General features: G+C 43.7%; 1 protein-coding gene and 1 long non-coding RNA gene across 2 annotated transcripts; one reads left to right on the top strand and one right to left on the bottom strand.

Moving 5' to 3' along the window:
* Positions 1-44,192: 44,192 nt before the first annotated feature.
* Slc16a10 (solute carrier family 16 member 10) lies at positions 44,193-146,008 on the top strand. Its single transcript, XM_059272522.1, has 6 exons — positions 44,193-44,538; positions 107,351-107,495; positions 111,826-112,279; positions 131,726-131,869; positions 140,354-140,582; positions 143,563-146,008. The coding sequence occupies exons 1-6, from the start codon at positions 44,193-44,195 to the stop codon at positions 143,793-143,795; spliced, it is 1,551 nt and encodes a 516-aa protein (XP_059128505.1). The 3' UTR covers positions 143,796-146,008.
* Positions 104,592-107,773, bottom strand: LOC131918423 (uncharacterized). Its single transcript, XR_009380969.1, has 2 exons — positions 107,159-107,773; positions 104,592-105,395 (listed from the first exon to the last, which is right to left on the bottom strand). It is a non-coding gene; the product is annotated as an uncharacterized LOC131918423 (long non-coding RNA).
* Positions 146,009-226,614: the final 80,606 nt, after the last annotated feature.

Consider the following 226,614-nt stretch of genomic DNA (forward strand, 5'->3'; position numbering starts at 1 on the left):
CCATTCAGGCTATACAGTGAGACCCTATCTGAATGAATGAATGAATGAATGAATGAATGAGTGGCTGTCCCTTCCTGCCTTCCAGAGGTGAGGCTGGGTTTGTTCACCTGAGTTCTGATTCAGAACTATTTCCTTTTTCTTCCTTTTTTGTCTTTCCTCTCAGATGCTTGGCAGAGTCCATCCTGTGCCTTCTTAAACTCTAATACGATTTTCCTTCAAGCTTCAAAGATAAAATAAGGGTAAGCCAGACGCCTCAGTGGGTGAAGGTACTTGCTGCACAGACCTGAGGCTGTGAGACCAGCCCCCGGAACCCACAGGAAGGTGGCAGGAGAGAACCTGTTCCATAAGGTTGTCCTCTGCTTGAAAGCCTGGGAACATGTGCCCCCCAGCAACAACCCATTAGTTAATTAATAATAAGCAACAAGTAACAGGCAGCATTTATTTGGCAATCTGAAATGGGTTCCAACGTGCAGGTCTGTGAAGAAAGAAGAAAAAAAAGAAAGAAACAAAAGTCCAACTAAAGCTTCTCTTATGTCCTCTTTGCTTTTGGGGCTGTGAGGGTGGAAAATGGAAGCAATCGAGGACTTTCTGCTTACAGCCAGGGGAAAGGAGGTCACATCTGCCCAGGTCAAGGGCTGAAGTGATGTTCAAGGTTCCCCTGCAGCAGGTACTCAGACCCTGGTCATCACATACAAGAAGGGGGATGTGGAAGCAGTTTCTTCCCCCTGGTTTGTGAGAGAAGGAGCTGAAATAAACCAGTCTTGTTTGGACTGTCTTTAAAATCCAAGAAAACCTCAGAGCCAAACAAACAGAACTCAACCAAGGTGCAGGCAGTTGTACTATTTCCTACCAACAGAGGAAGAAGAAAAATAATATTTGTTTGTTTTGGGGTTAAATTCTGTTGTTCTGTTTTCGCTTTTGAGACAGGGTCTCACCATGTCTTTCGTGGAACTTGCTGTGTAGACCAGGCTGGCCTCCAACTCAGAGAGATCGGCTTGCTTCTGCCTCTGGAGTGCTGGGATCGAAGGTGTGTGCCACCAGGGATATGTCTCTGTAAATGCATATTAGAGACACTCTGACTGTCTCTGGGAGGACAGCAGAGGACCAGCAGACTGGAAAACGTGAAGTGACATGCTGGAGAACGAGGAGTCAGGGACCAGACGTGCTTTTTTTGAAACAAAGTCTTGCTATGTTATCTAGCTTGATCTTGAACTTCTGGGCTCGAGCAATTCTGCTTCAGCCTACAGAGTATCTGGGACTGGAGGGTGGGTCCCCTCCTTCTTTCCATTGTATTTTTGCATTTTGATTTTTTTTAACCATTTATCTGTTGCATCCTACTCTAATAAGTTATGTTTTTTTTTTTTAAAGATGATTTATGAGCTGGGCCTGGTAGTACAGGTAGTACAAGTTTGAAGGGGGCCTGGGCTATAAAATGGGTTCAGGGTCAGTCTGAGTAATTTAGGGAGACCCTGTCTCCAGTGGAAGGCAGAGGACCAGAGGGATGGCTCAGCAGGTAAAGGCGCTTGCCACCAAACTTGATGACCTGAGTTCAATCCCTGGAACCCACACCCTGGAAGGAAAGAACCAACTCCCGAGTTTCATTCTCCTACCTCCACATGGGCACTGTGGCGTGTGCCTGCGTGTGCATATATGTGTGTGTGTGTGTGTGTGTGTCGGGGGGGGGGGTAGAGAGTGATAGAGGAATGTCTAATGATGATTGTTGTTGGTTCTTTTTGCTCTTTTCTAGGGGGGCCCACCACCCAGCTCCCAAATAAATCACACACAGAGGCTTATTCTTAATTATGAATGCCTGGCCTTAGCTTGGCTTGTTTCTTGCTGTCTGTCTTTTGCCTCTGGGCTTTTCCTTTTCTATTCCTGTATACTTTTCTTTGTTTTTTTTTTTTTTTTTTTTTTTTTTTTTTTTTTTTTTTTTGGTTTTTCGAGACAGGGTTTCTCTGTGTAGCTTTGCGCCTTTCCTGGAACTCACTCTGTAGTCCAGGCTGGCCTCGAACTCACAGAGATCCGCCTGCCTCTGCCTCCCGAGTGCTGGGATTAAAGGCGTGCGCCACCAACGCCCGGCTCTTTTCTTTGTTTTTTACTCCGTGGCTTGCTGTGTAACTGGGTGGCTGACCCCTGATACTCTCCTTCTCTGGCTCCTAGATCTCTCCTCCCAGATTTCTCCTATTTATTCTCTCTGCCAGCCCCACCTATCCTTTCTCCTGCCTTGCTATTATTGGCCATTCAGCTCTTTAGTAGACCATCAGGTGTTTTGGTCAGGCACAGTAACACAGCTTCACAGAGTTAAACAGATGCCACATAAACAAAAGTAACATACCTTAAAACAATATTCTACAACAAATGATCTCCGACCTTCACACGAATGAGCACACAGACTGGGGAGAGCTAAAACAAAAGGCAAATGTTTGTTTTGGAGACTATAAATAGTCTCTTTTTGTCTGTTTTGATGGGTGTCTCACACTGTAGGGCAGACTGGTCTGTAACTTACAGCAATCCTCCTGTCTCAGCCTAGTGAGTGTTGGGATTATAGGTGCCAACCACCATGCCTGGCTTTAGATATCATCATTGATCTCCTATTAAAAAGACACATTATTTTCCAAATTCTTCTATATGTTTGATTTCATAGTGATATGAAAATTAACTATTTTTTAAAAAACATTTTTATGTGTATAAGTTTTATATACCTGGATGTCGGTCTGCTCATCACACGTGTGCAGTGCTCACAGCAGCCAGAAAAGGATGCCAGATCCACCGGAACTGGAGTTAAAGATGTTTGTGAGCTGCCATGTGGGTGCTCAGAACTGAACTCTGGGTCCCCTGGAAAAGCAGCTAGTGCTTTTAACTGCTGAGCCATCTCTCCAGCCCCCCCCCCCCCCAAACGGACTCATGGTAGTTTGAATAAAAATGGCCCCTTTAGTCCCATAAGGAGTGGCACTGTTAGGAGGTGTGGCCTTGTTGGAGTGGGTGTGTCACTGGGAGGGGGAGGGCTTTGAGGTCTCAGATACTTAAGTGACACCCAGTGTCTCTCTCTCTTCCTGCTGCCTTCAGATCAGGATTTAGAACTCTCAGCTCCTTCTCCAGCACCATGTCTGCCTGCACGCCGCCATGTTTCCTGCCACGATGACAATGGACTAAACCTCTGAACCATAAGCCAGCCCCAATTAAATGTTTTCTTTTATAAGAGTCGCCACGGTCATGGTGTCTCTTCACAGCAGTAGAAACCCTAATTAAGACTCTTGAAGCAATTATTAAACCTTCTTTCCTGGATCACAGCAAGCAAACTGTCCAGAAGAAAGCTACCAGGAGAGAAGGTCTCTAGACTAGAAAAGGAGCTGTGCTAGGTGGGCAGGTCCAACAGAGAAGGCTCAGGAAGGATTGCTGCTGTCTTCCCACCTTGCTTCAGCTTCCCCTGGGGGAGTTGGTCGTTCCTGGGTAGCTAGGCCTCTCTAAGGATTTCTCCATCTAGTCTGTACCCACTTCTTGGCTCACCCATTCGTCTCGGCTCCTTCCGGTTGGCAGCTCAAAATGCCATGCTCACACACACACACTAGCTGTTGGTGACTTATTTTCTCACCTGCGGGTGTGTCCCAGCCTGTGCTAAATGCCCTCGGGTGGCCTCTTCCCCTGGTCTGCAGTCTCCGCCAGGGAGTATCGCTCAGGGGCAGGGTACTTTTGGAGTGTGGGTGAGCCCTGGGTCCCATCACACAGAAACTGCCCTGCTGGTATCTGCTGGCAGGCACCCAGGGACATCAAACAGTCTGGAGCGAATGTGAGGTTCCCTGCCAAACCCGCTGCTCGCTTTGTACTCCCCGGCTGCTCACAGACATGCCACCCACCTGGCCAGCCCACCTGGGATCTTAGTGTCCCCCTGGACTCCTTGCCCACCCTCAGCTCCCCTCTCCCGCCCTCTGTCTGTCAGCTCTCCTTCCTCTTCATGCCCTCCACCCTCTCCCCTCACCCTCAGTCTCCCAGCCTTTAGTCCTATCTATCACTTACAAATTAAGTCTGATCAAACAGCTGCAGAAGTTAAGCAGGAACTGCCTCTCCAGTCCCAGCAAGGCCCCATTCACACTCTACTCACATTTCTTTTGTGGTAGGAAAGATTTTCCATAATCCATTCCCAGCCTGTCTGTCTGCCCCTCCTACCACGGCGCAAATCATACCAGCCCTTTTATTTTATTTTTTCCTTCCTTCCTTCCTTCTTTCTTTCCTCTTCCTCCCCTCCTCTTCCTCCTCCTTTTTTTTTTTTTTTTTTTTTTTTTTTTTTTTTTTTTTTTTTTTTGAGACGAGGTCTTGCTATGTAGCTCTGGCTGGCCTGTCACTTGCCACATAGGCTGGCCTCAAACTCACAGAAATCCACCAGCCTCTGTGTCCCAGTCCTGGGATCACAGGCGTGCACCACCACACCCAACAAGTAAGCTTGCAGCTGCTGCTGCTCCTCCTCCTCTTCCTCCTCCTCCTCCTCCTTCTTTTTCCGACAGGGTTTCTCTGTGTAGTTTAGGTGCCCATCCTGGATCTCGCTCTGTAGCCCAGGAGGGACTTGAACTCACAGAGATCCGCCTGGCTCTGCCTCCCAAGTGCTGGGATTAAAGGAGTGCTCCACCACTGCCGCCGCCGCCGCCGCCGCCGCCACCACCACCACCACCGCCACCACCCGGCTAGCTTGCAGCTTCTTAATACTCCTTAAACAGAATATGTTCTTAACAGCTCCCTGCTTTTGTACACCCCATTTTTCATACTGAATGACCTCCTACTCAGTTGCAGATTACCTGGGACCTCCCTTCTTCCCCAGGCATTCACTTCAACTACCTCCTCTGTGAGCTTTGTAGAGACTTTAATTTTTAATCTTTGTCACTACCCAAGAGCAAAGGCTTTATCTTCCTCTTCTTTATAGCCCCAGAGCCCTCCCCTTGTACAATAGGTAGGTGCCCAATACGTTGACTGAAGGAAAGATGTACTTAAAATGTATTATTATTGTGTGTGTGCATACACAAGTCACGTATGCAGATGTGTATGTGTGGAGGTCAGAGGATGACTCTGTGGAGTCAGTTCTCATCATCCTCCTTTACATGGATTTTAGGGACTGAACTCAGGTCGCTAGGCTTTCGCGGTGAGTCATTTACCACTGAGCCATCTGGCCACCCCTGAGATGTACATTTCTTCTGTACTCTGCTATCTTCAAATATCGTCAACGGAGTTCAGACCAGGCCCACTTCAGCAAAGAAAGCTCTCTTCTCACTGTCTTCCCTGTTTCTTTCACCCTTCTGTCCCTCCCCCTTCCTTTTTTTTTTTGCTCAGTCGGCAGACCTGTGCTATGTGGGCGATGGTATGCATGATAAAAATATCTAAGCCTTTGATTTGATTCTGTTCTTAATTTTCATCCTGGTCTTTGTAGCGTTTAATAAATAAGCATGCATTGTCTCTCTTCGCTGGGCTGCAGTTAGAGCAGGGGGATTTGATTACATCTCAGAATCGCCTGAGCAAACAGGGGAGGCAGGCTGTCAAAACTGTGCCGGAGGAAAATGCCTCTCAGGGGCTTGGAAGAGACTTGCCGTCCCGATCGTCTGGCTTTGATCTTCTAGGCTCCATTAAACAAGGTATTAGCTTTAACAAGCTTTCGTGTCTGTGCCAAGGATGTGGGCCGAAAGGTCATACTAAGAAAAAAAAATAACAATAACAACAATAACAACTGCACATTGCTGTCAGGGTCACACAACCCATCTGGAGATGGTTCTCAGCACAGACAGAAGGCAAAACAAGCCATGGTAGTGATCCAGAAACAGGTGAGCAGGTAGCCCTTGAGCGTGGTTAAGACATATTTCCTAGAGTTGCAGCCCCCGTTGACCTGAGGAGAGCCCAGCCCAGGACTTCCAAAGGTAACACCTTCTGATGCTCCTGTAGCAATAGATGCTACCACCTGGGCAAGCTGGGGACGGTAAAGGTGGGAATCACCACCTGGAACCCGCTAGCACAAGTGGATCTGGGGGAGCTGTTGGGTTGAGATGCCCAGATTCTTTTTTCCTTTGTTGTGGTACTTGGGATTGAACCCAGCTTTGTACATGCACACTCTGCCACTAAAATATACCCTGGTCCCAAGAGGGCCTACTTCTAAGCACTCCCCATCTTACCAACACACACTCATGGCCGCAGGCGTACACTCCTTGCTTTGAGTCTCCTTCCACTTCCGGTTCACAGTCCGTTGCAGACTCAAGGATAAGCCTATGACTAGGGGCTGAGAAGACGGCTCAGGACATAAAGTACTGCTGTGCAAGCATGAGGATCTGAGTTCCGATCCCCAGCCCCCGTCTAGAAAGCTGGGTGCTGTAGCATGTATCTGGGGATTGACCACGGCTACTCTTACTTTATTTATTTATTTATTTATTTATTTATTTATTTATTTTGGTTTTTCGAGACAGGGTTTCTCTGTGTAGCTTTGCACCTTTCCTGGAACTCGCTTTGGAGACCAGGCTGGCCTTGAGCTCACAGAGATCTGCCTGGCTCTGCGTCCCGAGTGCTGGGATTAAAGGGATTAAAGGCGTGCGCCACCACTGCCCGGCCACGGCTACTCTTATAAAAAACAAAAAACATTTCATTGGAGCTGGCTTACGGGTTCAGAGGTTTAGTCCATTGTCATCATAACGGGAAGCACGGCAGCATGCAGGCAGACACGGTGCTGGAGAGAGAAGGAGCTGAGAGTTCTACCTCCAGATCCAAAGGCAGAAAAAAGCTGCTGGGGAACAGAGACAGATTCATTCCCTGGGGCTTGCTGGTCAGTCAGTATACTACACACACACACACACACACACACACACACACACACACACACACACGGGGGGGGGGGGGAGAGAGAGAGAGAGAGAGAGAGAGAGAGAGAGAGAGAGAGAGAGAGAGAGACTATAATTATAAGATTACAATGTACAGCAGCTCTGATTTAATTTAATAAACCTGGGTTGGAAAATAAAAAAAAAAATAAGAGCAATATTTTTGAACCCACGAGTGGTGGTTTGAATAGGGATGGCCCCCATGGGCTCATATATTTGAATGCTTGGTCATTAGGGAGTGGCACTACTTGACAGGGATTAGGAGGTGTGGCCTTGTTGGAGTAGGTGTGGCTTTGTTGGAGGAAATAGGTGTGTGTGTGGGGGGGGGCGCGGCTTTGGGGTTTCTTCTGCCTTTGCATCTGGATGTAGAACTCTCAGCTCCTTCTCTCTCCAGCACCGTGTCTGCCTGCATGCTGCCATGCTTCCCATTATGATGACAATGGACTAAACCTCTGAACCCGTAAGCCAGCTCCAATGAAATGTTTTTTGTTTTTTATAAGAGTAGCCGTGGTCGAGGTGTCTCTTCACAGCAATAGAACACTGACTAAGACACCATGGTAGCCTTTTAAAGAGCCAGACTATACTGACATTCAAAGACTTCCAAAGCTTCACCTCTAGCCACTGTCACTTCCTCTACAAACACTGTGGTGTGGCTCCCTGCTAACCCCTTTCCTGAAAAGACACCAAGCTTCGAAACTCTTGACTGAATCCTCTTCTTGTGGACAATGACAGCTGTACCCTTCACAGAGCCAGGAAACCAGGAGGCACGTGATCTCTCGTTCAGTGACTGTGCAACCTGCCCCTCTTTCCCTATTTCCTTTTAGACAGGGTCTCACTATGTAGCCCCTGGAACTAGCCTGGAGCTCGCTATGTTGACCAGACTGGCCTTGAACTCACAGACCTTTGCCTGCTTCTGCCTGCTGAGTGTTAGGATCAGAGGTGTGGGCCACCACGCCCGGTTCATCTTTGCTTCTTACGCACACACCCGTCCCCTACAAGCCCAGGACACAATCAGCGGCCGAGTCCCCCAGTTCCACTCTTGCTGACATGAGATCACATGAGAGGGAGAGAACACGCCTCCAGCCCTCAGCCCCAGCCCTTCAACTGCCGCCTCCTTCCTGCCTGTTTGCTTCTCAGGGCGGCTGACCACAAACTGAGGGCCCTGTGTGGAGGCCCACAAACGTTTCCTAGTGAGACCTGAGCTTGCTTTACCCAGCAGGGCTGCATTAGAGGATTGCTTGACCATGTGCATTACCAGGTGATCGGAAGGGTCTGCACTTGGCTGTGCTGGGGGGAGGTCTTTTGTTCCTCCCCTTGGCATTCCTATAAACAGTCCTTTAGAAGAGACAGAAGGGGCTGGTGGATTCGGATCCAGGCCTCCAGAGGCCCTCCTGAGGCTATCCTGTGTTTCTATCTGTCTCTCTCCCCTCTATCCTTCTATCTAAATCTCTTATCCTTCACTCCTCAAGAGTATCCTGGGGTAAAATGTGGGAGCTGGCCTTCCACAGACCTGAAACAAGCCATTTATTCTTTCACAGTTATGAACCTAGAAGTTCTAAACCAAGATGACATTTTAGGGGGTCCCTTCTGGGGACCCTGAAGAAGACTCTTATTCTTTGCTTTCCTTAGGGTCAGGGGCCTCAGGCCACCCTCTATGTTCTTGGTTTTTAGATGCTTTGATGTAGTGTCTTTAAAAAAAAAATAGCAATACATGTACATCTACCTTTAATGGAGATTAAAAGCTACATGTTCACCATGGGATGTTAAATACCCACCTCTGTTTTTACATAGTCTTTCCCCCTCTGCATCTGTATGGTTTTTTTGTTTGTTTGCTTGTTTTTTGTTTTTTTGTTTTTCAAGACAGGGTTTCTCTGTGTAGCTTTGTGCCTTTCCTGAACTTGCTGTGTAGCCCAGGCTGGCCTCGAACTCACAGAGATCCACCTGCCTCTGCCTTCTGAGTGCTGGGATTAAAGGCGTGCACTACCACTGCTCGACACAACTTTGAAATCTTATGGGGCAGCATGAGATGCAGCTTTGCTTCTAAGCAGGAATATACTCCTCATTATCAAACATCCATAGTGTCATCTGAGAGAGCACACAGAACTGCATTATCATACAGAAGGCTACGTTGACTCCATACCTCTGTGAAATTATTTTTTTAAAATATTTGACAATATTTCTGTATTGAATCTTTGGGAATTTCATATCATGTACCCCAATTCCGCTCACCTCTCAGTCTCTCCATTTTCTCCCCTTCTTCCTGCAGCAGCCCCCCCAACAAAATTAAAAAACAAGCAAACAAAAACAAACATCAAAAGAACAAAAACAAAACAAAACAAAAAACAACAACAAAAATCTCTTTGTTCCTCCATGTTTCCCACCTCTCCAACATCTCTTCACTCCTCCCGGTGGCATTGGGAGCCTCAGTGTGTCACATGGTACACCCTTTTGTCCAATCAGCTTTACTTGCAAATGTTCATTGCAGTGAGTCACTGGTGGTTTGGTTTAAGGCCTCTGGTTTCTGGTACACCCCCATCACTGGATTCTTTCTGAAACTCCTTTGGGATATCCTGCTGCCATGGAGATCCTGTGGTTCTTGTTCCCCAGGACCAGTCCCTTCACGAGCTCCAGCAGGTCCTAGATGGGGTAGATGTTAGGGTGGGCCAGGGTGGTAGTTGAGCTGGTCAATCAGGGTACTGGGGCAATGCCCCCCTCAAATGAGGGGTGGAGCCAGTTCCCCTATGCCCATGCCATCAGGGTCAGCTCTCCCCTGCCCATGGTGTGGGGTGGGGCTCTCTCTTCTTAGTGCAGGGGCGGGGGAGGGCATCTCTCTCGTGAAGATTGGGGCCAGCTCTCTTGCTACAGTGTCCAGTGAGGGGCAGGGCCAGTAACCCAGGGCCATCGAAGGGCAGGGCAGGCCCTCTGATTCCATTACACATGTTTCCTGTGGCCCCCTGAGGTGACATGGGCCACAGACATCAACACAGACTCCAGCTGCAGCAGGGCCACGGACCCAGAGAGGTCACCCAGCAGCAGCTTGGGCCTGGATAACATCCAGGCTCCGAGTGAAAGCACAGGCCACTCAGATCAGGATAGCTCTGGTGGCAACATGACCCCCAGACACCAAGGCCACAGGTTGCGGCCCTGACCCCCGGCTTCCATGTGGCAACACATATTCTGGCTGTGGTAGAACCATGGACCCAGACACGATCCTCAGCAGCAGCCAGGTCTGGATGTCACCATTGCCCCAGGTGGCAGTGCAGACCACCCAGATCAGCATGGCCCCAGGGGCAACATGGCCCCAAATCCTGAGCATCCATGTGATCTCCGATGGTAACAGTAATCTCAGACATCAACATAGACCCTGGCTGCAGTAGGGCCATGGATCCAGACATGGTCCTCAGCTGCAGCTCTGGCCTGGACATCACCATGGCATGGGATAGCAGTGCAGGCCACTCAGATCTGCATGGCCCCGGCTGCAGCATGTCCCTTGATCACTAACATGGACTCAGGTGGCTGACCTGACCCCGGGCATCAACATGTCCCTTGGTGGCAACATGGGCTATGGACTCTAACACATACCCCTGCTGCAGTAGGACCACAGATACAGACATGGTCCTGAGCAGCAGCCCAGGTCTGGATGGTACCATGGCCCCAGGTGGTGGTGCAGGCCACCCAGATCGGCATGGTCCCAGCAGCAGCATGGCTGTTGGACACCAAGGCCCCAGGTAGTGGCCCAGACCTTGGGAATCTGCATGGCCCTCATGGCCCCTCATGGGCATCAACATGGGCTGCAGCAGGGCAACAGACACAGACATGGCTCTCGGCAGCAGCTCGGTCCCAGATGGCACCATGGCTCCAGTGGCAGCACAGGCCACCAAAGATCAGCGTGGCTCTGGTGGCGGCATGGCTCTTAGACACCTACGTGGCAGCCCCAGGCGCTGGACATCCTTGTGGCCTTTGGTGGCAACATGGGCCATGGATGGCCACACAGACCCTGGCTGTGTTAGGGCCACAGACCCAAGCATGATCCTTGGCAGCAGCCTGGGCAGGACACCACCATGGCCCTGGTGGCAAGAAGACCTCCCACATCAGCCCACTCTTCACTGCCTTTGCTTCTTCCGTTCCACCTTTTTCCACAGCACATGAACCACTCGGCTTCTCTTTCTCTCCCATTTCTCCACCATATACTTGTTCATCATAGTGGGACCTACCCTCCTGTCTTCCTGCTAGCCCATGTCTTGAGGACCCAGGCTGGCCTTTTCGATTTTGTGAGTTTTCCATAAAGCACACATCCATTTCCCAGTCTTTCCAAGTTCACCCCTGTTGTGTTTGCTCTTTACTCTTTGATTCTTTTGGCTCTTTTGGGGACCCGCCTGCCAGCTCCCAAATAAATCACACACGGAGGCTTATTCTTAATTATGAATGCCTGGCCTTAGCTTGACTTTTTTCTTTTTTCTTTTTTTTAAAGTATTATTTATTTATTGTGTGCATGTGAACGTAGGAGAATTTGCCAGAGTCAATTTTCTCCACCCATCTGTGGGTTCTAGGAAATCAAACTCAGGTGGTCTCCTTGGTAGCAAGTAGTTTTATCCACTGAGCCATCTTGCCAGCCCTGTTTCTTACAGTATTAGTAAAGGGTACATCTTCTGAGCCCTCCCATTATGGGAGAGTAGGTCTTACACAACTGAATTCACTCCAGCATTCCAAGTTCCTTGAGCCTTTAGGTTTTTTGTGTTGTTTTTTTTTTTGAGATTTTTGTGCATTTATTTATTATTATTATTATTTTTAATGCTGAATGCTGTTTATTGAAGGAGGGAGGAGGTCTTAAATACAGACTTACAGCACAATGGGAGAACCCCAGAGGGCAGAAGTTCGCTACAGATGTTTTACAATCTTGCATCTAAGCTGTTAATGCCCATTATGCAGGATTCACAGACAAAGAACTTCCTTTAAGCATTCAGGAGGGTGGAACCCAGCAGGGAATTAGCATACGGAGGATATCAAGGTCAAGGTCAGCAAGCAAGGCAACAGTTACCCAAAATGGGGGCCAGGGCCCTACAGGTCCCCGTTTTATTAAAAAATGAGCTTCTGACTTAGGTTGCGTGGGAAGTCAGCAGGTCACTTTACGCGTCATGGAGACACCTGCCCAGGCCACACAGGCGCTCTGTCTTAGGTTGGTGACCGCCCCCCCAGGCCTTACTCGTCTCTGAATACTCATTATCATACAGGCTCAATCGTGTGTGAGCTGCAGAGTTAACTGCTGCCAAAGATCTCAAAGTGGCACTGGGCTTGCAATCTGTGTGTTCGACACAGAAAAGACCAACAGAGGTCCTATCCCACCCATAGCCAGTAGGCTAAAGGCAACTGAGCCATTCCCTTCCTTAACGAGCCTTACTGCAAATTGGAGTCCTTGTAAGATGGTATCCCAAAAGCAAATGGAACTTGAGTTTATAAATTTATAATTTTCAAAGCCAATCGAAATGTATATAGCTATTGAATTAAATTTATCATGTAGCTTGGCTTTTTTCTTGTCAGCTTTTCTTAAATTATCCCGTCTATCTTTGGCCTTGGGGCTTTTATCTTTCTCTATTCCTGTACACCGTTTCTTTCCTCTTATTCTGTGTCTGGCTGTGTAGCTGGGTGCCTGGCCCCTGAATTCCTCCTCCTCTTCTTCTTCTTCTTTTTTTTTTTTTTTTTTTTTTTTTGGTTTTTTGAGACAAGGTTTCTCTGTGTAGCTTTGTGCCTTTCCTGGAACTCACTTTGTAGACCAGGCTGGCCTTGAACTCACAGAGATCTACCTGCCTCTGCCTCCCGAGTGCAGGGATTAAAGGCGTGCGCCACCACCGCCTGGCACCTCCTCTCCTTGTTCTCTTGCTCTTTCTTCTTTTCCTCTTATATTTCTCCTTCTATATATTCTCTCTGCCTGCCAGCCCCGCCTATCATTTCTCCTGCTTTGCTATTGGCTGTTCAGCTCTTTATTAGACCATCATGTGTTTTAGACAGGCACAGTAACACAGCTTCACAGAGTTGAACAAATTCAACATAAAAGAATGTAACACATCTTTGCATCATTAAGCAAATGTTCCACAGCATAAACAAATGTAGCACACCTTAAGATAATATTCCTTAACACACTCCCACAGCCCTTGTGATCTCCCCCAAAGAAAAGAAAAAGAAAATGAAAAATGCCAAGTCCAATTTGTGTTGTCCATACACTCACCAGAGCATGGTTAAACTCCCAGGAACCAACCCCTTAAAGAGAACTGAGTCCTTCCCTACCTCACCCCTGCCAGAAGCCATCAACTGTGAAGAGCTACACTTCAGGATCTCTGTCATAATTTTTAAGAGTTCTCTTTTTTTTTTTTTTCCTTTGCTTTTTTGAGACAGGGTTTCTCTGTGTAGCTTTGCGCCTTTCCTGGAACTCGCTTTGTAGACCAGGCTGGCCTCAAACACACAGAGATCCACCTGCCTCTGCCTCCCGAGTGCAGGGATTAAAGGTGTGTGCCACCACTGCCTGGCAGGAGTTCTCTTTAATGGCTTCCTGTATAGACTATTACTTTTTGTGGGGATTGGGGTGGAGTGGGGGACAGGTTGTCCCAGAAGCCTTTACTGTCTCTCATTCTCAACTGTGAGTCTGTAGTTATGGATACCACTGCAAAAGAAGCTTCTTGACCCTTTATAGTTAGTGGCAGCATGGACCATAGACATCAATAAGGCCCTCGGCTGCAGCACAGGCCACGGACATCTACATAGCCTTTGGCGGTAACACAGACCGAGGACATCTATATGACCTCTGGCTGCAGCATGGACCATGGATACCATCATGGCCCTCGGTGGCAGCACAGGCTATGGACATCACTATGGCCTTCAGTAGTAACAAGGGCAATGGACATCAACATGGTCTCCTATGGGAGCACAGACCACAGAGCATCTGTGTGTTTTTGTAAGGATAGCAGTCACCTTAATCCAGTGCTAATTCAGATATTCACTAATTACATCTGCAAATGTCTTATTTCCAAAGGAGGTCATGTCCTGGGGTTCTAAATGGATAGGAACTTTTGGGAACACTCTTCATGTATTTCTTCATAGTACTTCTCCAACTGTGACTGTTGGAGATTGTCAACTTGGAAGGGTCTAGAATCACCAAAGAGACAAGGCATGTCTGTGGGAGGTTATTTAGATTCGGTTAATTGAGGGGTGGATACTCACCCTACATGTGGGGACCACCACCCCACAGGCTGGGGTCCTGGGCTGTGTAAGAAGCAGAAAGCAAGCTAAGTAGCAATATTCATTGCTCTCTGCTTCTGGCCTTGTGGACACAGGGTGGCCAGCAGCCTCCTGCTCCTTCTGTTATGCCTTCATGATGAAGATCCATCTCCTAGATAAGCCACGCTAAACCTTTCCTTCCCAGGCTGTGGAGATGACTCAGTGAATAAAGTGTGTACCATGCAAAAGTGAGGGTCTGAGTTTGAACCCCCAGAATCCACGTCAATTTGGGTGCAATAGTGCGTGTCTATAATCCCAGAGATGGGATTATAGATGGGAGGTGGGCCAGCTTGCTGGTGTATGCCTGGTAAACCACAAAAAAGGGGATCCTGTCTCAAGCACAGTAGAAAGCAAGGACCAGTACCCACTCTATGGCATGTGTGTGCCAGCTCGCTTCCGCTCTCTCTCTCTCTCTCTCTCAGCCAAAACCTTCCCTTCCTTAAATAGCTTCCATCAGATATTTTTGTCAAAGCAGTGAGACAAGTAACTCACTGACATGTCACTCTCACACTTTCTTCCCTCGTGGGGACACCCCCGTCCTCACTGCCTGTATTAGCTCCTTTTCCTATGAAGGATTTACCTTGGCTCGCAGCTTCTGTCGGTGGGTCTAGGAAGAGAAGGCCAAGTTGCCCAGAGGCTGTGGAAGCAGATGGCAGAGTCGCTCCCATGGTGATAGAGGGAACCACAGTAGTTTACCTTCCAGGACCAACTTTTCATTTCTTCCCAGCAGGTTACATCACCTCACCAAACAGAACCCTTAGCTGGGAACTGAGCATTTAAAATACGAGCCTGTGGGGGGCCACTTCACATTCAAACTCGACCACCAACTACTACCATGTAGGACTGTGCCAGCCTCTGCTGACCGTGGACTTTCCTATCGACCCTGACTGCACAGCTGATGAGCTGATCTTCACCTCCCGTCCGTCCTCTGACTCTGGTTGCTCTTTCTGCAGCTTCTTCCCCTCCACGTGGACATCGTAGCTTCTGTCACCTGTGGCTCCTGTCATTTACTAAAGGAAACCACATTCCCACGAGGACGAGGACCACAACAAAAATCTACTTCCAACTGAAGCTGTCAATCAGAGGAGCCTGCGCAGGAGCACGCTTTACCCCAGCTTTGCTGACCCACCCTCCTCAGCCTCAGCATGGATGGATTCCCTTCTTCACTGAGCGATGGCACTTCAAGGGTCTGAATCTCACGCTCCTGTTCTCACCCGTCACAAAGCCAGCCACAGCCCCTGTGGCTGACTGCTCCCTCACTGTGTGTGTTCCCTTAGCCTACACGAATGCTTACCCTGTGGTAAGCCCTGCCATGACCCTGTTCCCTTCTAGCTAATGCCACCCCTGTCTCTTGGTATTTAAGCTGAGCCTTGGGGAGGGTGCCTGTAATATCAGCATTCTGCAGGCCGAGGTGGGGGAGATCTCAAGTTTGAAACTTGCTTGGGCGACTTAGTGAGACTTTTTTTTCCTGTGGTCCTCACACTCCTTCTATCCCCCATCTTCTTCAGGAAGCCATCCAGGCCCTTCAGCGGGATGCACTGACTCCTCTTCCTCTCTTCAATCTCAATAACGTTTGCTCTCTTAAGGAACCTGTCCTGTTTGGCGTCACTGTTCTCCTCTGCGCCCCGATTTGGAGTGGGATGAGGGCGGGGCCTCTGGCCTTATACACCCCAGCGTCCTACTAATATCTGTGGCACGTGTGAAGTCTGTAAGGTCAGCCGGTTCTGGGCCACACTGCATCCCAGTTGGCCCTGCTGAGGTGTCTGTCTCCCTCCATGCAGCTGGATGCACGAAGTGGACTCCAAGGGCCTTGAGAGGCAGCACCTCAATAATGAACATCCCGCAGTCTCCCAGGGTCACCGCCTCTGTTGCTGCTTTCGGTGAACAGCACTGCTAGTGACAGCTTGGCCTGGGAACGGGGGCACGGGGCCGAGAGAGCGGCTCACCCAGTGGTACCCATCCTCTCCTTGTTTCTCCCCCGCCTTGATGCTTGCTTAGACACAAGATCACACACACGAACACGTGAGTTTCGCTTCACGTGTAGTTTACGGGACCACAGTTTTTCAGTTCACATCCATTCCTCTCCTTTCTCACTCTCTGGGCTACCGATTACTGATCACTGTGTTAGTCACTTTTCTGTTGCGGTGGGAAAACACCATGGCCAAAGCAACTTATAGCAGAAAGAATTTGTTTGGGCTGACGGTTCCCGAGGGCCGAGTCCATCATGGTGGAGGCGTGCAGCGAGCGGTGGGCGTGGTGGAGGGAGAGAGATGGAGCTGAGAGCTCACGTCCTTTACCATAAGCTTGGAGCAGAGCGAATGAGCTGGAAGGAAGAAGTGTTTACTCTCAAATTCTGCCTCCAGAAACAGCTTTCTCCGCCCACACTACACCTCCTAAACTTCCCCAAACGGTGCTGCTAACTGGGGACCAAGTGTTCGAATGCTGGAGACTATGGAGGACATTATCTGTCTGTCTGTCTATCTATCATCTATCTATCTGTCTGTCTATCATCTATCTATCTATCTATCTATCTATCTATCTATCTATCTATCTTTCTATCTATCATCTATCAATCTACCTATCTATCATCTATCTATCTACCATCTTTTTCTTCCTTTTTTAAATTAAGAAAATTGATTTATATGGCTCACAGTTTTAAAGATTGACAGCCCAGATGACTAGTCTCTGATGAGGGACTCCTGTCCATGCCACAACACGATAGATGCATCACAGAGCAGACAAGAACAGCAGACTGAAGAAGTCGCGTAGCAAGAGAAGCTATAGACCAAGCAAGCACCAAGTCCCCACCCTTCACAACGGCTCAAATGGAAGCTTATTCTTTCTTCTGAGAACAACAACCACCCAATGGTGATCTTCCCATGTGCTGATCATCTACTAGGTCCCACCTCCCAATGTTCTTTTTTTCTAAATATATTTTTTATTGAAAAACATTTTATTCACTATATTTGATCATGGTTTCCCCTCCCACAACTCCTCCCAGATCCTCCCCATCCACCCAACTTCACGCCCTTTCTTCCTTTCTTCTTTAGAAAACAAATGGGGGGAGGGCTGGAGAGATGGCGCAGTGGTTAAGAGCACTGGCTGCTCTTTCAGAGGACCAGGGTTCAATTCCCAGTTCCCACATGGCGGCTCACAGCTGTCTGTAACTTCAGTTCCAGGGGACCAGACACCCTCATGCAGGCAAAACACCAGTGCACATAGATTAAAAAAAAAAAAAAAAAAAAAAAAAAAAGGGCTGAAGAGATGGCTCAGGGCTAACAGCACTTATTGCTCTTGCAGAGGACCGGGATTCAATTCCCAGCACCCACGTGGTAGCTCACAACTGGCTCTAACTCCAGTTCTAGGGGATCTGACACCCTCTTCTGACCTTCTTGGATACTGCATGTACATGTTCACAGGCATACATGCAGGCAAAACATCCATGCACATAAAAATAAAAAATAAAAACAAATGGGAAAACAAACACCAATTTGTTTTAAATAAATAAAACACAAGAAATTAAAATCAATTTAATTAATAATTAAACAATAACTAAAACACAAGAAACACACATACATGCACACACACATGCAAATGAATACATTCTCTCTCTCTCTCTCTCTCTCTCTCTCTCTCTCTCTCTCTCTCTCTCCCTGTCTCTCTCTCTCTTTCTCTGTCTGTCTTTCTCTCTCTCTGTCTGTCTCCCCACCAAACACACACCCAAAACCTGTACAACACAACGAGTGGACATTTCTTATTTAAACTACCACAAATACTCACAACTTGCCAGCTTCTAAGGACCTGAACGGCACTGGGTCACAGTTGCATGCTCTGTCTACTTTCTATAGTCCTGACAACCCAGTCAGGTGGCCCTAGCCCCCCCCCCCCCCCCCCCCCCCACGGTACAGAGAGATGAACTGTCTTGTGCTGACCGTATGGCTAGTGAGTAGCAGCATGCTTCCTCAGGCCTGCACAGCACTGAAGTCCATGCTGTGAACATTACCCCATGTACCTCCCCCCCCCAACCCCAACAAGGTCAGTGTGGTGCTTAGTCTCAGCATACTAGTCCTGTTCTCCCTCTCTTATGTGACCCACCAACTATCACAAAGTGTGTGTGTGTGTGTGTGTGTGTGTGTGTGTATCTGTGTGTGTCTGTGTCTGTGTGTGTGTGTTGGGGGGAGCAAGAGTGATCAAAAAGAGAGTGACAGACTTAAGCTCTTGCTGGAGTCCATCTAGCATGTCTAAGGACAGGGTTAGGCTGTGGATGTTTTCCTGTCTCTAGTGCTGTAAGCAAGTGCGGATCAAAGGCGTTCACATTTACAGCCGTCTGGAGGCAGCTATCTGCCTTGGTGGGAACAATCCAGAGACAATTGGGTTAGGTCCTCCCCCACCGCTCCCCACTGTGAGCACTGTGGGAATACTATGTCTGAGAGGTGCGGTGCTGTGTATGCAATACACTCTGAAGATCAATGAAGTCTGATGTCAAAAGAGGAGTAAATGGGACTGGAGAGCGATGATTCAGCAGTTAAGAGCACTGGCTGTTCTTGCAGAGGACCCAGGTTTGGTTCCCAGCACCCACGTGGCAGCTTATCACCTCTATAACTCCAGTTCCAGGTATACACACATATATGCAGGCAAAACTCTCTCATACATGTAAAAGAAAATAAATTAAAAAAAAAAAAAGGGCAACTGATTTTGGTAACTTTCACCCAAGAACATTTTCATGGCTGGGATCATAGCTCAGTGATACAGCAGTAGCCCAGCAAGCATCACTCACACACACACACACACACACACACACACACACACACACACACAAACACATAGACACACACACACATACAGACACACACAGATACACACAGACACACACAAATAGACACACATACACAGATAGACATAGACAAACAGAAGCATACACAGACAAACACATAGACACACAGACACACACACAGATTCACACACACACACCCAGACAAGCAGACACACACAGAGACAAACAGACACACACACAGACACACACACAGGAAGACATAGACACACAGACAAACACAGACACACAGACACACACAGGCACACACACAGACACAAAGAGACACACATACACACATACACACACAGACACACCTACAGACACACACAGAAGGTTTAATGTGACAATTTAGGCAAAACCTGAGCAATCTTCATTTAAAAAAAGTGAAAATTATGAGTGTGCACAGGCAGGAAAGGAGGGCTTTTTGTTTTAGGGGCATCTTTAGGTGTCTTTCAAAGTGAGTCACTGAAAGGTTTTAAGGTTGGGATGATCTAGAAGATATTGATAATTTTATTAAAAGTTTGAGCCGGGCGGTGGTGGCACACGCCTTTAATCCCAGCACTCGGGAGGCAGAGGCAGGTGGATCTCTGTGAGTTTGAGGCCAGCCTGGGCTACAGAGTGAGTTCCAGGAAAGGCGCAAGCTACACAGAGAAACCCTGTCTCAAAAAACCAAAAAAAAAAAAAAAAAAAGTTTGAAAAAATTTTGGGGAGGTCATATGTCTAGTTCATTAGCACAGAGCATGCTCAGTAAGCCTGAGATGCTGGGTTCAGTCTCAGCCCACGCTCACCTGCAGAAGTCATTTCTGTTTGTGGAGGGGACAGCTAGTAGAAAGGATTGAAGGACTTTTAACTGTCTCTGTATATGGCCATTTCCTGATTCTGCCTGCCAGGCTCCCCCAAGCACCAAAAGAACACCAGAAACCTCGTGGTTCCCCCAGCTGTTTTCCAGGCTTCTTGGCTTCGAATCTAAAAAAGCAAAACCTACTTAAATAACATTTTAATCACATTTAAAATTATTCTTTAACAGTACACCTAGGAATGATGAACTTTACATCATGGTCCATTTGCCAGACTCCTCATAAAGACTTGTTTGGTTTTAAAATAGGGGCAGAGAAGGGCTGAGACACAGTGTCGCCTCACACAGAGATTGCTCCTTCGCCAAAACAGTCTCAGCAGAAAAGCAGAGGCTGGGGACTTCTGGGGGAAGGTGGAGTGTTGCTTCTGGCCATCCTCAGTGTTGCTCTACACAGGAGAAAGGAATGAGTAGGGACCGCAAAGCTTTTCCAGGCCAAAAAAGTTAAAGAGAAACACAGATAAGATGTTGGACAGTCTTAACAAAAACTCAAAACGGCACAGATATGAGGCTTTATCAGTCCACCTATTAATCCACTCGCCAAGGGTGCACTGAGCAGGTAGACAGTGTGAGGATGAGTTGTCAGCCTTAAATAAGTCAGTGCTGGCGAAAGGGACTTGTAAATGACACAGGTGTTGTTTTGCCCACACTTGCTGCAGGTCAGCATGGAGCAGGTGCTGCAAAAGGACCACAGAATGAATGTGTGAGGAAGGGGAAGAGATAGATGTGAGAACTGGAGACTGAACACTGCAACAGGGGGATTGGTGTGACTGCAAAACGCCAACCGGGGATCCTTGATTAATGAATGAATGAATGAATGAATGAATTGATTAATTAATTAAGACTTTATGTTTTAAAATCTTGTTTTTTCCCATAAGCATGTGACCTTGGATGACCCACCCCATCCATCTGGCTAAAGGGCTGCAACCAATCATCAGATTATGACATTTTTTTTTGTTTGTTTGTTTGTTTTTCGAGACAGGGTTTTTCTGTGTAGCTTTGTGCCTTTCCTGGACAGATTATGACATTTTATCATGCTGTTGTCCATGGTTTGGGGTCCATTCTAAAGTTTAAGAAAGAAGCTGGAGTTGAAGCAATCCATTATTACTCAATTGTAAATCCCTTTGTGTCTCAGAGAAGAAACCAGATAAAACTTGCTGAACACACACTATTTTCTGTGTAGGGATGTGGTCACCTTAAATGGGATCCACCGGTTAAACTATAACCTTACGCTGGTGCTGACGTGAGCCACTCTTGCTCTTGCTGACCTTCAGGCAGCTACAATGACGGTTTAGTGTCCAGCTTGGAAATTAGTCAGGCTGTCAACTTTTGAAGGTTGTTTGGAGAGGCTTTTAGTAAATGTGCCAGACTAACTCCCTCACATTTTTAAAATTAAGAAGTGACTATTAGTGAATGTCTTAGTTAGGGTTTCTGTTGTTGGGATGAAACACCATGACCAAAAGTAACTCGGGGCGGGGAGGATTTTGCTTACACTTCCGAATCACAGTCCATCCTCAAAGGCAGTCAGGGCAGAGATTCAAACAGGGCAGGAACCTGGAGGCAGGAGCTGATGCAGAGGTCATGGAGGGGAGCTGCTTACTGGCTTGATCCTCATGGCTTGCTCTGCCCATTTTATAGCACCCAGGATTGCTAGCCAAGGCTATCCCCACCCATAATGGGCTGGGAAGCCCATCAATCACAAATGAAGGAAATGCCCTACAGGCTTGCCTGTTTCCTGTCTAATCTTACGGAGTTATTTTCTTGGTTCTTTTCTCCCAAACGACTCTAACTTGTGTCAAGTTGACAGAAAAACTAACCAGGACAGTGGATATAGAAATAATAGTTTTCAAAGGCTGTTCGACTATCAAATCTCAATCATTTCCAATTTGAGCCAGGTCAGAGAAGAAGTCTTCGACTGAAATATGGCCAGAAACCACAATGCAAAGAAACTCAACGATTCTCTCCAATTTCCAAGAGTGAGTTGGGATGAAGTCAAATTCAGTCTTAAAAATTTTACCCCTGGGGCCAGCAAGATGGTTCAGCGATCAAATGTGCTTGCTGTCAAGCCCCGACGATTTGAGCTTGATCTCTGCAACTCATGTGGTAGAAAGAGAGAACCTACTCCCAAAGTTGTCTCCACAGCCCAGCTATGGCATGCACACACAATAATAGATAAAAGTAAAAATTGTTAAGTGGCCAGGGATTTAGCTCAGTAGTAGAGCTGTCTGGTAAGTATAAGGCCTTGGGTTTGGTCTCCATGAAATACCAGCACTGCTTTATGACTGTCAAAACTGTTGGGTGGTAAGATATATGGATATTAATAGGAGTTTTCCCACAGAGATATTCATTTGAGGGTAAAATAATCATATGTGGGTTAAGAATCTATTTTGCATTGAAGTATTTTTATATAGCTTATTATATGATATTAGTAAATAAAAGTTCATTACAGGAAAATTGAAAAGTATAAATAAACAAAAGGGTGAAATAACATTCAAAGTACCATCTCAACCACATCCACATGCTTACAAAAGTCAAAGATATCAGACTGGGAATACAGCTAAGTGATAGAACGCTTGCATAGCATGTGTAAAACTCTAGATCCAATTCACACACACACACACACACACACACACACACACACACACACACGAAGGGAGGATGGGAGGGAGGAAGGACGGACTATACCGTTTATAACAGGAAAAGTGGAACTTGGGATCAAATTTTCCGTTCTCATTTTTCTGTCCTAGAAGAAACTGTTAGAATTCTGCCCTCACTCCAGCTGCATGACAGCACATGCACAGTCTAGGGGTTAAGCAAAAGGTCTTGTGTCTTATGTCACCAGTGTGCGCTGGCGACTACGTGCGCACGGTGTGGTCACGATATCAGTACATGCGTGGTGTAGCTCTATACCAGGAGCCCTTAAAAGCCGGACGCAAACCTGTAGCACGAATCTTAAAAGGTCTTATTAATAAAAACAAACCTGGAGCCAGGTATTGGGGTGAATACTGGAAGATCAGAGAAGCAGAACAAGCCACAGCTAACCTCACCTCACCAATTCCTCAGCTGTTCTTGTTTCCTCAGACCGGAAGCCTCTGAGTCCTCATCCAAATGGATCTTAGCTGAACTGCTGCTCAAAAACCTAAAAGCTTAACCAGCCAAAAGCTTCTAGTTTCTGCTCCTCATGCCTTATATACCTTTCTTCCTCCTGCCATCACTCCCTGGAATTAAAGGCATGTGTCACCATGCCTGACTGTTTCCAGTGTGGCTTTGAACTCACAGAGATTGTAATGGATCTCTGCCTTCAGAATGCTAGGATTAAAGGTATGAGTGCCACCATTTTCTGGCCTCTATATCTAGTGGCTGTTCTGTTCTCTGACCCCAGATAAGTTTATTAGGGTGTACAATATTTTGGGGGACACAATATCACCACACAGATCCCACCCTCTCTCTCTGCTCTGCTCCTCTCCCCCCACCCCACTATCTTTCTCTCTCTTTTCTCCCCAGGCCTGGTCCTTTTATCCCTCCTTTCCCTCTTCCTAATAAAGCTCTCCGCTACTAAGCAAATGGAATCTGTCATGACCGCGACCTTTCCACCAGTCACCAGCGCTGCTTATCATTCATTTCAGAAACAGCACCTATAGAGAAGTGGAAGCTGATGTTGATTCAGAAGCTGTAAAAACAAAGGAATATGGGCTACAGTGATAGTTCCTGTATCTGGAGAAGGAGGCATATGCTTTTACTTCCAGCACTCAGGAGGCAGAGGCAGGAGGATCTGTAAGAGTTTCAGGCTGGCCTGATCTACAAAGTGAATTCCAGGCCAGCCAGTGCTATATAGGGAGACACTGTCTCAAGAAGGAAAGGGAAAAAAAAGGAAAGAAAGAAAGGAAAAGAAAAGCAAGAGATAGGGCATTGAGGTACCACAGGCCTGCGCGACCTGAGTTCTGTCTCCACTACCCAGATAGTAGAAGGAGAAACCTACTCCTGTATACTGTCCTTTGTGTGCAGTGACATGTGTGTGTCCCTCCCCCCAAACAAACAAATAAATAACAAAGGGAAAATGAATATTTGGGGGGGGGGGCACGGTAATTTCCTCTCCCCACACACCTGCCAAAAATATTTTGATGGTGGATGAAGGGAAAGTTTCAGGGCCTTGAAGTATGGAGTGTTTGGAGTCACACCAATTTTCAGTCTTTGTCAAGGCAGGAGGACAAATCAGGTGTAATTTGGGCTGTGGCAGGAGCCCGAATTGAATTCAGGTGCTGGCTTTCTCGTGTACATTGCTGGACTCCTTCACCTTTCTCGCCTGTGGTGTAGATGGGGATGAAGCCACATCCTGTGAAACTGTTTGCTGTGATAAAGTAGCAGTCACTTCCTTTGTGTTGCGCACCTTGTACGAGCCCCCAACCCACCGTGCCGGTGTGCTGCATCCCTGTAACTCCTGAACTCTGATGGTCTCAGGTGAAACGGACTTGGTGTGAGATGCCTTCCAAGGGCGAGGGCTTTAGGGGTCTTCTGTAACAGGTTTTTGGGTTATAAAACAAAACCCCAGCTCTTTGTGATATTTGTTCTAAGGGACTAACCTTCAGTGCCTAAGATTACAAATGCAAGGGTCTGTATCCACTGTGGCACCAACTGTAATAAAATCACATGGAAATAACCTCTCTAGGCCTAGCACTGGCTCAGTTAGATAAGTTCTGCATATGCATTTAGTAGAATTATTGCTAATCACTGCAAAGCATGATGCCTAAGAATATCAACACAGGGAAACATTGCAGGCTCTTTTTTTTTTTTTTTTTTTTTTAAGAATAGTGAATAGGAAGAAAAAATATCTTGGCCGTGTAGCCGTGTATATGGATTCCAACAGTGGGGATGTGAATAAAGTCAGTATTTCCTGGCTTTGTTTTCCAGTTTTCTTCATTCAACATGTCTGAACTGTGAATAGAGAGCAACTTAAGCATTGCCTTTTGTTTGTGTGCTTGTTTGTTTTGGGGGGTGAAAAGGGGTGTATTTCATCTCACAATTATAGGTCACAATTTACCATGGAGGGAGGTCAGGGCAGGAACTCAACGGAGGAACCTAGAGGCAGGAACCAGTGAGGACCACAGCTTGCTGGCTTGCTCTCTGGCTGGCTCACAGACTTCATGCTTAGTTAATTTTCTTATACAACCCAAGACCATGGACCCAGGAATAGTGCCACCCACAGTGGGCCAGGTCATCTTGCATTAATTAACCGTGAAGACCTTCCTTCAGAGACATGTCCACAGACCAACCTGATAAAGATGATCATTCAGCTGAGACACCTTTCAGGCGAATCTACACTGTGCCAAGTTCACAGGTCTTTTTTTTTTTTTTTAAACTTTTTTCCTGTTTTATTGAAAATAGATTCTTCTCTCACACAATATATCCTGATTATGGTTTCCCCTCCCTCTACTCCTCCCAGGTCCTCCCCACCTCTCCTCTCATCTGGATTCACTCCTTTTAGTCTCTCAGTAGAAAAGAACAGGGTTCTAATAATAAGGGATAGTAATAAAATACAATGCCAGGCGGTGGTGGCACACTTCTTTAATCCCAGCACTCAGGAGGCAGAGGCAGGCAGATCTCTGTGAGTTCAAGGCCAGCCTGGGCTACAGAGTGAGTTTCAGGAAAGGCACCAAAACTACACAAAGAAACCCTGTCTCAAAAAACCAAAAATAAAATAAAATATAACAAAATAAAATGTAATAAGATGAAACAAAAACTGTCATATCTGAGTTGAACAAGACAAACAGAAGGAAAAGAGCCCAAGAGAAGGCACAAGAATCAGAGACCCGCCGGGCGGTGGTGGCGCACGCCTTTAATCCCAGCACTCGGGAGGCAGAGCCAGGCGGATCTCTGTGAGTTCGAGGCCAGCCTGGGCTACCAAGTGAGTTCCAGGAAAGGCGCAAAGCTACACAGAGAAACCCTGTCTCGAAAAACAAAAAAAAGAAAAAAGAAAAAAAAAAAAAGAATCAGAGACCCACTCATTCACACTCAGGAATCCCATAAAAACACTAACCTGGAAGACATAATATATATGCAGAGGACCTGTGCATACCTGTGCATGCTGCCTTGGTCTCTGTAAATCCATATGTGCATCAATCCTGTTGATTTATAGCACCCCATTTCCTTGGTGTCCCCCATCTCCTCTGGCTCTTACACTCTTTCTGCCACCTCTTCCACAAGGTTCCCTGAAGCCCTGGGGGAGGGATTCAATGGAGACATCAAATTTAGGGTTGAGTGTTCCAATGTCTCTATTCTCTGCACAGTGTCTGGCTGTGGGTCTCTGATGGCTGAACAAGGAATGATCTAAGAATATAATAGAAGGTCATTAGGAATGATTTTGTCAGTATTTTTTTTTTTTTTTAGATCAACAGTATTTGTTTTCACCCTAGGTCCCCGGGCTGTCTAGTCTCTGGTTCTTTGTCACCCAAGCAGTGTCAAGTATGGGTTCCGTCTTGTGGAGTGGGCTTAAGTCAAGTCAGATAATTGGTTGGTGACTCCCATGAGCTTTGTGCCACCATTGCCCTAGCATATCTTGCAGGCAGGTCACCACTGTAGATAAAGGGTTTGTGATTGGTTTGGTGTGTATGTTTCTCCTTTGATAGCATGCAGAGTACCTTCCTGAGCCAAAGACTCTAGAACACGGGTGTGCAGGCTCTGTGGAGGCACCAGCTCAACTTCTCCATGTTCAATGAGTTATGTGGGTGTTGTCTTCAGCAATGGGGCCTTGATGTCAGTTTGTGGGGAGCAACCTATTATCTTGACAATGGCCTGGTGGGTTGTTTAGGGATTCCCACAAGACCCCTTTGGCCAACAACTTTATTAGATGTAACCCACTACTGGTCCTGGAAGTTTGATTTGGTGAGAAGAGACGGCCAGTTGGGGCTCTCCCTCCCTCACTGTTTGGCGGTTACATTTAGATCACCTTCATATATGTGTGTATTCTAGGAAGCTAATCATTATGTATTAGGTTTCCACTACCCCTCAAATGGGCCTTAATTTTAGATGTCTGTTCTCCCTGGTATTCTCTCCCCTATCTTTCTGTCTCCCTCCCCCGACTTGATCTTCCTGTTCCAGCCCCCACAATCCATCCATAACTATTTATTCTATTTCCCTTTCCTAACAATATCTATCTGTTCTCCCTAGTATCTTCCTCTATATCTACCCTGTGGTTCCATGGATTGTAACATGGTTCTCATTGATTTAACAGCTAATATTCACATAGAAGGGAATACATACCATATTTGTCTTTCTGGGTCTGGGATACCTCACTCAGGATGATTTTTTTCTAGTTCTATCCATTTACCTGAAAACTTCATGGTGTCATTTTTTTTTAATGGCTGAGTGATATTTCATTGTGTAAATGTACCACATTTCTTTATCCAGTCTTCTGTTGAGGGACATCTAGGTTGTTTCCGTTTTCTGGATATTATCATAGAGCAGTAATGAGTATGCTTGAGCAAGTGTCTCCGTGCTAGGATGAAGCATCCTTTGGGTATATGCCCAAGAGTGGTATAGCTGGGTCTTGAGGTCAATCCCCATCTTCCTGAAGAATAGCCACAGTGATTTCCAAGTGGCTGTACAAGTTTGCACTCCCACCAGGAATGGATTAATGTGGAGAGAAATAATCTTAAGGTGCGTGCTACTTCCCTTACCTATTTGTGTGTGCACTGTGTGAGTGTATGTACACACATATATGGGTGAGTGTGTATGTGGAGGCCAGAAGTTGACTTCTAGTGTGTTCAGTTTCTCTCCAGGTGAACTTGGATCTTGATGACGCTGCCAGATTGGCTGGCCAACAAGTTCTTGGGGTTGTCCTGTCTCTGCCTCCCTGACAACATGATTATGGTTGAGCTGTTGTGCCAGTTTTTTTTCCCCTTCTGGGAGCTGGGGATCTGAACTCAGGTCCCCATGCTTGTGTGGCGAACACTTTAGCAACTGAGCCATCTCCCCAGACCTTATGGTTTATATGTTTGTATGCTGTTACTTGCTTAGAGAGCTACAGCTTCCTATTTTTTGGTTTCAGTCTTTATAAGTATTTTTAAAGTTAATTTTTAGCTAGTAATATTCCTGTATCTAATTAATGTATAGTAGTTCTTTTTGTCTTTCTTTCTGGTTTCTTTTTTTATATATAAAACTTTACTTTCTATTGCTATCGTATGTGCACGGGTACTTTTCCTGCATGATTGTGTGTACCACATGCTCACAGTGCTTACATTGGGTCTCCTGGAACGGAGCTGTCATGGCTGGGTGCTGGGAGCCCAGCTGGGGTCCTCTGAAAGAGCAGCCAGTGCTCTTAACCAGTGAGACATCTCTCTAGGCCCTCTTCCTGGTTTATTGAGACAGAATCTCCTTATGTAGACCAGACTGGCCTCAAAGTCAAAATTGCCCTGCCTCAACCTCTCAAGTGCATGGATTATATGTATGTGCTACCACGCTCAGTTTAGTAATCTCTTAATGTTTTTGTTAGCATATGTTAATTACACAAACTAATGAGTCTTGTTATGACATTTTATACATGTTGATAATGCATTTTAACAATATCCATCCTCATTATCCTCTTTCATCCTCTTCCTCCCACTGATCCCTTCTTTCAAACTGGATCCCCTTTTACTTTCTTGAACTCACAGAGATCATCCTGCCTGTGCCTGAGATCAAAGTCCTGCCTGGCCATGTCTTTTATGACCCCCCCAATCTTAGCAATTTCACACTATACTTCAGGAACCACGTGTGGCGGGAAAGAGCTTAGCCCAGTGTTTTGCACATGGTAGGTCCTCAGATCTTGCTTTCCCAGCATGGAGATTATTCCTTCTGGCAATTTTAATAGAGAAGTGCATCCTAAGCCAGCTAAGTGGCAAGTGCTTGTAGTCCCAGCATTGGAGTGGTAGAGACAGGAACATCCTTGGGATTTACAGCCAGGCAGCCTAGCCAGCTAGGAAAGTTCTGGACCAGTAATAGACTCCGTTTAAAAAAAAAAAAAGTGGACAGCATCCAAGAAACGATACTTGTGGTTGTCTTCTGATTCCCACATGCTCCCGCATGTGCATGTGCACACACATGGCGCAAACACACACACACTTCCTTTGCTGAGCTAGTAATCTTTGTTCCTCTGGGACATGACTTTAATTCTATCTTTAAATTACATGAGACAATATTGATTCCTTATGAAAGGGAAAAATCAGTAGCCATCTTGAGAGATGCTTCCCCCTCCCCTCCTCCAAAGGTATTTGCTGACTAGCAGTTTTAGAAGTGACCAAAAGTTGAACTTATAAGGCTGGGACAATAAATCTATGTGTCCTGGACTTGGCAAAACAAGATATGGGCAGTAATGGGCTCAACTGACCAGAAGTTGACCTTAGAGGAGAGTAGGACTGGAACAATAAATCTGAATGTGTATATCCTGGGTTCAACAAAAGCAGGACATAGGGAGTAAAAATTTATGTCTTTGTAGATACCCTGAATCCTGTTAGCATCAGTAACCTCATGCTTATAGTTCAGCCAGTAACTTCAAAGAACTACCTCACCCTAGCCCTCTGGTCCAACCCCAAGCTGCATGTAAACCTTTCCTATATAAACCCCTTAAAGTGAGTGCTCAGGCCGTTCTCCTCCACCCGCTGTGTTGGATGTTGGATGGCAGACCAAGCTTGCTTGTTTTGTTATTAAAAAACCTCTGTGTGCTTGCATTGAATACTGGCTCTGTGGTGGTTTTGCTTGGGGTTCTTGTGACCTGGGCACAACACTTATGCCTATGATAGTCCTTTGGTATTTGAAAACACAATCTTCACCACAGAGTTTTCCTCTTTTTAAATAGCCCCAGTTCTCTACTACTCTGTAAATTTTGTCTTTAGCCTTGCGATTACCCTTTTCTGAGTTATTTTGCTTGTTTATGCCTCATTTAAAAATTGGCATGCAGAATTGACTGATTAGCCCGGGGCAGAAAGAGGTACTATGGCCCTGCTCCTGAGGTCAGTGCTGTTCAGTAGAACTTCTGTGGTGGTGCCAGTATCTACATCATAACTGCCCAGTATGGAAGCTACTGCCCACATGTGATTATCAGACATTGAATCAGGGTTAGTGAGAATGAACAACTGAATTTTAAATGTATTTGCTTTCAATTATTTCAATCGTAATTAGCTGCTCATGGTTGTTTCCATATGTACTTGGTTGTTTTTACTCTTTTAGTCTTTTGGGGTTCACCACCCAGCTCCCAAATAAATACACACATGGAATCTTATTACTTATAAATGACCTGCCTTAGCTTGGCTTGATTCTAACCAGCTTTTCTTAAGTTATCCCATCTCTCTTTTGCTTCTGGTCTTTTACCTTTCTCTGTTTCTGTATACCTTTCTTTATTTCTTTCTCCGTGGCTAGCTGGGTGGCTGGGTGGCTGGCCCCTAGAGTCCTCTTCTCCTCTTTCTCCTAGATCCTCTCTTGCTTTTCCCTCTATTTATTCTCTCTGCCTGCCAGCCCCACCCATCCTTTCTCCTGCCTTGCTATTGGCCGTTCAGCTCCTTATTAGACCAATCAGGTGTTTTAAACAGGCAAGGTAACACAGCTTCACATAGTTAAACAAATGCAACATAAAAGAATGCAATACATCTTTGCATCATTAAAACAAATGTTCCACAGCATAAACAAATGCAACACATCTTAAAATAATATGCCACAACATCCATGTCTGTTTTCCTGGCTCCTCTAAATGGCAGGGCCAGGTAATGATGGTCTCTACATTATTCTGTAATAAGATAGTGCCAGTGTTACTGGAATGCTGACATTTGAAAAACATATATTTCAACTCTCATCCAGGCCAAAAAGAAGGAGTAAAGACATGGAGTTGGCTGGGCCTCACGGTGTGCCTGTCATCCTAACTGCTTGGGAGGCAGAGGAGGATCTCAATTTCAAAGTCTGCCTAGACTACAGAGTGAGTTCAAGGCCAGCCTGGATAATGTAATGAGACCCCTTCTCAGAGTAAAACAGTTTTTTTTTTAAAAAAAGAGGGGGCTATGGATGAGGCTCAGTGGAAGAGAGATTGCTTAGCGTGTGTGACATGGTAGACTCAAACTCTAAAACTAAACAGAAAAGCAGACACTGAAGAACTGTAATGGGCTCTCAGCACTTGAAAGCAGATGACTTGGTCATAGTCACACAAATGTGAAAATGGGAACTGGCAGAAACTGACTTCCCCCATCCCCACTTCCTCCCTTCCTCCTTTCTTCCACACTCCCTCCTTCTTTCCTTTATTCCTTCCTTCCATCTTTCTTCTTCTGAGCCAACATCTTGCTTTATAGCTCAGGTTGATTGGAACTCGGAACCCTCCCATTTCAGCCGCAGGTGCCGGGTTTACAGACCTGCATTTGACCAGGCTTGCCTCAGAGCTCATTTTGTGACACCTTTGTCACCAGAGTTTGTGACTTCTGTAGATGGAACAGGTCTGGGGTGGAAAGTATCCTGGTGTCATAGGGTGGAGACATTTTCTGTGATCTTTCCAGTCTTCTTAACCTGGTCTAGGGTCCCCTATGAGCCTTTTGATAGACACACAGATATTTCCCTCTGGGAAGGGAAGGCCCTGCAAAAGCCACTAGAATATTCAAGTTGGCTTGACAGTCCATGAAATTATGCTCAAAGATTGTACTGCAAATTCTCAATTAGTTTCATGTGCATTTGCTTAGAATGAATTACTCCCTTGAAGCCAAATGGCCCTGGTTCAGGGAAATCATTAGATTCTGGTACACGAAGAGCTGAAGACCAGACTCCTGGCCCATGTCATGCTCCCCAGAGAGGAGGTGGACAGGGAGAGCAGCAGCCTGTGCAATGTTCAGGGAAGGAGCCTGGGGCGATCTCTGTCCTGTTCTCTGGAAAGCCTGAGGGGAACAGTCAACTGCAGAAGACCTGATTTACAGCATTTTGTTCTTGCAGACATTTTAGATAAAAATCGAAGTATCTACAGACATAAGTCACTGGCGGAAGTTGTTGGTTTAGAACAAAGGAAATGTTGGTGTTATTTCAATTAGAAATGTAAAGCTGGCGGCGGGGGGGGGGGGGGGGATGAGTCAATGGATAAGACACCCGCAGGGCAGATGTGAGTACTGGTTTGGATCCCTAGAATGCCTGTAAAAGTAGGAGGCATGGGAGTCACATGGAACCTCAGGAAGAGACAGGGATCCCCAGGGCAAGCTGATTAGCAAGACCCACTGGAACTGGCAATTTCTGGGTTCAGTAACTAAAGTGGAGAGCAACTGAAGTCAGCTGACATTAACTTCAGGCCTACACACACTCATTGCCAAACCCCCTAACTTCCGGCCCCCTCACACACACTGCCAACCCCCCTCAACCAAACATAAAGAAAAATAAAATGGGTAAATGTGTGCCCATAGCTAAAAGTTTATCTATTAAGTTATAGGATACTTTGGGTCTAATCTAAACTATAAAGTTGATTTTTTAAAAAGAGCCTTTAAAGGCTTGTGTTAATTATCTTAGTTTTGTAAAACAGACTTTACTGTCAATGACAGGTTAGTTTTTAAAAATCGCTTAATTACAATCAAAGCACTGTATTTTAATTTTTTTCTGACATATCAAACCATAATATGGTATCGTGGTGGGATCATATAACCACATACACCATCATTGTTTTCTTGCTTATCGGCAATAACGAGTTAGAAGTTTTTAAAGAGAAGAATCTCATTTCCCCAAACAGACAATGAAAACAGAGAATGAAAAATGACATGAGCCCAGAACACCTGACGATAATCCTAGCAAGAGACGATGGGACCTGTAAGACGAATTGCTAAACGGTCTTATTAATAAAAAAAAAAACAAAAAACAAAAAAAAACCTGGAGCGAGATATTGGGGTAAAAAGTGAGAGATCAGAGCAATAGGGCAAGCCACAGCTAACCTCACCTCACCAACTCCTCAACCTCCAGAGAGACCTACTTCCTGTATGCCCACGCCTATATACCTTTCTGTCCCTGCCCTCTTACTTCCTCTCTCTGCCCAGCTACATCACTTCCTCTTTCCACCCAGCTCTATCACTTCCTGTCTGTCTGTACAGACCTCCAGACCTCCATGGTTAACTAGTGCTAGGAATTAAAGGCACGTGCTACCACGCCTGGCTCTGTTCCCAGTGTGGCCCTGAACTCACAGAGATCCAGATGAATCTCTGCCTCCCGAATGCTAGGGTTAAGGCTTGTGCCACCACTGCCTAACCTCTATGTTTAATATAGTGGCTGGCTTTTTCCTCTGATCATCAGATAAGCTTTATTGGGGTGTACAAACAAAATATCACCACAGGGACCTATGAGAATAAGTAGCCTTAGACATCGTTGAAAACTTTAATTTCTACAGGAGTTTTGCTCCTGTTTCTGTTGCTCCTATTTCTGGGTAGCATTTCAGCTTCTTCTCTGACATCAGCTACTCATGTAGAGTGCCAAGCCTGTACTGTAGCTATGACCAAAGCTAAGGTAAATTCAAAGGCCCATCCCCTTACCAATCCCACCTCAGCAAGAAACTGTTGGATCTTGTTTAGTCATGGCGTAACCACAAGCAGCCTCGGAGAACAGCCAGTGAGGCAGCCAGACCCTCACTAGGGACATCTCTGAGCTCACTGTGATGGCAGCAGATGCTGAAGCCTTGGAGATCATCCTGCACTTCCCAGTGCTGTGTAAGGACCAGAATGTCCCCGGTATGTTGGGGCCCAGCCCAGTGTTGGAGTCCAGCCCTGACCTAAGGTTCCCTTGAAGTGGGGAGTGAGGAATTGGGAGATGCTAGGTAGGAAATAAAGAAGTAGAGGAAGAAAAAGGAAACACGGGATAGCTTTGGGAGGGCCCTGGGTCAATACCCAGCAGCCTCGAGTTTATTTCTAAGGGGCCCTTTATACACTAGCAAGGGGAGAGGCAAAAGACCTCCCCCTTCACAACATACAACCAAGTGTAGACCCTTCAAAACACCTGGTAACCATGCCCCCACGGCAAAGCATCTTGTGATTAGGCCTTGAAGTATAAGACACCTGGTAACCATGCCTTTGCACCCTATTATGTACCTTGGAGAGCAACAAACTCTGACTCTCTGACCTTGAGTCCAACCTCAAGTTTGTGGGCCCCCACACCTTCGTGTTCGTGTGATCAAAGCAGGCCCTGGAGCAGGCTGCTGGGGTCTCCAGGGCTGTCCCATCACTATCAAAGAAGACTGAAGCATCAGGTCTGGTCCTTTTTGCATCAATTAAAGGACTCCTGGGAGGGGAGGGTAGCCTGCTTGATAGAGCGAGTGCTTGGTATGAACACAATTCTAGGTTTGGTTGGTCTCCAACACAACATAAACTGGCTGTGATGTCTCACACCTATGATACAGTACTCAAGGGGTGGAGACAGGAGGATCAGAAGTTCAAGTTAATGTTTGGTATTATGTGGGGAGTTCAAGGCCAGCCTGGCTACTGAAAGCCACAAACAAATAAACAAGCAAGCAAACACACCAATTTCTCCAAGGCCAGTCAGCTTGGAGCATGCCTGTAACCTTAGCAGTGAGGAGGCAGGAGCCACTAAATCCTGCAGCCCGGAAAACTTAGCAAGATGGTGTATCAAACCATCAAAACAATTGTTGTTTTTTTTTTTTTATGTTGGAGAATGTAGAGAATGACCATCAAGAAGATAATTTGGGGAGAGGGGTGCCTTTACCACTGACCAATTCAGTGGGTAAAGGCACTTGCTGCCGAGCCTGATGACCTGAGTTTGGATCCCTGGCACCCACTTAAAAAGCCAGATGCTGTTGTGACCCCAGCACTCAGAAGTACCTGGAAGCTCACAGGCTCACAGATCAGCCAGCTTGGAATACCTAGCAGAGCGGCAGAAACAAGAGAGATGCTGCTTCAGAGTCAAACGGATGGTGAGGACTGATTCCACACAGGGGCCACCGAGGCATGCAGACACCAGTGCTCACAGAAATGTCATCCCCCCCCCCCCCCCCCGTCATACACCGCCCCCGCTACACACACACACACACACACACACCATCACACACACACACACACACACACACACCCCATCATACACACACATACCATCACACACACACCATCACACACACACACACACACACACACACGTGCTGGCGGAGGCAGTTCTGTTTAAAAGCTCATTTGTAGGCCTACGGTGTGATGTCAGAGCACCAGCTCCTAAAATATTCAAGTGTGTGGTAAAAAAAAAAAAAAGACTCAAGCGGAGCAGCAAAAGTTCGCACAAAATATTCATACATTTTCCACTCATTAGCTGTCTCACATCTGGAACATTGTCCTAAAAAATTACCAGAAATGAAAGGATTTGGAAGAGGTAGCTGTTGTAACAGTATTCATAATAACGGAGATCCAGAGTACTCATGCTCCCCAAATAGAAACGTGATTAAATTGTAGTCCATCTCCAAAGCAGAAGCTTCTGAGTAAAAGAGAAACCAATTTTAATGCACTGAGAATTAAATCCAAGGCCTTCCACATGCTAGGCAAGCTCTCTGTTGCTGACCTCATCCCAACCCTATCATGACCTTCTTGAAGAATATTTAATAACCTAAGAAATTATTGTTAGTGAACATGTTGCAGTAGTTTCTTTTTCTTTCTTTTTCATTTATTTTATTTTATTTTTTTTTGAGACAGCGTTTCTCTGTGTAGCCCTGGCTGTCCTGGAACTCACTCTGTAAACCAGGCTGGCCTCGAACTCACAGAGATCAGCCCGCCTCTGCCTCCCGAGTGCTGGAAGGCATGTGCCGCCACAGTCTGGCTCAGTCAGTGACTTTCTAATAGTGTGTCTGACTTGCCATAAGGGCAGCGGAGGTTCATTTTAGCTCACAATGTGAGTGTGTATGATCCGCCATGGTGTGGATGGCATGGCAGAATTCACTTGGTGGGAATGTGGGATATTCCCCATAACTTGACGGCCAGGAGGAAAGGTACACTCAGGTTGCTCTCCCCTTCAACGCTGTTTATTCAGTGAGAGGTACCAGACCATGGGATGGTGCTGACCACAGCCAGGGGCCATCTCCTCAGTTAAACCACTCTGGAGATAGCGTCACAGTCACTCTGTTTGGAAAAAAATAGTAAATAAAAAGGAAATATGCCCAGAAAAAAAAAAAAGACTGGTAGGAAACACAGTGGTCTTATGGGTTTATAGTACCCCTGAGGGTTCATATTATGCAGCAATTGGTAGATAGGTGTGTTTACTGATTACAGATTTGAGAACAGGACCTTTGAACATGGCCTGCAGCCGAGTTGCTATTTAATAAGCGGTCCCAGCTGTCCTCTCCACCCTCGTCTTTTGGAGATGATCTGTAGCCCAGGCTGGTCTCCTGCCCGTGGGCCTCCTACCTCCACCTTCAGCCACTGAGGCTAAGGAGTTCACCATTATGTTCAGTTACAGCACCTGTGTCTTTGCAGGGCCCACCCCAATAGTGTCTCGTGTACCCCAGGCTGACCTTGAACTTCTAGAGTACCCGAGGATGACCTCCAACTCTGCATCCCGAGTGCTGAGATGATAGGCACACACCATCATTCCCCTTTGTGCAGTGTTGGGGACCGAACCAGGGCTTAACTGAGCTACAATCTCAACCCATCAGGCTTCTTCATGTTTCTCTCATTAATTTGAATACAGCAATTTTAATTTGGAATCAAGCGTCAAGTTTTGTAGCGATACTACACTCTTTTATAGGGTATGTACGTTACTAGGCTATTTACAAAACGGCTGCTGTGTTTCTCATGAATACATAATCATTTTTTAAAAGGTTAAATGATACACACACAAAATGGCTGGGCGATAGTGGTAGACGCCTTTAATGCCAGCACTAGGGAGGCAGAGGCAGGGGGATCTCTGTGAGTTTGAGGCCAGCCTAGTCTGCAGAGCAAGTTCCAGGACAGCTGGGGCTGTTATACAGAGAAACCCTGTCTCGAAACAACAACAACAGGTTAAATGAAGACCCTTGAGTGGCTCTGTAATAAGCCAGTTTACCTCGATTGCTCCTTATGTTATCTGCTATAACAGACTGGCTCACTTTTGTAGTTATAAAACAAACACTTCTGCTCTGTGTAGTAAGCACATTTAATTACAGTCCTTGGAAGGCAGAGGTAGGCAGATCTCTGCGAGTTTGACACCATCCTGCTCTACATAGTGAGTTCCAGGACTGCATAGTATGACCCTGTCTCAAAACAAAACAAAACAAAAAACACATGTTGTTGAGAATATTCCATCTGAAAATGTGGATTGTCTTCAGTGTATGTAAATTTGTACATCTTATCTCTCTCCTCTCTCTCTCTCTCTCTCTCTCTCTCTCTCTCTCTCTCTCTCTCTCTCTCTCTCGTCTTGTTTTGTTTGAGCCAGAGCTCTATCTGTCCTGGAACTTGCTAAGTAGACCAGGGTGGCCTTAAACTCAGAGATCTACCTGCCTTTGCCTCCCAAGTTCTGGGACTAAAGGCTTGTGCTACCATGTTTGGTATTCATTTCTTTTATAACACTAGGGGAGGAATCCAGAGCCTGGCAATGGTAGACATGTACTGCCACCAATGATCTACATTCCAGCTGAATTTTGACATTCTTCAAGTTATTCTTGAATTCCATTCAGTTTGTTTGATCACATAATTGTTGAGGATTTACACTTTTAAAGTTTTCAAGAACTGAAAATTCCTGTTCTTGTTAAGGGGACTGAATATTCTACTAACAGAAGGTTTCTATAAACAAAGTATGGAAGCCTAGAAGAAAGGGTCCATGAAGTCTTGAGAGTGGCAAATTCCATTTTAAAGTTGAACTTCCAAGATGAGGATTTCATTATTTAAGTCAGGTTTGATGGTGTAGGCCTGTACTCTCAACTACTTGGGAATCGGAGGCAAAAGAATCCAAAGTCCAAAGTCACTTTGGGAAAGTTATTGTGGTTTGAAATGAGAATGGCCCTCATAGGCTCATAGGTTTTAATTCTTGGGTACCAGGAAGTGGCACTAATTGAGAGGAATTAGGAGGTGTGGCCTAGTTGGAGTGGGTGTGGCCTTGCTGGGGGAAGTGTGTCAGGGGAGGTAGGCAGGTGTTGGGGTTTCAAAAGCTCAGGCCAGGCCCAGTGTTTCTCTTTGTGCTGCCTGCAGATCTAGTGGGAGAACGTTCATCTCCTTTTCTAGCAGCATGTCCACCTGCATGGCTCTGTGCTCCCTGCCATGATGACAAAGGACTAAACCTCTGAAACTAAACCCCAGTGAAATGCTTTCCTTTATAAGAGTTGTGGTGATCATTGTGTCTCTTCACAGCACTAGAACACTGAACAAGACATTCACCAAGACCCTGCTTCAAAATAGAAAAAGGGTCTTTAAGAAGGCTGGGGACACAGCTTAGTACCTGCCTAGAATATGTGAAGCTCTAGGTTCAAACCTCACATTGGAAAAAAAAAAGTTGCATCATTCAGAAAAAGAAGAAAGGAAGCAACTTAATTATTTCATACTGCTATAAAAGCATATTTAGTTGTAAAGAACAGAAATTTATTTATAGAGTTGGAAGTTGGGAAGACCAAGACTGAGGAGCCAGCATCTAGTGTGAATCTTCTTGCCCTTTCATCACAAGGCAGAGGGCAGAAGGGCAAGACAGCACAAGTTATCCTTGCATTGCCTGAGAGATGGGGAGGGGAGGGGCATGAGTCAACCTGTTATCAGGAATCCTCCCCCACAATAGGCATGAGCCCTCTGGTTAAGGCTGAGCCATCATGATCTAATCACCTCTTGAAGGTCCCACCTCTCTGCATTCTTGAACTGAGGATGATGTTTATAACATTAACTTTGGGAGACTCCCCCAAACCATAGCATGGGGTCATTTTAGAAATAGGGTCTTCAGGAAGGCTTGGAGGTGTTTATACAGGGCCTTAAGTGAGGAGCAAGGCTTCAGGCTGGAGAGGAGGGTTTGAGGGGGTACAGGACGGAGGATGGGTTGGTGGAGCCACAGTTTGTTGGCAGCATGGCTAGTTAGGAGAGCATTATGGTCCACAAGAAAAGGATTCATCAGGAGCCAGCTTCTAGAATGGAGAGCAAGGGGTTAGTTAAATCATCTTCTAGAGCTAGGATCGACAGGAATGTATTTGGGAGAGGCAGCAAAGAGGTATGAGGAGGGGCCTCAACAGGTGGTTTGGACTTTGGGAAGCTGAGGAAGGTACTAGAAGATGGGCAGGTTGAGGGGACTTTGGACTCTTCAAGGAAGGAGAAGCCAGAGTTAATTCAGTCTTGTTTCTGAAATAAGGATTTTTTTTTTTGTACAAAATATCACATTTTATCCTTGGTGCAAATCAGTATTCAAGAACTCTGTGCATTTTGTTGTTGTTGTTGTTTTGTTTTGTTTCGCTTGAACCCAGGGCTTCACACAAACAAAGCCCATACTCTACACACCCAGCCCTTCTGTGGACTTGTTTTGTTTTGTACTTTTTTTTTTCCAAGATTTTTTTTTGTCTCTTTGTTCTAGAGACTGAACACAGGGCCTCACATATGCTAGGCAGGGCTCTCCAACTCAGCTGTAGCCCTAGCCCCAGCCCCATGCATGTTTTAATTAATTAATTAATCAACCAGTTAATTTTAAGGCAGGGTTTCTCTACACAGCTCTGGCTGGCTGTCCTGGAACTCACTATGTAGACCAGGCTGCCTTCATACTTAGAGATCTGTCTGCCTCTGTTTCTGAAATACTGGGATCAAAGGTGTAAGCCACCACACATGGCCTTCATGCATGTGTTTTTAATCAATTGTTCACTATAAGGCTTCTAGGTAGTGCGTTTGTGCGTGTCTCTCTGTGTGAATTCTATTACTTCACAGACGTTCAGGAGCACTCCTACCAAATAATCACCATTATAGTGCTATTCCGATTTAATGATTTGCAGAGTGCATCACGGAAAGATCATGTTTTAGAAATTTCTCTCTAGCCACTGAAGTAGATCAAAGCTACATTTGGCTGTTTGATTTAAAGTGGTTATTAAAATGGCACCAAAGCAGCCTGTTTTGTGCAACATAACTGGAAACTGCACCTGTATGTAGCACAGTTGGAATCTCATGACCGCATATTCAGCACTTCAGTACTTTGTATATTCAATTTACTATTTATTTATTTTTTAAGTTTATTTTTTAGACATTTACTTGATTTTTTTCCCCTGTATCTGAGTGTTTTGCCTACCTGTCTGTACATGCATCAGAAGGTGTTGGATCCCCTGGAATGGGTGATTGTGAGCCATTGCTTGGGTACTGGGAACTGAGCTCAGGTCCTCTGGAAGAGCAAGTACTCTTATCGACTGAGTCATCTATCCAGTCCCCTGTATATTCAATTTAATTCACACACTTAATGAGCACCTGTGATGGACTAGATTAATAGGAGAAAAATTAGAAGAATGAAAATGAGCTAATATTTAGCTAAAAAGCGATGCTTTTAAAGAGGAAAGGCTGGAATTTCTGAATGGTCAATTAAAGATATTTTTGTCAATAAATAATAAATTTAATATAAACTATAGATTAAAAAAACTTTCATAAACCAGGTATAGTGGGCCTCTAGTCCCAGCACTTGGGAGGATGAGGCAAAGGACTTTCACAAGTTCGAGGCTACAGAGTAAGTTCTAGGACAGCCTGGGCTATAATGTGAGATCTGGTCTCACAAAAACAAAAACAACAACAACAAAACCAGACGTGGTGGCTCATGCCTGCTCTCCCAGCACTCAGGAATCATGGATATTTCTTTATAGTTAGGCTATAATCCACATATATATCATGATTTGGTTAGTTTCTGGGCATGCCTGTGAGGGATCATCTTAGATTAATTGAGGTAGGAAGACCCCTCTCCTCTCCAAAACAGTGGGGCAGCACCATCCCTACATCTGGGTTCCACTTTGCATTAAAAGGTCAGAGTTATTGGAGTATAAGCTTGATGGAATATTCTTTGCTTCCTAACTGTGGCTGCAACTTGGGCAGTCTCAAATCCTGCCACTAGAATTCATTGTTATGACTGACTGTCTACCCTGATAAACATAACTCAAGGGTTTATGGTCTGTTTAATCAATTCTCCATATATATATACTTATTTTGAGATAAGACCTGGTTATTAATCCAGGTTGGTTTTGAACTTGTGCTCTTCCTGACTCAGTTCCTCAAGCGCTGGAATTATACCTAACCAGAGGTACATTTTGCTTTCAATTTCCTTATTTTCAACAATACTGTTATAATGTCCTGCACACTCTTTGTGTGAACTGGTGTGACTCACTCTTTGTGGGAACTGGGAACTGGTGTGACTATTCCTTAGTTTACTTTTTCTTTGATACAGGGTCTCCTGTGGCCCAGGGTCATCTCACACTTGCAAAGCAGTTATGGATGACCTCGAAGTACTGATCTTTCTGTTTCTACCTCCAAGTGTTGGGATTATGGGTGTGCAATACCATACCTGGCTCTCAGTTAGTCAGCTTTCTATTATAGTAGCAAATACCCAAGATATTCAAGTTTAAAAGGAGAAAGGTTTATGTGGCTCACAGTTCTGCAAATGTCACTCCGTGGTTGGATGGTTGCAGTGTTTTTGTGTCTGTGGCAAGGCAGTGCACTATAATGAGTGCATGTGGCAGAGGAACTCCATCTGCTTTATGGCTCTGAATGAACTAGAGAAGGGAAGAGACCAGACCCTCACAGTCTTCTCAGAGGTCGAGTCTTCAGTTACCTAAGACCTCCCACTAGTCCTGTTCTAGTTTGCTTTCTATTATGTGATAAACAGAGTGACCATAAGCAACTTAGGGAGGAAAGAGTGTATTTCACCTTACAGCTTACCTTCATCATGAAGGGAACTCAAGGCAGGAACCTGGAGGCAGGAACTGAAGCAGAGGTCATGAAGGAATGCTGCTCCCTGGCTTGCTCTTGATGGCTGGCTCAGCCTGTTTTCTTATACCATCCAGGATCACCTGCCCAGGGTGGTCCCACCCACAGAGGCCTGGGCCCTCCCACATCAACTATTAGTAAAGAAAATGCTCCACAGACTTGCCTACATGCTAATATGATGGAAGCATTTTCTCTATTGAAATTCCCTTTCCCAGATGACCCTGGCTTGTGACAAGCTGATCAAATAACCAGCACATGGCTCCACCTTTTAACATTTCTACCACTTCCCAATAGCATCACTAATTCTTAGAGTGAGGATTAAACACTTACCAATGTGGGGATTTGAATAAGAATGGCACCCCTAGGCTCGTTGAATGCTTGGTCTGGGGAGTAAACTGTTTGAAAGGATTAGATGGATTAGGAGATGCGGCTTTGTTGGAGGAAGTGTGCCCCTGGGGGTGGGTTTTGAGGTTTCAAAAGCCAATGCCAGCCCCAGTCTCTCTTTCTGGACCTGCTGATCAGGATGTAGCTCTCAACTACTGTTCCAGCACCATGTTGCCCCTATGCTCCCTGCCACGATGATAATGGGCTAAGCCTTTTGAACTGTACACAAGCCCCCAATTAAATGCTTCTGCAAGAGTTGCCTTGGTCATGGTGTCTCTTCACAGCAACAGAACAGTGACTGAGACACCCAAGATGGACTTTTGGGGATACTGCATCTACGAGCCATTGCACCATTTTAACTTTAATATCTAAAGCACCCCACATGTGGGCTATATTCCCAGATTCCTCATGAATACTCCACTTTTCTTGGTTTCCTCTCTCCTTTCCCCCCCCCCCCCCCTGGCTGGAATGCTCTTTGCTTGTCCTTGTCCATTGAAATCATGTGGCTAATCCAGAGCCCAGCTCAAACTTATTTTCTATAGACATTATTCTTTAGTGTTTTGAAGAACAGTTATGTTGTTGGTTTTTTCTTTTTTGCTCTTTTGGGGGGCCTGCCATCCAGCTCCCAAATAAATCACACATGGTTGCTTATTCTTAATTATGAATGTCCAAGCCTTAGCTTGGCTTGGTTCCTGCCAGCTTTCCCTAACTTTAAATTATCCCATCTACCTTTTGCCTCTGGACTTTTCCCGTTCTCTTCTGTAAATCTTACTCTTACTCCATGGCTTGCTGTGTAGCCTGGGTGGCTCACCCCTGGAGTCCTCCTCTTTCTCTGGCTACTTCTTCTTTTTCCTTCCTCCTCCCAGATTTCTCCTTCTATCTATTCTCTCTGCCTGTCAGCCCCGCCTATGCTTTCTTCTGCCTTGTTATTGGCTGTTTGGCTCTTTATTAGACCATCAGGTGTTCTAGACAGGCACAGTAACACAGCTTCACAGAGTTAAACAAAAGTAACACACCTTGAAAGAATATTCTGCAACACAGCTAATGGCCCTATTCCACTTGTGATGCCCCTGTATTTTAACACCACTGCACCTCACTTTGTATTTCAGGACTACGTTTACTTACTAATTTAGAATTGAGAGAAGCGCACACGTGATTGTCACAGTTACTGTGTATCCCACCACATCGGTAGGTGCCTAACTAACTAGCATATTTTGATTTTGTTTGGAGTGACGAATATAAATATCAGAGAAATTAAGAAGATATCTTGGCATGCCAAGTTTCAGAGGGCCAGAGGAGCTGAATATAAGTGCCAGTTTTTTCTTTCTTTTTTTTTTTAAGTGTGAGAACAGCTTGTGTGGTTGAAAAGTATTGCTTTCTAGCTGCCTATCAAAAATGTTTGTTAGCTGAAAAATTTAGACTCACAGTCTGTTTTCCAAAGTGAGCATCTTCCATGTGCCAAGTATTCAAAACAAACTGTGTTTTCACGGAAGAGAACGGAACTTGGTAATTAAACAAGGCGTCTGATTCTCGAATTGCCTTTTAAGTAGGCATGCGGTACAAGGAATCTTCTGTATTATAATTAGCACAAAAAGGACAACGAACATAAAAATCTAGTGAGTGTCAACTGTGACTCCGTTCCAGGGATGCTAAAGACCCAGGGCGGCCGATCGATGACCCTCGCAGCCCACACGGAGGAAGAGACGCTCCCCAGAACTTCTAAGGTTAATGATACTGAGAGGAGGTGACCTAAGCCGGGTGATAGACACCGGGTAGCTAATCTGACCTCCTCAAGCGCGCGCGCGCAGGCTCCAGACTGGGCGGGCTGGGCCACGGGGGCGGAGCCTCCGCTCTCCGCGCTCCAATCACCTGTGGGCTCAGGGGGTAGGGCCCTCTGCCGGCCACGCCCCTAGCCGACGCGGGAGGGGCGCTTTTAAGAAGCGGCCGCAGGCGGCCCACTCTGTCAGGTGTGTGGGGCCGCCGGGGTGTCAGGTCCTCCGGCCGCCGTGTGCGCGGCTCGCCCGCCCGCCCGCCCGCTCGCCCGCCCGCCCGCCCGCTCGCCCGCCCGCGGCTCCAGCGCCCTCACCTCGGCCTCCCTCGTCCGTCCGCCCGGCTCTCGCAGCCTCCGCGGGCCACCCCGGACCTTGCACCCGCGAGCTCTCGGGCGCCCGACGGGGCCGCCTCCGGCCATGGTACCGTCCCAGGAGGATCCCGCGGCGGCCGCCGCTGCCGCACGGGAGACGAGCGAGGCGCAGCCGCCGGGGCCCGCGCCCTCGGATGACGCTCCGCTGCCCGGCCCGGGACCCTCGGATGGCTCCGACGTGGCCGCAGAGAAGGTGGAGGTGGAGCTGTCGAGGTCAACGGGCGACGAGCCCCCCGTGCCCCCCGAGGGCGGCTGGGGCTGGCTGGTGATGCTGGCGGCCATGTGGTGCAACGGATCTGTGTTTGGCATCCAAAATGCCTACGGGGTGCTCTTCGTGTCCATGCAGGACACCTTCGGGGCCAAGGACAGTGACAACATGGCCTTCAAGACAGGTGGGGCGTTGCGGCGGGCCGAGGGGACACGCGGGGTGGGAACACACACACCGCGGGAGCTTGGTGCGTCCTCTGGTGCTGGGAGGGTGTGAGCGGTGGGTCTGACCCGTCGTACTTGCTGCCTGCAGCTTGGGGCTTCCGTGTGCCGGTCTTTGTATGGAATCTGCCAGGATCGTGCGTTTGGAAGCAAGTTGCGGAGTTGTGCCAGCCCTAAGCTTCTTTCGGCAGAGTGGGCGCCAAGAATCCGCAGTACTTTCCTCTAAGTGTTGGAAAGCAAACGGAGCGGTTGTGCAGACAAACAACATTGCACTGTCTTTTTTAAAGTCTGTTTGTGTGTGTGTGTGTGTGTGTGACCGCCACGGTGATCCGCTTGCTGTGCCGCAGAAGGATGTGTGTGTGTGTGTTTGGGTGGGTGCGGCGCAGCCAGGCGCGGGTGATTGGCAAGATGGAAAAGTGGATCCCAAGGTCACAGGGAGCCCCCAAAGGCAGCTCATCAAAAGTGGTAGTCTGATGTCTCTCTGCACGCTACTAAATATAGAAAGCATAGGAGGCAGCCACCTGGGAAGAGGAAGATAAGGGGTTACACCTCCTGTTGTGTTGACATTTTTTTTTTCTACCTTGCGGAAATAAAATGCAAAAGGTGCAGACTCCGCATTTTCATGAAGTGCTTTTGCCTGACTTCTTGACGGATTATGCAATACCCAAGTCTAGGCTCTTCTGCATACGAGATTTTTTTTTTTTTTTTTTTTTAATTTCATCTCGTGCTGCAAGGCAGGTGCTGTCAGCTCTGTTTGGGTGAGAAAACTGAAAGTCAGTGAAACGAAGTGTCTTGGTGAGGAACAGAATAAAGATAGAACTCGTCACCTGATTTCAAGACTGAGTGATTCTCATTGCTAAATCAGGCTACCACTGCCTTTTGGGAAACTTCATAAGATCAATAATTTCTGTGTTGCTCTCTGCTCAGCCTGGCCTTGAACTCAAGATCCTCTTGCCTCAGTTGGGATTACAAGAACATTCTGCACCATACTGGGCAATAAAGTCTTTTAAAACAACAATAGGTTCTCACTATGTAGTCCTGGCTGGCCTAGAACTTAACACATAGGCCAGGCTGTCCTCAAACTCACAGAGATCCACTTGCCTCTGCCTCCCAAGTGACGAGATTACAGGAATGTACTACCACAGCCTCACATGATAGTCTTTTTTTTAACCTTTAGTTTCTGCTTTTAGAGTGCATATTGCTTAGATTTTTGTTGTGCACACAGAGAAAATAAACAGGATTGTAATTACAAATTGTAAGGGAAGGTGGTATGGAAGATTTTAAAATTACCTTTCCTTTTCTCCTTCAGTGTTAGGTGGGACCCAGGGCTCTGGGCATGCTACTCAAAGGCTGTCCCACTTCTCTGAATTTCACTTGTTTTTCATTACACGGATAGATTGTACTTTATGCACTCTCCCCTTAAGAGACACTTAGATTGCTTTCAAACTTATAAAAATACTTTATAAAAAGCTGATGCACCGATGTATCACTGTGTGAATAATGATGTATCATATTTAATGGGGAATTTCTGTTCCTTCAGTGGCTGTTGAAGTTGCTGTGTTGGGCAGGGTCAAAGAGTTAGGTACAGTATGTTAAAAATGTTCTTAGTTTTAACTGAAGGAAGGTAACCCTTGTACACTGCAGCAGGATAGATATGAAGACGCAATAGCAAACAAAAATTATTTTGCACAATTCTTGACATTTCTGTGTCTAAGTACATCATGTACCCTATTTCTTTTTTCATCTTCCGGCAGCTCCATGGGCTGGGCTCCCTTTTCAGACATGGAAGTTTGGGCTCACAAGGATTTCAGCTGGGAGCAGGATTTCAACCTCATGTTTGTCGGACTTCCGGACCTAGGTTTTCAATCGCTGACCATACTGCTCTGGCTAGCTAGATCGCTCCGCACATCTGGTATTTTCATGTTCCTACAGTGCTTCTGGGGTTAAACATCTGAAAGGCTAGGGACTTGGCTCAGTTGGTGGAGTAGTACTCACACAGTGTATAGTACAACACTTCATAAAGACAGGCCTGGTGGCATATGCCTGGAGTCCCAGCACTCTGAAGGACAGGCAGGAGGATCAGGAGTTCAAGGTCAGATGACCTTCAGCTTCAAGCAAGTTTGAGGCCTCCATGGTTTACAAGAGACCCTGTCTTTAAAAAAAAAAAATTCAACTAGTAAACAATGACCGTTGTTTATTATGCCTTGTCAAATGATTTTTGAAATGTAGAGACTTCCACAGAAAAAAGCTACTTTTTAAAGGGCATTCATGCAAAATTCTGGTTGGACAGAGCTATAGCAGGGAAGCTCTTCCTGGCAGTGCCAAGAAGAGATTTCCTCGGGGCTCTTCTCCCTAAGAGTATCTTGTTTTGTTTGTGTTTTCGAGAAAGAATCGCTCCACCTCTTCAAGACTATCTTAATTCTTTTTTGTTTGTTTGTTTGTTTGTTTGTCCTCCCCCCACCCTCAGACAGGGTTTCTCTGTGTAGTTTTGGTGCCTGTCCTGGAACTTGCTCAGTAGACCAGGCTGGCCTCAAACTCATAGAGATCCCCCTGCTTCTGCCTCGCAAGTGCTGGGATTAAAGGTGTGTGTCCCCATGCCTGGCTCTTCATTCTTAATGTATAACCTAGCCAAAATTCTCATGAAAGGGTCTGATGAGATTTACTCCCACTAACTTAGAAGTGAGTTTCACACCTGTTTGGTTGTGCCCCCCCCCAAATCCCCCCCCACCTCCCCACCCCCTGCTTTGAGACAAGGTCTGTTATATAGTCTTGGCTGGCTAGAATCACTGTGTAGACCAGGCTGGCCTTGAACTCCACCCATATCTGTCTCCTAAGTGCTGGGATTGTGCTGCCATGCTCACCCCCACCCTCTCTATGCTCACCCCCACCCTCTTCTTACGTACAAATGCTTGCTGTTTTGGAGCTGGTGACACAGGAAGTTTAAACAATGCCAGCGCCTCTCGGAGTTTAGGGTCTGTTGAGATACAAATGAGTACACCAGGGAAAGTGTCAGATTTCTCCCCTGAGACACACACACACACTATAAAGATCCTCAACCTTATTCTAAAAGTCTGAAATTCTAAGGGAATTTAAGTACGTGGTGGGAACTGGGAAAGGCAACTGATAGCCTTTCTCTCTGGTTATAAAAATCTCCGTGATATTGAGGCGTTGGAATGGTGATGCTAGCTGAACTTCAAGTTGGGCAGTAAAATCCCTAAAGCATACAGCATGCTAGACACCCTCCCCCACCCCCCTACCCCGGCTGTGGTGCCCAGGAGTTGGTGACAAGACAGTGTCCCATAGCATGACATGTCGGAAGTGGTGTAGGTAGGACTAACAGAGCTGGTGTCTTTTCCATGACAGTTTTACCCGTTACCATTCCATGGGTGGAAGGGAAGCAGACAGTCTGGAAAAGAAAGAAAATGGGTACAATTAACTGGAGCATAGTTTTCTGCTAGAATCCACAATGTTGTTTTTTTGTTTTTTGTTTTTGTTTTTTTTTTTCGAGACAGGGTTTCTCTGTGTAGCTTTGCGCCTTTCCTGGAACTCACTTGGTAGCCCAGGCCGGCCTCGAACTCACAGAGATCCTCCTGGCTCTGCCTCCCGAGTGCTGGGATTAAAGGCATGCGCCACCACCGCCCGGCTACAACGTTGTTTTAACTGCTGGACCCTGGAAGACCATGGCACTACTAAGTCCAGTGCTGGCTGTCTTCTCATTCAGTGCCGTGGGACAGTCTTTGGGACCAAGCAAGGGTATTAATCTTATCTGCTGTTTTCTTCCTGGGGAAAGACGAATGTTTTTTTTAAAGGTTTATATATTATGTGTACAGTGTTCTGTCTGCATGTCAGAAGAGGGCACCAGGTCTCATTACAGATGGTTGTGAGCCACCATGTGGTTACTGGGAATTGAACTCAGGACCTCTAGAAGAATAGCCAGTGCTCTTAAACTCTGAGGCATCTCTCCAGCCCCCCAAAGACGAATATTTTAATGGTGTGTTTGATTGCTTTTTAAAACTATCTATTAAAGACAGGTATGTTTTTAGAATTTGTATTTAGGTTAGCATTAATGCTAATCTTTTGAAGAAATTACTGTTTTTGAACCAAAGGCTTGGCTTCTTTCAATAATTCCCCCAATATGTTATTTTTTTAAATTTTTTTAAAAATATTTAATTTTATGCATAGGAGTGCTCTATCTGCATGTACAACTTTATGCCAGAAGAGGGCACCAGATCTCATTACAGATGGTTGTGAGCCACCATGTGGTTGCTGGGAATTGAACTCAGGACTTCTGGAAGAGCAGCCAGTGCTCTTAACCACTGAGCCATCTCTCCAGCCCAATATATTATTTTTTTAAAAAGTATTTTTGTGAATGTGTGTGTGAGCCTGCGTGTGCATGTGCATGTTTGTGTGTGAGGGTGTGTTCATTCCATGGTATGTCTGTGGAGGTTGGAGGGTGTGTGTGTGTGTGTGTGTGTGAATGAATGTGTATGTGTGTGTACATTTGTGTGAGGGTGTGTTCATTTCATGGTATGTCTGTGGAGGTTGGAGGATGTGTGTGTGTGTGTGTGTGTGTGTGTGTGTGTGTGTGTAGCAGTAACCGTCTTATTAAATAAGAAACACAGAGCCAATGCAGAGATGAAAGCCCAAGAGGTCAGAGCTAAGACCCTTACCCTTCACTGCTGCAGCTATCTTCTTCAGCCAAGAGACCTACTTCCTGTGTGTTTGTCTTTATATAGACTTTCTGTTCTGCCTTCTCATTGGTTGTAAACCCAACCACATAACTGCCTCATCACTGCCTGTCTATACAGACCTCCAGGTCTTCTATGGTTGGGATTGAGATTAAAGGCATGTGTCTCTGTGCTGGCTGTATCCTTGAACACAAAGAGATCCGCCTAGCTCTGCCTCCCAAGAGCTGGGATTAAAGGTGTGCACTACCACCGCCCAGCTTTTGCTATGGCTCTAATAGCTCTGACCCCCGGGCAACTTTATTAACATTATTATTAACATTTTGAATGTTAATAATTTAACATAATTATTAACATTATTAACATATTTATTAACATACATTATTATTTGTATTAACATACAAATCACATTTTAGTACAAATAAAATATCACCATATGTGTGAATGTATATGTGTGTGTACATTTGTGTGTGAGGGTGTGTTCATTTCACGGTATGTCTGTGGAGGTTGGATGACGTGTGTGTGTGTGTGTGTGTGTGTGTGTGTGTGTGTATGTGTGTGCATTCCTGCTAAGGTTTGTCTGTGGAGGTTGGAAGATGTGTGTATTGTGTGTATGTACGTGTGTGTGTGTGTGTGTGTGTGTGTGTGTGTGAGAGAGTGTGCATTCATGTCAAGGTGTGTCTGTGGAGGTTGGAGGACAACCCTGGGTGTTGGTTCTCACCATCAGCATTTGCGTAGGTCTTCAGGCTTGAGCAACAAGTGCTTTTGCCCATGGAGCCATTTCCCTAGCCTCCCAAACATGCTCTTCAATGGCCTTTCCTGAGAGTGGAGGTCTGGGAAACACCACACATTATATGCTTCTCTCTAGGGTATTTAAAATGCAAGTTGACATTAAGTTATTTAAAAACAACTGTCAAAAAGCTGTAGAGAGGGCCGGGCAGTGGTGGTGCACGCCTTTAATCCCAGCACTCAGGAGGCAGAGCCAGGCGGATCTCTGTGAGTTCGAGGCCGGCCTGGGCTACCAAGTGAGTTCCAGGAAAGGCGCAAAGCTACACAGAGAAACCCTGTCTCGAAAAGCCAAAAAAAAAAAAAAAAAAAAAAAAAAGCTGTAGAGAGAGAGTCTCTTTGTCCACATCCTTTAATGTTCCAGCACCTTCCCTTGATGGAAAAGGTATATTTAGACAGTTCTACCACTGAGTAGGAACTGGGTGGCATGTAGAGGTGGAAGCGTGGTGCATCATCTCATTAGCCTCTGAGACTTCAAGGCAGTTAGTGCCAACCCCGAGTTTTCACATTTAGCACTTACAGTGATATTGGCTATAGAGTCTATACTTTCCCTTTCAGACTTCATTGAATTGGCAGCACCCAGATTATCCAGAGAAAAGCACATTTATTCAGTTACAGTTTCATGTGTTGTGGAAGTCTTCAGATTGCCACCCAAAGTTAACTGTCCACTTAACTCTTAGGATGGACGAAGCTTGGTCTAACGGCAGAAAGGGAAACCCACAAGGCTTGTCTGGCCAAATTGTCCTCCAATCTTCAATTGTAGTGTCAGGGACCAAACATGGTAGGTCCGAGTTTCTCTGCAGAGAGCTCTTACACAGAACCTGTGTAGTATGTAGTGGGGGTTACTAGAGGATTTTTTTTCCCCCGAGACAGGGTTTCTCTGTGTTGTTTTTGGTGCCTGTCCTGGACCATTCTCTGTAGACCAGGCTGGCCTTGAACTCACAGAGATCTGCCTGGCTCTGCCTCCTGAGTGCTGAGATTAAAGGCGTGTACCACCAACCGACTGGCTGAGGATTATTTTTTAGCTTCTGTGGCTGGCTTTGAAGAAAAGGGCTTTAATTGTTATTACCCACCTGGGGATGGGAGGGAGAGGATTCAATTTGTAATGGTTAGCGTTAGGGGAAAGTGAGTGAGAGAGACAGGAAGGCCAGAGAGTCCTTAGAGCTTACCTTGGGCTAGTTTTCTAGGCCCCAGAACCACAAATACAGTTTTGTGTTACACCTTAATTACTGAGGATTTACAGCGTCAAAGCCTTTGACTGAGGAAGTCAGAGTTAATCTTGCTGCTGTGACTTGCTTTATTTAGCTTCAAGAGGTTTGGTTGGTGAGGAAAGCTGCCTATATAACCAACTGTGCTGCTATCTTGGTGAAGTAAGTAATAGTTGCTTCGGTGAGCTGATCACAATAAAACAGCGACCTGATTCGTGTTCCTCTACGTCTTTACTGTGCTAGCAGTACACAGTTCCTACTTCCATTGGCGGCAGAAGAGCTAAGCTAAGAAGATTTACTTGTGGCAATACCTCATCTGAGCTACTAGCTCCTAAGTCAGTAGAGCACAAAAGGGATTTGTGAAATTGGAAAATAAAGAGATGACACTGGACACCTATAATCCTGGTGCGTGGGAGGTAGAGGCAGAAGGCAGGGTTACGGTCAGCCCGCCTATGGAGTGAGACCCTTCCTTAAAAGAAAAAAAAAAAAAACATGGTATGGTCATAGTTATTTCATTTCCTTCCATTTTAACTGCCAAATCAACCCAAACCGAAAGCATATCTGACTTACTTTAGGAGAGGTTTTGAGATATCCTTTGGGATAAATTGTGTTCTCTGCTTCTTGAGGACTGGAGGTGAAACCCAGGGCTGGACGCAGGCTAGGTAAAGGCTCTGCTGCTGCACTTCCAGCTCTGGCTCTGAGCTCTCGATGTGGTTTGCTGCATCTTTACACTTGCCTCTGCTGAGCCCACGCTGCAGCCCATGGCCACGGGCTTCACTTTCCCTGCCTCCCTGGGTGTTTCACAAACCTATGGCTCCAGTTGCTTTCTTGGGGCCATTATTTCTAAAGTTAAGAAGACTATTTACAACTTCTGGACAGTTCCATTTGGGTACAAAGGCACATCATACTCAACTACAGTGAATTTGCCTTTTAGCCAGCCCAGGAACCTTCGCCCATCACCAGAAACACCAGAGCTCTTGCAGTCAGACATGTCTTTCCTGAATTCTCGTGGTGTAGAGTACTTTTGGTTCCGTAAGTCAGACATACATAGTGTGATGGTGTTCCTCAGATCATGAGGGCTCTGGCATAATTGATGATTAATCCCTGATAGATATAGATAATGTTATGGCATAATTGGGAGGTGGTAAAAGGTGTTGGGTCCTATGGAGTAAGTAGGTCACCAGGAGTAGGTCCTTGAGGGCGATCGATTCCTTGTCCCCATTCCTTCTTCTATCCCCCTTTCTCTGTTTCCTGGCCGCTGTGATGTGAGCTGCTGTGTTCCACCATACTCTACCATGCATGGGTTAACACCTCTCTAACCATGAGCCAAACCAAACCCTCCTGTAAGTTCTTTTTCTCAGGGGTTTGGTCATATTGACACAAAAATGTAACCAATATATCCAGAATTCATGCATTTACCTCTTCCATTGTATCTTCATTCTTCCTACTTTCTAAATTATTCTCCCTTCTCCTTCAGCCCCATGCCTTGATCTCTTTGGGCCTCTATTGCCAGAATCACATTATGGATTGTGTAAGTGTTCCTGCTTAAATGCCATCAGTGGCACACTTCACCTGCAGGGAAACACCAGACTCCTGATTCCTGAGGTCTGCAAGTTGTGGCCCTTGCCTGATCCTCTACCCTTGCCTGCCTCCCTCCCTCCCTTTCTTTCTTGTTGATATTTTTGAGGAAGGGTCCCTGTGTGCCCTGTCTGGCTTAGAACTCACTGTAGAGCTGGCTGATCTCAAATGCACAGAGACCCACCTGCCTCTGCCCCCATGCCTGACTCACCCCTTTTCTTGTTCTCTGTGTTCCAGCCAAGCTGGAAGTCCTGTGCATACCCTGATTCATCATGTTCCCTTTGTTTCTGTCCCCTTAAGTGTCCGGCTCCTCTCTTGGAGGATGCCAGTGACATGGTTTGTTCATTCTTTATGCACAAGCCTGGAACTCTGTGCCACTGTGGTTACATTTTAAGCACCTGGGATGGTGAGGGCTACTGCATTTTGGAGATTTGAGGCTAAATTCAAGTGAATTATGAATTAAGCTTGAAGTAGAAGACAGAGTTCAGAAAGCCAGTTTCAACTTATTCTAAGTTAAGTAGCAATCTGTAAAAGAAATTAAATTAATTATTTAATTAAAAAAATATAAGGCCTTGTTGTGCTCTTCTGCCTCTAACTCCTGAGTGGTAGGATTAGAGCCATGTATCACCATGCTTAGAGTATGAAAGGCATTTTAAAGATAGTCCAAATTTATTTAAGTGATAATTTGTATGGTCCTTTGCCATAAAGATAAGGTGTTCATGTGTTACCTTATTTTCCATTTTCCCTTATTTTGTGACGGGATCTTGTGGTGTTGCCCAGGCTGATCTCAAACTCCTGACCAAATGATCCTTCTGCCTCAGTTTCTTTCCTATCTAAACCGTACACACGTGTTAGCATGCCTGGCTTATTTTCTTGGAATAGACTTCTCCTGTGTCAATAGATAAGGGAACTGCAGCTAGCAGAGGTTTGGGTTGGGCAGCATGACAACAGTGTTCATATCTGCTAAGTTGGACTTAAGAATATTTCTTTAACTGGGGCATTTTTTTGTACTTACATAGTTCCCCCCCCTCCCGAAAGTAAAACACCCTGCCCTTTTCCCTTTTAAATACTGTTTTCTACACATTTACTTGTATTTTTATCAAAATCCTCAATAGTGTTTTCTGCTTAAACATCAGAAGCCCTGTGAAGTCATTTTTGGAAGAGAATTCCACTTCGAGTCATGATAGCTCACACCCCCCCCCCCTCCCCCGAAACAAAACAAAACAAAACAAAACAAAACACCTGACCTCATATTCAAATTAAACAAATCTCAACAAAAACAAACTAAGCCCCAAACATAACTGGAAAAGTCAGCTTGCCAAAGCTCCAGGCACCTGCCTAGCCTGGTACCACCCACGCAGGAACTCTGGGTGTTTTATTTGGCAGAGAGTCATAATGGGCAACTCCAGCACACACACCTGAGAACTGTGCAGACCTACCACACAGAAGAAACGGCCTGTCAGAGCCTGCAGTGATGGAAAAGGGTGCCCCAGACACTGTGCAGAATGTGCGTGCTCACACAGTGTCTTTATTAACAGCGAACGGCACTTCTCCCTTGCATGGAGAAACCAGAGCTAAGGAACCGAGGCAGTGATTGATTGTCTTATTCCCAAGTCAAAAGTCTTTTTTCATTTCACTGGTTTCTTTAATCACAGGCATATTTGTGAGCTACAGATTTAAAATAATGTGTATGGACCAAAGCCATGTTTCCATCCAACCTCCTTACTCCTAAACATTAACATCTCACGCTCACCTTCAAAGGGAGTTTACCTTCCTCACGAGTGAGCATCTCTAGGACTCAGAAGTCAAAGCGTGCCTCTGCATTATTCACCAGGCAAAGTTTTAGTTGTTATGGAAACACTCAGGATTCTCCTTTCATTTCTCTATAATTACAAAGTTTTAATATTGAATATACTTTTGTGCCCCTCTGCAATTTTGATTGAGAATCATAAAGTGGAGTTCAACATTAATGGCCAGGGTTAGGAATGGAGCTCAGTAATATCCTATAGCATTTGTCTAGCGTGTGGGAGGTCCTGGCACTCTGGATTCCACCTCCAGCACTGCAACAGCAACAACAGCAAATTAGTAAAAACTGTCAAGGTATGCCTTAGATAGTTAAATTGAAGCAAAAGATAATTAGCTAAATTAATGTAAAAAGTCATGGAAATGAATCAGGCCTGACGGGTTATACCATTAATCCCAGCACCCAGGAGACAGAAGCAGGCTTTTTTGAGTTTGAGGCTAGCCTGTCTATATAGGAAGTTCGGGTTAGCCTGATCTACATAGCAAATTCAGGGCTACATCATGAGGCTCTGCCTCTTTCCCATTCTGAAAAGTTCCAGGAAATGTTCTAATGTGATCACATTTCAGCTAGTACCTCCCTTTCCTCCTAACCCCAAGAAAATTACTTCAGTAATGTTCTTCAACAGTTCAGAAAGCTGAAATTTATTTCTGTTATACACGTAGATTGGATTTAACTCCACTGCTGTTACAGCTTATAAAGTCAGAAAACCAGGGCCTGGAGTGATGGCTCAGAGGTTAAGAGCACTTGTTCCTGGCAGAGGATCAGAGCCGCTTTCCTAGTACTTACAGGACTGTTCACAACCATCAAATCTCCAGTTCCAGGAGATCCCCTCCCTCTCTGGCCTCTGCAGGCACTACATGCACACGGTGCACAGACATACGTACAGGCAAGATACCCATACACTTAAAATAAAAATAACAATTGAAAAAAATTAAAAGCGGGAACCTGTGACAGAAGCGGTTGGCTGGAGCCTATAATCCCAGCACTCCAGGGGTTGGGGCAGAAGAGGTGCTACAAGTTCGAGGCCTACCTGCTCTGTATAGTGAATCTCAGGCCAGCCAGGGTTATGTGGTGCGACTTTATCTCACAATAAGAAAAGAAAAAAGAAAATAAAAACAGAAAACCACAGGCTGGGCGGTGGTGGGACACGCCTTTAATCTCACCACTTGGGAGGCAGAGGCAGGCAGATTTCTGAGTTCAAGGCCATCCTGGTCTACAGAGTTAGTTCAAGCCAAGACTGCACAAAGAAACCCTGTCAGAAAGAAAAGAAAACCACTCATTAATACTGAGTTTTCTGACTAGATGAGTATGAATGCCTAGCTGAGTCAGTCTGGTGACTTTTCTCTTCATTGTGTGGAGTGTGCTTCCAGCTCCCATCTCCTCCACTGAGCTGTCTGCCTTCAGTCCCAGGCAATGGTTTTTCATAGTAAATCCTTTTCATCTGCTGTATTATTTTGATTTAGTTTTGGCTTTTATTTAAACTTCCTGTGGGATTTCTAATGACAGATCTGGAAGGCGTCACATTCGTCAGTGATTGTGTAAACAAAGATGGCCCACAGAGTTTTAATTGTTTTTGTACAAATGGTGTAGGAAGTTGCTGTTGTCCTCCCGGCCCTGTGGTTGTTATCGACAGTAAACTGGCTCTAAGGGAAAGCTTTTTTGTAGGACTGCATAAGTGATAAATCCATGGAACTTTAATAAGACATTGAAGTGTTATGTTTTGTCTCTTTCTAGAGGATTGTTCCTTGTGCAATAGATTGGCACTGGTAAAGGGACTAATTTTATTTATTTAGTTAGTTTTGTTTGTTTGTTTGTTTTTTGAGACAGTCTATTTAGTCCTTGCTGTCTTGGAACTCACAGAGTTCCATCTGCCTCTGCCTCCTGAACACTGGGATTAATGGAGTTGGCCACCATGCATGCCCAGCTTTTTTTTTTTCTTTTTTAAGCCAGAATTTCATGTAGCCCAGGCTGGCCTCAAACTCTGTGTAGCTGTGGGTGCTGGGAACTGAACCCAGGTCCTCTGCAAGAACAGTAAGTTCTTAATCACTGAGCTATCTTTCCAGCACCAGCCATTTGTAGAAAAATTGAGTTTAGAATTTGAAAATTGTAGACGATAAATTATACATTTAGTTCCCTTGTGGGTTTCCTTGCTTCCTTCCCTCCATCCCTCCCTTCTTTCTGTCTCTCTCTCTCTGTCTCTCTGTTTCTCTGTCTCTCTCTGTCTCTCTCTGTCTCTGTCTCTCTCTCTCTCTGTCTCTCTCTCTCTCTCTCTCTCTCTCTCTCTCTCTCTCTCTTGTGTGTGATCCCCCACTTTGGTGCTGGGGTCCAAGCCTGTGTTTGCTAGACAAGTGCTTTGAGCTAAATCCCCAATCCCAGAATCATAGATTTAAAAAGGAGAACATATTTACAAGAAAGAAACTGTTGGTTTATATGAGTATTTACTTTGTTTTTTATTGTTGATGAGCACGGTTTACTTAGGTAGATATTTCTCTGTCCCAGAGGTTACCTACTTAACAGTTTCATTCAGTGTGGCATCCCCACTGGTGTACTCTAGGTTATTAAACCAGGCCCCTGTGGTAGTTTGAGTTGCAGGCAATGTTGTACAGCGTCCTTGTCCTCTTTCCTCAGCTCTGACTGCCTAGATGCATTGACCAAGGTCTTCCTTGGAGTTGAGGGTAGGGAGGAAAGTTAACCTTCTGGAGACTTGGTCCTGAAGTCTGTGATTCTTCCAGAAGACGTCTTGTCCTTGAGAAGCTCAAGTCTTCAAGAGCCGCTGTGTCTCACTGCCCTCTGAGCTATCACCGTTTCTTCAGCTTCCCCTGGACCCAGGCTGATCCTGTTGAAAATGTCTTCAGTCAGTTACTTGTGTCGGGTGTGTGTATAATATGTGCCTTGAATAATTTTTTGCTCTTACCTATTTGAAAGAGCACATAGAAATCGATTTGTTGAGCAGATGCTGCGTCCTCGCGCCGTGCAGAACAGACGTGAATGTGATCGATTCCAGGCTTCTGGGAAGTGATGAGAGGGAGGGAGCAGACATGCTGCTCCTGCTAAGAACAATGCAAGGCACAAGATTTTCTGAGCTACTGAAGAAGGCTTCGGGAAGGTCTAACTTTAAGTGGCTAAAGATTTGTGGGCCATGAATGTATGAAAGTAGCTTTTGAGTTAGGCTGTAAGGATTGGTAGACTTTCTTTTTTTAAGATTTATTTATTTATTATGTATATAGAAGAGGTTGCCGGATCTCATTACAGATGGTTGTGAGCCACCACGTGGGTGCTGGGAATTGAACTCAGGACCTCTGGAAGAGCAGTCGGTGCTCTTAACCTCTGAGCCATCTCTCCAGCCCAATTGGTACACTTTCTTCAGCAGAGTTAACAGATGAGGGCTCCGAGGCCAGCCTAGTCTGAATGTTCCATCAGACATGGGAGCCTCTGATTTCTTTTTCTTTTTCTTTCTCTCTTTTTTCTTCTTTCTTTCCTTCCTTCCTTTTTTTTTTTGGACAGGGTCTCACTATGTAGACTGTCTTGGAACTTGGTATGTAGATCAGGCTGGCCTCAATCTCAGAAAGATCTGCCTTTCTGCCTCCAGAGTGCTGGGGTAAAAGTTGTGTACCATCGTGCCTGGCCAGGATACATGACTTTAAACTTGACCACACGGGGGTTATTAAGTTTGTATCTTTGGGTTCGGTTGGGCTACAAAGCAGGACACATAGTGGAGTCATAGAACTCGAAGCTGGTAAGAGCAAACATTATAGCTGGAGCGTGAAGATCTGAATGCTAAGGTAAGAAGTTTGAGTATTGTTGATAGACAGGCACTGAGAGAGATCAAGGGCTTCTCGAGAGTTCCTCAAGTTCTTTGAGAAGATGACTGGAGGCCAGCGAGATGGCTCAGCCGCTAGCACTGACAACCTGAGTCTGATCCAGGCGACCTCACATGGTGGAAGGAGAGGACCAACTTCTGCAAGCTACACGCACACCACGCACAAACACACGCACAAAGACACACTTTTAAAAGATGGCTTGCGTTTCAGAAGAAGGAAGTGGGAGGGGCCCTAAATTTACCAAATCCATGACTGAAGGAAAACTGGTTGAGATTTTAGGGAAGCAGTGGAAACGGGAAAGATAGAACAGTACTCGGCATTTCTTAGAACAGGCTGAGGGGAGTCTGGGAAATGATGTGTGGAGCGTGATGAAGAGTTAGAGAAGTGTAGGGTTATTGAGATGACTCACCAGCTAAGAGCGCTTGCCGTGTAAGCCGACGACCTGAGCTATATCCCTAGGACCTGCATAAAAAGCGGGTGCGGTGCTCCATGTGTAATCCTAGCACTTCTGTGGCAAAGATAAATGGAGACAGGAGACTTGTCCAGAAGCCTGTGGGCCAGCTAGTCTGGAAGGGACAGCATGGCAGAAACAACAAGAAAGACCATGCTGCAACAGGGTAGGAGAAAATGAACCTCTGACCTCTGCATGCGTGCTCTGGCGAACATATACCTGCACTCACATGCACACAAACACACAGCTAAAGTTTTAATACATTGTGTGCATGTGGGAAATAATCAAAGAATAAGAATATTATGCAAAAAAAACCCCCAAACACTTAACTTACCCAACTAGAGTGTTAGGCTGGGGATTTAGCTTACTGGTAGAATACTTGCTAACACAAGTGAGGCCTTGGTATTCAATTTCTGGTACCACAAACAAAAGACCACTTTCTTCCTGCTCCAAACAAGCTCAAACCTAAAACCAAACCGGCTGGGAGTTTAGAACATAGTTTGGTGGTCTCTAGATTAGACAGTAGCCATAGTCTGTTGAAAAGGTATAGTGCTATAAAATCTAAGATTTCTGGGTATGTGAATTTTTTTGAGAATTTATTTATTTATTTATTTATTTATTTATTTATTTATTTATTTGTGTGTGTATCTGTGTGTGAATATATGGATGTGAGTGCAGGTCACCTTGGAGGTCAAAGGCATGTGATCCTCTTGGAGCTGGAGTTAGGGAAGTTGTGAGCCCCCCAACATGAGTACTGGGGACTGAACTCAGGTCCTCTGCAATAGTAGTACTTGCTGTTAGCCACTGACCCATTTCTCTAGCTCCATATGTATATGTCTTTATAAAGAATTAGCCAGGCATGGTGGTGTATACCTATAATCCCAGTAGTTGTGAAGTAGATGCAGTTTGATGTCTATGAGTTCAGGGCCAGCTTGATCTACATAGTTTAAGCTATATAGTGAGAGCCTTTTTCAAAAACATTTTTAAGAGAATTGTAAATGTTATGAATAGAACTGTGTCTGAGTAATTTTTGAACAGGATCCCTCAATTATTCTGTATTGGAATCCCTAGATCATGTCAGCAGGACTAGAGGAACATTATTAGGACTAGGAGCACCAGGGGAATGAGGAGGAGCAGCTGCCAGGGAAAGGCTGCCTTGGATTTCTTTTGGTTGTTTTTTTTTTTTTTTTGAGACAGGGTTTATCTATTTAACAGCCCTGGATGACCTAGAACTTGCTTTATAGATCAGGCTAGACTTGAACTCACAGAGATATCTGCCTGCCCCTGCCTCCCTTTTCTGTGCCACCATGCCTGGCACTGGCTTGAATTTTTTGCCATGTGGAATACTATTAAAGGGCAGAGGGATTTAAGGAGGAGATGTCACAGATAATTGTAAACAAGGCTGGGCACGGTTGCTTAAGCCCCTAATCCTAAAACCCTGAGGCTGAGGCAGGAGGATTGTAAGTAAGAGGATCATACATTTGCAGTATCTTAAAACTACAACAGAAACCTGAGATGGCTGGGAAGGTAACTTTCGAGCTGGGGAGTAAAGCTGAGGCCTGCAGTAGAGCTTTGGGATAAGTGCATGTCTTCCAGGGAGCACCGCACAACAGAGATAAAAAAATCTGTTTTAGGTGGACTTGGGAGTGTTCTTGTCTTAAAAAACAAAAACCAAAGCCAAAAACCAAAACCCAACCAAACAAAACAACCCCCGAACAAACAAGCAAACAAGCCGAAAAACCAAACACAATTTGCTTCTGCACACGCAGACACTGAAATGTGACCGGGAGAAGGGGTAATTTTGTGGCACCCATTGGCTGAGGATGGAGCAGTTCTAATTGAGATAATAACTGCTTGCTTGGCTGCATCCAAGTCAGTTTTGCCTTAGTTTCCTGTCAGACAGTGAACAGGAAGGCAAAGCAGATACAGACTCAGCTCTTAGAAATGCTCGAAGAGATGCCCACCACTTCGGTTACCGAGCACGCTGGCCTGGCGCCTGCCACTGGGTGGAGTGTGTTGACGCGTGTTGTGTTGCAATCTCTTGGACTCGGGTCCTGAGCTGCTCTCTTGCGGCTGTAGCTGAACTGAAGGTGCTGGAGGTACGGTGACCCTGGAGGAAGAGCCAGTCAAAGCAGGGGGTGGATGGAAGAGAATTGGAAGTTGTGCAACCAGGGCATTTGCCTTTTTTTTTTTAAATTAAATTTATTCTTTTTGTGTATATGTGTGGGTGTGCACATGCCACCTTGTGTACATGGAGGTCAGAGGACAACCTGTGGGAGTTGGGTCTCTCCTTCTACTCTGAGGGTTCCAGGGACCAAACCCAGGTCATCAGGTCTAGCCATTACCCACAAAGCTGTCTCACTATTTACCCTGCCCCCATTTTGTAATTATCTTTCAATATGATTTTCCATCAGTCACTCAGTCCGTATGAAGGCAAATATTGGCAGATGGCAGGATTTATGTTCCTCTGCTCTTAAGCTTTCTGGGAGGAACTACGATGTGGTTTTCTGACTAGCAAATATCAAGTCCAATGCTTATGGAAGTGGGGACAGGGAAGAAGAGTTTAGAGCAGTCTTCCTCTGGAGAGCTGGAGAGGTAGAAGGGCTGTGGCCTTCCTTTTTTTTTGCAGAGAGATAGCAAAGGCCAGCAGCTAAGATGAGCAGCGTTAAGCTTTTAGTGTTAGTTGTTATGTGAATGCTATCATAATTAGTTTGTTATGTGGTGGACTTTTTTTTTTTTTTTTACATCTTTGATTGGGAAACAAATACTGAGCTATTTAAAATGCAGACTAATTTTGGAAAAAAATCTGGTAAAAAGTAATCTTTAATCAAATTAGTATGTCCTTTTCCTCTTAATTCATCATGATGGCTTTGGGTGTCTGGTGGCAACAGAGAACGGATAATGGAAAAATGTCAAAGCGATGTAATCCCCATTATTTATGGTCACTTAAGAGGATAAATTAATCATTGGCCACTAATCCTGGATACTTACTCCACTGACCTGGAAGTATTTCTCCTTTTTTTTTGGAAAGCAAGTCAGTGAGCCAGTAGGGCTGTCAGAATTGATCAGCTTTTCTAAGTCTAACAGTAAGTGACTAGAAACCATTTCCCCTTAAGCGTCCCTTCCTGCTTCATAACATGGCCATTCCTTTACTCTGGAAACTGTGGAGTGTGAGGAGTGCATTAATATGCGAGCTTGTGGGCTTAGCCAGAGTTCAGAGACTTACCTCTAGTTGAGGGCTAACAAAGCTGCTCCCGAGGTGCAGGCTGCACACCTTACTTTTGTTTTAGAGACAGCACCTCACTCTGCGGCTTATACTGACCTGGAACTCAGTGTGTAATCCAGGTAGGGCTCCAATTCTTGGTGATCATCCTGCCTTAGCTTCCCAAGTGCTGAGATTGTAAGCCTCTGCCACCCTGCCCAGATCCATGCTTGCATTTTTTGATGGATAGAATTAGGGCACGGCTGGGCATGATGGCACATATGTAATCCCAGCAGGAGGCAGAGTCTACAAGATTGTAAACTGCATTCCATACCAGACTGGATTACATACTGAGTCCAGCCAGCCTGGGTTATAGTGAGACACTATCAAGAGAGAAAGGAAGGAAAGAAGGAAGGAAGGAAAAGAGAAATAAATTAGGAAAGTTAATAATATTATGAAATTGATTTAGCTATAGATTAAAAGTTTATGGCAGTAATTCTGCTTATTTGTACATTATTTTTAGGAGTCACTTTTGTTTAAATACTGTGTTTATGTTTATTTATACCAGGGCCAGAGTGGGAATAAAGGAAAGAATACCATTCAGTGATAAAGGAATTAAGGAGAAAGTCCTTGTCTCAGTCTTCCCCTGGGGCACAGCACCCCAAAAGAAGACCAGCATCCTTTAGGATTTGAGGTCTCCATTCAGGGGGATCCTACAAACTCTTGTTTTAAAACTACTTAAAAATACATGTATTCATTTCATATTGTGTATGAGTGTTTTGCCTGCATGCACATCTGTGTACCACATGTGTGCTTGGTGCCCGTGAAAGTCAGAAGAAGGAACCAGACCCCAAGAACTGGAGTTACAGATGGTTGTTAGCCATGATATGGTTGCTGGAGATTGAACCCAGGTCCTCTGTAATGGCAAATGTTGGAAACATCTCTCCAGCCCCTTAAAAACCTTGGTATTTGAGAGTACATAAAATTGCCTTGCAAGTAGAATTACAGACACACTCACACAATCACAATCAAAATGCCATTTTGATAATAATTTATCTGCCTATGTGTGCTTTGGTAAGTATTCAGGAATTTGGAGGGGGTTAGAGACATGGTTCAGCAGATCGAACATGTACTGCTCACGCAGAGGACCAGAGCTTGGCCACCTACTTCAGGTGGCTCACAGCTGCCTATAACTCTATCTCCAGAGGATCAAACATCCTTTTCTGGACTTTAAGGGTACCTACCTGCATCCACACATGCACATATCCACAGACTCAAACACACACAGACACAGACACACACACAGACACACATAATTAAAGGTAAATCTTAACAAAATTTCCCAGGATTTAGTTATTGTATCCTGATACTAGGAAACTGTATCATGAGAAATCTAATACTATTTATGGAACGAATTCACCTTGCAACAAAAATGTAAATTAAGATTTAGAAAAGGAACGTAGATAAAATCTTAACTAAGACTCATTTTAGAAGGCTTAGCTTAAGTTTTAAAGGCCAGCTTTATTGAGGGATGATTTATGTTAAATTAGCCACTGATTTTAAGTGTTCAGTTTGAGTTCTGGCAGGTGTGGTTTTGTATCATAATCATAGAGCATCTCTATTTTTCCAGAATGTCCCCTGTCTTCCTTTGCAGTCTTCTTCCCTTGTCCTCTGACTCACAGTAGAAACCACTGTGTTGCTTGTCACCATAGTGTCTGTCTTTTCGGAATGTCTATGCCTAGATGAGTGTATCATCCAGTGCGTGTTCCTTTGTGTTTGATTTTTCACTCAACGTGATGCTCTTGAGATTCTTCTGAGTTTTGCAGGTATTAGCAGGTCATATTTATTTATTACTGAGTACCGTTACATTGTATACCCACATACATTGCCTACACATGAACATTTCGATTTTTTCTAGTTCTTGCCTCTCATGAATAGTGCGATACAGACATGGATCTTCAAGTCTTTGAGTGGATGTTTTTGTTTTATTCTGTATTTATCAATATCTTAAATATCACAAGAGGATAGTACTGTATTTTAAAAATCTATTAAACATAATTGTGGGCACTGGGGATATAGCTTGGTGGTAGAATGCTTGCCTAGCATGTGCAGGGCCCTGGCTGGGTTCAGTCTCTGGCAAACAAGAAAGAAATTACGACTAAATAAGGAAGTAAAAAAAAATTGGGCATAGAGGAACTCTGGAAAGACTTTAAAAGTTTTTTGTAGGATTGGGTGAATAGTGGTGCTACCACTCAAGAGTTAACTATGGCTAAGATTTCAAATCTTTAATTAAAAAATTTTCCCTGTTTGAGAATTTAATACATGCAGATAATGTTCTGATCAAATCCATCCTTATTTCCTCTCCTCAAATTCCTCCTCCTATCTTTCCTACCACTTTCTCCTCCCAGCTTCACACGTTCACAGCTGAGTAAGACTGTTTGTGACTTTTTTCCCTGGAAGTATGCGTAGAATTTTTCAGCACTATGAAAATAGCCAGGAAAGATGTGAGTTTCATTCTGAACCACTTTGATTTCTCCATGATCTGACTCAGTATGTGGTGTCTGCAGCAATAGGGTCTTATCACCAAGCCCTGGAAGGTAAGAACAGTGGTGTCTTACTTTCACATTATAGTGATAAGACACCAGGACCATGGAAACTTGTAAATGAAAGCATTTAATTGGGCTTACAGTATAAGAGCTCATGATGATAGAGTGAAGGCATGGTGGCAGGAACAAGCTGAGAGCTCACATTTTGATCTACAAGCAGGAAAAGAGAGGCACACCAGGAATGGCATGAGTCTTTTGAAACTTCAAAGCCCATCCCACAGTAACACAACTCCCTCAACAAGGTCACACCTCCCAATCCTTCCCAAACAGTTCCACCAAATGGGGACCAAGTATTCAAGCATGTGAGCCCATTCTTACTCAAACCTCCATAGGTGGCAATAGCTTGTAATGTTTGGGGTGGTCAATGGGTCCCCACTGGCCAACAAAAAAACAAGGTAAACCCATACCTAGCCACAGGCTTTTTATTTGACAGCCTATGTCTGGGAGAGAGGCATTGTTTCTCCTGTTCTAGGGTAACTCCTTTTTTTTCTCCATATGTGTATTTATATATTTTACGAAGCTTCTATAGTAGTAGGTTTCCATATGGCATTTTCAAAGGTCTTAGTGTTTCTCTTTCCCCTGTTCAATGCTCTACCCTGCCCTCCTATTCCCAACCCCATTAGCTCTTTCTGTTCCATTATTCCTCTGCCCCTCCATGCCTTCTGTGTTCTAGCCCTCTTCCCTGGAAGTACACTCCATGGCTCCTTACTGGAATCCTCAGTTTCACATAAACATGTAAAGAGTCAAAGATAAAATTTAAAGTTACATTTATTTATTTATTCATTTATTCATTTATTTTTTTGTGTGTATGCATATTCAAGTGTACACACACGTCCGTATGAGCTCACACATATGTCATGATGCATGTGAGGAGGCCAGAGAACAACTTGCAGGAGTCAGTTCTTTCCATTAGCTGGATCCAGGGATTGGATTCAGGTTGTCAGTCTTGGTAACCTTTACCCACTGAGCTTTCTCACTGGCCCCAGAGTTCATATTTTTATTTTTATTTTTATTTTTATTTTTATTTTTATTTTTAATTTTTGAGACAGGGTCTCTCTACATAGCCTTGACTGTGTAGGCCAGACTGGCTTAAACTCACAGAGATCTACCTGTGCTTGTCTCCTGAGTGCTGGGATTAGAGATTTGTGCCACCACACCTGGCATAGATTTTATATTTTCTAAAAGACCTAAGATCTGGAGTTCGTAATACAGGTCTATAATCCCAGCTACTTGGGAAGTTGAGGCAGGAGGATTGAAAGTTCAAGGCTACATAGCAAGACTCTGTCTAAAAATAACAGAAAACAAAAAAATTCATAGGCACAAAGAGAAGGAACATAGAGAGAGGACGAAAGTGGAGTTATCATGAGGGTAATTAATAGAATAAGGTTTGTGAGGCTTGTGGACTAAGGTTTGAGATTAGGGAGTCTAGAATACATCTAAATGTTTGTAAGAGGGACTTGGAGAGGGAGAAAGAACTTGAGCAAATGTATGTAGGTTTCCTGAGGACCAGGATGCTGATAGGCGGAGGTCTTTAAATTTGGTTGGATTATTTGATATTTTGCTGTTTAGTTTCTTGAGTTCTTTATATATTTTGGAGATCAGCCCTCTGTCAGATGTGGGGTTGGTAAAGATCTTTTCCCATTCTGTAGGTTGTTTTGTCTTATTTACTGTGACCTTTGCCTTACAGAAGTTTCAGGAGGTCCCATTTATTAATTGTCAATCTCAGTGTCTATACTACTGGTGTTATACTTAGGAAGTGGTTTCCTGTGCCAATGCGTTCTAGGCTACTTCCTGCTTTCTTCTCTATCAGGTTCAGTGTAGCTGAATTTATGTTGAGGACTTTGATCCACTTGGATTTGAGTTTTGTGCATGGCGATAGATATGGATTTATTTGCAATCTTCTACATGTTGCCATCCAGTTATGCCAGCACTATTTGTTGAAGATGCTTTCTGTTTTCCATTGTACAGTTTTGGCTTCTTTGTTGAAAATCAGGTGTTCATAGGTGTGTGGATTAATGTCAGGATCTTTAACTCAATTCCATTTGTCCACATATCTTTTTATGCCAATACCAAGCTGTTTTTATTACTATGGGTCTATAGTAGAGCTTGAGGTCAGGGATGGTGATGCCTCCAGAAGTTACTTTATTGTAAAAGATTTTTTTAGCTATCCTAGGTTTTTTGTTTTTCCAAATGAAGTTGAGTATTGTTCTTTTGAGGTCTGTGAAGAATTGTGTTGGGATTTTGATGGAGATGCATTGAATCTGTAGATTGCTTTTGGTAAGATTGCCATTTTTATTATGTTGGTTTTACCTGTCCAACAGCATGGGAGATCTTTCCATTTTCTGATATCTTCTTCAATTTTTTTCTTCAAAGACTTAAAGTTCTTGTCATACAGGTCTTTCACTTGTTTGGTTAGAGTTACCCCAAGGTATTTTATATTATTTGTGGCTATTGTGAGGGTGATGTTTCTCTGATTTCTTTCTTGGCCCATTTATCATTTGTGTATAGGAAGACTACTGATTTTTTTGAGTTAATCTTGTATCCTGCCACATTACTGAAGGTGTTTATAAGTTGTAAGAAAATAAGCTATAGATCTAAACAGAATTCTCAACAGAAGAAATGGCTGAAAGACATTAAGGGAATTGTTCAACATCCTTAGTCATCAGGGAATTGCAAATTAAAACAACTCTGAGATACCATCTTACACCTGTCAGAATGGCAAAGATCAAAAAACAGTTACAGCTTATGTTGGAGAGGATGTGGAGCAAGGGGAACACTCCTCCACTGTTGGTGGGAGTGAAAACTTGTGCAGCTACTTTGGAAATCAGTATGGCAACTTCTTAGAAAAGTGGGAATCAATTTACCTCAAGACCAAAGGATACCACTCTTGGGCATATACCCAAGGGCTGCTCAATCATACCACAAGGACACATGCTCAACTATGTTCATAGCAGCATTGTTTATATAGCTAGAACCTGGAAACAACCTAGATGCCCTTCAACTGAAGAAGGGATAAAGAAAATGTGGTACATATACACAATGGAGTACTACTCAGCTGTAAAACACAATGACATGATGAAATTTGCAGGCAAATGGATGCAACTAGAAAATATCATCCTGAGTGAGGTAACCCAGACTCAGAAAGACAAACATGGTATGTACTCACTCACAAGTGGATACTAGATGTAAAGCAAAGGATAATCAGACTACACCCTAAAAGCTCCAGAGAAGCTAGGAAACAAGGAGGACCCTAAGAGGGACACATGTGTCACCTTGGGAAAGGGAAACAGATAAGATTTCCATGAGTGAACTGAGGATAAGGAGGGGCAATAGAGGGGAAGGGATGAGGGGTGAGAATATGAGGGAACAGGATGGTTGAGCTGGGGGAGGGATGGAGTGGGAGAGCAATGAAAGGGATATCTTGATAGAGAGAGTCATTATGGGGTAAGGGAGAAACCTGGTGCTATGGAAATTCCCAGGAACCCACAAGGATGACCCCAGATTAGACTACTAGCAATAGTAGAGAGGGTGCCTGAACTGGCCTACCTTGGTAATCAGACTGGTGAATACCCTGTCATCATAGAGCCTTTCTCCAGTAACTGATGGAAGCAGATGCAGAGATCCACAGCCAAGAACCAGGCCAAGCCCTGGGAGTCCAACTGAAGAGAGGGAAGAGGGATTATATGAGCAAGTGGAGTTAAGATCATGATGGGGAAATCTTCAGAGATAACCGAACCAAGCTCATAAGAACTCACAAACTTTAGACTGACAGCTGTGGAATCTGCATGGGACCGGACTAGACCCTCTGCATACGGGAGACAGTTGTGTAGCTAGGTCTTTTTGAGGGGCCCCTGGCAGTGTGATCAGGATCTGTCCATGTGCATGAGCTGGCTTTCTGGATCCCATTACCTATGGTTGGACACCTTGCACAGCCTTGATGCAGGGGGGAGGTACTTGGTCCTACCTCAACTGAACATACCAGTCTTTGCTGTCCCCCCCCATGGGAGGACTTACCCTTTTGGAGGAGGGGATGGGGGTGAGCGGGAGGAGGGATGAGAGGGGGATCTAGGGTTGGTATGTAAAATGAATAAAAAGGTTTTTTTTTTTTAATAAAATAAATTTGGTTATGGAGTGGAATAGCAGAGTTTAAGAGAATGGCAAAAGTTCAGCAACTGATGTGGGATAAGACAAGGTGTTGGGAATCCGAACACAGTCAGACCCACGCATTTGCAGTAAAGCCGCTTCCTGGATTGTGCCTTCTCTTAAGCTGTGCTCTGAGCCTTGATCCGACAGTGTGAGACGTACAGTTGATATAAGGTTAAACGAGAGCCATTTCCTATCAGTTTTCACTTCTGTGAATGGCTTCTTCTCTCTGCCTCCACACTAGCATTGGAGACTTGGAAATATTGGTGTGTTTTAAATTTTGGGTAACTAAACATGCAAAACCTGACTTTTTTTTTATTTTGGTAAGTCTGTATCATAAACCCTGCCTGTTGAGTCATTTTAAGGGGCATTAAGTCCATTCACAGTGTGTGCACCCATCCCTGTTGCCCTTAGTGTGAGTGAGAAGTGTAACTGAGCCATGTCTCTCTTGCCCTTTGCATCACAAGTGCGATAGGTCCCTTTACGCAGTGTAATTTGAAACTGAGGCATCGGCAATAGTGTATATTAAGCTCAAGTTCAGCAGGTACTGTGCAAACTATAGATGCTTATGCATTGGGCATATGGCTATTAAATTGTGGCACTGACTTCACAGCTGTGAAGATGTGACTTCTGTCGCTGTCTTTTCCATAGCTATGGAAGGTCTACAAGTGTGGAAGCGCTTATGTATAGTGTTTACAACGATGCCTTTACTGTCTAATGCAGAGCTTGACATGAGATAGGCGTTCGTTGATGCTGCTTTGGTGTTGGTATGTGTATACATGTGTATGCACGTAGAGCCCAGAGGACAACCTTGTGTTTCCCCAGGAGCTGTCCACCTTGTGTGTATGTTTAAAATGTACTAATTTTAATTTATTTTTTGAGCATTTTATTCATGTGTACAATAATTTTGATCATGTTTAACCCCATGCCTCATACCCAACTTCTCTGAATCTCCCCCACCTCTTTCCTATTTTCACATTTCTCTCTTTCTCTCTTCTAAAAATAACTGAGTCCAGTTAGTGCTGCCTGTGTGTGCCTGAGTGTGGGGCCACGCACTAGAGCTCGGTCAGCCTACCAAGGGTCATACCCCGAAGAAAACTGACTCCCCTCCTCTAGCAGCTATCCCTGGCCAGTACACTGCAGTTGGAGGTGGGTCCTCATGGGGGGCCTTCTGGGTCCTTCCTCCATCCATGCTGGAGAGTGGATTGGCTTGGTTCTGTGCAGGTTTTGGGTAGGCAGTCACAGCTGCTGTGAGTTTATGAATGCAAAGGTCCTGTCAAGTCCAGAAGACACTGTCTTGCAGCAGCCCTCCTCATATAATCACACTAAAAATTGAGAATGCCTCATAAGATATTATATATTTCCTTGAATATGTAAAACAAGGGCTGAGAGAAGGTAGCTCAATTGGTAGAGGTTTTTGCTTAGAGTGGCACAAAGCTTTGGATTTGATCCACGATACTACATGAAAGTAGGTGTGGTGGCACATGCTTGTAATCCTAGTATTTGGAAGGTAGTGACAGGAGGGCCAGAAGTTCAAAGTCATCCTCAGCTACATAGCAAATTTGAGGACAGGCTGAGATACAGAGACTGTGTCTGAAATAAAATAATTAAAAATAATGCAGTTAAAAAACTGTTCTGCCGTATTTCAAAGACTGTAGAAGGCTGCCGACACTAAGATGCTGTCTTATGTGCACTGATAAAGGGGGAGGACTAACAAACTGGGGTACGACACTTATTGTATATTGTCAAATGGACCCACATTTTAGTGATGCTGTAATATGAAAAGTATGCATTTTACAACAGAGGTAAGTGTATTATTGGTACATTGGAGTAAAAGCATAGACTCATGCATAAAAAACGGTATTTAGCCAATTCAAAATGTGGTTAGCTGGATGAAGGGAGAAGGAGGAGTAGTGGGCAGGCCTGTGCAGAGGACTTTATATTTTGTAAGGCATTTAAAGCAAATATGACCAGGAAAAGATTGGACAGTCAGCCAGTTGGTCAGTTGGTGAATGCTTATAGTTTCCTGTATATAGCATAATGAAAAGCATATTTAAAAAGGTACATAGAAAGTGAGATGTGGTAGCACATGCTTGTAGTCCTTGTCACAACCTACACATAGTAGTGGACCTCCCCCCCCGCTTTTTTTTTGTGGAAAGGTAGGCAGAATGCCTACATTTTTTCTTTATAAATTAAAGGAAGCACCATATATTACCTTAATAAGGCTAACAAGCGGGGGAGAGTTGATTTTGAAGGCATTTCTTGATGTTAATAAACATGTTTATTAAAAAAAGTTTCCTTTTTTTTCTTTGAAACCAATTTTTCTGGCTATTCCTTTATTCTCTCTTAGACATGTGATATCTAGAGAGGCTCAGGTTATGGAGTACCTTACTGAAATGTATTTATTATACAAGGTGAAGAAAACCCAGAATCATGCCTAGAATCTATAAAGAAGCATTTATTTATTTTCAAAGCCAGAGCCTTGAGCATACAACGTGAGTTCTATGTACGTATCCCACCACTGAGTTACACTCCCTACCCAAGAGACATCTTTAAAACAGTTAATAAGTGAACAAGTCCTACAGCTTCTTCCCCCAACCTGGCTCTTCATATAGATAGGGCTGACCTCAAGCTCCATCTCCTGCCTCGGTTTCCACTGTGCTGAGATTCTTGGCATGCCGTCATACCCAGCACAGATCTTTCTTTGATGCCTTTATGGAAACCTACAGAGGTCTGCAGGACCAGCTGAGGGGTGCAGGGGAATGTTTGATGTACTCCCCCAAGCAGTGAGGAATTAAGGAACCGGGAAGGGGGTGTTTTGTTCATCGGTACTTTACGGACCCTCACCTTCCACACCCATGAAAAAGGAGTGTTTTGTTTAGTCTCCTAATATCCTTCTAGCTTTCACGCTTAGGTATTTAATAGATATGGTTTACATATTATTGTTATTTTACGTGTATGGGTACACAGAATAATTCCAGTGCTCGTGGAGACCAGAAAAGGCTGTTGGGTCCCCTGGAGCTGGAGTTATAGGTGCCATGTGGGGGCTGGGCACTGAACCCAGGTCCTCTGGATGAGCAGCCAGTTCTCTTAACAGTGGAGTCACCTCTTTGTTATCGTTTTAAAGATAGGTCTTACTCTGTAGCCCAGGCTAGCCTGGAACTTATGTAGCCCAAACTAGCCTTAAAGGCATATCAGTCTTCTTGTCTCAGCCTCCCAAATGCTGAATATAGTCATGAACCCCCACAGCTTGCTTAATAGTACTTATTACTAATTAAAATGTTTGACAAGATCTATTTTTAAAATATCAAATGTAGTCACATCATTAGGTCCAGAGTCTTGCTTCCTAATGAAATGTGAGAAAGAAAAGGCTAAAGATATTCATAATTCCGTTACTAAAAAAGTAAAACTCTTTAAATGCCTGCAAATACTGAGCTGGTTAAACCAGTGCAGACGTCCTTTATGTGCTGTGTTGTAACTGTAGCTGACAGTAGTTGCTATGTAGTACCATAGCAACACCAGATGGCGAAAGAGCAGATTGTACCACATGACTCAAATTCTAAAAATGTGCATGAAAAGGGACTAGGGAAAAAATTTTAAATAGTATATTGAGATGAAGGATTTCCCTTCTCACTATTTTTAAAAAATATTATATTTAGTTTTTTTGGGGAGCCAGCTCTTTAAAGATAAATGAGAATTTTTTCTTTTGAAAATGGCAGTTGGTAGAGTAGAGGGGACTGGAAAACTAATAGTGACTCCTTTGAAGTTAAAATGAAAGCAGTTTTAAGCCAGAATTGCTTTATTTAGCAATACCCACACTGACTATTTAATTTTGTCCTTTAGAAGGGAGTTGGCCTCACACAATTGCTGGGAAGTTAGAATATTGAAGAGGATTGGTAAAAAAAGTGGGAGGATCAAAGCCAATGCGATTGGCTTATTCTTCTGCATTACCAAATAAAGCAAGCTTTTGAACTGGATCTACTTTAGTCAATATTTGGGTATTTGCTTTGAAGCTATTTGTTTGCGATAATGCCATTATCATCCTCAACAGAGCCAAAGTCTGACCCTGAGATGGCAGAATCTTAACTAATTTTGTCATTTTTATAGAAAGTGAACCCTTTGAGGACATGGAGTACCATTTCTCAAAACTTCCTGTTTTGATTTTGGGTTCAGTGCTGCTCTATAACGATCAGAACCTACACATCCCACAGTTGATGTTGTCACCGTATCACCAAAGCTGGAGTGGGAGCTGGTCATGCGTCAGAGAGACTAGGAAAAGACAAACCGCCAGAAGAATTGCAGACCTTTGCCGCCTACTGCCCAATCCAGCTCTTTCCTTAATGGGACTCATTAGTGTCTTAGATCTCCAGTTGTACTTCCCTCCTGCTGCACTGCCGGGAGAGTGGGAAGGAAAAGGAGATCACAGCCAAGTGGTCTGAACCTTAGGGCCATTGTTTTTAGGTGCTGTTAGACAGTTACATTATAGAGACTACCACCCCAAACAAAAGTAGGTAGAAGACACGCACGAGCAGAAGCAGTTCCCCGAAGAGACATAGCAAATGAGTTATGTGTAGTAGAATGGACTAGAAATAAGAAAACAAGTCTATTGTAAAGGTAAAGCATTTGCCTGTGGGTTTTAGTTTTCTGACTTCTGGTCTTGTAAGGCCTTTTCTTGATGAAGAACTAGAACTCTAGTTCTAGTAAACGTAAGAGGAAAAAGAGACAAAGCATAGCTTTCACTAGCCTCTGCAACTTTATCCTCTCTCTCTCTCTCTCTCTCTGTCTGACTCTTTCTCTCTGTCTCTGTCTCTCTGTCTCTCTCTGTCTCTCACCCATGCACTATTTTCAAGTAGCATTTATGAGATCATCCGATCTCGGATCGTGTGTGAGAAAGGCAGTGTTCAGGTAGCTCTCAACAGCGTATTTTCCTTTCCTGTTCCAGAAAAGCTGACTCACATCTGACAGGGGAAGGGTCCTCGTGCCTGTTCAGAAGGTGCTGCAGGGGCTGGAGAGATGACTCAGCACTTCGGAGTACTTGTTGCTCTTGCAGAGAGAGGACCAGGTTTGGATCCTAGGACCCATATAGTAGCTCACCACCATCTGCAGTCCTAGTTCCAGGAGAGCCAACAGGGACGCACGTGGTGCACATACCTACACGTATGCAAAACATCCACCCACTCAAACTAAAAGGAAAGTCTAGTATTTCCTTTTTTAAAAACAGAAGCAACTTGAGGGTTCCCAGGAAGGTAAACCCGGCAGTAAGAAGAGGGCAGGACTGAAAGACTTTCAGTAGGCCTGAAAGTGCATGTGGTTACTGGAGAGTGTCAAGCTGACGAAGACAGAGATGGAGCTTCAGCGTGAAGCGTGTCCTGTGGGTGAAGGCTGAGACTGGATTACCCGTCCATGGCAACCATACACAGAGTTGGATCTGAAGGTCCATGTGGCTAAGCCTTGCTCACCAGGAAGGTGCTTTTAGGAGGTGATGGGACCTGTGAGGTCTTCAGATCTTTGGAGACCTGCCTGAGGGGGTTGTTGTGAGACCCTGACCTCACCTCTCCCTCTTACTTGGTTCCTGGCCATCATGTAAGAGGTCTGGCTTTGCCTTGCACTCCCTCCAGGACGTGCCACCTCATCCCACTAGCTTCCGCCCTTCCCCAGGTCTGTCTTCTGCTTTATGTCTCTCTCTCTCTCTCTCTCTCTCTCTCTCTCTCTCTCTCTCTCTCTCTCTCTCTCTCTCTCTCACACACACACACACACACACACACACACACGCATACACACATGCTGTTCCCTCTCTTACCCCCCCCACACTCATATACATGTGCAGGCACAGATACACATGTGCATAAACATGCACACACACAAACATGCTCACACATACATTCACATGCACACACAAGCACACATAAAATATATGTTGATATAAAATATGTATAAATGGCTTCATGTATCTATAAAATTCAGTAGTCACACATGAGAAAAAAATGTTAGATTTGCCTTTCTCAGTCTGCTTTATTTTGCTTAATATCATAATCTCTAGTTGCATCCTTTCTTCAAACAACAAACATAATTTTGTTCTTAGTGGCAGACTAAACCTCTATTGTGTTTATATACCACATTTTCTTGATCCAATCCATCCGTCTATTGCTGGACATATAGGTGGACTCCATAACTGTCTATCATAAATAAGAATCTCTATGGTATGCTGGTGGAGAGTCCTTTGGGTATGCACCCAGAAGTACTACAGCTAGGTTACATGGTGATTCTGTATAGCTTGAGGTTTTTTGAGGAACCTTCATATTGGTTTTCATTGTGGCTGGACCAGTGCACACCCCCAGCCCTGTGTAAGCCTCTCCAGCCTCGTCCTCTCTAGCATTTGTTTCCTTTTTATTGCTGGTTTGTTTTCTTTTTTTCTTTTTTTGGTTTTTTGAGACAGGGTTTCTCTGTAGCGTTGGTGCCTGTCCTGGATCTCACTCTGTAGCCCAGGCTGGCCTCGAACTCAGAGATCCGCCTGGCTCTGCCTTCCGAGTGCTGGGATTAAAGGCGTGCGCCACCACCGCCTTAATGAGTGTCATCTGACAGGGCCCAGATGGAATTTCAGTGTAGTTTAAACCTGTATTTCCCCAGGAGCTAAGGATGTCAGACATTTTTTTTTTTTCTCACATGAATACTGGCCATTTCTACTTCATCTTCGAAAACTGATGTTCATTCATAAGTTCTTTTACTGATTGGGTAGTTTGAGTTTTGGTATTTAGTTTTTTGAGTTCTTCATCTATTCTGGGTATTAGTCTTTTGTCAGATGTATAGGTAGCAGAGGTTTTCTCCCACCCTGTAGGCTGTTTCTTCATGGGATTGTTCCTTTTGCTTTGCAGAAGTTCCTCACTTGATGCGAGTCTTTGGGCACTGTTTCCTGAGCCGTTAGGACTTTTCACAAAGTCCTTTTCTGTGTTTATACCTTGAAGCGTTTTTCATAGGTTTTTTTCTAACAGTTTCGGTTTCAGGTCTAGCAAGATGCAGCAGTGCCTGCCTTTAACCTAGTTCTCGGGAGAGTACTGGGACCCTCTTTTCTGCCTCCTTGCTCACTTGAGGCCCCAGCTGAGCAGGCCTCTCCTCTGCTACATCCCATGAGCAGGGCTGGCTTAACATTCTGCTGTCAACATCGTGAAAAAAACTTTTTTTTAGGTTATTTTATTTTTTATATATATGAGTGTTTTACCTGAATGTATGTTTGTGTACCATGTGTGAGCCTGGTGCCTGAGGAGGCCAGAGAGGGTGATAGATCCACATAGGACTGGTGTTACAGTATACGAGCCACTATGTAGGTGCTGGGAATCGAACCTGTGTCCTGGAAGGGCAGCCAGTGCTCTTTAACCACTGAATGATCTCTCTGGCTTCTTGGCAATTCTTAATCCTTATTTATTTGTTTGTTTTGTGTGTGTGTGTGTGTGTGTGTGTGTGTGTGTGTGTGAGAGAGAGAGAGAGAGAGAGAGAGAGAGAGAGAGAGAGAGAGAGGAGAGGAGAGTCAGTGGACTTTCCCTTCTGCCATGTAGGTCTTGGGGATTGAACTCTGGTCATCAGCCTTAGTGGCAGACACCTTTATCCACTGAAACATCTTGCTTGCCTCAACATCTTGACTTTTTGTTTGTTTGTTTGTGATAGGGTCTGGTTCGGCACCCACTGTGCAGACCAGGCTGGTCTTGATCTCAGAGATCCACATGCCTCTGCTTCCCAAGAGGTGGGATCAAAGGCATGCACCACCATGCCTGATGATTATTAACTTTAAATTTGATCTTGGTGTGCCATAAAGCCCCGGGGGACAGTGGAGCCTGGACTGGTGGATTTGGACCATTTGCTGCTCCACCTTAGGAAGGACTTTTGGTGTTGGTTTCATACTTCACAACACCCCAGGTCCCATCTGGCTACTGTTTCCTGGCTTCCACTTCATGTCCGCTGTGCTCTTCTACATGGGGTGATGAGTCACCTGAGAGAGAGGAAGGAAGGAGTTAGTGTTCTGTTGACACCTTCCACCTTCCTCTGGGGCCTGGGTGCCAAGGATGCTAGAAGCTCTTGGTCTTGTGGGGAGTGTTAGTGGACAACTCCACCTCTGGCAGTTGTGTTTGTGCATTTGGTGGGCGGCTGACTGGGGGTCTGGGACACCGAACTCACACCTATCCAGGGACTTTAAGTCTCAACACGGAGGTTTACCGCTCCTTGGCATACTTGTTTGCCATGGAATGCAGAGGTGGTCTGGTAGACTGAGTCTGTGGGTTGCCTGAGCATGTACTTGTTGGGCAGTACTTGTGGTACTGATGCATCTGCCCAGCTCCAGTGTAGTAGGTTTGTTTTTTTAACTCTTTGGGGGCCCACCACCCACCTCCCAAATAAATACTCAGAGACTTATTCTTACTTAAGGTTGCCTAGCCTTAGCTTGGCTTGTTTCTAGCTAGCTTTTCTTAAATTATCCTACCTACCTTTTGCCTCAGGGCTTTTACTTCTCTCTACTCTGTACACCTCTCTGTCCTTCTTACTCCATGGCTGGCTGTGTAGCTGGCCCCTGGCATCCTCCTCTCCTTCTCTTGCTCCTCTCCCTGAAAAAAGGGCTGTCCTTCCGCTCAACCTCTTCTAAAGAACCCTCACTACACTTAGTTCCTCCCTACCACTTCCTGTCAGCTAGTTGCTGACTCAGCCTCTTGACCCCAGGCTAACTTTACTTAATCAAACAAATGTAACATATCTTTGTGTCATTAACAAAGGCAGCGGAAGCAAATGTAACACACCTTTACACGGTTAAAATAATATTCCACAACACTCCAGTGAGGAGCTGCACTTTTCTTAGGAATATCTTTGCATTCAAAGGCATGCACAGCTGCATCATTGGCTGTAACTCAGAAGTGTCTTCTCTATCTCCTTCCAACTTTCTAGTCCAACTGAATGTTTTCCTACTGGATGGTTTGAACCACACACTCTGAGCTGTCAAATATATATAGTCTGTAATTTTAGTGATCATTCGTATAAATGGTCTTATAGTGGCATATAAAATTCCTTGCACAGCACAAAGGAAGTGGTGGAATTTATGCCAATAATTAACATTTTTATATGTTTGTGACCTTGCACAGTATTGGTGGCCACTGTGTTGATATGTTTCAAAGTGATTCATAAACTCCCTTAATAGTTAGGTCATGAAAAGATGCATGAAATCTGATATAAGATAAATGGATTGTGTGCAAGTTTTGGCCAGATGAGTAAAGATGAGTGATACCACCAGAAGCACCGCATTTCCAGCACATATGGTATATTTCTGGTGTAAGTGGTGTTTTCTTCTAGAACTGCTTTAGTCTAAGCACACTATTTTCAAGTGAGCACATAACACTAGAATTCATTTCTAACCAGAGCTTAGTGTCTCTCCTATCCTTGTGACTTTGGGCTTCTTTGTTTCTCACTTTGGGAATCTGTGAACCTTCTATTGTTTTTGTTTTGAGACCGGATCTCACTATGTAGTTCCAGCTGTTCTGGAACTTAAAGAGATCAGCCTGCCTCTGCCTCTGGAGTGCTGGGATTAAAGGTGCACGCCATTACGCTAGCCTCTCCCCGCTTCCCCTCTCAACCATTAAAAACCCACCTATTGTTTGCTTTGGGCATTTGCCTTAGTTTCTTTTCTGGTTGCTGTGATAAAACGCCCTGACCAAAGCAACTTACAAGGAAGGGAGTTTCTTACAGTTCAGCACAGCAGGGAAGTCACAGCTGCAAGAGCTTGAGAGAGTTGGTCACATGACACCTGTAGTCGGGAACTGAGAGCAACAATTATGTATGCTGTGCTTGCTCAGTTGACTCCTCTGTCTATTCAATCCTGGACCCAGCCCATGAAGTGGTGCCACCCACATTCAGATGAGTCCTCCACTTAATTAGCTCAGTTCAGAAAATCCCCCGCAGGCATATCCACAGGCTAATTTGCTCTGGACAGGTTTTTTAATTGTGATTCTCGATTGTGTCAAGTTGACAATGAAAACCACCATCAAAGCCCTCTTGGGTAATAGCCCTTCTCCTCCTCCCTCCCTCCCTCTCATCGGCAGCCTTGGTGTTCTGCCCTCACACGTCTTGAACCCTATTAGCTTTTAGTCTACTTCTTGGCGTTCCTTGGAGCCCACCTTAGCCGCTGTCCGGGACAGTTTTGTGTCAACTTGACACAAACTAAAGTCATCTGAAATGTCTCCATGAGATCAGGCTGTAGGCAAGCTTGTAAGGCATGTCCTTAATAGTGATTGATGGGGAGGGCCCGGCCCACTGTGGGTGCTGCCATCCCTGGGCTGGTGGTCCTGGGTTCTCTAAGAAAGCAGGCTGAGCAAGCTATGAGGAGTGAGCCAGTAAGAAACATTCCTCCATGGCTTCTGCATCAGCCTCTCCTTTGGGCTCCTGCCCTGTTTGAGTTCCTGTCCTGACTTCCTGTGATATGAACAGTGATATGAACGCATAAGTCAAACCCTTTCCTCCCCAACTTGCTCTTTGGTCATGGTGTTTCATTGCCACAGTAGAAACCCTAGCTAAGACAGCCGCATAGTCAAGACTGATAAGCTTTGGGATTTTAAAGATGGAAAACCTAGAGCCAGGGACATAGCTCAGTGGTAAAGCACTTATCATGGGTCCAATCTCCAGTACTGCAAAACCAAGATGGTGGCTGGTGAGAGGGCTCAGCAAGGGCAGGTGCCTGCCGCCAAACCTGATGACCTCGAGTTCAATTCCCAGAACCCACATGGTGGCAGGAGAGAATGACTCTTGCAATTGTCCTCTGACTTCCTCATCGTGCCCCGGCATGAACCCTCCTTCAGACAAACAAACAAACAAATGTAAGAGTAAATAAGTGAACTAAGATGGACGCACTGGTGACTGTTATTCTGAAAGGAATTCCGACCGTGGCTGGGGCTGGGTCATGGATTTTTCCAGACATGAGAAGCTTTAAAATGCTTGGTCTGCTTGTGAGACTGCCGGTTTCTCCACAGTGGGCTGGCAAGGGAGCAATCCTGACTTTTAAAGGTGCCAGGGCATGAGATCCTCTTGCTACAGCCCTTCTATGCACACTCTCACCTGGTTCAGGTGAGGGCTCACGTTCTTACCGTGCTCACCTCACGCTTCCTGCTTCCCCCCAGAGAACTGGTGGCTTCTGTTTCAGGCGCTTCCACATATGCGGAGTTTACCCTCAGTTGCCAGTTTCTCCCACCCCGGGAGAGGTGCGCACACAATCACTGGACACTGTTGCTGGTATTTACTCACCGTTTGGCCTCATTACTAAGAACCATCTCATCTGGACAGTAAACACCGCCCTACCTGTTCAGCGTAATGTCTTCACACTTGTCTTGCATGCTGCATTATTAACTTCATTTTAGAAAGATCAGCTTGATCTTGGAGCCAAGTGTGATCTGGATCTCATGACTTCCTGTGTGTGCTTTTCTGATACTCTCCCGTTCTGCCCGTCTGTCATCATCCCATCAGGCTGATGGCTGCCGTGTTCACTAGGAACTTCGCTTTTGGAGCATTTGCTTTTTCCTCTTACCCATCCTGCCTTCTCTGTCAAGAGTAATTCTCTCGTGTTTAACTGTGCACGGTAATCCTAAGAGCAAGGCTGCTTCCAAGCTTGAAGAAGTCTAGTGTAGTGTAAAAGGATCCTTTCCCTGTCAACTGCTCAGTGCTTTCCGGATCAATTATTTATTTACTTGTGTAATTCGCATCCACGCCAAAGTATGTATCAGCATAGCGCTATACTTGCTGCCTTAAAGGGTCTTGTTCTCATATCGGCTGTCTTCTTCAGAGTGTAATTGTTATGGGACTGACCATGGGAAGCTTTAACTGAGAGTTTTTGCTTGTTTGGCCTGTTACTGAGCCTCTTAGCCACAACTGTCTGACTTTGTGTCCACTCCACCGATGCACAGTTAAAGCTCTGAGGATGCTGCTGCTGAAGGGCCAGCAGAAATCTGAGGTGAGCCTTAGCCGAGGCCCTTCCTTGGGTGCTTTGTTCTTTTTCTCACCGACTCTCCAGCCTCTGCTCAGCCAGCCCCTTCTAACCTAAATGTCCTTCTGAGGGAAGTGCTGAGGGGTTTTGTGATGATACATCAGGACAGCACTAGCTGTAACTCCTCCCTTAGTCATTTCCAGGAAGCCCTAGATGGGAGGGTTAGTCCTGGAAGGAGCAGGAAAGCCAGTGTCACGGGCAGGGTGGGGGCCGGGTGCAGGTGTCGTACTCCTGGAATTGCTGAGTGGTGGGCGCAGAGCACATCAACCTTCTGAAGGCCTGAGAAGGTCGCTGGAAATCCAGGGTGATTTTGTGATATCAGAGGGGTTCCTGATGATAGTGGGCTTGAAGTAACTCAGGTTTGGGTGATGGGACAGGCCCTGTGTTTTCAGCCTTTACTGAGCACAGAGGGACGCTTCTGCTTTATGAAGTCCTTACGACATCTGGCTTAGGTTATTGAGTAGGAATGACAGGGAACAATAATTGTTGGTGTAACCTTTAAAAAGTTAGTTTACTCTGTTGAGACCAAGTCTTGCTGTGTAGCCCTGTCTGGCCTGGACCTCCCTGTGTAGGCCAAACTGTGCTCAAACTACATTACTCCTGACAGCAATCTTTTTGGTGCTGGGGATCAATCCTGGTGCTTCCTGAATGCTAAGCAAGCACTCTGACCACTTTTATTTTTTATGAGCTAGGCTTGCTGTGTAGCTCAGGCTAGCCCCAAATCCTTGCTCTTCTTACCTCAGCCTCTTGAGCAGTGGTGTACCTTCTCAGGTGGTCTTTAGTATGATAAAAATAAGACTCTAAAGACATGAAAGTAGAACACATTCTTTACAGGGAAGGTGAATGTCTATAAATTCTGCTTCTCAGCTGTTCGTTATTCCTTCATCCATTAATGGCTGTCAGAGTTCAGTCCACGGTACAGTGTCTGTTGATTAGTAAGACTTTGAATCAGGTGTTCGTGGCTGAACAGCACATCTTTAGACGTGATTTACTTCAACCTCAGTACAGTTGTGCTGGGAATGTAAAGTACAGTTGGGAAAATAATTTAGTCAGGAAAGGATTTTAGTAAAACATCTTAAATTTTATCAATAAAATAAATTTTAACTGTAAGTCTATTTTTTGGTTCCAGTGACATTTTCATACATGAAATCTGTTAAGAAACTTATTTTAACCTGAAGCTTTTTCTTCTCCTGTCCTTAACCATAGCCAACCTTATGAGCAATGTTATTAAATTACAATGAACTCTTTAGTCCCTCTCTATCAGTAATGGGCATATTTGGGGATAAACCTTTTTTTTTTTTTTGGTTTTGGTTTTTCAAGACAGGATTTCTCTGTGTAGTTTTAGTGCCTGTCCTGGATCTTGCTCTGTAGACCAGGTTGGCCTTGAATTCACAGAGATCCACCTGGCTCTGCCTCCTGAGTGCTGGGAATAAAGGCGTTTGCCACCCCCGCCCGGTGAGGATAAACCTCTTTAGAAGTGGTAGCAGGTTTTAATAAATGTGTGTTGGTGTGGAGAGGTTATCATTCACCTCCTTGTGCAACTTGCAGGAAAAATGACATATTTACTGCTATATTATGAACCAAGGTAACTTCAGTGAAAAACTCATTGAGCTGGATTTATTCTCTAGCAAGCAGTTCTGTGAGTGTCTCATCATAGTGTCCTTAAGATCCCATCAACTTGAGGTTTTTCTAGACATTAAGAATAAGGGGATGCAATTTCCTTAACATTTATGATGCTAAATAAATGTCTTTTACAACTTTCCATATTCTTGAATATCAATTATTATTTATGCCAAGTATTTGTTAGAATTGATTCAGTCATTTTTTAAAAAGGAAGTCTTTGTACTTTTTCATGCTAGTTTATCTTTTATGATATTAAAGTCATTATTTTCTGTATACATGAAGAAACTGAGGTTCAGATTGACTAGATGAAACAGATTTCTAGGAAAGTTAGGAGACAAAGCTAGCTCTTCAGTTCCACGTGGTCCTGCCTTCTCCTGTGCTGGTGCTGATCTGCCGTGCTTGTCTTATGCTCTCAGAGGAGACAGGCCTAGCAGTGAGACGCGTACGCACTGGGGACCTTACTCAGACACAGATGTATTTTATGCTGTGTGCTTATGTGTTTGAGGTGTTCATCATGCATGTCAGCATCAGAATCACCAGTGTATCACCTTAGATTTGCAGCCGAGAACTAATTTTCTGTTTCACTGATGGTTAATCCTTAGAATGAAGGATTTAAGATTTTGAAGACTGTACAAGTGATGGGTGAGGAACAAGCAGGCTGATGTATACTTGTAAAGGTGAGGTTGACTTCAGCAGCAGTGAGTAGTTTCTCTGTATTCATGGGTCGTGTGTGTGTGTGTGTGTGTGTGTGTGTGTGTGTGTGTGTGTGTGTGTGTTGGGGGAGTGGGGAGAGAACTTGCTGTGTAGCCCAGATGAGCCTCAAAGTTCTCAATCCTTTTGCCCCAGGCTTGAGTGCCGAGAACAGACATAGACCACCACCATGTCTAGCTTTGTGTGTGTGTGAGGGTGTGTGTGTGTGTGTGTGTGTGTGCAGGGAACAGACATGGACCACCACCATGTCTAGCTTTGTGTGTGTGTGAGGGTGTGTGTGTGTGCAGGGAACAGACATGGACCACCACCATGTCTGGTGTTGTGTGTGTGTGAGGGTGTGTGTGCATGCAGGGAACAGACTTGGACCACCACCATGTCTGGTGTTGTGTGTGTGTGAGGGTGTGTGTGCATGCAGGGAACAGACTTGGACCACCACCATGTCTAGCTTTGTGTGTGTGTGAGGGTGTGTGTGTGTGCAGGGAACAGACATGGACCACCACCATGTCTAGCTTTGTGTGTGTGTGAGGGTGTGTGTGTGTGCAGGGAACAGACATGGACCACCACCATGTCTAGCTTTGTGTGTGTGTGAGGGTGTGTGTGTGTGCAGGGAACAGACATGGACCACCACCATGTCTAGCTTTGTGTGTGTGTGAGGGTGTGTGTGTGTGCAGGGAACAGACATGGACCACCACCATGTCTAGCTTTGTGTGTGTGTGAGGGTGTGTGTGTGTGCAGGGAACAGACATGGACCACCACCATGTCTGGCTTTGTGTGTGTGTGAGGGTGTGTGTGTGTGCAGGGAACAGACATGGACCACCACCATGTCTGGTGTTGTGTGTGTGTGAGGGTGTGTGTGTGTGCAGGGAACAGACATGGACCACCACCATGTCTGGTGTTGTGTGTGTGTGAGGGTGTGTGTGTGTGCAGGGAACAGACATGGACCACCACCATGTCTGGTGTTGTGTGTGTGTGAGGGTGTGTGTGCATGCAGGGAACAGACTTGGACCACCACCATGTCTGGCGTTGTGTGTGTGTTGGGGCAGTACTTGTGGTCTCTGGCCTCCTCCTAGTCCTCATCTTCCTCTTCCTTTTCCTTCTCTTTACAGGGTCTTACTTTGTAGCCCTGGGTGTCCTGAGTTCATGTCATAGACCAAGCTGGCCTCAAACTCACAGAGCTTCGCCTGCCTCTGCCTTTCTAGTGCTATAAAGACATGCGCCACCATGCTTGATGGGTCTTCTTTTCAATGGATGCTGATCCATTGGTTAGTTGCTCCTTATACTTTGGACATACACAGTTGCAGCTGAAGGGTAGGTGGTAAGAATACACGTCAACTTAGGCTGAAATATATCTAGGAGTGTCAGATTAATGCCATTACCGCTCTGTGTGCCAGAGATGAAGCATGAGATAATTTTGTTGATTACCACATTTCTTCTTGACCTACTTAGATTCATGTTAGGCAGTCTGTGGCTATTTTAGGATGTTGTAATACATCTGCATAGCACTTTCCAATTTGTTTTTACATATTTGTTTCTCATAATAAACCTGTTGAGTGAGATGACATAGTTGTTTTTGTATCACATGAGGAAATCAAACTAAGAGGTAGTATAACACTGTGGCTAGGAATACATGTTATATTTTATAGGAATTAAATGAATCAGACTATAAGACCAGCTCTGCCAAGTTTCTTATTTTGTTTTGCTTTTTTCAGACACAGGGTCTCACGTAACTCAGGCAAGCCTCAAACTTGCTGTGTAGTTAAGGCCCACCTTGACCTCTGATTCTCCTGGCTCCAACTCCTGAGTGCTGGGGGGCTACAGGTGTGCACCACTCTTCCCAGTCCAACTTTACCAGTTACTAGCAGAGTAGCATTGTAGCTGTTTTATCTAAGCTCTGTGTGCATGCCTGTGCCATAGCACATGTGTGGCAGTCAGAAGACAGCTCAGAGGAGTCAATTCTCTCCACCATGTGGGCCCTGTGGATTGAAATCTTTACTTGCTGAGGCATCTTATATATATATAAAATATAACTTGTTTATTTTTTTTAATGTATGTGTACCGTGTGTGCGTGTGTGCGTGTGTGCGTGTGTGCGTGTGTGCGTGTGTGTGCGTGTGTGTGTGTGTGTGTGTGTGTGTGTGTGTGTTGCACACAGAGGCCAGAAGAACTGGAACTGGAGTTATGGATGGTGGAAAGCCTCAATGTGGTGCTGGGAACCAAACCTGGGTCCTCTGCAAGAGCAACAAGTGCTCTTAACTGCTGAGCCATCTCTGTAGCCCCACCCTACCCTGTTTTTTGAGAAGGGTCTGTCATTGGAACCCAGGGCTTGCTCTTTAGTCTAGGCTGGTTGGCCAGTGGATTCCATGGATCTGCTTCTTTCTGCAACCCCAGTGCTGAGATTACAAGTTCCTGCCACCATGCCCAGTTCTCATGTCTATAGGGCAGGCACTTTATTTATCAACTGAGCTGTCACTCCATTCCTGGGATTGTTGGGCACTTTAAACAACAGAGAAGAATAAAGTGTATTTAAAATGGTGGAAACAGGACTTATGAAATGGCTCAGCAGTTAAGAGCACTGAGTACTCTTCAATAAAACCAGGGTTTGATTCCCAAAACCCACGTGGTGGCTCACAACCATTTGTAAGTCCAGTTCTAGGGGATCTGACACTTTCATCTGACTTCCACAAGCACAGGGCATGTACGTGGTGCACAGACATACGTGCAGGGCAAACGCTCATCAAAAATAGTGGAAGCATGTCATGGGCGCCCAACAAAGCATTTGGCAGTATTAACCTCTTAAGAGGTCATCGCTCCTTTTATTTACTTAACTCAACAAAAATTTAGAACTCCTATGTGCTAGACATCAGGAACACACAGTGGTCTTGCATCTGAGCTGAGGGGTTTGAGACTGTACACATTGGTGATGTGTGATGTGATGGCATGTACTATGTGAAGTACACATGCATGTTCAAAACCAAGGCTGCAGGTAACATGGGAAGCACTTCCCCAACACCTGGGATTTGTTAAGCATTTGATTTTGAACTGACTTTTGATTATTTTGTACTCAGCCCTTTTTTATTGCCCCTGCCCCCCCCTCGCCCCAGCCAACAGCCTCTACATTTAGTTGTGTATCCCTGAGAGATTTCGAACTACAGTTCCAGAAGCTGTGCTCTGATGGAATTCCATTTCAGTGGTAGAAATGGTAATCGAGTTGCTAAGAATTTCGTAGAGTGGAGAAGGATTGTCAATCAAGACATCATTTCACAAGAAGCGACACTTGGTCTGAGACCTGAGTGATCATATAACTACCTGAGGAATTGAGGGAGTGGTGACAGCTGATGGTCAGGACTGTTGTCACTGTGGTCTGTCGTGGAGAAGTGTAGAGACCAGATGGTGTGGGGCTTGGAGGCTATAGTAGAAAGCTCAGCTTTCTAGTTACATGATCATTTTGAACAGGGCAGTGATGTGTTCAAGTTGAGCAGACACTAGGCCAGGAGCAGTGAAGGAAACAAATGGACAGTAGGCATGTCTCTCTTGATGTCATTTAGAGCCGTCTGTGTGTGGCAGGTCAGCCATTAGCTCAGGACTCAGCATTCCTGCTTGCCTGCTCGTGCTCTAATCTGCTAACCAGTGACACTTATCATGAGGCTCTTTGTTCTAACTGTATAAGGGCCTAGGGTAGGGAGGTAAACTGACATCTGAACCTTTGTTCTAACTGTATAAGGGCCTAGGGTAGGGAGGTAAACTGACATCTGAACCTTTGTTCTAACTGCAGAAAGTGGCCTAGGATAGGGAGGTAAACTGACATCTGAACCTTTGTTCTAACTGCAGAAAGTGGCCTAGGATAGGGAGGTAAACTGACATCTGAACCTTTGTTCTAACTGCAGAAAGTGGCCTAGGGTAGGGAGGTAAACTGACAACCTCTGAGCCTTGGTTACAAAATAGGGATTGGGTAGTGGGGAGTGGAAGGAAAAAGTAAGGTCCCCTAGTATGTGAAGATACGGGTCGCCGGTGACAAGGCTCCTTGTAGTTGCTCAAGGCCAGTGGCAGCTGGACCTGCACGTCTCTCCCTGACCACCAGGTGAGCAGAAGCAGGGTTGCCCTGCTGCTGCTGCTGCTGCTTTCCTCTGGGGGCATCTCCTCTCCATCGAAGGTGGAGAGGACAGTGACACCCGTGAGCTCTCTCTGGAAGTTTGCTTCTTGGAATCATACTGTGAAGTTTAGATATTAGAATTGATCGATTCACTTTGCAATAATATGTATAATTATTACAGCAGCAAGAACTTACGAGCACTTCCTACGACCTAGTTCCAAGATCTCGTACCTCATTATCCTCTCATCCGTTCCCATTTAACAGTAAAGAAAACGAGTTCCAGAGAGGTTAATCCTTCTTAGGTCTGACAGTTGGTCCATGATAGCGGCCTTCCAAACCACATTTAACCATCCATTAGAAGCTGTGTGCTTAATCGTTTCTTCACAATCATATGTTCAATCATTTTTATTGGTTACTTAATGTTCTGATAAGGAGGAATGGTGCTCTTTCTTGTGGAGAAGGAAGCCTTGTCATGGAGTAACAACTGGCTTATTTAAGGAAATATCTACTAGGCATGCTAGTGTGCTTCAGCTTTTAATCCCAGAACTTGGGAGGTGGTTGAGGGAAGATCAAGAATTCAGGGTCATCCTGGGCTCCAGAGTGAGTTTGTAGCCAGTCTGGGTTACATGAGGACATGGGACCGTCTTAAAATGATGATGATGATGATGATGATGATGATGATGATGATGATGGCTGGTGAGATGGCTTAGCACGTGAATAAAGCTTCATGAAATGAGTGTGATCCCTAGAAGTAGAGAACTGACTGGAGATTTGTCCTCTGACCTCCACATGCCTGTCATGCCATGCTTGTTCTCACACTCACACATCCACAATAATAATAACATTTAAACTGTGAGGAATTACTTATTTTTATTTTATGTAAGAGTGTTTTGCCTGCATGTATAACAAGTGTATGGCATATGTGCCAGGTACCCAAGAAGGCTAGAAGAGGTGCTTGATCCTCTGGGACTGGGGTTATGGATGGTTATAAACTGCCAGAGCTGCTGGGAACTGAGCCTCTTGCAAGAACATTTAGTGTTCTTTACAGTGCCATAACTCTAACCCCATATAATTTTTTTGAATCAATAAATAGAGGAAATATGGAAGTCAATTCTGTAGCAAAATACTGTATGCGCATGTTCTGAAGAGCTGTGTGTAGGCCACAACAAAAATCCATTAAAGGGAGCTGCCCTTTTCTTCAAATAAGTGTGCTGTCTTTTGCAGTAGGGACTTTAAGATGACAAACTGGTTACCACAGCAGTAAATCTGTAAATCAAGAAAAACCTTTACCATGACATTCTAAATACTCATTTCCAGTTCTTTTGTCTGTGCGCATATAACTTATAAATGGTCAGGAGATAGCTACTCGTTTTCCATTTAGTATTTTTTAAGATGACAGACTTTGGAGTTAAGCAGTCTCCAGTGAAGAGGGAGAGACTGGGCTATGCAAAGGTTACAAGGCATTAATAATTGATCGGAGTGATGCTTACCAGGCAGCCCACGTCAGTTTTGGATCTGGCCTTGGAAGGAGCAGCTGCGTATTTGAGCGCTGGAGAGTTCATCTTTCCAGACAGTCTGTCAGGCTTCCAAGAGAGCCAGAGGGAAATGGAAAAATACAGTGATTGAGAGCTCATGTGCCGCTAACAAGCTGGTGGGACTGACAGAGAAGAGGAAGCGCGATCCCCCCCATAGCGTGCTTTAATCGTGGTTAAACTTTAACAGTCAGTGGTGCTGCACAGCTTGTAGATTTATCAGCAGTTGGGTCTTTTCAATGGCTTATGTTTACTAATTTTATCAGGGATCAAGAACAAAATACTGACAAATACTGTTTTTGTGCTAAAACTGTTACTCTGTATGTGAATTTAGGTTAACTAAGGGTGAGTTTAAAGTTTCGAACAGATTGTCTACTGGCCATAAAGCATCCAAATGCTTCCATGATATAACCCTTGGGATGAAATCTCACTGTCATTGATAGCTTTCCTTATCTGAATTGTCTTTAAGTTTTTGTTTTTTGTTTTTTTAAAAGTGTGTATGTATGTGTGTGGCATGAACACATGCATGTGCATGTATGGTATGGCATTCTGCTTCTTCTCTGTGGGCCCCGGGGTCAAACTCAGGTGGTCAGGCTTGGCTAGTGCCTTTATCTGATGAGCCATTTTGCCTGTTTTTTTCTCTTGGGACTTTGGATGTGACAAGATAACGTCAGTGAAAAGCAGGAAGAAAGTAAAAAATCTTGTTAATTCTGTACTACACCAGTAACAGTCAGGGTGTGTGTGTGTGTGGGGGGGGTGTTAGGGATGAACCCACAGCCTCATGCATGCTAGGCAATGTTCTACTACATCTGCAGACTTCGAACAATTGTAGTATTCAAAGCAAATGTAGAAATTGTGGAAGTGGCCTCTGGAAGACAGCTGAGTGTCTTCAGTGAATCTCTCCTCTGCCATTTCCATTTCTTTTGGGAGGGGGTAGGGATGACCTGGATGTTTTTGGGGAGCTCTAGTTGAAGGACCACTATTGTATTCTTAGTACTGGGTCTCTCTCCTCTGGTCATGTGTAGAACTGCCTTGCAGTCCGAGGTATTCATCTGACCTGGGGAAGGCTGCTGGTTTACCATACAGAAAGGCCCCTCACCTTCGGTGTTGCCACCTACCAGTGCATACAGACCACTCTCTGCCTTAGATCTGCTTCCATTTACCTCCATTCATCTGCCATTTTTTCCTCTAAACAGATCTGCTATGAAAGTTGGCTAACCTTTTCCCACAGTGAGTACATGTGATGTGAACACCACACTTGTACAGGACGCCAGTGGAGGATGTCAGGTGTCCTGCTCTATTGCTCTTCGCCTTGTTCCCCTGAGACAGGGTCTCTCACTGAACCTGGATTCCCAGTGGTTCCTCTGTCCCCATTCCCCCTACCCCAAAGCCGAGTTTACAGGTATGCCTGTGGTTATACCTGGCTTTTGACATGGATTTGAGGGATTTGAATACAGGTCCTCATGTCTGCACAGCCACCCCAATTCCAGCTCAAGGATATAGAATAGATAGTCAGGATGTAAGTGGCTAAGAACATTAAGAACATGATCTAGATTATGGCTGTCTTGGCGTCTGACAGGGTTATTTATCAGTGGTGAAATATTGAGCAAGTTACTTCCTCTCAACACCTTGGTTTCTTTAGGTGAAGAAGGATATTGATAGTGTTATTTCAAGGATTTATATTTACAAAGACCACCTGCCTTATGGCAAAGCATGAGATAAGCCAGATGTCTTTTTTAATAACAATAAAAGTAATACATTGTTAAATATGTATAGAATTCAGAAAATTGTTGTTAGCAAGAATTGGAATGAATGAATGGTTGCCTTTGTGAAGGTGGCAAGGAGGTATCTTGAACCTCTAATTGAGTTGTTTTGTTCATCAGGATGCTTGGCTTAGAAGAAAATTCTTTTTAAATTCCTAGATCATTCCTCTGCCACTGATAAATCAATACATTTGATCCATTGGTGAGTGGATCTTCAGAGAACTGGCTGTGCCTGGTTTACTACTCACTAGCTCGTGGCCACTTGGAGAATGGTTTAATCTTTGTGAACCTTGCCTATCTCGCCAGTGAAATATAGTTAGTACTCCTTGTTTTGCAGGATTGATGCAAAGATTTAAGGACACCTGTATACGCAAAGCTGGTGGCTGCCTGGCGCTTTGGGGTGCTTTTTGGGATATCTTTTTGTTGATTCTATTTTTTTTTCCCTTCGAGACCGAGTTTCTCTGTGTAGTTTTGGTGCCTGTCCTGGATCTCGCTCTGTAGACCAGGCTGGTCTTGAACTCACAGAGATCTGCCTAGCTCTGCCTCCCCGAGTGCTGGGATTAAAAGCGTGTGCCACCGCCTCCAGCTTTTGGGGTGTTTTTTTGGGATGTCTTTTTTTGTTGGTTCTCTTTAAGATCTGGCAACATTGGAATTAAATTCATCCTCCTCCTCTCCCTTTTGGGTTGCCTCAGGGAAGGAAATCCAGGAGCTTTACAGGGCTTGCCACAAATCTCTGAAAAGCCACATGTAAGCAAAGTGAGCGTTTCTGCTGGGCTTGGTCACAGGCATGCCTGCCCATAACAACCTCAGTCCATAGGAGTTGAGGCAGGAGGATTTCTCAGAAAACAATAAATAAATGAATAATAATAATAATAATATTAATAATAATAATAAAAATAAAAAAGTAAAGCGAAGTGAGACACTGATTCTCCTTCCCCCTTTCACAGAAAGCTTAGGAGCTGTTAATGGTGTCTGTCGGGCTCACAAGCGATGGTACTCTGACATGCTTTTTGTCGTTTTACTGTGTATGCAGGGGACGATTATGAACATCTTTATCCAGAAAATGCTGGGGGGGCCTGAGAGACGGTTCAGATGTTACGAGCCTGAGCTGTCTTTGACAAGAGCACAGACAGCTCTGCTATAGTGCTTGGTACACAACAAGCACTTAATAAATGTCACCGAGCTCTGTGCCGGGATGCTGAAGGACAGTGGTTTGAGATTAACAGAGTTTACCTTGGAATTTGTCCTAGACCTACTTCAATTACTTGTACCCAGGCAAACCCCTTTGAGAGTAATCACCAGCTCTCACCAGCCTCTTGAAGGGCAGAAGAGTGCAACACTCTGACAACCTCGTTATTACTTGCTCTGAGCCCTGGAAGGTGTTATATTCCTTTTGAAATTTTAAGCAACCCATGCTGTTATGAAGGAACAGCCAGATAGCTTTAAAGCAGTCTATTATTATAGTCGGGCTCTTTCTCCGCAGTTTCCTGTGCTACTAGTTTAGCCTTGTAAATACCCTCATTACTACAGGATTGATGTCTTTTGACTTTCAAGGGTTCTGGCCAGTTAGTAATTAAACTGTGATTGTGGCTAAGACAGACCAGTTATGAGCATGAAACTTTTGTTGCCTCCCACGTCTGCTCCGGCCTGGGGAACCTATGCTCTGACTTGCCTTAGGGAATCTGTCTGTATCTTGTATACTTGATCTACAAATTCAATCTGTTCCTAGGAATTTTGATCATAGTTTCCAATCTTGAGACAGATTTTTATGACCCTTAGCAGTAGTGTTCTCTATGTGCTATTTGCTAGCTAGTTTTACTGCTACGTTCATGGGATTTTAAAGACTTGGTCATACACCTTGATTGGTTTCACTAACGTTGCTGTCAGTTTTCTTTATAAAATTAATTTTTATTTTGTGTGAGTGCATACACACACACACACACACACACACACACACACACACACACACGTTTGAGTGTACATGCTCATACTCATGGAATCCAGATGGTAGGCTTGGATTCCTTGGAGCTGAAGGCATTTGAGAACCACCCAGTGTGGGTGCTGAATTGTAAATCTAGTCCTTTGATAGAGCATTAAGTGCTCTTAACTACTTAGCCATGTCTCTGCTAAGGTTAATTTTTATGATTATTGATTGTATATACCTTTACTATAAAGGATCAGATTTCTAGAGAACGTATAGTGGAAGAATGGCATTCTCCTGCCATACTCCCCTCTGGCACTCCCATTACAAAGGCGATAGCTTCTAACTCATTTCTTTCTCATGGTTATCTTCATATTTCTTGTCGGTGTATTTTTAAATAATACGCCAATAGGTCTATATTTTGAATTTTCAAACTTGTACAGATATCCTTCCATGGAAGACGAGGATTTCACCTCCCATTCTTCTCTTAGTCTCTTATTACAGGTTGTGTGACTGTGTTTGGTTAAATCAGTGAGAAGGCAGGTTAATGTATACCGAGTGAGGCACTCTACTCCAATTCAACCTTACTACACTCAACATTTGTGTGAATGTTTTAAAATCTTAGTTGCTAAGCTTCCTCAACTGGACAGATGGAATGGCTTAATGCTATGGTTTGGAGTTACTCCCCCAAAGTTCTTCTGTTAGATTCTTTTGGGGTTTTGAGGCACGGTCTTTAGTACATGGCCCTGGTAGCTAGTCCATGTTATTCTGTTATTGGAGCACAAAACAGGCTAAGGTACTTAATAGGAAGCCTCTAGACTCTATCTGACATAGTGTTTTAAACAAATTCCAATTGTCATCACCAACATCATCTGTGGACATCACTATCTCCTGCTTCATCCTATGGAAGAGACTGGTTAGCAGTGAGCTGGCCAGCTGCCAACCTTTCCTCCCCGGTCTGTCTTGGTGTGCTTATGTGATGGATAATAACAGAATTTGGACCCCCCCCCCCCCCCCCAGGACAGGCCACTGTGAAAGACAAGAGAAGCCCATAGGACTGGTTAAGCAGATTCAGCTTCTTCTAACAAAGGCACCAGCAAGTCGGGTCCCTGAGTCGGGTCCCTGCATTGGCTCTGATGGGAAGTCCCTGACCGGGTCAGAGGCCAATGAATGAGGGAGGTTCCGTGTTACAATTCTCGACTTGCACAATATCAGGGTAGTTGTTCTGTGGGTTCATATTTGTGCTTTCCACAGCATAGTAACTTACTGTGCTGCTTTTTAAAATTTATAACATCCAAAACTATAAATGTGAGGTATCTTTTTCAAGAAAATTATCTGTGTTACATTTCTCTGCTCCTTTGTAAGGAGTTCCTGCCAACAAGTAGTGGCCAAATCCAGCAACACTTTGAGATATTTTTCTGGCTGACTTCTGCCCAAATTTGTTCAAAATAGAGAAATTCTCTGGACATGGTGACCACATCCGTAATTCTAGCACTTGCAAGGCAGAGGCAGGGGATTGGCACAAGTTTAAGGCCACTCTGGTCTGCATAGTGACTTCCAGGCCAGCGAAGGTTACACAGTGAGACCCTGTCTCAAAACAAAACAAGGGGCTAGAGAGATGGCTGAGTGTAAGAGCACCGGCTGCTCTTCCAGAGGACCCAGGTTCAATTCCCAAAACTCACAAGGCAGCTCACTTGTCCATAACTCTAGTTTCAGGGGATCTGATTCCCCTTTTCTAGCCTCTATGGGTACCAGGCACAGACATGGTACACAGACATACACAAAGACAAAACGCCCATATACATCAAATAAATAAGGAATTAAAAACAGAACACCCTCCAAACCAAACCTAGCCAAACGACAGCAAACACTCAAAATATAGAAATTCATAAAATTCTCCATGATGTAAAAAACTTTAAAGGGCTGGATAGATGGCACTGTGGTAAGCACACAGTAAGAGTACTTACTGCTCTTGCAGAGGACCCGGGTACAGTTCCGGACACCCACGTGGTGGCTCACAGCCATCCATAACTCCAGTTCCAGAGAACCTAACACTCTCTGGCCTCTCTAGTCACTTGCATGGAGCACAGGCATGCATGGAGCACTGGCATACATGGAGCACTGGCATACATGGAGCACAGGCATACATGGAGCACAGGCATGCATGGAGCACAGGCATGCATGGAGCACAGGCATGCATGGAGCACTGACATGCATGGAGCACAGGCATGCATGGAGCACAGGCATGCATGGAGCACAGGCATACATGGAGCACAGGCATACATGGAGCACAGGCATACATGGAGCACTGGCATGCATGGAGCACTGGCATGCATGGAGCACAGGCATGCATGGAGCACTGGCATACACAGAGCACAGGCATACATGGAGCACAGGCATACATGGAGCACAGGCATGCATGGAGCACTGGCATGCATGGAGCACAGGCATGCACGGAGCACTGGCATACACGGAGCACAGGCATACACGGAGCACTGGCATGCACGGAGCACAGGCATACACGGAGCACAGGCATGCACGGAGCACTGGCATGCACGGAGCACAGGCATACACGGAGCACTGGCATGCACGGAGCACAGGCATACATGGAGCACTGGCATACATGGAGCACAGGCATACATGGAGCACTGGCATACATGGAGCACAGGCATACATGGCAGGCAAAACACCTGCACATACAAAGATTTTTAAAAATTAAAAAGAATTTGAAAGTGTGTGTGTGTGTGTGTGTGTGTGTGTGTGTGGTATATGTAGCTTCAGCTATTATTCCGTAGGGCTTTGTCTTCTTTGGAGCCTACACCTCACCTGCTGGACTGGGCTGGGTGTCCAGCGAGCCCCAGGGAGCCGTCTGTGTCTACTTCTTTAGTACTGAGATTCCATCTACCTTTTTTACATTGGTCTGGGGATCCAACTCTGGTACTTTACCAACTAAAGATCTCTTTAGCATTAAAATTATTTTATTTATGTATGTGTTTATGTTCTTTCTCTCTCTCTCTCTCTCTCTCTCTCTCTCTCTCTCTCTGTGTGTGTGTGTGTGTGTGTGTGTGTGTGTGTGTGTGTGTGTGTGTCTGGGCATACGGGAACTAGATAGAGGAGGATATCCAGTGTCTGTCCTTTGTCTATAGTTCTCTGCTGTATTCCTCTTTCACTGAATCTGTGGCTAGGCTAGCAGCCAGCAAGCTCCAGATAGTCAATCCTCATGTCTCTGCCCCCTTCTCCCTGCCCTACTTTGCCCTCCCCACCACGCTGCCCATCATACTGGGGTTACAGGTGTACATGACCATTCCTGGCTATCTATATATGGTGGGGATTTGAGTCAAATACTCATGTTTGTGCAGCAAATGCCCTTACTCACAGAGCCTGCTCCCAGCACCTAGGAATCTTGCTCTGAGCTACAGATTTAGAAAGAGATGTCTGCTTTATATTCAGGATACTGAGTAAGTTGCTTTCATTTTCAAGCAAATTACTATCTTTCCTTTACCCCATTCCTGGATCTGTTTGTTTTCTTTGTTCTTAGACTCTGCCTCTCACTGCCTGTTGTCTCTTTCCCAGACCCTTTATTAAAAGAAATGGCTTTTATCTGTTTCTGTCTAGTGCATCTTCAAATCTGTTGATTCTCTTACATCTGCCATGTCCATGCTCTTAGTACCTTACTGCTTCTGAATTTGGATCATTGCCATTTATGAATGACTTGATGTAGTCTTCTGATTTCCTCCCAGTTTTCCACCATTTCCATTTCCAGCAGGGTCTGTGGCTCAAATGTTTCTCATGTGACCAACACTCTGTGCATTCCTTTCCCATTTATACTGTCCTTTGAGTTTATTGAATTCTAAATGTAATGATCTAGTTTTTCACTTTTGAATAGTCTTTTCTCCAAAACCAGAGTGAGGTTTCCAATATACCATTTGATCATGTCATTCCCAGGTTAACCAAGCATAGCTTTGCTATGATTCTGACCATGTCCTTAAGGGACCACTTGCAGGCAATCATTTTGCATGTGCTGCTCGTATACATACATGGCATGCTCCTGCCTCTTCTTCTCTCCATTTTTTTTTTGCCCAAGAAAGCCTGTTTATTCTTCAAGACAGTTTGGATGGTACCCAGAGGAAAGAGTGTTTGACTTCTCTTGTCCTTCCACATCTGGGCTGTGCCCCTCCCTAAGAGGTCCCATAGTACACAATTATCACACTACTCACTGCCCTCTTCCTGTTTGCTTTTCTTGAATAGAGCTGCATGAGATTAAGTGTTTAAGATCCCAGTGCCCAGCAGGGTCTGTGGCTCAAATGTTTCTCAAGTGACCAACACTCTGTATATTCCTTTCCCATTTCTATTGTCCTTTGAGTTTACTGAATTCTAAATGTAATGATTTAGTTTTTCACTTTTGAAGTTTATTTATTTAATCAATTTCAGCCTTCTGTTTACAATGGGGTTTGGGGTCTAATTTTGCCAACCATGATATCATTTTTATTCTTAGCTTTTGTCCCTCTATAGAATGGTACCTCTTTGTGGGCAAAGATTGGCATCCCTGTTATTCCCTCTATCCTCTGAGATCTAGACGTTTGCTGGCACACACGCTATAGTACTAATGAATGTGTTGGCTAAAAATCTGGCGAGTGGAACTTTCGTTATTTTTCAGCTCTTGTCTTTAGCTCCATTGCATCCAACATTTTTATTAGACATAATTTAGAAATTTTTCATCACTGCATATGACTTTATTTATAATTCACAAAGCAGAACAAAGCTATATTGAAAAGTTCAAGGAAAACTTATGTGGAACCAAGGCTGTTTCATTGTATTCGAATTTCTAATGGTTGATACCTTGCTGTAAGTGTTTTCAGTTTTATGTGTAAGAATTCGTGTGTGTGTGTGTGTGTGTGTGTGTGTGTGTGTGTGTGTGTGTGTGTGAGACTGGGGCACTGACGGTAGGTGTTAGAGAAGGGGGAACACTGAGACTGTTCAGTAGAACATTCTTGGAGTAAGCTGGTTCTGATGTATTCGCTGTAAGCAGCTTTGTTGGGTCCTAACTAGCTAGTTGAAAGAGTTACTAAGTTGATCTCTCACGTTTAAAGAAAGTAACTTTTCTTTTTAAAAAAAATTAATTACATTTTTATCTATTTATGTGTGCGCGCTCTTGTGCTTACACGCACATAAACCCTGGATGAGCAAGGTGTGCATGTGGAGGTCAGAGGACAACCTGCAGGAGGAGTTGGCTCTCTCCATCCACCACAGGAGATGCGGGGATTGAACTCGGGTCAGGCTTGACAGCAGGCATCTTTACCCACAGAGCCATCTCACTGGCCCAGAAGCTGTTTTTCTTGATGTTTGAGAATTTAAAATATGTCTTTGTAGCTGGAGTTTTCCTGCCTGGCCCACAGTCAGGACAAATCTCTCTCACCTGCCAGTCCCACAGCCGCTCAGACCCGACCAAGTAAACACAGAGACTTACATTGGTTACAAACTGTATGGCCGTGGCAGGCTTCTTGCTAACTGTTCTTACAGCTTAAATTAATCCATTTCTATAAATCTATACCTTGCCACGTGGCTTATGGCTTACCGGCATCTTCACACGCTGTTTGTCATCATGGCGGCTGGCAGTGTCTCTGACTCAGCCTACCACTTCCCAGCTTTATTCTCCTCCTTGTCCCGCCTATACTTCCTGCCTAGCCATTGGCCAAGCAGTGTTTTATTTATTGACCAATCAGAGCAACACATTTGCCATACAGAACATCCCACAGCATGTCTTAGCTTCTAAAACTTGACAAAGAAATTAACATTTGGGTGAAGAACAATCGACTATTTCTTCACTGTTTTGGAGAATATTTTTCAATATCCTATGTAAAAACTTAGTTGAAATTTTTCCCGTTAACCACTTTCCCACACTCAGTCATCAATCCTGCTGTAACTTCAAGGATTAAAGAACTATATCAAAAGGATTACGTGTGTATTTATTTATCCTGCTCTAGAGCTGTCAGCTCGAGTGTGCTGACCAGGAGTGGGGTTGTTTATAAGGAGTGATGGAATGAACGCCCAGGGCAGGGCTTTGGGCCAGGCGCTAAATCCAGAGGCTTCCGCTTACATTGTAGAGCACGCTTAGACAAAATGCTTAATCACCGAGCGGTGGCTACTGCACGGGGGCTGCTGAGGACCGAGTGTAGTGCCCACACAGCGTCTGCCCGGTGGCAGGAGCTCACTTTATGTTGGTTTTCGTTTTCCTTACAGAGATGTGTGCTCTGAGTGTGTTTGCAGTCTCTGATGGCTATTGGTTATGGTTTTCATTCTGGATTTAGACACCATCTTGTGGCAGTCGTTCCTGCAGTCACCACAGGAAGAGGAGGTGCACAGGAGTACTGGGAGTGGTTTTTCTTGAGAGTTGAGAATTTAAAATAAGTCTTAGAGGATTCTGCAGAAATGTCCAGGTGAAGAACAATTAGTTCTGGTTTGAAGAATATTTTCAAGGCTTTATAAGAGCTCAGTAAAATTTTATATTTCCCATTCACTGTAAGGCCATCAATCCAGTTAGTATTTCAAAAATTAAGTATCTATAGTAATAAGACTATATGTGTATTAATCTATGTTACCTCATTCCACAGGGATTTGATGTGGTTTTCAGCATCAGAAAACACAACCCAAAACAATACAAAAAAAAATTCTGGAATGTGAAGTTCAACCCAGGTGGAAACCGCCTTTAGTGTAGACATCATAGCCGCGTGGTTACTGTAAAGCAAGGACAGCAAAAACGTAGTAGGAAGCAGGCGGAGAGGAGTGCTGGGAGACCAACGTTTCCAAATGGCTACAGGCGAGTCACCCGTTTGTCAAGGGAAGTGAAGCACTTCTCCTTAACTCCCAGGAAGTGCTGAGTAATGGCTGGACTTGCACATTGTCCTCGTGGTAGAAGCAGCAGGAGAGTTCATCTGGCAGCTGCTTTAAGGCCTATCAATAAAGCAGAGGCAGCAGCAGCCCCAAGAGCTGGCTCAGCAGTCTGTGAGGGCCGATCATAGGACCCGAGTGCGCAGACTTCCTGTCGCCTAGAGGAAGGGCACCATGCCAAAAGTACGCAAGCGACTCAGAACATTTCTGTGCATTTTTTCAGTTTCCAAGTAGATTTATATATTTTATTTTATGTGAAAGTGTCAAGTATGCATGTGCATATGTGTATCACGTGCATGCTTGGTTCCCAGGAAGGTTAGAAGAGGGCGTATGATTCCCTGGAACTGCAGTTACAGGTAATTGTGGGCCACCTGCCATGTGAGTGCTGGGAACTGAACCCAGGTCCTCTGCAAGAGCAGCCAGTGCTCTTAACTCTTGAACCATCTCTCTAGTACACTTAAAAATCATCGTGAAATTTGTAAAAATTCATTTTTATTTATATGTACGTGTGTGTGCCTGTTGTACGGTACCACATACGTGCAATAACTCAAGAGGCCAGAAGGAGTCTCAGGTGCTTGTGAGCTGCCCCAATGGGGTTGCCGGGAACTCAATTTAGGCCCTCTGCAAGAGCAGCAAGTGCTCTTAACTGCTGAGACATATCCCCAGCTCCTTAAAAACTATCTCCAAATATCATTGTTTTCAGTGGGACTTTTTAAAAAAAAGAGGCAACATACATAAAATTATTGTTGTACCTAAGAAGGAGACTACAGCCCAGGAGTGACACACTGATAGTGTGAGCCTCTTGACAGACTTTTGTTTTGTTTTGTTTTTCGAGACAGGGTTTCTCTGTGTAGCTTTGATGCCTGTCCTGGAACTCACTCTGTAGACCAGACTGGCCTCGAACTCAGAGAGATCCACCTGCCTCTGCCTCCCGAGTGCTGGGATCAAAGGCGTGCGCCACCACCACCCGGCTTGACAGACTTTTGGATAGCACTGTCCAGGAGACTTAGGTCCACGCTGTGAATATTCCGTTGTTGTGTTACACTGGCTCTGTCTCTACTAGAATGAAGTGGGCATATTGTGAGGGTGGCCTCCTGTATTGGGAACCTAATCATGACAACACACTGCTGTTGGGGAAGTGTACCGAGGGACTTTAGCTTCTACTGTGGACTAATAAGGTTAAACCATTTATTACTCTTAGAGGAATAAATCTTAGTCAATAAATGAGCTTTGCAGAGTCAGGACTGTACCTCTAGATTAGAAGTGAAGAAATTTCCCAAAGACAAGACTATGTATATGGCTGTTAATTCCACAGCTGAGAGATGAGCCCTGGAGGCTTGGGAGTTGGTAGAGGTTTAATGTAGTGTGATTTCTCTTTTTAAAATCCCAAACCTTGTTGTTTTTCAATGTTTTAGGGCAATATGTGATATATAAGTTCAGAAATCTATACTTAAAACTTTGTTGCTCTGGTCCAGCACCTTCCATGTGGTGTGAATGGTTATAAGCTAGCAGAAATGTTAGTCCTTTAGCACTCTGACCTCCTCAGGCAAGTCCCTGAGCCATCATCTCCAACCGAGAACAATCTCACCTATTTTACCTCAGTGGACTTTATAAGTGTTATTTTTTTGTGTAAGCCGTGACCCAAAACCGTTGCAAATTAAAACTTCAGTTCATTTTAAAGCTGACTGTGCTCCACATACCTGCAATCCCAGCTACTGGGGAGGGATTGTAAATTTGAGGCCTTTCTGGCCTATATTGCAAGTTTAGGGTCAGGGTGGCAATTTAGCAAGATCCTGTTTCAAAATGCAAAAATGACAAAGGCCTGAGGCTGTAGCTTGGTGAGTCTCTCACTTGCTGAGGTGGCATGAGGCCCCGGGCCCCACCCCACCACCACCACAGCGATGGCAGTTGAGATTTGAGTGGGGTCAGTATTACTTTGAAGTTCAGTGCTGACAGAGTCTTGATATTCTGGACAAAACGGTTAGTTACTTATCGCAACACCTAAGTCATGTTTTACTTTTATAATTCCTTCCCATTCTCCTTCCCTCGACCCCTCCTTCATCTTTTACTTTACCTTTCTTTTCTTTTTTTTGAGACAAGGTCTTGTAGTATAGGTCTGGATTGGCATCAAATTTGCTATGAGGCCTAGACTGGCCCTTGAATTTACAAGCTTCTGCTCAGCCTCCTGATTTCTGGGATTACATGCCTAGCATTACTTTCCTAACTTTCTGAGATGAAAAGTATTTTTCTGATTTTTCACTGCTGGAATGAAAGGTTACAATCAAGACAGGAGGAAGCCTAGAACAAGTCCTGCGGTAATGGAATTAGAGACACCAATGCTAATTTAAGGTTGACTTAATGTAGATCCTGATGGTTACATATAGATGCACAGAAGCTTGGTATAATGCTACATGCCTGTAATTCCAGCTACTTGGGAAACTGAGGCAGAAGGATTATGAATCTGAGGCCAGTCTAGGCTACATGGAAGAACCCTGCCTTTAAAACATAAATAAATAAATAATAAATAAATAAAAAAATAAATAAATAAAACCCCCAAATTATATAAGTGGGGGCTGTGTCAAAGACTGACAGAGTCAAATGAAAGACTCCTCAAAGAGCTTCCAGTAGCCAACAAGATTTGAGTATAACCGAAACCATGTAATAACTGTGAACCTGTTATGTCTGCAGAAATGAGTGTGAGATCATGCGAATACACTGATCTGCCATGCAGAAGAGTTCCAGACAGTTTATGTAGGCAGACACTGTGCTCTCAAGGTGAAGCTTACTTCTCACTCCTGCAGGGTGAGCTTTACCTAGTGGCATCCTTCCAAGAGCGCAGTATAAAAGGGGAAGGAAGGCAGCTCCACAGTGGAGGACCCTGAAAACCCCACCAGCTAGGTGGGCAAGGGGATAAGTCACGCTGACTCGGCGCCCTCGCTGTGCTTTGCTAATGTGCCACTTTATGACGCTCACAGCCGCCCCACAACAGCCACACCGGGGACGTTCTACAATATACCTGGTAAGTACTCGGTGCTGCCAAGGTTAGCAAACACCAGGGAAGTCAGGCAGGCAGACTGTCAGAGTCAGGGAGCCGAAGCAGACGTGTCCTAGACTGGGTCCCAGAGCCAAAAAGGACACTAGGTAAGTCTAAAGAAATCTGAATAAAGGACACAATATCAATATTAGTTCCTTATAAAAAATACCATACTAATTGAAGATATTAAAAAAAAAAAAAAAAAGAGGAACTGGATAGGGACAGTATGTGTAGTTACTGTTTTCACCATCCTCATTTTTGTGTGAATCTGAAACTTTTCTCTCTTATTTATTTATTTATTTATGAGACAAGATCTTATAGTCCTGGCTGGCCTACAACTTGCTATGGAGACTAGGCTGTCCTTGAATTCACAGAGATCTATCTAGCTCTGCCTCCTAAGTGCTGGGATCAGTGGCATATACCCACCCACCCCCAAACTTCTTAAATGAAAATTGATTTTTAAGAAGCTTGGGAAGGAGGCTAGCTATGGCAACTATATGCCTGCAGTTCCAGCAGGAGGAGGCTGAGGCAGGAAGCTGGAGAGTTCAAGGGCTTCCAGACCCTGTCTGCAACCAACCACATTATCCTTAAACGTGTTAAGCATCCTCAAGTTGATATGGTCGTTCAAATGGGCTGTGGGATTATTTCATCCGAGTGACTGTAGTTGGCGTTTTATTGGCAAGAGGCTGGCTCAGGTTTGGGACCATCTTGAGTGGGGCTGCATTGTCTGGTTTGACTCTTGTGTCCCCCCCCGACCCCCGCCGCCACCCCCACCCCCTTTCCCCAGTGGTTTTCATTCTCTTCCATCTAGCACTCTGAATCTCCAGTTGAGAACTCTGGCTTTGGAGTTTCATAGACCCAGCTACACAAGCAGCATGGAATTCTTGTCTGAATCCTGGTGTGCCTGTTAGAAACATAGCCCCCCACCTAGGCCCCTGTGCCTCCAGCCTCCTTTCACAGGCATAGAGGAGGTGAAGCTCAGGCCTCTGTGGCCCTCCACCACTGTCTCCCAGAGAGCATTCACTGCCAGTGCCTGCATCTGGACCTGGCCCCTTCCAGGTGGGCAAGCTCGTTGGTTTGGGTGGGCAATTTTTATTTTTATTTTTTTGATAATATAACTGAATTGTTATGTCCTGCTTGGAATGGAGGGTGATGCATGGAAACGTGACCCACTGTGTCTGGACTTCATTTTACTTAAGCTGGATAATGAGCGTCTTCGGAGTAGGTAGGGTAGGGAATAGTGATACTGTCAGACACACACCTTTTGTGCATATCTTTTTATTCCTGCTAACAACTAGAAGGTTTGGTTCGAATCCTACAAACTTGCAGAACTCCCTCAAGTTTCTTAATAGCTCTAATATCTTTCTGCCATTAAAAAATGAAGGTAATACTTGATAGGTTTGCCTGAAGGTCACATGACAAGTTCGTTCTAGGTCCTTTGTATAGATGATGGTGCTCCAGGAATGTCAGCTGCTCCTCCTCTGTCCCCATCCACCCTGATCAGTGCTAACAGCTCCCCGTAACAACTTCCTGCAGCTGCTGTCTGGTACGGGGTTAAGATGATCGATGCTGTTGTTCGGACTGCTATATTTAGGTTTTTGTTTTTGTTTTTGTTTTTTTTTAATGTGCCTGGGGGTTTGCCTGTGTGCAGTGCCCACAGAGGCCAGAGAGGGTGTCAAGTTCCCCGAGACAGGAGTTAAAGTTTTGAGTCTTGATTGTAGAAGTGCCTGTATCTCAGAATGGATGATAGTGTTCTATTCTGCTGGGTTTTAATAGTATAGTGTCTCTTTTGTTGTTGTTCGCTTTATCTATCTATCTATCTATCTATCTATCTATCTATCTATCTATCTATTTTGAGGCATTATCTCACTATATAGCCCTGGCTGTCTTAGAACTCATTATGTAGATCAGGCTAGCCTCAAACTCATACAGAGCCTCTTGCTTCAGTCTCCTGAGTGCTAGAATTAAAGGTGAGCATCATCATACCTAGCCCAGGAAATCATTTCTTAAGCATGGATTATTAAGATTTTTTTGAATGGGATTAAATTATTACTGATGAGTAATTTTTTTTATTTTTAAAGACAGCATACATGTAGCTCAGTCTGGACTTGAACTCACAACAGTCCTCCTACTCCAGCCACCCAAGTGTTAGAATTACGAATGAGCCACCATGCCTAGCAAATACCTTTTATTTTAAACCATAAATAATTAGCAGGTGGCCATGATTACCCATGTTTCATTAAAATCACATAAAATCTAGGTAAAAATCACAGATTTTTGCTCCAGAAAAACCATGAAAAATTCAAATATGTACTGTAAAAATACCACAGTATGCACCAGACTAAAACTTTAAAGCACATATATGGAATGCTGAATCAGCATTATGTGTGGCTTACAACATTAAATCAACATTTATTTTACTTAAGGATGATGGAAATTTCAAAAAAAAAAAAATGACTCAGAGAGAATGTATGTATGGGTAATCCAATTAGTAGAGTCCTAAAAATTAGCATTCACAAACTACTTAGTAAAAACAGCTTTGAGAAGTTGTCCTCGAGTTTCCACAGAGCTCCCTCTCTCGTGCTATCTGCAGACTGAGTCTTCTGTCCCTTCAGCTCCGCTCTCACCCTCTCCGATGATGCCAATACCTGCTCTCCAGTCAGCCGTCTCCCTCCTCCAGACCCTCCGCCAGTGTTCGTTCTGCGCTCATCCTTAGCAGATGTTTTTCTTGGTTTAGGCTCCGGTTTGAATAGAGCAGGTACCCTGACTGTCTGGCAGACTATCCTGTGGTGTCGTCCTGTTTAGTTAATGTGGGTCCATGTTGCTCTTTGTATTCGCTGGAGATGTTCTCTTCAGCATAGTGCTGATGTTGGTGCTGAAAAAATAAGGCAGCAGGCTGGGGAGATGCTCTGTGCTCTCTCAGAGGACCGGTTTGGTCCCAGCACACACAGTGTTTTAGGATTACAGTCTTCTTTCTGATAAAGGAAGAAAATTAGAATCATGGCTGTTTTAGTATATTATGTGCATAGTTTCAGTGTAACTTAAAGTGCAAGAAATAAAAAAATTGTGAAGTTATCAATATGGTCAAACTTCATTTAGACCTAGCACTAAGAAAGGGTCTTTGCACAGGATTTGGTCTTCGTGCCTCTGTTAAGAAAGCAGAGAAACACAGGTAGAGATTTTCAGAGCCCGGTGGAGTTAGAGATCACCTACATTCTTTTTCTCTCTCATACATTACATCTCTACCTCAATTTTCCCTCCCTCCCTCCACTCCTCCTAGTCCCTCCCCCAACCTCCTCTCTTCCCCAGATCCGCTACTCCTCCATTTCCCTTAAAAAAACCCAAACCAAACCAAACCAAAACAGGCCTCCCAAGGCTATCATCCACTGAACACAGCCTAACAAGTTACGATAAGACTAGGCACAAACCCTCATATCAAGGGTGAACGAGGCAACCCAGTAGGAGGAAAGGGCCAGAGACACCCTCATTCCCACTGTTGGGAGTCCCACAAGAACACCAAGCTCCACAACCATAAGGTGTATATAGGGAACCTAGCTCAGACCCATGCAGGCTCTGTGATTACTGCTTCAGTCTCTGAATCCCTGTGAGCCCTGCTTAGTTGACTCTGTGGGCCATGTTCTTGGGATCTCCTACATTCTTACCATGATCAGAGCTTTAAATTAGGAAGTGTGGTGCCTGGGCACAGAGATTCACTTACACTTTTCCCAATCCTCAGGAATTCTGGGAAGGTGTATGTCTAATCCATTTCTAAGATATTTAAACCAACTTAGAAGGGAAGTGGCCTCTCAGGGACAACTTTATTATAGGGCTTGTTGTACAGCCACATCATATAGGCCCTGTTAGCTTATTTTTATAGGAACTTTCAGACTTGATGACAAATCATTCAGTTCTTTGAAATGCTGTTACGATTATTGTACCTAATGCTTTCTGGGTTTGTTTTGGATTTTATAGAATCAGAAGAAAATAACATACTTGCAGAGAAGGAAATAGAATAGCATAGTTCTATAAATAATGGTAAACAAATACCCTGTAGTTATTGTCCAGGTCAGAAATAATCTACTATGTATAAGTCATTCTTTTTAGGACAAAAACCAAAAACCAAGCCCAGACGCTATACAGAAGATCACTCCGTAACTATTTGTTCCCAAAGGACAGTAATCTTTGCTCTACTTGAGTTCATCACAGCCGACATGGTGGCTCACATCTGTAATTCCAGGAGTCTGGAAGGCTAGATGAGACAGGAGAATTGGTAAGTCTGAGGCTGGTTAGGGCAATGTAATGAGTTCTAGGCCAGCAGGGGCTACAGAGTGAGACCCTGTCTTAAAAAAAAAACGAACATTCTAAAGCAAAGAGTTATAATCACTATCCTGATTTCAGCGGTCATTTCTTTGCATTCTGACCTCCCCAGTATAAATTCCTAACTAAATTTGTGCATATGTGTGTGTCTGTATGTATGTGTGTGTGTGTCTGTGTATTTTGGGGGGTCTTATGTCCCCCAAGCTGATTCAAACTCATTCTTCTTCTGTTGTAGCTTCCTGAGTGCTGGGACCATAGGTGTGCTCTACCAAGACCAACTTTCTTTTTAATTTTTAATTTTTTTATTTAATGAAATTTGTCTCAGATTAGAAATTGCTTACAACCACAGATACCAATTAGACAGGGCCATAGAAGAATGTTTAATTAACTGAAAAGCACAAACTTTCAAGAATTCACTTACATTCCATTGCTGTACGAATCACTACTGGCCAAGCACTTGAGGTGTTCAGACTCTTGCCATCTTGTTACAGCGTTCCCGCTGGTTGTCCGTGTGCGTCAGGGCTTTTCCTCGCCGTGGGTTAGCCACTTTCCAGACGGAATGCGGGGAGGGGAGTGCAGTGTTCGACTTGTGACGCTCTCTCTTCTTTTGCAGCGTGGGTAGGCTCGCTGTCCATGGGCATGATCTTCTTCTGCTGCCCCATAGTCAGCGTCTTCACGGACATGTTCGGCTGCCGGAAAACAGCCGTCGTGGGCGCTGCCGTGGGCTTCATCGGACTCATGTCCAGTTCTTTCGTAAGGTGAGGATGTGGCTGCTTCACGTTGCTCCTGGAGAGCTGTTAAATACCTTCCAGAGTCTTTGTCGTTTACAAGGAAAATCTCCTTAAAACAACAACTTCCTGGAGATGGCTATTGTCACTCGCAGCAGCACACCCGAGGCGGAACATTGAAACAGATTTGCTTGCAGTGGCCAATTTTAGATGTCAGGATGCAGGTGTTCACCGGAGCCAAGAAAAATGTTTTTCCTTTTGTTTTAGTCTATTTACATAAAACTCCTAAAGGAATCAAATTATATCTATGAGTTATCTAAAGCTGTGGTTTCCATTTAAGTCACTGCCACCTTAGATCTCGAGGGCTCATAAGGGTATTTTTTTTTTTTTCGAGACAGGGTTTCTCTGTGTAGCTTTGTGCCTTTCCTGGAACTCACTTGGTAGTCCAGGCTGGCCTCGAACTCACAGAGATCCGCCTGGCTCTGCCTCCCAAGTGCTGGGATTAAAGGTGTGAGCCACCGCCACCCGGCCATAAGGGTATTTTTAAGCTTGATAGGAAAATTATTTTATTGATGAGAATAAGGTCTTCCAAATCAGTGCCAACCCAGGTAGAGATTTCCAGTCTATACTTTAAAAAATAATAAAAAATAAAAAGAAGATATTAGAATATTTAAATACCATGACAAGATAAAGTGGTTAAAGTACACTTTAAAACTTAATGTCATGTACTACATCTATTAGAAGAAAAGATGCAGGCCTCCAAAGACACCAAGGCCAAAGGACAGGTTACAGGATGAAGCAGCCGTGGTCCTCAGTTCTGAGAACTTTGGTTAGAGGAGCACCGGTGTCCCGCGGCACCCGTGTCCCCTCGGCACTGGTGTCCCCGCAGCACCCGTGTCCCCGCAGCACCCGTGTCCCTACATCACCTGTGTCCCCGCGGCACCGGTGTCCCAGTGGCACCGGTGTCCCCGCAGCACCGGTGTCCCCGCAGCACCAGTAGCAGAAGGCAGTTAGCAAGGAGAAGCCTGCAGACCATCTCCAGCTAGTGCTTGTCTTCCTTTCCCCGCCTACCCTCATGTTCCCTTAGTTGAAAACCACAACTTAGTCATGGGTGAGGTTGAGAAGGGATCGAGCTTGCAATATTGGCCCTGCTTATTTCAAGTTTTTTCATATTTAGTCAGCAGAATCCTTAGCTTTTCTCACTTCACTTCCTACTACACACACACACACACACACACACACACACACACACACACACACACACACACACACCTTCCTCAATCTAAAGTAGGCAATTAGCTTTTGTACTTCTCCACTTAAAATTTTATTCAAGTTCTTTAAAACTAAGCTTCTTAGAAGAAAGCAGCTCTTCATTTTAAAGGAGCTTTTCTGATTGCTTCTAAACATTTCATTTCAAAAGAAAAGTTTGGAATTCTCCAGGCCCTGGTTAGTTCCCGGGGCTCTGCCCCTTGCTGAGGGCATGGAGAACACTTAAAAACTTGAAGAGCCTGTTATGCATTTCACTAGGAAATCACACACACAAACACCAAGCATTCGTTTTTCAGACCTTTTGGGCTAGTGAAAAAATTTTAGGTTGTAACCCAGTTTGTCCCTCTCTTCCATCTCCACTTCTTAATGTCTAGGAGAAGCAATTTTTTTTTTTTTTTTTTTTTTTTTTTTTTTTTTTTTTTTTTGGTTTTTCAAGACAGGGTTTCTTTGTGTAGCTTTGTGCCTTTCCTGGAACTCACTTTGTAGACCAGGCTGGCCTCAAACTCACAGAAATCCACCTGCCTCTGCTTCCCGAGTGCTAGGATTAAAGGTGTGCGCCACCACCGCCTGGCTAGGAGAAGCAATTCTTGAGGTCATGTTGACCTTAATAAATGTAATATCCTCACATGACTCAGTTTCGTTAACCTGCTAGTCAAAGGCTGTCAGACCGGCACAGCGTGTCACGGAGAAAGCTGGGGCAAGTTACCAGCGTGAGGTGGCAGGTCCGATTTTCTAGGGATTCCATTTCTGTCTTCTTAGGAAGCCTTCTCTAGCACACTGGGTCACATCAGTGCCCTGGCGCTGAATCCTGTGCCCACGATTAGAATTCTATAATCTTTCTGACTTACACTGCAGTTAGATGTCACCACTGAAACCCACTGTTTGTCGTGAGGACAGACACAAGTGACAGAAGTTCTGTGAGGACAGTGACACAAAGGGACAAGGAAAGATGTGAAGCGCTCTCACTAGGTACCTGAGATTTCAAATTCTTGTCTCCATATTGGGGAGTAACTGTAGCACTTACTGTTTGTGATAATGGTGTTATCAATACTGTTTTTAAGATCTATTTTGAGGGAGGCAGAGAAATGTATATAAATTTTACATTTTTTTTTCTTTAAAATTTTGAGAATTTAAGAACTTGCAAGTATTTGGAAAACTGCTTATGTGAAAATTTGGTACCGAATGAAGCACCGTGAACTCAAGGTTAATCTCTGCTGCACAGTGAGAGACCTAAAAAACAAAACACACCTTCCCCTCCAGCCAAAAGGAATGAAGCTCAGCTGGAGAGATGGCTCAGGGATCCAGAGCTGCTCTTACAGAGCGCTCAGTTCCAGCACCTATGTGGTAGCTCACAACTGTCTTTAATTCCAGTCCCAGAGGATCCAAGGCCCTCTTCTGGCCTCCAGGAGCACCAGGCACACACATGGTGCACAGATGTACATGCAGGCAAAGCACCCATACACATAAAATAAAATAACAAGAATTAAAACAATTTTGAAATGAAGCATTATTTGTTCTACGTGATTCTTACTGGGCATAGGAATAGAAGTATTGCTTTATGTGGACCATGAATACAAACTTGAAGATACACTTTCCAATCTTTCCCACCAAGTTTCTGTTTAATGTGAATCAAGAGTGGAAATCTGAGCAGGATGTGGTGGTGCATGCTTTAAATCCCAGCACTCGGGAGGCAGAGGCAGGTGGATCTCTGTGTTCAAGGCCAGCCTGGTCTACAGAGTGAGTTCCAGGACGGCCAGGGCTACACAGAGAAACCCTGTCTTGAAAAAGCAAAGCAAAACAAACAGAGAAAAAGAAGAGTGGAGATTTGGTAAATAGTGATCAGAACGAAGTGAGACTGATCTGGGAAAGCCTAGCGGTAACGGGAAGGTGGTGCTAGATGTGGGTTAGTCCAAGCGGAAGGGCTCTCAGAGAATTGCCAACGTGCCTTAATTTGATCAGATTTGAGTTCCTTGTGAGTCCCTCAGCATATTGGTTGGTGAGCATTATTATCCAAAATGTAATTATTAACCAGCTTTATCTACTGATAAATAGCCTTTTGAATTGGACTTTGAAAAAAAAAAAGTAAGAAAGAAAAAGAAGACAACTTTTAACTTGTTTTCTTCTAGTCCTTACCTTGATTGTTTCCAAGCACAAATTTCACCTTTCCAAGAGATGTATAGTTATTTGATTAAATTAAAAATTCTTGTATTCTTTTTGTTCTTTTGAGAGCAGTAATAAGTTACTTCAAAAGCTTGCAGACCGGAATCACTGCTGAGCACACTTTAATTCAGCCTTAATGCAATCTGGATATGATTTCCTCTTATCTTGCACAATGCGGGCAACAGTGCAATCCAGGGCGAAGGTTGGTTGACAGCTGGGGGGGGCGGAGCATAACTGCTCCCCCGTGCACGTATTCTTGATCCGAGACAACACCCGACATAGTCTTTTCTCTGACTATAGTGCTTAGTAAGCACCTGGGAAAAGGCCGTAAAAATAATGTGTGTGCATAGTTAAATTGTAATTTAAAAGCACTATTGAACAAGACTTTATTGTCCCTTCCCGGCAGCTGTCTTTAGTTCTGAGCCGTGGAGAACATAGTTCTTACCCAATGCTGTGTATGGTTCACCAGAAATCCTTGGCAGGCAAAGGGGACCAGAGTCACTGGTGACCTTAATGGTCATTTTTCACTCATTCAGATTAAATTAAAATATTTTACGGCTGTAGTCTTGATTTATTAAGCCTTTCCACATTTTTGTTTTTATTTTTTATTTTCAGAAAACATGTTGACAAGATCTGTCTTTACTAAGGGAATTCCTTTCAAGAATTATTTATTTAATTTTATTTCATGGGTATGAGTGTTTAAATCCACATATGTGCATGCCTAGTGCCCACAGAGACCAGGAGAGGCCACCAGATCCCCTGGGACTGGAGTTACAGTGGTTGTGAACTGCCCTGTGGGTGCTGGGAGCAGAGTCCAGGGCCTCTGCTCTAACTGTTGAGCTGTCTCTCCAGCCTGCTGTAGAAGGTGTTGTTCTGCTAAGCACCATGAGAAAGATTAAAGCCGCTTTCTGTCTCTCTCATCTTTATGCAGCTCCATCGAGCCTCTGTACCTTACCTATGGAATCATATTTGCCTGCGGCTGCTCCTTTGCATACCAGCCTTCACTGGTTATCTTGGGACACTACTTCAAGAAACGTCTCGGACTAGTTAACGGCATCGTCACGGCCGGCAGCAGCGTCTTCACAATTTTGCTCCCTCTGCTTTTAGGGAATCTGACCAAGAGCGTGGGCCTCTTGCACACACTGAGAGTCCTCTGCGTCTTCATGTTCGTTCTCTTTCTGGCTGGCTTTACTTACCGACCTCTTGTTTCCAGTGCCAAAGAGAAAGAGAGTGAGAGCAGCAGATTCTCCCTCTTTTCCAGGAGAAAGTTTAGTCCTCCAAAAAAATTTTTCAATTTTGCCATCTTCAAGGTGACAGCTTATGCAGTGTGGGCTGCTGGAATACCACTTGCACTTTTTGGATACTTTGTGCCTTATGTCCACTTGGTGAGTATGCGTCTTCGGCTCTGTTCGTAATCAGTATCATCAGGTCACAGGGAGATCTACAAGAGCAAGACAGGTCAGGCTGAAGTCGGCCTCAGACATTGTCCTGGTTGTGACCCCAGACTCCGGGAATTAAAGGTCTTTCAAATAAGAACAGTTCCCCCATCAGACTATTAAACAATGAGTCTGATGGTATGTGTCAGTGTTTTAAAAGTCCCAAACAAAAGCGATTTTTAAAAGGGTGACTAAAATCTTGGAACAAATTATATCAAGGTAAGACATTTGATATGGGTAAGGAGGCTCAGTGGAGAAGGGTGCTTGCCTCCAGGCCTGACAACCTGAGTTTGCTGCCCGGAGCCACATGATGGAAGGAGACACCCAACTCCTGAAGTTGTCCTCTGACCTCCAGTGCAGCAACTGTGAACCCCTTCACCAAAATAAATGTAATAAAAGAGATCTGACAGGCACTTCTAGAAGCAGCTTGCTGATCTTCCTCAGGGATAAAGCTAGTGTAGTGACTTTGTGACTATTAATAATTTTCAACAAATGGATGCAGAAATTAAGTGGTTAACAAAATTGCAGTTACTGACACAAAGAATCATTCTATCTATTTGTGGGATACTTCTGGAAAAACAGGAGTTCTCTTTAGAGAAGAATTTGAGAAATGATAGGGAAGTTTTAATTTAGAGAAGAGCCTTAAAATTCTATGGGAAATTAGGATTTCAAGTGCTCAAGCAGTTTATATTGTCAAAATTCAGCCTATTTATACGGAAACGAGAGTAAGAACGTCAAGGGATTGGCCCTTAGCAAACTGTTCTCAAAGGTGCTCTCTGTCTCCTCCTCCTCTCCCTCCTCCTCTCCCTCCTCCTCCTCCTCTTTTTCTCCTTCCTTCCTGTGTGTGGTGGAAAATAAATACAGTCCAATGATAACAAAAATGACATTTGCTTCAGTTTTTCTTTTGTGTATGTACTAACTACACGTGTGGACTTGGAGGGTTTTTTTTAAACCTTATAGTCTATGTAGGGATAGCTGCAATTTTTCTTTAGTTAAAAGTTTTGGCTCATAAAATTACTGGGCCTAGAGGGTCAGCTAATAACTACAAAAGTCCTTTGTGGACTCCTATGCACAATTCAGAAAGTAACTGAGCTACGAACGGTGATGAGAGGTGTGGAACATGTCTGGGTGTAAGAGTGATTTTGATTTCTGAATTGTCCATGTTGTCCCCTTGCCAGGACAGTTGAGGAAGCAGCTGGGCTGGAGAGGAGATGTACGGGGAAGGCCTGGGAATAGTCATCTGAGTCATGTGGCATTCATGGTAGAAAGGAACTGATCTGACAGTCCTTTTCATTCCTTCAATTGTCTCTAAAACCACTGAAATAGTTTCTGTTGGAATATGGGTCTGTTGAGTGCGAGTCAGCTTTACCAACCTACCGTCTCTTAGTCAAGGACACATTTACCGTGTACCCACCTCCTCCCTGCTCTGAGACAGTCTGTAACTCAGGCTGGCTGTTGTGAAGCTTCCTTCCTTCCTTGGCTCCTAGTTACAGGTGTGTGTCACCAAGCCCAGCTTTTCTTCTTCTTATTTTTTCTAATTCTCTTTGGTACTAAAAGATGAAAATACTCAGAGACATGGATAGCTCAGCCTTCCTAATGCTTGCCATTTATCAAAGAAAAGTTAGTGGATTTCTGGTTATAAGGTTTGCAATGTAGCAATTAATTAATTTTGCATATGCATTTGGCCCTCACAATAAAGCTGTAAAGTAGGTAAAATAAATCATGTTAGCCCCTGGTTCACAGATTCACAGGAGAAAGACAAGTTCTGCTTAGAAGTAGAGGAAGTGTTGACGCTGGGCCCTGACCATGAAGTGTTTTGTTAGAACTAACTTTGAGCAACTTGGTTGAATTTTTCAATTTGCTTTTCTTTAAACTTCAGAAGTATAATGTGTGTTCTTATGGCTCTGTCTGTGAAAAAGTGTTCTTATGGCTCTGTCTGTGAAAAAGCATGTATGTATATGCTTATTCTCAAAGCAAGTTTGAAAATTTCGTTTTTTTTTTTTTTTTGCATTTGATGTGTGTGTGTGTGTGTGTGTGTGTGTGTGTGTGTGTGTGTGTGTGTGTGTGTGTTCAGGTCTGTACCACCATGACTGCTTGCAGTTGACTTTTTAAAAACGAAGTGTCAGTAACCTCCCTTTTAAGCCTGTTCACTCACAGTCCCAACATTATGGACACAAGTCTCATGGATCAGATAGGTGACATGTTAATATCTAAGTGACCAGCTTTCACGACCTGCCCTCTTTGGTTGAGAGCTGTTTTCTTGGTTGGCTTCACATATTCTCCTAATATTCCCTATCACTGCCCATCTTGCCATTTCAAAGTTTCTTTGCTGGGCTCCTCCCTGCCCTAACCCACACATGAGCAGGTCCTAAGTCTTATTCTTTGGTCCTTTTGATCTGTGTTCACTGGGAGTTTCATCCAGTTTCCCGAGTTCAAACAATACACGACTCCGGTATCTCTCTAGCCCAGGCCTTTTACTGAATTTTCACCAGAGCTGTATGTCCAAATACTTAACTTAAATATCTCCATTTGCATGACTACTGGCTGTTTCAGACATAATATGAAGTCCTGATCTCACTCCCCCAAACTTGCTCTGTCCCTGAATGTCCTCATCTTAGGAGACAGCAATTCTGTCCTTCCAGAGAGTCAGGCCTCAAACCTCCATTGTTCCTTAGCTCCTCCTTCTTGTACATCACACCCCTGATGATAGAGGCTTACCTTTCAGAGTGTAACCGGAATCTGACTACTCCTCACTATCATCAGGGTCAACACTCTCGCCCAGGCCACCTTTGTGTAGAGGTCAAAGGACAACTTGGATTCCTGAGATTGAACTCATCCTGTCTTCCTTGGCTGTAAGCACATTTACTGCTGAGCCATCTTGATGGCCCCGTAATTCACTTATTTCATTAGTATTTTCACCCACTTGTTGAGTTGCTATATGACGTGCAGATTGTTCTTACACTTTTATTGTTTTTAAACTGTATGGTCTGTTTGTCACATAGGTCCCAAAAATGTTTTAATTCTCTGTCATGGTTGCCAAATTAATTAAGTTTGTATAAGACAATAAGCTGCCACTAATTCTATTCTTTGTCTTATAGGTACTGGATTATATTTGTGTGTTGATATTAGCATGGCTGTGCTTTTCATAACAGAATGCTAATAGCAGCTTTGAGAATGGATCTTGGATGTTTATTATGGGAGAATTAACAAGTGCTTTCAATGCCGATGAGGGCAGCCGTTGCAAGATTAACATTCTCATCCACTGTATACTGCAGTCAAGGGCTCTGGTTAATACGTTGTACTTCCTACTTTCCAGAGTTAACTCTAGAGAGAATTTATAAGATGTTAATTCTGATGCAGTGGTTTAAATGAGGGATTTTTGATCAAAATTCCTTTTAGCATTTTACCTCCAAGGGATCGTTTTAGTATGCCTACAATTTACTCATTTAGTTTTCCTTTTTTGATTAAAAATATATGTCATGTGTAATCCTAAAAGGAATAAAAAAATCCAATGACCTTAAAGTGGCTTTCAAGGTCCTTCATGATCTGGCTTTGCCTGCCGCTGGGGTCTCTCCTGCCCTGCCTGCCAGGCTCACTGAGTTCCTGCATCCACTACCTTCCTACTTACATGTTTATAGGGCGGTAAAGCACCCTTGATGTCATTTTAACCTGGCCACGGTGAAGATTTCTCCTCTACCCAGCATTCCCAATTCCTCACAACTACCCCTTTCCTTTTCTTTTTTTAAATAGCACTTAATAGTTTCTAAACTATTTTAATTTATTTTTATAATTATACATCTATATATTTTGCTAAAATGTAAATTCTATGAAGTTAGGGTCTTTCTCTGTTTTGTTGGATGATAGATTTCAGAGCAAATAGCACAGTGTCTAGCACACAGTAGGTGCTCAAATATCGGCTGAATGATGAGATATATTATGCGTGAGTCTAAAGCGATACACGTAGTATTTAAAGTCATACTATTTTGGTTTTTAAACTCCTCTACATTCATGTCATAGTGATATTCATTCAGTACTTATTGAATGAGCTCAAACTCAGAATACTTAAGTAACTACCAGTGTTGCCAGTTCCTAGGAGGGAGGGAGAGGTGATCACGCCTATTGCTCTGACCCTCACTATATGTCTATGCTGAAACTACAAGATAACTCAAGACAGTTCTGTCGCTAAAGGAGCTGTGTCTTCAGACCAGCTGGCACTCTCACAGAGCCAGAGATCGTGTCTGTAAGAACAGATCTTGGGTGTGGAATTGTAGCGTGACCACAGATCAGCATAACTTGGGCTGTGTCAGTCTGATGACTCTTAACATGTCTAAAAAGGACAGTGATTTGGTAACTTTCCTTGCTGGTATGAACCAGTCCATCCTGAGTCTGAAGATGACAATTTAGTTTCAATCGCGGTCCTCTTCTCTCATTTCTCCTCACTTTGAAACCCAGCAAGTCAGTACCAGTGTTTGACTCTAAAACATGGTCATTGGGTTGAGTTGTTTTTAGGCTTTAAACTCACAGAAATCTTTATCAACATGATTGACTTGTGTGTAGAAAACCTGTACTATATCCTTCATTAGCTATATTACAAAATGTTTTGAGACAAGATCTTACTGTGTCGCCCAGGCTGGTTTCAGGTGGTTTATTTGTTTGTTTGAGGCAAGGTCTCTCTACAGAGCCTTGGCTGTTCTGGAACTCACACTGTAGACCAAGTTGGTCTCCAACTCACAGAGATCCACCTGTCTCTGCCTCCTTCATACTGGGATTAAATTTGTATGCCACCATGCCAGACTTGGTTTCAAATTCTTAATCTTCCTAGTTCATCCTTCCAAATACAGGGGTTACAGGCATACATTATGAAAAGCCAGCATTAGTCTTTTTTTTTTTTTAAAGAAAAATGTGTGTTAATATATGTTAATATATAAGTGGGTTGGTTTTGTGGCAGATAGTTCCAACAGAAACTTTGACCTGGTAGAGATCTCCCACTTATGTGCTGTAAGATTAATGGTAGATCATTTGCCTGCTTACAGGGCAATTAGGTGGGTTCCTAAGTCCACTTGTAACTGGGAATAAACAAGTTGTACTTTCCAACTAGAACCGACTTTCAAGGCAAACAAGCCCATAAATAGGGCATGAAGTTCTTCAAAAGATAACTTTTTGATTCAGATAGTGCCAGATGTTACCAGGGTGTGTCATGGGTATTGCCTGACAGGGAGACTTGAGTAACCCATCAGTTCTGTCTACTCAGCTACTGCCAGATCATGTGGTACAGAGCCATGTAAGCAGAAGAAACAAACAATCTTTAATATTTTTGTGGCTTTCCTAGAGGGAGATTCAGGTCACAAAAAATGGATTGTATCGAACATCTTCATAAAACATATAACAAGCACAATGCATGCAGCCAAGTAGCATAGAGCCGAGGAAGTGGGTCTGTAAAGCTGTACGTCTTTGGGGGGCATTCACTGAGTTACGCTCAGAACTGAGATTTGAACTGGCTGTCAAACATGGTAAAACCACATTCATTGAGTGAAGCAGCCTGGAACTGCCCTTTCCAGCCACACTAGGATGACACTGTTTTATTTAATGCCTTGCAGATTCCTGCTCACTCAGATCAGAACAGTGGCAATGGTCAACTGTCCTAGTGCTCGGGCATGGTCTGCCACTAGAGAGAGGACCCTGAAGGGGGAACCAGCTCTTGTTCTAGAGGGACAACAATCAGAGGACCCATGAGACCTTATTCCTAACCCCTAGATTTTTTAGTTATTTTCCCGGCTAACTCTACACTAATTCTGTAGGGCCCTTTGCTGAAGGAAATGGCCTTGGATAAATGTATGTGACTCTAAACTGAGGCCATTTACTTTTTTACAATTTTTTTTTTACAACAGTGACTTGTTAATCAAATTTAGGCTAGGTATGTTACTATAATTAGTGTAGAGTTAGCTGGGAAAATAACTGGTATTTCTCTTGCTGATTGATTTACCAGGGTTTTTATTTTCTTTGTTTGCATTTAAATATATCAGGCCTCATTTGGTAAAAGGTGACATCCTTATGGATAATAACAGAGTTCAACTGTAGTGTAGATATATGCTCATCTCTCAAATCCTTCCATTAGTTCAACATTTATTCAAGTTTTATGAACCTAAATTGTGCTTTTAAGGTAAGGGTCCTTTCATAATTTTTTGCATAAACTGAAAATCAATTGTTATGCTACAGGATGAGTAGGGATAGGAATCTTAATTTGAAGCACCCCTCCTTTGTAAGGCTCTGCCTGGTGACTGGCTTTTGCCTGATTTACCAGGAGGCTAAGGCTTCTTAAACTGAGAACACGTTTACACCAGTTTAACCTTATCTCCCACGTTACAGGACAGATTTTTTGAGAGTCTCTTGCAATCAGCAACCGCTAATGCTTAAGGAGTACAGAACAGGAAGGAAAAGAGCCTTCCTCTGGATCTGAGCCGAGGTGAATCTTTGACACCCACAGAAAGTTTAAACGCTGTTAACCTCAGCTGTCTATTTCCCATTGTTCCGTTCTATCCTGCCCTCCTTGGCAGCTCACTTGAGCAGGAACTTTACATTCTCTCATAACACACTGGAAAAGAGCTCAATTTGGAGGCGTAAATTTGAAACATGGACAGTTATGCAATCCAGCTATGTGCAGCCACGTCAGTTGAAGGGATTCTTGGCAAAACATGGCAAGAACAGCTGCAGCATCTAGGCTTCAGAGCACAATTGAGTTAATTCTGCATGTCTGTTCTCAGAGCCATGCAAAGATCTGCTTTAAGCCAATGGTCTCTTTAAACAAACGGAACATTGATTGATACTGTTTTTCCACATTTCCTTTTTAAGCCCCTGTTTTTATTAACATTTGGTTTCCACCCTGTTGAAATGTGTGCACAGCTTCAGGGCCTGCACTGGGCCAGAGGAGCATTGGGTTGGTTAGGGATGTGCTCCGGGTTGCCACGCTGGTGCAAGCCAAGAATTAAGCTAGGTATTCCGAAGTGTGTGGCATTTAAATGAAATATTTAAATGCTTGTCAGAAATACCTAACAGTGATATGGGAGTGACAGGGCATTGTACAGGCCACGTCACTGTACGCTGCTGCTGCTGCTGCTGCTGCTGTGTAAGGCAGGAAAGGGAACAGAGGGACAGAAAGCTAAACTACTTGCCAAAAGTCTCATAAAAGCAATGGATCCAAGTGTGATTTTTTTTTTTTAAATCTATGGGGTAAAATAGAACCTTTTTATAGCCGGAAATGTAAATGTTCATGGTGTGGAAATGGGGTTATCAGGAGTGACATTTACATTCATCCTGCCCCGGTCAGCACAGTCAGAGGGTCCAGTTCTTCAGTGTTGCCAGTAACAGTTGCCGCCTTCTTCTCTCCTGGATATATTCAGAACTCAGGTTGCTGTGTGATAGATCTTTCTAGAGAACACAGGCTCACAGTGGGACCTTCTATTTCAGTTGTTCGTTCATCATGGTGTGCGTGTGTTGCACACTCTCAACATGCATGTGCAGGCCAAAGGACAACTGGGAGTTGGCTTTACTCTTTCCACTGTGGGTTCTGGGGACCAAACTCTGGTCATGGTGCAAGCCTTTTTAACCACTGAGCCCTCTTGCTAACAGTCACTGCAAACCAGGAACGATTGAATTGCAGCTTCTCGTTCTCCGATTCTTTCTTTTTTCTCTTCTTTCTTTTTCTTCCCTTCTGCCTCTCTCTCTCTCTCTCTCTCTCTCTCTCTCTCTCTCTCTCTCTCTCTCTCTCACTCACTCTCTTCTTTTGTTTTGCTTTTTGAGGCAGAGTTTCTCCATGAATTCCTGACTGTCCTGCAACTGTCCTGTGTAGCCGAGGCTAGCCTCCAACTCTGAGATCCCCATGCCTCCCTCCAACTACTGGGATTAAAGTTGTGTGCCGCCATGCCTGGCTGTGCATCCACTTCCTGACTCCGCTACCCCTGCTTCTCTCACTGGTGGTGAGGCACAGAGACGTTTCCCTGTGCTCACAGGTTGCCAAGTTCTGTTCTACACAAGAACCGGTTTCTAAACAGGCTTAGAGTGGGTTTCCATTCTCAGTGTCATTTGTCTTCAGGGCCTGTGACTTGTTTTTAATCACGATTTGGTTAAACAGATTCAAGCACTCATGCGTTGGACAAACACAGAGTGCCTGCCGTGTGCCGTGAGCATTCCGGGTGTGGGGATTTGAGCGTGAATGGATGCGGCGTCTCTAATGGAGGTAGCTTTAGTGTTGCTCAGAGACATCTCTTGAGGTGACAGCAAGCACATCTGTGTGTGGCATTAGTATTTGGAGGACTTGGAAAGCCTAGGACATAGAATGTCTGTCGTCTGTCTTTAAAGCCAGCCAATAGTCAAAACCTTTTATCCAACTTAATTTTTTTCTGGTGTATTATATTAAAAACCTGAATGTTGACATTTCAAAATCTTACCTACACTAGCTCCAGGATCCAGTCATTGTGTTTTTCTCCGTTTTTCTCTCTAAAAACACTGGCTTGCTCATGTCTCGTTGGTCGCTACATGGACGGCCTCTTGCTCTGTTCCTGCAGTTTTCCCTGCTGCCTGTGCCTTCTTTGCTTTTCTAACCTTGTATTTATTTCCCTTCAGCTCTCAACCTCTGCCGCAGTTTGACTTTTCAGGTTAGTGCCACTTTGCACATTTTTTTTTTTAGTTTAATGACACAGGCAGTATTCGCCAGCACTCTCCTACGTGGGAGGAGGAAGAGTCTACTCCTCTGGCCACTGTGATTCATTAGTGGTGAAGTTACATGTTCACAAAACACTTAGGACACAAGGTAGGCTTGGGATTTTTCAAGAGTATTTCGGCTGGGCGCGGTGGTGCACGCCTTTAATCCCAGCACTTGGGAGGCAGAGGCAGGTGGATCTCTGTGAGTTCGAGATCAGCCTGGTCTACAAAGTGAGTTCTAGGACATCGAGGGCTGTTATACAAAGAAACTCTGTCTTGAAAACCAAATAAGCAAACAAACAAAAAATAGTATTTTGGAAAATAAAATAATGCACAGAAAAGGAAATTGGTAGGAAGGGAAGGCATGATTAATAAACAAGGAATCTAGAAAACATATTACTTACAAATAGATTAAAGCAGACCTGTTAGCAGGTGTGGTTGAGCATGTCTGTTATCGCAGCACTTGGAGGTGGAAGCAGAGGCCAGGACACTCAGGGACTCACTTTGTAAACCAGAACTTACTTGGTAACTCATTTCTTTGTCACATGGAGAAACCCAGTCTTGAAAAACTAAAATAAACAAACAAACAAACAAATAAATGTTGCCATATAGCCAGATGTGTTGGCAAACACCTGCAAATTCCAGTACTCAAGAGGTTAAGATGGGGGTCATGAGTTCAAGGTTACATAGTAAACCATTATCTTTAAAAAAAACCTCACACCCCCCTAATAACAGAATGCTAATATGCATTAATGATTGAATTTGTATTCAATGTAATAGCTTCAGGATAAATCCAGGGCTCCGACCAATCTGATTGTTTTCTGTTTGTGTGAGCACATGCCTGTCTTTCCAAAGCTGCTGCTTTTGGGGCTTTTCACAAGCCCTGGCTTTGTCCTTCCGAGCTTTTCTCAGGAGAACTGTTAGCTTGCTGTGGATGCCTTAAGCCTGACTGTGTTTTTCAGTGTCTCCTCTCTCCACTCTTGAGCCCAAGGCCTTCTCTGAACCCAGGATTAGAATCACACAGTGCCTGGTCCCCCCTCTTCTTCCTGAGACACTGCCTAAGCTGTGCATCTTCACAGCAAGCCTGTGGTGCACCCAGGCCGTGGTTAGACCTGCTTCGGCCCTTTCTCTTCCCAATGAAGCACCTTTCCACATATGCACGTTTTTCATGTCAGTGTTGAGACAAGGTCTCCTGTATCTCGACCTGGTCTGTGACTGTGTAGCAGGAGATGCCCTCCAACACCCAACCTTCCTGTCTCTCTGCATCCTAAGCGTTGAGATTACAAGTGCTGGGAATGGAGCCCAGGGCCTCAAGCAGGTCAGGCAAGTACTCTACCAAATGAGTTACGCTCCCAGGCCCTATACAAGGTTAAAAAAATAAAAACGTTGAACCTCTAACATCAGAGAAAAGTAAAAAAGAAAAAAGGTAATGTTTAGCTATATGCTGCAACATACATGAAGCTTGATGATGTCATGCTCAGAGAAATAAGCCAGACACAAAAGGACAAAGGCTATCCATCTAGATGAAGTCTCTAGAGCAGTCAAATCATAGATGGGAGACGGAAATGCTAATTTCCAGAGCGGGGCAGTGGGAGATGGGAAGCTGAGGAGAATTAGCATTCCAGATGCTTTCCTAGAAAGCAGTTAATGATGGCACATGTCTGTAGTCTCAGCACCTGGGACGCTGAGGCAGGAGGATCACAAAGTCAAAGCCAGCCTTGGATACATAGTGAGACCCCAAACAAACCAATCAAACCAAACCAACAACAACAACAACAAAAAAGGAAAACAACCAGCTCACCCAGTGATAACTGATTTCCTGTTTCTTTATTTTTCTCAGTCAGGAAAGCCTTAACTAAGTAATATTTTAATAAACTAATAGTATTTACGAGTCTTGTGTTGTTCAAGGAGAGAGAGAACTAATTTCAAGGATTTATAAGATAATCCAGCTTATTTATGTCATTGCCAGGATCATCAAATACGTAAAGTTATTGTTGCTCTAAATCCTAGGGACTTGGGTGATGAGTTCTGATTTTATCCATTTTACGGTAAAGTCTATCTTAACTTCTAAAATCTAAGCTCATCGGACCAGTTTTGTTGCATTTGTTCACTTTGGACTATTTTTCCAAATTGGTGTGATTCTGCTACTGATTAAAGGTTCCGTAACCCAGAACTATTGATTCATTTAGTCTCTCCCCTCTTAATGTGGAATGTGGAAACATGTGACACCCCCAGAGAGCCTGGATCACCACCAGATCCCTGTCTACAAGGTCTTTGCAGCTTTTTCGTGTTCTTGGAGTACTCCTTATAGCCTGGCTGTCCTCTGTGGCTGAGATTGCTGCCATCTTGATACTCACCGTAGAGGCAGGCCACTTCTTTCACAGATTAATGCTGTCTTAATTCGCACCCCATTGTATTCGTGTACACTAGCTGGGAACTGAGAATCCCGTGGTGTGAATCTGATGCGTTGAGAATGGGCCCCAAGAAAGAAACTTTAGAATCAAAATCAGAGCTGGATGAGATCAATGATATTCTATAGATCAGTAGATTAAACACCTTTCAGTATTCACAAAGAGCTAGAAATTGTGCAAGGTTTTCCACTGAGATGGGCTTGCTGCATAACCCGGGGTGAGCTATTGTTTCACATCCCACTGCCTCAGCCTTTGAGCACAGGGCTATAGTGTGAGCGACCATACTCAGCCTAGAGTTCTTATTCATTGGTTTTTGTAACTTCCAAAATACATAGCATAAATCTTGACAGAGTAAACAATTCCAAATTACTCAAAAATCCCAGTCTATTTCCTATTTTAAGATGAAATCTTTAAAATTGTAAAATTCAAGATGATTTAAATCCAAGGGCATTTATCATTGCCTGCGGCGCTGGGGAGGGACCCTTGAGCATTTTGAATGCTAAGCAAGTAGTCCTCGATGAGCTATACCCTCAAAACTAAGTTAAATTAAAGGCAAACTAACATCTAAATCCAAAGTGGTTCCCGTTAGTAATGCAACCAGACATTTTACTAAATCTTGATCTTATCTAAGTGATGCTGTCCAAGAAGTAAGTGTGTGTGTGTGTGTGTGTGTGTGTGTGTGTGTGTGTATTCTTTTTTAACCCACAGGAAATTATTTTTTAAAGACTATTGGGGAAAAATAGTGAATGCTTTTAGAAGAATTTTTAGTTAGAAAATATTTTCAAAATTAGACTTAAAAGAAAAACAAACTCTTCTTTTTTTACCCATTGGTGGCTATTAAGTAATCTTTATTCCAGAAGGGTTTGTTTTTCCCCAGTTGTTTTTCCTGCCTTAATGGTGCTGTGTCATTATCAATACCATGGAAACCCATCTTAATGAAATGGAAAGAGTGGTTGTTTAAAAAAAACAAACAGAATCAGCAGTGATGCCTCCTAGAGTCCGGTAGGCCAAAGGTCAGCTTGCATCCCAGCCAGCTGCTGAGGAGGCAGTAGGAACTGTGACTCTGAAAACACCTCCTGGACAACCTAAAGATGTTAGTCCTTATGCATGCTAGCGAGCGAGTTTTCCCTCTCGACACATCTGTGTGTTAATCTCAAAGTGTAGCTGATCTGACTTAACAGACCAAAATGACATTTTCTGACTTATCAGACCTGTGGCTCTATTCTGTCCGTAATGTTCTCGTTCCGTGTTCTGGTATAAAAGCCTTAATTTTATCAAAGACTTCTGCAGTTAACTGAGTTCCACCTTTGTAACCACTTGGCTTGCCAAACTTCCTTTTAATTTTCCTTTTTTAAAAAAGCAAAGCCAGAGGTAGAGAAAACAGGTTTGTAAAAAGAAACACCAAGCATATTCCATCCAGATTTCTAATAATCCAGCTCTGAAGTCAAAGGTAGCGTAAAGTTTTGCTTTGTGACTAATTCTGAGATTAACTATTAACAACTCTAGCAGGCTTTCTACTCCCTTTCAAAGGTGCACATTTTGTTTTGTTTTATTTTATTTTTTAAAGGGGCCAGGCTCTCTCTTTGGCTTTGCCTGTTAAAGAAGTGGTGCAAGCTATAATCATGGAAATTGGGAGGCAGAAGAATTGAGTTTGAGGATGGCTTGGACCACATAGTAGAACCCTGCCTCCCCTCCCTGCAAAATTCAGTTAAAAAGAAAATACATTTAAATCGAATGGTCTTCTAGAGTTTTGGGATAGCTTTTTAACATTTTGGATGGAGATAAACACACTTACGTTATTTCTTTTTAGTTTAAAATTTATTTATCTATTTGTTAGATTCACTTATTTTATGTGTATGAGTGTTTTTCTTGCACAGATGTTATGCACCACTTGTATACCTGGTACTTGAGAGGTCAGAAAAGGGAGTCAGATCCCCTGGGACTGGCATTACTGATGGTCGTGAGCCACCATGTGGGTGCTGAGGACTGAACCCAGGTCCTCTGCAAGAGCAACAAACGCTCTTAACCCCTGAGCCATCTCTTCAGTCCCTCATTCTAAGTTTTTAATACAAGGACTATATCCAAAGCTGGCCTTGAGGTGGAGGCAGTTCTCATGCCTCAGTGTCTCCCGAGTGCTGAGATGAGGGCACATGCCACCATGCCCAGCAGGATGAGTATATTTTCAGAAATCACTCTCAACCACATGCAGAGAAGCAGGGACAGGCACATGTGGCTGCTCTCTGGTGTGGATAGCAGTGAGAAGAAATAGGTAGGATCCCTATTAGGAAAGGGGGAATCAAAGTCAGTTTGAATTCCAGAATCATTATTAGCCGAGGTTTTTTTTTTTTTTTTTTTTTTCTCGAGACAGGGTTTCTCTGTGTAGCTTTGCGCCTTTCCTGGAGCTCACTTGGTAGCCCAGGCTGGCCTCGAACTCACAGAGATCCACCTGGCTCTGCCTCCCGAGTGCTGGGATTAAAGGCGTGCGCCACCACCGCCCGGCTAGCCGAGTTTTAATGTCATACAAACTACACATGCGGGTCCTCTCCCTGCAAAGAATTTACTGTGGAAATTAAGCTAGTGTACATGCTTACTCGGTCTTTCCAGTCTGATGGTGTAGATCTCAGGAGCAAGGGCAGATAGATGGCCAAGGTATCACAGTGCCACAAACATGACAGAAGGTGACAGGTGACCAAAGTCTTTTTATCATTCCAGACAGCACATTGAGAGGCAGCAGCTGTCGATGGTAGAGTTGGAGGGTTTGTGTTTTTATCCTTTTGTTGTGTTTTCCAAGGATAGTTCTTTCACTCTCGCAGCCTGCCGTTCTACACTGAGCTTTTCTTGTGTTTCCTCACCTCCCACTTCACAGTGAGCCAGTCAGTTGTTGCCTCCAGTCCACTGTCCAAGTTGTTTTTTCTGTCTTGAAGGTCTCCGGTCATTCCCTTCTTCTTCAACATGGATAGTCTAAATTTTATACACTAAAATTCTTTTATCACATTCTTTGCGTGACATGTTATATAATCACTACATGGAAGATTAGAGGCAAAAGGCATTTAAGCCCTTAAATGTGCATTTGTGTGCGTGAAGGAGGGTCAGTGGTAGCTGATGGTCTTGTTCCATAGCTAACTAACACGAACGAGGAAGCTGTTTGGACCTTTTTGACCCATGGCGTTTATGTTTGCAGGTGTGCGCAGCTGCTGTATTTCACTGTAGCACCACTAGGGTGGACAATGGCTATCCACTTAGTCTTCGTCCTTGACTGAATCTCTGAGTCAAAGCACTGTGCCATGTTTTCTCAGCGGAAGTCTCCTGGTCCCCATCCGTCTTACACTGTGACTCCCTTGCAGGAGAGGTCTAGGGAAGGGTGCCAGAGCAGAGGCTATTCCAGTGACATGAGTGGTTTCCATAGGCTGCTGCCCTTGACCCCTTCAGAAAAAATGGGATCTATTTTGCCTTCAGCTGTCTGATGAGAACAATGTCATTGATCTGAGATGAGTCCATCATTTAGTTAAGTTGAAGGTGGTTAGAAGAAGGGAAAATTGAAGTACTTGGTCCTGTAGACTCATGGATAGAATGAGCACATAGTCCAGGATGTGAGTTCTCGGTTATCTCTGGATATCAAACAGTAAGTTTCATACACTGGCAAAACAGCCTCCGTGGTCAGCAAAAGCTGTTGTTGCTTGAATGATGGAATAATGTTTATGAGCAGGTGATGTTCAAGATGTTTCCAGAGGTATTCAGTTGCAGCTTAAACTTGAGATCTCAATAAAAGATATGTTTCTGCCCTAAGATGCTTCTGCATTCTGGTAAAGTCTAAAGCTAAAACCCAGGGCGGGGTCCAGGAGAGGACTCAGCAGATGCAGGCACTTGCCACCAAGCCTGGTGACCTGAATTCCATCCCCGGAACCCACATGGTGGTAGGAGAGAACTGACGGTTGAAAGTTGTCTTCTGACCTCCACACATATGCTGTGGTATGTGTGCACCCCTGTACACATTCATACGGAGAACAAAGGTTTTTTATTTTTCAAGCCACGTATAGCAGGATTGGAAATTTGAAACACCAGCCTGTGCCACATAGTGAGACCCCTTCTCAAGAAGAGGGTTTACCTATTGGTGTTACAGATTAAATCTGTTCTGTCTTTGAACTTGTACCTCTTGCTCCCAATTAAGTTAATTTTAAACAGCTAATTTTTAGATTATTATCTGAAAATAGTATCCCCTGGGTAAATACTAGGCTCCAGTATTATTAAACGCTTTCTGTTTAATAAAATGAGTTAGGTTAAATATGAAAGTGTTTGCCCCAGTGTCCAGTCTCTGCCCACACGAGTGTTAGAAATACCAGTTTGGCCCCATGCCGTGCTTCGTGCTAAACAGCACATGCTGGTACCCAGAGGGTGAGAGACGACAGAAATTCATAAGCCAGACAACAGCCACAGCAGCCATGCTGGAGGCTAAGAACAAACCTCCCTGGTACTGCTGCCTTGGTGAGGGAGGACTCTGAGACCTGGCATCCACGGACACTTCAGTACCTAATCACCAAAAAGACTTTATTTTGAAGTTTGGTGGAGCATGTAGAGAGGAAGTTTTAGAAGTCGATGTTCTTGCTTTACTTAAGTGGTAGTGACACAAATTTGATGTAGTAGTGTCCTTTATTATTAAAGAACTGAGTTTCCGATTAAGGCATAATTTTAATTTTACCGATTGATTTAAAAATTATTAGTATATGTTCCTTGTACGAAATAATGGGTTTCATCATGACATCATCATGAATGTATTTTGTGTATTTCTAGCATATTCACACTCATCACTTAGCCTCTTTAAAAAAAAAAACCCTCAAATATTTCACCTGATTATTTCTTATAAAGATTATAAAATAGATTGGGGGGACATACACGACTCAAAGAATGATAGAAATTTATTAGGCTAGTGTTCTTAGTTCCATCAAAAGAATAACCGGTGAATTCAGTCTTACAGGTATTAAAGGGTGTCTCTGAAAGCCATAGCAACAGCGGGCCATGTAGCCAGGTACAGCGCTTGCTTACCACACTGAGGCCCTGGCGTCGCTCCTCCCCATGGGTGGAGAAGGTGGAGACCCACTGGGTGCTTTCTAACGCACCCCGCCATAGCACGTCTGTCTTGCATTGGCCGCTTTCCTCCTGAATGAGCTCTTTCAGCTTTATATGTGAGTTCCTGGGCCCTTCAGCAGTGGTTGTCATGTGCTTGCCACTACCAGTGACTTCTTCAAGATACACAACCCCAGTCACTTTGTACTTTAAACTAGGAAAGCTTGTTGGTTACAGTAAAAGAAAACATAAAAAGGAAACAATCAGTACTTAGCTGTATAGCTGAAGTATTGTTTTAACAGGCACGCAGTATCAGTACTTAGCTGTATAGCTGAAGTATTGTTTTAACAGGCACTCAGTATCAGGCTACTTTGCGTACCTTCCCTTCCCCTATGTCTTCTGGTTCTCTGCATGTTTGTCCTCATATTTGTCATATTTTGGTGTTCAGTGGCTCGTTACAGTGCGAGTTTGGTGTATCTAATGGGCAGCTGGAGAGGAGGTACAGTAGCAAAGCAGAAGTCATTGGCAATGAGGAGCTGGCACTTGACGTCTAAGGGCGATGAACCCTAACGGGGAAGGGAGCCTAGAAGGGAGCCAAATTTTTTGTTTGTTTGTGTTTCTGTTTTGCTTTTCAAGACAGGGTTTCTCTGTGTAGCTTTGCCCCTTTCCTGGATCTCACTCTGTAGACCAGGCTGGCCTCAAACTCACACAGATCCGCCTGCCTCTGCCTCCCGGGTGCTGGGATTAAAGGTGTGCACCACCACTGTCTGGCAAACATTTTTTTTTTCAGAGCTGAGGACCAAACCCGGGGCCTACTGAGCTAAATCCCCAACCCTGGGAGCCAAATTTTTGAATTTAGAGATTTAGGAGTATGGGGCTCAAACAAGAAGTATGTTAGAAGCTTGCTCTAGTGGTCCAGGTAAGGAGTGACAAGAATCTGGACACAGGCCAAAGGAAATATGTATGAGTCACTTAGCCAGAAAATCATTACAATTTGCTGGCAATCTGATTTGAAGAGAGGAGCTGGAGTATTCTAAGATGATTATTGGGTTTTTACTGCTGTAGGTGAGCCAAAGGTACTGTTAACCCAAATGCAGAAGGGCAAATCATAAGGGGCAGACGAATTCAGTATGAGCTGCGTTGACGTTGAGGTGCCTTTGAAATAGGCAAATGGGTAGTTTGACATGGAAGAGAGCGCCCAGAGAATTTAACAAGGCTGGAAAGGAACCCGTGCAAAACGGAAGTGCCAGTGCCGGTGTTAAGCAATAGCAAGAAGTTACAAAGCCTAAGAGGGCCCAGTGGAGGGGAGAGCATTTTAGCGTTCACAGTCCACATTGAACACAACTTCCCTGCTGAGCTGGATGGGATTAAGACTGAGATCAAAGCTGGCATGTGTACAGCCATGTTCTGTTTGGCTTGTGTAGCATTGGATCACACGGGGTTCTAAATTCAAGTTAGGTGCCAACATTTCTGCACAAGTTCCAGATTTCATATTTCTTCTAAATTTTATTTTATTTTTTTAAATAAAAGGGCTGGAAGGGAGAATCAACAATATGGGTACTGACAGTCCTCTGGAATGTGTGTCTTTTCTCTACATGTGTCTGCTTCGCTTTTTACAGGCTCAGTAGACATTTGAATTTTCTACTTCAGAGCCAAGGATCAGTAGTTAATAAACATACAAAGCTAGATTAGTGCCAGATTATGGAGAGCTTTAAATACCAGACAGAGTATAAAATGCAGTAACAAGCAACTTTTGAAGGCAGGATTGGCGAGATTAAATTCCTATTTAGGAAGATTATTCTGAAGTGGTGTGAAAACAGAAGTTAGAAAAACTACCATTTTTAATTAAAAATTGTAATTATTGTTATATGTATGGGTGTTTTGCCTTCATGTATGTCTGTGCACTGTATGCATGCCTACAGAGGCCAGAAGAAGGTGTGACTCACCTGTGAAGTTAGACACAGAGTACACTGTCATGTTGATGCTGGAAATCAAACCCAAGTCCTCTGGAAGAGCAGGAAGTGCCCTTAACTGCTGCGCCATCTCTCCAGCCCCAGTGACCAATTTTTAATAAAAAGAGATGTGATGATATAAAAACTGAGTTAAAAAAATGGAAAGCAGAAAAAAGAAAGTTCAGTGGAAGAGTCGTAAGGAGGGACCTGCCATCTGAAAAGTTCCCCACTCCCACATTCATTATTTGGGCTGTTGAGCTTGGTAAAAAATTTGCTTGTAGTCTCCTAGAACTCCACTGGATGCTAGGGTCGTTGTGAGAAAGTCAAACAATGCTTGCTGGCTATCTGTGGCCCAGAGGTCACTGGAGACACTGTTTTCACTAGACTTTAAGTGGAGGCAAAGATCCTTTATTCCCTCTACCCCCATCGTCTCCTTCAGCACAGCCAGCATTCAGAGGGTCCCTTGTGAAAAGGATGGCCAACATTAGTATCTGATCACTAACTGCAAGCGAGTCATTCTTCTAAGGGGTGCTTGAACCTAGGGCCTCACACATGCTTGGCAGATGCTTTGGTATGCCACAGGGGTTGCTAGGTTAGGACCAGTACTTGGATCTGGAGGTCTAAGAGATTTGACCACTGTAAACTGTTTGTGTATCTATGTCTGTTGGCATGCCACACAGGAACCTTACACTTCCATTCAGGAAGCTCTGGCAGAAGTTATTTCAAGGGCATCCATTTTGTTCTGGTCCCTCAAAAGAGATAGAACTCCAAAGATGACCTTTAGTCATCTTCCAGGGGGCAGGTAGTATTCCAGGCCTCGGTTCTTCTTTTGATGAGTGGCTCATTGTTAGTGTGTGCTGATCTGTTTACTGAAAGAATAATTATAGGAATAACTCATTTTTTAAAAATTTTGGTTTTCTGAGTCAAGGTCTTGCTGTATGATCCAGGCTGCCCTGAACTGGACCACATAGCCCAGGCTGGCCCTGCATTCTCAACCCTGACCTAGTCTTCGAGGGCTGGGACTACAGCTGTGTGCCACCACACTCAGAAAACAAGCTAAATTATGCAAGCTAAATTATGATAGATTTTCTTTATATGCCCTACTAGAAAGTTATCATGGGAGATGCTTTTAAATCCTTTAATTTTAATCTTGAAGGGGGGTTGGGGTAACAGTGTAGAGAAGAAACACATTTGATGTTTAATGGTGCATGTCTCAAACCTTGTGAGGTTTCCCTCCCATATTCAGTGTGGTGTCTTTTTTTCTTGACTTGCAGATGAACCATGTAAAGGAAAGATTCCAAGATGAGAAGAACAAGGAGGTGCTTTTTATGTGCATCGGCATCACTTCCGGAGTTGGACGCCTTCTCTTTGGCCGCATTGCAGACTATGTGCCCGGAATAAAGAAGGTTTACCTGCAGGTACTCTCACACTCTCCTTCCCCCAACAGAGTGAATTGTATTCTTCAGTCTCCCTCAGGCCGTTGCAGGGTTTTACACCAGGGGCTGACATGAGTAGTGTTTTATAAAGATTAGTCTGGTGTGGAGTAGAGAATGGAGCAAGAGTTGAGGTCGCTACAAAAGGCCACATTGTTGAATGCTTCCATTGACCTAAAATGTCTAGAGTAGGAAGATGATTGAGAAGGTAAATTAGTGGTTGTGGGGGATTGGGGAAAGGTGATGGTTTCTTTTTGGGGTGGTGAAAGTGTTCTAAACTGAGAAAAGTGGTGGTCTAATAATACACATAAGATGGGTAGTTTACAGAACTCTTCAGAGGGAGTGCTACGGTGCAGTGCTGCTGTTGGAAACTGCTGACGTAGTCTAGGCAGAAAAAAAACAAGCAGAGACATTGGCATCAAACAGGAAATTAGCGGCACAGAGAACAGGTGCTGGTGGGGCTGTTTGTGTCCGAGATTTGTCGCTTGGCTAACGGAGGAGGTGGCTTCATTATCTCATGAGATCAGCAACGCAGTAAATCCAAGGAAGACAGACTTTGTTTCTGCCCCATTAGTGTGTGGTGCCTGTGAAACAGCTGGGTTGAGCTTGTGTAAAGCACTGTGGGACCTGGATGTTCTTGGACTGAAAGGAAGTGACCTGGTTGGTAGGAACCATCTGGGATGGAGTGCTTCTAGGACACCAGTGGCAGCAGCGTTAGGAGCTAGTGAAGTGATTATAGTAGGAGGTATTGATGACTGCACAGATGACGAGTAAATGGGGGTGTAGACAGCTCTGACCAAGGGACATGAGTAAATGGGGGTGTAGACAGCTCTGACCAAGGGACACTAGGGGAAAGAGATTTGGAGATTAATCATGAGAGGCAGTGTGAGCGGTCTCATGAAAGATGTGAAATTTGGGAGCAGGAAACTACGTGGAACAGGTGTTTACTATAGACAAAGAAGCTTCCATTAGTCGGCTATCAGTAATGACAAGCACCATTTACTGAACACTTGGATGAGCTAGGTGAAGAACTGAGTGCTCCACGTGCACCATGGCCAGTCCTTGCCCCAGCCCTTCAGGGAAGGCATGCATTGCTCTTTGTTTCCACTTACAGATGTGAACACTTAAGAATAGAGGCTGTGGGGTGCAGGCAGACAGTCACAGGCCAGAGCCTGTTCCACAGCAGAAGGAAGTGGAGACAGCAACTGGTGTGCTTCTCGTCCTCCGCCAGTGCTGGGAGTAAAGTCTAGACCCTTGTTAATATTTATGTATTCCTTTATAAATGTAGAGCCAAGCTAGCATAGTGATATACACCTTTAATCCCAGTACTCGGGAGGCGGAGGCAGGCAGATATCTGAGTTCAATGCCAGCCTGGTCTACATAGTGAACTCCAGGACAGCTAAGACTACACAGAGAAACCCTGTCTCAAAAAAATGAATGAATAAATAAATGTAGGGCCTTCAAAATAGCTCACTGAGTAAGGCCGTGTGCCTCAAAGCCTGATGAACTGAGTTTGATGCCCAGAATATATGGAAAGGCAGAAGGAAAGAACTGGACTCTAAGTTGTCCTCTGACCCCCACATGTGTTCTGTGGCATGTATTACACACACACACACACACACACACACACACACACACACACACTCACACCACTGGGCATGGTAGCTCACACCTGTAATCCAGTACTTATGAGGCAGGGTTGCCAGCCTGGACTTCAGAGTGAGACCCTGTCTGAAATACAACAATGGAAATATTTATTACTATATGATAATCATTCCACCCTTTGTAATATCTCATTGTAAATATATTTATCTAGCATGTAGCTGACTATAGTTAGTTTCGTTTTCTAATGTCAAGGCGCCCTCTTCTGGACATCTGCTGTATTGACGACTGTCAGATTTCATGTTGTAAAAACAATTCTGAATACTCCTGTGCTCTTAGACAGTGGCCCAGGGGGAGTGATACAAACAGGATAGACCGGGTCCCTGAGTTCCCAGAGCAGGGTTGTGGCTGGGAAAAGCTGGGTGTGTTTGGACCTAGACAAGAGAGACTGGCATGGAAAGAGCTGGGAAGCTGGGAGGGGCCAGTTATCCAGGTCTTCAGGGCTAAGAGATTTTCTGGGGCTGTCGAGTGGTCAATCTGGAGCACACTATAGACTGAGGGCAGGAGAGATCGAAGAGAATCTGTCATGTATTACTGTGGACCTTTCTCCAAAAGGTGAATTGCTAGGGAAATGTATTCATGAGCTACATATGTAATTAGAAAAACTAGAATGATGCCCCATATCCCTCTTCATGCGTAAACGTTCTCTTCTGTAGAAAAAGACTGAATTAGTCAGTGCTACTTAGCTCTGTTTTTTATTCTACTTACTACTAGCATTTTACATGAAGGTATGGACTTTACCAAATATTTTGAGATGATATCCAAATACTTAACTATCCCCCAGCCTGAAAAAGGGATCAGAAGCCCCACAGTCTCATTTTGACTGGCACTGCTGTGTATGTGTGCAGTTCTGAGGAGAAAGTCAAACTCTCTCCCTCTCCTGTGAAGCGTTATAAGCCCTGCATGCTTCAGAGGAATCCAGCCCTTTGGTCACGTGGCCTCATCATTCCTTTAGATAGTGCAGGGTGCCCCGGAGTTAGCTGCTTTCTGCCCTAGGTGCCTGGCTGGAGGCTGTGAAAGTCTGTAGACATATGTTAAATAAGCATATTGAGGGCAGCATTTGAATTTAACTGTGCCCACTTATGTCTCTGCCTCCAAAAATGCCTTATGCTCATTCAGGTGTAGCTTAGCTTTCCACGTGAGTCCAATGTCTGGAGTAGGATGTGCCTGTGTTGTCTCCCCAGAACTGCTTAGGGAAAAGAGAAAAAAAGATTGTGTGGTGGAAAATTATTTCTCTTTCAAACTGGGTTCTAGTATTGACAGATCAATATTTGATCTGTTTATCTGATATTTATTTGGAAGTGATGAGAAAGCAGTGGCCGTCCTAGGTGGCCCAGTACGTAAGGGACACGTATTTAGTCCTCACAGCAGTTATGTTCTAACAAGCTGGGAGTAAAATGTCCTGGGAAAGGGCCTTGTTTCCCATCATTGTAGTTACAGTGGATGCAAAAACACAGCTCTTACCTCAAAGACAGTAAGTTTATCTGGAGCCAGTGTGAGTGGCCATGGTTCAGAACGTAGATTAGGTTACTCCAAACACTGTGCTCCAAAGTGGTGACAGTTTGGTAAGGATTTTGTAGCAACAAAGACTTTTCAAACACATTAGTAGAAGCATTAGGCAGGTGGATTAAAGCAAAGTGAGGCAGTCGGAGCTCCAGGCCTCGGGTGCTGTGATGGCTCTTAGCCATTGGGTTGGTGGTATTGGTACCCTGAAGAGCGTCTACCTAATGGCCGCAAATGTTAGCTCACACAGAAAGCACACAGGAAATGGCCACTGAAGTGCTAAAGATGGCCCCCGATAATTTAATCTGGCTCTAGACTTGTAATATTCTGAACTCTCCAACATTGTTCAGGTTCTAAGTCAGTAGGCTGTGAAGGTTCCGTGGGGGCAGCTTCTTCCTGAGAACTTTCCTTCACTACAAATAAGGTAAAAGAAACTGGGTATTTTTCTGAAATGCTTAAGGAGTAAGCTGTCTGTGTGAGTGACCTTAAGGAGTTCACTCCTCAAAGGAAAATTAAAAAAACCTTTCTTTAGTTAAGTGAATATTTTTTTTCACTTTATATGTATGAGTGTTTTCCCTGCATGTTTCTCTGAGCACCATATACATACATGCCTGGTGCCTGCATAGACCAGAGAGGGTCTATCCCCGGAACAGGAGGCACAGACCGCTGTGAGCTGCCATGTGGGTACTGGGAACAGAACCTAGGTCCTCTGGAAGAGCAGTCAGTGTGTTTAATCATTGAGCCCTCTCTCTAGTTCCAAGTTAATAAGTCTTGTAGTGCATGTCTGTAATTCTTACTCAAAATGCAAGGGCAGGGGGATTTTGAGTTTGAGGACACCAGAACACATTGCTGTACTGTGTCTCAAAAGAGCAACAGTAATAAATCTTGGTCAAATAACAGAAAGAGAGAACGTAAGTTACTGTAGTTTAAACTGAAAAGGGACCTTGTGGTTAGGAAAAGATTGAGAAGTGCCCTAGACGTACAGAGATACTTTAAAAATAACAAGCAAACAAACAAAAACTGATCAAAAACAAAAAAAATGGAAGAGGCAAAAAGTAGGAAATCAGGGAAACTGCCAAAGTTAAAGTGCCTGGATCTCATTACATCACATTAATTGTTCCAAGAAAATGTTTGTTATTAAGCAAAATTGAATTTGTGTCAAATACCGAATGAGACTGTCAAGTGCCAAGTACTTATCAGCTGTCAGTGTGCTAAGTTTAAACCCCAGAGCCGGTTTTCTTGACAGAAATTAGTATTGAACAAAATAGGAAGAGAAATAAGGTGCGTGTGTACGTGTGTCCTTTCTTTTATAATTATGGTGAGGTGGCTGGAAATCTGATTTTGAGCCAGGCATGATAGTTCTCATCTCTAACCCCTGGCACTCAGGAGATGAAAGCAGTAGGATTGTGAGTTCAAGACCAGCCTGAGGTATATAGCATGATCCGAATCAGCCAAGCCAAACACAGCAAAACAAGATTTAATTAGGATAGTTTCGATTTCCTGGAATCTGTTGATTGCAAATGTTTCTAAGACTGTTCATGTTTATCTCCTTTCATAGTTTTGGACAGAACAGAAATAAATCTATGACTATGAATAGTAGGTTTTGTCTCTCCCAGCCCTTTACCTCTAGAGGTTTTATTTAGCTCACTGTTGGGGGATGGGAAGTCCAAGAGTGTAACATTGGCTTCTGGTGTCCTTTCTGAGTACGTCTTAATATAGCAGAGGCATCACACGGTGACAGAGCCCGCTTAACTTTTTGATTAAAAATAACTCCCTAACTCTTTGCCTACCTCTCAGACATTTTGATTTCCACATTTTGATTATATTTAGGTCTTTTTCTCTCAAGCATCAGAATGTCTGTTGCTTGTTTAGGATCATAAAGGGCTAGAGCCTGATTATGTTGGTTGGTTGTATGTCAACTTGATCCAAGCTAGAGTCATTTAGGGAAAAGGACTCTCAGTTGAGAAAATGTCTCTGTACATTGGCCTCTAGGCACATCTGTCAAGCATTCTCTTGATAAATGCTGTGGGAGGGTCCCTTCCATGTGGGCATCCTGGGTTGTATAAGAAAGCAGGCTGAGCAAACCACAGAAATAAGCCAGTAAGTAGCATTCCTCCATGGCCTCTAGTTCAGTTCCTGCTCTGACTTTCTTTGATGACGAACTGTCATGTGGAACTGTAAGTTGAAATAAACCCTTTCCTCCCCAAGTTGCTTTTGGTCATCATGTTTTATCACAGTAATAGAAACTCCAACTAAGACAGACCTAGTCTCCTCCTTCTTAGTACTGGTTCCTGTAAGCCCAATAATTACTCACTACTGTGAAATTACACGTGTGTTCTCATTGAAGTTGGATCAGAGAAAAAAAGATTTCCAGTTTTTTAAAAATGGGAAAATAGAAGATTTTATTCCTTCAGAAAGTTAGTATGAAGCTAGGTGTGGTGGTACACTATAATCTCAGTCCTTTGGAGGTAGAGGTAGGAAGATGTGTGTTCAAGGCCAGAATATCTGTTCTCTCCCATTTAGGTGCCCACTATACTTTAGATATACAACTATGGTAACCTCAAGACTTCATAGTGGGACCTGCCACACTAACCCCCTGCCCCCAAATTTTAGAATGCTGTGCCTGTTTTATTTTTCAAATGGCCAGCTCATAGTTTTAAACCAATCAAAATTTTACTATAAAGCCCTATTTTAGTACTGAAAAAAACAAAACAAAACAAAACAAAGAAAACCCCAGATATATGATACAATGGTGTCAGAGAAGTAACCAACCTGGGTTGTGACCATTTTGCATTTCTTGCTGCTATGTCCGTGAACAACGTATGCTAAAGTTGAAAGCTGCACTCCAAAGGTCAATTTCAGGTGCCATGCTCCAGGAACTGTCCATGGTTCTGAGACAGCTAACCCTTCCACCTTGTCAGCACACAGCGCCAACCACCGTAAAGGGTCTGACTCAGGGCCTCGTGCTTATATGGCCTTTAACCAACTGATCTATCTCACGAAAACTCCCATTCTTGAATCCCACCCCTCTCTCGCATTATGCATCCTTAGGGCCCTAAGGTTGTGAGTAGCTTCTCTGATATACACTACCAAGTTTGGTGTGATGATTGTTTTTGTCAACTTGGCACAAACTAGAGTTGCCTGGGAAGAAGGTCCTCAGCTGAGATAGTCACCTTCATCAGATTGGCCTGTGGGCATGTCTGTAGGGGCATTTTCTTGATTAATGACTGATGTGACAGGCCTACCCACTGTGGGAGGCACTGTACCTAGGCAAGCTCTATCAGGTATACCTATACCTGAATAAGCAGCCAGGCAAGCTAAAGAGGAGCAAGCCAGTAAGCAGCATTCAGCTGTCCTCAGCTTTAGTTCCTGACTCTAGGTTCACGCTTGAGTTCCTGCTTGGCTTCCCTTAATAGGCTTCCCTTAACAAGGCCCTCACTTTATAGTAACAAATTCAAGAGGAGGCTAGTGGAAATGAAGCCATTTTTTCAATATACCATTCTGCAGAAAAGGCACACCATAGAGAAAAGCAAAAGTGGCTGGTGTGCCAGTTGGTGCCAGACAGTGTTTTAAAGTCTCTGACCTCAAGAAATTCCTGTTCTCTCCCCCATCAGCTGGTACTTTAGAGACTCACAATCTCGCATTCTTCTAGCACAGCCCCTTTCCCAAATTCCCCATCCTATTGGTTCAGGACACAAAGTCTTAGCTAGTACAGATTGATTCTAGGGCTCAGTCATGTAGCAGACTGCCCGCAGCTTCCCAGTTCTGAGCGTTCTAAGACAAGCAGGCGGTACCTAGGGGTGAGAAGACCCAGTGCCTCTTGCTTTTCTGTAACTCTCGGATGAGCTTTAAACATGCCTCCTACTGGAATGATTTATTTCTCACATTGGTGTAACCTGGAGCATAGGCCAATTTCCCCCCACAGGTTGCTTTGGTCACGGTGTTTATCACAGCAACAGAGAAGCAAGTTAGGACTGTGGTGTCTATAAGCATGCCAGGGCGGCCTGGGAAAAGAGCAGAGAGGAGACAGGGATGCCCATGGCTTCTGTTGTCTCCCCTCTTTGCTGTGTTGTCCCGCTGTCGTGGGAGGGCCCCCGACGGGGACATTCTGTCCACTCTGAGCTGTGGCACGTGTGGAGCACGAGTTGTAGGCTAGCTCCATCTATGTGTTCTTTAGCTTTCCCAGCTCCACTGTCTGCATGTAAAGCAGGGATAGCTTTTCGCTTGTACAGCTGTAAGCTCAGCAGTGGAGCGGCCCACCTGAAGTGACTAGAGTGGTGCCTGGAGCTTGGGAAACTGTATTGTACGCATAGACTTTCTTCTGATTGTTCATTCCGGGTTTCCCAGGGCTGAAGACAACTTTCAGGAATTGTCCCTTTCACAATAGGGTCCCGGGCCTGAAACTCGAGTTCTCAGCTTTGGGCAGGAACCTGTACTCACTGAGCTGTGTCTCTGGCTCTTTGTTCTAGTTTAGAGACAGGCTCTCACTAGATAGCCTAGGCTGGCCTTAAACCGTCAATTCTCCTGCCTCTATTTCCTGGAATTATGGGTAAAACCACCACACCCAGCCAGTTATCCTGCTTTAATTATTTCTTTAGAAGTCACTGATTGTCTGTTCTCTCTCTATTTTTTGTACCCACTATACTTTACATATACGACTATGGCATCCTCTAAAATGTTTTATTTTTTACTTTTTGTTTAAATATCCTTCTCTCCAGAACTAAGAGGAAGAATCATGCCTTATTCCTTGTGTAAACCTCTATATAGCATAATACTTACTAAATGGCAGGCAAAATCAGGAGTTTGGTTGAATTAACTACCCTAACCTTAAGATGTTTGGTGGCCCAAAATAAATATTCTGAACCTTAATGCTTAGGTGCGCAGACATAATCTGTAATATTTGCTTATAAAGTATAATGGCTTCATGGGTTAAAAAATAATCAAGTACTTAATGAATGAATGTTGGTTAACAGTATTGACCCAGGTGCAAGGTCTCTAAACCTTATAACATCTAGTCCAAAGATATATAAACATATATAAATTCTGACTAAAGAATGTATAGGCTGGGAAGGAAAAATACTGTATAAAATCATTACTTTCTTGTTCCCTAATGAAAATATTAAGAAAATGCAACAGGCTCTCAGGGAAGTTGATTCTATCTGATGGAGAGGAGGGGGAAGGTCGATCTCCTCACATGGTATTGACGTGAAGTCCTCTGTCCTAGGGAAGTTGGTTCTATCTGATGGAGAGGAAGTGGAGGGTCGATCTCCTCACACAGTATTGACGTGAAGTCCTCTGTCCTAGGTCCTCTCCTTTTTCTTCATCGGCCTGATGTCCATGATGATCCCCCTGTGCAGTGTCTTCGGGGCCCTCATTGCTGTCTGCCTCGTCATGGGTCTCTTCGATGGATGTTTCATTTCCATCATGGCCCCCATCGCCTTTGAACTAGTTGGTCCTCAGGATGCTTCCCAGGCAATTGGATTTCTGCTTGGATTCATGTCTATACCCATGACTGTAGGTCCTCCAGTTGCAGGTAATAAAACAGTTCTATAGTAATTATACTAATTCATAGCATTTTCTACTTTGGTCCTAAACCTCATTTATTTGTGAAATATATTTAATGTATTAATCGTCCTTGTGTGCTTTCTTTCTCCCATTTTTAGTAAGACTGTATGTTGATAGTAGGTTGAAAAGGTTTGTTGAGGGAGCATTCTGCAAGTGTGTGTGTGTTTGTGTGTGCACATGCATGCACATGTGTGTATTAAGTCCAGAGCCTTGTACATGCTAAGCAAGTACTTACCACTGAGCTACATATTACTTGTTGGGGAGTGCTGAACATTGAACTTAGGCATGGGATATCCTAAATACATACTCTTCCATTGAGCTATGCATTTATTTAGCCCCTACTTTTTCAGTTCTGTTAGTATATGTTAGACAAATGGAAACATAAAAATGAAGATTCTGACAGATTTCTAAGCATATACTACTTTTACATAAGAAGCATACCCCCGAGAAATGGTTAAAGAAAAATTATATTTAGTGGAAAGAACATGGCACACACCTGTAATCTCAATACTCAGGAGGCTGAGACAGGAGGAGAGTTGCAAGTTCAAGACCAACCTGGTCTACATAGTGAGTTCCAGGAGAGCTAGGGTTATATAATGAGATGACTCCAATCAGTCAATAACTAAAAAGTAAATAAAAACAAAAATATACCATCCATGCAATGGACAGGGATGAGTATTATTCAGCCATAAAAGTAAGGAGATAGTGACACTGATACATGATAGGGACACTGATCCATGACAGGGACCAGGTGAACAAACATCATAAACATTATGCTAAGTGACCAAAGTCAAATATAAAAGGTCACATATTGCATAATTCCATTTGTATGAAGTATCTGACCTCTCCATTAGTGGTTGCCAGAGACTGGAGGGAAGGACTGGAGAGGGGCCACTCAATAGGGATGGAGTTTCTTTTGTAGCATGATGAAAATGTTTTGGAAGTAGGTACGGCTGTATAATGGTCATAGAGCACTGTGAGTTCAACTAAGTGCCACTCTGTTGTTCACTTTCAAGTGGCTACCTTTATGTTAAGTGAATTCTACCTTTAGAAACCTTATAAATGATGATGTGATGTCTTGCTTGGGCACCAGTGTGAAGAGATCAGTTTTCAATACAATTAGAATAAAATTTCAATTATAAACAGTCTCCTGTGATTGATATAAGCAGCTCAGGGAAAAGTCAGCTTAATTCATTCTTATGTCTGGAACCACGTTGTTGGTCCAGAATCAAGGAAGCAGAGTTACTATGGAGCAGATGAAACACAGTTTAAGTTTTCCTGGTGACTGCTCCCGTAGAAGAAGCCTCCATTCCATCTTCCTCTCTCAGGCAATACATTACTCACTTACCTTTGTTTGGGAGGTTTCAGATATACAGGCAATGGTGAAAAAGCATTTTAGTGGGAATAGCATTGCTTTAGTTGGAATAGTAACTGCTCACAGACCAAGAGCGGGGGAGTAGCAGGAAATTTCTTCTGAAGTAGGAAGAATAACTACACAGAGAAAGTGACAGGAGAATTACTACCCCCTTTCCTCAGTGGTTCAGAGGTCATTATCATATCACAGTAAAAACCTGTTTATTAGTATCCACGGGATGAAACATGAGACATTTGGATTCTGAAGACAGGACTATTCGTACTTAGAGAGGCTGTGTTTTTTTATGTTTAGATCCAAAATAACTGTCCATATTATTTATATGTACATATGTTGGTATGTCACTGGATACAGCCTTAACTATGCATTAAATGAAGTTGGATAGATGTTCAGTTCAATATGTTTCCTGGATATTTTAGATAATTTGACATCGTGCAGTAAAAGTTCAAACACTAAAAAAACTTAGAACTCAGAGTCCTGGATTTTTCAGGAAATTTAGAAGTAAAATAATATTTTCCAGAAGCAGAGCCTTAGGATCCACCAAATATCAAACATACACTTTAGAGCTTTCTGTTTATTTTGAGACAGTGTCTTTCTAACTCTCTGTGCAGACTAGGCTAGCTTCAAACTCAGAGGTCCATATGTCTCTACCTTCCAAGTGCTGCGGTTAAAGCCTTGTGTTGCTAGACCTGGTCAAACACACATTTTGATACTTTCTTCCCAAGGATGGGCAAGCCTTTTTTCTCAAATGTACTTAAACATCTCTCTTTTGGGCTAGAGAGATGGCTCAGTAGTTAAGAGCCCTGACTACTTTTCCAAAGGACCCTTTCCCCAGAACCCACATGGTGGGCAACTATCTCTAACTCCAGGTTCCTTCTTGCATGCCAGGCAGGCATTTGGTGCACAGACAAACATTTAGACATATATAAACATTTAGACAAACATAAACCCATATACATGTTTTTTTTTTCTGAGACAAGATTTCTCTGTGTAGCCCTGGCTGTCCTGGAATTCACTCTACAGACCAGGCTGGCTTTGAACTCACAGAGATCTACCTGCCTCTCTCTGTCTTCTGAGAGCTGGAATTAAAGGTGTGAGCACACACACACACACACACACACACACACACACACACACACACATATTTATGAGTCTTTTTTTTTAATCCCAGCTCTTGGATTTATAACTTTTCATGTTACTGTATTACAATTTAAGGTAGTTTCTTGTTAAAGTCAAATAAGATCAAACTGAGGTGTAGATATTTTAGAGACATTTGATCTGGATGCTTCCACCCACTTTCAGCTGAGACAAGGGCTGTTATATGATGTATTTGCATATCCCAGGTGGCCTCTGAGAGGCTTTGGGAATGCCATTGCTAACCACAAGTGATATTTTGGTATGACCTGTATTCTGTAGTAAATACAGAATTGATACAGGTTGATAATTTTTTCCTTCCTCATTATCAGAAAAAGGTTTACATTTCAAATCTGTTGTCTGGGTGGGGCCTGCCATCAGTGTGACTGAGCTGGAGCCAAACCTATTCTCTCCTTCTGACAGCTGCTGTCTCCCTTTCCAGGGTTACTTCATGACAAGCTGGGCTCCTATGATGTGGCCTTTTACCTTGCTGGAATCCCTCCCTTTATTGGAGGCGTTGTGCTTTGTTTAATCCCGTGGATCCACAGTAAGAAGCAAAGAGAAATCGGTAAAAGCGCTGGAGGGGAGAAGACGGAGAAAATGCTGGAGAACCAGAGTTCTCTACTGTCAAGCTCCTCTGCTTTCTTCAAAAACCAATCTGACTCTGTTATTTAAGGCCCTACATACCTCCACCTGACTGGATTTGCTTTTGAAGTTTTCCTTTTCTATGAACTGCAAATTTCTTATTTTTTTAATCATTTTTGGAATAGCACAAATGGAAAACAGAACCTTTATTACTACAGGAACCATTTTCTCTCCCCAAACAGCTTTGATATTTCCAGGGATCTGAGGGAAGAGACTGTTACAGGCAAACGTCAAAGCCATCTCAGTGACAAGCAGCCTTGGAAGCCGTGGGCTCTGTGTAGCCGGCACAGATGCACACAGTGTACTTGGAGCTACGCGGAAGGGTAGCAGTTTGGTTCATACCGGAAGTATTTTGTTGGTTGCTTCATTTGGTGTTTTTAGTTCCAGTGTTTTAGTTTCTTCTGCATTTTGGAACTTTCTGCAAAAATTTAAGCCTGGATCCTAGATAATAACAGGCCAACCTAAGCCTCAAGTCTGTTAAATGATTTAAGCTATAATAAAGCTGGGCGATTCTGACATGCTCCAGTGTCAAGGGACCTCCTAGGAGCAGAAGCTAATAAATACCCAGAATGGAGATGAAGGAGTCCTCTCATAGGCAGCAATCAGGCGTTTCCTCCCCTAGCCTTTGTCCTCTTTGGTTTGTAGTGTGTTTTACTCCAGTAGCCAGAAACACCCCAAATTTCTGATTTTATGTAAACAATAAAGTAAAATAGAATGTATAAAAGACATCCTGGCAATTTTAACAGAATTCTTCTGACTTCTGGATTTATTAGCACTGTATTGTAAATGTCGTATTAAGCATGTTATCAGCTGGTGTAATGGGCACAGATTGGAGGTAGTGCAGAACTATTTTACCCATATATATCTGATAGAAATAATTGCTCAAATTGACTTACGGAATTAATGGTTCTAAAAGGTTAGATATACTTATAAAATGAAACAATTCCTAAATTTTCAAATTTTTTTTTAGCAAAAATTTGCATTTGTGTGTACAGTCAGTCCCAGTGACAGGGACACATTGGGAAGACTGACGGCTGATGCTCTCATTGTCTAGATAGACATCATAGAGTTTACTTGCAGAAACTCTCAGATGCCGTTGTAACCAGTTGATGGAATCTTGTTGGTGCAGTATCACGTATGTTCCTCTTTGACTAGAAAATCAATATTGTATTTAATATGCCATGTGCTCCTTATTAATTTCCACCATTTCCCCCCGTTTATGTCTAGACTGCAGAAAGCAAGGTATTAGCTTTGAGGACCTAAAATTAAAATCAAAGTCAGGCCATGACCCATGACTCGTTTATGAAAACAGGAACACATTCCTCTATCTTTGAAATTATATTTCAGACCTCTAAAGGTTAAAATGCAAAGTGTATTTAAATCATTAGCCTAGATGACTATTAAGTCATAGTTGAATGTAGCTTGTTTGTTCATGTGAAACGTGTGTTATCTTCCCTAAGCACTTCCAGGATCCTTCTGTTTCTAAGTTATCTGGAAGGTGAGAAACAACATTATTATCTCTCTGCCTGGCTTCCCCCCTCTGTTGCTCTGAAAGGCCATCCTTCCTCTCTCCATCCAGCTAGGGATGGGGCCACCTGGAGAGGACACAGACTTGTGCTTGGTGGGAGGGAGGGCAGAGGGTGGAGGGAGGCTATCACTGAAGGCTGGAAAATACAACAACTTTTCCTCTTAATAGCAGCTTACTCACCTGGCATCGTGGAAGATAACAGCCTAAATGCTAAGTGTACAACTTATTTTAACGGGGGTTTGAATAACTGTAATTTATTTATTATTTATTTATTATGACATGGAATCTAAGTAGAACAGATTGGCCTTCAACTCTATTCTGTTGCTTCAGACTTGTGCAGGGATCGCAGGGGTGTGCTGCCATGTGTGGCAATAATTTTGATTTTGGAGGTATAGGCTTACTATGCTATACACACAGTTGTGTTCTTTTTAAGGCAAGGTCTCACTAAGGACCCCAAGCTGGCCTGGAACTCACTTTGTAGCCCAGGCTGGCCTCGAACTCACAGAATTCCTTTAGGTTTTTGGAAACAGTCTTGAGTGTGGGCCCGGAGAAACTGGAACTTGAGGTCCTCCTGCTCCAGCTTCCTAAGTGGAGGAAGCACAGGCGTGTGCCACTGTGCCCAGCTTCAGCTTACTATTGCCAGTTGTTTTTTCTGTTTTAAATGGTCTTTGGCAATTTGTTTACAAAAGGTTCTCTTTCAGGAAACACATACACACACACAGGTTTTTCGAGACAAGGTCTCTCTGTGTAGCCCTGGCTGTCCTGAAACTCACTCTGTAGACCAGGCTGGCCTTAGACTCATAGAGATCTACTCGTTTCTGCCTCCCAAGTGCTGGGATTACAGGCATGCACCACCACTGCCTGGCTTAGGAGGAAAATATTTTAACCGTATTGTCCTTTCTTGTTTTAGGTAAGATTTTACCATGTAGCCCTGGCTGGCCTGGAATTCACTGTGTATACCAGCCTGGCCTTGAACTCACAAAGACCTGCCAGCCTCAGCCTCCTGAGTGCTGGGATTAAAGGGGTACGCCACCACACCGGTTAAATTTCATGTTCTTATATTAAGCGTTTAGAAATAATTTAAGCATGATGACATAGGACATTATCAAGCCTTTCATTTCTTTCTCCTCAGTTGCCTGAAATTCTTCATCTTTATTAGTACTTTTAAAAGCTAAGGTGCTGGAGAGTTGGCTCCACATTTAAGAGCCTTTACTGCTCTTAGAACCCGAGTTCAGGTCCCAGCAATCACGTGATGGCTCACAACTGCCTGACACTCAGGTTCCAGGAGATCCAATACCCTCTTCTGAGCTCCTGCACACATAGGGTGCACATATGTACACTCAGGCATGTATATGCACACACACTTAAAAAGAAATAGTTAAAAGTTAATGAAAAACATACAGCTAAGATAATTAAACCTGCCATTAGGAAACATTCGGGTGGGGTTTGTTGTTTTGGGGTTTTCAAAGAACATTTCTAGGGCCTTATATAAGGGTGGCACTCTAACTAAGCTAGATCCTCACCATAGGGGTTAACACAGATGTCACTCTCTGCCTCTAATTTTACAGGAAAACTAAAGCTCTAAAATAGAAAGTTTACACTGTAAAGATTTAAAAAAATGTTTGCCTTTCAAACTCGATTGCTGTTTTGTTTTTGAACCAGGGTCTCACTATAGATCAGAGTGACCTGGAGCTTACAATCCTCCTGCCTCTGTCTCCTCGAGTGGTTTCTGTTGTTATTGCTTGTTTGCTTTGTTGTTGTTGTTCTTTTTGTTTGTTTTTTATTTTGTTTTTTTGGAGACAGTGTTTCTCCATGTAGCCCTGGCTGTCCTGTAGACCAGGCTAGCCTCGAACTCACAGAGATCATCTGCCTCTGACTCCCTACTGCTGGGTTTAGTGCTGTGCACTATAACTCCGGGCCTCTGTCTCCTTGAGTGTTGAGCTCAGCACGTGGGGTTAACACATGGGAAAGAGGTGCTTTCCCAAGTAGCCCAGGGAACATGACATGAATTTGTCTCACTGAAGGTTTATAAAATACTTCCACCAAGTCTAACAGTGGCATAGCTGTTACCCGGAAGTCCCCAACCTAATTTCTGATGTTTCTAAACAAATCTAATTATAGGTGTCTTTCAGTTTCAGTCAGTTCTGTAAGAAGATGCCTTGACACGAGAGTCATGAAGCAGTTTGTACATGATAGGATCCCCCAGTACAAAATAATGTCGAGAAACCACGTTAGAGCTGAGAGGCCACTGGGAGCCTGGGAACGATGGTTACAGCATGCAACATTTTTCAGCATATCAGTAACTGTAGACAATTTGTTAAATTACCTTTAAAGATTCATTTTATGTATGTATGTATGTGTTTGTACAGGTACCCACAGAGGCCTGAATGGGGCATCATATCCCTTCGAGCTAGAGTTCCTGGTGTTGTGAGTATCTCAGTGTGGGTGCTGGGATCTGAACTCTAGTCCTCTGGTAGAATAGTGAATGCTTTCCCCTCCTTAGAGACAGGGTCTCCCTATGTAGCCCTGGCTGGCTTAGAAATCACTGTGTAGACCAGGCTGGCCTCTAGTTTGAGATGTCTGTTTGCATCTGCTTCCTCATGCTGGGATTTAAGGTGTGTGTCACCACACCTAGCTGCTGTAACACTCAACTTCCGAGCTATCTCTCGAGTCCCCTGTTGAGTGTTTTTTTGTAAGTGTGAACACATACGCTGTCCTAAGATCTTCCGCACTGGGTAAATGTGACTTCCATAATATAGTCTGCACTGCAGTAGTGTCTGAGGACCTAGGATTTGTTATTGTGTTACATTTTAACCCCTCACAATGCACAGAAGGACTGGTGCCTCTACTAAAAATTAGATCAAGGTTGCTATTAAACTTCATATTCCTTCCAAAATGTTGTTTTTTCAAAGATTTATTTTTTGTGTGTGGGTGCTTTGCCTGTCTGTGTGGTCCACGTGTGTGCAGTGCTTGCAGGGCATCGTATCCTCCCAGAACTGGAGTTACAGGAGGTTGTGAGCCACCCTGTGAGTGCTGGGAGCAGAACTCAGGCCCTCTGCAAGAGCAGCGAGTGCTCTTATCTTAGCTGTTCAGCCACCTCTCCAGCCCCAAAATAGATGTTTTCTTTTTAAGTACATGTAAGACAATGGGAAATGTGTATAACCAACAAAAACCATACACATATTTCGTACATACATCTAAGAAATTTTGCCTATGAAGCTATTACTGAGTTCAAATACAAGGAAGTATCTGAGTTTTGTTAACAATGATTTAAGTTTTATTCACAGGAAAATGATCACCAAACTAAGCCTTTGTCATGAACATGGCCTCCCAAGAGAATAACTTTAAAGAAAAATTCCTCCTCGGTGTTCCTAGCACAGATTGAGCTATTTCAAACTACTTGTGGACTGGAGATATCACACAGTGGTAGGCTACTTGCGCAGCATGCCCCAAACCCCCGACTCACATCAAGAAGTGAAAAGGAAAAGGAAAAAACGCATACAGTAGCATGTAATTGGATTTGATTAAGATTTTTGAACATTTGAGCTATTTAGCTGTTTTTCAACCTAAAGTCAGTTTTTTGCGTCATTGGTCTTAAAAACTGGATAATGAGTTATTTGCTCAGTTTTTTTTTTTGTTTGTTTGTTTTGTAATTTGAAAAAAAATCTCACTGAAAGTATTGTTTGGTGACTGTAGAGATGGCTCAGCAGCTAAAAACACTGATTACTCTTCCAAAGAACCTGGGTTCAATTCCTGGCACCCGCCTGGCAGCTCACAACTGTCCGTAACTCCAGTTCCAGGGGATCTGACACCCTCACACAGACACACATGCAGGCAAAACACCAATGCACATAAACTAAAAATAAATAAATCATTTAACAAAAGAAAGAAAGGACCATTGTTCGTCTTTTAGCTATAACACAGACTAAAGCTGCACTTGGGCCAGTATCCATAAACCTCAGCACCATGCCGTGATCCACAGTGGCAGCTTCTTGCCGGGTGCTCTCAGCACCATGCTTGTGACAGTGTCAGACTCACTAAAAATGCCACCAAGAAGTGCGTGGAGGTCTCAGTCCACCAACTTCTGTAAGCGGGATTCCAATAACTGAAGGTCACAGGGCTTACTGGAGTCCTGCTTTCATTCACAGACATTGCCTCAACTATTTTATAAGAATGGGAAACTAACTCACTGCCACTGTTGTCTTTTTAACTAGAGAGACCATGCACTCCTAGCTGAGTATGCTGGTTTTACTGTTAATCATCATGAGTTATGTGTTCAAGGAAGGCTGGGGCCTTATTGATCATATTACAAAGTTCCTCCAACAACAGCTTCTGATGTAGCTATTAATTAGGGTAGTCAAAGAATCGACAGTTATAAACGTACTCTACTGCGCTAAATGGCTTGCATTTTATAAGCTTCTCATCAATTTATTTCGACTTGAAAGTTATAGCTATAACACATTAAACTTTGCAGTATTGAGAAAAAGCTTGTGTGTTTTAAGTATCTCATGGCATCTGTCATTCTTCATGTCTACTTATTTTATCTTAACGTTTATCTGAAAATTTTAATTATTTTATATATTTTGGAAGTTCAAACCCTCTTAGCAAAACCAAATATTCCAAATGTACCTAGTGCTCCATGTGAGCATGGCTATCTGCTCCCTCTCCTCCTCTCCCTCCCCCTGCTCCCATTTCAGTCAACCCTTCCCCTCCCCTCCCCTCCCTCTCCCTCCCTCTCTCCCTCTTCTACAGAGGGTGCTAGCTTTCCTTGTGAGAAAGTGTCGTGCTGGGATTGACCAGCAAGGGTATTTTCCTAGTGTTGAGAAATTCTGTTTCTTTTAAAATAATATACTTTATAATTGATTTTTTTTAAAAATGTGATTTATATATTTAATATATAGATAACCAAAACCTTTTTAATGAAGAGTATTTTGTAATTTGGAGAATACAGTCATTTTACTGTGGAGAAGTGTGATATTCTCAGTAAATGCAATAAAATTTTTAGCAAATTCCTGTAAGACCTTCTGATTGTATTTGTGGACTTCTGGGGGCAGGGGAGTTAACTGAGATGAACAATCAGTGTTTTATGCTGTGTGTTTTCCTAGTATGTTTGGATATTGCCATTTCTTGGAGAAGGAAGGTCTTGACCTGGTGTAAAAGTTGTAAGTGCTGAGGCACTGCCCTTGCTCTGCCCCTGGCTGCACCAACCCCAGCAGTTACTTCAGTGAGCAGCATGGCCCTGTGGTTCAGTTCTTCACCTGTGAATCAGGCTTCCAGAACACCAAGCCTACCTGCTTCTCCTGGCTCCGGGCCACTCCTTTCCTATATCCTAGTCATCTTCTGAGGATTGGGATTGCAGCAGGACCTCACTTTTGACACACAGATCCCTTTGAGGTAGGGTTGCTGTTTTTGAGACAGGTTCTCCCTGTGACGCTCATGGGCTCTAGCTCTCAATCTCCTGTCTCAGCCTCCCGAGGACTTGGATTACAAGCATGTGCCACCGTGCCCAGCCAGACACCTCGGTTTTGAACCCCTCCACACTCTCCTGGCCTCAGCTTCTGTGCTGACTAAATCTCTCTTTCTTGACTCCCTCGGCCTTGTGTTTCCCAGTGGGACGACTCAACAGCAGGACTACAAGAGCACGCCAGTTTCATCTCTGCCACACTGGGCCCTTACGACTGTTTCTTTCAGTTCCTGGTGACTCTATAATTGTGTGGGCTAAAAGCACCACCTGTGCTGCCGTGCATTGCTCACACCCACTAACAAACACCAGCAGGTCCTGTTGGCACTGTCCCTAACAGCCAGAATTTCTCCCCTCCCCACAAGGAGACAAGTCATAATTTATGAGTTTTGCTTCTCTGTAGTCTGTTTGCTGTCTGGCAGCCAGAAAACTGTGATAGCCAGGGAATAGTCTACCACTGAACTGCTTGAATTAGGATTGGGGGGGGGGTGTTTTGAGACAAGGTTTCTTTGTGTAGCTTTGGAGCCTGTCCTGGAACTCACTTTGGAGACCAGGCTGGCCTCGAACTCACAGAGATCCGCCTGGCTCTGCCTCCCGAGTGCTGGGATTAAAGGCGTGTGCCACCACCACCCGGCTTTAGGAAATATTTTGAAGCAAGAAATAAGAGCCTCTCAGAGCCTGACTAATGAGACTGTGACACATGGGGACAGGAAGAATCAGTCTGAGTGCTGTGGAAACAGAAAAACAGTAGTATAACTACCCATTCCTCCTCGAGACAAAGACTGCATAATTAGAGGTAATATGAGAGAAATCAGATTCTGATGGCTGGCTCATGTGAGCCATTAAAGGGCATTTGGTTATTGACAGCTTACATTACCATGAATATCAGGAGCTGGAGGACATAGGGGAAAGGCAGTTTTTTTCTGTCAAATGTGGCTAGCCTGCCAAGGACCAACATTCCATAAATATCCTCAACCTTATAGAATTTTCATGCAAAGGAGATCAAATCTTTCACTCTCCTGGTCTTGGCAAAACTCTTGTTTATGCGAAGGCCCTTGCTGCATTCCGGATCTCAGTCATAGCAGCCAATCTCTCCCCATGTTCCTTTGGAGCTGTTTCCAAATTAGCCAATCAGGAGCGGACTGTGAGGGTGAAGCCAATGAGAAACCGCCAAGCTCTTCAAAGGGATGCTTTTGGACAGAGGCCATCTTGGCTGTGTGTACTGCTTGCTTGCTTGCTTTGGGCCATGGTGCCCTCTTTACAAAAAGAAATTGCCTTGCCATTGTTTGCTTAGTTTCCTAATTTGATGCTGACAAAATTCTTTTCTAATAATGAGAAATCCTCAGAGAAGTGGGCGTGACAGAAGCAGCCTTGGATTCTCAGTTTACTGCCAGATGAGATGGCTTACAGGGCAGGTAAGAAAGAAATCGGCTCAGCAGAGACTTTGGGGCTGATGTTAATCCCACTGGTCAAGAATAAGACCATTACCACAAATTTTGAAACAAATTTGAAGCAAACTTTAATTAAATACTGGCCAGGATGATGGACTCTGGTCCATTCCTGGGTTCCCAGAAAATGGCAATGAATCACGTTTTGCAGAGGCTTATAAAGGTAAAGCCATAAGGCTGTGTATTTCCCACCAGGTCCAATCAGGGGCAAGCATATGTCCTGATGTCTTTCCTGTCTTTCCTGCCCATGTACCTCCCGCCTACATGTGATCAAGCACATCTGGTGCAGTTGGGTCAAACAAACTTGTTTAGGGGAGTGAAAACATGTGCCTTGTTGTCTTCTATAAACAATAGCCTCCAGCATTTCAGGAAGTATCTGTCCTTGAGCAAGGGCAAGGGGCTTATTGGTTAGAGGCATTTTGTTTCATGGATCTCTTAGGTACACACTAATGCTCATTTAATAAGCTATTAAAGCTGCACCTCCAAACGTTCATATACAAGAACACCTTGCTAGAAGCCAAATTTTATAATGTAAGAGTCACCCTGGTTGGTATTGGTTTTAAAGGCATGAGAAGATCATGGAGAGAAGCTAAGACTTGGCACTTTATGGCAGAGCTAGAGTTCCTAAGAGAGCCCAGTTGCAATGGGGAACCCTAGCAGTTTTGGAAATGCTGGTGCTATGTGATGGTGACTGAAAACACCAGCCACAATGAAATGGAGTGAGCTAGGACCTAGATGGCAAGATTGTGTATGCTGCTGAGGGTGGGGCCAGAGTGTTGACCAAAGCTTCTTGGGAAAGCTCAAAAGGATTGTGAATGAATGCCGTATGTTGAATCTTGAATTGTTTATACTGTTGGAACTTGGCTTTGCCTTCTGCAGATTGTAGTTGTGCCCTGTATCTTCCCTGTTGAAGTAAGAAAGGTACTTTAGATGTTGAAGCACACACTTGAGAGATTTTAAACTTCTTTAAAGGGAAATTTTGGTGTTTTACAAAATATTTAAATAAAAAAACTGGATATTTTTAAGAAACAGCTTTTAAAAATATTTAAATTTACAAGGCTATGTGACATTTTAAATTTATAAGATATTTTATTATAATGCCTTTATTAATATGAAATCTTGATAAATACATAAATAAAAGGCTAAAATTAGGGCCACAGCTATGAGCATCAAACACTTAACACCAGAAACTGGGATATTCCTATCTTTTTTTTTTTTTTTTTTTTTTTTTTCAAGACAGGGTTTCTCTGTGTAGCTTTGCGCCTTTCCTGGAACTTGCTCGGTAGCCCAGGCTGGCCTCGAACTCATAGAGATCCGCCTGCCTCTGCCTCCCGAGTGCTGAGATTAAAGGTGTGTGCCACCACCGCCCGGCTGGGATATTCCTATCTTATGATGCAGCAGGACAGTGGCCTAAGCAGTCTGGCAAAGAGTCTCTACTTACATAAGGTCTATTCAAGCCAACAGAGACTGATTTAAGACTGAATGTCTAACTTCCTTGTCATTACTTTTTAAGCTTTAGCTACTTTGATAAACTGAGTCATACAAGAAACTGATATTCTGTAATACACTATGAAAGGATCAGGAACATAAAGTTGCCAGTCTCCCTATGGACTGTAGTCATGATTTAAAGTTTTATTCTAATACTAAAAGAGCTTCAACTCAGAAATGGTTGGTTTTTTAAGGCTCAAACTTAACAGAGATAAAGCTGTAAAATCCTAATCTTATAAAAGCTATTCACTTATAAACTGTTAAAGATAATTAAGTTAATAGTCACCTCATAAAGGACCAAATTCTTTAATATGTTCAGACCTATACTTGTAGTCATGCTAAATACTAATATATTTACAGGAAAAGCTTTATTTAGCCTCTTTTATATGTTTGCAAGGTTAAGCCAAAGCAAGTAACTAAAAACAAACTAAGTTTGTTTAGCTCAGATATACGTAATAGATAATGGTCCTCAACATTGTCAGAGATCTGCTGAATATGGCATTTAAAATATTTAATGGAAAAAGCTTACTATGACAGAGACCCCTGTGGTGATATATTGTACCCTAATAAAATTTGCCTGAAGATCAGAGAATAGAACAAGCCACTAGATTAAACATAGAGGCCAGGCAGTGATGGCACACACCTTTAATCATAGCACTCGAGAGGCAGAGATCCGTCTGAATCTCTATGAGTTCAAAGCCACCCCAGATTACATGAGATTGACTCAGTCTAGGAGAAAAACAGAGCCAGGCAGTGGTGGAACACACCTTTAATCCCAGTACTCGGGAGTCACATGCCTTTAATCCCAGCACTTGAGATCTCATGCCTTTGCTTCGGAAGCACACATGCCTTTAATCCCAGCACTAAGAAGGAAGTGATGACTGGGTAGAGAAAGGTATAAAAGGCATGAGGAGACGGGAACTGAAGCTTTTTCAGGCTGAGGAGTCCTAGAGGCAGGACGTGGCAGTGGCTTGTTCCTTTGTCTCTCTGACCTTTCAGCATTTACCCCAATATCAGGCCTCAGATTTTTTTTTTTTTAATTAAAAGACCATTTAGAATTTGTGTTACAGACCCTAGCTCTTAACAGTGACTACAAGGTCTCCAAAGATGATGATGGGGCATAACAACAACTCCATCTGGACTATGGTGGTTATTTTCAGCATCCTCCTAGTTACTTCTGCGCATGCCATCAGCATTTAGGCAAAATGCTTACTCACCCCAGGGCCTTACGTCCTAAGTAATCTATGCACATGAGCAGCCACATGCACAATAGCATGGCCATGTAATCTACATGCATGCACATTCATGGTGTGTCTACTTAAGCCCCTATATGCATGTGCTTAGCTACCTTTAGAGGCGGATGTGCCCCCCCCATGCCCTCTCTCTGCCACGTTTCTTCCAGACAGGCCTGTGCACCTCCCTTTTCCCTTTCCCCACTCTACCAATAAAACTCTTAAAATGGGTTCTTGTGCTCTGTTCTCAAGCATGGTAAATAACAGTGGTAATGCTAACCACTGGGGGCAGGGGAAACTGCCCCAATGCCTCACTTACTGCCAGAACCCAGCCCAAACTGTGGACAAGCAGGACACTGGAGAGTAGATTGCCCCACCTTGCTTAGATAAAGTAAGGTCCACCTCTCACAGGTCAAATGGACTCCAGAAAAGTACAGTCTAAGTTTCCCCACCTGTCTATTCCTGAGGATGGGATCTTCTTCTCTCCAGTCTTGAGACTCCTCCCCTCTCCCAACTACCAGGACTATGGGCCTGGAAGTTCCAAATGTAAGAGTTTCCTTTCAGTTCCTAAACTTTAACTTCCATCCCTAGTCTCTGTCAGTAGATTTCCACTTGGCTGATAGATGCCATCCAGGAATCACCTGCAGACTGCAAACTGCTGAGCCCTGGATTTGCTGAAAGCTGATGTGAACCAGTCCAGCCAATGTGACTGCTCCCTGTCTCTTCAGCTAGGTCAGCTAAGCAGATGTTTCTGATGAATGCCTCATTGCCTGAGTTCCCTCCAAGCCTTTGACTAACATTCCTTCCTGGACCCTGATGACAACGTCCTGGTTTCAGCCAGAAATGTTACAGGAAAGAGTATGTCACCCCTTATTTTCAAGAGGCTGGACTACTAAGTCCAAAGGAAATGTCATAGGGGATAAAGTGGTTACTTATACTGCCTATTGGTGTACCAGGAAAGGTACCTTTTAGAACAAAATAAGCATATATTATATATATATATACATATATATATGTATATATATATATGTATATATATATATAATTTAATAGATTCATTAGCTGAAGTAGTTCTACAATATGATAGGGCATTCAGTTTCCTCTATGTAGAACAAGAAGGCATTATATGACTTTAAGAGAAAATTGTTTCTATACAAACCACTTGGGAATAACTAGAGATAATTTGGCAGTACTCAAAGAAACATTGCAAAAAAGGGGACCAAAGATGAAATAAATAACTGGTCCCTATTCTCATTTCCAGACTCCTCCTAGATAGTGACTCTGATGTCAGCCATCGAAGGGCCATTGACCTTTGTGTTTCTGCTAATTACTGTTGGCTCTTCAGCATCATTAAGGACTTAACTAGATGATAATTCCTGTCTGGGTGACATTAAACTGATGGCTATTCAATATCAGTATGAATGGGTACCCATAACAGAGTCAATGATTTGACTCAGGTTGCAACTCAAGTGGGAAATGTGAGCACCAAAGTTATGTTTTAACTACTGTACCTAAGAGATCTATAAAACAAAATGCTTCTACCCTGTAAGCTCCTTGCCTAAGGACAGATAGTTTATGAAATGCTGGGGGCTATTGTTTATGGAAGATAACAAGCCATATTTTTGCTCCTTTAAACATATTTGTTTGAACCAATTTCACTGGATGTACTTGATCACATGTGTGTAGTCAAAAGTCCCACCCAGCCCCATGCAGACAAATCTCTCTCACTCATGGTCCTGCAGCCACTTATAAAATAATCACTCAGAGGCTTATATTAATTATAACTGCTCGGCCATTAGCTCAGGCTTGTTACTGACTAGCTCTTACACTTAAATTAACCCATAATTCTTATCTATGTTTAGCCATGTGGCTTGGTACCTTTTCTCAGTTCTGCCTTGTCATCTGGCTCCCTCTGTGTCTGGCTGCTGACTCCTGACTCTGCCCTTCCTCTTCCCAGCATTCTCCTTGTCTGCTTGCCCTGCCTATACTTCCTGCCTGGCTACTGGCCAGTCAGTGTTATGTTAAACCAGTGTATAAGAGCATTATCCCACAGCACATGTAGGTGGGAGGTACACAGGCAGGAATATGTCAGGATGTATGCTTGCCTCTTTGGATGTAGGCAGGAGGTACATCAGGATGTATGCTTGCCTCTGATTGGATGTAGTCAGGAGGTACGTAGGAAGGAAGTATGTCAGGATCTGTGCTTGCCCCTGATTGAAGCTGGTGGGAAATATGATAGCCTTATAGGTTTGCCTTTATAAGCCACTGCAAAATCAGGCTCATCACTGTTTTCTGGGAACTGACAAGAGACATTTCTGAGGTAAACTGGGAAGAAATGAATGCAAAATGGATGAAGCTGGAAAAGTGAGGTACATAAAATGAAGAGGCTAACAGTCTCACACTGGAAGCCGATAGGCAGAGGAGAATGGGAAGATAAAATTATGGATTAGATATTTTTCAAGAAAAAGGTGTTTGGTATTTTTTTCCCTTTTGTAAACTGGAAAGAAATGAACCAATAGCTTTAAATGGTATGTGGATATTTTTCCCCAAGACATGAGAAATAAAGGTGTGTGTGTGTGTGTGTGTGTGTGTGTGTGTGTGTGTGTGTGTAAATGTGTCACTTGAGAGAAGAAAACAGACAATTAATACCCAACTCTGAGCCCACCATGCTCCAAATGATAGTTCCAAACCTGTGGCCACAGAGAGTCCAATTAAAGACAGTGGGTTACAATACCAAACTAAAGGACACAAATGTGGGGAAAGGGACCCAGGGGTGTGTGTGCCAAAGACAGGAGGAACATGGGGGGGCATGAGAGTAAACATAACAATTCACTATACTGCACTATACACATGTGTGAATTGTCAGAGGGCAAATTTACTCATTTTTAAACAGAAGGTTATGGAGCTAGTTACTTAATTGTGAGATAAAACCACCACTGGGTAAGATTACCACTGAGACAGTTCGAGGAGGGGCCCCAAAGTCCACATTGACTTTAGTGAGGGAGGGAACAGAGACAGACAGACAGACAGAGCTGACAGACTGGGAGAGGAGATGGGGGAAATGGAGTCACCAAAGAATGATCCCAATATTAAAGAGCAGGTATAATGGAAATGATGAAGAGGGAGTTAAAGGGATGGGAAATTGTGGCAGAAATGGGAATGCTGGATTTCAAGATTTCTGAGTAAAGCCATTTCCAGAGTGCTGGCGATGTCTTTCTGTACACTGTGAATATATGTTGTCCCCGTTGGTTAATAAATGAGCTGCTTTGGCCTATGACAAGGCAGCTTAGGGGCAGGCAGGAAATCCAAGGAGAGAGACAGGATAGGAAGGTGAAGTCAAGAGAAATGCCAGCCTGCTGCCCAAGAAGCAACATGCCAGCAGACCAGTGGAACATGTGGCAAAACATATATTAATAGAAATGGGTTAATTTAAGATATAAGAGCTAGCTAGCAAGAGGCCTGCCATAGGCCATACAGTTTGTAAATAAAATTAAGCCTCTGAGTGATTATTTTATAAGTGGCTGAGGGACCTTGGGGCCAAGTAGAGGAACTCAGGACTGGAGAAAACTTCCGACTACACCAGAGATGATGTTTTGAGAGTTGGTGTTAAGCCTGTGGAAACAAAGTTGTGTGGCGTGAACACTGAATCTTAGACCAAAGTCACTGGCTAGAGTGCCTGACGGATGTCCAGGAATGATCTGGGAGGTCCACAGCTGTGACATGCATAGACAAAAGATGGTGGAAATTCCCAGCTGTGGAGTGGATGGGGAGGCAATTGAGTGTGAGGGGGAGCTCCTGTCTTTGGATTTAAAAAGACAACTGACTCTGAATTAGAGATTTTTGAAAACCTGAATTTTAAGTTTTATGTTTATCTATAAAAGACTGAGAACTTTCAATACTAAATCTGACAGTATGAATCATAATTTTCAAGTTAGGTTTTATGAGTAAGTTAGAATTTGTCTGTTTTCCCCTAAAAATTCTTTTATCCTGTGTAGGATCAGTAACAGTTGGTTGTAATTTTTCTTCTCCTGATTTCCTCAATGGCCTGCATGGCCAGCATAATCTGGTATGTAAACATCTATTGGATGCAATGACATCACAGATTACAAAATTTCCTGGTTTTTGGTGTCATTAGACATTATAATGATTTGTTCTGTAGTTAGGAGTCAGCAAATAGAAGTCAGCAAGTGGGTAATCTACAGGAATAAGGGTTTTGCTGTGTTGTGATTTTTTTTTGTAACAAAAACAAAAAAACCTTCCGGTTTGGTTCTTGACCAACAATCTTATGAAACGATGTTTTCTCGGTATAAGTAATCAATGATGTAGAGAACGAAGAGGTTTTCCGGTGGATAGGACAGATTTTAGACAGATGACAAACACATCACACTGTTGGCTTGAGTGAAGCAAATGGAACAAAGCTGCCGCCCGATAACGGTACAACCGCTCTCCGATCACATGACTTTACTCGACAATCATGCAGTCTCCAGGCGGGAATTTGGGCTGATGGACGTTTGAAGCCGCAGTTTTGAACCCACACGTGTGCCTTGAGCTATTTGGCTGTTGACAGGGCCAGTGATTGCTGACTGACCTTGGGCGAGCTCTCCAGACACCTGGCTAAGGTGACAGCAGAGTATGGTGAGGATTGACAGGGCTCCGGGAGCTTCAGCAAGTGTCCGTAGCCTGAAAGCTGAATAACAGACCGGGAGAGCTCAGGAGTGGACAGAGGGCAGGGATGCCTGCCGGCCTGTGAGGACGACCTCCCCTCGGGGTTCCCTTAAGCTTAGCAGCACAGGCTTTTGAGCGGCTGTTGCCAGGCTTCAGTTGCTGCTCCAAGTCGCGCGGCGGCGTTCGGTTTCCTGGGCAACCAGCACGCCTTCCGGTCCGACTCTGGCTCTTGGTTGGCCAGAGGCCTGATTCCCTCCCGCGACCGCAGGCGATTCTTGAAGATGGAGAGAGAAGGTTCTCAGCGGCCAGCCAGGGCCGGGGTCGAAGTCCAGCCGCCCGAGGTCTTGAGTCGGGACGGTCCCCGGGGGCAGGTGGTGCCCGGAGGGACCTCGGAGCCCGGAGGAGCCGGAGCGCAGAGCCCCGGAGCGTCCGCCCGCAGCAAGAGCTCTCCGCAGGCGCCGAGCTGGAGCTGGACCTGAAGACCGGGAGCGCCGGGCCCGCGGCTGCCGCACAGCGGCTCCACGGGCCGGAGACCCCGGCGGAGAGCGAGCCGGCCGCGGCGGCCTCCCGGCGGAGGAGCCGGGCCAGGAGCGCGCTGCGCTGGTTCTCCACCGCGGTCCTGTATGCCGCCTTCCTGGGGCTGGTGAGAGCTGAGGCTGCGTCCCTGCCAGTGTGGTGCGAGCCTCCTGCAGGCGACCTGCCCTTCCCAGCTGGACTCTCACCTTCTCTGCCTGCATGCTGTGTTGTTACCTTAGGCACTGTAGTTAGTCCTCCCGGGCTTAGCTTTCACCAGCTAACACAGTTCTAATCTTGGAGGGTCGCTGTCAAGAGCGCGGTTGATTTAACCTAACATGTTTCCCGGGTACAGCCTATCTTTGTAGGGCTCCTCTGAGTACTGCGGAGACAGAAAGCAGGCTGCCCGAGTCTGTAGCCACAGCCGTCTAAACCTTAGTTATTATACAGAAAAATCTACTTTTGGGGATCTTCTCTTTCTGGTGGCTTGACTAAATTACGCCAATCGGTTGAATTTACAGATGGGGAAATAATGGCAAGAGGGGAAAAAAAACTTTTCTGGACCGTACGGCTGATTAAGTGGCAGAGCTGAGAACACCTCTTAATTGGCCAACAACCCTCTTCAAATCAACTCCTCCATTGCATAAGTGATTTTCATCGAGCAAAGTGCAAGGCTTGAGTGCTTTTTGCGAACCATTGAGCTACCCATCAATTCAGTATTTGTGGCCAACCACCCCCCATCCCCATCACTTCATGATTGTGATTCAGGGAAGATGGGATGCAGAGTCCTCTGAGGAGTCATTCTCTCTCTCCTAGACTCTGAGCCACAGTCATTTCTTAGATTGTACTGATGGGGCTGGAGAAAGAATTCCCTGAACGTGCTTTTCTGAGCACTCACTGGGCGGGTGGGAGTCCTTGGAGACATGAAGTGCTTTTCCTCTTTTATCAGCTTCTTGCTGTGCACCTGGGCTCAGGCTGAGCCTTAGTCCTGGACCAATGCCGCCTATGTAAGAGCAGAGTGGTGCATTTAGAACCAACAGTTCTTGAAATGTTGTTGCAGGATATTTGATCGTACTGTGACACTCTGAGACTCTTAATATAGTTAACCTTGAATCGGGGGCAGAGTCAACGACTAGCTGACTGGAGTTTGCCATAAAGATATTTGGAAGACCCAGGCTACAAAACACTAGAGAGGCACAGGAAAGAGTAGGAGGGGCTTAGAAAGATTCTCCGACCATTTGATCTGGGAAGTGTGGAGAGAGATAGTCAGCTGTTTGTTCCTTCCTTTCTTGATCTCTCAGGTTTTTACCCCACTATCTGACTCCTGAGTTTTTATTAATAATAGAACCATTTAGATAAATGTTGGTTATTTTTGGCTCTTTTGGGGGGCCCACTACATAGCTCCCAAATAAATCACACAAGGCTTATTCTTAGTTATAAATGCCTGGCCTTATCTCGGCTTGTTTCTAGCCAGGTTTTCTTAACCTAAATTATCCCATCTAGCTTTTACCTTTGGGCTTTTACCTTTCTCTATTTTTGTGTAGTTTTTATTATTTTTCACTCCATGTCTGGCTGTGTAGCTGGGTGGCTAGCCCCTAATATGTTCCTCCTTTTCTGGCTCCTTGATCTCTCCTCCCAGACCTCTCCTTTCATTTATTCTCTCTGTCTGACAGCCCTGCCTATTTCTATCTTCTGCCTCACTATTGGCCATTCAGTTCTTTATTAGACCATCAGGTATTTTAGACAGGCAAAGTAACATAGCTTCACAGAGTTAAACAAATGCAACATAAACAAAAGTAACACACCTTAAAATAATATTCTACTACAGATAAACACTTCAAAATGTAAATGAATTGGAATTTATGAATTTATAAGTGAATTATAAATTTATTTAAGAGTCCAAGGATTTTTTTCTAAAAGAGAACTCATTAGCCTTTAGGTTTTGTTATACCTATTAAAAAGAAGAGCCTGGAAATGTCCGTTTTTGCATGTTCTTTATACAAAGTGAAGCTGCAGGAACATCTATCTGTGTCAGTATCTGTAGGCAGAACAAAATGTCACATGCAGGAGGAGCATTTTTATTGTAGCTCATATACAACCTTTGCCCATTTCTGGGCATTGGGAGTTCCATGGACTGAGTGCCTGTCTGCTCAGGCTCTTTTCCAGAATATTCTCTCAGCTTGCAGTTTGTTGACATGTTAAGGTAGGTTACTGTGTCCTAACCAAGGAGGTAGATTTTCACATGAATGGCTATTTTGTCCATTTGTGGAATTCAAATGTCAATGACCGGTTAGTTTTCTAGTTCTTTCATCTTTCTTCATGTTTTGTTACATCAGTTCCTGTGGGTCTATGAAAATATTCATGAGTCTTGAGGTGATACAATGGACCAGGGAGTCACTAGGAGGATAGTGCCAAGAAACTGAAAAGGATACAGTTCATGTGACAGGTGCTCAATAAAATCCAACTCACGTTGGTCTTGAGTAGGATGGTGATTAAGGCCCAAGTAAGATTGCCTGATGTAGCCAAGTAGCACACCTTTAATCTCAGCACTCGGGAGGCAGGGCAGGTGGAACTTTGTGAGTTAGAGGCCAGCCTGGGCTACAAAGCTACTTCCAGGACAGCCAGGGCTACACAGAGAATCACAGTCTTGAAAACCAAAAAGAAAAAAGAAAAGAAAAAAAATGTAAAAAAAAAAAAATTAACAGATACTCAACTGATTCCTTGAAATTAACAATGTGACAAAAATTTCCCAGGATTTTATAAAATGGTTCCTTAGTTTTAAGTTTATCTTCTATAGAGAGAAAAACTTATAAATTGACTTCTTTTGTCCTTTGTGGTGCCTTGATGATCAAAGAAAATGCTAAACAATTTATGTTTCATGTTTTCTGCCTTAATAAAAAGCTAAAAGAAATTCCTTTCTTTCCACCGCCTTCTCTCCCCTATCCCCTCTTCTTTTTGACAAAATCTCTATACCAGGCTGGTCCTGAACTAATTCTGTAACTGATAATGACCTTGAACTCCTGAGGTGCTGGGATAATAGCTGTGTGCCAGCATGCTCAGTTTGTGAACTATGGATGAAGCCAGGCCTTTACAAAAAGCTAGGCAAGTGCTCTACCAATTGAACTGTATTCCATCCCCAAAGCTAAAAACTTCCAAACCAAGAACTAATACGCTAACCAAGAGCTATCACCTTTGACGTGTAGATCTTCCAAACCTTTGCGAAAAACATGATGAGGAAGCTGTTTACTGGTATTCTACTGCAGACATTGCTGAGATTTGTGCAGTGATACAGCCTCCTCTCCCAGAAGTTACAATTAACTCAAATTTTTTCATTTCAGGATCCCCTAAAGATGCCTTTGCCCCCAAACAGCAGGAGTAATTTTAAGAACATAATGCCCACATTCCCAAAAGGTGGGTTGGTTGGTTTTTGGTCTTTCTATTGGTTTTGGGTAATTGTCATTGTTTAGGATGATTGGTTACAAGTTGATATTGTTAATGGTCAGGAAAAAGCTTAAAAAAGGAGACTAGGCCAAGCGGTGGTGGCACACGCCTTTAATCCCAGCACTCGGGAGGAAGAGGCAGGCGGATCTCTGTGAGTTCGAGGCCAGCCTGGGCTACAGAGTGAGTTCCAGGAGAGGCTCCAAAGCTACACAGAGAAACCCTGTCTCAAAAAACCAAAGAGAGAGAGAGAGAGAGAGAGAGAGAGAGAGAGAGAGAGAGAGAGAGAGGGAGGGAGAGAGAGAGATTAGATATAAGGTTATTGTTTGGAAAAAAAGAAAAAGAAAAAGGAGGATATAAATAAAAGTTAGATTATTGAATCTACTCTGAAAAAAAAGAAATAGAAATGATAGAATAAGGGTTGGGGATTTAGCTCAGTGGTAGAGCCCTTGCCTAGCAAGTGCAAGGTCCTAGGTTCGGTCCTCAGCTCTGGAGGGAAAAAAAAAGAATAAAGGGTATATTATTGAATCTACTCTGAAAAGAAAAAAGGGAGGATATAGTTATGATACAGATAAAAAAGTAAATTACTGAATCTATTTTTAGAAGGCAACTACTAGCTTTAAATATTTTACATTGAATTGGATTTTTGTATTTCATATACAAATTATGTATATTGATATCAATTTGAGATTGATTTTGTTAGAATATATTGTACATATATTTCTATTCTTGTTCAAGGTATTGTACCTTTACAGTTCATTTAACAATGTAATGCAGTTTGATAATATTTGAAAGTTATTATTACCAACTATTAGGATATAAAGAAATGAAAATTAGTAGTTAGTCATTACAGTTGAACTTGTGGTCATATTAGGTATGTTTTCAAGGTTAAGCAGAGATATATTTTAGATAGACAGGTCATCTTCAAACACTTCAGAGATCTATAGAATATGGCATTTAAGATGTTTTAATAACATAGAGTTTTTTTCTTTTTTTTAACAACAATGAGACATGTCTGCTCCTGGCAGCACCAATCCACTTCAGAGAAGATGATGGGCATTGAGGGAACTCCATATGGAGTTTACTTTCATTGTTGCAAAATTAGCCACTGGGAAAGAAAGTGTCCTCGAATCAACTGCTGACAGTATGCTGTCCAAAATGGACAAGCAGGACACAAAACAAAGGACTGCCAATCCTTGCCAAGACAAAGTAGGAAAGCTCTTTAGAAAATCCTGCTTCACAGATGAGTCTGTCAGATATGCTAAGCCTGTAGGCTGAAGATGATGCCCCAACATTGCAGAGAAACCTTGGGTGAGTGTCCAGGCAGCTGGCTGTTTCTGTCATAACTCACATTTTTTTGGAAGTCGCTTGTTTACACTTCCTGTTTTACTAGGTAATATTTCCTTCTCAGGTCTCTGAGGGAATTGAAGATTAGATAGTTATAGTTTTCCTTGTTAACAATTCAGAAAAGTAACTCACTAAAGGGATGTAAAGTGTATAAAATTGAAAGACATCATAAGATAATTTTCTGTTGGTAATGAAAGTTAGGATAGAAAGTGAATTAGGTACATTTTGGACTTACCAAAATAGGATAGATAATGTAATATTTTCTATGAATTTGTCAAATGCAAATGGATTAGATATTGTTGATGTATTTATTGCTTGTATATATTGTATATAGTTATTGTACTTACTGTATATAGTTTTTCTTATATTAGTTATAATTTTTTTTACTTTTTATTAGACAAAAAGAAGGGGAAATATGGTGATGTTTTATCTGTGTCTCCCAATAAAGTTTATTTGAGGATCAGAGGAAAAAGCCAGCCACTATATTAAACATAGAAGCCAGGCAATGGTAGCACATACCTTTAATCCTGTCATCACTTGGGAGACAGGGATCTGTCTGGATCTCTGTGAGTTTAAGGCCACACTGGGAACAGAGCCAGGCATGGTGGCACACACCTTAAATTCCAATACTAGTTAACCTTAAAGGTCTGTGTAATGAAACGGGGCTGGCTAAAGAAACCCACCCTTACCTTGAAGCCCAGAACTAGGGGAAGATGGCTCAGATCAGGGCAGAAAGAAACAGAGTTTGGCTCAGTCAGATCAGAGCCATCTCTGCCTCTGGACAACTGACTTGTGAAACCAACCAATCACAGAGCAGGATAGTAGAACCCTGAGCCCAGGGTTGACTCCACCCCCAAGACTTGCTGTGTAAACTGCTCTTCCTAGTCAGTTAGAAAGAAGGCTGTTCTCTCCACCCTGGTAGAGGCAGCTACTCTCCTGGACTCCTCCTTCCCAAATAAATCTCTTTCTCAAAAGAGTTTTTTGGGTGTGAAGATCTTCATTCACTGGCATAGAGAAGATCCTTGCTGAGATTTCCCCCAGTGGATAGAGCTGAAGAGAGAACCAAAAAGTAACACTTTTCTCTGAGCTGATTTCTCCTAGGGATACCTCACCCCCTAGGGTTGAACGGTCTCCTTGCAGTTCAGCCATCAGAGATGTGCTACACAGCTCAACTTGTACCTTGGTGTCCCCAGGTAGTCAGGACACCAAACCAACAGAGTTGCAAAACTCATATTCTGCAACCAATTTACCTACATTTTTGGTGCCGAAACCCAGGACATCAAACCCAGAGTTTTTGCAATCAGTTTACTAACATTTTTGGTGCTAAAACCTGGGGCACCAAATCCGCAGAGTTGCAACACTCACATTTTGCAAACAGTTTACTAACAGTCTGGATGTCTGTATAGACAGACAGGAAGTAACAGAGCTGGGCAGGAAGAGGAAGTTATATAGCTGGGCAGAGAGAGGAAATGAGATGCTAACAGAAAGGCGTATAGGCATGGGTATACAGGAAGTAGCTCTCTTTGGCGGAGGATCTCTAAGCAGGTTAGAACATGGCTGACTTCTTTCTGCTTTTCTGATCTCTCAGGTTTTAACCCCAATATCTGGCTCCTTGTTTTTTATTTATAAGACCTTTTAAGATTTGTGTTACAGGAGTGGATGCAGTAGCTATCAGTTGGTAACACCCGGGACTGTGGCCTCCAGCTGGTTCACACGTGTGCTCTAATGACACTGTGCAGAGAAACAAGCACTGCTGTTGCTGGAGAGCTCTCTGTGAGCGCTCCACGGGAAAGCATCCTTTTCTTCTGGGGCAGGCTGTCACATAGTCCAGGTTGGCCTCACATCCACTGTGTAGCCAACAATGACATTCAATTTTTGGTCCTCCTACCTCCACCTCCCAGATGCTAAGATTCCAGGCCTGTGTCATCACACCCAGTTTATGAAAATTAAACTCCCTAATTATCACAGCTACATAGCTCCAGCCTTTCTGTATGGGAAAGGCTCATACTGGAAATAACCTCTGTGGGCGTCAGGTGAACGAATCCACCCATGAGGGTTTAAAGCATGAGGCTTCTGGTAACATATCACTTAAGGCTTTTATAGTGTCAACCAAACTTAAGGGTTTGACAAACCAAACATTGGTTAGGAGCCTCCTTTCATATCCATCCACGGATGCTTGGTTATGTTCTGGGTCATTTCAGCTCTGCACGGTGAGTCTTAGAGTACAGAGCTTTCGCTGTTGCAAGCTTTAAAGACAGCGAGCACCAGGCTGACATGCCAAGCGCACGATTGGCCATGGATTTCCATCCCTTAAACACCAGTTTTGCTCTTCCACTTCAGGTGCCTAGAATTGTTCATTAAATAGATTATGGTAGATAATTAAACTTGGATCAATCTTGTGGAGCTCATTCAAACCACATAGCTTAATAATTTCACCACTGGCTACTTAGCATGAAAATCTGCAAGTCATGTCCTTGGTACTTAATTCTTATTGTGTTTGCTGCTGGGTTAAACATCAGCTTGATGTTTATGAGCCACTGCTTTCTTCATTAGGAGTCTGAGAATTCCTACCCAGCCTAATGGAATGATCTTAAAGTTACAAAATCCTGTTCTTGTCAGAGTCTCTGCCATGAATGCCCTTGAATGCCACACTGAGAGTGTCTTGGTAAAGACCCCTCAAACAATGAACTGTAAGTGACAACACTAAAAGTGGCCATGGTCGGAGACCATAAAATAGTGATGCACTCGGCAAGAAAAGTTGTTTATGTTGATGAGCTACAACTTCTATGCAGTGAATCTTGTTGTGTTGCCCATGTTGACCAAAACTCGTGCTCTGCATTGACCCTCCTGCCAGCCTCCTGATTAGCTAGGACTCCAGACAGGGCCACTCTGCCTGACTCTTGTATATGACACCTCCTGATTAGCTAGAACTCCTGGCAGGGCCACTCTGCCTGACTCTTGCATGTGATACTTACACATAACAATTAGGATTGATGTTCTACTAGAGCTGGTATTTTTATGAATGCTACATAATTTCTGAGACACATTAACAGTAACACACCCCTACAAAATAACTGAAAATTATAGCATTACTTACTTTTTAACAGTGTTTCCCATATAATTAATATAACAAATTAGCCCAATTAATTTACTTTCTCTAATTTTGTAAAGAGAATTATCTCTTTGAGATATTGAAGGATCCATTGGGAAAACCTGAAAATTAATTAATTCATGGTCAAGAAAAATATTTGGGGACTGGAGAGCTTGCTCACAGTTCAGAGCACTGTCTGCTTTTCCAGGAGACCTGGGTTTGATTTTCAGTATCCACATGGCAGCAGCTCATTTGTGATACTTGTTACTTGGCAGAGTTAAATGTCTGTAACTCCAGTTCGAGGAGATCGAACACCCTCTTCTGGCCTCTGAGAGCACCAGACATGTATGTGGTATACAGACATATATGCAGGTAAAACACCCATGCACTCAAAATTTAACAGAAGAAAATATTTAATGTGATTTGATTTGGAGAACTTCAGCAAAATTTCCAAGGATTAAAAACTTATTCAAGGTCAGATGACAGGTGAAGGCAGCCCTTCTTCAACCAAAGTGATGTTAGCACTTCAAAGGCAAGTGCAAAAACTTGAATTGTTGCCTAAACCTAGCTATTTTTACAGAGGACTGGGTTTCTTCATGTGAACAAAAACTTGATAGGTAAAGTGTGGAGCACAGGAAAAATGAGAATCCCTGTTTTCTGTGCCAACTACCTGAAGTTTAAAATAAAATCCACAACAATATCTTATTAAGACCCAGCCATGCTGACGGGGAAGGAGACTGTAGTGCATAGAACTAATGTACTAATATTAAAAAGACAAAAATGGCCCACCAGCATGCTAAGGAAAACCTTATTTTTTAACAACTAGAAGGAAATTGTAGTTTTGCAGTATACTTTAGAAACTAATGCTCAAATTTTAGAAAAATTTGTAAGTAGTTCCCTTCCAATCTCAACAAATATGGTCACATGTCTACAACCTTCTACAATGTTCTTATCTGTTCAGTTTTTGCACTATTTTTTCTAATTATTTTTGAACTGATCATATACTTTAGCACAAAAATTACATTTCCCCCTTAAAACAAGTACCATTGTGTTCTGAGATGACCCTTACTGAGTCACATCTTATCTTTCTTGTACATGTCTTGATTTTAGTAGTTTTTATTTCATGCATTAATTAAAATCTAATTTTTAAGTTCTTTTTAACTATGTCTGTGTATGCACATGTGGGTATGTGCATGTGAGTGCAGGTGCCTGAGGAGGCTGGAGGAGTAAGATTCCTCCAGAGCTGGAGTTTTAGTCATTGTGGGCTGCCCAGTGTGGGTCCTGGGAACCAAACTGGGGTCTTTGCAAGGCAGTAAATGCTTTTAACCTCTGAGCCATCTGCCAGCCTCCTTGTAAATTAATTAGTTTTTAATCTTTGCTCTCAGGTGCTGTCCACCTCATATTTTGAGACAAGGTCTCTCACCTGACATAGAAATCAATGAGGTTGGCTAGCCAGCGAGCCCCAGGGAACTGTCTGCCTCTGATTTCCCGCTCTGAGATTAAAAGCGTGTGTCATTGTACCCAGTTTTTTAAAATGTGAATCTGGAGATCTAACTCAGGCCTCATGCTGGTTCGGCAATCTCTCTACCCACTGACCCCTGTTATTTTAAATCTGGAGGCAGTATCTCACTGGATTACTCAGGCTAACCCTGAGCTCAGGCTAGCCCAGGTGGGTCCTGAATTCTTTCTCTCTTGTTTCAGTCTTCTGAGGTGCAAGGCTTATAAACCTGTGCCACAAGGCCAGGGTGAGTAATTATTTTGTTAAATTTAATTCCTAACATCTGCACAAAGTACCTTTGAAACTATGCAAAACTGACTCAACCTGGTTGATAGTCTCAACCTGGGGTGGGAACCTTCTTCTTGTTTAAAAGATTTTGGTACACTGATAAAAATTTAAGGTTATTTTTGTTACAACATATTGCATGTATATTTCTATTTTTATTTGAGGTATTGTGCTTATTGCAGTTCATTTGGAATGTAGGGTGAAGTTCTAATTTTTAAAAGCTATTATTATGAGCTATATAGAATAATCAGGAAGCATGGGTTAGTAGTTAGTCATTTATAGCAATCAAAATTGTAGATATTTTAGGTATGCATTCCAGATCATATAGAGATATATTTTAGATTGATAGATGGTCTTCAAACCTTGCAACGACCTACAGATTATGACATTTAAAATGTTTTGTTAACTTAGAGCTTTTTATGAAATGAGACACATCTGCTTCTGGCAGCACCAATTTACTTCACAGAAGATGACAGGCATTGAAGAAATTCCTTATGGAGTTTGCTTTCATAGCAACAAGGTTAGGCACTGGGCAAAGAAACTGTTCTTGCCTTTGATAGTTGACAATGTGCTGTGCAGACTGGACAGGCAGGACCCACAGGAAAGTGACCATTGAACTTTGCCAAAACAAGGCAGGATGGTCCTTCAGTGTTCCTGCTTCACAGAAGAATCTGCCAGACATTCTTCAGGACACATAGGAAAATGACTAACAAACTTTGCCAATATAGGCAGGACAGTCTTTCAGATTTCCTGCTTTACTGAAAAGTCTGCCAGATACTGTGGGGCTATGGCTGAAGATGGATGTCCAAACACTGAAGAGGAACTTTAGGTGACTGTCCAGGCAGTCAGATGTCTCTGTCATTTCTAGAGTTTTTGGAAGTTGTTTGCAATGCACTTTTTGTTTACTTAAATAATATTATATTTTTCTGGGGCCTTTGATGGAGTTGAAGACTAGATAGTTATAGTTGCAGTTTTCCTTAGAAAAGTAAATTAGGGGCCGGGCGGTGGTGGTGCACGCCTTTAATCCCAGCACTCGGGAGGCAGAGCCAGGCGGATCTCTGTGAGTTCGAGGCCAGCCTGGGCTACCAAGTGAGTTCCAGGAAAGGCGCAAAGCTACACAGAGAAACCCTGTCTCGAAAAACCAAAAAAAAAAAAAAAAAGAAAAGAAAAGTAAATTAGGTATAAAATTTTGGATTTACTAAGATAGGATAGATTATGGAGTATTTTCTTTAAATTTACCAGACATAAATGAATTTGAATTAGAACATTGTGAATGTAATCTTTACTTGATAATTGTTCTTATTTTATATAGTTTTACTATGTTAAAGTTAAAACTTTTCATTTTTGTTTAGAAAAAAAAAGGTGAAATGTTGGGGAATATTGTTTTAAGGTGGGTTACTTTTGTTTATGTTGCATTTGTTCAACCCTGTGAAGCTGTGATATTTTGCCTATCTAAAACACCTGATGGTCTAATAAAGAGCTGAATGGCCAATAGCAAGGCAGGAGAAAGGATAGGCATGGCTGGCAGGCAGAGAGAATTAATAGAAGGAGACATCTTGGAGAGGAAGAAATCAGTAGCCAGAGAAGGAGGATGACTCTAGGGGCCAGCCGGACAGCTACACAGCAAGCCATGGAGTAAGAGTAAGATTTACAGAAGCTAGAGAATGGGAAAAGCCCAGAGGTAAAAGGTAGATGGGTTAATTTAAGTTAAGGAAAGCTGGCAAGAAACAAGCCAAGCTAAGGCCAGGCATTCATAATTAAGAATAAGCCTCCATGTGTGATTTATTTGGGAGCTGGATGGTGGGCCCCCCTAAAAGAGCAAAACCAAACAACAACACATGGGACCATCATCTGGCTAAGAAAGTATAGACACAGACATACAGTTAAATACATCCTGTTTTCTGAGCTAAAAGAAACTCTGTGTTGCTTTCTTTATTTCCTGTTAATTTCTCTTAGAAGTTTTAAATCTCCAAAGGCATAGTTTTTTCATTTGTCAGTATCTATTTGAGAACATACTAAATGCCACACAGGATATGGACTTTCCTTCATTTCCTGCTAACTCTCCCTTGATGTTCTTTTTTCTCCTTTCATTGAAATATTTGTTTTTCGGCCGGGTGGTGGTGGCGCATGCCTTTAATCCCAGCACTCGGGAGGCAGAGCCAGGCGGAGCTCTGTGAGTTCGAGGCCAGCCTGGTCTACAGAGTGAGTTCCAGGAAAGGCGCAAAGCTACACAGAGAAACCCTGTCTCAAAAAAAAAAAAAAAGAAAGAAAGAAAGAAATATTTGTTTTTCTCACTTAATACATCCTGATTACAGTTTTCCCTCTTTCTACTCCTCCCAGTTCCTCCCTAACACCTCTCTCATCTAGATCCACTCCCTTTTTGTCTCTCACTGGGTAAGAACAGGCTCCTAAGGGACAATAGTAAAACATGATATAATATAATGTAATGTAATATAATGTAATATACGTTAGGAGAAAAACCTACATATCAGAATTGGACAAAACAAACCAACAGAAGGAAAAGAGCCCAAGAGAAGGCACAAGAAGCAGACCCACTCATTCACACACTCAAGAATCCCATAACCACACTAAACTGGAAGCCATGATATATATGAAAAGGACCTGGTGCAGATGCGTGCAGGCCCTGTGCATGCTGCCTCAGTCTCTCTGAGTTCACATGTGCTTTGCTCATGTTGATTTAGAGGGCCTTGTTTTCTTGGTGTCCTCCATCCCTTCAGGCTTTTACACTCTTTCTGCCTCCTCTTCAGCTGGGTTTCTGAGCTCTGAGGGGGAAGGATTTGATGGAGACATCATTTAGAGCTAAGGGTTCCAAGGTTGGTCAGTCTGTCTGTCTGTCTGTCTGTCTCTGTGTGTGTGGTCACTGGCTGTGGGTCTCTGTGTTTTTTCCCCCACCTCCTGCAGGAAGCTTCTCTGATGAAAGCCAGCAAGGCACTGATCTGCTTCCCTGGCTGGAACATCCCTTAATGGTCTAATGTTATCTGATACATTATGTAATATTTTATAACTCAGGTTTCATATGGTTGCAAAGTTATAAAGTAGAATTACATGCTCATTTCAAAGTAACTGGTTAAAATAAAATAGCCACCCACCCTCCAAGACTGCAGCTGCTCCCTGAGGCAGAGCCCACCAGTGCTGATTGGACTAAGATGTGAGTCTGTTCTCATAGGTGAACACCCCAGCCTCTAGACTTTGGGCCCAGGGGTACAAACCTGTGCCCCCACACCACCACCCATTGCAGTCCCAGTTTCAGGCCAGCATGCAGGTCTCCTGCAGGCAGGTCAGACTACCACCATCCCCCACCAGACCCTGTGACTCACAAGGCCACTACTCCCAAACCCACACACCAAGACTGCAGCTGCTCCCAGAGACAGAGACTGCCAGTGCTGATTGGACTAAGAGCTGCTCCCTGAGACACAGAGTCCATTAGCACCGATTAGACCAAGAGCTCTGACTAGACCAAGAGCTCCCTTTGGGTCAAGAGTATCAATCAGACCAAAAGAGGCTCCCTCAGACACACACCACTTGCACTGAGTAGAGGAAGAGATGGGTAGATGCCAGTGTAAAAATACAGTCAACAGCATAAAGACCTATATGGCACCATCAGAACCTAGTGGTTCTACATCAGCAAGACCTGAACATCCCAACACAGAAGAAGCAGAAGAAATTGACCTGAAAAATGACTTTAAGAAGATGATAGAGGCCTTTAAAGAGGAAATGAAAAATTCCCTTAAAGAAATCAAAGAAAAGATAAACACAAAATTGGAAGAAATCAACAAATCCCTCAAATAAAGCCAAGAAAAAGCAATTAAACAGGTGAAGGAAACAGTTCAAGAGTTGAAAACTGAAATAGAGACAATAAAGGACACAAACTGCTAGCCCCTGAGACACAGGCACAGCAAGCGCAGATTGGACCAAGAGCAGCTTGCTCAGACACAGGCACTTCTTGCATCTACTGGAGGAAGAGATGGGTAGACACCAGTACAAAAGTACAGTCAACAACATAAAGAGCAATATGACATCACCAGAACCTAGCAGTTCTAACAACAGCAAGACCTGAACATCACAATGTAGAAGAAGCAGAAGAAAGTGACCTTAAAAATAACTTTATGAAGATGATAGAGGCCTTTAAAGAGGAAATGAAAATTTTCCTTAAAGAAATGGAGGAAAAGACAAATAAAAAAGGGGAGGAAATCAATAAACCCCTTAAAGAAAGCCAAGAAAATCATGAAAAAGGAATTAAACATGTGAGGGACACAATTCAAGACCTGAAAACTGAAATAGAAACAATGAAGAAGACACAAACCAGGGGAATTCTAGAAACAGAAATTCTGACTAAATGAACAGGGACTACAGATGCAAACATAACTAACAGAATATAAGAGATGGAAGAGAGAATCTTTGGTGTAGAGGATACAATAGAGGCACAGAAAATATATTCAACAAAATCATTGAAGAAAACTTTCCCAATGTAAAGAAAGAAATACATATGAAGATACAAGAAGCTTATAGAACACCAAATAGACTAGATCACCAAAAAAAGTCCCCTTGTCAAATAATAATCAAACCACTAAACATACAGAAGAAATAAAGAATATTAAGAACAGCAAAGGAAAAAGGCCAAGTGACTTATAAAGGCAGACCCATCAGAGTAATACCCAATTTCTCAATGGAGACTCTGAAAGACAGAAGGTCCTGGACAGATGTAATGCAGACACTAAGAGACCACGGATGCCAGCCTAGACTAATATACCCAGCAAAACTTTCAATCACCATAGACGGAGTGAACAAGACATTCCAAGACAAAACCAGATTTAAACAATACCTGAGTTTTGCAACTCTAGGAAAGGTGTCCTGAATACTTAGAAAGTCAGGCAACACTTTGAGCTGCTAAGACAGCTCTGACAGCTGGAGCTGTGATGAGACAACTCAGCCCTGGAGGGCGAGGTATACCAGATACCTTGAGCTGCTTAGGACAGCTCTGATGACTGGAGCTGCAATGAGGCAGCTCAGCCCTGGAAGGGAAGGTATTCTGACTGCTCAGGAGAGTCAGGCCTGGAGCTGCTAGGACAGCTCAGCAGGGGAGGGTATCCTGACTGTTTGGGAGTCAGGCTATACCTGGTGTGGTGGGGAATGGTCTCCTCACAGTATATAGCAATCCTGCTCCTCTCTTGGAGAGCCACTACAGCTGAGCTTTGCTCAGCCCCCATTTAGGGGAGCTTCCTAACAGAGCTTCTTCTCCGGCCTAAGATGTTGCTTCTTTTGCTTCACTCTGCAAAAGGGAAAACCACTGCAGAGATGTAGCAATCTCCTCCAGCTCTGGAGAAAAGTGTTACTTTTTCAGTTCCCCCTTGCTCAGTCCACTATGGGACATCTCAGCAAGGATCCTCTGTTCAGCTACCCCTTGCTCTGTCCACTATGGGACGTCTCAGCAAGGTTCTTCTCTGTGCAAGTGAATGAAGATCTTCATACCCAAAACTCTTTTGAGAAAAAAATTTATTTGGGAAGGAGGAGTCCAGGAGAGTAGCTGCCACTACCAGGGTGGAAAGAACAGCCCACATCTGACCAGGCAGGGAGGTTTATATAGGATGTCTTGGGGGTGGAGTCAACCATGGATCAGTTAGTTTTTTTCTGTCCAGGGATTGGTCAGTTTTGTGGATTAGGGACAGAGATGGCCCCGATTTCAGAGCCAAACTGTGTTTCTTACACTGGCCTTTCTTGGCTTTTTGACACTAATTCTAAGGCCAGGGCATATTTCTTTCACTGATGCTGATTCTAGGGACCAAGAGTGTTTCTTTGGTACTGGTTTCAGAGTCAGGGCATGTTTCCTTGGTTTTCAGTTTGGGGATAAAGTGTTCCTTTCTCTGGCTCAGGTCCCAAACCCAGACTGTGTTTCTTTCCCTGGTTCTGGTCTCCAGGGCCAGGGTGCTACTTTTCTTCTCTGTGATTGGTTGGTTTCACAGGTTAGTTGGCCAGGGGCAGAGATGGCCTTGATCTCACTGAGTTTCTTTAGCCAGCTCCCTTTCCCTACAATAACTATCTACAAATATAGCCCTACAGAAAGCACGAGGAGGAAAACTCCAACCCAAGGAAGTCAGATGCACCCACAAAACACAGGCAATAGATAACTCCATGGCAGTAAATCCCCAAAAAGGGAACTACACACAACACTACCAACAAAAGATAACAGGAATTACAACCACTGGTCATTAATATCCCTTAATATCACTGGACTCAAATTGCCTATAAAAAGACACAGGCTAACAGAATGGATATGAAATCAGGATCCATCCTTCTGCTGCATACAAGAAACATACTTCAAAGCAGACACTACCTCAGAGTAAAAGGCTGGGAAAAAGACTTTCTAATCAAATGGACTTAAGAAGCAAACTGGTGTAGCTATCCTAATATCTAACAAAATAGACTTCAAACTAAAGTCAAAAGACATCAGGAAGGACATTACATATTCATTACAGGAAAGATCAATCAAGATGAAGTCTCAATTCTGAACATTTATGCACCAAATACAAGGGCACCCACATTTATAAAAGAAACATTACTAAAGCTTAAATCACACATCAAATCCCATACATTAATAGTGTGAGACTTCAACACCCCACTCTCAACAATGAACATATCTCCCAGACTGAAACTTAACAGAGAAATAAGGGAACTAACAGATATTATGACTCAAAAGGACTTGATAGATATCTACAGAAAATTCCACCCTAACACAAAACAATATACCTTCTTCTCAACACCCCATGGAACTTTCTTTAATATCAACCACATTGTCAGTCACAAAGCAAATCTCAACAGATACAAAAAAATTGGAATAACCTCCTGTATTTTATCAGAACACTATGGCTTAGAGTTATATTTCAACAACAACAAAAATTACAGAAAGCCTACAATCTCATGGAAACTGAATAATGCCCAATTGGATCATCAATGGGTCAAGGAAGAAATAGAAAGAAATGAAAGATTTCCTAGAATTCAATAAAAATGAATGTACAACATACCCAGACTTATGGGACACTATGAAAGCAGTGCTAAGAGGAAAACTCATAGCACTAAATGCTCACATAAAGAAGATGGAGAAATCTCACACTAGTGACTTAACATCATACCTGAAAGCTCTAGAAGAAAAAGAAGCAAAGTCACCCAGGAGGAATAGATGCCAGGAAATAATCAAATTGAGGGCTGAAATCAATAAGGTAGAAACAAAGAGAACAATACAATGAATAAATGAAACAAAGAATTGGTTCTTTGAGAAAATCAACAAAATTTACAAGCCCTTATCCAAACTAACCAAAAGTCAGATAGAGAACATCCAAATTAACAAAATCAGAAATGGAAAGGGAGATATAACAGCAGACAATGAGGAAATCCAGAGAATCATAAGGTCACACTTCAAAATACCATACTCCACAAAATTGGAGAATCTAAAAGAAATGAACAATTTTCTGGATAGGTACCACATACCAAAGTTAAAACAAGACCAGATAAACAATTTAAATAGACCTATAACTCTATAGAAACAGAAACAGTTATTAAAAGTCTCCCAACCAAAAAAGGCTCAGGACCAGATGGTTTCAGTGCAGAATTCTACCAGATTTTCAAAGAAGAGCTAATACCAATACTCTTCAAATTGTTCTATACAATAGAAACAGAAGGAACATTACCAAACTCGTTTTATGAGAATATAGTTACTCTGATACCCAAACCACACAAAGACACAACAAAGAAAAAGAATTACAGACCAATCTCCTTCATGAACATTGATGCAAAAATACTCAATAAAATATTGGCAAACCGAATCCAAGAACACATAAAAAAAATTATCCACCATGACCAAGTAGGCTTCATCCCAGAGATGCAAGGATAGTTCAACATATGAAAATCTGTCAATGTAATACACCATATAAACAAACTGAAAGGAAAAAAAACACATGATCATCTCATTAGATGCTGAAAAAGCCTTTGACAAAATCCAACACCCTTTTATGATAAAGGTTCTGTAGAGATCAGGAATACAAGGAACATACCCAAACATAATAAAGGCAATTTACAGCAAGCTGACAGCCAACATCAAATTAAATGGAGAGAAACTCAAAGCAATTCCACTAAAATTAGGAACAAGACAAGGCTATCCACTCTCCCCATATCTATTCAATATAGTACTTGAAGTTCTAGCCAGAGCAATAAGACAACAAAAGGAGATCAAGGGGATACAAATTGGAAAGGAAGAAGTCAAACTTTCATTATTTGCAGATGATATGATAGTATACATAAGTGACTCCAAAAATTCTACTAGGAAACTCCTGCAGCTGATAAATACCTTCAATAATGTGGCAGGATGTAAGATCAACTAAAAAAAATCAGTAGCCCTCCTATATACAAATGATAAAAGGGCTGAGAAAGAAATCAGAGATACATCACCCTTTACAATAGCCACAAATAATAAAAAATACCTTGGTGTAACTCTCACTAAGCAAGTGAAAAACCTGTATGACAAGAACTTTAAGTCTCTGAAGAAAGTAATTGAAGAAGATATCAGGTCTCCCAGAAAGATCTCCCATGCTCATGGATAGGTAGGAGTAACACAGTAAAAATGGCAATCTTGCCAAAAGCAATCTACAGATTCAGTGCAATCCCCATCAAAATCCCAACACAATTCTTCACAGACTTCAAAAGAATAATACTCAACTTCATATGGAAAAACAAAAAACCCAGGATAGCTAAGAGTATCCTGTACAATAAAGCAACCTCTGGAGGCATCACCATTTCTGACCTCAAGCTCTACTATAGAGCTATAGGAATAAAAACAGCTTGGTACTGGCATAAAAACTGACAAGTGGACCAATGGAATCAAATTGAAGACCCTGACATTAATCTGCACACCTGTGAACACTTGATTTTTGACAAAGAAGCCAAAACTGTAAAATGGAAAAGAGAAAACTTCTTCAACAAATGGTGCTGGCATAACTAGATGTCAGCATGTAGAAGATTGCAAATAGATCCATATCTGTCACCATGCACAAAACTCAAGTCCAAGTGGATCAAAGACCTCAACATAAATCCAGTTACAGTGAAATTGATAGAAGAGAAGGTAGGAAGTAGTTTTGAATGCATTGGTACAAAAGACCACTTTGCAAATATACCACCAGTAGCAAGCACACACACTGAGAGCAACAATTAATGAATGGGACCTTCTGAAACTGAGAAGCTTTTGTAGAACAAAGGACATGGTCAATAAGACACTATGACAGCCTATAGAATGGGAAAAGATCTTCACCAACCCCACATCTGACAGAGGACTGATCTCCAAAGTATATAAAGAATTCAAGAAGCTAGACATAAAAATACCAAACAATCAAATTGAAAATGGGCTACAGAACTAAACAGAGAACTCTCAAAAGAAGACTCTCAAATGACTGAAAGACATTTAAGGAACTGCTCAACATCCTTAGTCACTAGGAAAATGCAAATCAAAACGACTCTGAGATACCACCTTACACTTGTCAGAATGGCTAAGATCAAAACACTGAAGATAGCTTATGTTAGAAAGGATGCAGAGCAAGGGGAACACACCTCCACTGTTGATAGGAGTGCAAACTTGTACAGCCACTTTGGAAATCTGTGTGGCAGTTTCTCAGAAAAATGGAAATCAATCTTCCTCAAGACCCAGCTATATCACTCTTGGGCATATACCCAAGGAATACTCAGTCATACCACAAGGACACTTGCTCAACTATGTTCATAGCAGCATTATTTGTAATAGCCAGAATGTGCAAACAACCTAGATGCCCATGAACTGAAGAACGGATTAAAAAAAAATGTGGTACATATACACAATGGAGTACTACTCAACAGTGAAAAACAATGACATGATGAAATTTGCAGGCAAATGGATGGAACTAGAAAATATTATCCTGAGTGAGGTAACCGAGACTCAGAAGGACAAACATGGTATATACTCACTCACAATTGGATACTAGATGTAAAGCAAAGGATAACCAGACTACAATCCACAGTTCAAGAGAAGCTAGCTAACAAGGAGGATCCTAAGAGGGATGCATAGATCACCCTGCAAAGGAGAAATAAATGAGATCTACATGAGAAAACTGGGGTTGAGGGTGGGAAGGGAGGGTAGGGGATGGGGAATGAGAACATAAGGGAACAGGATGTTCGAGCTGGAACAGGGACAGAGTGGGAGAAGAGCGAAAGAGATACCATGATAAATCCAAACCAGTGTAAAATATTTGAGGTTAATAGTTGTCTTTTTATCCTATATCCCTATATCCCCCCTAAATGATTACAAACATCCATAACCCACTGAGTAAACAAAAACCACCCACCCAACCTCTTAGGAATATGGGCGTTAGGTTGTCTAGATTACTTCCTGTTGTCTGAGGGGAATGGCATCTTTAGGGGACCCTGAGAAAATTGAGAAAATGGTCAAGTCCTGGAAAAACTAATTTTAACATTTTGCTCAGTCTCAGAACTATTCCCATGCAGAGGAATCAATATATATGTCAGGTGTCTTGGAGTTTTCTTGGTTTATATCTTTATGTCTGTAGTCAAGATTTAAGGAAATCTCCCTTGATCAAATGTGATCTCTTTCAACCCTGAAGGAATCCACAACCTTTTGTTTCCTGTGTGAACAAAAGCATAACCTCTTCCCCAAGGCAATACATTTTCTGACTTCCATTTTAAAGTTAAGAGATCCTTAAAGTATCTAGGATGGTTTAATTCAGCAGCCCCTTTTATAATCCAATGTCTCTCAGCATCTGTCATTTGTACATCAGCTTTCAAAAATTCAAAGCCAATGCAACACCGCACAGGATCCAGATTCCCTGTGTATTTCCCCATCTTTATGTGGCCTTTTTCCTTTATTTTTACTTTACTGTCTCTTTAAAGACTTTATTATTTTCAAACTATTTTTTCCTTTGACCGTCTATACCCATTTTTCTTTCTTTCTTAGTCTATGCACATTTTTAAACACATTGTAACCTGTTTAGAGTTTTTCCCCCAATCTGGTCTTGTCTTTACTCTGTGTCTCTAGCCTTTTCTGACCAAATGAGCCAAACCTTGAACTGCTAAGTGGCTTTTTGCTGGTGGCTGGCTCCCTCCCGCTCAGGTTGGTGAAAGCCAAGCTTTACAGCCCCATAAGCCTGGCCTAGAGCTGTGTCTACCTGGTAGGTGCATTCAACTGCCCCAGATCTAGGAAGCTGGTGCCTGCACTGTTGCAGATGTTTTATTTAGCTTTTTGTTTCTACTTAATGTGCCAGCTACTCAAGTGCTTGATATATGGAAGAGTCTCTTAAAGGAGCCATATTTGTTTTTTGTTTTCTTTTTTTCTTTCTTTTTTCTTTTTTAGGTCATATGTGGAAATTTGGGCCCCATGTTGGAATGCCAAATGTAACAGTGTTGTTGTTTGGTTTTGCTCTTTTGGGGGGCCCACCACTCAGCTCCCAAATAAATTACATATGGAGGCTTATTCTTATTTATAAATATCTGGCCTTAGGTTGGCTTGTTGCTAGCCAGCTTTCCTTAACTTAACTCATCTGTCTTTTGCCTCTGGGCTTTTCCTGTCCTCTTACTTCTGTAAATCTTACTCTTACTCTGTGGCTGGTTGTGTAGCTAGGTGGCTGGCCTCTGGAGTCTTCCTCCTTCTCTGGCTACTTCTTTCTTCACAGATTTCTCCTTCTGTATATTCTCCTTGCCTAACAGCCCTGCCTGTCTTTTCTCTTGCCTTGCTGTTACCTGTTTAGTTCTTTATTAGACCATCAGGTGTTTTAGACAGGTAAAGTAACAGAGCTTCACAGAGCTAAACAAATGCAACATAAACAAAAGTAACATACCTTAAAATAATATTCTACAATATAACAGTCTTTCTTTGGGCCACCAACCATCTCTCAGATCATAACATGGAGACCTCTTGTTAGTTATGAATGCTTGGCATTAGCTTATGCCTTTTTCTGGCTATTTTTTTCTTTAACTTAAATTAATCTGTTTCTTTTTATCTATGTTTTGCCTTGGGGATTTTTACCTTTCTTTCATTCTGTAAGTCCTACTGTATGTCTGGCTGACTGGCACCTGCCTGGCTTTGGATGTCTCCCTCTCTTTCTCCCTTGTTCTTGCCTCTCTCTTTCTGTCATTCCTCTGGAGCCTAGATATCTGCTTCTACTTATTCTCTCTGCCCACCAGCCCCACTGATCCCTCTACTGCCTAGCTATTGGCCATTCAGCGTTTTGTTAGACTAATCAGGTGCCTTAGGCAGGCAAGGTAAAACACATCTTTACATAATTAAACAACACATCTTTACATAATTAAACAAATGCAACATAAACAAATGTAACACATCTTTACATGGTTAAACAAAGGCAGCATAAACAAACGTGACACATCTTTGCCTAGTTAAAGTAATATTCCCCAACAACTTGGTCTTCCATTAGTGGAACTGTTTGGGAAGGATTGGATTAGGAGATGTGCTCTTAATGGAGGAGGTGTGTCACTGGGAGTAGGCTTAGGGGTTTTAAAAGCCCAAGCCATTCTTGATAGCTCTCTCTCTCTCTCTCTCTCTCTCTCTCTCTCTCTCTCTCTCTCCCTCTCTCCCTCTCTCCCTCCCTCCCTCTCTTCTCCTCTCCTCTCCTCTCCTTTCCTCTCCTCTCTCTCTCACTCTCCTCTTTTTCTCTTCTCTCTCTCTCTCTCTCTCTCTCTCTCTCTCTCTCTCTCTCTCTCTGTTTTGTGATTGTTGCTTCAATATGTAAGTTCTTAGCTACTGCCCCAGCACCATGCTTGCCTGTTTGCTGCCATGCTCCCTTCCATGATGGTCAGAGACTCTAGCCCTTCGAAACTGTGAGCCCCACATACACTCTTTTATAAGTTTTCTTGGTCTTGGTCATGGCACTAGAAGAGTCACCAAGACAGGAAGGAACACTGTAAAGTATGAAGGTGCATTATCAAAAGAAAAATGAATTCCCTTTTGTCTTAAAGTTGGACTATTGCTCTAAACTAAGAACAATATGGCCAAAATAATGGATAAGAATATTGCATGAAGTATGTCTAAGAAGAACTTGGGAAAAGAACTTTCTGTGTGGACAAGCTGGCTGAGAGTGGATGAGAATTACTTGAAAGTTTTCCTAGAAATTGAGCATTAATACTAAGGCCCGTTGTAAAACTAGAATTTAGTCTTCTTGTTTTCTTGGAGTATTGGATGGTGCTCATTGGGAAGTGTGAAGAATATTTTTGTTACTTTACATTTGAGGTGGTTGGCCCAAGAAACCGAGTCACAGGAAATGTCCAACATCATTTCCTATGTTTCATTCTGTATTCATGACGTTTTTACAATCACTTGCTATGGGATGTTCTGTATGGCAAATGTGTTGCTAATTAGTCAACAAATAAATCACTGATTGGCCATTGGCTAGGCAGGAAGTGTAGGCGGGACAAGGAGGAGAATAAAGCTGGGAAGTGGAAGGCTGAGTCAGAGAGACACTGCCAGCCGCCACAATGAGAAAGCATGTGAAGATGCCGGTAAGCCACGAGCCATGTGGCAAGGTATAGATTAATGGAAATGGATTAATTTAAGTTGTAAGAACAGTTAGCAAGAAGCCTGCCACGGCCATACAGTTTGTAACCAATGTAAGTCTCTGTGTTTACTTGGTTGGGTCTGACGGCTGTGGGACTGGCAGGTGATAGAGATTTGTCCTGACTGTGGGCCAGGCAGGAAAACTCTAGCTACACAATGAGAAGTGTGAAGAATCTTTTTGTTACTTTACATTTGAGGTAGTTGGCCCAAGAAACAGAGTCACAGGAAATGTTCAACATCATTTCCTATGTTTCATTCTGTATTCATGATGTTTTTACAATCACTTAAGGAAACTGAGTTCTCTCTAATAGACCTAAGATCATTCCACATTTATGAGATTTTTTAAATCTAGTTAGAAGCATTCAATACCACTTTGGTTAAATAAAAGACTATTTTTCACTATGATCTGCAATTCTATCTTGATCAAATGTTACATTTTTTACATTTTATGACCTTCTTTAAATTAAATTATGTTTTAATTTACTTTGAATTAATTTCGGGTCTTTCAAAAAGTCTCTTGGACTGTCTCAAAAACATGACCTATATTTCTACAACTAGAGAAATAACAAATTAATTGGGTGTATTTGATAAATAACAAGGGACTCATGGTCAAATAAAGAATTAAAAAACTCTTTGAGTTGCATTTGTGTCAATGTGTTAATATTTCAGAAATTATTTGAGATTCATAGAAATGTAACAATCTTAATATAACAGTCATAATTCTGCTGTTATCTTTAAGTGCATACAAGAGCCTGGAACAATGGCCCACATGTATAGTCCTAAATAATCAGGAGGCTGAGGCAGGAGGTTCAGCCTGGCAGTTCTGGCTCAGGGACAGCTTGGATGACTGTCTGGAGCTACTGGGTCCTCATAGCTTCCAACAGCAAAGGCTCTGCCCTCCAAGACTCCTAATGGAAGAGCTGAAATGACCCACATAACGATGAAACATCAATGGGGGCCACTCTATGAAAATTGCACAAAGGGCCCATGTTTGGTTTGTCAGACCCATAACACTGGTAAGAGAATAAAAACTTCGGTAATACTGTAGCAACTCCTGGGTGAATTGAACACTTTGGGGTGGATTCACTCACTATCTGTCTTCAGTGCCTATCTCCTAGGTGATGGAAGCTTTCCTATACAGAATGGTTAAGGCTATCCATAGCTACAATTACTAAAAATGAGCTTTACTTGTGGGGCATTCCTGCAAAGATCCCCAGCAGCAGCAATACTTGTCCTACTGCACAAGTGTCACAAACACAGTGGCATCAAGCCTGGATTGGCCAGATTGCCCTTAATGGCATTAACAATCAGTGGCAATTGGATCCACTCCCAGACTTATTAGCCCTTGTGATGTAGCCACTGCAAGACTGCACTGTTGGAGCCCTTTCAGGCTTTACCCAGCAGGTCTACATAAAGAGCATGATTGGACCACTGGCCCAGGTACCAGGTGTCTGAGATGTCTGTACTTGGCCTTGCTTGGGGGGAGGTTTTTTTCTCCACCACTTGGCATTCATTTAAAAATTCTAGGGCAGAGACAGTCAGGGCCAGATGGATTAGGATCCAGGCCTTCTCAAGGCTGTTCTGTATTTTCTATCATTTTTCTCTCCCCTCTGTCCTTCTAACTAATATTTCCTTTTTCTTCTACTCAGGAGTACTCTGAGGAAATGTGGGGGTGAGGGATTGCCCTCCACAGATGTTGCCAGTGAACAGGGATATATATATATATATATATATATATATATATATATATATATATATCCAGAGTACTTGAAAAAATTAGAAGTTTAGGCCTTGCCAGTTAAGCAATTGGACTGGTCCAGTTTTGTAGTGAAAAAAGTTGAATGAGGCAGGAAGTTTTATCCTTGGGAGAAAAAGACAAAATGGACTGAAAGGATGTCTGAATATAAGGCTGCAGCATAGAATCTTCTCTATCAAGATTTCTCTTTCTTAATTTCTATCTATGAAAAATAAGGAAGGTAGTGTAGTAATACAGTGCAGGAAGAAATTTAGAGTAAGGCAGTACATAGAAATATTGGGTTAGCAGACATCAGGCTCTTTAAGGGATGCTGGGGAGGGGTAATGATGGGAAATTCCTGCGGAAGCCTCGTTAAACCTCATTAACCTCATTAAACTTAAAAAAATATTGGGTTAGGAATACAGAAAGAAAAAACTTAGAATAAGATAAGCTATAAGACAGAGAAACTAAGTCTTTAAATTTCTAACTTTGGGGCTAGGAACACAAACTGGGATAAATCAGAGGAGAAGAAAAAACATGTGGGAAAAAGATTCCTGTGAGAAGCTTTTGGTCCAAAGCAGCAGGAGAATATAATTCTCCCTGAGGCAAAAGTATGGGTAAAATATGCCAAAGTTTAGAAGTTTTGGGAAAACTTGATGGTCTCTCTCAAACTAAAAGCCTTCTTTGGAACAAACTTGGTAAAATATCTCTCTAAAAAATTAAAAAGCCTTCAGAACTTTCTCAGATTCTCTTTCTGTGACTGCAAAAATAAGAATCACCTGGAGATGCTAGTATGGGAAATCACCTGTGATTTGCTCTAAGAAAAAACAAAGACCTCTTGAAACAGGGCAAAATCTCTCTGCTAAGCTGTCTTACTTTAAGGCCAAGAGAAGCAGCACTCAGAATCCCCCGAGGTTAGCTAGAACTTAACCACAAATGCTTGGGAGAGTTTGGGCTAAGAGCCACCGAGAGCTGAGTGAGGCAGGAAACTGCTGGCTGGGAGGAGGCAGTAAAGCTGAGCCTTCCAGCTGCAGCTGAGCTGCAGCATCAGAGACTTTGTTTCTCGGTGGGCATCTATCAGAATGAAAAGGTCTCTCATAATCGCCCTAATGCAAAGATCTCCTGAAGCAATGCAAACCCTCTCTGTTAGTGTTGTATCTTCATTTCTAACTAACAACTGAGAAGTGATTAGCCAGCACCTCCGAGTTTGGGTCCATCCCAGGGATACTAGGGTTCCTGCAGTTGTCAACAACTTCCTCGAGCATGGAGCTGAGGCAGAAAGGTGCAGGACCCAGGGGAAGACTGCAAGCATAAAAAGGAAGGATCTATTTGCCCGTACAAGCAAAGTCAAAGCTGGCAGGAAGGGCAACAGTCACCTGCCTGACTGCAAGTCCCAAGTTGGTAAGTGAGTCTGTGCACCATCCATGGCTGCAAAAAGAAATCTCTCTGAGAAAAGCTCTGTTTTCTATCAGGGAAAAACTTTTCTGAAAAAAAGCTTTGTTTCAAGTGCTTTCAGTTTACCCTACCGACTCCCAGTGAGGAGAGGGAGTGAAGCCCTGAAGGGTTTTGCCTCTGGTGATAAGCTCTGTCTGAGTGTGTGCAGACAGATGGATGCAACCTGCTGGGGGATTGGATCAGGTGAAATTTCTCATTTGGGAAATACACCTGTTCTAATTCGAGCTTAGGGAAAACAAAAACCTCCCTTGATAAAAGCAAAAGGCTTGTTTCAAACCTCCCATACTGAAAGCAGAAATATGACAAACCGTGTAGGCAGAAATGGAAGTTTGCTGGGACCCAAGATGCATTCTGGAAAGGTAGTTTTTCCACTAAAGATGGCAGTATTGCCCAGAAAAACTTTTTTTTAAAGCTCCAAATGACATTCATGGTAAATTTAAAATACAACTTTTAAAAAATTAAGAAGGAGGAAAATTTGCTGAGAGTTTGTTGGATGTCACCCCCCCCCCCAAAAAAAAATAAAACCTGAAAGGATACAGAGCTCAGAGCTGTGCCACTTTTGGCTCCTTTGAGAAAATGCCTTATATTGCCTAATAGCTGGGACAAAGAGCTACATATAAGAGCAATGAAGTCACTTAGAAATACATTAAGCTTTCAAGAGAAATCGTTTAGTGGAGGAACCTGCTGAATGATGGAGGTCTGGAACCCCCCACTCCAACTTAGACAGTTATCTTCTCCTGATGGGAAATTGACTGTTGTGGAGTGGCTAGCTGAGAAATTCAGAAAGAGAATGTTCCTTACAAGGTTTTTCTTCTCATTCTCTTTTTGGGTTTTAAATGAAGTCCAAAGAAAATTACTCTGTCTCATTGGAAGATAATGTAACATCTCTTCTAAATGTTAAGAAATCTTTTTTAAATCTGTTCTAGGTGTTAAGAAATCTTTTAGGTGTTTGTGAAGTTTGATATTTGCTAATGGTAGCCCTATGGAGAGTATGCTTAATAGTTCTTATGAATATAAGTTTGTAAAATAGATCTATAGAGTTTCTTTAATAGAAGAAGTGTATTTGCTAAAGTAGTCCTATAGAATTTCTTTAAAAATATAAGCTTGTATGAATATAAGAAGTATATTTGCTAAGGTAGTCTATAGAGTTTCCTTAAGAATATAAGCTTGTAAGATGTATAAATAAGTATATGTTGAATGTGAGTTTGTGAGAAAGTGTAAATGTTGAATGTGAGTCTAAATGCTTAATGTAAGTACGTGTAGAAAATGGCCATGCTAGTAGTAAATGTAAGTTTCAATAAGAAGTGTATATAATATATTAAGGTAGGATATAGGCTTTAGGTCTAGGGACATGGTGAAGGTTTAATAGAGGGATTATATGGTGGAGGTTTAATAAAAAAGCAATTTAGAATAGGTTATCCCAACCTGGGATGCAGAAACCAGTGTCCATAGCAGACTGCAAACTTTGCAGTTCCAAAAGCCACCAATAGCAAAAAGCAGCTTCGGAGACTGCCAGCTTCAGAAAGAAGCAGCCAGGTGTCCATGGCTGAGACCCATGGAGTGTTCATAGTTCCCCAAGCAGCAGATGCCAAGAGCCAGAAAAAGCAGAGCCAGCACTAGCAGTGAGGATCTCCAAGCTTTCTGTGGGAAAAAGCTGCAGTGAGGAGCAGAATAGAGACACCATGCCATGAGAAAGGGGAATGACAGGCAGCAGTTTGGAAAGTCCAGCAGAGATGTTGTACCGCTGGAAAGGTAAACAGCGAGCAACAGTGAGCAGTGGATACTGTGGAGACCAGACTGCTTCTGGAGGCTGAGAGTAGAGTGGTGTCAGTGATGGATGAGCAGCTGAGACACATGGTAGCACAGGTAGCTGTGGAGGTGAGAGCTGTGCTCCAGGCTGAACAGCCAGACCGGGGCTCTGCAGGAACTGCTGAGACTGACTGCAGCCCAAGCTCCCCCCAGCAAGATGTGGCTGGAACCATGACAAAGCAGGTAATGCAACCCCAAAAAGGTACAGTTCATAGTGGCTGGGTTTCTACACAGAGCCAGGGTTGCTATGGGAAAGCCATGGCTCAGCTCTAGCAGCTGGAGTGTGGCTGTGAGGTGAAGCTCTAGAGCCTGGTCTGGGAACAACCTAGTTATGGAAAGCTACAGACTGCAAAGCACAGTGGTAGCTGAGAGCAAAAGTTTCAGAGAGGCTTGTTTGAACTGAAAAAAACTTTTGGTTATGGGACTCCTCATATTTGGAGCTGTTTGTTACACACAGACTTAAGGGCAGTTGACAAGCCAGGCCCTCATTTTGAGCAATCAGAGGAACTTTTAGGAATGGTACCAGAACTCTTTTTGAAATTTTGAACTTAAGAAATGAAGTGGATAGTAATGATTTCATTACAATGGGACGGTTTGAATTTACTCATGTATAGATTCTATCAATGCCAATGATTTATGGAACTGTTTATGTAAAAATGGAACTGCTTAAAGATGGAACTGTTTAAATAGAAAAGTTTGGGTGTTTTCTAACTAGGCTCGAGATTTAGTTTAAAAAATTATAAAGAAAAGGAAGAGTTACAAGTGAATTAAGGTTGAATGTAGGTTTGTAGGAATTATAATTGTGTATAGTACTGTTAATGCTAGAATTATTATGTTAACCTATTATATTGATGCACCATGGTTTGGTGAGGTTAAGGAAGTATTTAAGTTTGATGTGAATACATCAGAAGTTTATCCTATGTTTTGTTAGCAAGAAATTCAAGTGGTTCTATTAAGAGTTTGCTTTAAGATGTAAGATTGAGAGAATTATAACTATGTATAGCAATATTTATGTTAGAATTATGTTAACTTGTTAATGTTAATGATGAAGCTAAGGGAGTCTTTAAGTTTGATGTAGTGGCATCGAGATTTTTTTTTTTAATTTAGAAAGGGCTCGAAGCAGCTAAGACTGCTATAGTCACCCTAGACCCATTCCAAAAAAGAAATGCCATCTTTATCATCTTCTACTCCTCTACTGGGAGATTTTACAGCTATGGAGATTGCTGTGAGCTCTTAATGTGGAGTTTTTTTTAATATATTAAGAAGGGGGGCCTGTTGGAGCCCATTTAGGGTTTATCCAGCAGGTCTGCATAAAGAGGATGATTGGACCATGGGCCCAGGTACCAGGTGTCTGAGATGGTCTGCACTTGGATATCCTGGGGGGAGGTCTTTTTGCACCACCCCTTGGCATTCATTTAAAAATTCTAGGGCAGAGACAGTCAGGGCCAGATGGTAGGATCTAGGCCTTCTCGAGGCTATCCTGTATTTTCTATCTTTTTCTCTTCCCTCTATCCTTCTAATATTTCCTGCTGCTTGTACTCAAGGGAACTCTGGAGAAATGTGGGGGTGAAGAATGACCCCCTACACTGAGCCCCTTGTGATTACCACCCAGGTATCTCCACTCCATTCACATGAAGTGTGACATGACTCAGTAGGTAAGGCCAAAGTATATTCACCAGGGAAAAGAAGTCTGTGAACTTTCATGACCTGGATCCTGAACAACAGTCTTTTTAGAAATAACTTCATAAATGGCTCCCTCTGACTGCTGGAAGAGACCACACTAGTATTTACACACCAGTGACCACACCAGCATTTATGCACTAAAACATCAGTGCCTGAGTCCTAGACTGACAGCTCTCAAGACTTTTGGAACTATACACCTGCTGTGGACCTTAGAGCAAACCTGAATAGGAATGTTTTTCCTGAGAAGCAGAGAATATCCTAGGTAGGGACAGCCTAACTCATGGATCAAGACAGATCTGCAAAACCTTTTTTCTTTCCCCATCACTGACTATCTTGATGCTGTCTCTTTCCTTACAGGAAGATACACAGCACCATGGAGGCTATACCAAGGCTAATGCCATGCAACAAAACAAAAAGCAGCAGCTGTCAGGTTTATGGCTAATCAATGCCTCCAAATCAGGAAACACTACCACTAAGGCCAACGTTATTCCACGTTTCTATTTCACCACCTTGAATCCCCAGAGGGAGAAGAGAGAGCTCTCTTTGATATGCTGACGTCACTGCTCTGTGCCTTCTACATTTGTTAGGAATACAGCTCTGGCTTTCCATTTACTAATGTAGACACCAGCAAATACAGGGAACTGGTCTGAGTGACGTCTACAAGAGGTTAATCTTGAGAACACAGGGCCAAGAATGATCTATGTGACCACTAAGTCCAGGAAGTTGTCTTTCCACTAAATGATCTTATGCACCATTAGTTCATGCTAAAGGATCACAAAAAATGTTTTATATTGGACCATATTCATGAGCTACCTAAACTTAGCAGTGTACAATTTTAACCGAGTTCTGCTCAAATACCCTGAGGTAGCCATGTTTTCCAGTCTCCAAGGCCCAGACCCAAGATTGGTCTATGGGGAATTTTTTCCCCCATCAGCTTTTCTGGTCGATCAGAACTTGCTGTTTAACCTGGCTCTCTCCTGCCTTCTGAGCAGTTTTCCATACTTTCCACAATCATACCAAAGCGGCCAACACCCAAAATGAGTTCCAGCCATGCAGGGAACAACTGAGCTTCCTCTGAAGAACAGTCCTAACAGGACCCCTGGTCTGGATCCACTCTGGCAAAAGGTGGTGCTATAGTACAGCACTCGAAACTAAGATTTAAGATCTGGGAAATGTGTGTTGAAGTAGCTCAGATCTCCCTGTTCAGAAGGGTGGGAAGCACTCAGAAAGGTGGACGAGAACATTTATGTCCATCAGTTAGTGGAACAAAATTTAGCTTTTGGATCTTCTTGCCTGTGTTGTGAGCTTGTGTGTGGTGCTGAGTAAAATAGAATGTTGTACACAACTTTCCCTTGATTTTTCACTACTATACAAAGAGTAGTGAGGCTCAGTGTGGTGGTCCACACCAGCAACCCCAGCACTCGGAAGGCAGAAGTGGGTGGTTGTCTATGACTTTGAGACAAGCCTGGTCTACATAGCAATTCCATATCAGCCAGGGCTGTATAGAAAAAAAAAAGTAATGAAAAGGGTGGGTGAGGAGCTGGGTATAGGTCAGCTGGGTGAGCATGCATGCTAAATGGACAAGGTCCTGGGTTCAGTTTACAGCAATAATAATGATAATAATAATGATAGTAATAACAAATCTGTAAATGGACGCTTCCTGTCCTGACTGCCCAGTCCCAAATAAACACAAAGGCTTATATGAATCATAAGTTTTCAGCCAATAGCTCAGGCTTATTACTAACTAGCTCTTAAATTTTAAGTTAACCCATATTCCTTATTGATGCTCTGCCACATGGAGGTACCTTTTATTAGCATGACATATTCATCTCCTGCTCCCTCTCCATATGGCTGGCGACTCCTCACCCCACTCTTCTCCTTCCCATCATCCTTAGTTTGGTCACCCTACCTATACTTCCTACCTGGACATTGGCCAATCAGTTTCTTATTAAACCAATTCAGGTGACAAATCTTTACAGTGTTCAAGAGGATTATTCCACAGCACAAATCAATAAAATAGCTGGTAGTGCTGTTGCTGAATGAAGGCCTTAAGGAAACTTCTCAGAGGAGAGAAAGGCATAACGTGTGTGGGAGCAGCTAAGTTAGTTTGCTGATGTGCACAATGGGGGTGGCAAGCCTGGCTGTCCTAAGACTTCCTTGTCATGGCAGTTCAGTGTGTCTCTAGGTTCCCACGTGTGTTACCAGGCTAACTACAGAAAGACTAAGTGGGCGGATTTCACAGCCTGCTGTGACCTTAAGTCACCATGACAACCCAAACAAAAATTCTGACCAATAGCAGGAAATAAAGTACTTTGAACTCTCTTTTAATGTAATGTTTGGGTTATTTGATTATGTTCAGTTTGATTCCTAGAGACAGCCATAAGGACCGTGCTGAGCTTCATGGTATTATTTTCTTCATAGCATCATGTAATCTCCCAGTGTGTCATATCCCCGCAAGAGAGAGAAACAGGGCCGGGCATGTTGGGGTATACCTATAATTCTAGTACCCAGGAGGCCGAGGCAGGAGAATGCAGAATTTGAAACCAGCCTGGGTTATATAACTAGACTCTACCCCCCCCCCCCCCCCATGGAGTAGCTATAGAAAAGCTTTTCAGTGCTTAAGGTTTCAGTCAGTCTCTCAAAACTGGAAGCTTTCAAAGAGGGGAGAAAGAGCTCTCTCTTGGGGGACCCAACCCCACAGCTCCCCTAGATCCCAATTACCAAGTATCTGGGAATTTCCCACAGTTTACACAAGGTTTTTGCTCTATAGTGCTGCAGGGCTGATTTCAATAGATTCGGGGCGGGGGGGGGGGGGAGGCAGAGCAAGACATGTTCCTGCTCCACCACCAAAACACCTGTGTGACCAAGAAAACGCTGCTTTCCTCTTGGGCCTATTTCCTATTTCCAGGAAAGTTTGCTGCAGTTAGAAAGCGGCACAATCAATTTCGAACTGGACAGTAACCTTCAGTGATTAAATTAGCGCCCATGAGATAGCCCATGGGCCTAAAGTGCCAAAGTCACAGAAGGTGCAGGGAGCGAAGGGGAGAGTCCCGCTGGGAAGGGCAGGTCGCCTGCAGGAGGCTCGCACCCACACTGGCAGGGACGCAGCCTCAGCTCTCACCAGCCCCAGGAAGGCGGCATACAGGACCGCGGTGGAGAACCAGCGCAGCGCGCTCCTGGCCCGGCCCCTCCGCCGGGAGGCCGCCGCCTTCTGCTCATTCTGTGCCGGGGTCTCGGCCTGGAGGAGCCGCTGCCCAGCAGCCGCGGCCCCGAACCCACGGAACTCCACTTCCAGCTCCAGCTTGGCCACTCCAGGCTATTGGTCTTGCTGCTGCCGCCAAGCTTTTCGGCAGATCCTTCTGGAGGTCTGAGCTCGGGTCCTTCCAAGTCCCGGAGGTTCCGCCCAGTGTCACCTTCCCCCAGGGACCTTTCAGAATCAGGCCAGGGAAACCTGGACTTCGTACATAACTGTGTTGCAAGAGGAAGACTTTCAAGCCCCATCTTGCCCAATCCTGCGCGATCACGTGATGAAAAAGAGGCTCCAGCCAGCGAGGGCGGGGGCTCCAGTTAGATGCAAACGTGGTTGGTTACCCGGGAGACCGCTGGTCGCTCTCCTGCCAGCCTGTCACCTGTCAGAACCGCAGACACAGACGACTGACGGGTGCCGCGTGGCGGAGAAAATAGGAAGTGCAGCTTCGGATGGGAAGAGGGGTAAAATGAGGCAGGCAGGCCTTTCATTCCAGCATTTGGGACTCAAGGCTAGAGAACGGCTAGTTGGAAGACAACATGGAGAACATAGCAAGACCCAGTCTCAAAAATAAAGAAAAAGGTGTGAATATTGGAGGTGTCTGCGCCTTTCCAAGCCCACAAGCACGTTTTCTGCTGAGGGGCTGTCTGAGCGACCCTGGGAGCTATCTAACACCCCCACCCCCACCCCCTGTCCTGCCCTGGAACTCTCCACCAGCTCCAGGGGAAGAAAAATGACTCAAAGCCCAGCATATACACAGTGAACCAAGTTAATGGTCAGTGTAGATCGCAACCAGCAGTTATCACAGAAGGGCAAGGTAGCCTTCCGTTCTCACACTGCGGCTAATATGACAGAGACCAGTACAATCCAGTATGAAGTGGAACGCACCTGATACATTGGCAAATGAGGGGCTCAGAAAAAGTAAGATTACCACCACCAAGTTCTGCTCAGGAACAAAGATTCCACGTCCCAAATGCTAGTGACAGAACAAGATCCGGAGAGGACTGTGTAGCAAGAGACGGTGAAAACACTTTTAGGTGCTCCACCACCGAGCTCCACAGCCCAAGACATTTTACTTTCAAGCCCAGCAAATCTTGACCTTACTCAGCTCCTTTTAAAACCTCTAGCTCTAATATTAGCTCCTTGCTTACTGGGCCAAATGAAAAAGCTCTTAAATTTCTGCATTTAGAAAGCCCTCAAAATTAAGTAAACCTTGCAGTTGGCAGTCTGAAAAGAGTGGGTGAAAATGCTGTTCTCCAAAATGGACAGCTGTTCAGAAATGAACTCACTGTGAGAAGATGGAATAAATTATATCCCAAGACCTGTGTTGTGTGTTGATCAGCTGCCACCTCATCTAATCCACATGGCAACAGCTGTGGCATTTCAAATATAGATCCAACCACTGGAGGGACACCAGAGGACATTTCTATTGTAGATGCAACTTCACTAACAGATTAACAGGAATGCAACTCTAGAAAAGGAGAACAGTGGATGAGGGGGAAATGGGACGATCATGTATTCAACTACTTAGCATTCCACTCCTTAATACTGAATTCCTGTGCGTTGCTAGAGGAACCTCAGCTCTCAACATGTCTCAACAACTGCAAGTATTTCAAACTTCAGAAAGAGATGAGATATGGAGAAACTCTGATGAAGAAACATGGGCCAAGAGCTGTGTCCAAGTGTGCTTTTCTGTTGCCGTGGTAAATACTATGACCAAAAGCAATTTGCAGGGTTGGGGGGGGGCTGTTATTTCTACTCTTTATAGTTCATGGCTGAGGAAAGCCAAAGCAGGAGCCTGGAGCAGAAACTGAGGCAGAGACCATGGAATGCTGCTACTGTCTACTGTCTTGATCTCTGTTGCTTACGCAGCTTGCTCTCTTACACACCCATAACCACCTGACGGGGTGGCATGCCCTCCACCTCAATCATTATCAAGAAAACACCTCCACAGACATGCCCATAAGCCAACCTGATGGAGGCAATTCCTCAGTCAAGACCCCTTCTTCCAGATGACTCTAGTGTGTGTCAAGTTGACAAAAACTAACCGCACACTTCAGGGTAGAATCTCAAGTCCATACTGCCCAGGTCATCCGGGGAACAGAAGGAGCCCAGAGGTTTTGCCCTTTACAAGGTGTTCCAGAATTCCTGTGTGTCCAGATGCATTTCCCACATCTAATAGTTCTTGTTCTGTCATTCTGTTCACTCCAGAAATCCTTGTTGCATGTGATGTGTAAGTTTTCACATGTGCTTCTCAGGTAACCCTCACAACACTCTAGTTCTTCTTTTCTTTCTTTCTTTCTTTCTTTCTTTCTTTCTTTCTTTCTTTCTTTCTTTTTTTCTTTTTTTTTTAAAGATTTATTTATTCGTTATGTATACAGAAGAGGGCACCAGATCTCATTACAGATGGTTGTGAGCCACCATGTGGTTGCTGGGAATTGAACTCAGGACCTCTGGAAGAACAGTCAGTGTTCTTAACCTCTCAGCTATCTCCCAGCCCTCTAGTTCTTCTTTAGCCCTATTTACAGATAGAAAATTTAAGGTATAAATAATATATAACAACTTGTCCGATGCCAGATAGGAAGTTACGGCTATACATTAACAGTTTAAGATAGCTCAACCTGGGTTTGGGAATGTAGCCCAGTGATAGAGTACATGAACAAGACCCTAGCCTCTATCCCAAGCATGTATGTCTCTCTCTCTCTCTCTCTCTCTCTCTCTCTATATATATATATATATATATATATATATATATATATTTGAAGCTGAGGTTTCTCACCTATGCACCCTTCCTGGAGAAACTCAGATGTTGTAAAGAATTTCAATTGCATCATTGCTTAGTTGTTAGCTTTGTTTGTTTGCCTGTTGTTATTTTAGACAGGGTCTTACTATGCAACCCTAGCTGTCCTGGAACTCACTATAGACTGGACCAACCTGAAACTCACAGAGATCCACTTGCCTCTACCCCCTGAATACTTGGATTGAGGAGGGTGGGCCACAACACCTGCCCCATTGCTTAGTTTTTACACTAGGAAAGGGAGAAAAAAAGTCCTATATTTTTAAAAAATAGTTATTTCTATGTTGTGTGCTGGTGTGTGTGTGTGTGTGTGTGTGTGTGTGTTTGTGGACACATATGACTCTTGAGAGTGTCAGTTCTCTCCTTCCACCCTGTGGGTAACAGGAATTAAACTCAGCTCAGGCTTAAAAATCAGCGTTTTTACCTGTTGAACCACACACCAGCCCAGGAGGGCTTGTTGTCTTTACCACATTCCAGTTTGATCTTTACTCAAGTCAACCCCATTCTCAAATTGTGACATGTTTTCCTTTAACTTTATACTAAATGACTTTTCTGTCTTCTTGCTCTTATCCACTTAGATTCCGAGATTACAAACAAACCTTTGAGTTACCCTTTCTTACAACAGCTTTCCAGTTAGTCCATTTGGTCAGTGAGCTTTTCTAATTTGCCTCAAAAATATCTCCATCTCTCCCTCTCCCTCTCCTTCCCCTCTCTCTCTCTCTCTCTCTCTCTCTCTCTCTCGTTTTTTTTTTGAGACAGGGTCTCTCTCTATAGTCCTGGCTGTCCTGGAAATCAAAGGTAGACCAGGCTGGTCATGAACTCACAGAGATCACCTGTTTCTGCCTCCCAAGGGCTGGGATTAAAGGTGTGCATCACCTTTAATGTCTCTGAAATTGGCTTCCAAGTTTCCATGTCCCCTTCCTTAGTTGTCCTCGTTTCTTGCCTAGACTATAACAAATGCTCTTAGTGTATTTCCAGAGCATGTGTCCTGGTATTTCCATTGGAGCTCTGTGTTAGTAAATTGCAAAAACTCTGGGTTTGGTGTCCCAGGTTTCAGAACCAAAATGTTAGTAAATTGATGGCTGAAACTGCAAGGAGACAGTTCAACCCTGGAGGGCGAGGCATCCTGGACACCTCGAGCTGCTTAGAGCAATAGCTCTGCCCTGAAAGTGTCCGGGACACCTGGAGCTGTGTAGCACAGCTATGATGGCTGAAACTGCAAGGAGACAGTTCAACCCTGGAGAGCGAGGTATCCCGGATAACTTGAGCTACTCAGAAGAAGAGCTCTGCCCTGAAGGTGTCCCGGACACCTGGAGCTGTTCAGCACAACTGACAGCTGGGACTGCAAAGAAACAACCCAACCCTGGAAAGGAAATTTTTCTGACTTCTCGAGAGAGTTAGGCCTGGAACTGTTTCAGTGAAAGGGTATCCTGACTCTTCGGGAAAGTCAAGGTATACCTGGTGTGATGGAGGATGGTCTCCCTGCAGGACATAGCAATCCTGCTCCTCTCCTGGAGAGCCCCTACAGCTGAGCTCTGCTCAGCCCCACTTAAGGAGGCTTCCTAGCAGAGCTTTGCTTCTCTGACCTAAGATGTTGTTTCTTTTGCTTCACTCTGAGAAAGGGGAAACCCCTGCAGAAATGTAGCAATCTCCTCAGGCTCCGGAGAAAAGTGTTACTTATAGTTCTCTCTGTCCGCTGAGGGATGTCTTAGCAAAGATCTTCTGTTCAGCTCCTCCTTGCCCGGCTCTTTCAGCTCTCTCTCTCTCTCTCTCTCTCTCTCTCTCTCTCTCTCTCTCTCTCTCTCTCTCTCTCTCTCTCTCTTTCTCTCTCGTTTTGCCCACTGGGGGATGTCTCAGCAAGGATCCTCTCTATGCCAGTGAATGAAGATCTTCACACCCAAAAAACTCTTTTGAGGAAGAGGTTTATTTGGGAAGGAGGAGTCCAGGAGAGTAGCTTCCTCTACCAGGGTTGAGAGAACAGGCTTTTTTTCTAACTGACTAGGCAGGGCGGTTTTCTTACAGGAAGTCTAGGGGGCGGAGTCAACCCCGGACCAGGGTTCTATTATCCTGCTCTGTGATTGGTTGGTCTCACAAGTCCGTTGGACAGGGGCAGAGATGGCTCTGAACTGAGCTAAACTGTGTTTCTCTCACTGGCCTTATCTGAGCCATCCTTCCCTAACTCTGGGCTCCAGGGTCAGGGTGGGTTTCTTTAGCCAGCCCCTTTTCCTTACACTCTGGTCTGTCACGATGATGACATATAACAGTAGCTTAAAACTGAGAGTTATCACGAAGATGCTCTTCACTGTTGTTAGGGGTTGAGACTTTTGTGGCTGTTATGGAGATCAGTGGAGCTGGAGAGACAGCTCATTGGTTAAGAGCATTTGCTGTTCTTGCAGAGGACCCATGTTTGGTTCCCACCCACATAGTGGCTCACTCACCATCTACAATGTATCTAAGAGATGCAACACCCTCTTCTGCCCTCTCTGCAGGTACCTGGCAAGCATGTGGTACACACACATGCATGTAGGCAAAACACCAATACACATACAAACAACATGTGTTACATTTGTTTTTGCTGTGGAACATTTGTTTAATGATGCAAAGATGTGTTGCATTCTTTAATGTTGCATTTATTTAACTTTGTGAAGCTCTGTCAGTTTGCCTGTCTAAAACATCTGATTGGTCTAATAATAAGCTGAACAGCCAATAACAAGGCAGGAGAAAGGATAGGCAGGGCTAGCAGGCAGAGAGAATAAATAGGAGGAGAAATCTGGGAGGAGGAGATCAAGGAGTAAGAAAAGGAGGAGCTGGGCGGTGGTGGCGCACGCCTTTAATCCCAGCACTCGGGAGGCAGAGGCAGGCGGATCTCTGTGAGTTCGAGGCCAGCCTGGGCTACCAAGTGAGTCCCAGGAAAGGCTCCAAAGCTACACAGAGAAACCCTGTCTCGAAAAACAAAAAAAAAAAAAAAAAAAAAAAAAAAAAAAAAAAAAAAAAAAAAAAAAAGAAAAGGAGGAGAGGAGGATGCAAAGGGCCAGCCACTGAGTACACAGCCAGCCATAGAGTAAGAAGTAGAGAAAGGTATACAGAATAGAGAAAGATAAAAGCCCAGAGGAAAAAGATAGATCAGATAATTTAAGTTAAGAAAAGCTAACTAGAAACAAGCCAAGCTAAGGTCAGGCATTCATAAGTAAGAATAAGTCTCTGTGTGTGTGATTAATTTGGGAGCTGGTTAGTGGGCCCCTGAAGAGCCAAAGGAAAGTTAACAAGTAAAAAACAAACAACAACAAGCCACCCCAATTAAATGTTTTCCTTTATAAGAGTTGCCATGGTCATGGTGTCTCTTCACAGCAATAGAAGAAACTCTGACTAAGAGAGAGAGGTAGGTTAGGTCCACACTGTAAAGAGCTTTGAATGCTGTGCACTTTGTAAGAGTTTGGACTTTGTGACTTCCATCAACACTTTCAGATTTAAGAAACCAAAAATGTATTCTAGGAACATCAACCTTCACAAAAATTTCTTGGTTCTTTAAACTGAATTCATTCCTAAAAAAAAAAAAAAAAAAAGACCTCTCATTTCTGTGGTCCCCATACTGCCACCATCCTTCCACCAGCTGGTCCTCTCTGCAGGACTCTGAGATCTTGTCTTGATGCTTCTTTTTCACCAAGTTTCTGAAACCAGGCCTCTCTCTATCAAGAGGCCAATGGACAACTAGGTAGCTTCCATTAGCTGTCTTGATGGGGCAAGTTCTCATCCTGTAAGGCAGTGCAGGTGTTGGATGAGCCGAGCAGTGTTGTCTTTCTATGCCATGAATGGCTGGAACGAAGAAGAGACCAACCCTTTCATTTTGTTAGAGTTGAATAGAGATGTCCTGAGATGCACCACGTGAGGCAGAGAGAGGAGTCTAGGTGGCCACTGTGGCCCCTTCCGGGGGTCCCCAGGCTGGGTGGGACGATGGACTTGGTACCCAAAAGGGCTGCCACCAGCTGTAGTCCTCGCTGGAGCACCTCTCTGCAGCTCCGACCCTTCCCACCCCTCCCTTCTCACCTTGTCCCTCCACTCACGTGGCTTGGAGTACCAGAAATCTCTACAACTGGGCATTGCTCTGTGGCTAAGGGATTCACTAGAGTCCTTAGCTAAGTTGTGCCTAATCCAGGTCTTTATTATAAAACAAAATGAATCCTCTGGTGAAGCTGCACTCACCAAATACCCCGCAGCTGCTTCCCAAATTACCACACAGAAGTGTATATTAATTATAACTGCTCAACTGGTAACTCAGGCTTATTACTGACTAGCTCTTACACTTAAATTAGCCCATAATTCTTATCTATGTTTAGCTACATGACTTGGTACCTTTTCTCAGTATGGCATTCTCATCTTGCTTCCTCTGTGTCTGGCTGGTGACTCCTGACTCCGCACTTCTTCCCAGCATTCTCCTAGTCTGTTTGCCCCACCTACACTTCCTGCCTGGCTACTGGCCAATCAGCATTTTATTAAACCAATTCGAGTGACAAATCTTTACAGTGTACAAGAGCATTATCCCACAGCAGTCATCAAGTCCAATTGGGTGCTGAGCCACTTCCAACTGCCTGAGAGACCTGCCCATCTCCCTCCAGGGATGGATACAGAGTCAGGGCACTAGGCCCCAGCTGCACATAGGGAAGGTGTTTCTGATTGGCAGGCTCCAGGGCTCTGAAAAGTGTGGGCTCCACTTTGTGGTTCTTAATAGGTTTTCTGTATCTTAACAATAAATTTCTCCACCAATGCAGTAAGCCAGATCAAGCTGAATGGGAAAAGTAGAACAGGTTTATTTGAGCAAAGCAACTCCTGGGTGGGTTCTCCAGTCCCAGAGATCGAGGCCAGAGAGGCCACACACCTGAACAAAAACAGGGAGATTATATAGCCTGTAGGCAAGGGATGATGACATGTCCAACCCAGGCTTGGTTTGTGCCCAAGTGTGGTCAAAGGCTGGAATGCTTGGGCTGCTGGCAGCAACAGGGGAGGAAGTTGCAATAGTCACCAGGAATTCAGAAGTGGGCTTTTTAGTGCCTATTCTTTCTTGGAGATTCTCTGAGAGAGTGGGATTTGGAGAGAGACAGAGACAGAAATGAGGCTTTCTGGATCACACAGGGGTGAGCTGGAGGTTCCAACTGAACAGTTTAGTCTGAAGCCGAGGGACCAGGAGACCTTGTCTGCTGCTTCTTTCCTTCCTCTGCCCCTCCCCCACTGCTCTCCTGTTGCCGGACACTTTCAGAATTACCGAGGAACAGCACACAATTGAATGGGAGCAAGAGAAGACTCATCTGATACTCACTTTTGGTGCAAAGGGTGGGAAAGCCTTGTGCAGGCTTACATAAAGCTAATCAATGACAGCTCCCACAGGCAATGACAGTTCCCATCTCAAAGTTAGTGTCAAGAACTGGCTTAGGATTTGAAGGGCTCTAGCAGGACCAAGCATGGCAAACATGGTTTTGCCTTTCTCTCTGCCTTGCTACACCTTTAGATTACATTCCTAAAGCTAGCCACCAAGGTCTAGCCCCTTGTTAGGCCACTTCCAACAGTCACCTTTGGCTGCCCTAATTAACATTTCCAAACAAAATAAACCAACTCATCCTAGCACAGGGTTTTCCCCTTTTCCTCTATAAACCACATTTGCCTGTAGGCCATGTCTGTCTCTCTCTGTACAGAGGCAGTTATTTGTCACGGGCACAAATACTCCTTCCTCTTCTCCCTTGCCCCATCTCTCCCCTCTCCCTTGTTTCTTTTCCCTTTTCTCTCATCCTCTGTCACCTGTGTTTGTTTCTTATCCCTGCCCTCTGTCCCTCTGGAACAAATAAATCTCCAGTTGTGTTGAGAACTTGGTCTTGGTGAGTCCTGTGCTGACTCTGGTCCTTTCAGGATTTGATTCAATTAGGAGTGATGAACACTTTTCTTAGCCTGTCATAGTTTGTCTTGTTTATAGCTAGTGTTGTGCCCAGATCGTGACCCCCAGAGAGACCACCAAGGACGAGCATACCAGAATGCAAAAGCAAGGTTTATTTCTGCTACAAGTCATGATAGGGAATTCATCTCAACTCACTGGCAACTCAACTCCTCTTTCTTGGGGAAGTTAGTTTTTATAGGCAAAACCCACAAATTTTCTTAGAGGGGAGGGGGTTACTATGGGTCCATCCTTGATTGGTCCAGTTTTTCCCGGGCCTGGACTTTGTCTTATTCTAGCTTATCTGTTTGCCCTGTCAGGAGTTTTACAACCCATCTCCGGGGTCTGGTCATGTTATCTCTGGAGAGGGGCATCTCGTGGTTAATCGGTTACCATCAGACATCCTGACTTTGTTCTTTTGAAAACACCTGACTTCAGCCTCTCCAGAAAGGGGGAACTGACTCAATTTTGTTTATTTTTAAGATATCTCTTTCCTCAGCTCTTTTGGGTTTCTGGGGGAACTGTGTCTGGGTCTTTGGTGGGGGTCTTTCACTAGCACTAATAGTATTTTAATTCTTTATTTTATTATAGTGTTCATGTATGATGCATGTGGGGGTGAGGACAATTTTTGGGAGTCCTTCCTTCCACCTTAGGTTCTTCAGTTTGAATTTGGGTTGTCAAGGATTTTTACCTGCTGAGAGGTCTCGCTGGCACCTACAGCTAGTTTTTAATTCATAGCTTTTGTCTCATGTACACAAATGACTTTGAATCTTTAAGATAATTTTTGGACTTTCACTTGTTCAGTGACAGGTCCTCAGAAAGCTGTTCTATTCACTCATCTTATAGTACAAACTAGGTTCATCCCTGTTTATGAACAAACCTCTGTTTCTCAAGGGTTGGGCTATGCCCACCTGTAACCATAACTACGAATGGCTCTGTACTGCCTGTTCCAGGAATAGTAGTCATGCCTTTGTTTCAAAAAGTTGTTTCTAACCATCTTGCAACCCTACCTTTGTTTCAAAAGGGTATATGACCACCTAGACACCTTGTTATGACTACCTGTTAGTATGATTATGACTACCTGGTTATGACTCTGACTTCCTTGTTATGACTCTGACTTCCTTGTTATGACTATGACTTCCTTGTTATGACTCTGACTTCCTTGTTATGACTATGACTACCTGGTTATGACTCTGACTACTTGTTATGACCATGACTTCCTTGTTATGACTATGACTGACTACCTGTTGTTATGACTCTGACTACCTGGTTATGACTCTGACTAACTACCTGTTGTTATGACTATGACTTCCTTGTTATGACTATGACTGACTACCTGTTGTTATGACTATGACTACCTGTTTTATGACTCTGACTACCTGGTTATGACTCTGACTAACTACCTGTTGTTATGACTATGACTTCCTGGTTATGACTCTGACTACCTGGTTATGACTCTGACTACTTGTTATGACCATGACTTCCTGGTTATGACTCTGACTAACTACCTGGTTATAACTCTGACTACCTGTTGTTATGACTCTGACTACCTGGTTATAACTCTGACTACTTGTTATGACTATGACTTCCTGGTTACGCCCACCTTGCAACCATGCCTTTATCTTTCTCTTCCCATCTTTGGATTAACTCTTTGCTCAGTTAATCCTTTCTGGAAATGACTTCACAGACTGACCTGGAGGCTTGCACCTTAGTCAACTCTAGATCCCATCAAATTGGCAAGTAGTATGCAGAAAATTTGCATTTACAGATTTATTTTTCTGTTCCAGTTTGTAGTTAAGTCTTTTAGGAAGGATACAAAGAAAGAAAACACTTTCCAGGGGACCGTTAGGCCCAAATTGTGCTTATCTAAGACAATGTGGATTGTTTTTTTTTGTTTTTGTTTTTTTGTTTTGTTTTTGTTTATTTTCATTTTTTATGGCTGTTCATTAAACTGCCATTACTGTAGATTGAAATGTGGAAATTCAGCTATTTTTCTATTGAGCCAGACATTAAAGGGATCTGGAATAATGTGCAATAGTGTTATTTTTATTAATTTTGCCTTGAAAATTTTAAAATTACTTTATGGCTTTATTTATTGCATATGTGCATGCATGTGTGTATGTGTGTGTGCTCGTGTATGCATACACATGACATGGCATACCATGGAAGTCAATGGACAACTTGAGAAGGGTTCTCCCCTCCTGCCTTGTGGACCCCAGGTGTCTAACTCAGATCATCAAGCTTGGTGGCAAGCACCTTTGCACGCAGAGCTATGGTGATATTTTATTTGTTATAAATAAAGTTATTCGGGGGTCAAAGCTAATAGCAAGCCATCGCAGAAGCTGGGCGGTGGTGGTGCATGCCTTTAATCCCAGCACTTGGTAGGCAGAGCTAGGTAGATCTCTGTGTGTTCAAGGATACAGCCAGCATTGGAGACACACGCCTTTAATCTCAATACTAACCATAGAAGACCTGGAGGTCTGTACAGACAGGCAGTGACTAAGAGGTCATGTGGTTGGGTTTACAACCAATGAGAAGGCAGAACAGAAACTCTATAAAAAAAAGACAGACACAGGAAGTAGGTCTCTTTCAGAGAGGTAGGACCACTGAGAGAGGAAGGGTAAGGTTTTTAGCTCTTAGCTATTGCTCTGACCTCTTGGCTTTTTTTCTTGCATTGGTTCTGTGTTTCTTATTGAATAAGAGAGTTACTTCTATACAGAGCCATACTTTGAAAAGGATGTGTATGTGTCAGATCCAAAGAAAACTTGGGGCAAATGGATGACTATGATGTCTATTAGTATACCAAAGCACGTGCTGGCCTCCTGGCTCATTCAGTACCTGTGGCTCTTCTCACCCCACCCCCACCCTGAACTTCCCCAGCTCTGGGCTTCTCTTTCCCCAGCTTCTCATTCCTATACAACCCTGTCATTTTGGCCATGTGTTCTCTTGGTCCCCCTCTCTTACCTCTCTCTCTCTGGTCTGCCCCTCTTCCTCTGTCACTCTCCCATCCTCTCCCTTTCCTCTCATGTCCCTGTCAAGTCTGCTGGCCATGTTCAATGTACTATTTTCTCTCCCTACTCTGACATCTTCCAGATGCCTCTGGATGTTCTCTCTCTCATATCTACAATAAAAAATCATCTCCCCAACCATATCTTGGAGTAGTCATGTCCTCACTTTATACAGTATGCAAGTATATGTGTGTCCAGAAGCCTGAAGCTGATGTCTGATTTCTGCTGCAGTCATTCCATGCTTTGTTGGCATCAATTTCAGGCTTCTACACACCTGAGATAAAATAATAACTGGTCCCCATTCTCATTCCAAGTTCCTTCAGGATAAAGAACTCTGTCAGCCATCACAGGACTTTTGGCCCTTCTGCTAATTGCATGTTTTCCCTCGGCTCTTTCTCCTGGAGCTCATGGACTCTAGATTTGGCAATGGCAAAATGTCACTTTGTCCTTTTTCTTGTCACCAAACACTTCTCATATTATAGCCCAGGAAAAAGTCTACATGCCAAGATAAAAAGTAGTGTAACTGATTCTGACCTAAAAATAAAACCTTGCACAGTTCCCATACATGGGACTTCACAAAGCAACTTTGTCCTTGTTTTGCTCTCCAAATCTGAAGATTTGTTGGGACCTTTGTGAGCATGGCAACCATACATACAAAGCCCTTGATGATTTGTTGTGGGATTTTTGTACACTGTGAAGATGTATTGCTGTGACTGATGTAATAAAGAGCTGAATGGCCAATAGCTAGGTAGGAGAGGATAGGTGGGATTTCTGGAGAGAGAGGAAGAGGAGGAGGAATCTAGGCATGTAGATTTTACCAGCAGAGTCAGAGCAAGTCAGACATGCTGTACTGAGGAGAGGTGATCAAGCCACGTAGCAGAATGTAGATTTAAAATATGGGTTAGTTAAGTTACAAGAGCTAGTTGAAAACAAGCATAAGCTAAAGGCAAAACTTTCATAATTAATAATAAGTCTCCATGTTGTGATTTGGGGGTTGGTGATCCAAAGACAGTCCTACAAGAAAGCTTGCTGTAATAGTTTTCCACTGAGTACATGAACTGCAGCTTGTAAACTTCCTGTATTTTTTCCCTTCAATGATATTATTTATGTGGCAAGCAAGGCCTTTTCTTGCCCACTTTGAAGATAACCTTCTCCTTTGCAATTGCTTCTTTTCTCTAAGTAATATTTTAACAAGTTAAAAACCCAAAGGATGTTTAGACTCAAGAGAGTACATCCTCAGGGCAGAGTTTTCTGCAAGTGATGAGACAGGGCTGGGAGCTGAGAACTTCCTCAGTTACCTCAGGTGTGGGACGTCATACCTCTGGGTCTGTCTCAGTCCTCTTGGCCTTATGAACAAATTCCAGCTTTTGTATCACAATGTTTTTTTCTGGAACCTTCCTCATAGCTTTTAGCTATATTAACCATATGAGCACTGTGTTAAGCATTCTTAGAATATGTAAATCAAATGTGACCCTCAACCATATAACAATACATTTACAGACACGCAGCAAGTATTTTTGCCTATCAAGCATCTTGCAGGCCCTATACTAACTTTTTTTTTTCCAGTATGGGGATACATTTTCAACTGTCTCACATGAGATTAGTGAAACTACCCAACTCATGGCCAAGAAGTAAGAGTGAGGAGGGGGCTCCAGTCACAATCACATTCTTGGGGACATCCTTGATGGCCTAACTCCCTAGTAGGGTCACTTGTAGGTAGATTCTGCCCCAGAGTCCTACGACTGGGGCCAAGATTTTAACATTGGTCTCTGGGACACATAAAGATCCAAACTGTGGTAACCACATGAGATCACAGACATTGTGAACAGTTGATGCCTTAACTAAATAATAATTCCTGTCTGGGTACCACTAAACTGAGGATGCTAGAATCCCTCACATCACTTTCTGAGGTCACGTTATGGAATAGGTGAGGGCTAGACCTCCTATTCTTACAGCAGGGAGGGATATTCGCTGCTCTGGAAGAAAGCTGTTTTTATGTAGACCACTCTGGGGTTGTAAGAGAATCCATGACAAAGGTCAGATAGGGTCTTGCTAAGTGTAAAAGAGAACAAGAACAGTAAGAGGGATGGTTTGAATCATTATTCAACAGAACCCCCTGGCTTACCACTCTGATTTCCACTCTCGTAGGCCCTTTATTCATTTTAATGCTGATCCTTACCTTTGGTCCATGCATCCTAAATAAGATAATTAATTTTGTTAAAAAATATGATGGAATTAATGAAACTAAGGTCTCAATATTATCCATTAGAGACCTTCAGAGAAGGCTCATGATTGGATCCCTCCCGAGTTACTTCTAGAGGGGGGAATGAGAGGATGACAGGGTTGTAACCATCTTAGAGAAGGGTCAGACTTGGGGCAGCAGGCCCTGGAAAACTCTTCAGAGGATATGCTGCCCCTAGACCCAGACAATTAAGAGCCACATACAAAACGAGTTCCAGACATTTCTTGCCATAACCTAAAGGGTATGATAGATTATATACCATAGCTGTCAGAGGGAGAAAGTTTCCTGTGCATAAGAAACGGGATGTCTTACTGTCAGAGAAAATGGGTCAGCAATGACATAAACTGCTACATAAACTGGCTATTTCCTTGCAGCTGCAACTCTCCAATCAGTTCAAACCAAACATCTGAAGTAAGCACCAATCCTGAGCTTGTAACTAAAGAGAGTTGGAATTCCCCCGGATTCCCTACCCTAACCATTATAAAAAACCCCGCTTGATTGCTACTCAGGGTCTCTACTGCTCAGCTGCTGCATCAGATGGGTGGAGAGACCCGGGTTTAAACATGTAAATAAAAAAGCTCTTTGCTTTTGCATTCAGATCGGTCTCTTGGTGGTCTTGGGGGATTCTGGGTACAACAATAGTTGCCCTCTACCTTGTTTGAGACAGTCTCTGTGTTGTATTTCTGCGACATACACCAGACTAGCTGGCTGGAAAGCTCCGGGGTTTCTCCTGTCTCTGCCCCCATCTTTCTGTACGAGCACTGCAATTACAGACTCTTGTGTTACATGTCTGGCTTTTGTATACTTTAGCTTGGGTTTTCACACTTGCACAGGAAGTGCTTTGACCCATCGGGCCATCTCTCTAGCCTTCTACAAACATGTCAGGGGAAAGTCTGGGAGTTCAGGAAGTGTGTGACAGTATGGGAGTCCCTACAGCATTCCGTCACAGGACTGAGAAGGAAGGCAAAGATGCCGTGGACTACAGGCAGACACCAAGAACATGGACTACCTGTGGCAGTGAGTGAAGTCACTCACCGTGGGCAGTGAGTGTGGGCAGTGCGGGATGCCAGCACCCAAACATGGCCACCAGTGCTACAACAAGCAAGGCTAGTGAGCGGTATGGCTGCCCAGGTCATGCAAGTCAGTTCCCAACTCTCTGTTCACTATGTGCTGGACATGAAGCTACAGGACTTCCTATTTCCTCATTCCTCCCTAATGAATGGAGTATTGACTCTTTGAATGTTCCAGCACTGTATCAAGGAACTTCCTTTTTGATTTGTGTGAGTGTGGCTGAGGATTGACCCCAGGCCCTCACACATGTTAGGCAAGTGCTTTATCTCTAAGTGATTTCACCAGCCCTCTGTTTATTTCTACAGGAGTTCAAAGCTAAGAGTTTGCCTTGAGTCTCAGAGAGGATTTGGGACTTGGACATTTGAGCAGTACCAGGAACTGGACTAGTGAATACCATGAAGAGTCTTAGAGATAGAGTGGTTGCATTTTGAGTGTGTAAATTCAAGAGAGTGAGAAGGATGTGATCTTTAGGAGCTCAGGATTGTTGTTGACTGTTTTTTATTATTTACAATGGATTTCTCTTAAGCAACAGCTGTCCTAATCAGCCTGTCCTGGTAGAAGGAGAGAATTGATTCCTGCAAGTTGTCCCTCCACATGGGTGCTGTACACACAACAGCCCCTACACACACACACACACACACACACACACACACACACACACACACACAATTTCCTATTATATTGTACAGGATATCGTAAAGGAATTTTCTTTGCTATTTGGGGTAATTATTATAGGAAATGAAATTCCTGGGTTTTACTGTGATATTTTCCTGTGCTCTGTGATGTCCTTATTGAAATAAATGATAAGTGGCACTGGTGGCGTGCTGGTTACTGCGTGGAAGGGTCACAGTCACGACAGAACCCAGTATTAGTTTTAGAGCTTTATTAGGAGGAAAAGGGGTAGGGGAAGGACCAGGCCTGGGAAAGAGCACGTGCGGAGGGCAGAGAAAGATGGTGTCAGGGAGGGGAGGAAGCAGAGCAGAGAGAGAGGGTGGGGTCTGCATCTGGCTTTTTAAGGGTTCCTGGTATGGAGCTACACCACACATGTGCTGATTGCGTGACCACGCCTTGCGCACATAGTCGCCAGCGCACACTGATGACATAAGATGCAAGACCCTTTGCTTAACTCCTGAACTGCACATGTGCAGTCATGTAGCTGGAGTGAAGGCAGAATTCTAACACTTATTAGGTTTTTGCTGACTTTGAAGGGTCCAGGAACATAGAAATATAAAATTATAAGCTTAAGGGATGAAAACTGACAGTCATCAGCTCTAAAGGTTAACTGCTAACAATGGCTCTCTACTTTATAACCAGCTCCTCTGTCAACAGCCAGGGGTTAACTTTTAACCCCCTTCCCCTTATAGTCAACAACTGCCTGGAACAAAGTTAACTTTTAAAAGTTGTTTCCATGTGACTTCTAGCATGCATCCCATGCCTGATATTTCTACGTGACTCCTAGCATGCACTCTGTGCCTGATGCTTTCCCCCTTATTATAAAAAACAGAGCCAGAGCCTGCCTCCAGGGCAGAAATTCCAAACACTGGCTGTGGTCTCAGCTAGCTGATAAGCTTTTGTGCCCCATGGTGATTTTGTTGTTGTTATTATTTTTTTCTTTTTTTTTTCTGGAATAAAGCTTGCTTCTGGTTTAATAGATTTTGGTGGTCTGTCCCTCATTATTTTGTGACCTCAGACCCAACAACTTAAGATCAGACCTTCATCCCCAGCCCTCTGGAGGCTGGGTCAGGAGGATCAGAGCATCCAAGCCAGCCTGGGACTACATAGGGAGACCTTGTCTCAAACAAATACAGTGTCATTCTCTGTATTTGCCTTTGAAGTGCTGACATCATTCTGGTAAATTAAAGATTGTGGTTTGCCAGAATCAATCTTTTTTTGATCAGATGTTGAAATCTTCACTGCTTATTTTTACAAATTTCTCCAAATCAATGAAATAAATCTTTTTCTAGATATTGGATTAATTTAGCAGCTTTCTAGATGGGTCCTTGGAATATCTCCAAAAGATATATATTTTTATAAAAATAGAGATATTAAACTCTTACCTACTAGTTTATTAGACACATTAAAGTATATGAGAAGTATGATGAAATAATAAATGTGAAATGTATACAAATGATACATTGAAGTATATGAGAAGTATGATGACATAATAAGAAATGCAAAATTATGTTTAACTCTGTGAAGCTGTGATACTGTGTCTATCTAAAACACCTGATGGTCTAATAAAGAACTGAATGGCCAATAAAAAAATGCAAAATTAATAAGTTATATTCAGGTGGGTGTGTTACTAACATGTGTTTCTGAAATTGTGTGAAATTCTTAGAAATATAGTAGTCCTAAGTATAACACTAGTAGTCACAACTCTAACTGTTGCTCTGTGATTTGAAGCAGGGGCTCATGTATCCCAGGGCAGCTTTGAACTCCATATGCAGCCGAGGATAATCTTGAAGTTCTGCCCTCTACCTCCTGAGTGCAGATATGCTTACAGGCGTCTGTGCTAGGGACAAACCTCAGGCCCTCCTGTGTGCCAGCAAGAGCTCCACCAACCGAGCTGCCACCCAGACCTCCACTTGTCACCTTTAAGTGTTATGTGCAAGAGTCAGGCCTAGTGACCCTCCCCATAGTCCTAGCTAATCATGGGGCTGGGGCAAAAAAATCAACTGAGTCCAGGAGTTCTAGTCAGCACGGACAGCCTAGCAAGAGTCAGCTCATAAAATGTGTAAGCAACAGACACAGCAACTTTTCCTGCCCAATGCATTGCTATTGTACCGAACTCTCACGTGGTCTTTAACCATTGTCATCTTAAGTCTTGTCATTTGCGGTTAATTGTTTAGTATGAAAGGACAATTGAGTGGGAAAAACTATTGAGTTCTGCTGGCCTGGGTAGGAGTTCTCAACTTCTAATGAAGAAACCAGTGGTCATAAACATCACATTGATGTTTAACCCAGGGCCGAGCACAATGAGAATTAATTAAGTGCTCAGGAAATGACTGGACAGATTTTCATGCTAAGTCAGTCAGTGGTGAAATTACAAGCTTTGAAATTTGAAGGAACGCCGTGGATTGGCCCAAGTCCAGTTACCTATCAGAATCTATTCAGTATGCAGTACTAAGCACCTGAACTTGAGAGGATGCAAATCCATTCCCAAGTGTGGACCCGTGGAGAGCTTGGACGGCTGCCTGGTGCTTGCTGAGTCCTCAAAGCTTCTAGTGAAAGCTCTGTATCTTAAAAGCTCTGCACTCTAAGATACACCATGGTAGGGAAAAATGATCCAGACTGTAACAAAACATTGGTGCATCCGTATTTTCCCTTCTAAGGGCTTCTAACCAGCGTTCACTTTGGCATCCCCCCATTTAGTTAAGACGATAAAGCTCCAAGTCCTGCACTGTTAGCAGCTGGATGGGTCAGACACTCACGGACAGATTTTTTTCACTTGCCCCTGGAGGGGCTCATTTTCCAGGCGATCAGAGGCTGTCCCATGCAGAAAGGCTGACCCTGTAACAGCAACTACAGTGACATGAGAAGTTATGTTTTCCTAGCAGGATTCCTGGAGAAATCCCTGGCCACAGTGGTACTTGTTTCATCACACAAGTTGTTTAACAGCTAAGGAAGGAACCACAGACACAAGGCAATAGAAAGCCCAACTCCTGGACTGTGGGGGCCCAGCTGGGAGACCGGCTCCCACATTTTACCCCAGGATACTCTGGAGGAGAGAGGAATAAGAGATTTAGATAGAAGGATAGAGGAGAGAGAAACAGATAGAAACACAGGACAGCCTCAGGAGGGCCTGGGTCCTTATCCACTGCTGCAAGCCACAGGAAAATGTAATGGAATTCAGCTGCTATCACAAAAGCTACCACTTGCAAAGGTCAAGGACTTTTCTGAAGGTCAAGCCATGGCTTAAGAAGTCTTGGTGAGATTTTAGCTTTTGTATATATATTAGCTAATTCCTACAATGATTTCTTTCTTTCTTTCTTTCTTTCTTTCTTTCTTTCTTTCTTTCTTTCTTTCTTTCTTTCTTTCTTTCTTTCTTTCTTTTTTCAAGACAGGGTTTCTCTGTGTAGCTTTGAGCCTTTCTGGGCTCTTGCTTTGTAGACCAGGCTGGCCTCGAACTCACAAAGATCCGCCTGGCTCTGCCTCCCGAGTGCTTGGATTAAAGGTGTGTGCCACCACCGCCCGGCTGACAATGATTTTTTTGTAATGCTATTTATGCTGCCAAGAACTCCTAACAGTGTATTTATCTAAAATACCTATCAAACATCCAAGGCTAAATGATCTCCTGAACTAAGGTAACACCTTATGGAAACAACACCTGTCTCCTAGGTCAGGCGGATAGCTTTATTTCTTGTGTAATTTAAGCTGAGACCCTCCTTTCTTATACAGCCTTACTAACATTATAGACTCCTAACATTTTTACCTAACTACTTCTAGGAATCTAGTTTGAGCACATAAATTCCCTTTTTCTGATATATTTACCAATTTTAGCTCTCAGTTGACCTCCTCCTTTACCACTCCCTTTTTGGGTTGTAAAAGAAAGCCTGGCGGTCACTGCCCGAGAAAAATTCTTGTCTGCCTTTATGACCCTGTAAGAATTCAAGCCTGGTGACCTTGCTTTAACCAGAGCACTGCTATTGCCTGGGCATATAACTGTAAACCTCAATGACTTGGAAAGGATATTGAGGATTTTAACTGGAGAACTAGAAGAATGAGATGGAAGATGAGGAAGAGCCAGATGGGGAAGAACGAGATGAGAGAGACCAAGATGGGGCAGAACTAAGATGAGAGAATTAGATAGAACTTAGAGGGGACAGCAGATAAAGGTAGAGAGAAATCAGGCAAGAAAGGAGCTAGGCATGAGAGCAGAACTGTAGTTGTGTAGATAGAATCCTATCCCAGAGGAATAAAGTGGACGGACTAAGAGCTCAGTGTACTTAGATTCTTTCCCTGAAAATAATTCTCACCATTTGTAGCATCGCTTCTGGGCCCCTGGGAAGAAGATTATTAAGGCTGGCCCTTAATAATATTTGAGAATCCAGCAGCCCCTCCTGTCTCTTCTAGGGGGCTATTTATAGGAATATCAAAGGGTGGAGCAAAAGACCTCCCCCTAGCACAGATATGTGCAGACCCTTTCCAATCACCTGGTAACCCCACATGTCGTCAAGCAATCCTCTAATGCAGCCCTGCTGGGTAAAGCAAGCTCAGATCTTACTGGGAAACCTTTGTGGGCCTCCACACTGGACTACTTGGATGGCCTCAGTCACAAGCACCTCCAAGAGATGGCTACCGGATGTGCTCCAGTGGAGGACATAGACTGAGCCCTTGTGAATAGTCACTGCAAAGCCTCATCCCTAATGAAGCACCCAAGTATCTCCTACTCACTTAAAATGTGACATGATCCAGAAGGCTAAGTTTTCATGCATTAATCCAAAGTGTATTTTCACTAGGACCATCCTACAAGCAGACAAAGTTCCTTAGCTTTCTACACACACACACACACACACACACACACACACACACACACACACACACACACACCCCTACAGCTGACGTTGCTCTTCCTTCTATCCCCTAACAGGAAAGCACAGGGAAATGCTGTCGTCTTTGGATAAGCTGTATCCAAAGTGCTGTCGCCGAAGCCCCTCCAGGTTCCTAGCGAGTTGACTAGAACCGCAGAGTGGAAAGTGCTCCTTGATATTCTGGACATCACTGCTGCTTGTTGTAGCAGAATCTTAAAAGGTCTTATTAATAAAACAAACCTGGAGCCAGGTACTGGAGTCAACACTGGAAGATCAGAGAAGCAGAACAAGCCACAGTCACCTCACCTTGCCAGTTCCTCAGCTGATCCTGTTTTCTCAGACTGGAAGCCTCTCAGTCCTCATCCAGAATGAATCTCAGCTGAACTGTTTGTTGCTCAAAAGCCTAAAAGCTTAACCAGACTACAGTTCCTCATCCTCATGCCTTAAATACCTTTCTGCCTCCTGCCATTACTTCCTGGGATTAAAGGTGTGAGTCACCATGCTTGGCTGTTTCCAAGTGTGGCTTTGAACTCACAGAGATCCAGGCAGATCTCTGCTTCTGGAATGCTAGGATTAAAGGTGTGTGCCACCATTTTCTGGCCTCTATATCTAGTGGCTGTTCTGTTCTCTGACCCCAGATAAGTTTATTAGGGTGCACAATATTTTGGGGAACATAGTATCACCGCAGCTTGTGATACACGCACCGGAAATGACCTGGCCAAATACTACCTAATATTATCAAATACCTGTCAGTGAAAATGTATCATGTATCCAGGCATTGTATGCAAAAGACCTAGGGACTACTGTAGGTAAAAATAAATACTTGAGTGGTGCCACATTAAGTCAAAATTAATGCCATTGCCAGGCGGTGGTGGCACACGCCTTTAATCCCAGCACTTGGGAGGCAGAGGCAGGAGGATCTTTGTGAGTTGGAGGGCCAGCCTGGTCTCCAAAGTGAGTTCCAGGAAAGGCACAAAGCTACACAGAGAAACCCTGTCTTGAAAAACCAAAAAAAAAAAAAAAAGTAATGCCATTAAGTGAGATGCTATACCCTTGTAGCATGCTTCATAGGAAACTTCACACCTGACCTTGCTGGGGAGGTGTATGTTCCTTTAGCAGTGAATGAACTTCATTGGTGTCTACTCAGTCTCCACTAGGGGGCAATCCTTTCCAATTCAGGAAAGGCCTTTATTGACATTGTAGACTGCTCAGTCTCCTTAGTGGTATAAATCTTACTGTTTGGCATGGCAAATTTCTGCCTTCTGAATTGCTTTTCTGGAAGTTTCTGTACCTTCCACAATCAAAGCAGTCAATACTCAAAGGGAGTGCCCACCTTTGACGTAGATAAAAATGTTAATCTCCATTGAAGAAAGCTTCTAACAGGGTTTCTATGAATTGATTTTGTACCAGTGAGGTGCTGGTTGTCTAGGACTGAAAGCTACCTGTAACTTGGGGACAATTTGGATCTTGTAACCAGACAAACCTCCCATGGGTCCTGAAATGTGGATCCACTCTCTGAAAGGTGAGAACCTTCACATACTACAAATACTGGAACAAAATTTCACATTAGATCTCCTTCAGGGCTGGAGAGATTGCTCCATGATTGAGAACATGTACTGATCTTCCATAGGAGCCCTGTTCTATTCCCAGAACCCTGGTCAGGCATCTCACAACTGCCTGTAACTGTCTGGCTTCCAGGGCACTCGTCTTTACTGCATGTTCCTGTATACATGATTGCTGGTGATTCTGTGATTTCCCATGACACTGAAAAAGAAACTTCTCAGGGGAGGGGACACACCGTGTTCATGGGAACAGTAAACAGTTAGTCTGCTGGCATCAGGGATGGTAGACCACAAGCCTGGCTATGACAAAGCTTCCTAATACATGTCATCAGTGGCTCTCCAGGTTCCTTTGGCTTATGTTGCCGGGCTAACCACAAAAGTAGGTAACTCTTTACATCAGACAATTGTACCATCAACTTAGGGTCTTAACTGCCATCGTGCCTTAGAGTCCAGACCAAGGCTATGGAGAGTCGTGCTCTAACACTGCTGCTCTTAGTGTGTGAGTTTGGATTGTTTGGTTTTGATCTGGTTTGTCCTGGCAGAAACCTGTTAAGGTGTGTGCTCTAGTTTCTTAGTCCTGTCTACCCGTTAACTATCATAACAGCCTCCCTTACCTGTGGGAGTCATAGGTGTTTGTATGCACTCAACCTTTGAGCTCCAGTTAAAAACATGAAGAAGGCATAGAGAACTACCTGACTAATCTGTTATTGTCCATTATGAATTCTATAACTGGACCAAACTGACCATGACTACGGTCACAGAAAGTGCTGCTGGTGTCCAAGGTCTCAGCCCATTTCAAACTGAGCAGTTGACCCAAAAGGAAGGTGGGATTGTTAAATCAGGGTCTAGCTGCCTGTGTGGGTAGGATTCTATAACCTTAGTACTCCAACAACTGAAGTCTAACTGATAGAATATTCTTAGACAAGTAGCTGAGTTGCCAAGTGTTGTCCATTACAGGTGCATTTGCCCAAACTGTCCGAAGAAGGTGAGTGAGCTGTATGCAATATGCAATCATGTTATTTCTGTATACTCTCTCAGTCTACAGACACTGCCTGCCCATATTTCAGAGTAGAATTTACTTATCCTTCACTGGCTCAGGCCCTGGCCAGTTCCCGAATCATTTCTTTGTGCAAAGAAACTGTTAAAATCAACAAGGGTAACCTTTGCTTTTCAATAGGTGCAGTAAGACCAAAAGGTGAACAGCTGACTTTCAGAGGAAATTCCTTGGGCCCTTTAAGAAAAGGTTTCTAATTCATCTATGTTCCAAGAATCACTGATTCTAATAGCGCCACCCTCTGCCCCAAGGCAAGGTGGGCCTTGCCCTTCCTCAGGCAGAAGCCATCCAGGACTCAGGGCCAGGTTGAGCACAAGTGCACACAAGCCGTGAGTACAAGGGTCAGAGAAGTGGTGTTACCCAAGCACTCCATGTTTCCAGAAGGACTTGCAGCAAGACCTGGTCCACAGAGGGACTGACGCTGCATCTGCAGTGATTTCTTCTAGAATCTTCCACCTCCCCCTCATCAAAACCCAATTCTGATTCCATCTCTGAGATGCTTAGTTACCAGAATTTCTCCACAGGCCACTCCCTTTCAACTCTCCAAGGTCACAGTTACCCAGGCACAGAGGGAGGTCATCACGGTAAAAGGCACTTCTTGTGTTACACTTTGATCCAAGAAAAACTTTAAGGATCTGAAAGGTCAGTGTAAACAGGATTATCATAGGGAGTGAGACATCTTCCAGGTGTCACCACCTAACTGACTCTGCCACCTGGCAAAAGTCACTTCCTCTATGGGGCCTATTTTTCAGCTGTGAAATTAAAGGTCAGGGCAGAGGGAAGAACTCTTAGGATGGATGGTTTCTGTGTAACAGTCTGGGGTGCTGAGGGCCATTGGTACACACCAGCACAACCCCCCCCCCCCCTTTACCTTGTACAGAAACCAAGTAAAGCTTGCTGCAGTTGGGAAACATTAGGACAATCAATTTCATTTGATTAGAATTGTAACCATTTTCCTGTTGATGAAACCGCAGCCCGGGCAGTTTAAATGATGCAGCACAAAGGTCACACAATGTGCAGGTGGCCAAAAGCAGGTCTCCCTGGAAGGGCAGGTCCCCTGCAGGAGGCTCGCACCCACACTGGGAGGGGCGCACCCTCAGCTCTCACCATCCCCAGGAAGGTGGCATTCAGGACCATGGTGGTAAACCAGGGCAGCGCTCTTCCCACTTGGCCACTGGGCACAGCCTGGAGTCCGTTCTTCCCTGGGGTCTCGGCCTGGAGGAGGCGCTGCCCAACTGCCACGGGACTCCATTTCCAACTCCAGCTTGGCAGCTCCAGACAAGGGGTCTTGCTGTGGCCCAGCTCTTTTGCAGGGTCCTTGGAATTCCTGACCACTCCCCCAGCTACATTCATGACTGCACATGCGCTGTCCAGTAGCCAAGCAAGAGGCTGTCACTCCAGCGCCTTATGTCCTATGTAATCCATGCACTGAATGGTCACGTAATTTGCACGCAGCATGATTGTGTAATCTATGTGCGTTCGTGGCATAGCTACATAAGCCCATATGCGCATGTGTGGGGGAACCCATAAAAAGCAGATCACAGACCCCTCCTCTCTCTCGCTCTCCTTGTGCGACCATTTCCACAGGCCTAAGCACACTCCCTTCTGTTCTCTTTTCCTAATAAACTATTAGAGTGTGTTTTGTTGTGCCTCATGGCTTTTCTCGCACACTAAACAGTGCTGCTTAATGAATAACATTGCACCGCCTGAGCCCCTGTTCCTTTGGACCAGGAGATCCCTCCCAGAGCCTCCTCCCACCAAGGATAGTCCTGAGTCAGGGCCTTGGGAAGTTACACTTTGGACTGTGCTCATGGTGAGAGCAGGGGGGCACTTCCGTCCATCTCACACAGCTCCTGAGAAGAACATTTGCCAGACATGGGCCTTTCTGAGCAATCAGGAACCCTGCTTCTTGGGGGAAAGTAAGTGTGGTTGTCTGGAAGACCACATGTTCTCCTGGCCTCATTCAGCATCACTTCCAAGTGCGCACAGATGGACACACCGACACCCAAGACTGAGAAAGCCGGAAGTTCAGCCTCATAGAGCTAGTCAAGAGGCTTTGGGGCCTAGAGAGATGGCTCAGACATTAAGAGAGCTTGCTGACTTTTTCAGAGGACTTGCGTTTGGTTCCTAGCACCCCTATGGGCAGTTCACGACCTACCTCTAACTCTAGCTACAGTGGACCCAACACTGTCTTCTGGACTCTGTAGACACACAATTGAAACAAAAAAAAAAAAAGTTTCCATTCTTAGCTTTTTTTTTTAAGTTTTATTTTATAATTTAATTTAATTTTACATATCAGCCACAGATTCCCTTTTTATCCCCCCTCCCACCCCCTTCCTCCCAGCCCACCCCCCATTCTCATCTCCTCCATGGCAAAGACTCCCCTGAGGATTGAGTTCAACCTGGTAGATTCAGTCCAGGCAGGTCCAGTCCCCTCCTTCCAGGCTGAGCCAAGTGTCCCTGCATAGGCCCCAGGTTCCAAACAGCCAGCACATGCACTGAGGACAGGTCCGGGTCCCACTGCCTGGATGCCTCCCAAACAGATCAAGCTAATCAACTGTCTCACTTATCCAGAGGGCCTGATCCCGTTGGGGGCTCCTCAGCCATTGGTTCATAGTTCATGTGTTTCCATTCATTTGGCTATTTGTGAGAAAAACAATGACATCATGAGGTTTGCAGGCAAATGGATGGATCTAGAAAAAATCATCCTGAGTGAGGTAACCCAGACTCAGAAAGACAAACATGGTATGTACTCACTCATAGGAGGATGCTAGATGTAAAACAGGGATGCCTGGACTGCTACTCACAACTCCAGGGAGGCTACCTAGAGAGCAGGACCCCGGGAAAGACACAAGGATCACCCAATGACAGAGAAATGGATGAGACCTACATGGACAACCTGGACATGAGTGGGGGTAATGAAGGGTGAGGGTCAAGGGAAAGAGAGCTTGGGGGAGCGGGAGATCCCAGCTGGATCAAGAACAGAGAGGGAGAACAAGGAATAAGAGACCATGGTAAATGGAGACCACATGAGAATAGCACCACAGGGTGCTAGAGAGGTCCACAGAAATCCACAAGGATACCTCCACAATAGACTGCTGGCAAAGTTCGAGAGACAGCCCGAACTGACCTACTCTGGTGATAGGATGGCCAAACACCCTAATTGTTGTGCTAGAAACCTCATCCAATGACTGAGGGAACTGGATGCAGAGATCCACGGCCAGGCCCTGGGTGGAGCTCCGGGAGTCCAATTGGCGAGAAAGAGGAGGGTTTGTATGAGTGAGAATTGTTGAGATCATTCTTAGCTTTTGTGAGTAACTTCTCTGCAGGCAACAGAGGGAAGTCCCTAATGGTGCTTGGTCTGGGCACCTCGGTGTCCTCCACCAGAGGACTTTAACAAGACCCCTGAGGCACCCGGGGAGTCAATGGCAGCATTCCTCTCTGGGGACTCTGCAGCAAGCCCGGGGGGATGAAAGTGGCTCTAAGTTCAGCAGGTCACATGGAACAGACTAAAGAGTTGATGGGGAACGCAGAAACGATACCAAATAAGGCGTAATTATAACAATTTTTCCCGTTACATTTACTTAAGGGGAGATGTCTCAGGGTGTAGAGGTCCCAGAACAATTTGAAGGTATTGGTTCTGTCCTTCCAGTGTGTGAGACCCAGATTAAAACTTAGGTTATCTGATCCTGAGGCAAACACCTTTATTTAGTCACTGAGCCATTTTGCTAGGCCCAAGTAGCTGTTTTGTGGGTTAGTAAGATGCTGCAGAGATGGAAGAATTCAGTATGAAATTGAGGGAGACCAGCTCTTTCTTTTTCCCCAAGGGTACTCTTGAAGAAGAAGTGAGAAGTATGTAAACAGGAATATAAAGGAGAGAGAGAGAGTTAGAAACACAGGATAGCTCAGGAGGGCCTGGGTCAAAACCTACCAGTCTCTTCTGTCTCTACTAAAGGGTCTTTAAAGGAATGTCAAGGGGTGGGGCATAAGACCTCCCCCCAGCACAGCCAAGCACAGACCATCCCAACCACCTGGTGACCATGCATGTGGTCAAGCCATCCCCTAATGCAGGCCTGCTGTGTAAAGCAAGCTCAGATCTCACTAGAAAAATTGTGAGCTCCCACAGGTCCCTCCTTTTAATTTTTTTTTAAAAGAGGCCCTCAGGCCCCATCAGATAAGCTGGGTCTGTCTTAGGTCATCCCCTTCAGACAACCCTTAACCAACCGTCTTGGAGATACACTTTCCATCAAGGTACACTTTCCATCAAGAGCCCTCTGCTTAGGTTGGAAAGCTGGCAAGAGAAAGTTGCCTATCCTTGACTCTCAGCTTCTGGTAGGAGGGAGTACTGAGCTCAACTCAGGTCTGGCCCAGGTTCCTATGGAACTTACAACCTCCACAATGATCTCCATAGCTGCCATACTTCCCAGTACAGGAGTAGAGGATGATAGAGATGGCATATCTTTTTTGGAATGGGTCTTAAGATGTCTATAACAATCTTAGTTGTGACAAGTCTTTTATAAAATCAAACTCTTGATGCAAACTGCATCAGATAAATTATGTCAAATTTAAAGATTCCCTTAGCTTTTACCAAATTCTGGTTCATTAACTTCAACATAATTCTGGTATAAAACTTACTATACATATTTACAACTGTCATGACTATTTACTATATATTCACACCTAGCATGGCTATTTACTATATATATTTACACTTCTTACAAACTTCTATCACTATACATGTTTACGTTTTACAAACTTACATTCTATAGGACTGTATATATATATTTACAACTTTTTATTTACAACTATATATATTTACACTTTTTACAAGCTTACTTATTCATACTTCTAAGAAGAACTATTCACCAAACTTATAGTAAACTATTAGCAAACATCTAGAAAGAATCTCTCCACAGAACTAACCCATCAAAATCTAGAAAGGCCTTTACATTATCTTCCAACATGACAGAGAGTAACTTTCTCTAGACTTCATTTAGAAAGTAGAAACAGTGCTGCCTCTAAACAGCACTTTATTCATTCCACATATTTTGTAAAAACTCTATTAAGAGCTATCTCAGTTTACAGCAAACCCAAAAAGGAAGAAGAGAGGATGAGGAGAAAACCCTCCTAAGGAACATTCTGTTTCTGAATTGCTCAGCTGTCAACTCCACAGCAGTCAGTTTCCAATCAGGAGAAGATAATTGTCTAAGCTGGAGTGGGTTCCAGACCCGCAGCCTTCAGCAGGTTCCCGTGTGTACCAAAAACATTGCTGAAACTTCATCTCAAATTCCTCAGAAGTCTGGAGGCCTCCTTATTCTCCTACTAACCCAAGACTGCAGGATGGAACCTCAATACCAGGAAAATTGGTTTAGCTGCCTCTAACTCCAGTTCCTCTGGAGGAGTGTCATTGGAGCTGGCATTCCTCTGTTCCACACTCCTCCCCAAACTTTCAGACAATGTTCCCCTTTTTAAATGTTTTAAGCTGTATTTGCCATGAGTTCTTTTAACAGTGCTGATGTTTCTGATAGATTTTTATTAGACCAATATTTCTGGCAAGGTTATTTGCTCACCAAAACTGCTACTGTTCAAAGGAGTCAAGAACATAGATGTTGTTTCATGAAACACATCCTTCATTAGCTTACTCTGAGGAAGAACCTTTTCATAATTTAGTATTTTCACCTCATTCATTAGCTTCTCAACCCCTGATGTTATTTTTATTAGCAGCTGTGATATACTCTGATTATGAGTCATTCAGCATAGACTGTAGTTGTAAGTTTTCAACTTTCAGTATTTGGCCTATTTTTCCTAGTCTCACAATTATCAGTGAATTCACAAAGCAAGCATTCTAAATTAGCATTGTTTTCTTATAGGAAACTTTTAAGTGAAGCGACTCTATTTTGTAAGACAGCTAGATTTTCTGAAGCTTGACCCTCATCTACAACGCAGTAATTTCTCTTTTGAATACATGTTTTTTTTTTTTTTAACAAGGGAACCATTCATTGCAAAATTTATTTTTCTCATTTGTCCTCCCTAGTATCTCATAACACAACCCAAGATTTTTATTTTTACTTGGCCGTAAATTTTTTCCATGCCTAAAATAATTTCCCAGCATAGAAATTACTTTCCTTTGCTTTAAGCATTTCAAAGCATTTTGTTGATAAACAGTATTAGTATTTTAAATGTCACCTGAGAGGCAAGCTTTTGATCATCTGTTTCTTGTTTTTGGGGAGGTAAAGCCAAGCCTTTTAGCAGCTCTTGGAGAAAAGCAATGTTTTAAGTTGAGCATTTGAAAGTTTTTGTCTCAGTTTGTCTGCCTTTGCTCCATGCTGGTTTGCCTGTGCTGTCTTGCTTCTACGCACTACATTTCCCAGGATGCATTTCTCTATAGCATCACTATGTTTCAGACTTCATTCCCAAGCTGCCATTCTCTATATTGTCATGCTACTACGAACCGCCTTTCCCATAATGCCTCTCGGGTTTGCCACTTCCATTTCTCTTTACACGGCTAAAGTCGAGTTTCTGCTTTTAGCATGGGAAGTTTTTGAATCAAGCCTTTTACTTTTTCACCATGGGAGATTGGCAGATATCTATTCTCCCTGAGCAGGCATTGCTAGATGTATTTTTTTCCCTGACACTATTCCTGAATGGTCAGGCCTGCTTGCATGCACTCAGACTGGCATTTTAGTACCAGAAGCAAAATCCCCTCAGGGCTTGCTCACTCCTCCACCTTATCAGGTCAGTGAGGGAATGAAAATAATTAAGATAAAGCTTTTTCACAGCTCTTTCAGAGAGACTTTTTCCCTGATAGATCTTTGTCTCATTCTGCTTGTTCCTTCCCCCCAGATACATAGCCTCAGATGTCTCAGGGTCATGGGGCTCTGTTCCTCTGCTAACTGCTTCTAGAGATAGGGGCTTCTCTCCCCAATCCTGCCTCAGCTTTTCCTGTGATGCCATTGCAGCTACTCATTGGAACTTAGACCCTGCTTTTTTTTATGCTAGCAGCCTTCCCCAGGTCCTGCACCTTTTGGGAAGGAATCTGTCCTTGCTCTGTTTTCTGCCTGCACTCTCTCTCTGGGCTCTTGTCTCAGTGAACTCAGGCCACCGTTTTACTCTAGCTTAGAGAAAAGCTTAGCAGAGAAGATATGCCTTGTTCCAAAAGGTCTTTTTGTTTCATTTTGTTTTTTCTTAGAGTGAAACACAGGTGACTTCCCATACTTTTTCATGTGAATCTAATTTTTCCCTTACAGAAAGAGAAATTTCTGAGAATCAAAGACCTGAAAGGCTTTTTAGTTTTTTAGAGACAGATTACTAAGTTTTTTCCCCCAAAAGCTTTCAGTTTTTTGTTTGTTTGTTTTGTTTTTTTGAGACAGGGTTTCTCTGTGTAGCTTTGTGCCTTTCCTGGAACTCACTTGGTAGCCCAGGCTGGCCTCAAACTCACAGAGATCCGCCTGGCTCTGCCTCCCAAGTGTTGGGATTAAGGCGTGTACCACCCCTGCCTGGCAGCTTTCAGTTTTTGAGAGAAAAAGACTACCAAAATTTCCCAAGACTTCTGTTCTCTAAACTTTTTGGCTTCATGGCCAAACAGAAACTAACTCTGTATGTATGATGTTTCCATTCAGTGGTGGCATCAGCAGAGTGAAAAGTTTTATTTTACTCACATTTGCCTCAGGGAAAATCCTTTTCCTGCTGCTTGGGACCAAAGGTTTCCCCCAGGAATCTTTTTCTCCCCGTTTCTTCCTCTGATTTTTCTCAGTTTGTGTTCATAGCCCCATAGTCAGAAAATTAAGGACATAGTTCCTCTGTCCTGTTGCTTATCTTATTCTAAGTTTTCTTCCAAATATTCCTACTCTACCTTTCTCTAGATTTTTTTCTACACTATAATACTACACTCTACCTTTCTTAATTTTCATAGACAGAAATTAAGAGAGAGAAAGAAAGAAACCTTAATATAGAGAAATATATGCTGTAGTCTTACTTAGGGCATCTTTCAGCTCCTTTTACTCCTAAAAATAGATTACCTCCACCTAATTTCCATAACTGGACATGTCCTAACTTCCTGTGGTGCCCTCAAACCCTCCTTTTGCTAAGTCCCTGGTCTGTCCCTGTTTGGACACCATTTGAGGGAGACCAGCTCCCTCTTTTTCCCCCAGGGTACTCTTGAGGAGGAAGAAGTGAGAAGTATGTCGATAGAAATACAGAGGAGAGAGAGACAGAAACACAGGATAGCACAGGAGGGCCTGGGTCAAAACCCACTAGGCCCTTCTGTCTCACTAAGGGGCTTTTAAAGGAATGCCAAGGCATGGAGCAAAAGACCTCCCCCCAGCACAGCCAAGTGTAGACCATCCCAACTACCTTATGACAGTGCACATGGTCAAGCCATCCCCTAATGCAGGCCTGCTGTGTAAAGAAAGCTCAGATCTCACTAGGAAGCTTTTGTAGGCTTCCACATGAAAGGGAATGAACCAATGCATTACTGAAAGATGGTCCTAGAGAGATTTAAAGCAGCATTGTGGCCACCATGTCAGGGATGATGTTCCCAATCCCTGTGGATACTGGGGACTGAATTGAGGGCCCAGCATTTGCTAGGCAAGTGCTCTACCTAGGCCCAGGAATGAAGAGACACCCACTATATCCCTTGGCTGCCAGACTATTAAACATTGGTCTCTAAGGAACTGGATTTTCCTGTATGCAGAGAGAAGAAACCAAAGCCTAGAGCCAGCCAGAAGAGGGATTTCTCTTCACACCATTCTGGCAGCTTCCAGACTACCTTGCAAGAGAGTCAGAGCTGAGACAAGGATGATTCAAAGGGACCACCATGACCATGACTACTTAGTTATGCATTCCCCTTGTCTTGTATTGACGCCTAACCTTACATCAGGACCCCCAAAGATGGGCTTGGGGCAAGACACTGAATCTCTTCATTTGTTCTTTTTTCTAATGTGTCCACCCTGAGTAAATAAATCTCTTTTCTCTGCTTTTCATTACTACTCTTTTTAACTGAGTGTTGAGGACCAGTGGCTGAGCCTAGGTTGTGGTGAAAATAATACCACTACCACAATTTTTGAGCCAAATTTGAAGCAAACTTTAATTAAATACTGGACAGGATGATGGACTCTGGTCCATTCTAGGGTTCCCAGAAGATGGCAATGAGTCACACTTTACAGAGGCTTATAAAGGCTACTTATCACCAGATCCAATCAGGAGAAAGCCTGTATCTTGATGTATTTTGGGCCCATGTACCTCCCGCCTACATGTGATCAAGCACATCTGGTGCAGTTGCATTAAACAAACTTGTTTAGGGGAGTGAAAACATGTGGCTTGTTGTCTTCCACAAACAACAGCCTCCAGCATTTCAGGAAGTATTTGGCCTTGGGCAAAGGACTTACAGGTTAGAGGCATTTCGTTTCATGGATCTCTCAGGCACAGTAATTAACACTTACAACACCATTTTGGCTCTCACAGTTGTCAGGCTACCAGGGCCCAGTATCACCCCAGCACTTCTAGTAACAGCACAGCCAAGTTCTGAACAAGAGCTCCAGGAGCTCCAAATGCTGGTGTCCCAGAGTGGGTCACTAGAGCAGGAAGTAATAGGACATTTTGTTTCCAAGACCAACAGTTCTTGACCTTATTCTGTCAAACCTTTAAAACCTCTGGTTCTAAGCATATCACCTCCGTGTACTTGGGCCAAATGCAAGAGTATCTGCCTTTCCAGATTGAGAAAGCTCTGAAAATGAAGTTATCCCTGCTCTTGGCAGTCCTGAGAGAGTGAGTGAAAAAAAAAAAAAAAACACTGTTCACTGTGCTGTTGTAAATATGGCTTCACAAAGTCAATGGGTAATCACACTTACAGAAATGCAGATTCAGAGGAGGAGAACCTGGTAAAGAGAAATGTGGGTTCATCACACTCAGTGTCAATCATGCTTAGTGGGCTCAGGTTAGCCACAAGATTTAACCTCAGCTCTCAAAAACAATGTCTAAATAACTGGAATTGTGAAGAATTTGTGATGTTTTTTTTTTAAAAAGAGGTAAGATGCCAGAAAACTGTTGGGAAGAAATGTGGGCAGAGAACTGCAAGGGAGAAACTGGTGTCTCCCCTTCAGGTCTGGGAGCAGAGAAGACAAAAGGTCCC

Source organism: Peromyscus eremicus, chromosome 8b (genome assembly GCF_949786415.1).
Source record: "Peromyscus eremicus chromosome 8b, PerEre_H2_v1, whole genome shotgun sequence".
Taxonomy (NCBI): Eukaryota; Metazoa; Chordata; class Mammalia; order Rodentia; family Cricetidae; genus Peromyscus; species Peromyscus eremicus.

Excerpts from the sequence above, each read along its gene's own strand:
- Slc16a10 (XM_059272522.1), top strand. The coding sequence starts at position 44,193 with ATGGTACCGTCCCAGGAGGATCCCGCGGCGGCCGCCGCTGCCGCACGG. Across the intron at positions 44,539-107,350 it reads CAACATGGCCTTCAAGACAG|CGTGGGTAGGCTCGCTGTCC; the intron begins GTGGGGCGTTGC and ends CTTCTTTTGCAG. Across the intron at positions 131,870-140,353 it reads TAAAGAAGGTTTACCTGCAG|GTCCTCTCCTTTTTCTTCAT; the intron begins GTACTCTCACAC and ends CCTCTGTCCTAG.